The sequence below is a fragment of the Pieris brassicae genome, chromosome 11 (genome assembly GCF_905147105.1).
Source record: "Pieris brassicae chromosome 11, ilPieBrab1.1, whole genome shotgun sequence".
Lineage (NCBI taxonomy): Eukaryota > Metazoa > Arthropoda > Insecta > Lepidoptera > Pieridae > Pieris > Pieris brassicae.
The window spans coordinates 8,809,687-9,098,044 of NC_059675.1; the positions used below are offsets into that span (position 1 = coordinate 8,809,687).

At 33.1% G+C, this 288,358-nt stretch overlaps 11 protein-coding genes and 3 long non-coding RNA genes across 22 annotated transcripts; 6 read left to right on the top strand and 8 right to left on the bottom strand.

Annotated features, from left to right (window-relative positions):
- Nucleotides 1-256: 256 nt before the first annotated feature.
- On the top strand, nt 257-16,851 carry LOC123716218 (leucine-rich PPR motif-containing protein, mitochondrial-like). 2 transcript variants are annotated; one of them, XM_045671849.1, is made up of 17 exons: nt 257-441; nt 542-892; nt 1,945-2,101; nt 2,221-2,330; nt 2,537-2,768; nt 3,009-3,215; nt 4,088-4,301; nt 4,790-5,002; nt 7,062-7,282; nt 7,540-7,710; nt 8,306-8,464; nt 9,046-9,260; nt 10,054-10,227; nt 11,366-11,588; nt 12,351-12,573; nt 13,350-13,535; nt 16,765-16,851. In XM_045671849.1, the coding sequence occupies exons 1-16, from the start codon at nt 341-343 to the stop codon at nt 13,523-13,525; spliced, it is 3,147 nt and encodes a 1,048-aa protein (XP_045527805.1). In that variant the 5' UTR covers nt 257-340; the 3' UTR covers nt 13,526-13,535; nt 16,765-16,851. The 2 variants fall into 2 exon arrangements, with proteins under 2 accessions (XP_045527805.1, XP_045527804.1); XM_045671848.1 differs by lacking the exon at nt 16,765-16,851 and having other exon boundaries at nt 13,350-13,592.
- LOC123716219 (intraflagellar transport protein 74 homolog) lies at nt 14,231-19,512 on the bottom strand. Its single transcript, XM_045671850.1, has 11 exons — nt 19,348-19,512; nt 16,771-16,894; nt 16,415-16,652; nt 16,148-16,344; nt 15,899-16,075; nt 15,708-15,833; nt 15,529-15,630; nt 15,162-15,464; nt 14,972-15,086; nt 14,774-14,883; nt 14,231-14,479 (listed from the first exon to the last, which is right to left on the bottom strand). The coding sequence occupies exons 1-11, from the start codon at nt 19,458-19,460 to the stop codon at nt 14,270-14,272; spliced, it is 1,815 nt and encodes a 604-aa protein (XP_045527806.1). The 5' UTR covers nt 19,461-19,512; the 3' UTR covers nt 14,231-14,269.
- Nucleotides 19,513-20,513: 1,001 nt separating this feature from the next.
- On the top strand, nt 20,514-22,049 carry LOC123716483 (putative serine protease K12H4.7). The gene has a single exon (XM_045672247.1). The coding sequence runs from the start codon at nt 20,514-20,516 to the stop codon at nt 22,008-22,010; it is 1,497 nt and encodes a 498-aa protein (XP_045528203.1). The 3' UTR covers nt 22,011-22,049.
- Nucleotides 22,050-22,496: 447 nt separating this feature from the next.
- LOC123716440 lies at nt 22,497-135,165 on the bottom strand. Of its 2 annotated transcripts, XM_045672201.1 has the most exons (11): nt 135,107-135,165; nt 123,189-123,332; nt 75,141-75,282; nt 59,330-59,487; nt 44,584-44,656; nt 41,556-41,723; nt 37,712-37,910; nt 29,542-29,825; nt 26,502-26,586; nt 24,971-25,201; nt 22,497-23,770 (listed from the first exon to the last, which is right to left on the bottom strand). In XM_045672201.1, the coding sequence occupies exons 2-11, from the start codon at nt 123,251-123,253 to the stop codon at nt 23,655-23,657; spliced, it is 1,521 nt and encodes a 506-aa protein (XP_045528157.1). In that variant the 5' UTR covers nt 123,254-123,332; nt 135,107-135,165; the 3' UTR covers nt 22,497-23,654. The 2 variants fall into 2 exon arrangements, with proteins under 2 accessions (XP_045528157.1, XP_045528158.1); XM_045672202.1 differs by lacking the exons at nt 123,189-123,332; nt 135,107-135,165 and adding an exon at nt 97,593-97,789.
- Nucleotides 135,166-139,415: 4,250 nt separating this feature from the next.
- Nucleotides 139,416-141,533, bottom strand: LOC123716585 (mitochondrial intermembrane space import and assembly protein 40-B). Its single transcript, XM_045672400.1, has 3 exons — nt 141,398-141,533; nt 141,086-141,206; nt 139,416-140,731 (listed from the first exon to the last, which is right to left on the bottom strand). Exons 1-3 carry the CDS (start codon nt 141,408-141,410, stop codon nt 140,278-140,280), a joined length of 588 nt encoding a protein of 195 aa, XP_045528356.1. The 5' UTR covers nt 141,411-141,533; the 3' UTR covers nt 139,416-140,277.
- Nucleotides 139,797-141,274, top strand: LOC123716586. The gene is made up of 2 exons (XR_006754578.1): nt 139,797-139,841; nt 140,791-141,274. It is a non-coding gene; the product is annotated as an uncharacterized LOC123716586 (long non-coding RNA).
- A 39,216-nt stretch (nt 141,534-180,749) lies between the features above and the next one.
- Nucleotides 180,750-184,316, top strand: LOC123716574. The gene is made up of 3 exons (XR_006754576.1): nt 180,750-180,805; nt 183,987-184,060; nt 184,130-184,316. It is a non-coding gene; the product is annotated as an uncharacterized LOC123716574 (long non-coding RNA).
- On the bottom strand, nt 181,114-182,507 carry LOC123716573 (centrosomal and chromosomal factor). Its single transcript, XM_045672379.1, has one exon. It carries the CDS (start codon nt 182,346-182,348, stop codon nt 181,746-181,748), a length of 603 nt encoding a protein of 200 aa, XP_045528335.1. The 5' UTR covers nt 182,349-182,507; the 3' UTR covers nt 181,114-181,745.
- Nucleotides 184,317-211,788: 27,472 nt separating the features above from the next.
- Nucleotides 211,789-214,906, bottom strand: LOC123716683 (lipase member H-B-like). 2 transcript variants are annotated; one of them, XM_045672531.1, is made up of 2 exons: nt 214,758-214,906; nt 211,789-213,616 (listed from the first exon to the last, which is right to left on the bottom strand). In XM_045672531.1, exons 1-2 carry the CDS (start codon nt 214,867-214,869, stop codon nt 212,721-212,723), a joined length of 1,008 nt encoding a protein of 335 aa, XP_045528487.1. In that variant the 5' UTR covers nt 214,870-214,906; the 3' UTR covers nt 211,789-212,720. The 2 variants fall into 2 exon arrangements, 1 of the variants encoding a protein (XP_045528487.1); XR_006754596.1 differs by having other exon boundaries at nt 213,535-213,616; nt 214,682-214,855.
- Nucleotides 214,907-220,045: 5,139 nt separating this feature from the next.
- Nucleotides 220,046-221,062, bottom strand: LOC123716406. Of its 2 annotated transcripts, XR_006754565.1 has the most exons (4): nt 220,909-221,062; nt 220,691-220,800; nt 220,465-220,600; nt 220,046-220,248 (listed from the first exon to the last, which is right to left on the bottom strand). It is a non-coding gene; the product is annotated as an uncharacterized LOC123716406 (long non-coding RNA). The 2 variants fall into 2 exon arrangements; XR_006754564.1 differs by having other exon boundaries at nt 220,465-220,800.
- Nucleotides 221,063-223,414: 2,352 nt separating this feature from the next.
- Nucleotides 223,415-237,632, bottom strand: LOC123716682. Its single transcript, XM_045672530.1, has 4 exons — nt 237,483-237,632; nt 230,068-230,196; nt 229,600-229,780; nt 223,415-224,701 (listed from the first exon to the last, which is right to left on the bottom strand). Exons 2-4 carry the CDS (start codon nt 230,161-230,163, stop codon nt 224,376-224,378), a joined length of 603 nt encoding a protein of 200 aa, XP_045528486.1. The 5' UTR covers nt 230,164-230,196; nt 237,483-237,632; the 3' UTR covers nt 223,415-224,375.
- A 301-nt stretch (nt 237,633-237,933) lies between these two features.
- On the bottom strand, nt 237,934-252,928 carry LOC123716202 (nuclear pore complex protein Nup133-like). Its single transcript, XM_045671824.1, has 22 exons — nt 252,735-252,928; nt 252,500-252,618; nt 252,123-252,316; nt 251,600-251,813; nt 251,323-251,438; nt 250,980-251,166; nt 250,633-250,758; nt 249,379-249,534; nt 248,836-248,995; nt 246,664-246,751; nt 246,235-246,440; nt 245,543-245,700; nt 245,165-245,292; nt 244,408-244,608; nt 243,685-243,806; nt 243,251-243,399; nt 242,486-242,619; nt 241,985-242,221; nt 240,966-241,160; nt 240,569-240,679; nt 240,222-240,336; nt 237,934-239,747 (listed from the first exon to the last, which is right to left on the bottom strand). Exons 1-22 carry the CDS (start codon nt 252,842-252,844, stop codon nt 239,593-239,595), a joined length of 3,381 nt encoding a protein of 1,126 aa, XP_045527780.1. The 5' UTR covers nt 252,845-252,928; the 3' UTR covers nt 237,934-239,592.
- Nucleotides 252,929-254,423: 1,495 nt separating this feature from the next.
- LOC123716103 (structural maintenance of chromosomes protein 2) lies at nt 254,424-271,938 on the top strand. Of its 5 annotated transcripts, none has more exons than XM_045671659.1 (22): nt 254,424-254,665; nt 254,829-254,978; nt 255,094-255,255; nt 255,953-256,063; nt 256,471-256,592; nt 256,923-257,079; nt 258,381-258,572; nt 259,667-259,802; nt 260,787-260,962; nt 261,940-262,123; nt 262,398-262,471; nt 264,647-264,793; nt 265,192-265,413; nt 265,928-266,070; nt 266,559-266,658; nt 267,108-267,220; nt 268,121-268,349; nt 268,859-269,053; nt 269,531-269,731; nt 270,160-270,375; nt 270,718-270,927; nt 271,777-271,938. In XM_045671659.1, exons 1-22 carry the CDS (start codon nt 254,498-254,500, stop codon nt 271,888-271,890), a joined length of 3,522 nt encoding a protein of 1,173 aa, XP_045527615.1. In that variant the 5' UTR covers nt 254,424-254,497; the 3' UTR covers nt 271,891-271,938. The 5 variants fall into 5 exon arrangements, with proteins under 5 accessions (XP_045527615.1, XP_045527617.1, XP_045527616.1 ...); XM_045671661.1 differs by lacking the exon at nt 271,777-271,938 and adding an exon at nt 271,393-271,436; XM_045671660.1 differs by lacking the exon at nt 271,777-271,938 and adding an exon at nt 271,297-271,385.
- Nucleotides 271,939-275,668: 3,730 nt separating this feature from the next.
- Nucleotides 275,669-281,392, top strand: LOC123716104. The gene is made up of 7 exons (XM_045671664.1): nt 275,669-275,723; nt 275,939-276,077; nt 276,352-276,501; nt 279,152-279,197; nt 279,456-279,641; nt 280,523-280,692; nt 281,015-281,392. Exons 3-7 carry the CDS (start codon nt 276,399-276,401, stop codon nt 281,374-281,376), a joined length of 867 nt encoding a protein of 288 aa, XP_045527620.1. The 5' UTR covers nt 275,669-275,723; nt 275,939-276,077; nt 276,352-276,398; the 3' UTR covers nt 281,377-281,392.
- The last annotated feature ends 6,966 nt before the right edge of the window (nt 281,393-288,358 follow it).

Here is a 288,358-nt window from a genome sequence, read left to right on the forward strand (position 1 = left end):
CTAACAATTTAATACACAATAATTGATTTAAGAAAACTAGTGGAACGTTAGAATATTATATTATATAATATGAACATGCAAATAAAAAAAATAACTGAAAATTTGTGTTTTTTGAAAATAAGACTTTAAGTAAAAGGCTTGTTACCAGCCCATAAAATTATAAAAAAAACAAAGTTGACAGCCGATAACTAATAATAAAAATTTCGAAAAATAAAAATTGTGGTAGATGTCAAAATTATATTGTTATTGGATTGGATAATAAATTCAAATTCATTTATGTAAATAATAATAAATTAAAGTTTATTTATAACATTTTTAAGTTTGTAACAATAAATTTAATATGTTAACGAGACAAATGTTTACAACATTAATAAAGAGGAAATTGTTTTTAAATAGAAAATTTCCACCTCTCTGTTGTAAATGTGAAATTCTACAATATAGGTTAGGAAATCAATGTCTATCAATCAAACTTCTATATATCTTCTATATATAAGTGTAAACCTAGATCTTCAGTTCATCTTGAACCGTTTATTTATTACAGACAAATTCGTAAAGTCACTGGTTGTGAGAGTGAACACAGTTCTGAAAAGATTTCAAGTAAAAACAGAATATTACTTTCTGGAGCCTTACAGAAGGATTTTACAAGATTAACAAAAAAACTATCGCCCGAGGACTTATTAGAAAAATTGATTGCTAACCTCTCTTCAGACATCTATCAAAGGCATAGAGTATACAAAAATGATTTAATAAGAGTGATAAACAAAATTAAGGAGGTTAAATTCTCTACTAAAAAACAAGAGCTGCTCCTCATAAGTTGCTGTTCAGAACTGTTACCTGATGAGACCCCAGCCGCAAGAATGATATTGGTTGAGGAAATATGGAATACTATTAAGTAAGATATTGTATAACTGTCAAATAGTATCTTTGAATTATAGCCTGAAAAATAGTAACAGTATGGTTTATAGACCGTCGGTTTCCGCACATAGACTCTAAAAGGTTTTTGTTCATTCAACTTAGTGTGCCCAAATTAATCTAATTGATGTGTTACCTGCTGGCTTAAAATGCATCAATGGTTCAGACACCTAAACATATTTGCTTATTTGCACTCTTACTGATGGTATGTAATCACACTTGACTCAAAGAGTTATCTATGTATTGTGATTATAGGTATCACTTAAACCTCTATTTATGTACAACCTAGTTACTAAATTGACAAATTGTTTCCCCTATATGCATATTTTGTAATATGTTTATGCAGGAAAATGCTATAAAGGTCTCTACCCATTACACCGTATTATACCATGACCATCCTATGAACGTGTCAGGCACGGAAAATAATACGACACGGTCTACCTTGCCCACTGAACGGACCGACGGCGTTTTGTACCCGTATGTAACGCGTACGATGACCGCACACAACCCGTATGATGTCCTTATATTATTATAACGTAGTTGATCGGAATCCGTCATTCTCATGTGCATATCAGACTCTAGCGGACGTGTGCTTTCATGTCACTATGGCTATTAGAAGAACCACTAGACAATTGGCAATGATTGCCATAATATTGGATGAAGAAGAACAAGAACGTGCAACAAAAACTCGACGCTACTGGATTCACGATTCCATAAAAGAACGAAAAACCAAAGGGGAATACCGCCTTCGCACAGTGGTTTGGCAACGTCGCATGTCATGCATGGAGCGTACCAGGACCGGCAAAATATTCTTATTGAGAATAGTTGCCGCTCCGAGCATGACACGCGACGGTGTTGGTTGGTGATGGAACGGTCTAGTGAGCATAGTCCCATACTTTTCATACAAAGAATATTTTTTTGTCTGACACATTCATAGCATGGTCATGGTATAATACGGTGTAATGGGTAGAGACCTTAAAGATGTAAAAATGGGTGTGAAAATATTACAAATAAATATTATATAAATTTCAGATGCCATACAAAATTTGATATAGACCATTATAATGAGCTGCTGAGAGTATATGTTGCAAACATGAGGACAGTGATACCTAATAACTTCATAGACCAGATGTTACCTGTTAAACCAAATAACACTACTTATGAGTTGATGTTAAAGGCTTTAAGTGAGGTTAGTTTATAATTCTTATTTTAATTCTGGACTAAGAATTAGGCCCATACATAGTATGCTTATAATATGGACCTATTTTTTTTGTAAGTAACCAATTTTGTATGACCTTTACATGACAGGCAGGTGATATCAATAGAGCTACAGAAGTGATTTCAAACATGAAAGCTTTAGAAATACCAGCCAGTGAGAATGTTTTCAACTCACTTATTGTTTGCCATGGTAAAGCTGGGTAAGTTATTTTTATAAGTTTTTAATGTAATAATATAGGCTAATATAGGTATATATATGCTGAATTTAACTGCCTAAGTGGTAAGCATTATGAACTCCATATCATGGGCTTGAATTTTAGGTGGGACTGAAAATAAACTAATTAAAAAAATTATATTTATATGTAGTAATTTTCTATTTTAATTAAAGATATGATCCTTGTTATAGAAAATTAAGTGGCATCCAAGAAGTAACAACTATGATGAGCTCTTTAAAAATAAATAAATCTGTTGACACTTACACCGCGATAGCAAGAGCTTATGCTTGGAATAAAAAGCACAATATGCTTCTTGATGAGATGAAGAAAGCTGAAAATAATGAAATACAGTTTGACGAAATCCACATTATGGAAATAGTCAAAAGTTTAGCTGATGTTGTAAATTATGAGCCAGTGCCAAAGGTTAGTATAAAAATGAGTGTATTGTATGACTAACTGTCACACTGTCTTTAGATAAATGCACTATAACATATAATTATATGGCATTATAACTTGGTTATGCCTGGTGTATTACCAGCCATAACTAGTTATTGAAAGTGCAATTAACAGATTAAAAAAAATCTATAATTTCATAATTTTGCGTATTTTTTTTATTATTTGTGGTAAACATTTGTTTATGTGGTGTTGTTTACATTGTTTTAGGTATTACAGTATTTGCCAGAAGCTATACTCAAATCACCATCAATTTCACCATATATGCAAAGTGTAGCAACTTTACTTGTTTTTCAAAACCATCCATTGGTTGCTCTTGAGATCTACAAATGTTTGCCATTGCCATCTTTTGGGCCTAAAGACGACCAAGGACTACATGGAAGAAGTTTGGTCAGGGATTGTGTGAAGGCGTCATTGGTAAGATACTAACAATTATAATAAAATGCTAGGTTTTGTATTAAGGTCCTCTTCATCCTTTACCAACGTTCAAAGTACAGTTATTCTTACAAATCACTTGCATGTAGTATTTTAGAGTATGCTACTGTAATCTGGTCACCACATAACAAAAATACATAAATACTATTGAAATGGTTCAAAAACGTTTCCTTAGAATTAATATTCACACTTATCTTCTTAGAAAAAATTCCATTCTTAGTAATCCTAGAGTTACTCGAACTAAAAGTTTTGTGTACATACCTACGGCTCGCCTATCTGCTACTTTGAATAGTCCAGTGAATAGGCTATCTCGCTCTTACGACTTGATTACTAACATCGATGAAATTATTGATGTGTTTAAAACTGTCTGCCAAGTTACCGTAACCTTGTTTATCATACACTTAATGAGGTTTAAGTTTTCATTTAGGTTTTAGCAATTTAATAATTATTACTTATTATTAATTTTAGATTTTTTTATTGTCTTATTTGTTTTAATTTTTCTCCTTTCAAAGATTACTTATGTTCTAATACAATTGATATGTATGTGTGTGTTAAATTTGTGATATCATATTTTCTTGTATTTTTAGACATACACATTGTTTTAGAACATATAAATAAATAAATATTTAACCAGATAACTTTATGAAACATACTTTTGCAAATTCCATCAATAACCAGCTGGTCATTGAAGTATTTTCAAAACAATTAATGAAATTCATCTTACAAGAAAACAATGTATCAATTCTGTAAAGGCTGTCAATGCCCTTGTCCTCAGTGTCTGACAGACATGTCAATTTGAGACTATTAAGACTAGTTTCTTTGAAATACTGATTAGAGTACTTATTAATTTACAGCCCTCAAGTGTAATAGCCCTTGTAACGCAAGAGCTGATGTCGTCTGGGAGAAACCCTATAGCACTGCAAAATGCATCTGAATGTGCTTTACAATTAGGAAAAGTTCCCTTGGCCTTGGAAATGTTCACTAGAATGAAGCTTCTCGGAATGCCACTAAGACCACATTACTTCTGGCCTATATTGTTGCATAGTTCTAAAACATATGGAGAAAAGGGTGAGAATATTTTTTTAATGGCACAATTATCTCATAAATTAATTTAGTGATATACTATAAAAATCATTGCAATGTAATCAGTACTCAAACTAAATAACATACAATTATGATTTAATATTTAAGATAGTTAATATAAACCATTCTATTTTAATGAATACCTATACAAACACAGTGCCTCATTTAGCTTTTCTTGGTCTTCAAAGCATCTTGTCAAAATTATTTTTTTATTAGTATATACCCAGAATTGTGTTAGGTGATATCAATCGTCCCATTTTATATGTATTCAATGAAAGTTATAGATGATTCTTATTATATATATATTATTTTTTCTAATCTAAACTGATATATTTTTTAAATTTATAAGCTAAAGATCCTTTCTTCTTGTCTTAGCATTGTTATCGATTTATATAATGCTGCATTAGTCGCTATTTACATTTTGCAATAGTCGTATTTCTATTGTCTAACATTAGTGATCTTTTAAAATTTAGGTATCATGAACACACTATCAACAATGGTGACTATGGATGTAAAACCAGATTATGACACAATCTTCCTCTACGTACTTCCTTTCGTCAGCTTCACGTCTCCTCAGAATCTGATGAAGAAATTCCTAGAAACGGGTCTCAATGTAAGTTTGGTATTGACTCCAATGATGGAGACTTTGCTGAATACGGGTCAAGTACGAGCTGCAAGCGAAATATGTAAGTATAGTATAATAAAATAAAATAAAGTTTGACCTCTGAAGAAGAACTCTTTTCCAACCACTACATATTTTGTCGAGTTAGGAATAAATATCGCAATAGTGGGGTCTCTGTTAGGTACTGTTTATCGCTGACGGGTTTTCATATGTTGACTTTTTAGTAAAACTTATTTTATATTTAGAAAATGGAATAACAATCGTTATCTTTCGGTGCCTACAACTAGTTACTGTGATAAACTCGCAGTTTGTAAAAAAAAAATGGAAATGTGTCAAAAATCATTTATTCATATAGGTAACACAATGTACACGTATGAACGTTAAAAAATATACATTAAATGCTTCTAATTTTACATTTACTACCACTTATCAAATCAAGGGCGTAGAACTGAAGAGAGTTTGTAGGGGGCAACCATTACACCATGTTCTACATGACCCAAGTAATAAATAATAAATTAAAAATAAAGATTCGTCTCAGTTTGTCAAAGATCCTATATCAGCAGGAGGCATGGTGAAATAGGAGCACGCACTTACATAGTCGAATTTGGAGATAGCCCTACAAGTTTTGCCTCTGGACCTACACATACAGCAGAAGGCGGCACTGGCTGCCATTAGGCTGAAGGTGCTGGATCTATGGGGCAAAAATCACTACAGCACACACACAGCGATTCTTAACAGGGTGATAGAGTACCAACCTCTATTAGCCGCTCCATGTGATAGGATCACAAATCAGAACATACTTAACAGAAGATACCATGTGCAAATGAGAGAAGAGGAATGTGATAGATCACCCCTGAATGAGCTGTGCATATACACCGATGGCTCAAAAACAGGCTGTGGCTCTGGAGCTGGCATATTCTCTCTTGATCTCAATATCAACATACACCTACCCTTGGGCACATACAGCTCGATCTTTCAGTGCGAATGTGTCGCTATAACTGAAGCAGCCAGAGCCGTGCAGCGGTTAGGAATTAATAACTTTTGTATTAAGTTCGTATCCGCCAGTGCGTCTGTGCTGATGGCGTTGGTAAGCAAAAAGACCAACAGTAGACTGATACTGGATTGTCACGAGGCAATAACCCTGACAAACAGAGTTACCCTGCAGTGGATCAAGGGACATAGTGGATCACTTGGCAACGATGCTGCCGATGAGCTTGCGAGAAGAGGTTCGGAGATGAGGCCTGCAGGTCCGTATCCGCTCCTTCCCTTATCCTTCTCGCAGGTGCGAGCCTGGGTATGCCAGAGATCCACAGAGCTCCAACATCAACGTTGGTCACAAGGTGCGGGCTGCAGACAGTCCAAAATGGCTCTGCCAGCAGTCAACCGACAGCTTACCAAACAACTTCTAAACTTGAATAGAATAAATCTGAAAACAATGATAGGGACAATTACGGGCCATTGTCTCCTTAATAAACATCTTTATGTCCTAGGCGCGACAGACAGCCCCCTGTGCAGAGGCTGTTTCAGCGCAGAGGAATCAGTCACCCACGTAGTCCTGGAATGCGAGGCTGTGACTAAGCAACGTGTAGAAATCCTCGGAACAGTGAGGTCGCTCCGTGAAGCCTGCGAGGTGCCCAGGAGACTTCTGTGCTTCTGGAAGGAGTTAGGCTGGCTTAGTTAGCCAGGACTTTACGCACAATGGACCTATTGAGCGTCTAAGTGCGGAAACAGAGTCCACACATACATACATACATAGTCGAAATAACTAAAATCACCGCATACACGAATTCAAGTACGACCAGTCATCATAAGTAGCACCCGTTCACGAATATCACGCATGGCCAGCCATCGGCCCCCTCGCTATATTTTAGGGAAAGAGACAACCCGATGCATGCACGCCGCCCCTAGCTAGTGTACTCGCGTAAACCAAGACCAAGCTTTTACCGTCACAGATTTTAGGGCCAAACAAATAGATTTTGCCACAGGCGTGACATGCACATTTGTATGGAATATGTCATGTTTTGACAATTTTTTGATGTTTGATCGGTAGGTATAGAATACCGGATGTTTGTAAACATAAACAACATATTTTAGTATATCAATATTAAGAATGTACTTTTCAGGTGAACTATTCCAAGGCAAAGTGGATTGTGAGCGTCTAATAAAAGCATTATATAAAGGATATCTAATGAGTGGAGATTTGAAATCTACCATACACATACTAGAGGATATGACGACGAAGGCTGTAGATACGAGTAAGGATTGGATTGGAAGGTGTCTTTGTCAGTTTATGAAAGGCAAACATGTCAAGGACAATGTTAATGATGTTTTGAATATCGCTAAGGTAAGCTGATAATAAATTTAGGTTAAAAAGCATATCTACATGAAGTTTAACTTGCTCATGGCTAGACTTGAGAGACTGATTTGAATACAATAGATGTTAAATTAAAATTAATTTCATTGGTTCCCGTTTTTTACAACTATTATTTGAACAATCAGATTCTAATTAATACCAAGGCTTTTTTTTACATTTTCTATCAGCGGATTTAATTACAAGAAAACAGAAATTTTGAAATTATTTAGAAATTACTTATCTTACAGGCTTTAAGTTCCACTTCCAAGAGGATTTCTACGGCAGCGTGCGATATCTGCTTATCTAATATACCAGAAGACCATAAAAACAAAGATAATCTAAAAGAGGCTTTATTCAATATTATGGACGAGCGATTAAAAGACGAAGGAGAGTTCTTTGTGCAAAATATGCCTCATCCAGTAAGTATTGTGAATCTTATATATATAGGTAAAAATTCTAAATAATGTAAATTGAGACTAGTTCCACTTGTAACCTGTACTAATATTATAAGGAGGTAAAGTTTGCGAGATTGTAGCCCTCTAATCTCTGGATCGACTGATTCGATTTTCAAAAGTCCTTTACTAATACTTTAAAAATAAATAAAAGAAAGCCACGTCATTTGTGAGTTTCATCGTTGACGTGTCGGAGATAAACGGTCGATCGAAAACGTTTCTTAACGATCGAACACGCCCTTAACGATGTATACGATTGAGTTCTAGAGAAAAATTGTTCAAACAAACATGTCAAATCAGCTCATTCATGAAACCTAAATCAATATAATTGCAACCTTAAGTAATTCATTTGTCTCTTCGTGTTAAATCGTGTTTTCGCTAATATAGAAAGAGACGTAAAGTTTTGTAAATGAATTTAACTATTTCAAGAGTTCTTTCACATATGGTGATCATTATTAACGATATAGTTCACCCGCTATTAGGAAAGATGGTAGTATTTCATAGTAATTTAACTTTGAGGGTGGGTAGTCATACATTTTGAGAACTCATTATATATCTACAGAAACATATGAACGAAGGTTCTCTTCGCGCTCATTTAAGCGAGCTAGAGGCGAAGGGTATGAACACACGCGGCGTTCTCCGTAAGCTGTTGCAACAATATTGCAGGGAAGGAAATCTTCCAGCTGCCAGGGAGATCGCAGACAGGTGTCAGAAAGAAGGGGTTCGTGATTTAAACATATTTGAATGTGAGAACGTATATTAAATGGCTTAAAGTTTATAGAGTGCAGTAAGAGAACCGATGTGGCATTTGGTGTATCTGCAATGCTATATTACGTGTAGTCTTCATAATATGAAAAAAATAAAAGTTTGATTTTTGTGAATGAATGATCCAACGACAAAGTAATAATTAAATTAGGTTTGCATAACCGCCATGTCAGTTATCATTCCGCACAGCCTACTTAATCACTTTAATACCTGAGTTGTCCTTCAGTGCTTATCTTTTAAAGAGGTTCTGGTTTTTAATAATTGGCTGGAGTTGAACAAAAAACTACCTTACAAGTTTGCACCTACTATGACGTTATCTAACGACGTAACCTATTAAAATATTATAGTTCAATGAAGTAGCGCATAATTTTATTGCACTATGATAATATTTTTTTTGATGACAAAAATAACAGATAAGATACCTTCTATTGCAAAGGACATGGAAAAATTTCTTAGTACTGGAAGCATCGTTACACCTGAGGACAACTCTGTGACTATTAAAAAGACAACCAAAACATTTCTTGAATACGATTCCAGGTATTTCTATCAGCTGGTATGAAAGCTGCAATGTTTGACCTTCACGTGAAGTTAGGTGAGCTTGACTTAGCTGAACTGACGTTAGCTGATCTTAGCCGGTCTGCCCCTAACTTCATGTTAGACGAATTCAAAGTTATCGACTTCGCAACTTTGATGGTGTATAGAAAGAAGATCAGCCAGGCCTTTGTGTTAATACAAGAGCAGTCTAAGAGACGGTAAGATCACTACCTTCTCATATTCCTTCGTAGTCTTTCGGTGACGGTAATAATGAAGTTTTTAACATTTTCATTTTTCTATCGAGCAGAGTAATGGCCTAGCGGCTTTAGCGTGCGACACTCATCTCTGAGTTTGTAGTTTCTCTGATTTAGGATTTCTGTATATGTGCGTAAAATAAATTATCGTGAGGAAATCAGCATGCCTTAGACCCAAAAATTTGACAACGTGTATCAGTTACAGAAGGTTAGTCACCATTTTTTTCTCTCAGTTTTGGTAAACTTCAAAATCATTTATTTTAGGGAACACAATGTACACTTATGAACGGCAATAAAGAAATACATATTTAATGTTTCTAATTTTACATTTACTGCCAGTTCTCAAGGGCTAAAACGGACGAGAAGAACTTCGCTCACTCTAGTGAGCTTCCGTCCTGCCCTTCAAGCGATTGACCACCCCGCGACGGCCCAAGCCGAGGTTCGAGTCTCACAGGAGACGCCCTTGCGCTAGCCGCGGGATAAAACGCTATTCTGGCCGAGCTACGCTCGCCAAAACAGCCCGAGCTGAGCTGTAAAGGCCCTTAAGGCCAACATCGAGATTCCATTCTTTAAAAAAAAAATATCCGCACGTATTTGGTGCACGGACCGCAGTCTTAACCGACTGTCACCTCTCTCCCTCACTGCTATTATTTTTATTGATTAAATTATGAATTAAATTGTATTACTGATGTCTGAGCCAATTCCGACATATTTAATAAATATTTTTTATATTGTGCACTATTTTGTGTTATTTCAGGAGAGTATCAGGCGGTCAGAGTATATCAAAGAATTGCTGGCGGCTTTTGGATGCGATATCAGCTCAGGGCTCACACGTTGATACGAGGAAAATGTTTGAGCTTCTCAGTTCTTTGAACTATTGCAAGCCGACTAACACACTACTAGGACCATTAGTTAGAGCGCATTTGAAGACGTAAGTCTATTTTATGAATTGCAAAGGTTATATGTTATTTTCTATAGATGAAAATGCATCATAGACTGTCGTTTCTCGTAAAAAGCGTGTTCACTTCTCTGCTGTTTTAAATCTTTCCCAAACAGTATAACATGGCTTCAAGTTCATTCAAGCGACAGCTAAATAGACATCTCTTTTATAGGCGTGTCCTCCAATATCTCGCGGCGGCATCTCACTTAACATAAGGCCAAACGTCTGTCCAGTTCCGTGAATAAAAAATAGACAGTGTTAAAAGTATTTTAGTAGTCCTTGCAATAACGATTGATATTTTGAATTTTCCAGTTTTTTTTTTTAATTTAATTTATGTGACAATAATAGAATAAAATCATAATATGTTATATTAGAAAATGTGTGTGTGTGCTGTGAGACGCGACAAATGAATATAAAAGTAGTTTTTCAACTTACTTTTGTATGTTGGTTAAGGTTCGGTTATCTAATATCTGACTGGGAGTTCATTAATTAACCGCGGTTGCAAATATCTCAACGTTCTCGTTCTTTGCTCTCTCGATGTACGGAGCCGAACTTACGGTCCGCTCGGGTCTGTACGTCATGCTCAACTCGTTTTTTTATGTTATCGCGTAAAAAGTGCTTGACTAAAAGACACTTAAGAAAAACACTTTTTGAACGGATTAAAGCTATGTATTATTATTAAAACTGGATTGTATGATAAACAGTTTTCAATACCAAGTACCAAGGTTTAGCATCGTGTCACCAACAACATAATAAGTGTATTATGTTGTTAAAATCGATTTCTCCGTTCAATAGCTTTACGAGAGTCCCTTTTCCAATTTCGAACTAGCAAACACGTATCATCTGCGAACTGGTAACAAGTGCAGTATTCTACTTGGTTAATTAAACAAGTGTATTAATTATCTAGTGCCAATTTTTGAAAAGGTCTAGAATCTTTACAGACGTCTTGGCTTCTGTCTACGACTTCGTGCGACTCTACTTTAATACATTCTGATTTTGTCACCTTCACCGGACATGCAAATATAATAACCCACTTGAAAAGAAAAATTGGAGTTACAAAATGCACGAACTGTTACTAAACAATTGCCGATCTTTAATGGTTGTTTGAGTTTCGCTATTTAATTTTCAGTGAGAACTTCCAAGAAGCGGTCTATGAATTCGTTCGACTTGCAAAGAAGTATAAGAAGACGCCCCTAAAACACGAGCTGCTATGCAGCATACTGAGGATGATGGGCGAGGGGAAGTCTGAGGATTTCTTCCTGGTCACCGAGAAGGTCAATGGCAGATATAATAAAATGGTGAATACCATACTTAATGTTTGCAAGACTGTTCATGGAACGAGTGATGTCCGGGTAAGAATTGAGGATTTGAAAATATTTTTTGTTATTTTTTTTATCAACATTGCATAGTTATTCATTGATGTTATCTGTGTATAAAGCAATAATATGATTTATGTAAATATGTTAGAGATAAAACCAATAATAATTGGCAAAACTCAAGTCTTGTCTTGGGTTTTTACAATAAGTAGAAATAGATGCCAGTGATATGTATCATCTTAAGAAACTCAAACTAACGATAAGGATTTTTTAAAAGTTGTACGTGAGAGATTGAAAAATGCTGTTACTTTGACATGAAATTGTTAATCAGAAATTGCGCCATCTATGTTTAGCAATAGCAAATATCTAAATCCAAAGTGATATTGAATTCTGACAATTATTGTTATCGTAGTTGGAATCTCTATTGTGTTACCGACTATGGGCACTCTCCATTACCACTATTAGCTAAATTATTGAATTATTACTTTTGACTCTCGCGAAGTGTTTGCCATATTCCATAATAATTAGTTTATAATTTATATATTGATCATATTCAGGATTAAATATATTGTTGCTTAGTGACAGTTGAGAGAGTGCCGATAATGACAGTTGTTAGTAATAATTCAAATTTTATGTAAGCCGTTGACTAATGCATATACATATGTATAATGGAATTATGCATTCAATGGCCTTATCGAAAAACCTAACTTGAACATTTATTTCTACTTAAAAAATTAAATATAATGTAAAAAAAATCACCAATAAGCTCACTAAATCGCATTTTTATATAAATTCCAGCTATCCCTAATAGCTGCTTTAGCCGACGTCGGATACAAGAAAACCTTGAGACAGCTTTTCTTAGACCCCAAATTCACTTTTCACCCCGAGGCCTTGTTAAGATACTGTGAACGATTCGCCGACGAGAAACGATTGGACGCGCTTGAAGCGATCGCAGAATGTACGAAAGATTTGAGGCACTTGGATGTTATGGAGATATACAATTTGATGCTGGATGTTTATCGTAAGTGCTTTACAGTTATCTCGCCCTAACTATATAAAAGGATTTTTAATACTGGAGGCCTTCTTTAAATCATGGCAGGTAGAGCATCAGTGGTTATGAATTATAGGCCAACTCTTCTTCCACATATATATACATATTGTATAAGGTACATATGAGGTCTTGGCGCTGTATAAGAGCATTTGTCTAGGAAATCGTTAACAGAAATTAAAAAAAACTTCTTTATTTAATTTTTAAATGATTGGATTTTATCTTAAACTAGCTGTCCCCGCGGACTTCGCATCGTCTTCATATGTTTTTTTTTACCTAGTCTTAGCTACATACCTACATATTTTGCTATGCTATCCCATAGAAACTGTTTAGTTTCCCGGAATAAAAACCTAAGTATTTTTTTTTTATATTTTTAAAATTTTGCTCTCCATCAAAACCTTTCTAGCCGTGTTAGATTTTTAGCTAAGCAACATATTTTGCTATAATTTTTATTTATATAGATAACATTATTTTATACAGAAATTAATCATTGACGTCGTTCTATTATATTTCCGTACCTTTATTAGCTTTTTTAGAAAAAAAAATAGTCCATATGTTAGTTGATCACTCTTTGTGGACAAGTAGGTGATGAGCCTCACGTACCTGACACATGAAGAGATTTAGGTTCATATTAAATACGCACATCGAAATATTAATTGGTTGGCAAAACTCACGTTGACCAACACAGGCCACTAGGCCAACACTGCACTGACTAGCTCTTTTAGTATTAACTCAAATGTTTTTTTTAGAACGCGAGGATGACTACAAAAATGCTCTTGCTCTATGGTCCCGAATGCAGGACGCTGAGATTACTCCCTCCCAGAGATTTGTACGCAACTTATGTTCCATATGCAAAGCGAATAATAAGCCAATTCCCTCCGAAGTATCGGTTCTCTTGGAAAAAGTGAAAAGTGCAAATATTTAAGTAGATGTTCGTAAGTGAAAATTGTTTGTATCTGTGATATTATTTAATAAATATGCAGTGTAATTAAAAAAAATCGATATTTTAACTAACTTTTGCTACGGCTCATAATTTGATTATTGGTTTGTTAAATAGGCAGATGGTTCCTCATAGTCCAGGCAAAGTAACTGAAAATAACTCAATAGCAGTTATACAAACATTTGAATTTCGGCTAACAAATGTTTTTAATGTTACTACTACGGAGAATCATGTACAAAGTTTCGCTATTGTGTAACACAGACTATATTTTATTTTAGGAGTCGGAGGATCCCTAAAATAATTGAAATATTAAATATTTTAGAAAATAAGCTTTCTAAAGGCTTTTATAGAAAACCCTTCGTCATATAACCAATTTATTCTTAAGAATTAAACAAAATCTTCCAAAGTCACTTCGACTTCACTTACAACCTCTTAGAACTGGGTCTCAGGTTTCTGTATTTGTTTCGTGATCATTTGTTTTTTCGAACCTTCTGTTCTTGACATGTGTCGTCAACTTTTTGAGTCTAAGGCATGCCGGTTTCCTCTCGATGTTTTCCTTCACCACATGGATTAAATAAGCACATAGTCAGAAAGTCCATTGCTACTAAGTCGGGGATCTAACCTACGACCTCAGACATTGTTCTGTTAATAAAAGTCAACATATTTTATTATATATATATTTGTGTCGAGTCTGATAAACTAATTACAGAAACAATAAATTCATATGAGTCAATAAGCCTTAGTATTTAAATCTTCAATAATTTTCTTATTAAGGGATAATAAATCTCTGAATGCTTCCTTCTTTATAGGTTCATAATCGGCCCTTAGGTTAATAGAAGTTATGTCTTCCTCCAAAATTGTTTTTCTGTTTTCTAGTTGACCCAGTTGCTCTTCAAGGCTGTTTAACTTTACATACATTTCGTTTCCGTCAAGACTTGCCTACGAAATATAATAATATTTAATTAATTAAAAGTCAGGCTATTCGAATAATAGCTTATTTTTCATGCGATTGCAATAATACATCTTAATACGTTTTGTTTTATTTTTGAACCCATCACGGTTCCTAAAATACTCATGAACCATAATAATACTACTATGTTTCTTGTCATATATAATCCCAATAACATAAATTGACCCCCGATGCCAATTTTTCTAGTCATGGTATAGTATTATAATTTATTTTTATATTTATAATATAAATATAGAAATTTAGATATATAGGAGCATCTTTACTTGCAACTTCCTTAATTTGTTGGACGCTTCTATAACTGCACTCTCAGTTGGGGATAATTTTTCTTTTATTTGCCTCAATTCGCTTTCTAAATCTTTCTTTTTTTCTTCACCTAGAAGATGCAAAATATTTTTTATATAGTTTAAAACGCGAAACATCACTAAGAGCTAGTATCTCAAAACTATTCAAATACTACTAACCATCGTCTCTTAATCGTTCTAAATCTGATATTAAAAGCAACTCTTCCTTCATGACCTGGGTCTTTTCTGGCAAAGTTTGTAATTCATTGGCGAGACGATCACGCGTCGCTTCTACCTAAAATGTATGCTTTTAAAAAGTTAAGTTCATTATTAAGACATATACTCGATAATACTTATCGTCTTATCTTACTTTCTTTAAATTAGCCTGAAACCTCTCGTAATCTTTTGTTAGCATTTCAACAGTTTTCTTACTATCGTCGTAATATGTGTAACCATCCTTCTGCTTCAAATTATCAATTTCACTGAGATCTAAGTCAATATTAGAGCTGCTATGTTCTAATCCGAAAACAATATCCTTTTCCAGTTGCTCAATTCGTTCTTTCTCTTTCTTCAAGTCGTCTTCATAAGTCGAAAGAAAAGCGTCCATAGTCTCTTCTCTTTTTTTAAGCTCTCGATATTTTTTATGCCTGTCAGAATTTCCTTCTTCCAGATCCTAATAAAAAATCACTCATTAGGCTCGCCAAATTTTTATTTTTTGTACAACTTCCTAACTTTACCTGTTCAGCTTGTTCGATTAACTCCTGTACATTTTTAATTTGTTGCTTTAGATTTGCCGCATTGCTATCTAAAGCAGCGATAGCCGCGTTGTCTTCACGAACCTTAAAATGTATTAAAGATTACCAATTATGAATTAAATAACATATTATTTGTTACAAAATCACAGTAAGTAAATTACTTGAAGCAGTAACTTTTCTCTTTCCTCTTGTGGATCTAAACGATTATTAATTTCGTGTTTTAAGTTGTCACGCTTTTCTTTCGCAGCCGCTAGTCGCTTATGAAGCTCTAAAAGATGCATCTTCATCTATAACCAAAAGTGAATTGATTAAAACGAACAGGTAGTCAATGTATTTAAGAAACTACGATTACCTGTGTTGAAGAAATCTCTCTAAAGAATTCATCTTTTTCTTTATTTAAATGTTCAATTTGAGTTCTTGCTTGTTCAACTTCACCCCTTAGAGTAGCAGCCGTAGCTTCTAAATCACTGTACTGGAATTTTTGATCTTGCGTCATTTCCGTCAAAATTCTCGTCAGAGTTATTTGCTCCTGTAAAATTAATGAATAATATTATTTTTGCTTAATTAATCTTATTGCACATTTGTACTGACATCTTGTTACCTTATCCATTTGCTCTTTTAACTGCCTTAATTGATTTTCCTTCCTCTGTTTTTCCAAAAAAAATAATTCAACCTCTTCTTGTAATTGTTTGTTACTTTTCTCCAGCTCTTTCTGTTGCTCTTCAACCGCTTGTTTTGAAAGTTCCCCAGTTGATATCCTAATTGCAGTATTGTAATCAGATAGTCTTCCTTGTAGACCTGAAACAATATATTTAAAGGCCGATATCTGATGTGCTGCTTTAAATAATATATGCCAAATAGTAGTTACCAGTTAATTCCTGCGCCAGTTCACGTACTCTCTTCTCATAGTGCTTCTTAGCTGACTTCTCTCTCTCGCCAGCCTCAGCTTGTTCAGAGAGTCTGGCTATTTCAGATTTCATCTCTCGCACTTTGACTTGCATGAGTTCTTCCCAGTACCGTTTGTCCTGTAACTGTCGGGTGCGGAAACCTCTGCCTGTACCTGTGCGTAAACCTGATAATCCTTGTTGGGTTATGGGTCTGTCGATCTGAAAGTAAAGGCCAAGTTTTATAATAACTTTTACAGGTTTTTTTCTCTTTTAACCAATAAATTTCCGTAGTAGATAAATAATAATAATAAAACCTCTAAATGTCCATTAGACTCACCATTGAAAAACCGGACATCGCTGTTTGTTGTCGACCAGCTGTAGGTGGTGCCGGTCCAAAACTCGCGGTGGACAAACGGGCTGTACTGCCTCTGTAGGCAGATGTTGGCCGCATTGTGCTACTTCTAAAAAAAATAATGAATAATTGTAACTGGACGAGATTTGCTTTATTCATAAAAATTGTGCTTGTATGCAATAATGTTAATGCTTGTGCTCTTGCTTATGCCTCTGCTTATGTTCCCACTTGTGCTTTTTGCTTTGCGATTTGCATTTTTCATAGTATCTTTGTACATTTATTATTGTTATGAAGATGCTTATTTGTTTTTTTTGGTATTATTCATAATTGCGGAGTGTAGACATGGATAAATTGACCTGTGACCTATGTAAATAATAAAATTAAAATAAACAAAACACAGAGTCACTTAAAAAAATTCACAAGTTTCGTTTAATAACAACACAGATATATTCATCACAGTGTATATATCACAGAAAACAGAACAGGCTCATGGAAAAAAAAAATTGACTTTTATACATTGTTTCTTGTATACTGTAGGTGCATAATGGTAACATATCGCTAACTCTAAAACTCAAAAATAATTCTAATGATCCCACGAGTCTTAATCCATTTTTAATTAACGGCCGCCTTCAAATTCGAGTCTACGGAAGAAATTCTAAACGCTATAAATTCATTTAAACCAGGTTCAGCTGCGGGCCTGGATGGGCTGTCACCCCTACATCTAAAAAAATTGACATTATACGGTGTTGGCTAAACAGGTCAGACTCGTCTTTTAGATGCTCTAAAAAATCTTGTAAATAAAATGCTTTGCCGGGAGATAAACCAAGCTATTGCCCCGATTTGACATGGTGCAAACTTTGTGGCTCTTACCGGACAAAATGCTGGATTGGGGCCAATTGCTGTGGAAAGCACTTTTCATACATTAACCTCGAAAATTGCGGTAATACATGTTATTAATAAATTGAAAAAAAAAATTGAACCAACACAACTTGGCTTTGGCACTAAAGGCGACTGTGACATGCTTTGCGCACTCTTTTTAATAACGTTTACGTCTTTGAAAATGAATTTAATTCAATAGGCACCTTGTTGACAAAGGCTTCTGAAAACATTCATTATTATAGCGTCAGCTTTCAAAGGAGCTGGGATAATCATGTTTGTAAATCTGAATTCCAAAAATTATTAGGTCAAACTTCAATTACAGATCGCGTAAGGTTGTGGGGTCTAGGGAAGCCGGTAATGACCGGCTGGCTTAATGCTTATCCTTCGCCAAACACTGGCACCCTGATTCAATGCGAAGTTCGCATTGACATCAGCCTCTACTTGAATGGGAATTGGGAATACCCTGTATGTACTTCCCATAAGTTTCTCAATGGCTTTGAAGTAAGTAGGCTTGGACACCATGGTTCTTTTCCTCGGCTTGCCACGCTTTACATCATACGCCACAGGGTTTAAAATGTTTTAATGTTCTGTTTATTCATTTTTAATTATAGTTATTATTACTGAATAATACTGAAAACTTAAGAAAATAGTAAATACTGTATATTTGTGTTAGGATTTAAGATTTTAATTTAATAATAATAATAGCAAAGTGCTGTGTCCTGTATGCGATTTTAACATGTTTTTATGGGTTTTTTGATCTGAACACTTTGGATTTTTTTATTTCATTATCTTTTTTATAACTATTGCTATAATTTATTCGCAGTAATACAATCTCCAGACAGATTTTATTAAATCGGGACGTGACACATTAATTATAAAATATATTTGTAAAAAAAAAAACAGAACAAAATCAAAATCATTGCGTAAATTAAAAATACAGTCGAAAGACTGACACTAGCCTAGTAGTCAACTCTCAACAAATCTCAACTCAGGTCTCAATAGAGGAGTTTGAATCTTGTTTAATTACTAATAGAATTTCTCTCTACGTGCCTAAGTGTAATCATGGACATATATTTATTCTGTTGTTCATTTATCTAACTTGAAACATAATTGAGAAGATAGAAGATAACCATGTAAAAGCAAGAATTTTTGGGAACAGATGCAATATAGGTTAGTTGAAATATCTTATTAGATAAAGTTCGTTCCTGACATAGCAATTCAATAAAACAAAGACTCAACGAACAACTCAGAGCGAGTTAATATTAAACTTGCTAACTTTTTTACCTGAAATCGATAATCATTCAATTTACGTTATTCCGAACTAAGTTTTATCTATTGGTGAAATTTCGAATAGGAGCAGAGTGGCTTCAGCGTGCGACTCTCATCCCTGAGGTCGTAGGTTCGATCCCCGGCTGAGCACCAATGGATTTTATTTCTATGTGGGCATTTAACATTACCTCGAACGGTGAAGGAAAACATCGTGAGGAAACCGGCTTACCTTAGACCCAAAAAGTCGACGGCGTGCGTCAGTCACAGAAGGCTGATCACCTACTTGCCTATTAGTTTAACAAATTATCATGAAACAGATACAGAAATCTTAGGCCAAGACCTAAAAAAAAATTCGATAAGATGCACTGAAAGTACCGAAAAATCTTCAAAATCACTTAACAAAATCTAAATTACCTTGACAAGACAGACCCACTATTTGTGTATTCTCGAAAACCTCGCCGGGACACTGGTCGCGAAGCGTCTGGTCGATCAACACTAGCATGTTCACTGCTTTCAGAAAAATCCATATTTTAATCCTCGCTACCTAATTGGCATTTGAATATAATTAAATCAAGCGTTCACTCGTGCTCGTTGTTGTTTAGTAGTTGCCATGGTAACCATCACAGAGAACATTAAAGGTTATATTCGTGACAATTAACCAATAATGACTACAAATAACTTCATTGCTCAGTTTTGAGGTAAATGGAAAATTTATTAGTAATCGTGAATTTCTATCTACAAAAATAAAATAAAAGAAATTAAACTATATCCTTACATAACCAGTACACAGGCAACTAAGTTTAAGCGATAAATGGATTGAAACAATTAATGCACCGTTATAATTATTAAGTTAAAAAGATGAACGGTTGGTTGAGTCCTTGTTGAACCGCTCTTTGTTGATTAAATTTTTACAAAATTTTAAATTATTTAAAAGCAATAAATTTTGTAGATAAATACTGGCATTCATTATGTTTTAATGGGTATTGCTGAACTAAATTCTTCAAATAAGGATGTGTTTTATGATATCTTTTTAATACTAAACATTGACATATCAAGGATATTGGTATATATATTTATGGTGGTATTTTTGTACGTTTTTTTACTCTATTACTTCAGGAATATCTACAGTTGAATAGATAGACGTCGTCGTCAAGGTTACTTTATAGATTCGAAACTACACATAAGGATGAAACACTTTTAGTTTTCCTAAGTTCCTAAGGTCCAATCAAGAAGTACTCTGCTATTGATGGGTGTCATGTAGAGTTTAAAAATGATTACAAATACATTTTCCTACTTAATATATCATATTGAATTGTCTGTATCAATCAAAATCTCATTGGAAAAATGTCTCCAGACTACATACACTTATTTTGCATCTAAGAAGATGCATACTTTACACACCTAGGTTTAGTTATAAATATTATTTTTTGTTAGTTTTTCTTTTAATCAGGTATTTAAAATTAATGTTAACTTAATAATGTAAAACATTCAGCGTCACAATTTTAGTCACTATGTGGGCAACGGTGATAACGAATCCTAAACGGCATATTTGCTAGGTAAAATGACTATATAATAAATAAATGCTACGAATTTTCAATGTAAGCATTTGCCTACATATTTCCCAAAGATACAGTCGCATAATGACTGTTTTCAAAGCTGTAATAATATTTCAATACCTCCAGTTTGTATACACTTCCAGTGTATTTTATAACAGTGGTTTTAAATATTTAACTGAAAATGTCCTTCACCAAATTGCTAGCAGTGCAGACATAAGCACAACAAATACAAGATGGATCTTGCAGAAAGTAGATCATTTTGATGATAAATCTGAAACATGGAAAATGAGGTATTTTGAGAATCTCCAATTTTTCAAAGACAAAGGACCCGTTTACATTTACATAGGTGGAGAGAGTGAGGCATCTCCTCGTTATTTATCAGCTGGAATTATAAAAGCCCTCGCGCAGGAGACTAATGGTGCTATGTTCATGACTGAACATCGGTACTATGGGAAAAGTTTACCATTTGATGATATTTTAGGAGATGTTAAACACATGAAATGGTTATCATCACGACAAGCATTGGCTGATATTGCACATTTAATAAAAAGTATAAAAACAAATCCCACCTTTAAATTATCAAAAGTAGTAGTTATTGGAGGGTCCTACGCGGGAAGCTTAGCGGCTTGGATGCGGCTTATGTATTCTGATTTAGTAGATGCTGCGATTTCAAGTAGTGGGCCAGTATTAGCGAAAAAAGATTTCTTTGAGTACATAGAAAAAGTTAATGAGGATTATGAATTGTATGGTACTGAAGAGTGTTTGGACAAAATTAAAAAGGATTTTGTAACATATGAAAAAATGCTCCAGAGCCCCAAAGGTATTGAAGAGCTAAAAAATAAATTTAATATTTGTCCTGAATGCGATATGAATGTCGTAGAAAATCAGTGGGTGTTTTTTTCGAGTATTACGGCAGAATTTATGTTTAATTCTCAATATGGAAATCCACAGCGTATTAAAGAACATTGCTCAACGATAGACAACTCTATGAGATATAACACTTCTAATACAATGTTATGGAATTCGAAAAGCAATTGTATCAGCTTTTCATTTGATTATATGATAAAGGGAATACAGAAAACCCTGTGGGCATACTCATGGTTTTATCAGACTTGTACAGAATTTGGATATTTCCAAACAACGACGTCTGATTTACAACCATTTGGCAAAGTTCTTCCCCTGGATTTCTATGTAAAAACATGTCGAAATGTGTATGGGTCTGACTTCAACGAAGCCAGGGTTGACAAAGGCGTAGATACAACTAACAAAATTTACGGTGGGTTAAGTCCAAATGTAACTCGTGTAGTTTTCGTCAACGGTGACATGGATCCATGGAGTAAGTTGGGTATTGTTGAAGATCTTTCGTCTGAAGCGCCAGCTACTGTGATTCATCGAGCTTCACATTGTGCCGACTTATTTCCAGAAGTGCCTAGTGCTACAGAAGAAATTAAAGAAGCTGCCAAACATGTTAAGTACCTTATTAAGCGTTGGATTGGTGTAGATGATAATTCTATGTTCTAAAATATAACAAATGCGAATATTAAAAGGCATCTAAAACTTTCCCGTTTTATTACAATTAGTTTTAATTAGGTGCGACTAGTCTCTAAAAATATATTTTCATTATCTTTGTAAACAAGGAATCAAACTTATTACTATTATAACTATATATTAATGGTTTTGAAGAAAACTCTACCTGAGTTCTAATCAGAAGGTCACACAGAGTCTAAGTAGAGTAAATAGCTGATTTTTGTTGTTTTTAAATATAATATGGACGGACTATTAAAATTATTTGTGTAACAGAGTTAAACATTTCTCATACAACAAGACCCAGTACATCCTTTTCAGAACGTTGCTCGACTATAATTGCTATTATATTATATCGCCCCTGGAGCCGCCCATGCCGGCTGGTCACACATTTGCCTTAAATACTGTGAATGAAACAGGGAGATATATGGGATTTTGAACTAATTGTGGGGTATGGTACAATAAAGAATAACACACTTAAAAAATATAATTGTATATTTAAATCATACAAATTTTACTTAAATATGTTATTCAATTAACACCCAAGATACAAAAGGGGTTTTATTGAAACTCTCCAGCACGCTTATTACTTAACTAATTAAATAGTCATGCCTACAGCGATGGCGATAGTATATAATAAATATAAAAATTTCCATTCTAACAGAATTTGCGATTCAGATAAATAAATAATCCAGTCAAAATAGGTTTATATTTATAAATTATATTCGTAAAATGGTAACCTGTCTAGCACCGGCAAAGCAGAATTTTGATGATAAATTTAAGTCTAAATTGTCAATAATATATTCTACCGATATAACACTAATATACAGCTAAAAGTAAGATAATATTAAAATAATTGAGTATTTATACCTACTTACATACATTACTTGATAATGAAAGGGTAAAAGTAGATCGCCTTATAAGGAACAAATAGAACTACATAGATTAAAGTTAAAAATTATTTACAGAATTAAGAAATTTGAAGACGAAAATAAATTTAAAAATTAATATAATAATTTTAAATGTCAACTTCATCCCAACCTTGTACTGACTAGGATTGACACAATTCGAATTATAATAGTTAGTCCGCAGGCCTACTCCATAATGTCGTTAGATGACGTCATAAGTATTGGAATTGACACTTCATAAAATGATAATTCCAATTACTGTGTGAATGATTGAAAATGGTTTTTACAGAGTAGCACTACCGATTATCTGTCCAACTGCTATCGATACTTTACAATGAACACGAATACGTTAAATAAGTGGCAGTGATTTAAAATTCGAGTTTATATTTATTAAGTACAAATGTTAATAAAATAACACTAAACCAAACTAATTTTAGGATAATTATAATTTACAAATATCAAATATTTACAATGCTACTTTTGTAACACTTAGGGAGCCTATATGAAAAATTTCATTGATATCAAGAAAATATCAAACATTTTTAGTCCAGTATGGGTAAAATTGCTAATCTGGCAACATTGTTGAGTGTTAACTCCCTTATAGATTCCATTTTCAAATTACTGTAGACTTTGAGACATGTTTTTATTTTTAGCTCTTCAATTTTTATTAATATAAAAATTTAAGGACTTCTCAGTGTGGCCCGGTGTGGGCCAATTCCCCACTGTGGTTGTTTTAGTCCCACTCTTCTATGAACATGTGGCGAGCGTTGGGCGCCGGTGGCGGTGGAAATCCCCGCCCTGGCATTGGAAGGCGGCCGTACAACGCATATGGGTCGTAGTGATCACCGTCTGTAATAAATAGCATATTATTATGAAAAATTATCTAATCTCGTTTTTTTAATGCGCTATAAGCAAATCTCATGAAACCTTGGTGATACGGATTATGTAGGATTGGGAGAAGACTGCCGCCGGTTCTACCAGCTAATAAATCGTTTCCGATTTTTATATCCAATTTCTATCAGTATTTTTAAATGTCATCTTTTTGACGTAATTTTACTACGAAACGTGATTGGAGGTAATTACAGTATATTAAATATTCTTAATATAATTAACTTTAATGTATTAGTCAAACCAGGATATAAAATGTTTTTGATTGATTAGTAAAATCAATTTGCATACAAACTACCCATTTTTAAAAGTTTTGATGAATATTAAACTTTGTGCTTTATTCTTAGTTTTGTGAAAATTGTGTTCGCCCCTGTAGGTCTAGCACATTATTAGGAAAACACGATCTGTTCGATTTAATTTCGAAGCGATGGAGAAGGAATAAACGTAGGAAAAAGCAAAATCGAGTTGTGTAAAGTTGACGCTACATTTTACAAGTACATGGTCATGTTACTGCCAATATCGAACAAGCTTTATTTGAACATAGAATTACTATATTTATCTTTTTGTCATGACTTTAAATTGTTTTGTGTGCTTTTGGTATAAATCCCTACAATAAACATGCAACAAAAATCATCCCCAAAGGATCTTTCTATGAAGTAATTCAACCGAAATATTGATCAAAAGAGTGACGAATATTAAACTTAAATTAACATTCTGACGCATGCAAAGCGATCCTACTAGCAGCTAATGGTTGGCACTTCACTGCATTCGGCTGAAATAAACTGAAAAAGAAAGAGAGAAGACGAAACATACGCTTTTAAATTAACGAGAAAGTTTTTAGAATAATCGATGTCATGAAAGTAACGATACGTGACCAATGTCTGAATAACTTTACTCACGTCTGAAGAAGACCCAAATGGCTGAAGTGATGAACGAAACAGCGTAGAAGTATACTACTGATAGTATGGTACTGTAAGTAAGCGGAGGCGTGCTACCAAGCGAAGCGAATAACAGAAAAGAATAAATACCAAGATTGTAGCGGAGATCCCTAAAAGTGAGTTAGTTAGCGGGGCTGCTGAATCACCAAAGGGCGGAGCCTCCGTTCCCTGTCAGGATAGAATTGATACATGAGCTTCTCCTTTTTGGGACGTTCGTACGCACCGATTCCGTTGTCGTAGGAACGTGCGTGCCAAAGGGCAGCTTGTGGCATTGGGGCGAACGGTAAGTGAGCCGGGAACGGGCCCGGGTGCGCGTGGGCCACGCTGTAGCGCTTGCTCGGCACGGGTGTCTCCTTCAGGGTGAGCCGCTCAGTCATCGCTGGCAGGACGTGCTTGCCGTTCGTCTTCACAAAGTTTGGAACACGAGCGCGGAGACCACAGTAGTAGGGGTCATCTGCAATAAAGGCAACTTTTGTAAAATAATACAATTTGCATATTTTGTATCTCACATTCTAACAATTTTATTACGCCGAGTGATGTCATGCTGATATAATGGGTATTTAAACGAACATTCCCTACACATTGGCATCCTACGCCCCGCACGATAACTCAAATATCAAGGATTTGCCGAAATGTCAGCCGCGTTGTGAAACCGTATTGTCTACTCACCTCTGCTCTAAGTAATTTGAAAGGGTGAGAGCGATCTTAATTCCACAATTATCATGTGAATGATGGCTTATTCATTTAGCTTTTATTATTCACAAGTAAGGAACCGATTTAGTATCATTAGGTTATTCCACGATGAGATCACAAGGACCAAATCACCCATAAACTGATAAATTTACATGAACTATAATGGTTGGTAAGAGACATTTTACGTGAGAAGAATGGTAATATCAAAAAATTTAGTACGGGTCGACAAGGTCGATCAAAATGTTTACAAAATGGCTTAATACAGCAAATAAAACCACAATAGAAATTAGGAGCTTTAACAACATGCTATATGAAATGATAAAAATTCAAAATAAATGTATTTTATTATTTTTATCGCTATATTTGAGCACATTATAAGATCGCATAAAAATTACGCCTTATAGAAAACGCTATATGCTAAAGAACTGCTTTGCTGTTTAAATTTTGTGAGATTGGTTCAAGGCGTCAACAATGGGACAGGCTTATGTCTGTATTTGTTTTATTGATAAAAATATTTGCTGTTTAAGGGGGTACCGGACATAGGTCCTTAGGCTTTCTGTGGGTCTGGCTAAAATAAATATTCAACTTCTTTTAGTAATGTATAATTTTTTTTAAATTATTTTATGTTAATTAACTATTTGAATCCGTAACAAAAGTCTTTTAAAACCAGAGTAATTTGCCTTTGTAAATGCCATCTCGGCTTTCAAGCCGCTAAAGGAGTTGGGAAAAAATCTATTACCTTTTTTAACAATTTATCACTATGGAATAATTAATGCGACAATTGTTTTAAACATTTAGATCTACATTTCTGTTAATTAAGGTTAAGTACTGGCGCTTTTCTAAATGAATAAAGGGTATTTTAATTACCTGAGACCTAAGCTACGAAGATACACGCTCAATTAATTAGCATTAATCCTCGTCGAAGTGATAAAAAATGTGGATAGTTTGAGAATTTTTAGTTTTTTTATCAAAAGCGTAATATATGTATGTGGACAACATCTACTGTGCTTTATAGCACTCTGAAAGTCTGAAATATTTGTAGTAAAGAATTTTTGTTTTACCATATTTTTTGTTATCCTTTCCTTTATCAGACTTGCCCCTTGGGAACTGCGTAGGTACACGATCATCGATGTCATCGTAATCCGGCTGTGAAACAGAAATTACTTTTAATATAAAATTATATAACACAAATTTATTTAAAACAATATAAGTTATATGTGTACAAAACATTCATAGTTTAAAAATAAACATAAATCACTACATAATGTAAATATGCATTAACAATAAGATACCATTGTTATTCTTTTATTTACATTCAGCGTTTTTGCCATTCTCCGTTCTTTTATTGACCCAACACATCGTATCGCTCCAGGCATTAAATTCATACAATAATACACCACTAAATAAGTTCTCGGTCTCAATGTAAACACGTCAACACGATTATTTTATCGGGGTATAGAATTAAAAACTAGTCGTGGACAAAAAACACAAAGAGCGTGGGTATTTGACTAGTCTTATCTTGTTACACGACGAGTTAAGATATACACCAAACAACGATACTGGCTCATAATGTACAGCCAAGGTATCCCTTGCCTCATCACTTTTCAAACAAATATTGCTTGCAGAGAATCGTATGCACTAGGACGGATTTTATAAGTTAAAGGTTTTATTTGCTAAAGGAAAATCGCTCTTGATGGAGTCAGGCGTACAAGACCGTAAGTTTACGTGTGGCTTTATCAAGCAAAAGAAATTATGCATACCACCCTGCCCCAGAATCATGTTACCATAACTCACGAATGCTCTATTTTATTTTTGTTCTTGAGAAAAAACACTTCAGGAAAATACTTATCGCCTTGAGGGCGAACATTAAATGTTATCTACAATTTCATCTGGGTAAACATTACTTTGTTATCGTGAAAAATGTGTGTGCCGCTGAGTTGACAAGGTCACAGGATATCTAGATTCGTACGAACGCTGAGATAAAGTGCGAAGCTTTAAATCAAGTTAAAATGTGAATATAAGGGACAAAGGACATTTTTCATCTTTGTAATGTCATAGCAAAAGCTTTTGGTTAAACCAATAAAAGAAGATCGAAGTTTCGTCCGACGCTGACTGTCATTTATCTTACGCCGCGGTCATATCTGAGATATGTCGGTGATATCTGCTCTACCATTGTTCACTGGTGTAACTATGGACTGTAAATTCGAGTACACACTGTTTCATATTCAGCGCTCTGCGTGACTTGCAGACAAGAAAGGTTCTTATTGGACACTCAATAATGATCAATTTTCTTTAAATACCAGGAATCTGTTCTTAGTTATCATAGATACGATTGAATGGAGCAACTCTACTTACAAATGTGACGTGTTATCGGAATCGACAGACGTGAAACTTTCACTTCTGTATTAAAATAAGTTATAAGATTAGTGTTATTATTAAAATTATAAATATTTATGACAGATGAGAGAAAAAATATAGTTAAGGCATGATTGTACCTTCACTATGACAATAAAAAAGTAATTTAACGCAATCAAGATAAAATCAACGGTTTCTTATCTAATGTTGAAGTTAATTTATGAACAGAAAATGTAATTAATATGTATATTAGATAGTGTTTCACAAGGAAGTTCTTACACAAGGATGTAAGATATAGTTGCTTAAGAAGCGATTAGGTACCGTATTGTTTTGTGGAAATCTCTACAAATTGTAGACATTTTTAAGATAACGTAACAAAACACTATAACACGTTTTTAAATAAGTATTAACCTGAATAGCTAAGCGGACTGCCAATCTTAATTTTAATTGAAAACAAATCATATAATTTATATTAGATATTGAGGCCATTTTAAAATAATTATTCAGCTCATCAAAGATTTAAGAGTAACAAATATGGAAACATTAAACATATAAAAATAATGTTTGTTAAAATTCCAAAACGCTTTATAAGTTTTTAAAATAGAATATCTTTAGAAAATATGGATATTCATGCAACACAACAATATATTGTCTTATCAGGAATCGAACCTAGGTAAGTCCAACCGGTTAAACGTAATAAGATGGGCAGAAACATAAAATGAAATAGTTCAGGTAAAGGTGACCTAAAATATAAATCTAGTCATAATTATCATTATATGATAAAATTGCATTAGACGCCAAAGCATGCTGCAAGCAGATTGAATTGTATCATTATTCATGTCGGCCATTTAGAAATCACTTTGCGTAAATCTGCATTTATCGCAGTATATGGATATTTTTTGTACCGGTGAGATTATGAATTTGGTTCCATTAAGGGGTCCTTTGATTTAAAATTTTCGACTAATGATTCCGAGCTTAGAGGTCTCTGAATGACGGGAACGATAAGGAGCCAGAAAATTTAATAATACATTTCTTATCAATTTAATAAGGCTATATTTGTGACAGCAGCGCGTGGATGGAATATTAATCACAGTTTTCGACATGTTTTGATAGCTTTATTGAGTAGTAATTTTAATGTTTGTTACAGCGTAGCAACAGATTTTTCTTAAGACTTTGTGGAAGATAAAAAATAAGTCGTCTTTAATACTATGCTTTTATCAACCTTTATTTTCAAAGAAAATTAAGAATAAGATTATATCCAAATACTTATTGATTTATAGTCTTAAATACTTTGGTCGATTAAACTAACCCAACTAGACGTAAGATAAAGGAAAATTGTTCACGTACGCACAACGTAGGTGTAAAAATTGCAGTAAATAAAACTTGCGTAAAATGAGAATTACTTATTTGAAATAAGTAAAAGAACTTAATGTAATTTTCAATTGCGAAATTCTTCGGCTGGTTTAAGCCACATTCAATCTATTACGTCAGACCTCACATATTAAATTAACAAATCATAATTTAGATAATAGCTTTTGTAAATCAAATTATATAAACTGCTTATTGCTCAATTCCCATTGAAAATTATGGCGTGTTAATTCTGATTTCAATATTTCACAATTAATAATAATCATGTGATATACTTTCAACAATTTCTAACGACTGACATGTTATATATCCCGTCATAATCATTCATAATCATTATCACATGTAAAAAATATTAATGCTTAAATAGATACTACTCACTTTAGGAATATCAGCTGGACCATATCCATTTTCCCTCGGCGGCAACTTCGGTGGCTTCTCTCTCCTCTGCCCCATTTGCATCATGAGCTGCTCCCGGGTGGCGGCTACAACACCATGGCCGTTGTGCCCGTTTGTGGTTAGATGACCATTATGCCCGTTGTGTCCATAGCCACCGGAACTACCACTCGATCCAGATCCGTTAGCATTGGAACTGGCGATACTGTAGGGATCCTCATCAGGAATCGGGATACGCGGCCGGTTCTTAATGTCCAATGGTCTTTGAACTGTGGATAAAAAGAAATAAGAATAAGAAAATAAATTACAGTATTAACTAAGGGAAGTGTGGTTAAAATTTACAAAACATGGCATTTATTTTAAGATAATTGATATGAATAATATGCTAAAAACATTATATTAAAAAAAATATAAAGGGGTTTTTGATCTCTCTTAAGATAATTGAGTCAGTGAAGCAGAAGAAACGCGACCACCTGGCTTGTGGGACTTAACAGACAACGAAATCAGTACAGACAAGTTTTACGAATTAAATGAGTATTATAGGTAAAGTAAGCTTTGCATAATTTAAAATAAATGGGTGAATCAAAGAATGAATTTCAACAAAAAAACTTAAGGAAGCCACATCGAATTACGCGGTTTTATTAGTTTATGGAGCTTAGATACGTTATAATTGGTAAGTTATTAATACCTGTTGTTGATTCATTTGGAATGTGGTTGTTATTTAGTAATAAAAACAATATTTAACTACAATAGCATGTCGCGTAGAGATAGAGACATGTCAATTATTTCATTCGACGATAATACAACTATGCTTATAAAGTGGAGATTATCTTAGATTATTATATTGCAGGTATATTTTTAGTTACAGTAGAATATATTAATGCATATTACGTAATACGGTCTATATAGTACATAATTGTAAGAAAACGCATTTATTATTACGCAATAAATTATTTCATTTATATACCGAAGACCAGTGTTAGTTAGGCTTGCGTGCGACCCTCATCCCTGAAGTCGTGCGTTCGAATCACGGTTGCGCTCCAATAAATTTTATTTCCATGATCAACTAGCACTTGCTCCTACGATGAAGGAGGAAACCTCTTAAAAACAACATGTGTCAGACACAGAAGACTGATCACCTTCAAGTCTATGAAACAATGATTATAGAAACAGATGATGCACAAGACCCATTTAGGGTTGTTGAGCAACTGGATTAATAATATTTATATACTCAATTTCGATAGTAATTACCCGTCGTTATTGTAATATTGGAATTCATCTAAGTTGTAACCAAATTATGAAGGAAATATTATTTGCGCATAATATTAATAAAAATAATTAAAAATTAACAAAAATAAAATTAAAACAAATTTAAAAAGTTTGGTCCCTGTGGCAGTGCCTTTAATGCTGGGAGCATTTCATCGCTGTATTGCGATACTTACTTCTTATGTAGGTTAAGAAAATTGTAAATACTGTATAGTTGATTGTTATGATTACTAATAAACGTATTTTCGCATTAAGTAACATTGCAATTGGCAACATTTAAATTTGCGCAATGTATGAGCATAATGTCGTGATGCCGGGATCGAATGGCAATCACTCGCCACGACTAGATCAGTTAAAGGTTGAAGGTTTTTGCATTAGAATATATAATGTCTTTAAGCGTCCTTCATGATTCAACTTATATATAAGTAACTTATTAAATGTACTTTTAAACCTAGTTTAGTCATTAACACAATTGACATTAACTTAATAAAATTGCAAAAGAAGAATTGGGAATTGCCAAAAGCAATTTCGATCTAATATCTTAGATCGCGGTATTTAAAACTGCACCGAATTGATGTCATAGAAAATTATTATAACATAATTTATATTAAATAGTCATGCGAGTAATCTCAGATTTCATATAACATAACATGCAGTAATGCAAAGTTCATTCTAATTCAGAAGTAATCCTAGTTATCTTTTAGACTGCACTTTATATAACGGTATCAATTTAAACGTACATATGTATCTGTATTTAATACATATATGTATGTAAAAGGTATAAACGTGTTTTTGGTAACAATCTTAGACACAAGTCGAAAATCAAAGAAATACATCAGTGTATCATTAAATAGCCTTTTTAAGGAGCTGAAATGCAAATTGTTGCAATGTATGTTATTACTTGTTTAATGCATTTTTTTAACTAAACTTCTAGTAAATTATAAAGGAGTTTAATACTTTTTATACATATGGTTACATTTAAAACGAAATTAAATCTAAATTCTTGTAAAGAGTTCCATATCGAAGATTTCTTATACGCTGTTTCATTTCAAAATAATAGGCTTTATCTAACAACATGTAATTTATAATATATAGATAAACAATTTCTAAGGAGGAAATCGAAAAATTCACACATTAACACCATCGATAAAGGTAAATACAGTGTAAACGAAGACAAAACAACAAAGGTGTTTAAAGGCATTATTCTTCTGATGCTAGATAGTGATTGTAACAACAAGATAGCGCTCAACAAATCTTGACTACAAAACTCACAGGGCTATTCAGACACTAAAGGTAAGCCAGGACAAATACAAACTAACGCTGATGTCTATTAAAATTCTATTTTTTTATTATCATCCGTAGTCTAAGTAATCTTCTGTTTTATACAGTATTCTTTAAAAACTTCAGAGTAAAAAGTTCAAAGTAAGCTCGCACTCCAACGTTTTTGAATTTTAACTTTTATGAGAGCAAGAAGTAGTCTACTCTATCAAATACGAAGTAAGTCTTTTGTAAGATATGCAAATATTATGAAATTTATATTATTTTTTATTACAAGATTTATTTAGTTACTATTCCTTACGTTTAGCGCTTTATTCGTTTTAAAATATTTAAGATATATTTTATTAGAATAACCCGGTGTACTACATATAAATTCTACAGACAACGAGCGCCACGGCCTTAGAATTCATATTAGACTTGCTGATCTGAATGCTAAGCTTAAGAACCATTTTTCAAAGTGGAACCACTTTAGCATCGGAGACGAGATATAAAAAGTTCCGACAAACGCTTGAAAGTTAATAACCACTATATTTCAAAATCTAGGCTTAAAAATATTTTGAATAAAACTGGACTGGGATCTTCACTTCATCTTAGGATAATTTTTTTCTCTAATATGTCGCAAAAACCGTCTGATGTCGTGGATGCCTATTGTATCTAGACACTCTCTACGTATTCAGTACACATCATTTGAAACAAACGGTAATTGAAACATTAGCGGTCAGTCCAGACAAATCGTGACGGAATTATGCAAAACAATCCATGAGTGAACTATCGAAAGTGTGATGTAAATCAATTTTGTAACAGTAGTAAACAGATGTTATTAGCTACTTTCTGATCAAGTTTTACGCAATAGTTTATGTTTTAATGGAACTACACATGCAGTGATATCGTGATACCAACGTGTTTTTTTCAGTAACACTGAGATATTTGTAGGTTTGTAATACAGAGAAACCGGACCGAGGGCACAATGACTACGAAAATCAATATTTCAAAAATGGTTACTCGTATTAAATTTTGATTATATTAATTAACATTTTGCGAATGTACACATTTAAATAGCGAAGAAGAAATTCATTAGCTAAATAGGTTTTTGCTATTAACTTTTAAAAAATTACAATAACGCTAAAACCGTTAAGTCTTGGCCTTAGATTTCTAAGTCTGTTTCGTCAATTTTTTTTTCTTAATATACAACTAGGTGATCTGCCTGATACACGCCGTCGATTAAACGGTTCAACGGGGTGTTAAAATATAGTTTTATATGAAATATTTTAAATTTACAATATATCTACGTATTAAAATCCAATTCAAAGATGCACGTTCCACTTATTACGGTATTGTATAATGTGGGTAAATGTGCGATTCCACGATCTAGTTATGTTTTGAGTCACGAATTCGACGACCTTCATGATGAAATCGAAATTTGTCTGCAAAACATTGGTAAATTATTTCATGATTGAACTTCGTTTAATATATATGTAAACCAAGACCAAATTAATTTTTAAATTGAGTACAACTAAATACCACATTAGTTCAAAAGTGGGATCTACATCGAGACAAATGAAGACGAAGTAAGCACAATGTACTCAAACTTTGGACCACTAACTAAATTTGATTTTCAGGTCACGATCTCCTTGCATTGCATAATATTTCGGAACGGAATTATTGATAGGTACTTATTTCAATTATAATGCAAGCCTAGCCATGACATTAAAGAGTGATTTCAATATGATATACGGAAACGGAAAACTATTGGATTAAAGGTTCGGACAGAAAAAAAGGCGTAAACCATAACATTATGTAAAGACTTTCATACGCGGAACAAGAAATTTTATTTGCTTCATAACCGATAATGGTTAAACCGCAACGGAAATCAAAGAATCTTATCAGGAACCACGGGAACTAAGTACACTATACCGCATCGCGCACCTAGTTCTTTCCCATAGTTATTATGGTATAACAATGTATGGTGTGCGTAAAATATACGTTCAACAAGAAACATTTTAGTGTAAAGATAACTAGTATGGAATTTGTAATTTTTGTATGGTTAGTGAATAGGTGTAATTTACTAGAAAGACAAACGTATTCGACAACCTCCGAATCGAATCCACAGCCTCCAGGCTGTAGATAAGTAGAAAAACATTTATTTGATTAAAGTATCAAACCAACCAAAAAAAAAGGCGCAAATCTGCTTTACCAGTTGCAGTCACCAGCATCACAGATTTTCTGTGGGCCTGTGGGCATACTATCTTGCAGCTTATATATTAAGCCATACATCTGGTTCCAGAGATTTAAATCAACTAGGTCCCATTAAATATTGTTCTACCATGTAGTCTATGTTATTTGCACATACGCAATATTAAGATCTAATGTTGGTTTGGCGTTCGCGATATGGTTACAGACTACTTGAGTGAAATGATGTGCAATATTATTATATTAGATTTGATTTCACAATACTCCCGAGATGCGATTGAGGGCAATTTATAAAATTAACTTAAATGGTACGTATTATTGGTAGATATTCATTATTTTATAAAAGCATATATTATATTACTGTCATTTATTTCAAATTTGTAAAAATCCATGATATATTTCTCTAATTTACTTGCGTAGATAAGAAAGAAATAAATCTTTTCATATAATTGTAATATATAATAATTTTTGCCCCTTTCTTGATTCTTTCAAAATATATACTTTGGACCTAGTTTACGCTTAATACATATGCCGTATTTACATCCATTTATGAACTTCTTATACATTGCAATAACAATTACAGATTCCGGAAGTCTTTGCCAATCATCAGCAGATCACCTTGCCGTGCGAAAAAACCAGTCCAGAGCAGCCCTATAACTTCGAACATATTATTGAAAGGTCAGCTCGAAAAGTATAAGCGTATTTTTTATTGTTACTACATAAAAGCAAATTAATTAATTAATTCACCTCTACCAGAAAAAAATTATATTACATTGTTGCCTTCGACTTTCTTTATTAATAGCATATAACATATTTTTTAAACAATAAGTAAGTTCTCTGGTTACGAAAACTGTTCAAGGTCGTGGTAGTTATTCGTGAGAAGGATTTAAAACATTAAATTTTGTTCGTTAGTATTTTAATGATAAGATAGAGGTCGTCTCATTGTTCACTTGCATAATCTTGAGGTCTGAGACAAGGTAAAGCGTTTTGACTGCACTTTGTGACCATGGGGAGGTTATATACGGCAATTTAGCAGTTCGCATAAGAACTGGTAAAAAGTAAGTTTACGTATCACAAAAAAACCTGGTTAGAATATTAATTAATTATTGCCATTTTTCAGATATTATTTTATTTCAACTTTATTGATCTGACAGATCTTTTCGAATAAACGAACATCAGTTTCCGTTCATTCGGTCTGCATTGTCATTTGTATATATGTAGTAAATTCACGTTTCAAATACGATATGCCTGTTACAAATAGTGTTTGCGTCAGTTTGGTACTAAATAATGGCTCTAATGTAAATGGCCGATCCGATTTATTTCTATAGACAGTTTGTCTTTCTATTCAGCTGTGGGATCTTTGAGTGCGAGATTGCGTTGTGGTTGGAGTAAGAAACATTGCAAAAACGATACTAACACTTTCAAACAAATAGTAGCTTTGATTGAAATATTGCATAGAAAATTACGGAGTATAACCAATGTTATTTGAACTTGATAAATTCATTTTATGACAAATGCTTTTTGATATGTTCATGTAATCAGTGAAGCCAGGAAATACAATAAGTTTTTAGTTAAATATCATTGCTGTGTAGATGTAAGATTTTATTTGAGAAACAGGTGTGAATTAAGTTTAAAAGTAAAAAAAAGAAGAAAGATAAAGAATTTTAGGAAACCTTTCCTATTGTACCTAGGAAATATTTGCGAAAACTTGAAGTTCATAACTAATTAAAGAATAGAAACAAACAGCTCTGCTAATCTGGAATTTATTACTGATACTTCCATAACAGATAATTAAAATAAAATATAATCTTCATTTTTATAACATTTTAGATCAGACTTATGAAAATGGCGAATATATGTTTTAGATAAATCACCGATAACAATTTCCTATTTAAATTAGTTGATTAAAACATGAGGAGATTGCTAAATATTTTAAGCAACAACCTATTGAACATAGTTTTAGTATTGATCACTTAATATGTAATAATAATATTTTTTTCTTAGTACGTAAAATAATATTTTCCACAAAGTAATTAATTTGTGTAATAAACCTATTGATTAAGATTCCACGCGTGAGTTAGTTTTTCGAATTGAAGCTGCAAGGCTCAACAAATGGATTTAATAAAGTTACTTCCCGGTGCCGGGTTTTTGCTGAATCAGTGCCGTGACAAATTTGTGGTTAGAAGGGTTCTCTTTATTGAGACAATCAATTTTGAAATGGCCTTTTTGTTATACAAGGAACTTTATCTTATAACTCTGCTCGTCATTAAATATAAAGCTTTTAGACCAGACGATACTTTTGAGAAAGTATCTTTGTTGTAAAGCTAAATAAAAGTAATAATTTTGTTTTAACTTAAGCTCTGTAAGGTTCAGAGAGGCTTTGTGTCAAGCGCCAGACTTGTTATTCTCTCCTCTTATTCGCATTCTGTAATATTTTAATATAACTTAAAATATTGCAGGCGCTATAATAAGCGAAGGAATAAGCGCTTAAACTTAACCTTCATCGCGTCACTGAAACTCTATAGGTTTATCATTAAAGTAAGCGTCATACCCTACAAATAGTAAGTATTACTGGGACGCAGTGAATTAATAAATCAACTACTTATAAAGACATCCCCCTCTATAAGTGAGAAATACTTTCCATAGATATCTAAATGTCTTGAATTGATCACACGGTGTCGAAAACGCCAATGAATACAGAAACAAATATAGATCAATGCACCAGTGAAAGGCGTCTGTGGGAATATAATAATTTTTATAAGTTTGATATTTTACACGATCTGTTTCATAATTGACCATTTTAATGACATATAACATTCTCGTGTCAAGTAAGCTGTAGGTAATATGTGCGCACAGTTGTGTAATACGTACTAACAAGTGAGGAGGTACTAAATTTTTCGCTTTTTATGAATGTACTTGTTAACCAAAGGATCATATTAATCTAGATTAAAAATTAACCTTTAATTCGTATGGAACTAGGATTGCATAAATATTTTAGGGATATTAGTTTTCATTGGAATAAAGTTAATTTAAATAAACATAATAACAGTATAGAAAGCGAACGGTTCGTCAAGGTCAATTAGCTTGTCAACCGGATACAAGACTTAATTGCGGAACACGTGTTGTTCAGTAAAGTGCATAACTTCTGGTCTCTTTGTGCAGTGTGATAGTTTTTGCTGTTTAATCTAGATTCACGTTAACCATATATAGGATATCATAGTCTTTTCATAAAGCAACTCCGCTCCTTATTGAATCGTATAAAAGTACTCTAGTATTCTTTGAGACTTACTTAGTTTAATGCAACAATGTTTTTTTCCTGTATTACAACAATATCATAGTTACATTATAAGCATTTGTGAAAAAATACTTAACACATAAAAGATTTTATACAAACTATATTATAGGATAATGTTTGACTTACCTGGGGGTAACTTAGACTTGAGCATGTCCATAGCAACAACATTGATGACCAGGGCCCAGATGGGACATTCTAGAAGGTCGTTGTCTGACTTCACAAAAGCCACTGCGCTGAGGCATTGTGTCTCCAGACGCCGTCTGTCTGGATACGAGCGGCGCAGCTCCCGATTCACGTTTGATTGAAATTTTTTCATGTCGAATAGCTAAAAAGAAAAGGAAACTTTTAATATTTTTTTTATGAAGACTAATATAAACATAGGTACATTTATGAATGATCGTCAAATTTAAATGTGATTTAAGCATGATAAAAACTTACTAAATAGCTAATTGAGGGTAGACAGTAGTTTCTAAATTAGATTAATTGTAAAAAAAAAAACGTTTAGATAATTTATTTTCAATTAAATATAAATGACGAATTTGCTTTTTTCAATTTCAATCTAAAAATATATATAACTTTATTTCAGCCTATTCAAATTTCTTTGTATTTGCGCCTAATTTGAAACACTACTCTTAATTTAGACATGAATCGTCAAATCAATAAAATCATTATTTCCGGCTTGTAGCGAGAGTTCATGATGTGTTCATCAACAAACGAAAGTCTAATTAAACCTACCTACTTACAATGATATTACATAATAATCATCCTATGCAATTGGTCTGTGATGTTATCGATGAATTACAAAACTCCCGATACATGAAAAATCTCAATCTAACAACTTGATGTCTTTTTAAAATCTCAATTGTCGATGAAAATATCATAGGTCCATTTCACGCCTATTATTTTATATGTAAAAGTATTCCTACTAGTAACATTTCTTAATTTTATTATATATTAGACAGTATTTACATCATAAGAGGAATGTAACATAAAAATGTAAGAAAATGTTTTATAATAAAGTTTGTAATAACAATTTGGCATGTATTGAATAAACATGAGCGCGGCATTTTATTTTAAGTAGCTTGATGTAATTACTACAAAATCACTTGAATTGTATTATTATGGTTAACCATAATGGGCCTAAACCAGCTTTTATATCTATAATTACAAATAGGCATTTAGCATTAATCCGGTTATAAACTGGGTCAACTAGATCAGTACTCTTGTCTGACATAAGACTACGTAAGTAGAAATGATTACTCAAAACTCGCTAGATTCCTGACTCGCGAAATGATATATAACTTGATCAAAATTTTCTAAAACGTTTTTCTTAAAATTTTAACTATATATTACACGTTTCTTATTGTTTAAACATTCCCTGTACTTCCACAAATATTTAAATATCAAAATTAGCCACATTTGTCCAGCCATTCTTAATTAAACGAGACGATCGAGCAGCGATTAATTGTTATAAATATAAAGATGGACTTAAAAAATATATCTCATAAATACCGCGCTTGCTAAACTTGGCTAGAAACCAGCGCCATCACAATTATCTTATGAATTGGATCAACTTGTACAACTTAATAGCACTACCTGTCGAAACCATATTTCAAACCTGCTCGTTAATTAATCATATAAGGAGGTCCTATATAAAAAGTTTAGAAGGTTTAACAAGTTTTGACGATTGACATCCAGCAAAGTTGATGATGTTATATCATCATACCGCCCATTGGTCAACCGTCATTATTTTTCTGATTTGATTCTTAAAACTTCATTGAATCTTTATTTAGTTATTTTCTGGTTGTTTTGTAACTTTTTTCTATTAAAAAATGTATTCATATTATAAAAGTTAAAATATCCATAGCACTATATTTAAATTAGGTACTAAGGAATTAATAACAATTAATGTTTATGTGAGGCATAAAATCATAGAATTCATAGCATTAAATTTGACTGATTCTTAACGGATAACAAAATATTTTTTAATTACATCTAGAGATTAAAGCTACCAAAATACGTTTCAAAGCCTACATATTTATGATGTAGCGGAAGTGAATAATTATTTTAACTAAATCAAATTAATACCACTAATTGCTGTTGGGCTGTTTCTAGTTAAATAATAATAGGCGCTATCTCTTGCATTGTTCGTACTTACGAAAACAAAGTTAATGGTGTATAAATTACTAACAGACATCGCTTAGAACTAGGAAGTACTATTGTTTGAAATGACCTAATTACTAATACAGATAGAAGATAGATATAGTCAAAATATTGCGTCAATACAGATGTTACAAGGTATTGTTAATTAATGGCTAAATAATATGCCATTATTGTATAACTGCGCTAAAATATCCACGTTTTTAAGACTTTGTATGTATGTTATTCTATAAAACGGAATCATAATTGGTAATTAATGCAGTCTATAAAAATATTGCATATTTATATAGCCTCATAGTATTAACATCCCTAGTCCTAGTTTCCAGACTATTCTCGAGCTTGCTTTGGTCTGAAAATTTCGTAACAGCTATAGAAAATTCTTGAAATATTAATACGACTTTTGTCATAGTGGTTCACAAATGGATAAATGACTCGTAAATTCTTACGTAAGGGAAATTCCAAATATATAAAGGTTATGTTACAATAAAAAAATATAAAGCAATGTCATGGCCGAAACGTGAGCGTGCGCAGACGCACAATCGTGACATCTCAAATATGTTTGAAATGTGTACAATGCATTATTACTCTAGAAATTAGAAGCATTATCTTTTATATTTTTAATACAGAGAATGTGACTTTTCCTATAAAACGGACAGAACAATAATTTTCTCTCATTTTTTACTGTTTTGCCACTAATGTACGAGCCCTTTAGTATTGATTAAGAAAAATGTTAAGACTCCGAAACATATATAATCAAGACAAGGCGTAAAGAATATTTTACGAAATGAGAAACGCCCTCAAAACAACTGCACTTGCGTAAGTAATTTAGAAGGTTCCGTATAAAAAAAGAAGTCGATTAAAGACCCTGCTTATAACGTTTATGCACCAAGAAAGTGACAAAACAAACCCGTTTTATCGTATCTAAATAATAATATTATTATTAAATATTAATTAGATAAAGGTTACCTTCGTTCCTATATTATTACTGTTTAATTACTGTTGGTGACACAAAGTATTTCCTGATGTATTAAACCTACCTTAATAATATCGTTCTAAATTTTTGTCTATTATAACTTTCGTTCGATGGATGTAGCTTTGTAACTATTCTTCTCAGTGGACCCTAATTACCTCCACTGAGCATAGGCAATTATATGGGTAGCCGTGAAATTAATAGAGCGGGTTACGAAATTTCACTGGGTTAAGGAGTTTTGACGGAAATGATTACGGATAAACATTACTTTCATATCAAAGCATGAATTTTATGGACGTTTAAGTTGTAACTATGTAGATACATAAATGTATAGTATAAGTCTGTTTTGAATTAATTATTTAGTACAACGTATATGATCAATCCATGAATGTTACCATGTTTATGTAGGAGACATTTCTGTGTCTGTCAGTTTTGTTCAGTAGTATGCTGTACTATGCCTTCCAGGGCTAAACAATCATCTAAACTATAATTCTAATATCTAGTTTCATATATACTGAGTTTACTTTTGAAGTCCGGTTCACGATTAATTTATTAAGATACAATTTATTAATTAAAGTAAGATTTTACGAGTTACCGATTTCTATTATCCGGCTCAAAGGACCAAAATGTACGTTTTCTTGGGTGTACGGCTAATTAATTACATGTAAATTGCTATGAATTCAGTGCTTAATAAAATAATATGTAACGTAATGCTGACGAGAGTGCCTGCGTCTGGATATACGCTCGAGACGTAACTCTGACGACTTTGGTATTAGGAACGCTCATAAAAGTAAGAAAGCCTGAGTGAACAAAATGTACAGGCTTGGCTCGTAGACTTACCTTAAAGATTTTCTCTTGTTCTAGCCCATAGCCAGGTAATTTCAATACATCCTGGCCTATTGCAGTTTCCTCGTTGCTTGTGGCGGCTGTACTCTTCACAAACACGCTACTTTTCGAATAGCGCCTGATGAGTATATTACCCGCGTCGTCCATTTTTATTTTAACACCCTGAAACAAGTAATAATTATATTCACAAACGCAAATCAATGTTATCATTTTTAAGTGAGTGTAAAATAAGTCTATTAAAATCCTTACAATTTCATAAAAGATTGGTACAAAAAATGTAATAATGGCGCCAAAACCAAATAATTGATGCTACAGATAAAGATAACCACAGAGTAAACATGATTAAAATTATTGCAAAAATTGGAGCAATAGCGTACTGTCAAGTGTCAGCTAATGACTATGGAATAACTATCGACCATTGAATAGTCGTTAATTTATAAATAGGGCAATATTGGTATTGGTTTGGAACTGATTTTAACGTTGTTCACTTTTAAGACCTGCGACATATAACGACAACGACAACTGACAGCCATTGCTTCAAATATGATGAGACGATAGTTTTGTTACTGTAGTTTATATTATTTATGTGTGCATGTAACAAAGTTTTGTAATTTATATTTTGTGAAACTATTTTCATGCATATCATGATATAATAGTTAACGTATTTATGTATGTATGTAATTTAAAAAATATTTTTATTCATTAAAGTCACATTAAAATATTATTAGAACTTTCCTTAGCCATTAACTCTTACAAAAGTTAATTGTTAGTAATTAGTCAATAATGTTTTATAAATGGTATGTTTCAAAAGTTACTTATAATTTTCATGTATATTTAAATACTAATAACAAAGTCATATTAATACATTTATAAGATCTCAGCCAGTTTGTGATGCGATGTTTTTTTTATTATTTCGTTGTTCGTATATGATTTAGTGATGATATTGATGATCTCAGTTACATGATAAACCTAATCATCAAAAACCCATAAAAACTTTTAGTAATTTAACATTAGAATGACCTCACTTGAGGTCCTAATAGGTTAAAGTCCTTTATCTTTAATCTTACATGTTACACATTCACAGTCATGACTGAAAACAGTATTTTATTAAGTAAGTAGTAAGTAAGTTACAGCTTATAATTTTTATAGTGAAATAGTAATTATCTAATAATCAAAACGAGTAACCACACGATACGCGTAGTAATAGAAATTTAATGGCAAATATAACCTTTCAAAGCAATAAGATTCAATAAAACTTATATTAAATTCTCGTGTCTTTCATTTGTTCCACCTCATCAAAGGTGGAATAAGGCCATACTGAGTAACCTTTTCAAATGATTATATGACTAGCGGTATGCCCGAGAGCAAATATTAGCCACGGGTCATAAAATGTTTATTAAGTTAACGATTGTTATGAAATTGCCGAATTACATCTTACCTTCTGTTTCGCAGTACCTTTTGAATACAGTATTAATAATTAAATTAAATTGAATGCCGATTTATTAAGAATTTACTAAAGTTTTGTTGCCCTAGAATAGGTGATCTTATAGATTTAATCTATAACGTATTTTTTGCCTTATGTGTAGACAATGTATTTCCAATTAGGAACAAAAAGTTTCGTTACATTTAACCTTTTGCTAGACTGCTTGTTAATATTGTAAGCACTGTTTTTATGGACCCGTAATAGTCTACTGGTATATCATATACCAAAAATTACACGCCATAATTTATAAATATTAACCTTAGTACTATATTGTCCAACTGTATAATTTGTCGTTTTATTTGATATTTATCGATTGAAATAATTTACTAGAAATAATCGGAAGGTAAAAAAGATCTTTCTCTGCCTTTCCTTTCAATCTGTGGTTAAAAAATCGGTCCTTTCCTCTCCTATGCGAGTTGCACTGTTATTTAGATTCAATAAGTGTTCTGCCATAAGGCTCTGAGTAACACTGTAAGAAATGCGTCATTGTTAAAATAATAAACGGCATTTAATTATATTCGCCCTTTTCGAAATATACGATATAAAACAATGTTTGCTTAATTTAAGCAATACAAACAAAACATTTTGTAGATATCTTATTATTTACCTATATAATTATAATGATTGTATGTTCAAATGAATAGGATTGTGTTTTGTTTAACTAACTAAATGGTTATATAATTTGGTGCTTATGTTTTTATTAAATTGTCGTTAGTAATGATGGTAAAAACTTTAATAACATTAATTAAGTAAACAGTTTGTGTTTTGAATTAGGGTCAGTTTGTTCAGTGACAGGATATAAATTTATAGCAATTTATATTTCATGTTAGTTCTTTATTAGTATATTGCTTTGATTTAAATAAAATATATAATTTTTAAATGTACTTAAACACTTTAAAAAATCTAAGATTTACTGAATGCTGATATCCCTTTTTAATGTTGTTTTTTTTATATATTTTAAACTTAGTTTAGGCGGAACTCCCAAGTCCGCTTCATAATTTATAGTTATTTTTATGAGTGGGCGTTGACTGACTCGTTAATTTAGCTCAAACATCGATCAGGTCTTCTTCATTATTTGATTACGTCATCTCAAGACCTTCAAAGGCTTTCGTCATATATTTGACTATTCTAAATTCTCGAGTTTCGAAATCATTCACTTGTATTAGGCATTGCGTTTTAAATTTGAATAGTCATATGCAGATAGTTTACCTTTAATAGTGTTACCACTAATAAACATTCACTAGTAAACATGTATGGACAGTTAGGTCATCTACATTAGAGAAATTCTTGGTCATCGCATACTTTGCATACAACAGATAGATTCTCACACAAGATGTATTTTGGTTGTTGTTAATATTTGTAATTTCAATAAACTTATAACACTTACAAATCATGTTTGTGATTACATACGTTTATAAGCGGCAAACAAATTATTATAAATAAAAGCCGTTTTTGTTTAAAAAGTTTTCTTATTAAAAACCACTTAGGAGCTGAGCTTATTAGCAAAATATAATCGGTAATTTATATTGCAATAATTACCTGGCCTATGTGTTTTTTCAGTTCATCCGTTTTCTGATCTCTGTGTGGGTTGTCGAATCCGCAAAGACCAATTCTGTAACCAAGGAAAAGTAATATTTTAATATACATATTTCAAGTATTCTATGCACGAAGGACATAACTTTATGTGATGATTTTCGCATTGCCTGGAGTTTTGCCAACGATATTAGAATAAGTTGATGTGGAAAAACCTCGAATTAAAATGAGAAATCCATAGATGTAAGAATTATTATTTACTTTGCAGATTTACATTTAGATGTTTTGGTAAACCTACTGATATTTTTTTAAATTTTTAATCCTAGAATAGAGATATTTATTGACTGATGAATTATATATGTTGATGCGATATTTTGTCTGTAAAGTGGTTTCTATCCGTATTGAAGCATCTTTCGTGCAATATTCATCGACAAATATAAAATTACCCTGCAGAAACATTTTCACTTTAATGTATTATCTATTTCATTGATGTCAATGACGTATAACCAGGAAGACATGATCATGTATACGCACAAAATCGCATTATGTAAATAGAAAATGTTAGGTTCTCAGGTAACAAATTGAAGAATGACGCCAAAGGAATTTGTCAGGTATTAAAATTTCCATCACGTATTGTATCGGAATATTGTTTTCTCAAAACTGTTTCTTGTTCACTCTGAGAATCAACATTTGTTTCTCATTGATATTCTATAAGTGATCGTACTCCGGCCGGCGCTTACTGATAGCTAATTTCTATTTGCTATACATTATATAGTACAAATACAATGTGTATGCAGTAAGCATTATGTTGACTACGGTAGAAGCGATTAGTTTCTATTGAAAGTCCATTATCTTGTGGTTACTTATTAAGGTCAAAACGGTTCCAAACTTAAACGATTATTCGTGAGAAAATTTCTTGTGGTCTCTTCAATCAATTTGAGTATTCTACTTCATTGAACATAGAACTGAAGTTTGTGCTGTACACCCTGAACCGATCGTGTTTAAATAATAAATAATTTTTAAATATTAATATTAAATTTAATCTAAAGATTATTGTCACGGTGTTTCATAGATCGAAGCATTGTTATGGGTGATATTTTCTTATGATAATAATTCATATTTTTGATATGGTATCACCAATATTCAGTGTGGAATAATCCGTGAAATTTAAATATGAAGTTTGATAAAAACTAAATAATATTTAACGTTGGTTTAAAAACAATGCTGTTACTTGGATACAGATTCAATTTATAATGTTGGTGACAAAGTAAACGTTTCAGTAGTTGCCAAACACGTAAATTATTCTTGACTTACAATTTCTCACAAAGTAAGCCAGATAACTGTATTGTAACAAGATATGAATCGTATTTAACATCTGTGATCATAAAGAAGCATAACATTAAGGTTATATTTTATACAATAAAATATCTTTTGAACAATACCTGGCCTTTGGAATGTCTGCTATTTACAAAGGCAATGTAGGTCAATGATTAGTCACATTGATTTAGAAAATAATTTACAGTATAATTTGTAGTATATTATTATGATAGATAGTAATAAAACGGATATGAAAGGAACATGTAGTTGTTGGTCGCCTCAAGTTTACTCAAGTGATTTTCATTTAGTTTGCAGCCTAAATTAAGTTATATATTATATTGTTGTAAATGTCCAAAAATATAAACTTATAGTTGTAACGAAGAAATGAAAAGCGATGTATCTTCCATAAATTATCAAGCAGAGAAAATACCGACTTTGTGACAACGTCTTGTTCTTATAGATTATTCAAAAATAATTACAGTGAATACAATTATAGGAGACAGTATCCATTGAAGTATACATGCATAGGTCGTCGAACCAGTCTTTGGAGGCGGTGAACGGTGGCCTTGGCGCGTGACGCGGCGACGGGCGGCTTCTGTCGCGTGGCGAATGGCGCCCAAACATTTATTTGCTAGTCGATTAAAAATTATTGAGTTTTCATATAGTCTCTGTCTACAGGTTTACCTATGGGCGGTTATCTCAGTGTCCATGGATTCAGCCAACAGGTTAAAGTAAATTTACCCAGTTTACTTATCATATAAGTAGTTAATATATAAATCCACTGTCATTGGATCAAGTACACCGCTTAAGAATTATTTCTCTTTTTTTAATAATTAAAAAAAATAACTAAAATAATGTTAATTTAATAATTCTGTTTAAATATATAACAAAATAGTACCAAATTAAATTCAAACAATGCATCTAAATTACTAAATTATACCCTAATTAGCGCTTTGTTCTAACACTCAAAACATAATAACAAGCTCAAATCTCAACAACAAATCTTGCAACGTCCATTAAAATTATTGCACAAATACCTAGATAAGGGCATGGTTTTCCGACATATAATCTAATATAGTATCGCAATTAATTCATAATTATACTAATATATTATTATGAAATAACTTTACGGATCTATTAATTCGAACTCGAATTCAAGGGTACTTAATTGGACCATTATTATACATGATTTAGACTGAAGTAGGCTAAAACTTGCCCGGCCCTAATAATAGAGTAAAAATCATTACAAATATTTGGTAATATACAAGAAAACTTTATTGATTTATAGATTTAAAACCTCCAGTAGTGGAAAAGCACAGCTATTCGAAAATGTCAGACTTATTTTTTTATATTAAAGAAAAATAAATTGACTGCATTTTTTTTTGTTTGTGAGTCATTATTGTTAGGTGTAAACGCAAGGTTGTTGTCATAATCCTCCCACAATACTGAATAGTTATTGTTTATTTGATTGGCTAATTATTTTTCATTGCTAATTACTGCTGATGTATCAAAATACAGAAATGATTAACGATTCACATAAATACATAAAAATATAAACCAATAATTGGAATTCCTCTAAACGTGTTTAGAGATGTTTAAAACATGGACCTGTATGTATTTTCGTGTGAAACTTACAAATTGTTTATTTAAAAAATCTACACTTGGGGAAAATACAAAAAATTAATCAAGCCTGACCATGAGCACGCGTGACTTGAGTCAAGGCTGTGTCATGTAATGAAATGTTTGTAACTAGCACTAATAAAATATTCTGTTATCTAACACAATTACATATCATTTCGTTATTAAATCTTTCAGTCACGAAGCGATGAAATTATTTGCAGTTGGTATGCCAATTATATACACACGATCCTAGTTCTTATTCTCTTTAATGAGGAACATTTAACGGGTCAAAGTTTGAAAATGGAATTGCTTTGTGTTACCTTGATTATGAATGCAGTCACAGTTTTTATTTTTGAAAATTGACGTTCTTATCTTAAGTGATGCTTCCGGTCCACAAAGATTTGGACAACAAAAAATATTCGCCTTGTATTAAAATTTCCTATATGTTTACCAAAATAATATTTAATTGATCGAAAATTAGGCCAAACTCGGTAATAAATTACTTTGAAAGAATACTTGAATATGTACATAATGAAAAGTAATATTCTCGTAGACAAATGTTTTATATTTGTTACGAAAACTTTCTGTTAGGAAACAATATTCAATTGGTTATGACGGAACTTCGCACGACTGATTCACGAAGAAAACTAATTGTCCATTGTATTTCCCTCATTAGCTGCTACTTCCTGATAAAATATAATTCTGATTTAATATTGTTGTGCTTGGAGCAGTCCATTTTCAGTGTCTGTTAAGAAAAGAAGGATAATTGTACCTTCTAACTTGAAACGTTTTTGTTCTACCGAAAAATTAAGTATATAATTCTACGTTACTTCTATACCTCTTATCTTCCTCTTTGTCACTTACAAATATGTTCAACATTTATTTCTTATATTGTGTTGGCTAATATTTTTTGTTCTCACACATCTTAGTATTATACATAAACTTAGTATTATAAACAATACACGATGATCTATTGAAACATGTAAACCTAAACTTACTTTTTTATTTAGTATTGAATTCGACAGCGATATTAAATAATATAAATGAACGGGAAGACTCAGAACACTAAATTATGTATTTCAATAAAACTTCTTTAATGACTATAAATACACCTTTGTTAGAGACATTTTTTTTATAATATTGTAACCGTTTCGTATATATATCTATATAAACATTATATATATGCGTTTATATGAGTACTTAGTCGTAGAAAAAAACACAATATAATCGAACATTCAGGAATTTAACCATTATATAAATGAAAATTAAGATCCTCATACTTTCGTTTACGGAAGGCGCGGCGAAGAAAGTAAAAGCGGTTCAGACGCGTCACTTCGGTACCGGCTCTATCATTCACATGTGAGGAAACAAGACTTCCTATAGCAAAAAGTGAGCCTTGAACGCTATCGTTACTTTTTACACTGGATTTATCCATCTAAGAGAGTCGGAAGTGGTTTTTATAGAGTTTATCGTGGTCAAGCAGCCATTTCCTCTTCTATGTTGCTGCATTATCTATGTATAAGACCCACTTTAATGCGCATAAAGGTAAATCACGACTCTCAAAATTTATATTTAAATACACAATGATGAGTCCTCAAAGATAAAGAACATTAGGTAGGTTATTATTAATTTAATGTATACTCTTAATTTTGAGAATGATAGTGTTTAAAATTGTTATAACGGCAAGGACGCCTCACAATCGCTGGGATCCTTGGCACAAAACGTCTTCACGGATCACATCACCTGCCCATTGTTCCGAGATCGACCTACGTTCTTCTGTGTGAAGTCTCCTTTATTGGATTGACACATCAATGCCGGATTTTAGGTTAAAACAATGTCGTGTTAGTTTGTATATCTTAAGAAATCAATGTTATGATTTGCAAAAATTGTATGCGTTTGTATGTTTTAATACTGACAGTGTAAAAGGGCCAGCGATCAATTACTACAGATATATAATGTGAAAAAAGACTACGCATTAATTTATTAGTATAAATTATTTAAACGCTTTTGATAGAATATTTTCTTTATCCCTCTACTTCCCATAAGTAGCCTTTTGTGATTGGTTTTTGGTTGGATGCATCATCATTTTTCGGTTCAATAAAAGGCTGGATTTTCTTACAACCTTTTTTATTCTTAGTAAAAGCAAGTGTCAAGTTCTCACACAACAACAATCTATAACCGCGTGGCCCAACTTTAGATGGATTGAGCTCTTAAATTACAGTAATACTTAAATTTGGCAGTATTTTTATGAGCACTTTAAACCTTTCGATACTTCCTGATAGAGAACCTTATTACGCGGTAACCTCGGTAATCCATTACATCACTTACAACGGGTGACCCAAGCTGAACTTTACAAACTTACACAAAGCAATGTATACATTGTAAGCCGCTAATTAGTAACTCAAGTCAAAATATGTTATAAAGTGTTGCGTATTCTTTGCGAACACAATTGCTTGCATGTCTTTTAAAAAATTTGGACTTTCAGTTGGAATTTTTTTTCTATCAAAGGCTGGAAATTAATTAATTTATCAGATTGGAATAATTGAATACTCTGAATACATTTTATAATCTAAATACTTTCATAAACTTTTTAGTGATGTAGATGACTTTACTTTGTCTAAAGACAAGCTTCTATCAAAAGAAAATAATTCTTGTGTAAATAATCATAATTTATAAAAGATATTCTCTCTTTACTTCACGTAAATTTATTTCCAGTATTCATTATATGTATATACGGCAAGAACGTAAAAAGCGAGGTTTAAGACTTTAATAGGTTTAACTTTCAATATATTACCCATGATAAAGTGATTATGCAAATAACTGATGAATAAAATGGCAACTTAATACAAAAATGTAAAGATTGTAGCCATCATTTATCACACTGTATTATTTGTCAACCGATCCAAACAATAGAGTTCACGCGGCGAGAATCGATCCTGCTGACCTTGGCCACTCCCACTGAACCATTGATATGTGAAACAGGATGCAGACGTCACGACATTTTTGCCATGCATTAATGTAATGTCAAAGTGTGATATGAAGGTTTTAATTATAAACATTTTTTGTTGATACTGTAGCGCTCATTTTGTGCTTAGTTAAAAATGTTTTGTTAGTTAACTACTGTTCACCTTAATGTATTCAGTGACTAGTAGTATTCACTTGAATTTTTGTTCTATAGTTAGCAACACCTTACGCTGCTACTCTGATAGAGCTCTAAATAAAACATACGCTTAAATTATAAAATTATGCCAATTAAATTAAGATAATAATTAAAATTACGTGATTATGAAGTTTATTTATTATAAGTTAGATATGACCTTTTAGCAGAATATCTTTGCTGTGAAATCATATAATTGACCTAAAAATTTGCCAATGTCTAAAGGTTACTTGCCAATTTAAACGCTGAGAACTTATTATTAATACTTATCAACTTGCTCTTGTAACGAGGCATATAAGACGTGATTACGTTTTCTTAGATTTGTGTTATTAGTTATACAAATGTAAATTTAAATTAGTTTTTTTTATTTTACAAACTTAACTCGAGTACTCTTATTTAAAGTATACGTACGACTTTATTACTACCTTAATGAAGTTTAAAATAATAATAATAATTAAGCCTCATTTTATTCATCTTATAGAATAGGCCTCCGCCAACTGGCTCCATCTCCCTCTCTCAAACTCCGTTAATAAAATAACGTATAAAGTACTGCTACATGAACAGAACGCCTACGTTTGACAAATTTACTATATATAGAACATTTTTTGTCATAAATGGTGTGATGTACAACTATAAAAAATTATAAAAAACAACATACATTCAGCGGTAGTAAACTCCACAGATTTTTACGCAATCGCTAACCATAGCCAGTTAAAGATTCACTATTACGACATCAGTCATATTTCGTCAATTAGAGACTTAACAGCACTTAAAGTTCACGCAAAATCACCTGTAGGCGTTATTTATAGCTGTAATATTATTCATGTCTGATTTATTTAATAACGGTTTTTAAAATTGGTATTACAAAATAATATATATATATATATATATATATATATATATATATATATATATATATATATATATATATTGTTTATTAAAATTCCTTAAAGAGATCGTTAGAGAAGTTTTATAATGGTCTTATAAATAAGTATATTCATTGCCATTATCGTTGTATTTTATGATAAAAAAGTTTGGTGAACTTTGATGCTTCAGAATCATAATAGATAAACATTAGTTAATATAGATTTCTATTGTTTTGTGGTAGATTGAGTGATTCAGACATAATTAGACTTAAAAATTATATAGACTTAAAAATAATCAGTGGTTATACAGCCCCTTGTGGGCCTTAGCCTTCTCAAGTACACTTCACCATTGCAATCTATCCAGTGCTTCACGCGTCCAATGCAACCCCCTATTGTTTCAAGGTCCTTGATAACCCCACCAATGCAGCCTTGGTCTACCGGGTTTTCTATTGCCACCGTGTTGTGTTTAGTAAGGATTGGGATTCTGTCGTTCACCATTCGGTACACATGTCCTAGCCACTTGAGCCCATTATGAATTGGACGATAATGGCGTCGTCTAGGATGTTATAAAGTTTTTAATTTTAGCGAATGCACCAAACACCGTCGCGGAGAGGGCCAAAGATTCTTCGAAGAATCTTCAGCGCGAAAATAAGGAGAGATCTCGTCTTTCTTGCTAAGGGGCCAGGACTATAAAATGTCATGTCCAAAAGGCAGGAAATAAAAGTAAGCATAATAACTATTGATTACTTCAACATGAATAGTATTCATTTATGAAAGTATCCTTTTGTTAGTTAAACTAATGAGTGTATTTTATAAACAGATAAAATCTCTTTTGCTGCAGCTAAATCAGTATAATTTAGTCTACTTTAGAGATTTCTATACAACATTTAGAAGGTTGGAATTTTTGAGAAAATATCTCAAAAATTTTATGTAATAGACAGCAAATATCGTATGACATTTTGTTAATCAAACAAACTTTACAAACAATGAAGCCAATTAAGGCAATATTGGATTTATGATTATGATAAATAAATAACAATGGTCGCACTGATTTATCTAAATCAATCAGGGTCTTACTAATATGGTACGGGTCAATATATAGTTACGTCATCATTTACTAGTCACACTATCAGATTGTGAATTTGTGTGATGTTGTTTCTTCATCCACAATTTTATAATTTGTATAGAAGACTTTGTAAAGTGTAGTTATATGAAAGCTCGATATTTATTAGTAAAGGTTTCGTTTTTGTTTTTAAAAAAGTTCTAAACAAACGTAGTAAGCAGTAGTTCTTCAGTGAAAGCAAAATTAAAAATAATATATATTAATGGATAATAATAATTGTGTACCAAAAATGGTAACCATGATAACTGCTGAGAATCAGTGTTTGTACTAGCAGAGATTACATTGTCATCTTTACTTTCTCTGCTGTTCACATGTGATACTCAACACTGGTGCGAATAAACTCTGCATCTCAAATGTCGTGTTTGGCGTAATATATACGTAATACTGTTACGGTAATTACAGGTGCAAAATTATTCAATCAAACGACTTCTACTACGACGTAGCGCGTAGCATGATAAATCGTAGCAATTGAAAATAACTGGGAAAATTGTTTGGTATAACACGGAAAAAAAGATTAGATTACCCCTTTACAATACGAGTAAAGTAGTTCAAGAATATTTTGTCATGTTGGACTTAAGATTTTACTCTTTAGGTGATGATGATAATGATAGATGATAAGGTAAAAAAGCTATATCAAAAACTAAACCAAACACTTGTTTTTTTTAGGTTCAATATATTCCCATTTTTAAACAATATCGCAAAAATATTGAAACACCTTTCTCTAAATAGTTTGTACTTAGAAATGTCAAAGTATATTTATAAAATGAATTTAACATTCCGTATCGTAGCTCATATTAAATTCATGAACTTCCTGCTTGCAGCGTGAAATTCTATATGCATCTTAAAAGATTATAACGTATTGTTCTCATACTTTAACTGTTTTCTACATTGTGTGTATATGCTACAGCCTTGTACTAATAGGAATAAGTAAATAAAAGGAAAATATGAAAACCTATTACACTAGAGCTTAAAATATAGTAGACAAAATATTGCATTAATGTAGTTATGATTATCGTAAGTTTAAAAACTTACAACATTTGGCTCTAAATAGACCTTATACAAAACCAGGTTTTTATAAATTTATGGTAACATAACAGCAAAATGTTTTAGTATGAATGAACGTCGATGAGTTTGTTATATTGAATTTAAAATATAGTTATTTAGTATATACAAAAATCTCATAGCGTGCACAATTAGAAACGTGTGACAACCCTCTAATGCAGGAACAATCGCAAACACGGAACGCGGCTGTGGGCCGAATCGGTCCAAGTAATCTGTAATAAAACACGGGAGCAACTTAAACTAACCCACGTGCCAGCTCATCAGATAAATATATATTTGCATATATTGACAGTCTCAATCTTATAAGAATAACTGCTTCACAACGTTCTATTCAAAATTGATCACTAAACGGAAGCACTAAGGTGTTTGAACTAAACTAGTTGAATAATTAAAGCGACTAGTGTTTGTGTCACGAAAGCGTCGCATGCGCAAATTGCGTTAGATCTTAATTGAATTCTTACGAGTTGTTAGAATTTTTTTGCAAAATTAGATCGAGCACGCAAGTATTAAGTAATGCATTTAAATTAGAAAAGGGACTGTGAAAGTGGCTTTTCGCATTGCGTGGTAACAAAGTATAATAAACGATGGTCTTACGCGGTAAATTTATGCTAGGATCTTTTGGAAATATTACATTATTTATGGAGTAGACATAATATTCCCTGACAAAAAAACTATTCCATATTTATGGCATTTGAATATGTCATTATCTGGTGAATATGTTATGTTATAAATATAATAAATAAATAAAATCTATCAAGTTAAATATCTTTGCAACATAGCATAATTATTATTCAAAAAACATTCTGTATTACAATCATTTCATAACATCTGAGACAAATTCGTTGGCACTGACCGGTGCCCAATAGGATCGCTTGCAAAAGCCTACCTCAATGTCGCCCTACTTTCCTTACTGTAACCAAAGATAAGTGGACAATAACAAATAATTATGTCATACACATTCAATGAAAATTAGTTCTTAATGCCAGATTTTAAAGCGCAAAGTTGACTTGAAATGAAATTATGATATTAAGTATTTTGTAATCGATCCTTTTCATGCAACTTGATTTACTTGAAACGCTAAAATTAATGGCACAACATGATATTTTGATTAAGACACGATTACGGTATGTTTTAAAACGGTATGAGAATATAATTACAGAGCAATGAAGCTTATTTGGTTTTCTATTATTCAGACTTGATGTGCGAATGAAAACTTTATAATTACGGCAATGCATTTAACATATTTAATATAACAAAAAAAATTACGTTTCTTACAAAAGATATAACTAACAGTTTCTATACGTATAGTTAAGAGGCCGGTTATTACATAATTTTGTTGTTATGTACCTATATATGTGTATATTAAAACCATATAGAGCAAAACTGAGTAGAGTAATTGTTGAAGTAAGTAAATATCAGAGCACGTTTATGATACCCTTGAAAAGAGTACATTCATTTAACAATCGAGCAATCACATACAAATTGCTAGCTACTGTGCTACGTTTAACAAAAACCAAGGTTGCTTCAGCTATTGTACGACATACTGGCACACTATGTTTCCTACAAACCAACAAAGCTCTGAGATATCGATAAGAAGACAATAAACAATAACATACAGATATTGCTGTTGCAAAATCTAGCGGCCATGGATGAGGTCTACACGATTTCGTAGCAATGTAAGAGAAGATTATTGATGATAATTATTTAATTTGTTAAATCATGTGTGATCATCTTATATTCACAAAAAAATTAATTTAAAATATCCTCTTTTTTGGGTTCACAGAATTATATGACTGTGTGCATAAAATACATTTTTTCCGATGTAACTGTATTCTCTTATTAAGTATTATTTATCTTTCTTGCAAAATATTTTATTGAACTAAAATTTTAGGAAATTAAAAACTGAATAAAAGATTTCTTCAACGGCATAACTATTTGGTAGTAGAACTGGAGATGCTTATAATATGCCATAATACTTATTCCAAAACACAAATATTAACTGTTGAATTGCCAAAGTGCAATAGTATACTATTTTGACGCGTGCCAATTTGAGATCACGCGTGGGTTGTTTAAGTCTTTATTTGTGAGGCTGGTCTACGAATTGGATCAACTGTCAGGTGGGCAAGGCAATTCATATTGTTTCGCAATGACACTAAGCTAACATTGTATTTAGATTAATACGATGACGCCTTTGCCGAGTCGTTTTACCCTTTATGTAACTTGGAGTCGAAATATGTACAAGTTTTGGGTTGAGTCGATGACTTAAGAACATTGATATTATTAACGTGTAAAACATGGTTCTAAAATAAGTTATTTTGTATTATCCATAGTAAATAGAAATGTAAATGTATGTTATGGTTGTATAAATATATATTAAGTAAAATAAAATTAATAAGTAATTAATCATTGTACACCCAGAAGAATTAATAGTCAAACCCGTATATTCTAACGAGCAAGTATTTAAAGTATATATAATTTCTAAGAAATTATTATCGAATATCATAAAAATTAAAATCATTCAAATAATCACAATTAACTAATAGTTAATATAGGAAAATAATTTAAAATGGAATATGAACAATCCTTATTAGAAATTTATCACACGAAACAGTGGGCAAATCGACTTCCTATAAAACAATGTTGAGAGTTAGTCGTTTTCCTATCAGCACTGGACTAGCCCTTTTAATTCCAATTATTAGAGGGAATGTTCGATCTTTATTGTGCAGCGGTACATAGATCGAGACTAATTAGCGAGAGTAAGGCGGTATCATTAAAATGGTGAAATTCGTGTGTGCATCTGATAGTGGGGACATTTCCGTGTTACTTTTGAATTGTGGGTTTAATGCAAATTTTATACTGAAATATCTAAGGAAAATAAACAAATTATAATTGAATCTAACTATTATGAAATAGAATATTGCAATTTCGTTTTATATATTAGTTGTTTTTCTTTAAAATAATTTAAGTATTTTAAAGTAGTTTTTGTGTATACGCGTAATTTGTTTATTGCTATGGAATCTTTACAAGATATTGAAGCAAATGCTAAGAATATGTTACATTATTAGTTGCAATTATGTATAATAAGCCTCTGCCTAATTTGTAAGGATATAATGCATAATGTACGCCAAATAGTCATTGGATTTTGACATGCGAGTTAAGTCTCGGCTCTGAATTTAACTTTTAGGTCTTAAGAATAACCAAGCCCGTCAAAATGGCATAGTGTTGCTAGCAAGCAATAAATCTAACGTGGAATCTCTTTCGCTTCCGTGTCATTACTGGCTACACCAGGTGTCGCGATCACATCGACGTGCGCCCGAGTTGAGCTCTATGGAAAATGAAAATAAAAGTTTTGTTTGTGGATAAGGAGGTGCTAATCCAACAGTTTTTATACTTATGTAAAATGCTTTCTCGAAAATATTATTATCTTAATACAATTGAATTATTTTTCGTATTTTCATTTATCTTTAATAGACTTAGACGTTCTAGATCTTATGGCAAAAATGTATACCAAGAATATGCCTACTTCAAGTCTGTTTTCATTAAAAGTGATTTCATCAAACATAACAGAATATGATATAACAATTAACTTGAAATCGATTAATAGCCGTTATTTTTAAATGTTCACATGCAAATTTTTACGCAAGCTCTCGTTAAGCAAGCGGTCATAATCAAATCAGTTACGGGGGCATTTGCACGCATTGTTGCTACATATGACATTACGTTTTCACTTACATCTGATAAGACTGCCCTACACCAATCTGACCTTCTACATATTTAGGGCAAGTTCTAATCAAGACACGAGTTTTATATGCCATATTAAAATAATACAAACTAGAATATTTTCTCAGCTCTTAATAGAATCAAAAACCAAAAGTAAAAACGTTAACGTGAAAAGGACAATATTACTTACGTCTTAATTTAAACAGTAATGACTGCTTTTTATCCAAAACTTTCCATAAATAGAAGATACTAGTGTTGTTTTTAATAGGAAAAAAAGGCGAAAGATTATTTTGGTTACACTTTTTTTATATTCTGTCGTAATTTGGAGTCTACCGAAGGTTATGAAGGCGACGCCACTTTTCATAACTAGTACCATCGTAGTAAATCTCTAATTGTGCTACGTGCTCCTGAGTTGGCTCCGGTCCTGACGCACCTTTTCCAGTATCTGTACTCACTCGGCACTATCCCGAAGTGCTGGAAGACCGCTTCAATACATCCGATCCCTAATTAAGGCGATCGCTCTGATCTGTCCAACTATTGCCCAATAGCTGTAACCTATTTGTTCTCCAAAATAATGGAATCCATTATAAATGGCCAGCTCTTGAGGTATCTAGAGGGCCATCAGCTGATTAGCGATTATCAGTACGGATTTCGTCGTGGTCTTTCGGCTGGTGACCTTTTTGTATACCTTACACATAGATGGGTAATGTAAGGTAAGGTAATTAAGAAAACGCGTCCAACACAATTCGAGTAAAACAAAGCACGTTAGTCAATCACGCAATGTGGCGATCAGCCGAGTTAAAATATTTGAGAAATATTTCGAAGATAGAAGAAGAGATATAACTAGGCAATTTCACTCTTTCTTGATTTATGCTATACAACCGAAACTAAAAAAGATAATGAACAAACGTTATCAGTTCAGATTTTTTTTTAATAATTGCATTTTGGAATATATATATAATAGGCTTTTTAAATGTTTCGTGACTAACGGTCAGAAATTAATAAGATTTCATAAATGTAAATAACTTTAATAAAGGTATTACGAGCCCGTTTGTTTCATTAGTAAAATCTTCTTTCGTTTCTTTTTATATCATCAGGGCCGAGAGTAATACACCTCTCATATTGACAGAACGCCTGCGAGTGAGATGGCGCCAGATTAGAATTTGACTGGTCCTTTCTTGAAGTTGTAATGATCTCATTTACACCTGGTTACTCATACGAAACGATGGACTGGATAAACGAAATTTTAATTTCACATATGAAAGCAGACATTTGATATCTCTAAAATTACATTTATTGCTTTCCTAATTTGAATATATAATCCAGAAGATCTGAAGAAGTTAGAGAATATGAAGAAATAGTTAAAATATACTCACACTATTTGTGTAATAATATGATGAAAAATGTGTTATATCGTGTTTAATACAATGCAATTTAACGGCACTTAATACGAATATTACAAGAGATTGCCATAAACATAATAATTTAGAATGTCAGAAGGGAATCTAGGGCAGCCACGTGCCTATCTTGATCCAGCCAAGCCTAGACAAACTTGTCGAGGCATTTTGCAATGCGTATTAATCATTGCGTAGGTCGAAATATGTTTGATACCGTTTTCATACCTTTAATGCGCTAAAGTATTTGTATAATTTTTTGGTACAACTTTAATTAAAAATATTTTTCTGATAATCAATACTTTACATTTTTAAATTTTGTTAATTTCTCGAATTTTTCAGAGAACTCTAAAAGGATTATGATAATTTTAGTAGGCAATATAATTTTGGCATTGCCAAGCTTTCAAAGTTCAACAATGCAAAACGTCAATCAGTTTAATCAGCTCCAAAGTTTTCCATTCCATTAGTTAGTCACACTTTTAAATTCACTTACCTCATTCCATCAAATCCATCATCAGATCCGTTGATAGTGAGGACTGGCGCACGCGCGTAGGCTTTCGCAACACGACGATTCTTTTCGAAAACTATCACTTTAGCCCAAATTTCGTCGTCTATTTGTGTCCATTTGTCTAAAACTTCCTGTATGTGTTCCTGTAAAGAAAATTATATTCATATAAGTCATGAAAAAACTGGGGCATCAATTGAATTTACAGTGTTGTAAAATTACTTTTTAAAAGATATGTTTAGTAATACGTTATAGTTTCTTGTTATCTGTGATCTCTTTTTTACTTTTTATCTATTCAAATTATACACAAATCATGATTTTTTTTGAATTGTAGAAGTGAATATGTTTAAACAAAAAGTTTCATTTTGGTATACTATAAAATTAACTAGGCGTGAACTAAGCATTTATGATTACAGAAATATAACCTTGCATTACGCCTAACTGTTTTTAACAGATATTAATCCCGGTGAGGAAACTTTGTCGTAATCGGATGACATCGCCCCTGTTTGCGCGCGCAACTTTATGCTCTAGTAAACTGTTAGACCAAAACCATACATTCAATGCCTTTGCTACTTAATATTTGCTTAAGCAATGGTCGAATGAATTACAGCAAGATACTAAAGAATATAACTTTTTGTTTAACTAAAAAATAAAACCGCATATACTTGTCTCGCAAATGTAATCTATATATCTTTGTAAACCTCATTACTTCATAGTATTGCCAGATCGTAGCTTTTAAGAATAGATATATACTAATGAACTATTAGCAAATAGGATATGTCTTGTCTATATATGGAATGTTTATTTTAGGATTATCATAAAATAATATGTATAATATTAGTGATAGCCTGACACGGTTCATCTATTTGCTGCGCTCGACGCAAAGTTCAGCTTTATAGTATGTAATAGTTTAATACATCGAATATCTCACTTAATTACTTGGAAAACAAAAAAATATTTACATAAAAATTAATCTATGATATGTTGCTTAGCGGAAAACTCGTTCAGAAAACAAAGTTCGAGTGATTCTTTTTACTCAATTATTATAATGGAGAGAAGAACTGTAAATAATGCATGGAAAACTAAAGTCTACAGTCTCTATAGGGTAGCATAGCAAAATGTTCTATATGTTCGTATGTAGGTATTAAAAAGGTACTTAGCCCAAGTATAAAAATAATTCACATTTGAATGATTTTTAAACGATACAATAAATTCACAATTTAATACATCGTATATCGTTTGACTACTGCAACTCGTCACATATATAGGCCCTTTGGGCAGTTCATTTTTAAATACTATAGATACATATATGTAAAACCTCTCAAGAAATTAGTATGCTAAATAAAAAAATGTTGAAAGAAAGTCACCCTTAAAGATGTCAGATACGCAGAGCCTTATGTGTTGATAGTACCCAGCGTAACAAATCATCAAACGCTTTCGCCGTATGAATCGACCTCATTACTACATTCTGATAAATATTTTTGCTAATATCCAATTCATACAAACCTAGTACATTGATATACTGAATATGGCTCGTTAGTGTCAAATGTTTTGTCCTTTTGGACAGTCAGTCATGCTTGATCATTGCCCTGATTTATGCGAAGATATTGTTGCTCTATAAGGTAATGATGCCCACTGTATTGCTATGTCAGGAGTCTGCATCAAGTAATCAATGTGCATGTCTCTATTCTATATGAAGTATTGCTTGGTCATCAATAATATTGCAATTTTTAAGCTCATAAAGAGATCAATGGAAATAAAGTATGTGTATTGAGCTATTTGAGTCACGACCTCCTACGAATGATGGCTATTCTTTCATTCATTGTTCATGGAGTAACAAAAGATTGAGTATGTATGATATTGTAATTTTATTTGTAGCTTAGGGCTATGTAAAATACATTAAGAAAGGTCAGGTTTAAAGTTGTAAATACATATTTTTCACACATTGATTCTTGAATTTTTTGAAATTCATGAAATTGGTATCAGGCTGTTTATGTCTGCCTTATTTTTCACAGAAAATTGTTAGACATAGTGTCGCTGACTGTTTTTGTAAATATTGATGTCTTAAATAAAATTCTATTACAAATAATGGCCGCAGTGTACATGATATTGATTATTATTTGGTTTTGTTTTCAGGTTACGTTATTAAAGTTTTCATACGGATTCCTAATTATTATGTAGTCTGTGTTTATCAGATGAGAATGTAGAATATTAACGGTGAAATATTTTTTTCCAATCAGTCTTTTCAACTACAAGGAAACATTTCAATTTTCTATAGTATTACCTTTATATTAATCTGTAGTGGTTTCTCATTGGACACTTTCACTGTTATATAAAATATGCTCAATTATCGATGAAAGCCTACAATTTATACGATTTCTATAGTGTTCCGGAAAATGTAATTTTATTCAAGTCTCCTCAGTCGGCTTTCTACTTTTAAAATTAGTTTTTCTTATGTAACATTTTATTTATTAGATGTAAAGGAGGTATTTCTTTTTCTATTTTCTATTTCTTAAGGTCAACATAAAAGTCGATAGTATGGAAACATTGTAAAATGAGTAGTAAAATTATTTATAACACTTTCAATTGCCTTCAGGCAAACAACACTATAAAATCGGTAGGGACAGATCAAGGCTGTCTACTTTGATAAGCCTACATCATTTATACTTACCGATATTTACATAAATAATGCTCTATTTATTCCTAGTTATACATTTTGCAACGAGGAAAACTCCTGACAAAAAATGTAATTTTTTATGCACTTTTACAAGCACTGGACAGTGAGATAATTTAAAGTGATTGAGGGGATGTTAAAAATCTAAAAGTGCTAGTTTTAGTATTTAGATTATTTAAAAAACAGGGCTTTATAAGATGAGTAAATAAGTGTTACCCATTAATTATAGACATCTTCATCCAATCCTGAAAATCCTGAGATAAACCATTAATTTACGTACATATTATATGCATTTTACATAATATATAAATTAATCGATTTTTTCAAACAAAGCATTTTTATTTTTGGTTGTGAGAATGTTAAAGTAAAATTCTAAATATAATAAAATCAAATAACACCATAGAAAATGCAAGATCAGTATTTTGAACCAATTAATGAATTCCTAAAATTCTTAAGGCCAATAACCGTATAATAAATATTAATTCCAATTTAAAGATAAAATGGAACTAAAACCTTATTTAGGAGCTTTAGTTAGTCGATTTTGAGACAGTTATCGCTTGTCTTTATTGCAAAATGTCACATTTAAACGTCATTAAAAATTTATTAAGGGTACAAGTAACCGCAATTTTTTACACGAATTAGCGAGATATTTTTGGCGATTCTTAATACTGAAATAAATATAAAATACGAAAATCTTTTAATTTAATTAGAATAAGTTTAAAGGGATATTTTTTTTAAAATTAAATAACCTACTTAATAATATGTATATTTTTAGATCTTCGCTTATTAAATAAATTGAAATGATTGCGATGGCAACAAACATTATTTTTTAAATTTAAGCCGGATGTACCCATGTCATGTGCCAATCAAAGATGTATACATTTTATACCTTATAAGGCAAGGACGTTAGAGGTAATACAAGTAATTATATAAAGTAAATGTTGCCTTAGTCACATTGATTGCGTAAAAACGCATTACTTTCAAGTCTGTCGAAGTAAGGTTATATATAGAATTCAATATATCTATTTTAAGATAATTCTTGTTATTAAGTATGTATAGTGCCTAACTGGAAGTAATAATTAAGTAGTCCTGGGTCGTTTCCCGATTAATAATTTTATCGAGTTGATAATCTTGCCTTTAAAATTATCAATCGCCATATACAAATTTATAAATAAAAAGTGTACCTAGTGTGTGTATGAGGGTGTGTAGTGTAAAAACAAATAATCTTGTCCCTGACATATTAAATTATATTTTTAAAGACAAATGAATAGCATATTTCATATATAGTTAAGCTTTCACTTTCCCCGTTTCACTTTGTTTCGGGGCATAAGTTTATTATCATTTTCAATTATTAATCCCAACTTCAGAATATGACCAATATGTTCGATTCATAAAAGCTGAAAAGTGAAGATTTAAAAATGGAAAATGGATATCTGGAAAGGCATTGAAGGTAAAAAACTATATTTCATTCTATATAAGAAAGCCGAAGAACACTTAAATATTCATGCGCAGGTGTATACAATTCCGCATTCTTTTTAACACTATAATATTTTTGATGAATTGTGATATCTATGTCTATACAAATAGAGTCGATTATTAATTCAATGTGCAATTGAATGTTGCTCTACTTATACAAGCAGTTGGTTGTGTCCTTGTAGCCAAGTTTCCGTCTTCTTCAGATGATAGAGTGGGCTATATTAAACAACATTTATGAATAAATATTTTTATAATTTAACACTATCAATATAGTTAGAGCAAGCTTTAAGCAAACTAAATATAGTCAATGTTCCTTATAATATTTCATTATACCTCCATAATGTATTATAAGTTTATTAAAAACTCTATATTATTTTGTAATCACAACGGAAATTTTAAAAGAATTTGCAATAAAATATTGCAGGTAACTTATACTTGTGTATATTTCATGCATTATTTGTGTCCTACGTACGTAACTATCGAATGCTTAGCCTGAGTAATAGTATGATTAAAAATAATGAACCATATCAAGAACCTTAAAGAGACTCGCCAAAATCAAAGAAGTCATCGGTATTACATTCTTTGCGAGAAATAGTAGAAAAATGCATTGTTATGTATGGGATTTACAAAAAATTCTTTTTATAATTATAAAAAAGAATTTAAAAAATAAATCAGTGGTGCTACAACCGTTTTAGGTCTAGGCCTCAGATTTCTGTATCTATTTAATGAGCATTTGTTTATCCAATAGGCAAGTAGGTGATCAGCCTCCTGTGAATTGACGCACGCCATCGGTTTAAAAAAATATTACGGAATTACTAGGATACCTTTTGTTCTACATTTATCTTCTCTAAGTACCTTTTTAATCATAAGAGAAAAAATTTAAGCAGCGAGACATAGAATGGAGCTTTGAGCATGGAAGTTTATTGACGCTGGGCCGTACGAGTAGAATACATGGCAAAAAAATTATATTTCCGTACAGCCTCATAATCTTTCCTGGCAAATATGCGCTTTAAGGTAGTCATTACCAAGATCATCAAAGCCAAATTATAGGAGAGAAGTTCATAAACGAACGAAAGGAAAAGAAGAAGGACGTTAGCATTATCAAAGCTTAATGTAGTTTAATATAGTATTATTAGCTTGTGGTAAGTATCATTCTGTCAAAAAGTATTAGAGCTATGATTTAATTAACTAAATTGATTTTGGTGAAGGTCATTGGGTCAGTACCTGAAGTAAGAACTTGTTTCTAATTTATTTATTTAAGACTTTAAAGGGTCGGGCTTACAAGGTCATAGAGTATCTTTTTCGCACATCCTTAATTTTTGTGTGTCTATCTATCTATTTTGTGATATAATTAATACAGTATATAACCAATACAGTGGATACTGTAGTACAAGTATGTACCATCATCACAAATATAATAGCAAGTACCTATATATTTTTCTACTAAAAACAACTACTTACTGTAGTATTTTAATAAGCAATATGTGCAAGATACAAGACCTGTAAACGCTATTAGATTCTAAAACATTGTTTTAAATACGAAATACAAAAAGAGGATCAATATACGTTATCAATTCACTTATTTAATTTTAAAAATACCATGTAATGCTTTTTGTACTATGATCTTGAATAACTAAATATATACTTTGTAATATGTAAGATGAGATACAATGCAATCCGTTCACTTCGTTAGCATGTCTTAGAAAGGTCAGCCTGATGACCAAGGTCGCTCTACTTCTGATTGCCATGTTATATCATGTAGCGTGTATTGTTTATTGTAATTAATTTACATAAACCTTGGTTTTAATATCTATGTTAAATCAAAATAAAGAATTATAGATTGATCCCTCAAGAGTATGAGTTACAATGATTTAAAAGTATTTGTACATATGTAAAAATTTAATTTGTAGACCCCATGGTTATCAAAAGCTACGGCGTAGCATTGTAGCCTTGCAATGTTATAGAAAACTTATTACTGTAAATTTAGAGTATAAGCTGATGCATAGTTTAATTACACAGTAAATTTGAAAATGTACCTTTTTCACAAGTTCCTAGGTAAACAATAAGAATGGTCAGCGTAACATATGTATATGAAAATTATTGCGAGGAATTATTTTATATAAACATTAATTTTTAGTACGGTTACATACTTTGCTATTCTGAAGTTTGTATCAATAAATTCCCTAAATAGGTTAAAGAGAAATAATAGTGACAATGTAAGCGTGACATAGATGTGGTTAATATAGGATATAGATCTTTTGCTTCAGTTTAGTGTGATTATCGTCACGCATGCGTGGGCAGCGAAAGTTAGGTTATATAATTTGTCATACGACTATGTACAGCAAATTTATTTTCTGGTTTTAGTAGTATTGTATTTGAATTGTATTTCTTTAATATACGATCAACGTCAAAGTACAAGTTCATAATACAATATAACTTTTAAATTCAATGTTTTAACTGCACTTAACACAAAAACTTGCTAAGTTAATTGGAGCCTTGATAAATTGTAGAAAGGTTTGTTTTTGTTTGGCAAAAGATATAATAAGCGCAAAACAGGTGTGCGAAATAGAAAGTTGTTCTCTTCCTGCTCACTAGTTTACCTCGAATCATGCAAAACCGTAACAAAACTCAGTTTAAATATCTTGGTAAGAAAATAATTTAAAAATTGAAATGAATATTGAGTGATTAATGTTAAAGATTATAATTAATTATATTTAATTAAATACAACAATAGTAAACCCATGCAATAATTACAAAGCTTTAATAGTTTAGCTGAAATACCTGCGAAATTATTATCATTAATTACAAAAGTACGAACGAATTTAAAGAATATGGTAAATAATTAAAACTTAGTATGAAATAACGTCTATTAAAATATATTGTAACACAAAAGCTAACTGCAATTTTGTGTGCAATATACGATGCTATCGCAGTGCAACTTCATTGTTCAAGAGACGGGAATATATTGGCTTCTGTAAACATGATGAATGATTGATGGTCTTTATTTATACTCAGAATAATAAATCAAAGGTTTTATACTGTATGTTTGTGTGTTTTTGAAGTTGTACTTAAAAGTGGTGGACTATCTATATTTCATTAATCAAAGCCAAGAAAAATAAGTAACGCCGATAAATTCTTCTTCCCTTAAATTTCTGATTTACGACGATACGATTCACAGGTATGGTGTGTTACATAAGCTATATTTTATGGCATTAGGTAAAATTGTACGACATTATTGTAAAAAGTATAATTAGATACATTATTATTAGGATAATGATATCCAAATATTTTGCAGTGTGTGCTTTTTGTGTTCATAAGACTTCTCATGCTTGGTAAAAGTAAGTCTTCCTTTAAAATAACAACTTGACCAAGATATCGGTCGAACATATATAGTTACAAAGTATCTCATCACCTTACCTTACTAAACGTCTTGAAATGATTCAAGCCGAAGTAGGTAAATTAAATCAGATATGATAGTTGTCGTTGTGACCTTTATGATTAACGTAAACAAGATAATGCCAGATTTATGATTTTACGGAACTACGGTCTTATGAATTGATTATACAAAACGAGGAGTTCGAGCTTCAGACAAACGACTTTCACTTATAACACGCTAAAAAGTGAAACTGGTATTTCGATGTACCAAATTGCGACTAAATGGAGAAATGTTGTTTTTTCGTGAAACTGCCATTTCTGTATGATTATTACCACTGACCCTTTTATTAGTAATGTTTAAATTAAATTTTTGGAGGCCGTATTGTATTTTGCTATTCATAAAACAAATACTTTAAGATAAAATAGTAATAGTAAAATAGTAATTAGTTCAAGAGATGATGGACAGAGGCGAAAAGATTTAAGTTAATAAAGCTAATTTAGCTTTAATGAATTAAATGTACTAAACATAAATATTATTATTTCTAAAGTTATAAGTAATGTACACAGGACATAAAATGTCTGATGAATGGTTTAGTAAAATGTTAATACAGAAATAAAACTTAAATAGAGCATAACAAAAACTGAGAGGTGAAGCTGTCGCATTTTGCGAGCAGGTAATTTACCCAAGGTCACTTTAGTAATATAACAGGGATAAAGATAGCCATTCATTTCGGCCAGAATTAAAATATAGATCCTTTAAACATAAAAGAAAAATAAAAAGTCAGTGGTGCTTTAACCTCTTTTAGGTCTGCGCCTCAGTTTTCTGAATCGGTTTCAAGATTATTTTTCAATCTACGAGTAATAGGTAAGTAGCCTGTGCTCACACTATCGACGTTATGAGTCTAAAACGTCGGTTTCCTTCACCGTTCCACCCAATGTTAAATGGGCACATAGAAACCTATGATCTCAGAGATGACAGTCACACGCTGAAGCCACTAGGCCAACACTATTTCTTTAAACATAACTGATTTTAATGTTTTATTCTTTAAAATCCAACCAGTTTTTTATTTAAACGCTATTTTCATTTAATAGAATATCTGCCAAAAGACTTTGAAGTCGTTTGTTCTTAACTTTATGTCAATACATTCATAGTGGGTATAATTTGTATCATATTGAACCTGATCGAAAAATAATAGTATATAGGATATCAATTTTCTTAAATTATTTCAACGAACGTTCAACAAATATTAATTTACCATAATCTTGAAAATTATGCCTTTAAAATACATTAAGTGTAAACGTTATATGCTCATAACAGGTTTAGGTAACACATATAAAACCCTGATGCCTTTACCTAAAGTTTAATTTTTACCCAAAAAATAACAAAAGATATGGAAAATAACAAAAACAGTATAATTTAAAATTACGCACGCATATAAATATTAGCAAAATAATCCATGAAAGGGTTTGATTTGTTGATTGCAAAGAATTCTTAGTCATGCTGCATCGAAATCGCGTTTAATTTCTTTATGATGAGTCTCTGATAGTTTTTATTTTTGATTATTATCGTATCATGAAGTTTATATTCGAATAAACTTGAGCGTTGCGAATCATCCCTGATATTATAAAAGACAGGCATTTAAGATCATTACAATTCAAGAACAAAATGTTGGTATGATTTGCAATTATTTATCTGATTGTACAAAACAACTCGCGAGACCTTTAGGCATAAATCATAATAACAAATAATTGCAAATGGAGGGGGTATTTTTATATATTAGACATTACTTATATATCAAAAAAGGTTGTAGAGTAGGGATTATAAGAAAGAAGTTAGTAACGTAGGATTTTACAAAATATGTAAAATGACAACTACCAAAAAATCAACTATATAAAACACACAAGTTACAAGGCATTTTTTATTTATTGTAACTCTCAGCCTTATTAATGTTTCACGGATGTGGGAACATGGAGCCTGTTCGTGCAAGGACCCATAATTAAGGTCATCACAAGAATTGGGGAATTTTTTAAGATGAGCATACCTCAAGGCTCTATAATAATAAACTCATTATAACGTATTAAGCTATTTAGCAGAACCTTAATAAGAGAAAGAATGAAGCATGGCAAATTGAGCCATAATTATATTTTTAGTTTTTTATTAATATACAAATGCATTTTAGCGTAGAAATAAAAGAATCTTATTGAAGAAAGACCCTTTTTGTATTTCACTTTTATTTTTATAAGAGTTTTGTGTAATATAATATATTTATTTCCTTATTAATAAAAAATAAATCGCATTATCACTGAGTCACTGAATGGTATACGTCAAATGTAAGTAATAATTTAAGTTTCTAAATATATACTTGATAAACCCTTTCTATAAACCCAAAGTTACGTATAAGCGTTTCATTACGAAACCAAATCGATTTAGGTAACGACTGGGCATTCATTAATTCGCTAAACTTGGGTCTTAGACCTATCTAGGTTACAGCCTTAATGGATGGTTCGCATACATCATTAATCTTGAACGACCTTTCCTAACGTGCCATTACTTGCACGCATCTAAATATCAAAAGTGCAGTGTTGGAGTGACAAGCGACTTTCGACATAGTTATTTGTGAGTTGGTCATAGCTGAACCAATTATCAAATGATTTCAAGATACAATAGGATCTCGAATGAAGTTTGAATAAACAAATAGTTTCTCGGCAGTGTTTTAAATAGATTCCACTTTCTTAAACATTTTCTATTATGTGTATGTCACGGGCTGGTATTGGTATCGTCCCAAGTCCCACTAAGAAGTTATTTCACACTAATAACGGTGTTTTATAGATAAGTTGTTTAAACCTTTATTATTATTCATTTATATTGTTAAATGCTCAGTAAATATTGTTTATTATAAACCTCTATGAACTTTAAGTCTTTTTCAATAATATTAAATATGCATTGCGATATAGCTAAATATCAACAAGAGCCCTATACTTAACATTCATTGACCAATACAGTGATTATTTTGATAGCCAAAGTAACTGAGAAGTATATTGACGTACAATGGTGTAATAATTTATGTATTCCTTAGGTATATATTACCCAAACTTAACATAGTGTCTAATCTATAATAAATGGAGGCTGGCTATGACGGATTATCTTCGGACTATATTCTTGTGTGACTAGTATGACTCTCTTTCACGTAGCTCGATATAACTCAATACTTGTGGACAAATTTACTAATCACAAATCAATACACTTATTAATTTAAAATTTGCATTATATAACACAGACAAATAAAAGAGGAATGTGTGTCAATACCATCTATTACTTTACAATAGTCAATACTTTACATTACGTCACTGGCAAATGTCAAAAAGTGACCCGTGACAAAAAGCACCTGAACGCTCATTAAATTCATCAATACAAAATTGGGGTCAGCTGTCATTGGAAAGTATTCAACTATGTCATACATAATTTAAAACTATTGTTATTAAGTTATTAACATCTATTCGCTTTGCTGATTCTTGCTTTAAAAATTATCTATGAATCGTTTCATATCCCAATAGAGCATTAGGAAAAGCAAGCGGCTTTATCTTCATAATATTGCTATGGAATTACTAGAATTAGAAGTCACTGGTAATTTCATCAACATCATAACATGATATTTTATCATTTACCCTTTAGCCTAACCTAACCTTTTGTGTATTTTAACTTCCTATTTTTGTGCATATATTGTTACTTTTTATTTACACTAACATGAGGTAATATTTGTTTATTTATTTATATTTATGTTCTGATGTATCTGTGTTGATATTAATCATGTGTTCCTTAAGATCTTTGGATCCTTTTCCTCCATCGTAATCTAACCTTAATTAGCCTTTCAAATTCGGCGTTAAGAATTAACCTGTATGTATATGAATTAAACTGGTTTTATTAAGTACTTCGAAATAATGAAATTTGGCTTAATGTGTCAACTTCAGAACTTGTTGCGGACGAAACAATAGTTTTTTTTAACATATGAGTTCAAAGTCTAGTTATTTCCAACCTATTCGGTTCTCTCCATATGCCAAATCCAATTCATTTTAAACATGCTGTGATGAAGCTTACTGAAACGAATTTACTATAGCTGTCTCTTTCATGCAATGTAAAAATCGCAACTTATTAGCGTTGTTGCGCAATTCGCCCTCAAAATAACAACGAAAGTGCAATATTATCTCAACAATTTAGCGAACCGTCGGTTTCACTTTCGTCTCGCGTGCGGAGGTCGTTGGTTGTTTACCACAGAGTATAGAATCAATAGTTACTTTTATAAAAATAGACAGTTTCTGTTTGGTTTTAATTAAATTTGTATATTAGACATATTTTTAACATTTCGTTTGCCAGACGTTTCGTTTGATGTTAATATTGTTTCCATAATCATTTTCACAGTTACTGTTTTATTTATTATTTAAAAAATCTGATAGAGCAAAATTTTGTAATGTAAACGGCCTTAATAGGAGAAAACAAAAATAATATTTTACAACTGTTATTAAGTAAGCTATGGGCACTGTCGTGATTACAGCGCAATTAACTGTCTAACAGCTGTTAGGAACACGAATATGTGAAGCGGAACTCGTAGATCTTTGTTTCACAAAACACAAATAATTACCTTCAATGCTAGTTCACTGTTTGATACATTGAAGTAAGTTTAATTCAACCAAATTACAACACGAAAGTATGCGTGGACACTAAGCTATTTTAGTTGTGACATAACTCGTCATTAAGCTTGGAACAATAGCCTTGATATTCACAATGCTCCCCTAACCCCAAATTTAAATATTATTTCTTTAATTTGCAATGATTATACTCAATTTAGGTTCTATGGATAAAAATATTTTGACTAGTATTAGGAAAAATAGCGGCTTTACAATCCTCGTTCCTAACAGTATATAATATACTCTGTAATATATTTTTTGTATTAATACTTATACCTAATTTTTATATTACAAATTTTATTAAAGTAATATTTTTTCATTGTTACTTGTAATTTTGTTTTTTATTAATTTACGCACTCTGCACGCTCTAGTGTTTCTGTTTTTTTTCTTACTAGGGTTGCCGATAGCGATAAGGTCGCCAATTGCATTACTAATAGTTTACGTGACCTGTAATTGTTGCTCATTTTTGCGTAATTTTTTAGGATATATGTGAAAATGTGTAGTTCGGCGAAACCCTTGTAAATAAACAAATATAAGATCATAGTAAATGAGAAGTAGTGTAGTCATACAACACCATTGCCTAACACTTGTCGGAGAACTATCAAAATGTTTTTTTTTATAGTTCCCTATTGATTGCTATCAAATGCTAAAATTGCTGGAAATTTAAAGGTAAATTCCTAACTCCCATTTCCGTATGTTTGAAGATATAGGGCAACGGATACTAAATAGGATATTTACTTGTTATATTTTTAGTAAGTATATAAATGAAAACTATTTATCAACACGAAACATAGGCTGTTATGCAATTATATAATATTGTAATAAGAAATAATGTAACCTCGTCCTAAATTTTGTTGTTTCTCCACATTTGCTTTTGTTTTAATCGTTCTAGATCTAAGTTCAAAGCTAAATCGTGACTTGTTTCAACAGTTCATTTTAATGATTAATCAACTTTTCGATGGACATACATCAATAATCATTCGACTAGTGTGCCAGTGATTGTGTACGTGAAAAGATGATAATACAACACGTAGTCATTTTGACCTTTACATAAAAAGTTTACGAATACTCTTTAATCAATAACTTCACTGATTATTTATCTAAATAACAATTATACTCAAAAATTATATAAAACCATAGGAGATATATATATAATTTAAACATTAAAAGAGAACTGAGCTTTTAATTTTTAATTCTAAAAAAAGATCTTCTAAAGATTTAATTAATGTGAATAAATTGAAAAGGGTTCGACAAATGATGAAGTATTTTATGAAATGCATTTCATCATGTCAGTTTGAGTGAAAGCAATGCGTGAAATTTTGAAAGAGATTCAATCAAAAATATAAATCGCAATAATATTGCTGGGTCATTGAATGTATCGATTAAGGTTATCAATACTGTTAAGTTAACTGAAAAAATATTAAATAATGCAATCAAAAACATATTAAATATGTCTATGCGTCTGTTTAAAGTCATATTATAGATTAAAAAGGTTCTATACTAAGTTCTCACAATCAAAAATTCAAGTATTTTTTATAATATTGTTGCCACTATAGAGACAAAAGTAAAAATAACAGAAATATTAATCATTAACAAAAAAACATAATATTCATACATAGAATATTAAGATGACATATTTCAGTGCCTATTTTTCTCATAGAGATACATTTGTAATAATTTCGAAAAAATTGTCTCACCATATTGATTACGTTTTTATACACGGAAATGCCCAGTGACACCACAGACAAGAGGTCACGGATCAAGCGATTGGTTTTGTGATAACTTACAACAATTGTTTGTTGTAGCACGATTTATTCATTCAACCAAAGTTGACCTAAACATTTGTGCAACTTTGACATCTCTCACGAATTTTGTGAACTTTCATCAAGACATCGCTCTCGTATCAAATTGTGATTTTACGCCATTTTGTGCGCAAAAAGAAAGTAGTTTGTATGTCGCAGTAAAGAAGTTAAATCAGAGAGTTTATTGAATCTCTAGACAGTTAATTAAATGTCGATATTGAAGTCACTAGCATTATGATTTGAATAAAGCAGCGTCGAAAACGTTTAACTATCTGTCTGACCGAAAGCAAGCGTGTTGATTAACAATGTTGAACAACATGGTAAAACAAGACTCCGCCATGATTATTCCATTTGTTTTTGTGATTTCGGTGTGATCGTGAAGAACTGAGAGCTTGGATGTTCCGTGTTTTCTTTATTGTAAATGGTTAGGTTAGGTTAGTCTTGTTGCCTAGGAACGTTTAGGAAACTCGTTAAACGTTTCGTTCACTCACTTGCCTGACGGAAGTTTAGCGACTTGATTGAATATCGATTTCTAATTAACTGTCTGATTTAACTACTTTAGTGCGATATGTATATTTCGTTATTTTTCACCGAATTCATATCTCATTCGAAGAGGTTTTCGCGTATGTATATTGTGCTTCTCCATCCTTGGTCCAATCCTACTGGTGGACGAAGAAATTAAAAAAATCATTTTATTAATATAAATTTGTATTGAAATTAATATTTAGTTTTATCAAGTTATGATATGAAATAAAACATCTGTGTCAAAAATAATCAATTAAATAGTTGAATCAAAACGAAACGTATAGAAAGAATGGCAATGTTGCATGTTCTCACGTTCCTAATAAGTGTGTAGTCGGAAACACTCACAAAAACGCAATACTAGACAAAGGAAGCGAAAACGTAACACGGTGCTATGCGACATTCGTGTTTATTACATTAATTTGGCAATAGGCGTCTATTGAGATTATATAACTGACAAACAACGAATTTCGTTTTAGCACCTACTTACATAGTTTTCTCACTCTCTCTGTAAGTGCGAACAAAAATAATGTAAATAACTTTTTTCATTCCTACTAAGAACAATGATTTTATTAGTATTAATGAAATGTCATAATTGTGAATTCACTGCTGATATGAGAACTGGCCGTAAAATTAGAAGCATTTAATATGTATTTATTTATTGACGTTCGTGAGTATATAGTGTTATCTAAATAAAAAAAAATATTTTGAATTTGAGTATGAAACAACTCTAGTTAAAGTAAAATCTTATGCTTTCACTCGACCGAAATTCCGAAAACCATAATAGATACGTAATGATATTTTGTCTTTGGTAATATTAGAAACTGCTCCACTTATCGTAACTAACACAATCGTTTTTAACTATTATAATGGCCACCGATTGTCATTGAGTATAGTATTTGTCATGTGAACTAAACCGTAAAGCCTTCATTGATGTTTAGAAAGCTTTACTTACGGTATGTCTCTAATGATATAAAAGTAATTAGTAGTATTCTCTTGCTGTAAAATATTTTATAACAGGAATGAAGTATGTATACACTATCTACAGTTATGAAACTTGATTATAGTTGTTAAAAAAACCTTTGTAAATAATATAAATATATATCACAGTGCCTACTGCAAAATTACATTATTTAAAATGATCCATGAAAAATATTCAACAGATAAAGTAAGGGTTATGCTTTCATTATTTTTGATGCTTTTGAAAGTTGTAACGACATTCCCAAAGACAATGGTATCATATTTGTAATATTTACACTTAAATTACCTTATAAAGTTTATCCTTTTGATACCACACATCTTCCTCTTCCTCTTGCGCAAGCGCCTGTGAGAGGTCGTCACGTGAACGTGACAATATCCGCCGTCTAGACACCATCTCGCCACCCGTCGCCAACTCAAATGGTCCTAGGCTGTAACAATAAAAAAAAATTGATGATTAAAATGTTGTGAAATTTCATTTAATTCAAATTAATGAAATCTCAATATAACTAATAATAATTTAATATTAAATGTTATTTTTATAGAAAATATTCAATATGGTTATTGTATTAAGTTTTATAAATTAACCGTTATTATGGAGCTGAAATTATATTATCTATACCTTAACTGCAAGTACAATCTACTTCAACCAAAATCACAAATTAAGTGAAGAAAATGTATAGTTAAAATGTTCATTAGGTCTAATACACGTTCAATAAACTGCCTTATTCATAAACGTTAATTAATGTGCTTGTTATGGTCATAAAAGGTCTTCATTAACTTATGCGTATGCTATTAGATGAAGTTAACGCTAAATATCCATTATGATTCTATTTCGGGCCAATCGTCCTATTCCTATGTAAAGGGTAAAAATAGTTTTAAAAAATATTTATGAAATTAAAATAGCTATTTTACTTGTACTATAGAACCTTATCGTAATCTCAGCAATTTAATGACAAAACATCTCCCATCCAGAACTAACAAAGCATAATTTAGCCACGCTTCCTTCCGACTGCTAACAATGTATGGCATTGAGCCCGGCATTGGCTCGTATCTAAGATCGTACAGTTCCTTCCATTCATGTTGCGTATAGGCCTGTCGGAGAAAGCGTAGATAACTTTGTTCAGCTGCTACAGTTACAGGTGTTGATCGACGATTTATTGAACTAGGAAACTGTAGGATGTGTCTTTTTACACGATATATAGAGGATCTGTATTAGACGTAAATGGATGCCTTAAGAATCCGACTTGGTTTTATTTGTATTAAAGGTATTAAGTTTATTGTAAGCAGATTAGAACAAAACCCATTTATTCGTTATTATTTAAAAGTAGTTCATATATTTAAAAAAACATTTGTTATTTGATTTATAGCGAAAGCTTATTAGGGTTTAACATGATACTCTGTGAAAGAAGAATAAAAACAGGAATGCCGCATTAGAAGAGAAGATGAAATTCGCAGCACGCTCATGCGTAACGCGTTCATATGGAACTAGGTCGCTTCTGATGAGAAACAGTGGCATCAGTAGGTGGAGGCCGATGCCAAAAAGCATATATTAATATTTCATATGCGACATAATTGAACTACTAACATATCCATTTATATTAAGTGATTTTGTAATGAAACTTTATTTATGATCAGCTATGTATTGTTTTCTATAGCAATTTATATATTACTCGAGAATGGCTGGACCGATTTGGCTAATTATAATCTTGATATATTTGTAAAAAGTGGGAAAAAGATAATAAGTAAAGTAAAATACTAAAAATGACAATTGAATTTACCAATAAAAACTGTTCCGAGCTAAGAATAGTTTTCTTTTTTTAAATAAAAATATGACAGTTGGTTTTCAGATATTTATAGATGCCTTCAGTTCGATCTTTTTGTTAAGTTTTAAAAATGTTGTATTCAGTTTTGACACAAATATATGCGGATGATACGAAATTCCTCGGGTCATCCAGTTTCTAATAAAGGCTATTATTCTTATTGATCTTAAAATGGGTTATACCACAAGCAATGTTAATTCTAGCATAGATATCTTATATTTCTAGTTAGATATCTGAATATATCGTATTCATCAATCCAAACACCCAATTGATCACCATAAAAATATTTTAATCGAACACGCTGATGTCATCAATCATTTTAAATGGCTATAAGATGTATTACGTAATAGGATCGTAATAGGTGTACACCGTAACTCAGTCCCGTTTGCTGTATACTGACCTATATTCAAGAGCTAGGGATGTGCCATTGGTATCGACCTATATAATTATATCTTTAACTTTTTATTTTAAAAGCTAATCTACTAACAATGTTAAGTTATTCATAGTTAAATATAACCGTGAGAGTTTAGAAGTAACAATTATAAAACTGTCGCAACGATATTATAAAACTTTATTTTCAAATTAAAAAATATTTTGTAATTATCGTTCGTTTAAACTTCGTTTTAATCCAGGGAAGTATTTTTTTTTTAAGTGTCATAATTATAATAAGCTGTAATAAGTAAATAAATATTAAATCTCACTTTTAGGTATAACTACATACATATAATTACATAATTAAATGTATACTCGTACATCTAGTACCTTTATGAAATTTAGATCACGCCAAAAGTTAATCCATAGAACCCGAAACTGTAATCACAAATAAAATTCTACTGAAACTGTAAAAATCAAGCAAAAATTTAGCATATAAAAAGTTATAAAATCAATAAAAAATCAACTCAAAACAGTCTAAGACTGTCTGAACAAAAATAGCGAACCTTCGATAACCGTAGCACAACCCCGTTATGTCTAGAGTCACCTAGCGGGCTTGGTCAGCTTTTATACGTCTTTTTATAACAGCCATCTGCAATTACAGTAAAGAGAACACGTGGAGTGATGTAATCGCCTTTTCTACGAGAAAATTACTCTTGCATGACATTTCAAAGTAATTTTTCTATCAGTGATCTCGACTTAGTAGTTTCTATAGATTTTATACAAGTTTCGTAATGTCTAATAAATGAATAGAGTAATTTTAATTTATATTATATAAGTTTTTATAAATTTGTTATCATAGCGTATATAGCTTTATAGTATTGGGAAATATAATATTATGTACAAATAAAAAGATGTGCGTCATGATACTAGTTGCATTTAATATATATTTCATTTAGGTAATTGGCAAAATACAATTATAATAAAAATTATTACTAATTTGCATATGCTATTACTATTTTGAAGATCATTTGAATTATGGAAATTATGGAGATCATAACAGACGATTTTACAACTGTTTCTTCTGGTTTATTCTATGTTTTTTAATTCTGGCGATAAAAATTTAGAAACCAGAGATAATAAAAAGGTGTACGTATAATTACCGTTAAATATTGTTAAGAGTTGATTACAACATTTTTAAATTCCTTTAAAATAACAAAGACATACATATTCTTTTAACTGTTTTCCAAGTCAAATAGCAACGTGCTTGAGATCCTAATTACACGGGTCCATTATATGTCTAACAAAAATCAGGTTTTAAGTTTTCAAAGCAATTTCATTCTTATATCTATGGAACAAAGTTTTAAGTTGTTTAAAAGTTTTGACCACTATGTGTTACGACATGGCTTACAGAAAAGCCGTTTAAAAATTGGACATGTTCCATTTTTAAGATGACACTTGTTGTAATTTGCAAGGGAAAATCTTCAACGTAGATTACGAAATTTTAAAGAGTTCAATGCCGATTTATATTGACATTTTCTATTTATTAGTGATATTCATATGACATACGAAATTTACATATGAGGTCACCGATTTCATTAATGTATTTCTATGTCATAAATCAATGATGATGTTATTAATAGGTTTTTTAAACCGGATCAAAAATACATGAATACGGAATTATTAAGTCATACATAGAAAACATTTATAAATTCTGCAAAAAAATATGTGAAACTTCTTTATCGCAATTGGAAAAAATTTACCGTCACATTTTCCTCTTTCTCGTCATTCTTTATCTTTTTCTTGTCCCTACCGCGGTTGATTTGAAGAGATTCAAAGCCATTAATAACAAAATATATAATAACGATAATAATGATAGTAATAAATCTATTTCAATTAATGAAATTCTGTAATAATCGTAGTAGTAATAAGGTATAATGAAATAATTGTATTATTTGTATTCATATTTATAACAGCCTTATCTAATGTAAATTTATTGAAGCAATTTCTGTAAAGTTGCATATAGTAGATCATGTTTAGAAAAATAAGGTCATAAAGAATTTTCACTTCTTACGTGTGTAGTACCCGCACACATTTTTTTACTGTTGTTGTATAGCTTGTTCTTCAGTAAAAATGTCAAGAAGGTTTAAATCTATTCGTACCAGTTCTAAGTTATTTTGATATGAATCAATTGCCTTTAGAGCAAATATAACAATGAGATTTCACTTTCGCTTTGCATAATGTGTGTATGAAAAGAATGAGCTGATTTAAATAAATCAACAGAATCAATACACTTGTAATAATTTGAATATTATTACAATACCTGTTGCTAACGGCAGCAGGTCTGTCTTCGAATACAAAGGACGCACCCATAGACAACTTACTGCATAAGTATATATGTCAAACAATGTCTAAATTTCAACATAGATATAACAATGATTTAATAATCTTTTATTTTATTTTGTTTTGCAATGTATTTGCAATCCTGTATATTACGGTGAAATAATATTTCAAATTGTATAGACGTTTTAAAAATTTAACTGTACTATATATGTATATTTAGTCGCCATTAACTGCTTAGTATGCAATCATACTCCAAATAGAATATATTTCCTTGAACTCTATACCTAATTATTAAATACATTCGTATTTGCAAAATTGCACCGTGACATTTTAATTTAATGATGTACTAAAATTAATTATTCAGATCTCTATTTAAATAAAGCTAATAATGTAAAAAACAGGAATTATTAACATTTATGTCACAAAACGATTTTATGCTTAAATAATTGGATATCGTTTCAGAGTTAATGAAACTTATCAAAAAATAATTATTAAAAAAATTATTGCCTTAATACATGACCGAGTAGAATATTCCATTTATTTTTAATTTAGAAATTATTAGCAAAAAAATGCGTAACGAAATCCATGTTTTCAAAAATTTACACGTAGGATGGTATATGAGTACGAACACTATTAATGTTGTATTGTTATAAAACGATTGTCTATTAGGGCAAAACAAAATCTATAAGTATGTAATGTAAGTGGTGGAAATGGCATTTTTTTAAATTGCTTAGATTACACAGACATTACTTAGATTAACAGGTCTGGCACTTTCGAAGAAAAGAAGATAGCAGTTAGACGACTATTGATAACCGTCGAGATGGTATCAACTTAGACCCTGGTCAGTTGTGCGAGATGAAATGACGGCACGTCCCAATGTCAAAAGCAACATGCAAGATTGCACCTACATATTAGAAACTTGTTTAGAAATACCATTGATTACAATCAAAACTCCTTTCTTTTACTTAAAACCGTTCTGCAGTTATACATAATGAATATAATGCAATTAATTAGTGTATATAAGGTTAAGGCATATTTTAAAATGGTATTGCCTTTTTTATAATTTACCTTAAATTTAAAACATCGTTACTTTGTTAATACAACAGATATCATCGCGAATATAAATTGCGGCAAAATTAAACTATAGAATTTCTTATTCGAGTAAATATTTTAAATGTTTAAAGCTAAGAATGCCAATGAAATAATAAAAATAAACTAACAATTTTGTCTTTAAAAATACTTTTTCTTATTTTCAAACCGGTATAGTAATAAAAGCTTTCAGTATGACCAAACTCATTATTATTTATTATTTTATTTTTCTAGTATAGTTCTCACATAAGTACACATTACGCTGTCTTGAATAATAATAATGTGATGTCAAGCTAATCCGCTACGTGGCACACATGTCCCATTAATCTGCCGTTAACATCTTTGCAAATAACTAATTTGAAATTCTTAACACATTCGGGGTTAAATTACTTAAAGCTACTGAAACTGTAAACGATAATAAACATTTTATTCTAAAATTATCTAAGCTTGCCAATGTAAAGCTGAGAATTCATTGACGCATATAAGAAATGTTAATATCAGTAGACCAAAGATAATATTAAAAAAATTATGTCATCATCATTAATATCTGCACGGCCCCTTATGGGCCTTAGCCTTCGCAAGTCTCCATAATCTTTTCCATACCAAGCCATCTCAATGTATCTTGTGATTCAAGCGTCCAATTTGCAAAACCTATTGTATCGCATATGGCTTAATATTTACAAAAAAATGTATGTTCAAAATATTTTTTTTTTCAATACATTTAAAACCTGAATGACAGATTTAAAGCTATCTAATGTAAATACATTATTTCTTGAGAGTTCAATCATTATAATGACATTTTTGTTTAACTAAATCATGACCTATGCGGTCATCATAGCCATTATTTTTAACAAGATTTTTACGGTAAATACTTTTTGCAATACGGTCTCTTTGACAACAACCGGTTTGTAAATCTTCCTGTCTGTAATGTTAGACAAAAACAGTCACTTGTAATCAAGATTTTATATTTTTACTTGGTAAAACCGTATAAATGATGCATATTTTTAAAGATTTAGTTATTTATTTACGCTGTAACGTAACTGAAGTACCTACTCTTATTTATTAAGGGATGAAAGAAACCCAAGTTTATCATCATCATTTTATCATTATCATTTTATTTCTTCTTAAATCCTATTCAATGGTCGAAATTGGGCATGGATTTTGTATTAATATTCAAAAATCGCACGTAGTGCAAAAGTGGTAGTATAAATAATTTAAAAATAAATCGTTAAAAATACAATTTAATGTCTTGAATGATTTTAGACTTCATACTTAATCTTAAAAAGGTATTAGACAAAAATGGTTAGTACCGTGTATGAGAATTTTTTACGAAGTCGTGAGAAAATTATAATTGTTTTTCCAAGGCTAGATAAAAATATCTTTGTTTATAGTTTAAGTTTAATTTTCATAATTAGAACACATTTAAGCGTGTATAAATCTACTAATAATTATAAAAAATGGTATTGTCTTTAGAAAGAATGTCAGAAATTTCACTATTAAAAATACACTGGTTTAATTTATTTTTTATATTTAAAACAGACGCATCACTTGAGTTAGTTATCACTATTTTAATCAAATATGTAAACATCGTTTAGATATATTAAATATAAATAGATAGATTTTATATACAAATAAAAACTGCGGCAGTGAGTTGTTTTAATCAAATTTTTTGTTTTACAAAATTGTTTAAAAAAACTGTGTACAGGATACAAAATTTTACAAATTATTGTTGTATTTCTACTATACTATATATTATACTATCTAATAATTGGCATAGAATAGGGTCTATAGTTTTTCAACAATAGAATAGCACTTATATTTGTTTAAAGCTTCGCCACCCAGAGGTTTAATTTAATGATAAGTAATTATTACGTAAGAGCTATTGAAAGAAGTAAGCCATTTTTACATAACCCGCAGCACAATGGGCGCTTTCACGAATTAAACACCCAAATTCGGTGTACATTAATTCTTAGTCTAATCCGATTACGCAATATAACAAAAATGTATCTTTATAAACGAGTATTACATAATATACTAACATCTTTTTAACTAGCTTAAAGCAGCAACTTTTTCTACGTAGGAAAAAATTGCTATTTTATATGTTTAATGGCATTGATTAAAGAGTATAAATAAATTTCATAATCTCTAATATCTAACATATAAATATCGTTCATATTAACATTAACCAAATTTTATAACTTTCATAAATTAATTAAATTAATATGAAATCATATATTTATTATTTAATTACGAAGGTCAATCATTAATTTCACATCGATAGCGGATGATTTGAAATATCTACAATGCGTTCATACAATTAATATAATTATATAATTAACCGCATAAGTATGGAAATTACCTAGATACTCGATAATACACTTAATTAGGGGTCGGAGCATTATAATTAACATTATAAAAACATCATAAAGTTTTCCTTCTTCGCCCTATATTTATGTACTATGTTTGAAATGATTTTTTCCACATTTAATATCTATACATCATTAACTCTTTAACTTCATAATAAAAAGGGTGTACCTAATATGTCATGATTATTATACAAAATTTAGTCGAAGAGAAAGTAATACATTATATGATTATCTAATTTTTATTTTAAAGCTTTCTCAACTCACCTTGGCGTAGATATTGACATCGCCCTTGATAGATTGGTTTTCCTCAACCTAAACAGCTTGTGGTTACGCAAATCCATTTTCACAAGTTATTAAGTGGAAAAGTACAAACTGTAAAATTCGATACAAATGTTCGTTATTTGAAATTCGTCAAGATGGCTTCACGAGAAATGCCCTCTCATTATCACTTAATGTTAATTAATAAACCTTAATGCAAATACGAAATATATATTATTAAATATATATATTAAACACTAACACAACCACCCACAAAACGTATACACTTTTAACTAACGAAGTAATTGGAGCAACGTCGCAATCTTATTAACATAAAAATTTCAATTTAGCCTTACACTCAGTCATTAGACGTAAAACATTGTTAAATTATTTGGTAATCTCGTTCCTGCAAATTACTTTTATCGCGTGAGGGAAAGAGAAATATATATTCAAGTTTGTATTGCCGAAATTTGTCTAGTAAAAGTGAATGGTGTAAAATGGTGGCGTTCACGTCAGCTTATTATCATTATTTATTCACTATGATATAATAATGTTTATATACTTTTTTATTATTTCTTGTTATCTAATATAAGTATCTATAGTATAGTATAAGTATAGTAATCTTTTTTTAAGTAAGTAATTTCCATTTTATAAAAATCCGTCTATACTTTACCAACCCCATATATTCATGTCTTCTAATAATAATTCAAACTATAGTAACCTAATGTTAGAATTAACAGAGTGTTGACCGTTAACATCATATGAGGTGTACATATCAATACATAATTCACACTTTCCGGAACTAACTGTTCAACAGTGTACACGTCGAATCTTAATTTATTTTGTCTTCATTATACACTTATGAGAATGCAAAATACCTGATACAAAAATTAATTAACTACTAGTATAAGTACAAGACAGCGTAATTTCGTCTCTTAACGATTAACATAAATGTTAGACTAATAAATTTGGATCATGACTAGCACGGATGAAGAAAAATTGCACTTAAGATTTAGACAAAGGATTTACCTAAATTGATTATATAGCCATCAATAATAATTACCATTTTAGACAATACAAAAACTAGACCTTCGCCGAATTCGTAATATCTGATTTTTGATTAGGTTTAATTATATTATTGGTTATCGATTTACAATAAATAACTCAAATATTTTTCATACAAATATAAGATAACGCGTGTAGTGTAAATTTTTAACTCCATACAGCTCTCCATAAACTATAAGAACAAAGAGTAATCTATGAACAAAATAAATATGCTTGCCATATCAGTCATATATTTTGGTTTCAATTTAAACAAGTAATTACTTTCTTAATCACCTATAAGATAACAATGTATGAAAGAGGCCTAAAAATGTGGTATATCTGGATTAAATACTACGATTATGGGATTAAAAAGAAACCTATCGTATTAAATCCCGATTCTTAAAATTCTCAATAAGAATTTTAACTCTAACTTTGATTTTCATTAGTAAGTGGGTGTAGTGTTTATTAAGTAAACAAACCCGATAGAGCCGTTAAATTTAATCGAGAGTGACAAGGGTCCATCGGCCCACTCGGTGGCATATTTAATTATTTGTAATCAGACAAAAGTAGGTGGATTGATCGTATCTTGCGCACGCGAGATTTTTTATCTTTCCAGAATCTTCGACCTACTTTTTATTTGGGCCTTTGATGGTGAGAAAAATATGTCCGAATTCGTGACTTAGAAGGTTTTTTGCGTCCTCAATGGCGAGAAATGATAAAAACTATAAATTTTCTCTGCTTTCAGTGCCAATTAGTGAAACTCATTTACGGACTCACTGTTTAAATTCAATAGTTTTTATCGTATTTATTAAAAATGTTACGAACACTGCTAGTTTTCATAATTTTAGTATCACTTTAAGGCTTATATATATTAATAATTATAGCTAACGTGTAAAGTAGCTATTAACTTTCAATTAACGTGTCTGTGTACATTACCACACAAATTTAAATACACAAAATTACAACGGGCATTTATCGTGATACAACTAGTACGTAAGGTAATCAAGGCACATGCAGTTTAAACACTTGCATAAGCACAAAGACAATCCATCCAATGCACTTGTCAGTAAGTAACTAAACTATTTCCAACATTATATCCCCAAGTGACCTATATTGCACAATTTTCTCAGGCACACATTAGCTCATCTATTGTAGTCACATTGTCATAGCGCGCATATTATGTTCCCGCAATAAATAGCTCAGCAACAACTCATAGGTGACACGACACTCATAATTTTCCTATTACTCAACGTGATATATTTTTATATGAATTGTTCATTTAAGGAGTTTATTGCCGCTTTTGGGTTTGGATTAAGTTCCATCACGAGTAATATATTTTCCTCAATAAAAATAATTCGTGAAATGTTATACATTCATACAGACAATTAACTAAAATGGATGATTGGCGGAGGACTAAATTTACTATCGAATTAATTCGCTTAAATTTTCTTATATTCTGATAATACTTTAAAATCAATATTTTTAAGGCTCTTAATATAAAATGCAAGTTAATCTAACAATGACTATCACTACTGAGCATTCAGATCCAATCACTCAAATCACTTTATGTAACGTCCATTCTGAAATAAAAAAAACGACAACATTCGCTGCCATTATCATGTCGTCTATTCAAAAGAACCCTTTTAAATCTCAGCTTCACGTGGGCAGATAAAGGTACTAAGTACTTGACGCGTGCTGGACACACGCTACTCAAGATCAAGATCTCCGCTCGCAATAATGTCATTACGCTTGCAAATAATGTATGGAAGCTATCGTGTTTAAGCTTTTAATCAGTGATCCTGCCCCACGCATATTTCGTGGGCTGAATAAAATTGTATATACATTTAAAGGCGATGGACTGGCGCTTGTTTTATGATTTTGACAATATGTTTGAGTGTTAAATCTAACAAAATACGTAAGCTATTTAGGAAGAGCTTAAGCTGTTGTATCATTTGGAAGTCTATCGTTTCATAAATGAGCGCTTTTAAGGCAGTTTTTGCCGCGCACCACCTCTATATGGATCCTGCTGCCCACTGAAGTATTTCCGAAAGAATTCGACTTACGGTCCTTCAAGAAAAGAGCGTACCAATTCAAGTCCTCTATCACGGGTCGGTATCACTTAACATCATATGAGCCTCCTGCGCGTTTGCGATTCAAAACCCTGAACCCTGAAGCAGAATGCCAAAGACATGTGTAAGGCACGGAGGGCCAAGCTCTTACTTTAATATAGAAACATGATTAAGGAAATAGATATAAGAATGTATCAGCCCCATTCTAAGTGAATGTACAATCTTGAAAACAGTGAAAACGTAAGTAGTCATATGAAATTTTTTTTAAACTTACAAAATAGTACAGTATTATTTTTATTACCTATATAACTCCTTAAGTCTTATCAATTTCATTAATATTAGTAAATCACTTCCTTGCCTGACCTATGAACTTATTTAAAATTATAATAAATTAATAACAGGTATTTTAAAAAAAATGTCAACTGACATAATGCAACATAAACACACATATAAAGCTATTAATTAGTTACACAATGACGCTATACCAAAGAGAATATTCTAGAATATCCTGTTCTTAGTTATTAGAACAAAATGTCAATTTCACTTGATTAGTATGCGATGAAGAATGTATGTGTTTATGCTGTTCACGTCACGCGATGAGGCTACGTCATATTTTGCACGTAACTATGTAGTTTTTTACTAGTAACTAATTCAAAAAAATTATACGGCCAAGAAATGTTTTCGGTATACATATTATAAATTAAATTCGTTTCGTGTGTGTATATAGAAGCGACACACATAAAACCTACCGAGTTTTTTAACCATTCTTCTCCACACGAAACTACTTTTTGGAATGGGCAATGAGAATCATCTTTATATTTTTTTTAACGTTCAAAAGTGCCGTTTTAGGTCTAATTGGAATAAATGATTTGACTTTGAACGAATGGATTTTTGTATGCTTTACATACGAGTACACGCGATAAATACGTTTCAATTTAATGTAGTACTCAAATATCTAAAACAATAATAAATATCAACAGTATTGAGCTTCTAATAAAACGAAAGTTTTTTCTCATAATATTTGTCTTGTAAGCCTATGCATTCAATTTGATTTCCCGTCTATACACATAATATTGACCGTTCGAGGAACTTACACTTTACCGATACCGACAGTTGAAATTCAATATGCATAGATTGCATTCGGTTAGGCAGGAAACCGGCTACAGGTTATTCAACTAACTTGTGTATTCTATGACAGAGTCATAACAAAGATTTCAAACGTTCAGGAGCCTTAGTACATAATTTAATTTCATAATGTAAATTGTGTCAATTGACGTACAATATTACGTTCGCGTGGTGGATTTCGAGCGCAATTTAAAATTAAATTTGTCCTCCCTCCTCCGGTGGGTTTTGAAGACCGACGGACCTCCATTACATGGCTATATTTATATTTGGGACAGTTAGCTTTGTAAGCGTCCAAAATTTATTATTGCGCTACAGTAATTCATCTTTCGGTTAAAAGCTTGCACTGGAGCGACCCTTGAGGCCCTAAAGATACAAGAAGTAATTTTTTACTTTTGTCATGTCACATTTGAAGTAATAGAGAACCAAACCTCGTTTGCTCGCAGAAAACACGACCATTGGCTATTTTTCTTTACGTACCTGTAATAAATAAAGACATTTTATAAATGACAAAAAAACCCTTAAACTAAATAATTCAAAGTTAATATTTCTTTTCGCTTTATAATATGTATATATTAAAGTAATTACAAATAGCAGGCATTTATGATATTATCCACTCATTACGATTTCTTAAACGATTGAATATTTATCAATGACACTGTCAATCATTGTCAAGCGAGTCTGTTGTACAAACTATTTAAAAGAACATTCATAATGACTTTTGAAATTTGTATGGGTCAATTTTGTGGTTACAAGATAAGAAGCGCGTATATTTAATTTGTTAACAACGAAACATTAATTTGATCTTGTGAAATCTAAGTTGCATTTAAACAAAATAAAGTGTGTATAAGCATTCTGCTTAACCTTTGACATGGTACTTAAAGCTGTGTGTGGAGTCAAGCATAAATTTTCCATCTAGAATAGCTGAACTTGTACATTTGGAAAATATTATATCGTTTTATTAAATATAACTATATCCTGTACACATGTATCAGAAATGAGTTTGAAAAACTTAACACTTAAGTTTTTGTATCAGCAGATAGCATTTATTATGACAGTTAATAAGTGAAGCATTTATTATCTTTGTGATTTTGGCTTTATGACATTAAAAAATGGATCATAGTAATTTTAAGCTATATTTTGAAACTATTTATAAACACATACAATAATATATAAAAATAGAATTGTCTATTCTTATTTCAAATGGACACATTGTTCAACTTGAGTTCCGGCCCAATGATTTCCGCAGTCCAAGCTATTCATTCCTTTTAAATCGAAACACAGTTAATAATTACAATTTCTCGACTGTCACTTGTCACGCACTAGAAATGGCATGAAAGTCTTTTAACAACTACCTTTTCTTGACAACAATAAAATATTGATATACACGAGCTCTAAATATTAACAGCAAAACTTATCATCGGGAAATGGATTTTATATGTCTATCCAACAATTATTAAAATTACTAACTTTTATACTGCATAAATAATAGTTAAATACAAACGCGAACACTCGGTCTAGTAACTGCTATATCTTAAGATAAAGTAATTCCTCATAGGTCACAATAGTGTCAAATTTGACGTTGACAGTTTGTAAATTCCTTTCAACGTTTTCCAGTTACTGATCCGTAGCCCGTTGATCTACCATTTATTAATCGGCTTTACCATCGACAAAGACGGAGATCAACCGTAGTACCGTAGTCACTTGTCTTCGTTGCATCACCGCGTTGAGTAATGATGTTATAACAGGATTGATATTATGTATTTATAATGTATTTCATGTTTCGTCTGCGGCTGTTACGTTTGGATAGATTTATTTATCCATCATAAGTAATTTGTTACACTGCATGCATTGAAAAATGCATTTAATTTATCACTATTATTATTCATTTTGTTGTATTTAATTGAACTAGTGGTACATTGAAAATGGCGCAGAATATTTGTTTTAATTGTACTTAAGATATGTATAAAATAATCATCATAGACAACACGGTAACTATTAAAGTTGTGTTTAAAATGTTAAAAACCAATAACCAGTATTCACTTTTTAATCATTAAAAAGTTGATTTCCTAACTAAAACTTTCTTTAACGCAAAAAATTTCGTCACCAAGACCACAGTGAGAATGTTCCAAAAAGATGGAGAAACTAAGTGTTGTCGTGACATTTCGTGATACTTTTGTAACTTGTCGGATTATGGTTCGCTGTTTTGAAATCTTGCGCACTTTGACGTTTGATATTGAATTTAACACGTCCTACATGTAAACGTATCAAATTTGGTTCCATGCAAGTCTCATAACGTACATTGTAACTTTTGCTTAGAACATTATTTGCCTTGCTGTCAGCCTAGTGGTGCGACCATACCGCCTTGCTTTCCATATTTGTTTTTGTATTGGTAAATACCATAATCCCGTTAACACTTAGATATATTTGTTTGGACTGGTACTAAAATCATTTTCATGGCTCGCTTAATCGCCAAAATTCTGCACAGATTTTTTGAACTTTGTGCGCATATTAAACGTCTTACGATACATTGTATGGATACAGCCTAAAATTTGATAACATTCTTTCATATCATTTGCTGTAATTATAGTCCTAGTACTCATTATAGTTCTAGTCTTGACAATGGTTTTCAATATAATCACGTGTACCAAGTGAGTCCTCGGTACCGTGATCACAATAACGAACGCGAATCCAACATTTCTCTTGACTTTCCAAGTTGAATAACCGCATTCATTCTATGACAGCGTGAAGTATGTAGAAACAGATATTTTGTAATTTCAGTAAATAATTCCAAGATATTAACTCATTTTTTCAAAAGCCCTATCTATTCTGGTAAGCAGATTGAGTGGTTTTAATCCATTTTTTTATAATATGCAATTTATTTTAACGTCAAATAGACGTTAAAATAAATTGCACATTTAATTCCATATTTCCACACAAGAAATATCATAGATTATGAATCTAATTACCAATATATTCCGAAATATATACAGAATGATCAACTATCAATCTTGACAAAGTAGGCTAAACAAGGAAACTATTGATGAAACGAGAAAATTCTTTACGTTCACATGCGATTTGCTTTATCTCTTTAAATCAAGTTACTATAATGTTGTTGAAAATTACTGTACATTCTTAGATTTTGACTTTGTATAAAATTTTAGCCATATTAATAACAACAATTGAAATAAATTTAAACGATATATAACTTTAAATTAATAATTTCAATATATAATAAAAATAATAATAAGCTTTATTCATAACAAACTCTAAATGAAATAATATAATTTTCACAATTTAAATACACAAATTATAAATTACTAACTTGTCTATTGCCACAAAGCGACCCTGTGGTCTAGAATCTAGACGGGAGAAAGTCTAGCTTTTATCTAATTGCCCTGCAATTTATGGCTTTTCACCCATTACTTGACTCGTTTGTAAAATTTTAAATGTCTATGTGATGAAAGTTTCTTTAAGTAGATAACTCTTCTTGTAAAATTTAAATGACATTAGTAAATATTTTAAGACAATCGATAAACATGCACATTTTACACTAATATAAGGAATTTCTGCTCTCAATTTTTTCATAGATAAACGTCGAAAAATATACACATATATAAATGTTGGTTACTTATGGTTTATTTGTGAACGATAGTGATTGAAGATTGAGATGGAAAGTGCTCCTAAGTTTCACACACACAGCGATGGATAACCTACTTTCCGTACGCAATCCCTTGGCTATGCAAGAATGCAAACGCTGTGTCTGCAAATGTATGATCGGATTTAACCCCTACATTTTTCAAAAATAAATAAATCTAGATAATCTAATCTACTCACTTTTAATCGTATTATATCTTTAGAAAAAAAGAATATTTTGAATGTTGCTTTAATTTGATTATTTACAAGGTTAAGTGAGAATTCTAACGCTAGGATAAGCAAATCCAAATCCAATGAATTTAAATTTATAATTCGCATCTCAAACAGCTTGTGGGTTGTTAAGGTCGACTGGTTTTACCCAAAGAGACAAGTTTCCGAAATGTCATTCGATAGTAAACATATGTGCCTTGTCGTACCACTTGGCAACATATACTTTTAATTAATACAAAATATTGTATATATTTCTATTAATAAAACAAAGCTTTTTGATAAGTAATGGGTTTTTTTTTATTTCGACATAATGGAAATTGTACTAATTAAAATAAAATGTAACTATCGGTTATATTGTTGACTTATAAATATGATACTTATCTATATATATATAAAATTCTCGTGTCACAGTTTTCGTTGCCATACTCCTCCGAAACGGCTTGACCGATTTTGATGAAATTTTTTGTGCTTATCCGGTATCTATGAGAATCGGCCAACATCTATTTTTCATCCCCCTAAATGTTAGGGGTAGTCCACCCCTAAATTTATTATTTTATTTTTTAGAAAAAAATTTTAATATCTATTTTTTTATGATACAACATATAAAAATACATACAACCCCTCTACGATCAACCCCTATTTTTAATTATAGTAGAAATTTTTATTGAACTTTAAAAATGTTTCCTATATAAATAATATATATGGCAAGACGACGTTTGCCGGGTCAGCTAGTAATATATAATTAATATTATAAAAGTTATTGTTTATAATAATATTGGTCCGATTAGTATGACCTGTCTAATTTTTTGATATCTAATTTTTAGTAAGACATATATGTGTATGCATATTTGCTTTATTAGTAAACTTCAAAACTAATCCATTAAAGTACTCATAAATAGACTAAACACACAAGTTAGTGTCACGGGAATTTAACGTAATTAAATATTTTACAACCAGACCTTACCTTATGTGGCATTGAATTGTGACAATTAATAAAGTGTGATTTCGCGAAGTCTTGTATTTGATTTATGGAGAAACAATACTGCAAGTTTAAACTTTCTTTTAGAGGCAAGTGAGCGTAATGCGTTCGGTCGCCTTTTGTGTCTTAAACATGGGGTTATTACAAAGCTGCACCGTATGGTTAGTATTAATTGCGCTCCAAAGATAACCAATCTGGGCACAGCCTATGACCCAAAGCTAACTAACCGCTAAGCTAACGCTGATACGTAAAAATACTAAGTGATTTGTCTGTTCCCTCACCCATTTCGGGAGTAAAATATGTATGAGTCTCGACAGCTTAATTAACAGAAAAGTAATCCTCTTATATGACATACTTATCTGCATATTTATTTAGAAATTACGCCTGAGGCGAAGAAAGAATATCCAATTTAGTTCACATATACTTTCTAACTAATATTGCGATGACTAACCATACCTTTTTGTCTAACTTATTAATTAATACAGAACCCTATTCAAAAGCAGCAACGTGCTGTTTTGAATGACAACTTCTCTGATCAGTATCTAATTATAAATGTTATTGCTGTTCAATTGCTTCACACGGGTTTTATTGCATTCAATATAAGTGTAACTTTTTGAAAAGACATAGCAATTTGAAAATAAAAATAAGGTATAAATAAAAAATACAATTGTCTCTAAACAATTTTTGTTTTATTGCTTACCCTAGCCATTTATTAATTTAAAAGAAGATGAATTGAAGATGTGTCTATTTTAAAGTAGCGCTATGTGCCTGACACACGTTCATTGAGGTCTAAGATAGTATTTAAAGCGTATGTAGATAAATAAATACAATTGGAAGGGATTTCAATACCCGATGTCAGTGTTGAGGCTAATAATTGTTTTATATTAATATTAGGTAAATACAGTCACAGTCTAATAAAACGTTAATTCAAGGTAAAGGTAATCTCTTTTATTACTACATTACTTCTTAATGTTTCTAATTTTCTACTAATGTATTAAAAATAAATTGATTTCCTGTATTTCGATACCAAGGCTATTGGTATTATTTTAATTAAAAATAAATATGCCCTCCGGCACGATATTATTGAGAAGTTAAAATAGATCAACATTTGTGTTCAGATAATATTCAATTGTGGAAGAAATATTTTTTGAAATAAATATATGGCAATGATGTATATACTTAGTCACTTGTCTATGTAGAGAAAGCAAAGGTATTAAATCGTTGTTCAAATATTATCATTTCTACGCAAGAAGGCTAAATTTAATCTTTATTATTATTATATATTATATATGAGCAGTGTTGGCTTCAATTTGCGACTCTCATTCCTGAGGTCCTAATTATTTCAAATTCCCACACATATTTTACATACTTCAATTAAAATTTGATTTAGTTAGAGACAAAAACAAACTAAAAACAGTTTTTTATTATCTTTTTTAGAGATATTTATACAAGTAAACGACCTTTCAATGTAAACCAGATTAAACGATCTATTGCAGGATGTCGTGATTACTTCACAGCGATATAATTTTTTTATTTATAATTACCTGAAATCATGTATTGAGTAGTAGTGAAACAAAAATGCGGACAGCTTGTGGTAATTACCAAGTAAATACCTTTTTATCTAATATATTTATTTTCGTAAAAGATTTTGTAATTTAAAAAAATAATAATGAAGCATGATAGATCCGGTTCAGTGTCAGATTTGAAGATTCCACGACTAAAATTAATATACATCACCGAAGTCATTATGTTTTCAAAGTTGATTATTAGCATATATCACCTTTATATCTTGAATCATATTAAAAATTGTGAATTTAATTAAAAAGGTCAAACTATCTTATTATTCTTAGCATGAGCAAATCTTAAATTTTATTTTTAATAATAATAGTAATAGTCAAATTATATTTGAGACTTCCGCTTCCACGCAGAAAGAGTCCTAATGAGTTTATTATATTAGTGTTTATTATGATAATATTAAGTGATATACCGTGGAATTAGAACAGGAATTTTTCGATAGTTTCTTCAAGAATATATTGCAATAGATTACTCGAATTCCTCCTCCTGTGTGGCGCTCATTTATTTAATTTTAATTATTCTTAAATATTGTTATTATCATAAACATTAGGACATACGTAGCGCTATCAATGTTGTCAAAAATGGCATATGATTATTATTTCCGAGATAAATCTTTATACCAAAACATACAAATAATTTAAATACTTAGTTATACTAACTCTAGCTGAGTTAGAGAAACAATATAACGTAAAATAATCTGTGGTGTTGATTTTCCTCAGTGTCGTAACAGACGTGTTGTAACTTTAGCAACTGGTCCCACACCCAGCGAATGCTTTATCTCAACTGTATACATTAATATAGATTTATAAATTTATAAAAATATAAACTGTACGTGTAGTAAGCACATACATTACTAAATCTAAAGATAATAATTTTTTCCTTGTGAAAATATATCTTTGTATTACAAATGTTAACTGTAATGCTCTATGCGTGTACTTCATGATATAAAATTGAAAGTACCGGATACGTATATGTACACGGTAATCAATCTTATTTATGCAGGCATAATGCATGTTTTTGCATATAACAGACACAAACGCTTCTCAAATCCTTTATTAGATAATAGTTAAAGTACTGAAATGATTCTCTTCCGACGACCTTAATACTTACTCGGAAACGTATAAATGAGAATGTATCAATTATTTAGTGTATTTGATGATTCGTTTATCTTTTAATATATTTTAGCCAAGTTTCATATATGGAAAAGTTTATTCATACAAATTGAGAAATATAAAAATCCCGCCGTGCAAAGCAGGTATTTACATTTTGTTTATAATTAAATAATCAGACTGAAAGTAAATACATAGATTAATGATCTTTAAATGATTGTATAGATGACTTATAAAGAATGGGAAGGAAAACAATAAAAATCGGAAACTACCGCTTTAATCAAGAAAAAACTTGCCGATAAAAGTTTTGTGTAAGGGCTAATGGCAATTCGCATCTCATACATCAGAGGAGCGTAAATCATCAAATCTTGTATTTGTAAGATTGTTTTAAATCGTAATACCTACGCACCTAAAATAAATAGTGTCTATAGAGGTACGATTACCGGGACTATTAGCTTTCTTTTGTTAAACTTTTATATGCGATTTAAAACCTAAATACATTGATATAAAGACATTTGATCCATGTTTTAAATGTGTTGAAATTTTATTGATGGATACTTATCGTGGGACTTTCGTTTCGCTAACTGAATCATTATGGCTTTTGTTGAATTTAAATAGCGTTGTCGTGAGACTATTTATATTCAATACATTGTACAACGTACAATAAGCACACCCAAATTATAATATTTAGTTGGATATGTTTTATTTTTTTACTATTTGGCATTGCAAAATAACTATTAATAATAGAAACAATTTAAATTGCAAAACAACGTTTGATAGTTCATCTTATTGCAATATTCTAGGATTATTAAATATTTTTATTGAACAATACTTTTCGATAAATTAATTAAGTAAAATTATATTAAGCCAAATGCCAAATGTAAGCCAAGTTCAAGTGCACAGGCGCTGATTAATAATTTAAGTTGGCGCCTGGTAGACAGTACCAGGGACCCCATGGACCCCGAGGAAAGAGCTGCTGCTTTCCTCGGTCAACGAACAAGTATCGCAATACAGCCAGGAAAAAACAAACTTTTAAAATTTGATTAACATTCTATTTATCAATTTTTATTATTATTATTACTATGTAGGTTAAAAATATTGTAAATAATTTATTCATATTTGTGTATGAATAAATTATATTTATATATATATATATATATATATATATAATAAGTGATAATGTAAATAGAGTGTTGGTCTAATTCAGCGTGCGACTCTCATCCCTCAGGTCGTAAGTTCGATCCCCGGCTATATACCAATGGACTTTCTTTCTATGTGCTCTAACGGTGAAGGAAAACATCGCAAGGAAACCAGCTTGCCTTAGACCCAAAAAGTCGACGGCGTGCGTTAGGCACCTACTTGTCTTATCACCTACTTGCGCAATAGATTAACAAATGATCATGAAACAGATACAGAAATCTGAGGCCCAAACCTAAAAAGGTTGTAGCGCCATTGATTTATTTTATTTTTTATGAATTCAATTATATTTTAACATACAACATTTAAACCTTCACTTGTTCCTTCAACTTTAAGATAAAATCTTGCTTGAAAAGTTGTTTGACCTACATAAAGGTGTCCAATTGAGTTAAAATATTGTATATAAAGTGTAAGTAATTTTGATGACAGAGCATTATCAGCTACCATTATTTAATGCGGGCTAAGGTTAACTGTAACGCAATTCTAAGAAAAGGTACAAAGAATCATTAATATCCTTTGAAATATCAACGTCATTTAAGATATTATTTATATATATATAAAGAAGTTACATTACGCGCGCATTTATGCAGCCTATACTAAGCATCTGAAGTAGTTTTAGTTTACATTTGTATCGTATATCTTCTATAATAAGCGAATATTTGAGGCCTTTGAGGTTGTATATGTATAGCAATAACTTAACGCTTTTATGACTCTAATATAATTTATTCAAATTATACAAAGATTATATTAACATATCACCAATAAATATGCGCGTCGGTCACAAGGCAATATTACGAAACCTAATGGGCATATATTACAAAAATGCGAATTTTTCTGATTATATCATAGTAGATGGTAAAATTGTTGTTTGTGGCGTCAATTTTAAAATTATACACAAAAATATAAATTTATGTTTTAAATTAATTACTCTACAATTAATATATAACAAAATATTATCAAAAAATAACGAGAAAACGAAGTAATTAATATATTTTACTAAATAACCATAATAAATAGAATAGAGAAGAAATAACATAAATAATTTATATGTATTAGAATTTACGAAAACGATTCAAAAAATTATTGCATAACAAAATTGTATGTGGTTTTGTCCTAATATTGTAAATGGGATTTTTATTTTAACGAATCATTATATCATCTGAAAAAAAAAAGAAGTTAAAAAATTATTATACGTAACTGCAAATCCACAGAACAATAAAAAAATGTTCGGAAATGAGTGAAGTAACTACATTGAAAAGACTTCAACGCGTTCGCGCGTTGATGTCTTATTAATGCGCGAATGACAATGGTTTCCGCCATTACCACAAAACGTAATAATTAAACTCATAATTAAACCAAAAACCATTAGTAACATTCCTCACATCTGTTAATTAACATGCAATTTGTTTGTTTTAAACTTTTTCAAATTCAGTTCCTTGCTTTATACGTAACGAATTTTCAATTCCTTATTTTTTATAACAAGACTTCCGCATCGGGACGCAAATTGTATAATCATTAAAACACTCACCGTTTGCAAAAACTCTTTGGAAGGTGAAAGTGATGGGTGAAGCTATTTGCAAACGTCACTGGCACATAACACAATCACAGATTTGAAAAATAAAAACTCACAGAGGTGTTCTATTTTTAAATATTAAGGGTTGTTCGGGGTGTACGCGGCAGTACAGTGCGCGATACAGCGGCGGGCGGGCGCACGGAACGACTGGCGGCAAGAGACTGCGCACTCCCACCATTCACGACCGAATTCGAAATACTAATCACCTTGCTATCGACGGTGATTGAATCACAAGAGATGAGATGTAGCGAAATCAAACCTGAATTGACTAAAAAAGCTTTTTATTTCTTCTTCTCTGATCTTTTTTCTTTTAATTCTTAAACCTAAACTTTATAGCCTTCTAAAAAATTTAATTAAGTTAAGTGATTTTAGACAAATATACAACAATTTAAAATAAGAGAATTACGGTATTTGTATATAAACATACATCAATCTAAAGTAATTTCCATTTTAAAATGCTTTATAAATAAGTTCACGTACTGTGTAATTGTAAATAGATTTTGTCACTCAATTCAAGCGCTTATTGTTTAGACCACAAGAAAATTGGGTATGTCACGGATCTTAATGACGTCTGTCATTTCTCCCACACCTTAAGGTCACAAAAACGACCCAACTATTTAGTAGTGACTCCGATGCCTCATACCTTATTTCGGAGTTGTTCCGGAATGAGATCCTTGGAACAAAAGGTCATTACTATCATGATTTTATTGGAATTCAAAATCAAGAACTGCTTTTTTTAGATCTCTTTGTATAGAGCTGAAATGAGTGGTAAAAAATGTTTACCTTACGTTTAAATAGTCATTTACTTTTTATGATGAATTCGTGCAACACGTTCTGAAGGAAAATATAATTATGTACTTCCCTTATATTCTTGAAACAGAATATTTTTATGTAGTATTGTGCTATTTATAGGAACGGGAAAAACGGGCAGTGGTTAACGTCAGATTTCGCTGTCCATAGGCACTCACGCTGTCTTGCCGGTCTTTATTTGTATGTTAATTTATGATTATATGTTTACAAAAATGTGTGGGAGAAAATTATATTGATATTAGTTCTACCACCCACCAGGTTGCGGTAATACAAAATAATTACCTTTAATATCTGGACTGAAAATATATTTTGTTTTAAAAAAAAATTGCTATAAATTTCTAAGAATTCAACTTGAATCGTATATGAAATTAATGTTTAACTTGTATACACCATAAAAAAATTACAAAGATATTCTATTAAGAACGGTATTAGAACTAAATTATAAATAAGGCATTAATCATAGCATCGTGTGTTTCTTAGCAGACATCGAAACCGCGACCCTGGACGTCCCACGTCTCCAATAGCAATTAGAGACAAGACAATATACTGGATATTTGCACCAGCGTCGTGTCAAACTACAGCAAGAATTATTATAGGATAGCTATACACGTTGCAACATCACCATACTGAGAAACTTTAGAGATTTTCAATTAGTCAATATAACTTCTAAAATAAAAAAATATTTAGGAAAAAAATTAAATTATTATAAAAGATACACTTCTATACAGTTTGGTAATAAATACAATTTTAAGGTTTGTTAACACTTACACAGCTAGGCGTCATTTTACATTAACGCACCTAATGATAGGTGTCATTAGATGCCCAAGTCTTTGAATGTGTTTAAAGATGAAACGGCGAAAATTAAAAAAAAAACATTAATGCTTAGTAGATACCAGTTCTAACTGGTAAGAAGGGTAACTGCTACTAATTTTTTTGTATCCTTTTAGCTCAAAAAAGCAGCAAAACATCTGTTACTTTAATATCTCAAAAGTAGTAAATACTGGGACACATAGAACACACTTCTTTGAGCTGTATAATAAGGACTTCAACTTTTACGTAATTTTAGGAAAGAAAATCTTATAAAGACTCAAAATTTCTTAAAACCAAATTGTCCTTACCTTGAGTAGACTTCCAATTGAATCATAGTTTCGTATATCAGCAGCCTTTTGCCATATGATCGTGTCAACATTTGGCATTGGCCTACATGTAACCAATTCAATATTCGATTACAACAGAGGTGACGAATATCACTTGAGTGTAATTAACGTGTCTAAATAACGCCCCTAAACATAAAAGTTCATGTTTAATCACGACGTAAAATACGAGACAACACGTCCATCATTTCTAATTTTATAAGTCATGTATACGTGTTAAACGTCAAACGAGTGGAGTTACAGCCTAGGTCTTGGCCTCAGATATTTATATCTTTTTTCATCATTTATTTTTCTTAAAAACCAAGTAGGTGATGAGGCTTCTGTGCTTGACGGTCGTCAACGGCTCTTAGATATAAAGCATACTGGTTTCTTCACGATGTTGGCCATCCAAAATTCATTTGTATGATGTAGAAAGATCTCAGAAAGACGCACTTTCGCGTTATATACAGAGCGTCCCAAGACTATGGGACATCAAGGGAAAGTACCTTTAATATCGCAGTTAGGATATTTTGCTGAAATAAGATTTTATTTTATTTTGAAAAGTAAGTATGACTGCATTTAAAGAATATCTAAAAATTTGTTGTCTCGTCGGATATCTACAATATTTAAGGTTCTTTCCCTTGATGTCCCATAGTTGAGGAACACCCTGTATGGTATATTTGGCGTAAAATACAATTTACAAAACTAGACATAACATAATGGAATATATTCCATAATCCAAATTCCCTTTAAATTGTAATATTTATAAATTAAAAATATATTCTTATTTATAATTTTTACTATATTTTTTGTTAATATAAAAAATTGTAACGAGTCTTGGTGGTTTATGTTTTATTTAACATTAGACTACATTTATATAAATATGAGTTACTGATTATGTCACGTCATGTATCCTTGTACTTTGGGCAATACCAGAAAACACGAGATACCGCGATGTGTCATCATAAAGAATGTATCAAAATAGGTAACAGTTCATATTTTCAATAACTTAATTGACCTTGGTGTGGTGTGGTTAGGGGAATGTCTTAATTATCACTAGTGACTAATTCATTTATAAAATATTCATGAAATAAGAATTTTGTGTATTCCACACATCTAAACTAAAAATCTAACAAATTTTGACAATTTTGCATACTATATACTTGATTCTGTTTGCTGTTTTATACGAACTACATATTAAAACTAGGTGGAGTTTACAGTAAAAAGAAAAGCAAAAAACTGTCACAACACTGTCATTGAGTTGATGTTGTTCACTAATTACAACCAAGCGAAACGTTTCGAATTAAATCATTTCATTTCTGTTTTCCATCCTCTCATGATATTGTGTATTCAAGCATCACGTGTTTTTTTTTTTTTTTTATAAAATAGGGGGCAAACGGGCAGGAGGCTCACCTGATGTTAAGTGATACCGCCGCCCATGGACACTCTCAATGCCAGAGGGCTCGCGAGTGCGTTGCCGGCCTTTTAAGAATTTGTACGCTCTTTTATTGAAGGACCCTAAGTCGAATTGGTTCGGAAATACTTCAGTGGGCAGCTGGTTCCACATAGCGGTGGTGCGCGGCAAAAATTGCCTTGAGAAAGTCGTGAGAGAGAGAGAAGAGAGCTCAGTCGTGGAACGTCGGACGTCGAGGTGATACGGGTGGAATTTTGTATTTTGCCTCGACGTCCGATGCTGAAACTCAGCTGCAGGTATTAATCCGAACAACTCCTCTGAACACTCTCCATGGTAAATGCGGTAGAAGATGCAGAGTGACCCCACATCTCTACGCAACGCCAAAGGATCGAGCCGCTCGGAGAGGGATTGGTCATCGACGATTCGAACCGCTCTTCGTTGGATACGGTCAAGTGGAAGGACTGGGGAGCCCCCGCCCAGAGGTGAGAACAGTATTCCATGTGGGGCCGTATTTGCGCTTTATAGAGTTGCAAGCGGTGGCCCGGAGTGAAGTACCGTCTCGCCTTGCTGAGCACACCAAGCTTTTTGGAGGCTAATTTAGCCTTTCCCTCCAAATGACCGCGAAACTGAACGTCGTTCGATATGTCAACGCCAAGTATTCCGATGCTGGCTGTGGCTTCAAGAAGAGTGTTTTCGAAAAGAGGAGTAGCGACAAAGGGTATTTTTTTCGCGGAAAACGCGCAAACTTGTGTCTTCTTGGGGTTAAATTGGACTAGGTTTAGTCTACCCCAGTCCGAGACTCCACGTAAAAGAGTTTCGACTTAAGACACAAGTTTGTTCCGGTACTCATCGACAACTGCCCGAGAAATACCTGCCCGGCCAGTGTAAAGAGTATCCCCAGTGCTGTCGTCCGCATAGCAATGAATGTTGCTAAGTTGCAACATGTCATTGATATGCAGAAGAAACAGGGTCGGGGACAGAACACAGCCTTGTGGGACCTCAGCATTCACGGGTTTAAGGTCGGAACATGCTCCGTCGACGACGACCTTGATGCTCCGATCGGCTAGAAAGCTGGAGATCCAGTCGCATAATTTCTCAGGAAGCCCGTAGGCTGGTAGCTTCGAGAGCAGTGCTTTGTGCCACACCCGATCGAAGGCTTTCGCTATGTCCAAACTAACCGCTAGTGCCTCCCCCTTGGACTCAATTGCCTCTGCCCATCTATGAGTAAGGTATACTAGAAGGTCACCAGCTGAACGACCACGACGAAAGCCGTACTGATAATCGCTAATCAGCTGGTGGCCCTCTAGATAACTCAAGAGCTGGCCATTAATAATGGATTCCATTATTTTGGAGAACAAGGAGGTTATTGCGATTGGGCGATAGTTGGATGGATCAGTGCGATCGCCTTTTTTAGGGATCGGATGTATCGAAGCGGTCTTCCAGCACTTCGGGACAGTGCCGAGCGAGTACAGGTACCGGAAAAGGCGCGTCAGGACCGGAGCCAACTCAGGAGCACATGTACGCAGCACAATTGGAGGGATACCATCCGGCCCGCTCGACTTATGAATGTCCAAGGAAGATAGTGCTCTGCGAACAGCACGTTGCTGGAATGTGATTTCCGGCATTGAGTTATCACACCGCGAAATCGCCGGTGGTGATCTCCCCCGGTCATCCAAAGTCGAGTTGGACGCAAAGAGACAGCCCAAGAGGTCGGCCTTCTCCTTCGCAGTGTGGGCCAGCGAGTCATCCTCTCTGTGCAGCGGTGGTATCGATGGCTGACAAAAATTCCCTTGTACAGCTTTAGCGAGAGACCAGAAGGCTCGGGTCCCAGAAGGGAGTTGGGCCAATCTCTCGCCAAATCTGGCGATGTGCTCTGACTTTGCCTTAGCGATTTCCCGTTTGAAGGACCTGGAGGCTGAGTTATATGCTTTTTTATGTTCGCTGGTATTGGCATCACGAGATATCGCCGCCTCCGCCCATGCATTAAAGCATTCTCGTTTTCGACGCGATGCCGCCTTGCAAGAACGCTTAAACCAGGGCTGTGACCTGCCACCGATCGGCACCGCAGAGAATGGAATAAAAAGTTCCATGCCCTGCAGAACCACTTCGGCGACAGAGGCAGCGACGGAATCTGGAGCTTCCGACGAAAAGCACATAGGCCCCCAAGGGTAGGACGCAAAGAAAGACCGCATCCCATCCCAATCTGCTGACCGATAGTGCCAAATACGACGACAACCCGAAAAACGGGGCCGAGGAGGGCGCGTAGTAGGCACAGTACTCCGGACCACACAATGATCCGATGAACCCAATGGCGGGTCAACAGAGACTTGATAGGTCTCCGGATGTGAGGTCAGCAGAAGGTCCAACAAAGAGGGTTTATGACCATCCACATCTGGTATTCGCGTAATCGCAGGGACTATTTGTGACAGGTCGTAAGCTAAAGCAAAGTCGTGAAAGGATCTTCCCGCGTGATCGGTGGTTTCCGAACCGAGCCAATCGGCATGGTGAGCGTTAAAATCGCCAAGTATCACGATTTCAGCGGTAGGAACCCCTTCGAGCAGGGAATCTGTAGCCATTTGGATGTGCTCAATGAGTCGCTCAGTTTCGGTATTTCCGCTATGGGACCTATACAGGCATGCGTAGAATCGCGGATGGTCATCGCAGTCTACGCGCAGCCAGAGGCTAGATAGGTCCCTTCCTTCAAGCGACCCGAGGCGACGAGAACAGATATCCTCTCTGACGTACACGCAAACTCCCGCCCGCGGCACAAATGAATGTTCCAATTTGTACCCTGGGTAGGAGAGGTAGGAAGTATCAGCCGGGAAGGATATCTGAGTCTCAGTAAGGAAGAATAAGGCCGGCTTCGCAGTTTCGAGGTGAAAGTGAACCGCGTTAAGATTAGAGTTGAGCCCCCTAACATTGGTAAAGTCCACTGAGAGCGTGGAAGGGGATGCCTTCGGTAAATTCTTCCGTTTGCCCCGAGATCGAAACTTATAGTTTTTTGAGCAGTTTTTGCCCACCCCAGAATACGAAGGGCAGCCTGTGCATCCACCACCGAATACTGATTGTTCCGATGATGGACGCTCAGAGGGGGATTCTCCACAGCGGAAACGTGTGGTACCCCCCTGGGGTAATCTCTGTTTAAACTGCATCTTCATATTCTGGGGGAGGGGGGAATTGATGGGCTTTCATCATTGGTTTTTTTATGTAGTAGGAGGTAAACGGGCAGGAGGCTCACCTTATGTTAAATGATACCGCCAACCCTTGCACACTTACCTTGCCGGAAGGCTCGCAAGTGTGTTGCTCTTTTCTTGTAGGACCCTAAGCCGAATAGGTTCGGAAGGAAGCTGGTTCCACATGGGCTTAAGGTTTTGTCATGATGAATCGAATATGAATATACACCAAGAATTAATATTGTTTCTGTGTCTTAATAATAAATATAAGTCAGCCATCTAAGGATTCAAATCTAGGGCATCGAGGTTTACAGTATATAAGTGTTGTGAACACAGATTACAAACAATTATTATATTTTATTCTTAAAATAATATTAGCTTTTGAATTTTCGAAGAAATAGAATAAAAGAAAAAAACTGTTTAAGCGTTATATAGGTTACATATAAAAGTTGGTTAAGCCAGCACCGACGCGAATTCTTCGAAAATTTTCCTGTCCTCAAACATTTTATGACAGCTGGACAAACATAACATTATTTTGCACATTTTTAGCGCATGTTTAATTTCCGCTAAGATCTGTATAAGAATGAGTTGTTCCTTTTAAGGCAGTAAGGTCATTGACCCTACGCTTAGATATCATTTTCCTTTTATGAGAACGTGACATCATGCTCCCTACGCGGTGTTATCTTAATTTATAACCTGTGGACACGTATCTGTGGGTTTGTAATTAGCAAAATGCGTTACATGAAATAATTAAATTCTTAAGGCGCTTTTATGTTTTCTTTCGATACAAAGAAAATACAATGGTTTAATTTAAAATTGTGTGTCGGATAATTACATTATTATTATTAATTACAGCCATTTTATTTAGTACCTTATAATTTAACGTTAGTAACATCATCTTTTTGTACACTTATAATCTGTGGCAAGCCCATCTAACTATGAGCAAAGTATTCGACAGTGTCACTATTAAATCACAATTTTCTGGACCATATATGTACGAGTCGGTCGTTTAGATTAATCTGATGCTTGAACAGTATATTGTGAGCAATTTCTTTTTGTAAAATAAACTTTAAACCAAAACAAAACCAACAACTTTTCAACATTCTTCCATTATACTACATATATTATATGTATAGAAATCTTTACAAAACTTAATTAATATAACGTTCAAAGAACAAAGTCGAATCAAAAATCAAATTGAAATCATCTGTTATGCAAACAATTTAATCAGCAATAAATTTGCACACGCACAATAACGATTAAAATTCAAATTGGATATTTATTATACTTCCCTAAATCCACGATATATCACCGCGGAAGAACATTAAAAACCTATTCCTCACAACATGCTAACAACTTTTCAATTTGCTTTTACGATATCGCATTTATCGGAATATTTAAACCAAGTTTTTTGTTGACACATGGGTTGTAGCCATTTCAAATGTTTTTATATCCTTGGATGAGCACCTGATGTGACTAGACAAATGTAAGTTGAATGTATGATATTTCGTATATCGATATAGTTCTTTAAATTTAGTTACAAGTTCTAATAAGCCAAGATTGTCTAGTGGTGAGCAACCATTTCTGTTTTTACGACCATGTGTTCCTAAATATCCCTCAAAAAAGATCGTACCAATTCAGTAAAGGCCGTTCAATAGCTTCTTGAGACTGCGTTGCCTTCTGATAATTAGAGTGTCCACGGGCTACCATCAGACAAAACAAGGTAACACTTAACATTTGTGTCCTATATTCCAGTTCCTATATTTAAAAAAACCTGAAAGTTATAAAGTTTCATTTCCATAAGACGTTCAATCATTTGTGAACACAGATTATATAAAAAAATATAGAAATACATATTATCATTCTTAATAAAGTTTTACAACCCGGAAATAAGTAAAATGTACTCAGTATATTTTAAAATAAATCGCTTGAGGCGCCGATATCGTGGCAATTGATGATACATCATATATAAATCATTACTGGAGCAAACATAACTGACCGAACACGTCTTCTGGAAACTATTTTCTTACTCAAGTCAGGGTTGGTTAAAAGTTACGATTACTTCCTATATTAATAATGCACATTGTATTCGGTAAACTCTTGTGTAATTTAAGTATTCCTATTAAATATTGAATTGATTTTTATCTACTAAAAAAACTCCATAGTAATTAATTTATTTGTGTATTGCTATAAGAGAAAACAAATGATACCTTCTGAAATCAATCCTTTTTTATAATTTTCTTTTGAGTGACATTCCTGTTCTATGCAAGTTTTGGTTATGTTCATGACGGAGTTTATGAAACTTGACATAACAATTGGAAGGACAAGTGACCAATTTCCATATACTGTCATGACTTATGTTTTGTAAATGTAGTCATACCGTAGTATGAGTAAAAGGCGTTATGTAATAAGTACTGACAATAAATATTTATTCAAAATATAACTTACATCAATACTACTGCTTTATCTTGAACTTAATGCGGACAATTGACGGAAGGAAATTCTTCGGCAACCTCGCATATTTGCGCGTTTGCTTATCAAAAAGCAGTTTCACAGCCATATATTTTGCTCGCACATGAGTTGCGTAAAAAGGGGCCATCATTGTATACTTAACGGTTCATTGTTCAATGTTTAATCGACGGGACAAATATGTTTTTGGACGGTGTAACGTAGGTGGCGCATTTTGCAGACCTTGAAATTTGTAGCACACGATAAAGCCTTTATTGTAAAGACGAAAGGGTCGAAGTTGATTGTAACAATGAAAATTTATGTTTGTAATTGTTGTTTTTCTTATGGAAACCTGGTATTCTGATACACGTAAGTTCTGCTATGTTATGTACGGTAACCGTTAAAGATTTGCACTAACTAACTGCACCGTCAGAAGCCTTTTATGTGTTAACTATGACATTAATACAGGATGAGGTTTGCAATACTAACCAAATTTAAATTAAAACTCTAATAGGTCACATTAGAATACTAATTTAGAATACTAAATATGACGTTTTCAATTTAGATAGATTTTAAGGCGAAAATAAAAACAATTTTTTTTTATCATAAATCTTTTGTGTCTGTTAAAAGTCGCATAGGACACATAGCCTTCTGCGTCGGTTCATTGATTATTGTAAAGGTTAGTATGTGTGCAATCATTTTGATCTCTTCTAACCAATCAGTATCGTATCAATAATCAATAACCACGTAGCCACATAACTCTATAAGCAACGATTTCTGCCCTTATTTTAAAACATTCGTTGACTACAAAATATGTATATATTCTAAAAAAAAATGTTAAAGAAGTTAACATTTTAACGAGATCCAAAAAAGCATAATTTCTCTACACACTTTTGGCTTTCGCTTATCACTGTGCGTCCTCGACATTGAATTACAGTTACGTTCAAGGAAACAGTATGTCTGGATCATATATCGAGCCGCGGGGGGGATGACACACTTGTTTGACCGAAATATCCGCTATCGGTACTCTGTGATGTAATTGTGCTTGTGACTCAAATGGGTAATTAAAACTCGATAATACTGTGTAAGCCAATGTTTGTTGGACGATCGTGCGTTTAAGGTGTAAATAAAATTCGTGTTTAATTTTATTAACAGGTTCTTGTTAAAATTATTAAAATAGCATCCGTAGTACAGAAACAACTATGCCTTACATCCCAAAAATAAGGCGTATGTCTGGACTATGAATGACCATGAAACTGATACAGAAATCTGACTCCTAGAAGTAAATTATCGTACACTGTTTTGTAAGGATTGCAAAAGTCTATACTTATTATGAATCTTCATAGACTATTTTAATATAACATGATGATTTTAGAATGTTAAATAATTCCATTTTTATACGTTACATTAAAGAAACCACGTTTGTAAAACAGCTTATTAAAAATAAGAAATAAAATATGTTCCAGATAATTAATTTAGGTCAATCTTAAATCACATATTTTCTTTAACCAGAAATATTCGAGACGTCATATTTTTGCTCGTTGTATCACGAACCGTACGGTGCTTAATGTGAAATTAATTTAATTATTCTGCAATCAAAATTATTTATCCATATTTAACTTATCGGTAATTACATTTACATTTTTGAATATTATAAAGCAGTTATACATTAAAGATTAAAGGATTAAGTACTATTTTTGACACCTTAACCTACCGTTCAGATATAGATCTTTAAAAGTTTTGTGCTTTAGGTTATAAAATGGAAACTCGGAATAAAGCCTTAGTAACCAAGCCAAGAATGTCTAACCTCTAATATTAACACTCGTGCTAAACAATTCTTGCAATATATCTAAATTCTAATTGTTACTAAATTATTTCATCATACTTTTGGATGTTAGTTAGTTGATAAAGGTTTATCCTTACATATTAGAAAATTCCCAATAGTAGCTAAGAAAAAGGTGTTCTACTTGTGTATCTTATTACGTGTCTATTAGATTAAGTTAGGTTGTCTAACTGTAAAGAAATTTTTATTTATACATAGTCTAGCCATAAATACTGAAACACAGTAAAAAAAATCTATTGCAAATAACATTTATTACTTTTACAGCTTAGTTTATTACATAAATATAATTCAAATTAAAATATAAAAAGTTTGTTCGAAGTGGTCTCCATTGGCTGCAATATAATCCTTTAAACGTTGAGGCCAGATATCAATAGAAGCACGCACTCCTTCCATGGGAAATTCTTCGCTACCAATCGTATGGATTGTGTTAGGAACTCCAAATTATCATGGCATAAGCGTTCTTTCTAAAACTGACCATAGATCGTAATCCGGCGTATTAAGATCGGGACTAGACGACGGACAGTCTTCAGCTCTGATGAAGTCTGAAACGTTCGTTTCCAACCGACACTGCGTAGACCGAGCTTTATGACCGGGCGTTGGTCCTTCGTCTTGCTGGAAGGACTTAGTTATTCAACATGGTGTTGTTAAGGGGCTTCACTAGCTTGGCTCAAGAATGTTATCTTGATAAACATGTGCCGATGTTTTGATACCTTTTTTCATAAAAGTATGGCTTAGTCAGTCCTTCATAGCTAATACCAAACCATGTGTCGACTAATTGGAAAGCTTTCTTAGAGCTTTGAGCATAAATATTGTTTGTTAAAATGTGGCTCAATTATAAAAAAAATCCCATCCGTAAACAATTTTTTTCTGTGGCCTTCCTTTGCATACCGCTTCAGTAGTTGTTTCGGCTTTACCACCCTATTAAAAAATGACTCGTACGTCCCTTATAGCCTACAAACCTAAGACAACTTTTAAAATACGCGACATGGTTCTAGGTGTTATCTTCATCTCCCGAGATAATATCTTTTGCTTTCGGACAGGATTTCTTCGAATTCTTTCCCTTACTGCTTTGATCACCTTTTTCATACGAACACTACGTGGACGGCCAAATCTTTTCTGTCACAAACAGAGGAGGTCTCGTTGTAGCTATATAATAGCCCGGTACACAAACATACCAAGCGTATGGAGAGTTTTAAAAATTGCATTTGGCTCCAAACCTACTTTGCGTAATGCAATCACAGCAATTCGGATCTTTTCATAACCAAACTCCATTTTAATATCGCCCAATATCGCGTAATATTGTACAATGTATTGGCGCTAAAATGAAAAACCCAATGAACAATGATATAAAAATGACAGATTCTAAATTCAAATGTAATATTTTGTTAATTTTCAATTGTAACAGTATTTATGGCCAGACTAACTGGGTGTCAGCAAAAAAAGCTTAGTAATAATAATAATTATTATTATGAAATAAAGGCTCCGATAGCTCTTTGTATGAACGCAATGAACTTAAAAACTACTGAATGAATTTTGGCAGATCATTGTGTAAATGGTCTAAAATCTAATATTATTTTTGAAAAGTTCATACCGAAACATTTTCCGCTGTGGACGGATGATATGTATAATTATTATTTTTTTAAAGGCTGGCAACGCACGCGGGCCTTCTGGCATTGAGAGTGTCCATGGGTGGCGGGTATCAGTTAAAATTAGGTGAGCCTCCTGTCAGTTTTATATATTTATTTATTTTCTATATAAACTAAACTATTATTAGCAGTCCTATTAAGTCTATTAATTAAAATAGGTATAATGGCTCGCACATCTTTTAAAGAGCCATCTTTTTATTAATTTATGCTAAGCAGCGCCATAATATATGTTATTTAACACCGTATAAGATACAAGTGTAAAAGAAACGACCAACTCGTACACTGGCCCAATTACTCCTATTTTAGTCACTCTAGTATAGTTCACTCTTAGAAGACAAAAACTAGACCGACGAAGGTTGAAATTCTAAATATGTGAAAACGAACGTAGACCGTCATACTTGACCAAATTATTACATAATTTACAAACATCAATTTTAACCACAAAAAACGTACTACATTATTCTCATTACAAATGTTTTATTTTATAAATTCCTTTTTTCCGACTCCGTCGGTAAAGCTGACACCGTAACCCAATGACGCAATGAGAACGGTACTGTTATTTAAGTATCGCCCTTACGTGCATTTCTCATTTAAGATCTCTCAGATTCAATGTCAAGGGATCGATTTATTTGGCAAGTGGATGTGTATACGATTGCCAAATACATAATTCAATGGGGGAAAGGTTTACGAGAAATTCTGCGGATTACTTGTGAGGAAAGATACCTTTTCTGACATATCTTCGAAATATTTGACGAATATGGACAAGTTCACCAGTGTGGTAAAGAGAATCTGAAGCTGCCGATCATATTTTTTAGGAAAGGCGGAAATTGGACATCCGCCTCTGCGCAGCAAATAGTTGATACAGTGAAAACTATTTGACAGTTATATTGCAACAGAGAGGAAAATAATAGGTTAAACAAGTATTACAAATACCAAAAAAGTAGCTGTACTCTTGCTGACTGTGTTCCGTCGGTTGTGTGCTACTTAGGAAGTATACCTTAAGAAAAAAATTAACGTTAAGTATACAAAGCTAAAAACCAGAAGCTCGAACAGTTGCATTTCTTTTACTACATATATTTTAATTCCAGAAACTAGATAACACTTAATAAAATTGTAATAAAATGCTGCCACGAATTATACGTGGGAATACTTGTGTAAATGACATAACATCTTAAGTAAGTTTAACCTTAAGCTATATTCAGAAGAGCAGTAGCGAGGAATAAAGGCCATACGTTAAAACAGTGTAACTTTTATGGCTCCAGTTTTACAAACGGGCTCACATTAAATGCATTTCAACACTGCTTATAAGTAGGTGTCATATTTGAGTATTATGTCCATGGTTACGGGTTTGACAGTTTCATTATTTTACCGGGTCAAATAAATTATATAAAGGAATATATGGAGGAATATTTTGTATAGAGGCAGTTTAGTGATTAACAATTGAAACTAAAAATCTAATCTTTGTGGACTCTGATTTTTTAAAATATTTATTTAACAATTTCTCGTACTGTGATAAAATACAAATACATATCAGGCACGAAAAGGTCACCCACTACCTATATTTTTTATCTTCTATCAAGGCTTGTACTGCCACTGCAATATTACTGTAGACAGGTTTCACTATAGAATTCATATGAATTTAGTTTAAATGATTGTTATAACACATATGTAGGTTATCACGCCACCCTTGACATTTGCAATGCCGGATGACTTGAATTTATATTTCCGGTACTATCAAATATTTACTAAAACATAAATTAAATAAAAATGATGGCCAGCCTATTGCCTTTTAAACATGGCGTCGGATATCAAAGATCACGGTCAGGCGCCGGTCAGCATATGCGATGACATATCATATTTATTGCATATGCCCTGCCAATGTAGGTAGTGATGCATGATCCACTTCTGGACATATGTTACGAAATATGCTATCTGATATGTCATCTCTACTTTAGAATGTGAATTATGACTCAAAAGAACATCTAGAATCTAGGCGAATACGAGAAGGTGTAGAAAAATATTTAAACATGCACATCATTTATTTTGAACTACAATTTATCATTTCTATTTCCTATGGGAGTTGTAGTCGATGTATGAAAACAGTAAAATTAACCCCATAGTTAAGGCAGCGACCCCAGATGAGGACTAAATTTTTTTTTAACGTATTAAGACTTGTTCGTATGGTGACGGAAAACATCGCGAGGAAACAGCATTACTTAGAGCCAAATATCGATAATGTGTCAGCTATCACCTGAGATATAAATAAAAATGTTCTATGAAATACAGAAATCTCATGCTAAGACCGATGGTAATAAAACTACTTAAAAATTTCTACCAATAATATCAATACAACCGTCAACCGGTCGCGTCGTTAACAATGAATTGGGCAAATTTAAAAAGGTTTTTTTATTTAAATATTTATACATATTAACGATTTCGTAATGTATTTACATTAAGGATTAGGTTTAGAAACAAGTCTGACTTCCGTATGTTAAAAACGTATGGGATTTTGATGTACAAGAGTCATAGTTACCACTGTCTCGTTTCTGAATATCACCTTAAAATCTCACTATTATATTAAAGCCTTTTGAACTAGAATGTATTGCTCTGAAACCGCTTAACAATGGTGATTGTAAGTCAAACTTCCTTTAGCAATGACAAAATGTTAGGGCTTTCCTTAACGACATGGGACCCTATGTCCCGTCGGCAGTTATAAGGCAATGTTCTAACAGTAGTACACTTGAACATTAGACGGTTACAAGAGCTATATTGTCTGTGAACATTCTTTGAGAACATTTCACCGTCATGGTCAATTCTATATCACTACCTTTCTTCTTTAGGCCAACAGTTTATACAATTACATGTATAATTCTTCTTCCAGTACCTCTTCAATCCGTAAAATTCGACAGTCAATGATATCGTACTAATTCTTGAAAGGCCGGTAGGGCACTTGCGAGCCTTCTGGCAATGTGAGTGTCCATGGGCGGCGGTATCACTTAACATCAGATGAGCCTCCGGCCCGTTTGCCTCCAATTATATTTAAAAAAAATAGCTCTTATCCAAGTCCAGTCCAGTCCAAACATCCTCTGACTGGACCCCAATCCACCATCGAATGTTTCGTTGCGAAGACATTAGATTTAATTTTAAATCTATTACGTAGATATCAACGTCTGTATTATAGTATAATAACACTAACGGCCGGTCCCCACTTTGCACAGTTTGACATTTGCTTTTAGATATTTTAATATAGTTTGCGTTTGTCTGTTAGAGATGCACAATAATATTAAGTATCTCCTCTTCATAATATTTATTTATTTATTAACACTTCGTTGCAGAAACATAATACAATTGACATAATTAAATGAAAAGGAGAACTGGCGGCCTTATCACTTTCGAGTGATTTCTTCCAGGCAACCACTGTTAAAAAAAATAGATAAGGCAAGCAAGAAGTGCAAAAATACATATTACATAAAGCTATGTAGACAAAACTAAAATATGTACAAAAAAACTAAACTAAAATATGTACAAAAAAACTAACTAGTACTCAATATGAAAAAGTGCACATAAATCACGATAATTTTACAGTTCATGCATATCAATTAAAAAATTAAATACAATGATTATTTTTGATACAACAAAAGATTTACAACTAGGCTGAAATAAATGAAGTCGAATACATATTAGACCATTGGAAACACACTGTCCGTACATCCGTATGGCGGCAGTTCAATACTAGCTGAATACAATGCGCGTGCGTCGCATTGCGTTGTCACCAGTCTGTACCATTCATACTGATCGACAATGAAATATTTTTAAACCAGTAAATGACCCGTACATCATCTTGCCTTTGAAAACTTAACGCGCGTGACGTAAATACCTAATCAGTTATAACGGTTATTCTACTCATTAAAGCTAATAATAAGAACAATGTCTACTTTACTCATAGAATTCAGAGAAATTTAGTGAACTGAAAGAAAAGTCACACAATCAATCTGTAGTACAAGTTTTTTTATAATCGCCATTTGAATTTACGTAACATAGATAAACCATTCATTTATTAAGATAAAAAAATAGTATGTAAATATGCACGTTTTCGTTAAAATATATATTTAATATCACAGAAGAAAATAAGGTAATAACAATTAGGTTGCATTATTTGTTACAGGATCACGTGATAGAAAATAAAAATATAAATTATCCACAGTGAGTCACATATTAAAATATCATAAAAAAGCAAAGGCAATAATAACATCCATCAATATTATCGATTCACTTTAAAGAATGTATTAACCTCACAATTTAGACATCACTGTCAATCACTAAGCATTCAAATGATAATAAATTCCAAGCACCCGTGTCCAACCTTCCTTTCAACCTTCGAATACATCAAAATAAAATTATCGGGAAATGAAGAGCAGTTGGCATCTCTATTATCTTGTCAATTGAAGCCACTTTACTATGAGATGTGTTCACCACAATCTGTTCGTTCGTCTATAAATAAAATGGATTCGCATACAATCCACTTAATTTATAGCTATTTTGGACACAATGTTCGCAAGTGTTTTGTAACCTACCGCCTGCAGGCTCCTTATTCGGTAAATTTAAATCGAATTGCAGTTCGTTTATTTGGAAGTAAATACCGGCGGCTGTTAAATTGCATAGTTTGAATGAATGGGCTATGTTGATGTTTTAAAATATCAAAAAGAACTCTATCTTTGTGCTTTTACACAAAAAAGAAACTTAGTTGTCGTGCTTGTTTGATTTAATTTCCAAGAGACTTTTAAAGAATTATTACATATACATAAATATCCCAGTACTATATATCATATAGACTTCGGTATACATATAATAACTGTATATGGTATATACATAAATATACTACGTAAACTAACACCTCTGACCATGGCTTTATCATAAATATCAGGTGATTTTCACCTATTATAAAGGAACGTTAATATTTTCTACTGAGTTTTGTCATAAAGTGTAGAGTGAGTAAGCGGCGCTGCTTGTCGGCTAACAATACGACCTCTCATATTACAATAATTACTTACAGAATAAGCTTTATAACTATTTTTAACAGTTTCCGATCCGATCGGAAAGAATAAATAATCAATAGTTAAAATAATACTTCTTCATTGAATTAGAGGTATTTAGGGCATTATGCTGACTATTATTAAGTAACGCACTAATCCCGTAGCCTTTTAATAGGGAACGGGAATGACTAAGGTGGGTGTTAAATTTTCTTTACAGCAGTGATCAAGCTTCCAAAACATAATTGTTCAGCCGGAGATTAAACCCGTGATTTCCTTAAATCATTGTTGATATCAGAGATGAAGCGGATTATGATTGTGTGTATTTCAAATCTAAATCTCCGGGTTATATGTCATAAGCGTTACTAAGTCATGAAGGTGGTATGTATTAAATCACCGGACGGTATCTTAGCAATTTGTAACAATTGCTTTACCTAATTCACATTTACTGACATATTTCATTACAGGGTGTTTCTATGTCGCAACACGGGCGCCGCACGAGCCGCTGTAATGAAATTAGTCACGTTTTAGACCTTACCAGATAATTTATATTTCATAAAATGAGCTCTATGTCTTCGAGATACAAGCAAACAATGTTAGTTGTTTAAAGAATGCGCGTTTCATAATGTAAGTTTTGTTAGTGTTTTGATGAAATATTCTAGTTACAGCAGACTTTTTAAGCAATCGCAAACATTCCATACACTAATATTTGCATTCCCAACTGATGTCTTGTATGTAAAATACAGTATGCCTTGACTTTAGAACTTAAAGAATATGAATGTACTATAGGAATATCATCAATACACACATTTATCAATTAAATGATTTTATCGGTTTCTTAAATAATGCCGTTGAATATTTCATAACTTCCTTATAATCGTTCAAGATTACCATTTCAATTAATACATTTATGTTATGACCTTTTATCAATCCTTCAAATGACAGGTCAAGTATGACCAGTGTCATTAATTATTTTATTGACATAATTCTATCAAATAAAGCGATTTATAAGACTGTCACGTTTTTGATTTGAAAAAAGCAACTTCATTAATTTATTTGGGATTCTAAATAAAAACGACAAACAAATGACCATCACGTATATGGAAATATTAATTGATTGCTCTGATGTTTGATCTGTAGTAGCCGTGGATGTAATAAATTGTTTTTTATCGAATTTTGATTTTTAAAACATATATATTCCCCTCTCTTTTTAATACTTTAAGAACTACGAATTATATCTTAATTTAGTATCAGAATAAAGGCACTAATTATATTGAAAGTTGTATAAGAAATTACATGTATATAGATATTCAAAGATTAACTTTATAACCAGGAACATAATATATTGTTCTACTACATACTTTATCCTCAACTGGCCCTTCAAGTGGTCATTTGTAAGGCATCAAAATTCAGGCAATCGCGCGCATTATGTTGTTTTATGGGCCATAAAAGCAGTTAAATTCGAAAGCAAAGCTCAAATAAACATTGTAAAAACACAATTGCACTTTATATATATGACAATATATGTTGTTATAAAATCAGTCTAATTTCCTTTAGCACAAAGATGAAAATTGTGGAAATATCACAGAAATACATCACAATGCACACTGTTACGTTTTGTGTTCCGAGAAGAATTCACTAATCTAAATATTAAGTGCACCAATAAGGGATTCACAGTAAATTAACACCTTTGCATGAATTATGTAATTTATTACTTTGACAAGGAGTTGATTTGAGATTTAAAATATTTTTCTTAATCGGTGCGAACTCAATTGCGCCGAAGTAAAATATTATGCCCATCTTGCAAATAATATTGTCCAGACAGTAATAATAAAGAACTTCAATTAGTTGAAAGAGCGATGTAGGTGTTATCCTGCATTAATAACGGTACTTTCGTAAATGAACCGACCTGTATGTATCAAATCAACGGGATCTCGGAGATGGCGATAATTTGGCTATACGATATAACGAATTACAAGGTTATGTAACTGTAACGAGCGAATTTTATTTTTAGTTTGGCATGTAGCAGTAATGTTAATTTATGTATCTTTAAAAGATTGCTGAAGTTAAATCATTAAGAATCAGCGTCGTAGAACCTAGACGCGTTTGGTTATAGTGAATATAAATAATAAATATGTATTGTGTGTACCTAACTCAATAACAGAATCTCTAAAATGTCCCTGTTAGATCAAGAAAGAAAGGTTATTGGGCTATCAATTCTCTTGTTGATAAAATGTTCGTCCAGTTTAAGCAGGCTTACAAGATACAAATTAATATCAAAGTTTTTTTAAATACTAATAAAATTCATTATTTAACAAAATAATAAAATGCCAATGTAAAATATAACTACATATTACTTGTATCCTACAAATCTCATACTATATTATAAGAGCGTTCGCTGTATGAGTTTTCCACAAAACTTTTTTGAGTGACCTCAATTTGCTGGATATAAATCTAGTATAATTAAACATCATTACCTCAATTACATGCCATGTACAAAACGCTGAAATGACCAAAGATTTTTTCCACAAATCGACTTACATTAATTTTGCAAACACAAGTACAACGTCATTCTCTACATTTTCAGATCGAGCTTGTTATTATATTTTTCCTTGCTTCTTAAACTTTAGTTAGTATCAAAAAATATAATTAATTTCATATATTCCTTCATAAAATATATCATTACTCTAATATCCAAAATTGTAATAAACAATTTGATTATTTTGACTACTATACATAAATTATTGAGTGCTGTAAGTTATGCGAGTAATTATGTACTGAATTATTATTATAAAATTGTTGTATTTGAATGTAAAACGTAATTAACATCCCTTACCTGCCTACCTTATAATAGTAGCCCTAACACATTTTTAGTCAATTTATAAATACATACAATAATTATGTTGTGAAACAAATAAAGAGACCGTATGTCTAATCGAATACGTTTCACGTACGAGTATAGATCATACTTATTTCTCAACCCTGAATCTTATCCCTCAAGCAATAGACAACAACAAAGGTGTAGTATAGTATAGTATTAGTAGTACGTTTCAAGTATTAACGTCAATGTATGGTATTTCCAAAAACTAATTACGTTGAATTCAAATTTCGCTTGATTGAAGAATATACAGTTTGCGTAACTTAAGAAATCACCAAGTAGGGTAACGAGACCTCAAAGGTATTAGACAAACCCAGTTTAGAGCATGCAAGAATAGAAAACATTCTACGTGTAATTTTATAATTACAAGTTTGATATTCCCATGTCATATGCAAACAGTGAAACAGTTATAAAGCAATAAAAGTTGTAGGTCGCAATATCGTAGTCAAAATCAGTACTTAACTGGAATTATAACTATCACGGAAAATTATGTGGAAAAATACGTGAATTATTTACATTTGGAGCCTACATGTGTTCTAAAAGATAAATTATAGCAACTGGACATATATGTAAAGTAAATTATCAACGGTTTTTTAATTATACTATTTGTCTTAACTTCTACACCAATTTTTTTCCAACACATAGTAACTTGATAAAGTTTACTATCAAGCAGTAATAAAGTGAAAGGAATCGAATTATTTACACTCAATTTACAACGTCATAGAAAATGTACGATGACGAATCAGAGCACAACGTTTTACTTTTGTTTGTAGTCATCTAAAAGCATCATTGATGCTTACAAGAACTGATTTTATTGATAGTTTTTTTATCTAAAAACCATTCAGTAGCAGATTTTAATATGTTATACCTACATGTTGTGACAATAACTATAGCTTGTAGACATATTATGTCACACTGTCAATGGATAACGGGAAATAGGATCTTATAAAGAAAATATGTTTATCTTTTGATTACACTCGAGGCGGTATGGTGTTATATGCAACTTAAAACTAATAAAGAAGGCAGTACCTTCCACGTGTCTCAACTCTTCCAGTTGCGAAGTCGTATTCCCCTCTTTTACGGAAAACATAATCTGACACTACGATGATAGTTGACAGTGACAATTAGCTTAAACTGCGGCTTGTGCATGTGGTTCTTTGACCCCTCAGCTACGGCTATTACCTTTAATATTTAGTGAATAATATAATAATATTCCTGACTCATTCATATACAAGTGACAAAGATCGGAAGTGTATGTAACAAAAGTTATGTCAAAATTATATGATATATTGTATTATTAAGCACTTTTGGATAACTATATTGTCAACTGCTTTATTAGGCTAACACAGATCAGTTGATACGTTACATCATACATACAAAGTGTTCACAAGCCACCTGTTTAACACGTATTGTATAATGATTGACGAGCGAATTTCTATGTACATACTCTCACGAAACAATCAATGTGTCTATCAAGGACATTATTTACGAGACATTTCTTTTTAATTCAAGCGTATCTGAATAGCATGCAAAGTTTTCAATTGGTATAAAATATTGCATATACTAAATTAAAACTATGTGGTTAATTAAGAGCCAATGAGTAAATTAAAAATGGGTGATTTATATATTTTTTTGGAGTATATTATGTCAACCATATGTAGCTTAGAAAGTAAGTAGATAATATGTTTAATATATATTTTACATAAAATTCAGGCTTAATTTTGTTGGAACCAAATACCTGATAACCTAAAAGTAGATTTTTAATGAACAGTAAGTAGCGTTTTTTGTATATTAATATTTATAAAAATTCAAAATAAAATAAATATTTCAATAACGAAAATCATTTAACTTGTACTCTGATTTCGACACCACTATTTCATTTCATATTGCAGTTGTAATCTGCAATGTCAGCATTCAAAATGATGTAAAAAAAATCTGAAAGCATAGAACATTTAAATGCGTTATCAATAAATGAATGCGCTGAATTCAAAGGCGTCATTTAAAAAAGTTAATCAAACATAAATTCTCACTTAACTTACTTATCTTGGCTGTATTGTTAGCTTATCTCGAAGATAAAACGCAATTAAAAATTTGTTCTAGCAATGAATACACAACGATGGTGTGATCAACTAAAAGGCTAGCAATGTTAATTTGATTTCACTTTCGTTTTGTGCGAAGGTTGCATTTTAAATTAATCTAAAATATTCGTATGCTCTTTCGCTTGGACTAGAATAAGGTTCGATAGTGTTAGATAGTGTTGGAAAGTTTTACAATGGGACCAATTTTAACCTTCAGGATAATGTTTATGTTCTCAATTATGTTTATTATGACACTATTCCATTGACTTTTCGCCGGTTAGCGCCTTATATGATGCGTAACTTACTGTTAATGTTATGTTATGATTATTGAACAGGAATTTATTTGGATTTTCATAATTGAATTCCCATCGCAAAATGCTATCAATTAACTCAAATGTTATCAGCAAAAAAAAACACTTTGGGTGTCAGTTATTAAAGGTAGTGTACCCAAACGAATACGATATACGATAATAGATAATGTATAGGTAGTCTAAAGTGCTAAATTAGTTTATTTTTACACTGATTTTTGGAAGATCTTTACTACTAATAATTCATAGATAATTCTCACTTTACAATTCTCAGCATAGACAATGACGTAATTAAATCTATTTATAGTCTTCGATATAGACAATAGTAATGTAAAATAGATCACTCAATTATCAATACATTAAAGCGTTAGCAATTAGCGTTTCTATTTTTTACTATCCGATACAAAAACACGTAACACAAAACAAAATCATATTTCTAAGAGAACAGATGTCTGTAGTCATCATCTTAATTAGAAAATACACAGATTTAATAACTTTATTATGTTTTTTGCGATATCCCATTAGTTTTGTCTGTCAGATCGATAATGTTAGCAAGATGTCAATGATAATAAAAGACTACACTTCGACAAAAAAGTTTACCTTTTTACCAAAATTCGTAATTAATGGCGCCTAAACAGGGTGTCCCAAAACTATGGGACATCAAGTGAAAGTGTCTTAAATATAGGATATGTATTGTCTTTTGTTAAAATAGCTTTTACACATTAAGAAAAACACTTTTTGAACGGATTAAATTAATTAATTAATTTAGAATTATGTAAATAATTATAAGTTTTAATAATATATATAGCATTAATCCATTCAAAAAGTGTTTTTCTTAGATAGGATATTATCAAAATCATCGAAATAATGTCATCTTTCAGCAAAATAGCCTATCTACGCATTTAAGATACTTTCCCTTGATGTTCCATAGTCTTGGGATGACGCTAAATTATTATAATATAGCCTAATAATTATATTACTGGTAACTGTAAAAAATATTATTTATACTTGAAGCAATATTGCTATTGCTAGCGCCACCTTATGTATAAGTAAAGAACTACGTTGCTTCGTTGCGTCAACGTGAACGTATGCGCATATAAAGTTACAATGCTATTTACGATCTTAAATGATTGCACTCCATCGCCGTAATATAGTCGCGGCGCCACTGATAACAACAATTGTATCGTGGTTGTTGCCTAGAACTCCATTCAATTAAAGATTGTTCTCAATAGAAAAATAAATGACTGTTTTGAAGAATACTAAGGTTTTAAATAAATCGGAAGAAACCACCACTATGTGGAACCAGCAGCCCAGTGAAGTATTTCCGAATCAATTCGACTTCCTTCAAGAAGAGCGTACCAATTGTTAAAAGGCCGGCAACGCACTCGTGAGCTCTCTGGCATTGAGAGTGTCTATGGGCAGTGATATTACTTATCATCAGGTGAGCCTCCTGCCCATTTGAACCCTGTTCTATAAAGAAAATAAAGACTTTCAAAGAATTCAAAACTTTTATTGACTTGTTCAAATTTCTACCATTCGAACTTTATTATTCACAGTATAAAGAGAGAACATTTTATGAATATTATAAATATTTATAATTAAGTTAAAAGGTTATAATGTGAATCAACTTATTATACATTTACATTTTATCATACATCTATAAAATACGTTACATTATTATAATTAATCTAATGTTTTTATAGTGAAACCATTTGCAACCACTGAAACGTCGCCGAACCGAAAGACAATCTTTTTGTTATTCCATTGTGTTTAAACCAAATACTGTATTCACGAGATATACTATGTATGTTATGACGACTATTACGAATCAACAATATACTTCCAAGAACCCAGTTCTAGTTTACCGACAATTAGACCAACCAGTTATGAAAGTGATCTTAACTAACTGAAACATGAATTTTCATTTGAATCAAACATTTACGAAATGTCGAGTAATTGAAAATGTATAAATACAATTTTATAAAGATGCAAAATCAATAGTATTTTATATATTATATGGGATTATCAAATATTCAATTACATTTGAAAAAAGTTTCGAAACACTCAGTCATTCCATTCGATTTAAAACACTAATATAGGCTTTTAATAGGGTTCTAGACTAAATGAATCGATAGGACTTGCTTAAATACATTTGTATCAAAACTAAACAGTAGATTGGTCCATATTACGATAATTAAACGAAGTGTTAATTTAATTCCTGGTGAAGCGTCAACGGTACACAAATATGATTTATGCACAACGTTTAACGCTTTATGTACTTTACATAATCTAATGAGTTATTAATGAATGATAATTTGACTTTAAACGAAGAAATATAATATTTTCTGTTAGGTTTATACTACACGATATATTATGGATAATCAATCTTTCGTAAAACTTATTTTAGTAATTTTTAAAGTAGGTCCTTTGTGCTTTCACGCCATATTTGTTTTGTTGTTACGCAAATTGATGGGCCTTTTTAGCTTATCACATAATATATTTAAGAGCTTCTTAACAGCGATGGAGGAATGTATGGAGTAACATCAACGGTTTTGGCATTAAAATTTCGAAGGACGACTTTATATATTTTTCTCTTTTGCTTACGTATAACTCTTTATAACTCAATATACGACCAACGCAAATAAAAACATTATTATTAAACTTTTCGATGCATTTTAAAGTCGGTTATATTTTATAACTTTCAATTGTAATATAGAGGTTGATGAGTTATGGAATTCGATGAAAAGCTATCAAAATCTCGTTTGTACATTATATTAGAAAAATACTCACCTCCTTTCGCGCCTTTTTCGTTTCGATGTGCTTGTACCTTTAATGGTCCTATATAAGGTCATCATCTTGAATACACAGTTAGAACACTACACAGACACGACTTTACACTTCCACTTGCACTTTTTCAAACTCTCGCTTAACAATCTGAAATAGAGAGATGCAAATTAATATTTATTTACACAAATACAAATTAAGGAATATTCGTTGTTAGAAATTGTCGTAGCGTAGTCGTTGTTAGTGGTCAAATGAAACTTGTGATATTGGTGCAACCGAACCGGTAGTTTAGTTTAGGTAATAAATTGTAGGATTAGTCATATAATAAACAAGCAGTAATAATATATATAGTTTAACACTAAAGAAACTATAAGAAATATAGAATAAATGTAACACATTAGGAGATCTTTCATCTCTCTGCTAATCAATTGATTAAATGTTTGCATATTTTTGTACCTCTCAGGTTGTAAATATGTGCTATGAGTAATGTATAACAATTGCATGTGTATGAATCTTTCTTAAATCTAGGTTAGAAGGAAAAAATGAACATACACCAATACAAAACGCTCATAATAAATGAAACGATATCTCTTAATTACTAATATAAATTATAAACCCTTATAATATAGTAAAAATCATAAGGTACAGTTCGGTACTTTACTTAGTTTTATTTTCTACATTACAAAATAACTTTTAATTTGTAAAAAAATGGCCCAGCTTGTCGTATTAGGCCACTTTCACATTTTGACAGAAATACTATTGTATTACATCATCTACTCAACCTGTATCTTGTATCCATTTTCTACACAACCACCTCCATGGCTTAGTGTTTAAGATACATGCTTCGATGCCCAAACAATATCTTGCTTTGAAGGCAAAAAATCATCTAATGACTTAAAAAAATTCCCATAAAGTAGTCACGGAAATGGCCCCATGAACTACTAAATGACTTTAAAACTTTGAACTGGACACAATTCTATTGTCGTTAACAATAATCTAGGACAAAAATGTCTGATACTGTCAAACCTCATTAACTCTTTATAGCAATTGGAATTCGTAAAACCTATCCATCAATTATTTTGAGTGTCAACACGTTAGTAGGGCAACGATAGTAAACGAACCGGTTCATTGACCTACTAACCGCATATTATTTTTATATCGAATAGTTAAGCTATTTATAATTCATTTTTTACATACAAAAAAGTATATTTCTGATGCTTTCAGTTCATTTCGAAAATTGAATGAAATGTGTTTAAAAACCTGTCCCAATTAAAACATTCACCTTTAGGTTATAAAGAGCATATTGTATTTTTGTAATGAATAAACTCTAAATAAGCAATTAAAAATGTGCAATAAAAATACATATAAAGCGTTATTCCAGATTATTTTTTAATAAATGTTATATAATAATAAGAATTTCATTCATAAATTCAAGATTACATAAAGACTTAGTAGAACTGGAGAATCACACCACAGCATAAAAATACTTAAACCTGAGTACTTAAATATAAAACACAGACTAAAAGTAACTAACAAACTAACTATATAATTGCTATTTATGGATTGATTAAACATTTACAAAAGTATGCCGCAAACAATGCAGCTAGAGGTCGGCCACCTATTGTGGATGTAGCGAAGTGAAAATTGATTGATCTTCCGACTTTCATTGGCACATATACATTCTTAAGATAATCTTCCTATAAAAATCTTCGGTCTCTTGCAAAAATATTAAGGAATCTTATGGATATATATTGTTATATCCTCGTATAATGAGAAATCTGCAGGCCTTAGACCCAAAAAGGCAGATCACCTACTTTCATATTAGAATAAACAAACGATCACGTAACAGTAAACATCTGAGGCCCAGACTTAAAAAAAGGCTTTAGTGTGACTGGTAGGTAAGTGGGATTAAAAAAAGAATTCATCCAGGATATTATATTTTATTGTAATGCACATCAAAATACGTGTACAATACATAATGTTAATTCTATCCCAGCTAGCTCCCGCTATTCGACTACACCAGAGAATTTAATACGCCTTGTATTTATTAAGAGAAATAAATGAATTAAGGTATGTGATGAGGAGGCTATTTTTGAATATTAAAACAGTTGAAACGTGAAAAACGATAACTCCCCTTTCAGAGCTGTATGCTCTTAATGCTCTGCTTATTCAGCACTGATGATCATGATATAAGAAGAACCTTGGACTGAGAGCTAAAAAACGTTTTTACCGTTTCATTGTGCGATATTAAACTGGAAAATGCAACACGCTTTTCACGCATTAGTATATTTGTATTTCTTTAACACGAGATATTTTAGTTCTTGAATGGATAACAATAGAAAATTAGTTAGCCAGAAATTCAATTTGTTATATATACTAGCCGTTGAACCAGGTACAACTCTTAAAATCATGTAACACTTTCACACAATATGAATATTTACTAATATTTTACATCTTAGAAAGTACAAAAGCCTTGTTTATTTTTTAATTATTTAAATATTTTATAACCGCCACCAGTTAACTATTGAATTTAAATTCTTGTGGCGCCAAGTTTACTGTTCCCTGGGGAAATTATGTCATAATAGAATAGCTCTTTCAACTTATACCTTAGGGTTTAAGGTATTTATTGTATGCAACTTATATGCGAAAGTAAGTGTTATAAAACTTAAATAAACATACATCTTATTAACAATAACAGAACAAAGGTAAATTAAAATCCAATTTATCCAATTTCAGTATTTTCAATGAAAACTAACCAAATGGCCTGTCTATTGAGAATTGCATACTCTCGATATTCAATAACTCGGCTATAACTTCGTTAAAATATTATGTTGAAAGTAGTATTACCAAGTGTATCAAATCCTTGGATTCTGAGCAAAAAATCTCACCAAACTGGTATTAACTTATTGCACTGACCGATTGACCTCGGTAAGTTTGATCAACACATATGTTAATTGTTAAAATATTAAGCCATTAATATTAGAGAACGGCATATAAATGAAGTTATATGTGAAATCGATTGAATGAAAGTCGATTTCAGGAAAGCCTACAAATTTCTTAGTAATTTTAGTAAGTTCAAAGGCGCTTTGACGTTTTCGTGGGTCTTCTTGCATCTGTTTAATTGAGAATTGTTTTTATAGCTAAATGATAACACAAGGGTAAGATCCTTATTAAAAATGAGGACCACATTCTAATTTGTATCTCAAGACAGTCTAGTGATGTTGATGTTAATATAAATGCTGTGTAATGTCTTAATTTTCTGGTTTTGACAGCTCTTGAAATTAGTTTTAAGTTTGATTGACTTTTTATGCAGGCCTCAGTAGGACTTCTGTATGTCAAAATTCAACATCTTTGTGACACACGGGAGCCACACTTAGCGCAAAATCTCGTTTCTGAATATCACTCTGACTTTATCCCGTAAAACGACGATGTTTCATACTTACAATAGCATGAAAATTTATAACTGAATTAAAGTAAAACTTCAACACCTAAATTAATTCGACCATGTCAAATACTTATTATAACGTTGGTAATCAAAAATTCTATGCAATTATGTGCATTGTTGTATAGAAACCTGTTAATAATCTTATTATTAGGTAGTGACCTGATGATATAAACTCGTTTTAACATATTGAAAATGTATACAAAATTTAAAAAAGTGGTTATATAAATAAGTGATAAAATATAAATTTTAGACCTACTCAGTTAAAATTATTTTCATAACATTTAATTGATCTTGTGAAAGAATCGATTAATACATGAGTAAGAATATTTTGCAACTGGAAGTTGTAAGAGCATTCTTGAGTCAATGATGATTCAAACAAGGTCGCAAAGTAAGGAAAAATAATTTTTTTTCAAAGCGACAAAACGAAGCTACCGAATTAAAGTCCAGAATTAAACCATTATCTAATACATGTGTTTATAGTTATAATAGTAGGTATTCTTATTTAAATTATTATAATTAGTGTAGAGCAATTTAATACGTTTTTGTTCGTAATAAATACTCTCTTTCATAAATAATCAATAGATAGCCACATAATAGTATAAATGTGTGTATATTATCAACTTTGATCATCAACTAAAATATGTACAAAAGGGAGTACTTCTACGTATTAACACATACTGGTTAAGGACATTTTTGTATGTCACAATTACCATGCAGAGGGCATCACTATACATCCCAATAGAATACAATCTGCTTGCCAACGAGACTTGACCTTCCAATCAATACTCATTCGTCTTAAAATAGCTCATGTTAGATTGGTTGGTTATTTCATCAGAAAAATTAAAGGATATTACGTTTTAATATTACACAACATATCCTAGAGCTAGTTAAGTTAACGTCCGAAAGGAAATTCGTTGCTGGTTTAATGATTATATTTAATAATTTTGTAGTAAGTAGGTCACGTGCTCATTAGTGTATTAGGATTAAACTATTATCAACTTATCATGAACAGTATCATATCTAGTTCTGTGTTTTATATTTGCATTACGTTTTGTATATTACACGATTATCTTCTACACTCCTTTTTTAAAAGGAAAATTTGAATACAGCAAATGTCATTTCGATTTTGAACTTTGTCCACTATAAAATTGAAATAAATCAATATTGTATGCAAATCCACTAACTAGCCTTGGTTGAAGCAACGATCATGGTCAAGTGTTAGACATCACTATTTTTGACAGTCATAAAATATATCGTAAAATATACAAATAAGACAAAGAAGATATTTCCTTAACATTGATAATGAAGTTAACAGGTGTCAACTGACTTAACTGCATTATAAAGACTAAAAGCACCTTAAAGCTCATTACTAAAATACATATTTGTAAAGAAATGACATAAAATTGGTATAAAACAAATGTTATGTGAATTTTCCTGATTATATTCAGTTGATGTTAATATAATATGAGACTTTCGTAATAAAGGGAATGTCACCAATGGTATATGAAGAATAAATCGTTACAAATGCGCCAATGATTTGGCTAGGGCTGTTATGTACTGATAGCAAATAAGACGTTGAAATGAGATTTATGTATATTTAAAACAAAATATTCCTTCGGGGTGTAGTTAGGATACAAACAAATATACTTCTATAAAAATAGTGATTATATTTATAAGTGTTTTCAAGGGGGAAAAATACTGAATGCTAAATTTAACTACAATAATACTAGACCAAATTTTTCGTACAAAACTAAACAATAAGTATCGACTATTTCTTATTTCCTTTTGACGTTTTTTTTGGCGGGGTAATAGTGCAATTCCTTATACATACTATAAATTTTTTCACTATTTTATAAGCTGTAAAACACTATTATATTCGATATTTTTGTATTAAAAACACATTAAATACCTTGTACAAATTTTGTAACTTTAAAACTACGTCATTAATTATTTTTATACAGTGATGACTTTACGAATAAACTCATAACTTTGTGAATTCCAATATAGTGTACACAACAAAAACAAAACAATAAAAAACAATTGACATTGTATTTATCATAAATCGCTTTTATTTCTGATTCCCTTTTTATTTAAAAAAATCAATATAGTCAATATATTTACCAAAATATTATATAATAAAACTTTTTCTTTCTTTTGGTAGTGTTGTAGTGGCTTCAGCGTGCGACCAGAGGTCGTAGGTTCAATCCCCGACTGTGCACCAATGGACTTTCATCCAATGTGGGCATTTAGCATTCGCTCGAATGATGAAGGAAAACATCATGAGGAAACCGGCTTTCCTTAGACCCAAAAAGTCGACAGCGTGCGTCAGGCACAGAAGGCTGATCACTTACTTGCCTATTAGATTAACAAATGATCATGAAACAGATACAAAAATCTGAGGTACAAACCCAAAAAGGTTGTTTATTTATTTATATTAATTTTATTTTATTTTTAAAGACGTTTTCTTAGAACAAAATGTGGCTCAATATTATTAGCTCAAGCACACTATTTTAACCTAATTTTTGTATTTGTCATTAAAACAAAGAGTGAACTATGATTTCTATTTCGCTGATAGTTTTTATTCACACTAAGCAATGACTTTTTGCGTTAACGTTATCAGCCGAACCAAGGACAGTCTATAAAATAAAACATTTTAACAAGAGTTCCCAGATTCAGTATACAACACACACTAACTTATATATCTAACATGAACTGTTACTAAAACCGCTATTTAATGGTTGCATGTAAAAACAGCGTGTAACCGCTCGTGTCGGAATTGATTTCACATTAATTTGCTGACCGTGCCATCTCCCGTTGGTCACTTTCGTTCATATTACGTAAAGCTCCGCTCGTCTGACGGGATTCCGAACGGTTGTGAAAATTATCCTTGGCAAATATAGGTGAAGTGATAGCGAAAACATCGATAAAAATTCTAAATTACGCTGGCGAATTTTATGTTGTGATTCGACATTTAGTTTTATAAATAAAAGATAACCTTGTTCATTTTATTAAGTTTGTTGTATTTTGGTCGCCGTACAACAAAAGGAACAATTTTAGAATGTTGACTGTAAACTAAATGTTAAAAAAATCTATGAAAAAGATAATAGATAAAAATAGATTCTATATTTTGAATGGTTATCTACGTTCGCCCATCATTTTACTATTTGCAAACGTCTCGTCTGAGTTGTCAAAGATTTGTTTAACCTTGATTTCTAAATATCACTATGTCCTACTGTTTACTGAGGTGTGCCCATCTTGTAGATTTCACCAATAAATAATAATTTGTTTAAAGGATATTAAATCAAGGATACGTAAAATACATATATTTTGATATGATATCAATTGGCTTCATGACTTAGTATTAATAACAATTTATTCTGAAGACCTGGGTTCCATTTCTGGTAAATAATTAATACCACTTACCTTTAAAAAAATTACAATCAAATGCGGTGCCCATATACATGCACGTTATTTGTATTGTTTTAGAGTAACTTTGGACCGTCTTATTTTAGGATGAAACGAAATTAAACAATTATAAATTTTCGTATGTTTTAGTTGAAAGTGGTACATTTTCGTAATTTATTAGTTTACAAACGCGTTCATAAATACGTGATAAGCATCGCGTGCACCGGACCGTGGCCATCTCGCTATTAGACCAGGTACACACAGCTTAATAATTTCAGAATATTCACTTTTTCTAAACATTGAAATATAATGCGTTGTATAAATAAAAACATACTAAGTCTATTGGCCAAGATAAGTCTAGGGATTTAATGGACAGGGCACCCCATAATAAAACCGTAGACAAATTTGGCACGCGTAATAAGCATTTTCCAAAGTTATATATGATTTAAAAATATTTAGTTTATTTGCCATCATTGCCAATTGGTATTAACATTCCATAACAATAATTGTCAATAACTCACACATGCATTTATTAAATGAAAGTTTCTCTAAATCGCTCTAAATATAAAAAAAGATATAATTTATATTCCGTTACCTAAGAGATATGAATTAGATTAACTCAAAAATATTATTTAGTTCTTTAATTATCATTGTGCAATACGTTACGTAAATTATTTTTTAATTTTAGTTATTATAGTTTAAATTAAACCGTTCAAGCCTTTCTCTTAATTTACCTCAGTGTAATTAAATCGACTAATCAGTTTTCTTCTATAAAATCGATTATTTAACCTTTCTTCTTACTGTAATAATTGTATACAGTTATTTAACTACTTAGTAAAAATTTCAATAAGTTCAAATCTCAGTCGAAAGTTCTGAAACTGCCCTTCAAAACCTTTGATCAGTAGCGAACTAATCGATATAATTATTTGCTTACACACAAGCCAAAAACGGGATACACATTCAAACATAAACATAAAACACAGTAAACAAGCATCATCTATGCTTAATATATATATATATGTATATATATTATACATATATATGTATAATAAATTTCTAACTAACATCAAATTTATTTTATTTTATTATTTAATATATTGTTTACCTGGAAGAGATCGCTCGAAAGCGATAAGGCTGCCAGTTGCCCTCGTTTTTATTTAATTAGTCAATTGTATAATGTTTCTGTAACGAAGTGTTTATATATAAATAAATTGTAAGATGCCTTGATCATTATAATATATTCAATACAAAAGAGCAATACCAAATGCATGATATCTAATAAAGGATACTAGAGATTTTTTATATTAGTTTTAAAGATTTAAATCTAAAATAGCAATTAAAGTTGCAATTTAAAAACCCCTCCGAGATTTCACTCAAGTAGTAATATAATAATTATCTTCCTAGACAACATGGTCATTAAACGAAATGACAGTAGAAAGTGTTAAAGACTTAATCGTTGAGATATGTTACGTGTAAGTGGATATATGGTTACTGAAAGCTACATTTATCAAACTATAAGGAGGGTAAACTATCATAATAACTAATAAAATTCAAACTTCAGCCGCTAACCTGTAAATAAATTATCATTTATTTATTTGTGTGGTACATTCAGATTGACTATATAAAATACCGCACATTTTAATATTAATAAAATAAGCATGCAAATATCATATTAATAATCATCGTGTCATAATATTAAGAACAGTTAAGATATTTATAATTGTTGTCAAAACTCATTATCTAAAAACTTTCCCTATAAAACTATAAAGGCCCTTCAAAATCTAATCTCTTTCCCCTTGAAAGCATTACACGGCAGTGATCTGTAACTTCTGCTTCAACTAACTTTTTTAAATACTTTTTGGTGCTCCATGCTCCCACTCCCACATCCGTGTTGGTAACCTCGGTAGATACAGGCAATATTGTATGAAGCAATCGATATTTTTTGCTTATACACATATACAAAAGTTCAACCATTTAAAAAATCAAGTAATACATCGGGTATTATACTAAGGTAAATCCAGTTTATCTATTCCATTACGCTATCTCAAATTTCTTGTTTTATTTCGGTTAAACTAAAATAACCACCTTACCTAAGTTTATGTGTTCGATAACTTTAATGAATCAATAAGTTAAAGAGTAATAACCGTTAAGCTCAAAAACCAAAAAAGTCATTTCGAAATATTACTTATTAGTATATTAATATGTATATATTATTATAAATATATGTAACGCCAACGTCGTTTCTTTTACGATTAAATACATATCTACTACTAAATATTATTGCTAAATTGACACCACATAACTTAAAGTCACACATTTTTATGTTACTGGACAAGTTATCACATTAGGTTTAAAATTCTAAATTCAATTGGTCGTGAATCATCAATCTTAGAGCATCAATAAATAATATAATATAATATTTATAGGAAATGTTTTTGTTAACATTTACATAATTCACCGTGACATCAGGCGGATTTTGCTTGAGGTCAAGTTTCTTTAGGTTTAAGTTAAATTTTAAGCAGTCTTCTTATTGAGATAATTATTTGATTACAGGTAAATGTATAGTGCACCTTTGCATATTTTCTAGCCAAAGATTAGGCCAATCGATAGTGGTAACGGGGCTGCTTCTCGGAATATAGTTTTTTTTTAAATAGGAATATCTTTAAAAAAATCAATAAAAATCAATCAATCTGGCATATTGGCTACGAGACAAATAAAACGTTTAATTGAACAGATTATATAATTATATATTTTTAAGAATTACATAAAATCTTACGTTACGTTATCTCTTTACCTAGTTTTTTGTCATTAATTATGGCTATTAAAAAGGTCAGTTTGTTTTAATATTCGCGATGACTCTGTTTATCTCTATACTAGAAGGTTTTTGTATTTTAGTACTTGTAGCACAATCATAAATAATATATGTATATATTAATTAAATAACTAAAACTAATGTACGTTTATATAAAATTGATCAAAAGTCTAATTAGATCGATTCGGTAGCATCAAACTGTGTTCGTGAGTATTGAAATAAAAGAGGTCGATAACTCAGAGATACTACCGTTTTAGAATATTAATAAGCATATATACATACTTTCCATACTAATATTGTTACGACAGCCACGCTTGGTTTTATGTAAAGTCTAATTTAATGAAAATATTATTTGTAATTTCAAAGTTACGATTTTTGTTATAGATTAATACTGGAACACAGTATGCACAATGGGCCTATTGAGCGTCTAAGTGCGGAAACAGAGTCCACACATACATACTGGAACCCAGCTTTTGTAACTTGTTAGTCAAACATATTTTTTATTTGAAATATTTTAATTTATTAATAAGTATCAATTAGGGTATGGTATGATATGAATTACTTTATATAATATATCGTTTATAATTCATGAAACTAAGAAATTATTAAACACTTTTATTAGTTAAGGAGCCAAGTTTATTTAACAAAAACTAGAAAATGTGTCGTTAGAGAATCCTAAGAATTTATCTAATATATAATTGATGTTCTGTATATGTCCATCTTCATGTTTGTATGTTAATTATAAGATACTCGAATATATTTACATACTTTTACATTTTTCACAAGAGATGTGCTTATAATGAGAAGTGCAGATTTCCGCGTCTACCTATTTCTTCCTAGTTTGTATGATTTTCTATTTGCATTGCAAAATTACTCGTTCATACAAAGAAAGAAAATAGATTTAGGTAGAGTTGATTTGACTATTTTCTCATTAAAAAAATACATTGAAATAATTTGTCATGTGAACAACAAATTAAAAATAATTTTCTAACAAGATAATCTTACCATAAAATTTCACAAAACAATATCACCAAAATGAAAATCACTCAAAAATAAAATCACAGGTTTTAAACATTCGAAAAAGCGGATAGATTCGGATACACAATTATAAAGTATACGTTTGTCGTAATAAGGTCGTTTTTCTCTTAGAAACTAAAGATGTGCCGCGTACGCGTGTTCGCGGCTTCGTGTGCGCGCTAACTTTGCGCGTACGCACCTGTTCTACCCACTATGGTTTAAGTGGGTGACATAGAATTCAGTATGTGGTACCATAAAAATGTAACCACAAATTCTTAATACCATTTCAAGTTTTGAATTTATAAGAAAATAAAATAAAAATTGTCTTATTGGAGTATTTTTCTAGCCTTCAGTAAATTATTATCTTAAACATAGAACGAAGCTTGAACATACAAGTTACCTATATTAAAACGCTATTCAGTATCCTTGTCACTGACAAGAGATTAGAGATTAACAATAGAATCAGCGAAAAGTCTTTTCATTTTCTCTATACGTTTAAATAATAATTTTCACTAAACTTTCACTATCTTAAATGGCATTAAATCGTGACTCAGAGATGAGCGTTGAAACGTCACGCTATGCTTGTAGATATAAGAATTAAAACTGACCCAGAAATATTATACATAAAATACGGAAACCGCAAAATCGGAAAACGCCCATAGTAATAATACGCACAAATAATAGGGATTGGAAGGGGATTGAACGTACCGGACTGGGTGGTTAATCAATGGTAACGCAACTATTTTGAGTGAAATAGTGAGAAATGAGAGGCCACTCGGTTACATCGGTTGGAGTACAGTACCAACGACTCTCTTTAATAATTATTCTAGCTATGTTATGGTAGTTGGAAACACATTTCGTAAGCTTTACGTCTCTCAGTTATCAAATGAGCCGTCAGCCCGTTTGCTTCTGTTTATAAAAATAAATATTTCTTTTAACTAAAATAATAGCAAGTGATCCGTGATCTGATTGCGGAGTTGAAGTTACGACGAAGTAACGGCACGTGCCATAATAGGTGCCTGACCACTGGCCAGGTATATTGCGCTGTCAATTATTATAGTATGAATTCATTGAATAATAAAGTGTGTGTAAAATACATTTCACCGGACTTAAACGCATTCTTACAAGCATGATCACGTCGACTCTTGATCTATATGTTGATTTTTATCATTTATAAGAAATCAGAAAAAGTTGATCGATCTTCAGTATTTAACAAGGCTTAATATGTATTACAGTAAGTATTACTTGGAAAGGAAACGCCTGCAAGCCGATAGTCATCACTTAGCTTCTTGCACGTCATGTCCTCCTGACGTTCTCTTCCTACCTGGAAGTAATAAAAATAATAAGAATGAAAGCCTATATTCGGTATAGTTGGGCTTTTGATTTAAAGTTTTTGAATATTTATTTTCTACTCCCTGTTTATATAGCGTTTTCTAAATATAGTGATGATGCAAAGAAATGTCACATTTTAAATACATAAACAAAATAATTTTTCTTTTCTAATAATATATTTATTTTCTCGCAGCTTATTTTTTCTAGCATATTTCAAGTAAAATATATGAGCGATTGCTACATGTCGATTTTGTTACGACTTAGAATATTTCCGAAAGGTAATTCTCACATATAATATGACAAAATAATGATATAAGTAGAACAAATCACATCGTTACGTATAAACAAGTGAATGTTAAGTCAAATATAACAGATTTCATTTGGCACCTACATAGTACCTTCGCATTTGTAAATTTACAAACTTTTCATCTCTTGATGATGAAGTGGTTTTTTCCTTTTTATAAAATTAAAATATCACATGACTGATAAATAATAGTTTAGTCTCTACAGAATCATACACCATATCAAAACTAACAAAAGTTGATTGTGACAAACGCCCAAATTTACAGCTTAGAACGCGCATTGCGCCATGTTCCGTCTTCTCTGTGCTGCTCTACGGCGTAGAATCTTGGACGCTGGTATGGGTTTATCGACATATGCTTAAAATATCCTGGACAGACCGCATACGAAATACAACTGTGCTGGACAGAATGCAGAAGAACAATGAAGTGATTATGACGGTTAAGAAACAAGCAAGGATCGCAAGGAGGTGGCACTATAAGCAGAAGAATCACTGAAAGCATATCACTTACAAAGTTATAAATTTAAGTTTTTGCATTTATTTTAAGGTTAATTCAGTGTGGCCGTAGCTATGGACCCTCCTACGTAGTGCAAAGGGAGATTCAGAGTCGAGACTTGACTTTCGGTACCCTTGTCAAAAACGTATTTCCCGTCCTGTTCCCGTCTTGAACATAATATTCTTTATTGTATTTGGAAAATCATAATGTTATTTTTATCGCTATTTTTAAGTTAATAGTCAAATTGAAGTAATAAACTTTACCATATAAACATTGCGACTATAACTTCAGACAAACAAAAAACCAGGAAATAAATATTATATTTTCTTTTTTGGCCTTCGTATTGGCACGAATATTATAAGCAAAATTATTGATCAATCCATTTGAAGAATACAATTTTAACAAATATAGGCTATAGATAATCTTAGTGGTTTGTTGACTTTGTGCATCACGTGATGTTGGTAATGAATCGCGAATGAAGCCAGAAGCCTACACATTAACATTGGGTCAAGGTTTAAAGCTTTCCTCTAAACACTTATGTAGGCGACACAAAGAGAACAATATTTTGACGTGTTCATACATACATGTATTTCACTTTAGAGTGGTGTACTGTTCCGTATATAATAAGATCATATAAATACGTATTAAGGAATAACCACGCTCTATGTCAAAGATATTCGCTAACTTCGAGTTAATAAAACAATCAGAATATATAAATAATAAACAAAATTTAATGTATATAAATATAACAATTCGAATACCGACTTAGTCCAAAACTTTTCACACTAGAATCTCATTAGCGTAAATCGTGGTGATTTTACTGTCGAGCAATGTAAGCACCTCCTACGACCTTCTAACAAGCTCTAACAATTAACAGATACGAGTAACGCCCACAGAAAGTAAGATGGGAATAAAATTAATTGCACTTACAAGGACATTGTCACCTAGTCTTTTTAGAATACAAATAATAGAACAGCTACACTATGTAACACTAATATCGTCTAATGAATCCCAGATTTTAATAAAAATGAATTTATTAAAAAAACTAGGATATCGTTATTATGCTTCGTGTCCATGCATGGTAAAGGGTAGATTTTATTAATTTAAATTCAAAATAAGTCTAATAATTTGTAAAAAAAAAATAGTTCTGATAAGAATATATTTAGCGCATTACGCGTTAATAGTAACGATATCTTAATATTTATAACTGGAGAACGGCTGGACCGCTTTTTGTTAGTTTGATTCGTCTTCGCTCTTAATAGCAGAATAACTCATACAAATAGCTATTTAAAAATATTGAAATCATCCAAGATCAATTAAAAATACTCTAATTGAAATGTATATACAAAATGTTTATAACAATATAAAAACAAAAGACAACAACTTGATGTTTGATTCAAGATTTTCCAACATCATAGACAAGAATAACTCGGTTCATATAAAGTTAAATTTTGCTTAAAATGGATTCATTGTTAGACGTTACTTGGACAGGTCTGCTAGTAATACATATTTTATGTACCTTAGTCATCTAACAGTCGTTTTTTAATACAATGTATTGACTTGTTTTTCTTTAAGTTAAACTCGCAAGATAACGTTCGAGTAAAAATGTTACGTACTCCTTCTTTCAGAATCATAATAATCAAGATGAAACTTGTTCTGGGAACCAAAGTTTCCCCCTTTTTTCAATATTAAATCGCTAGTCGTGAGGTAATGTTCTACCACACTCGCAACCTACCGAACATGGCGGCGACCACTATTGCTATATTAAAGTAAGCTTATAATTTACAGTAACTTCCTACAAATCAATATTTATAAATGAACCTAAGTTTCTATTTCCCTATCAAAATGGGTTTAGTATATGTTAATTAAGTAGGTAGATAAATAATGTTGACAGGTATTTGCAGTAGAGCCATTTCTAAATAATAACATATATCATAACCTGAAACTTATATGTATTAAGGAATTTCAGAAAGTAGCAGAATAATAAGTCTTTTCGTGATATTTTTAACGACGACTAACACTTTACTTATATAAACCCATGATGATGATATGAATTCGATGACTCATTTTACAGATCATAAACATTGATTATGACATGATTGATCAATTTTGACCTTTTTAATGATTACATCGGTATCGAAATACGAAATTCCATAAAAATGCTTACTAGGCCAAAATTATCCTTGATTTATTAATCACAAGGTCAAAGTCTAACCTTTACCAATAAATACATATTTATTAGTCACAAGACATGTTTTTGGTTATGATAGTTATATTGTCGATGATCATAATATAGTAGGTATGGTTTAAACTTTTGAAGTTTTATATTGTAAAACAGGTTATATCCTCTTTATAAAATTGTAATCTTAAAAACATTTATTGTTGTACCACAAAGAACGGTTCGGGTTCGGTGGCCGTCGATACACAATCTTATACTAGAATAATAAGTCCTGAGTACATACCTCGTTACAATATCTTCTTACCAGGAAGAAAGGCACACAATATTATCAGCCGCAAGGATTTGGAGAAATTCTATTAGTTTGGGAACAAAGAGAGGTTAGACTGATGCTAATACCTTGCCTCACGATAGTTCTCAAAACCGCACTAAACACTCACTATAAAATTCTAAATAGTGGACGTAACTATTATCAATTATAATAAACAAAAAGTATATATCGAATATAAATGTAACGTAACCCGAGTAAATCTCAACAATGACTCAACTAATAAATGTGACGATCGGCCGAGAAAAAATATTTTGGATCACCCTCATCAGAAAATTATTAAATTGAAATTATGGATTTCGAAGAATTGTCACCATTTGTATTTACGATTTAATGCTGAAATTATACAATCTAGAACGCCTTTTCTCATGAAATAATATTATAAATGAATAAATAACATATTCGTAATATCCGTACAGATAAGGCAGGCATGTACTATCGTGGCATTATTACAAATAATGTGACTTTCCTAATTTAAATCCAAGATTTACTCGCCTATGCCCTAGGTAAACTGAGCGGCCCTAGGGCATGCACGGTGAAAGAATAAAAAAGCGAGATGTGTAGCTTGAACATTGCGTTTTGATATTTATTGAACACATAATTAATTAATTATTAAACGATTAAATGATTTTTATAGTGGACGCTAAGCGAATACTAAAATAGGCGAATATAAAATTGGTTTTACACTTTTATGGCCATTCTTTAATTTTCTTGAACTGAATTTCGTCAAACAATTTTTATTCTTACTTTTCAAGTATACACTTTTAAAGCGAAAATACGAAAAACGTTATTTAAGCTTCTTATTGAATCAAGGCCTAAATTACTAAGGTAAAACTAACAAACGCGAATCTGCCTATCAACAGGCACAACCATTTTATTGCATTATCTATAATTGCATTATATATAATTAATAACCTTATAAACCGCAAAATTATTTATTTTGTAAATATATTCTTGTGAAGAGTGCAGTTCCAAGGGACAAGGGACAGGACACGCATTTCTCGATAAATCATTGATAATCTTTTCTTATAGGCAAGTATGTCATTAAGACCGCTTCCGAAACTCACTGGGTGCCACAGTTGTTGCATAGCCTTTTCCCCATGCTCTCCTGCGATGGTGCTTTTAGACTCCTCAACTCTTAAGAAATATTAGTGCAAAATAAATGGCTAAGGTGATGGACTCCCCATGAATGATTCATGTCGACAACATCAATATCTAGATCATTCCTTTTTGGTTAAGGGTGGGAAGTTAGGGATGGTGGCAATCACTGATGGAGTCAATCAGTGTTGTGGTCAGCATTGCCTAGAAACCAACAACCATGGGTTAAAGGATATTAGGTCAAGTCAAGTAAGTCCTCTTTAATGCAAGTTTGTATCTCATCTATCAATACTTAAAGTTAGATATTAAAGTAATGTGCAAATTACAATTGGAGTTGATAATAATAAAAATAGTTGTAAGGATATTTTTTATAATTAACAAATATCAATATTGACTATAGGACATAATATTTCCATATCCACTTATTTTATTAACTATTCTAAGTTTAATACATAGTATCATAAGATATAACACTATCATTAACTACTGCAAAATCTATTTGATTCATCTTGCCATGGCAACTAAATACTTTAAATATGGATTTATACTTGGTTTTGCCCAGTATAAATTGATGTATGTGACTTGGCAATTAACATAACTAAATCTTTTAAGTATCTTCTCAATGCTGGCAGTTTCATGTTGATTTTGAGTCTACTAAGGTTTGTTTTTATAAGTTTGACTAATGTTACAATTTCTTTTGTGCTTCATCTTTGTTGGTAGAATCTTCACTGGTAGCTGCAGACTCCTCCATAGCAGCAGCAAGTTCATCATCATCATCGTCATCCTTGCCATACAACTCAGGAAACTGTGCCATGCACTCTTGCATTACACTGAACTTTTCATAACAATCACTCCCTTTTGGTTCAGCTTCACTGTAATGGAAGCACGAAAATGCGTCACGGAATTGAGTTCCGCAGGGCCCTGTGGCCATGCCACCAAGACAAGGACAGCCCCAATTGATAGACCCATCAGGTAAAATAAGGCCCGGAGCAGGCTCTGGGGGAGGTAGGGATACAGTACTAGGTGTACTCAACTCACTGCGGCTTGCCACAATGACTGTGTGCTTGCCATCCTCACTAACACTCCATGTTCTTCTACTTGTAGTATTTGGTTCACCCAATCCACCAGACATTATCACTCTGTAATTTAGATATAGAAAAAACTTAATTGAATATATATTATTATTTTTTATTTAAAGGGGATCATATTAAATAATCTAATATGAATTCAGACAGATCTCTGTCTACAGGAGGCAAAGTTAATCATATTCTAAACACCAATACATAGTAAACACAATGGACTAAATGTAAGTGCCGAAACTTCCACACTAATACTAATACATAAAAATTGGAACATACTGCTTACTTTAGATCAAAATGTTAAAGCAAAGCCTGTAGTGAAGGTGCTTCTCGGCAAACGTGAATCCTCCTGGTAGAAAGAGCTATTGCTGCTCTGAAGGAACGTAGAAAGTCAGGCCTTAGCCGCACAACTACCTGTGAGCCACGAACACTAAGTACATCCACGTGACCTGCACCAGCTTCTCCAAATAATTCAGTACACACCTTCCGAAATAGACTTTGAGCGTACACTGCCGACTTCTGATCCCCTCCGTCGCTGAAATCAATTATGTATAATTGTATCTTTGATTTAGCTGTTAGATTAAATAACAGAAACAAGTAAAAGTATAGTAATTATTTTACTCAAATTGAATAGATAAACTATGGCTCCAAGAATAAGATATTATGTTATAACCTCAAAACAAGAATGGAATATCTATAAAAATAACACTAAAAGTTACGACTTACAGCTGTTCAACATCCAACAGCAAATAGAAATACCTGCAATTCATACGTACAAAGTTCAGATACTTAATAATTATATTAATTCGATATTTTAAAAATACTGACAATATTTTTAAGCATAATTTGAAGGATTTCACAAATTAGAGCAATGATTTTATAATGGCAATTAACATTTTTAGCACAGGTTAAAAAATATCTTATGCAAATTACATTAGCACACCGTTTTAAATATAAAAAAAATAACATTTAGCTATTTTGTTCCAGCAAATTTCTAAATAAGTAATTAAAAACATTATATTTAAGACTTATTAGTTCATTAATAAATACAATATTATGCAAAACATAATTCAGCGCCATCTGCTAGCCTCGCCTGCATCGCCAAACTATCGAACCCAGGTAAGTTTTCAAAGTACGCATGTAAACATGTTGTAGTGTTTAAGAAATAGATAGAGCTACGTGAACCTAAAATTTACTTTATATAATTAATTATTACAGCAATACGGTAGACATCTAGTAAAAAAATGAAAACCGTAAACAGTAACGGGTACCTTTTATCATAAATGTTTGCAATATTGTGTAAACAAACAAGTAGTCTAGTTCTTTTTTGTTAATCGGTTAGGTTTTTGAATCATACTGATTAGACATCGGTATCGGGTATATACTCTATATTAGATAGATAATACCTATGTATACAACGCATTAGCTTCACAAAATAAAATGACCCCATTCACCCTTGATCAATAATGCAATAGTATGTACCTATGGATGGATGGCGTGTCAATTATGTACATATTTAGAGATGAGTTAAATTCAACTCTTAACTCGTTCTGCTTCTCATAAATAGAAATTCATTTTGGTGTGATTTAAATACAAAACATTTAAAACAACTCTCTACATAAGATTAACTAAAGGAAAGGCAAAAAACCCACAATAAGTTTTTTTTTCTAAACTCATTATACTAAATAGATCGTTTTGCTCTTACTACAATCTCTCAAAAATTCAATAGCTGAAATATTAATGATACTCATGGTTTTTAGAAGATATGTAGGAATTTACTAAATAAATGGACTATAACGCTTTGGATATCGCTTGCTCTCAAGACCACGCTGTGAGCTAAATGCAGTACCTAAGACTCATAAGCTCTGGGCTGATGTAATTGCTCGCGGTTACATTCAGCTTCGTGCGTCGTCTGCAGCCAAATTGCTTCACTGGCTCGCCGCCCGGTATCCGCAATCCGCATACTGCAAAGGACTTATATGGAAGGTCATTTTCAATTAAAAAATCGCTTCCGAGATTCCAGGACACATTCATGGAAAAAAAAGTTAATCATTGGAAACGTTTTAATTAACTATTAAATTTTACTAGCTAGTTATGAATTCACATTTCATAATAATGTGATTATTTATTAATAAATTCATTTATTAAAGTATTCATTTCTCCCCTCGTTACGTTAGGGTTTGATGCTTTAAAGACTAATGTGAAAGGTATTCATGGATTATAGTAAATAATAACAGAACTGAACCATAGTAATTTGAATCACTACATAACATTTCTTGTATGCGCTACTCTTCAAATCTACGTGACAGATGTAATTACATGATCGGCTGCAATATAAAATATTATAAGCGTAAGTAATCCTATATCATGTGAAAGTATAAAGGAAGTACCAACATAGATTGTAAACTAAGACGTCTTTGTAGAAGATACATAGTATTATATATAATATTATCTATCTATCTACCTATCTACTACGTGACACAGAACCGTACAGTTTCGGTAGACCTTAAATTTTTAAAGTAGTCCTAGAAGCTGTTAAGTACTTTATCAATTAGTGTTTATACAGCATCTGAATATCACGCAATAACTTGTTTGCAATAGCAAATACTGCAGTAGTCCATGACTTATGATAATGCATGCTATTGACAAGAAGCAGGGTGATAAAAATGCCCAGAAATATCGATTGGAACCTCGATAGGCAAACCCACGCGGCAATGAAAAGCTCAGTACGTGGGTGTAGAGCCCTGGCGGGAGAACATTGTAAAGCTTCGTGCTTCGGAATAAGTTATGTCGAGCAGATAGTGCACGACACAGCGGAGGGGGCATAAGAACGAATAAACTACATTGTCCATATATTTACCACGTGTATGCTTATAAAATATTAACTTTGTTATTGTTATACAAAGAAAAAATCTTGCAATCTCTAATGACCTCATTTCGTACGGGAAAATTGTGTCATTTATCCTTCAGACAGTTTGTCACACTTTAAGGCCAAATCTACTTACATTTACCATGGTTTTTCTATAAGTACGGAAAACCGACAAAAAGAGGTGTCTCAATGGCCTCCGACGGACAAACTAGACCATTCAGAGTAAATTGATCAGATAAAAAGCACGGAAGCGTAGCTTTGCTCTTGCGTGACGACTAAATACCGGCAGTCGGCATCTCAGTCATTGATTATTTAAATTTTATTTTAAACATTTCTTTCCTGCTTCGTGTGACGCCGAAACCTGTGGGACTTACAAAGAAACACATATGCACTTACAGTAAACCCCCTTATGACATGTTAGATTAATTCCGCTTTATACGAGTCATTAAAGGGGATTTTAATCGAATATTAAGAAAAAACTCTGTTATAAACTTAATATGTACGTACAAATCATTCCCTTATCATTAAATGTCACAGTAGTACAGAAATATAACGTGTGCAATTCCCACCTATGTGGGGGTACACCCGTAACTGAAATCGCGTAATATGAAAATGCGTTTTAAGGTGGTTTACTGTATATGAATCTCGTCCGTTTTAATTTTGATTAAATTTTCCTTACAAAGAATAAATAAGCAAAAAAGTATTAACATAATTATATAAATTCTGTTTTTTTCTGATTCAGACTGTTTTATTATGGTTAAGTTAATTGTCTATTTGATTTCTTTCATAACCACTAGAGCCTCTGTAAGATTATTTACACGCATATTTTCGTTTAGATGAGCATTTAATTATTTGTAATAAATAATTGTTTTCATAATAATAACGTGAAGATAATAACTGCATGTTAATAATAGCGATATCGTGATGTATATTCGTGTCTGCTGTTTATTGTCCCCTACACACGACTGACTGAGCCATTGTAATACATACTATGTATCTATAAAGTATGCATTGAGAGTATCGATAGCTTATCGCATTAATTAATGAGAGCTTGGCATTGTTAGTATCCAGTGGATATCTTAAAACAGAAGATTGCTAACTGGGCGACCAAGACTAATATTCTAAACCATATCTTCTTCTTATCCGGTACACTCTTGACAGAGCGGTCGTGATCGCTATTTAGTAGTGGTAATCGAAGGAGCAGATGTGATGCGCTTCACGACGTTTCGCCATCGTTGCCTATTAGTGGTCATCCTGCTACACTCATTGAGTGTACCTCCTACGGCAGACTTGATCTGGTCAGTCCAACGCGTAGGTGACCTGCCGCACGGTCTAGTGCCTTCTATCTTCCCCTGGACGACAAGGCGTTCTATGGACTGAATACCACGCCGAGATACGTGTCCGAAGAAAGTAAGGATGCGAGATTGTACTATTGAAAATAAACGCTGCTTAATACCGAGTTCTTGAAGTATCGAGACATTTGTACGAAACTCGGTCCACGAAACCCCAAGCATTCTCCTCCAGCACCACATTTCTAGAGCGTCTATTTTCTGTCTTTCCACATCTCGCAAGGTCCACGTTTCGGCCGCGTACAGAATATATGGGGAATATAAGAGTCTTCACGAGCCTGATCTTCGTGGCTTTTGTTATGGTCCTGTTTCTCCATATCTTTTGCATCTTGTCCATAGCCGTTCTTGTGATGCCCATACGTCGTTTGACCTCATCGATGCATCCGCCATTGTTTGAAATCTGAGCCCCAAGATAAATATAAGATTGGACTACGTTGCATTTTGCGATTTGAGTCACTTGAGGCGAATTATTTCTGGCACGGTCAACAATCATTACCTTGGTTTTGCTGCGATTTATCTTAAGTCCAAACTCATGGCTCACTCGTTCCATCCTTGACAGAACACAAGCTCTTCCAAACCATATCTACCACCCCACTTATGCGGTAATTATATCTGAAAAGCCAATTATAAATTTAATTCATTAGTTGCGATGTTTACTCAAGTACGCTGAACTTTTTAATTCTCTAAATAATGTCAATGTGTTTACATTGTGACTTAACTAAAATATACTTTACTTTATCTGCAAGAGGGTCGATATTCGAACGTAAGGCTTAGTTCATCAGGGAGGTATTGTGAAGCTATTCTATGGACGCTCAGTGCATATTGAATCAAATGTCTGGTCACGGATTGGGGACTTTAACAAGACACAAACAAGGTGAACTTCTGCGTAGAGCGTAATCTCTTTAATGTCACTATAGACCGAAAGATACAATTTACAGCGATACTCAGAGTCGTACATTAATGGCTTACTCATAATGAATATGAATTCATACTTGATTGATACTTAGAACTAAGTTTAGAAATGACATACAATTTTACCTTAAATATTTATATCTAAACACATACGCACTTAAATATCCGGCTATTTAAAGACTGATTTAAGGAAGTGGTGAGACCTGTTTCTGAGCGATTTAGATCTTTGATAAACTAATTTTAATCGGTTTATTCATCAATTAAGTGGTCGTTAACACTTAATCCATATGAAAATAGGAGAAAAAAAATTGTGTAATTTTTTTAAATATATGTGTAATAGGATTAAGTTTTCTATGCTCTCTGGCAAGAAATAAAAAGGCTTTTTTATTTTTACTATTTATTTATTAACACTTAATATGTTTTAAATTCCCTGGACAGCTAAGAAAAGAAACTTATCCATACTAAGACGATTACAGGTAAAAGATCGTCTATCGACACTTTGTTACCAACGAATCCTTAATTGTTTTTGGTCATGTAAGACGCATGTACTCGCTAAACCGATCAAAGTAAAGGCTCTTACAGATCTTATTATCACCCAGGCGCAGAGGCTTGCTAGACAGGGAAGAGAGAAACACTTAAAAATCTGTTATACATAAAATATTAAGAAGGAATAATAGAATAGGCTATTATTTATCAACTTGTGTATTTATACAGCTGAGGTGAATTTCTTTACATTTCGACACTGGCAATTACTAAATAGTAACGCAATGAGTAAAATACTCATTTGGGCTCCAGGGGAACAATCTAACTTGTACGCCCTCCCGCCTCGGCCGCACGCCAAGACCACCTACTACGCTTTACCATATTACCATGGTTCCTTAGCCCAGTATAATTTACAAACCAAAACTCAATAACAATCTGCACCACAAGAGTTTATGAAATCATTACATTTTTACACCGTAAGGGCTTATAACGAGGTATGGATTTGAGAAAAAAATATTTACACGTTGAATATGTAATCTCATCCTTTCTAAATTTCGATTCAAACTGAAGCGTATTCAAAACTGTAATCAAATATTTTACCTAGTACGTTCTATCAAAACGAATAGAATTTCAACAATAGTGAGGGACGTTGTAGGGCGGGCGGGACAATACAACTGTAATCACCTGCAGAATTGTATTAGCGAGAAATAATTCGCCTTATTTAAGAACGTGTTTTGTAAGGTTTTTAAATTATCTTTTAGTTGTCCTCGTTTATAAATTGCAATGTACAGGTATTAAATGATTAATGTAATTAGTAACAGAAGCTTTATCTTTCAAAGCTATGGGAGATCATCTGGCTTTCTCCTCTGAACTCTCGACCTCTCCCATGCTGAGTGATTCGTGTATCTTGTATAGTATTCTGCATAAGCATTATACACACTATAAAACTTTTGATTCACATCGAAGAAACTACTCTTGTACGTTATCTTGGTCACAATCTTGGTATTTATATGTAGTCACGTCTATTTAAAACTCAAAGACTTCTTTATTCTATTGACATTGCTTGTTGCAAACTATGTTCTCTCGTATGTATGTTAATGGCATGATGGTCGTGTTGTGCCAGTTCGGCCCACAAACAGCTCTAACCAAACTGTTTATCGATCTGCTAAAATTTCATATTCATGGCTACCTCGCTACATCCTTCTCAAAATATTATTAATACATTTTACCGAGGGATACGATTTAGCGTCTATCTGTCAATTTTGTAGCGACATCGTTGGGGCATACTTCATACATAATGACGTTAAGCAAGGCAAGGAATAGCGCTCCGTACGCCTACGTGATAGAGGCTAATATCGCTTAACAGCTACTAAAACTAACAAATATTAGGCATGTTATACCCGTTATTTCAAATATAGCATAATGTCTACGCTTAGTTAGCACCTCTAATTTTATTTTTCCATTAGTTCTCCCTCCACAGACATATATGATATATATGTACGTAAATATGTTATTTGATCGTCACAGGCTAAAACGAAGCACAGGTGCGGCCTAGTCCTGGTCCTGGATTCATATATATTTGAATCTAGAAAATACTTTTTCAAATATTATTACTAAAACGGCGATTTACAATCAGTCAAAAGTACATCGGCTTCGGTAAATTTTAAATTTCAACGAATCAAAAACGCTTGATTCTGCTACACACGCGTTTCTTCCGCTCAGGTATAGAACGTATAATGCAAGAAGGGCAACATCACTTGTCACTCGTCAGAACATTCGTGTCGAGCAAACATTGTTGAGCGGGTGAGAGCCATTACTGGCGCGCCTATAGGTATAAGCTCGTATGACATGATGCTATTTATCTAAAAACTTTACAAGTTCCATTTTTATCTTAATGAACTAGTTCCATATCATGCCCTAACAGGGAACGCTTTGATTCATTTTATTTACAGATTTTAAACACAGAGCTTTGCCTTTTAAACTATGTCTGTAAACAAAAGTTATCGGAATCGTACCCGGAAACGGCTTAGTGTCGTTACTTATGTCCAATTTAATATTGACTTGTTTATGTGATACACGGGATGTATATATGAACATCTACCCGCTAAAATGCACAAACCAACTACTCAAACATTTTTGTATCTGTTTTATTGAAATTATTTGTGTCAACATGGCGATTATCTCCCGACGCTTTCTTTCACAGTAGGAGCAAGTATTCATTACGCGAACCATCCTAAGAGGTAAAAATCGCTATTAAGTACATACCTACTAGCATGATACTAGCTGGTATAAACGTAAAGGGCATATTTCCTTAATCCTACCTATCTTTTAACAATAATTATATGTTATATATATAAAAATACAGATTTTCAGTCCGGTGGGTAGATACCTTCGAAGTCTAATTGGTTTTTGTAGTCTCGAAGTAGGTTTGTACCCAGCTTTTCCCAGTGAATAAATCTATAGAAATCTATATTATTTTATTTCATAAGATTGGTAGTTATATTCGTGTTGCACACAGACGAATGTTCACACGCTATTGGATATATCGTTTCACGTTAAAACGAGTCGATAATTTGATAATTGTAAATCGAATTGATGTAACAAATTGAAGAAACAAAATGTCGTGAGACGGCTATAATGAATTTTATTTTAATTGCTGTAATACGCTATAATTTATCGCGTTGCTTAACATGGAAGTATTTTAGTGGTTTATATTTTGTGTAGATGTTTCTTATCTCGCTTCAAAAGGTATTTTTTTATTCTTTAGATAATGTGTAATATTTATATAGTACAGATTTTTTACTTAAATTTCTCTATATAAACGCTTAGATCTCATACATTTTATAACTATACACAATAGTAGGATGTATAACAACATATTCAGGTTTCTATGAGGCTTGCCGAGGTACGACAATACGTCAGATATTTTTGCGGAGATTGTTTTTTTAGATCGGCATCTTTGATGCTTTGTGTTTTAAATAACTCTTATCAATATAAGTAACTCTTAAACCCAATTTACACTACAGGACAATTCCTGAATGTGTTGAATACTAAAATAGCAATACTAATACTATACTAATAATAAGGCCACTATGACGTTACAAATATTGGATCTGTGGCCTAAAAATAAAGTATAAGTATTATTTTATGGTATTCTTCAATTATAAATATCCATGAGTATTGTGAACTCCTTAAATATATTTTGATACTAAACTAAACAATTTTAACCGATTTAATTAAATCTGCGGGCATACAATGAACTGTTTGTATATGTTATTTTAATATGTAGGTATTATATTTATATGGAATTAAAGAAAAATGTTGTAAAAAAACCTGTCTAGGGCAGTTTTTAGGTATGTCAACACATATTTAAATATGGAAGTTATTGAAAGCTGCCCCAGGGTTACCTTATTCAATAGGATTCCATAGAAAATCTCTTTAGCAGCTCTTCTGTATTAGCCTCACTCTATTTTGCTGAACCTAACAGTTTACTTTAATAACAATAAAAGCTTAAATTCTCACTAACGTATTATTTTATCAAACTACGCCCGGGAAACAGATCAATCCAGACCAGCTATTTGTAATTGATCTTAATTGGGTTAAATAGGCCATTCTTTAAAAATCAATAAACAGAGCTATATTAAGCTGATATATTCACGGAGTATCGCGCACCTCATCCCTCCCGCAATACCGAAAGAGATTATCATAATCCTGGCAAAGGATTTGCTTTGTCCAACTGTGTGTTACTAATTGTGTCTACATAATTACTTTTATAACTTTATATGGTTATGCGTATTAATAACGATTTCCCAGAGACGGTTTTTGTAATCTTACAGTATGAGATACAAAAATGAAAATGAGATGGAAATAAATTTACCAAAATTATATCAAAAAATAAACCTCTTTACCATGTCTAGAATATAATAGTATCATAAATGAATAATTTATTAATATATAATGTATAGTATTTAGATATACAACACCAAAGAGATTGCTTTACGGGGAATTAAATTCGTAAACGACGTAATGCGGCTCCTTCGGGAAAAGCAGCAGCTACGTATGTATATCTGTCTCTATTTACAACAGCTTCGTACAACCTGGAATAATAGCTGATGCACGTCGTTAAAATGTGTATCTGAATTCGATCTTTTATCGTAATCGATTCATGGCTATCGACTATCGATCACTCGCCCGCGCTAGGTAGATAGCATCGCTCGCCCCGAGCTATGGCCCGCTCGGCGCGTCGTGCTTCGTAGGCGGCCTCCTACCTGAATCGTTTTTGCAGATTTACTGAAACTAGCCGATGTTATTGCATAAGGACAGAATGTACAATAACAATGAGGTAATTCGTCTACAGTAATTGTAGCAGAATGTCTCGTCGAAGATCGTTCATTAAGGGACAAAAAGGCAGGAAACTTAGGCACTGTTGAATATTGACATGTATGACGCCCAGAGCTCACACAATACATCTAATATCGTGTTTCCGCTCGACCTAAATAGGACCTACACATGTTCTATCCTCGTCACGATCACCTTGAGACTTTGTTGGAAATGAATAGCCCGTAATAACTCAATAATTAACTTAAAATTAATCAGTTCTCGGCTACCGAATTTGTAATAATAGCCAAGTGCATCGATAAATTTAATACCCGCAACCACCAGCTCCCAGCTATATCATCCTTCTACGCATTTGCCCCGTTTATTTAAAAAAAAAATGTTTGATTTTTGATTTTATTGGGTAATGCACAGTATAAAATATTTTGCGTTTTCCTACTCATGACTGCTGTAAAGCACTCGAAACGACGAGTAGTAATTAATAATATAGTAATTAACAAAATTTGTACTAGTGTGATTATATTATCGTGACTTAGAAAAAAGTACTTAGACTTGATAGGCCATGTTAGTTTAAAAGTGTCGATGTTGGCGGTGAAGTGGGTCGTTAATTAATTCTGCGATAAAAACAGCCGGCTGCCTCCCGCCGACCCCGACCGGTAGAGCTATGTGACGCCCACATACTCCCAAATCCCAATCAGTACGTATTTAATTATAATGTTTTACAATTTTAGAAAGGTAAACATATGCTAGATACATTGACGACCAAAGATAAAAAAATGTGTTAACTGAAAAAGCACTTATGCCTTCGGTTCTCTATTATAATTTCTCTTATTTGGTACATACGAGGGACTTATGTTCGATCAAAGAAAGAAAAGTGTCTCTCTCTTGTCCTCGGAGTTACAGCATTTCCATCTCCCTGTTAACCACGCGACCTCCGAGCTAGTCTTAAAGTCTTTATCAGTGGTCTTAAAATATTTTTGTGTAGTTAAAAATATTGTTTCACTGTCTACTATTTCAGACGTAGCTTCTTGCACCGCACATGGTGTATATCTAGACATAAATGTAAAAATAATATCTTTAGGAATGAGAAGAACCTCAGTGATATGATGATGAATGATTTGTGCCACTGTATAATAACTGTTTTTTTTTAAATAGTACAGAGGGCAAATGTGCAGGAGTCTCACCTGATGTTAAGTGATACTGCCGCCCATAGACACTTAATACCAGAGGGTTCGCGAGTGCACTGCCGGCCTTTTAAGAATTGGTACGCTCTTTTCTTGAAGGACCCTAAGTGGAATTGGTTCTGAAATACTTCTGTAGGCAGCTGGTTCCACATAGTGGTGGTGCGCGGCAAAAACTGCCTTAAAAAACGCTAATGACGGACGTCGAGGTGATAGGGGTGGAATTTCGTATTCTGCCTCTAAGTCCGATGATGAAACTAAAACATGTTGAACTGACCAGCGTAGTGAAATTGCAATTACCCCACGCAGCACAGAGTTACCAATATATAGGTAAGGCGGTACCATGAGGTAATAATTGTTAGTTTTTTTTATCTCACGAGACTCATACAATGCTTGAGGCATGTCAATTATCTCCGACACATCTAACGTATATGAAGCGAGTCGCTGAGATGTGGGGGACACGTAAAGTAGTTCTTCGAAACGAAAAGCGGGCTCATCTGTCTCTTGACGCCTCGCCAGTCCGTCACACCAGTCTAAAAGTTAAAGTGTTATTTTTTGTTGCGAGAAATGTAGTCGTTAATGTTATTTAATTGGCAATTCCCGGGGTCGGTCACGCGGACGTATTTGCTTTCCGAAAGTCAACCTTGTACAGTGGAAACAAGGTGTATTATTGTCTTTCTATTGAAGGGGTTTCTGTCTAGCCGGTATCTGATAACGTGACTCGGTTGCCTTTGGAGACTTTTAACACTTCTCGTGAATACATTTCAAAAGTTTTTTAACTGAATTTGTATTTTAAATATAATACATTCTTCTTCTTTTATACTGTAGTACAAACTTCTTTAAACACGTAATAACCTTGTCAAGGATATCTGAAAGTAAAAAACAATAGATTTAGTTAAATTAGGCAGGTTTATGTAGCTCTAAAAAAACAATATCTCATTATAGTATAGGTATATAATATTATAATCCCAACATAACGATAATAATACTAATTAAGAACGCACACGGTATAATAGTACCAAAAATTATGCGAAGCAAACCAGTATGAATAAATATGGTGAATATTTATGTTGTGACTGATTTGAGGTTGCGTTTAAACTTTAAACAATAATTGAACTTCTAAAGTATTCTAAGTTTGCTTTGTAGTCAAACTTATGTTTAAGTTATCAAACTCCGACAGGGGAAGTTCCATTTGAAACTTGAAACTTTATCGCGGAAAAAACTTTATGAAGGCTTTTAACTGGGGTATCCGCTTTCGGGTTGTCAAGTCTCAACTCCACGGTTGCGGTAAACGAACATAGAAACAATAGAATTTCTGCGGCTTAACGAAATAAAATTATAATTATAAAGATTCTCAGGGAGCTTAGATGAAACAAAGTGTGTCAGGCCATTAGCAAGTGAACGTTGGCAATTTGGTACAAACGCCCGCCCGCACCGCTCCTACACTCATATTTCCCAGTGCTCGTTAATTTACCATATTTATTCAATATATTACATTTAATCCGTCCATTGTATCTAATCTCCACGCCCACTCACTGGGCCCCTCAAAACAGACGGGGATAATCGTAAAAACGTGCATTTCATGTTACCTAGGAACCTACGTGGTGATAGCACATTGCCATGTTATCTGCGGCCTTTCATATCATATTGTGAAACATCTCATGTCCGACGCAGTATAATGCTCAAACGTGATTGTTAGGAGTTATTAATTGGCGATAGTCACGTCGTTTTTCAGCGGACAGGTTACATATAAATAAGTGAATTCGATGAAATAAAAGACTATATGTACCGAAACCAACAACTTAGATTAATATGAGAATAATTTTTGGAATTCAAAGAATGTTACCGTATTGTTGCTCGTGACTAGCGAACTACATTTCAGTGTTTCTCTTTTGTACCGACGATATTATCTTAGTTGAGATAGTCGACTTTACACAGACGACATTGCACCGCACGTCGCAAAGCCATGTACAATGAAACACGAAATGAAAAGTGACATAAAAATATTGTGATATAAATCCGCTCTCGACCAATATAAAAATCTCAAGCCCTTAATATAAAAGTGTGATTTTAAATAATCTATCTTTATTGTCATGTAACAACGGTACTTCTTGTATAGTATGAATCCTGTATTTTCTTACATTAAATACTGCTTATTTATAGTCAAGAACGACAATTCAAATTATAGGGCTGCCTTTCTATATTAAAGAAACCTCACGACCATAAAATCTTAATAACAAATCAGATTTCTATGCTCACGATGTAATTTAACGCGTATTTTATTCGAACTAATTTTTCGGTGTTTAAATTATACTGTGAAAATGTCATAAAACGGTTACGTCACACATATCATGCATACTGAGGCCATTAACACGAGATCGAACTAATGACATATAGCACGAGGACATGGAGGGCGGGTGATACTCTGATAGCTCATCTATGGCCTCTAATACTATCAGCAGAATTTTACATCAGATTTGCAGTATTAAGAATCTCTAAGGCTTCCTCGATTAATTCGATAAAAGGTACCGCCATCATTACATTTTTGCCTTGTGTGGCCTTACGTGGCCTACATACTGGAAATAGCTTACTTTATTTATGATACTGAATACTGGACAATGTCAGTAAATAATTAAAGTTGCATAAGTATATTGCTAACTTAACGAGGCTTAGATTGCAAAGGATTTGCGTTATCTACTATCGTATTAAAGCGGACTGCTCAGTCTTATGCAGATGCAGCTATTATTCGAAACAACATTGAGACTCGGGGCCACGTCAACTCCCATCGGAGCAGTGATGTTTGAATGCGCGGAACATCTGTGCCTGTGGAGAGTGGAAACAGGCTGCTCGTGGTTTTGTGCAAGAGATTGTATAACTGAATCCTTCAGAATAAAGTCGAATTTCGCCTGAAGTAAAAAGGGCTGATACGACTGTTAAATGTGTGGGATCTGATACACTGAACGTAATACGAGATGAGAGGATTACTTTACTTGTTACGATATTATAAAATATCAGTGTCTACGCGCACTGGGGTACAATATCTCAATATTCATTCTCACGACACGACTTACCATTCGTATATCAAATATGTATTCCTATCAACAAATATACTTATTCATTACGTATTTTAAAATACATATGTAACAAAATAAGTAATAGTCTTTATTAATTATTAGTAGTATTTTTACTCTCAACAGCGCAGCTTTGAGTTTTATATGTATCCAACAAAATGCTTTCTACTATAAATTGGCTGCCCGTTCAGCTTCGCATGCATTTATATAAATACATTCTACTCTAGAATAATGTTGAATTAATAATATTTAAATGCAGTGCGCCTTTGTCTTCGTTCCAAGTTCTTAGCTAGAGTTCGCAAACAGTGCGCCGGACATGAGATACACATATATGTACAAATAAAACATAGCTCTTATTGCTCGCTCTCTTCAGGCTTTAAGGGGTGTGTCGTATGGGAGGAAAAGGGAACAGGGGCAGAGATATGAAAGTTAGGTAGGAAGTTTATATTATAAAACTGTACTCTTAGCACAAACAACGCGATGTTCTATATATTCGCTTTTCAATATTATCAGTTGAATATCAAAATTCCCTATATAATAATATAGGGATTCATTTCTTATTTTTATGTGATAGTTTTCCGTAACGGTAATTTTTATCGCAACTTCACTATCATTTTATTCCTTTCTAATTTATGTCACACAGCACATACTATCATCATACTAATGCAAATATATAAACTAGGTGAGCTTCGTGTATGTGGAAAAAATGTATTTCTATACCACTTGGCAGGTCATTTGAATCGCAGAGGGGTGAGTAGGTAAGCGAGAAAGTATATCAATTAGATACACCCGTAACTTAGATCCATGGTTAGATCCATGGATAGTTCTAGAATCGAATTCATTGCAGCTATTTAAGTGAAACAAAATGGACTACTGGAGAGAGATGTATAGGAAGCCAAAAGAAAAGATGGACAAATTTCGTAATAGAACTAGCGGGAAGAAACTGGATCAATGTTGCACAAGACAAAGAGAAATTGACAAATATGGAGGATCTTTTTAACCTAAAAGGGGATTATTGTATGGATTAATTAATATAGATTTAATAATAATAATATAAGTGCAACTAAAGTGGTTCTTATATACACTTATAAAGGTAATACAAGGTTAAATTGTAAGTTTTGTATCATCTAACTCAAGAGACACAATTACAAAGTTTAAGCAAGGACCTTTTTATCACTAGGGGCTTGTCCCGGCCTGAATATCTGTTCAAAATAATTTGAAAATAAATATAATGTGTGTTACTCAAAGATATTGGTACAATCTAATTGTGAAATAATTATTTAAATCGTTCCAGTAGTGATTTTTTTATTCTTTACAAAGTTACAAAAATACGGGTACACGTATACTTCAACGGCATAACCACTAGACAAACAAAATGTATAATTAAACATAACTAGTACCTATTAACAATTAACCTTTCAGTAATAACGGAGATGTGAAACGCAAAACAGTCGGTTCTCATAAAATTTACCCAAATTAAGCAAAAAATAAGCGAACAATAAAGAAAGTAATTAAAACACAGTTACGTTGCGTTTCTAAGCTATATCATATCGTCTAGGGCTGTCACTTTAACACTATTTTTTAATTAAAAAAATTAAGCTTATCTATGCTGCTTTTTCATATGTTGAAATAATTTTAGCTATTAAAAAATTACACATTAATAATTCATATTGCAATTTACTTCTAAAAGAAGTTATCGGGTCATTAAGATATACGAAAATAATTAGCTTTGTAGTAGTATTTAAAAATAAATCTAGTATCTTCTACAAACCAGCTAATATCATTTCTATGACTGTCTGCGACCATCAATTGTTAGCCTATAAATAAAACACTTTAAGTACGCCGTTCTAGAATAGCAGCCAAAAAAACAATGGGATAAAAGTTTAAGACTTTTTAAGACCGTATTTCATATATTTCTGAACATATGTCTAGCTGATATAATTTTACTGTTACACCTATATCGTATTATACATAGTTTTCCGGGATTTAGATACAATGGAAACGTGATACTTGATTCACGATTTAATAATATTCCAGTTCGATAGTTCGATATCGCGTCAAATGATTATTGATTTATCGTCCCTCCTCACCTTCGCTCCCCCCCCCCCCCTCGTGAACCCGATGTGTTGTTGTTTGTGAAAACTGTCGGCTCCCATCAATCACAGCTGGCTAACTTTTTTATAAAAACCAACTAGGGTTTTAACACGAGAAATACTGTATACGTATAAAAATAAATAAATCATACACTACAACCTTTTTGGGCTGGGTCTCAGAATTTCTATATCTATTTTGGCATTAGGCAAGTAGGTGATCAGCCTCCTGTGCCTGACTGACGCCGTCGAATTTTTGGGTCTTAAGCAAGCCGGTTTCCTCACGATGTTTTCCATCACCGTTAGAGCGAATGTTAAATGCGCACATAGACAGAAAGTCCATTGGTGCACAGCCGGGGATCGAACCTACGACCTCAAGGATGAGTGTCGCACGCTGAAGTCACTTGGCCAACAGTAAATTAACTCAACATAATATTACTTATTAGCCATAATTATTATATAGGCAAGATTGTAATTTATGAAAAGTCGCACTCATTTTTGTGAACTGCACTTAATACGTATACTTTCAAGTATTTTTCGTAAACTCGGATTGCTTGCCTAAATATCCCAAGAGACAGCGTGTCAGATAAGTACGTGATAGCCGCGTCGTGTGTCGGCTCTTGAAATAGTGATAGATGACACACAAACATACAGATCAATTATCTTGACAATATCAGACAGTACTCTGAAGAATCACATACAAAAAACATGATATACAAATGTAAAAATAGCGAGTGAACGATGGGTTCGGTACGCTCAAGGATATAGCAACCATTGCTGTATACTACGGGGAGTAAAAGTCCATAATTAAGATAAGTACATTGTAAAGTCCTTTGGAGACCGACTCTTGCTTTGATCTGTTATTCTGAAAGCCGTCGCCATTCGAGACCGCCCGGGGTCAACTTTCGTTTGCATTAAGTTTCTTTGAATATTTCACACGGAATATAAACTAGTTTCTTTGCCTTACTCAAAATCTGTAGATTTGTATTAAAGTGATAATTTATCACTGCCAGTGTAAAACCTCAACTTAGATATGTGTAATGCTGTGCCTGGGACCTATGTCTGGTCAAACAATCAAGCAAAAACGTAAGCTACTTTTTAACCAGCTCAATCGAAGGAGGCTGTTAACTCCTAGGTGTTTCTTTTGTTGTATAATAAATATTATAAAACGTTACTCGAATCTCGTAATTATTATCTGTGTTTATTTAATCCCAAAATAAACCAAATGTTCTTAGAAAAATTACTGATTCGTAAACATAAGTAATAGCATTTTTTCCACGATCCTAAGCTAACAGGACCGCAATTTCCAAGCCACTGGTAGTTGAGGCATAATTTCACACAGAAATTTGGCTTTTATCTAGTGGTAATAAGAGCTGTATTGGCGCAGCGTTTAATCCGTAGTGGGTGGCCGCTCGGTGTGGTGTCAGTCAGTGTGAAGGAGTGGGATCAAGTTACGTGGTCGTTAGCGGCAGTTCCGAAGCAATCGTCACTGCGGCACCCTTAACAACCAGCACAACGTGAAATATGGTGCGCGTAGTTACTACATTAAACTTGCAGACTTTCAGATGTCACGTTTGATGTACAGAAATTGGCAGTCAATGGAGTGCCAGACAGAATGTGCGCTATAGGTAGGGGTCGACTAACATGAACTCCCAATTTCCAGTGATGTCCTCGTACCTGAGAAATAAAACAAAAAACTGGTAACTCACAAATTAGGAGGTTATTTCGGCACTTATATTCTACATAATAAGTATTTTATTATAAATGACTGGACTTATAGGTCATTAATGTAATATGCTAGTCTAGAATTATTTTCAGCTTCACACTAGTATATTTAAAACTTTGAAAATGCTAACACCATACAATTTGAGTTTTAAACAAAATCCTCTATCGCCTGGTTGCCAACAGAAGCATACAGTAACTTAACGACTGAGGGTTAACAAGCTACAGGGCGCGCGGACGGACATCAATTAGTGCATTTATTTGCTAACGGTCTCTTTATTCATCACATATAAACATAGTTACCTAATACTTAATGCGGATGTATATAGATAGATACTAAAGCTCGTCGGTGATTACCGGAATTCAAACATCTACTAGGATTTTTTCTACTACTTTTAAGCTTGCGAGTATATAATAATTATCCATTAGCGCTACAGCTTATTGAGTTTGCCCAGGTTTCTGAATATTTTCTGAGTTTCACTCATAATATGTAGGTAAGCAGTAGGCCTTCTGTAGCAGACCAATATCGTAAAAGCAACATAAACTTTTTTGTACGCAGAACAAAAAAAAATACAGCTAGTGTTCGGTTCCACGAATACTTGTTAAAATTTTAGGTGATTTATACGACATATAAAAATAACATAGGTTACTCTTTTTTCTCATTCCTATATACCTATTAAATTACATCAAAAAGGGTTTGTTTATATGAGCGACAATATATCTATACAAACGCAAAGAATGATGACAGATACAAAATAAAATTCTTGTTATACAGACTGTTAATAATTAAATTGACGTTCGGCTTTAAGAAATAACCAGAGCATTGTTCGCTATAAAGTGGATATTTCTAAAATGTGTTGAATTTGTGAAATTCCCAACCAGTGCATATAGATCGAAGAGATTCAGACAGCTTTTCTGTTATGTGTTTAATCTGTACATATACTTCGTCATAATCTCTTTTGACTAAGGTTGGGCGGGGCTTCATATTAAAGGCTGTGTGTGAAAGATATTATTCATGTTTAATATCTTGAATAACTAACATATTAATTAGTGAGTTTCAACTATTTTCATTACCTAATAGAAATCTTAAAATAATAATAATATAACTATTTTTCACATTTATAAGTGGTATTACAGAAATTCATCACTCACTCATCATTATGTATATAAAATATAGTAGCGTAAACGGTTAAATGACGTCATTAATGAGAACTTGCGAAAAACAAGAGCGATAAATGGGAGGCCATTAACTTATATGAAAGCATTACAATTGTATTGCTCTCATAATGCCAAACTGTTTTATGGCCCCTATGTTTCTGCAAATATTAAGCATTACATTTTTATAGTTTGTACTTTGTTAGTTCGTTTATGTATCTTTGAATCATTTGCTAATGTTTCTAAGAGTTATGTGATAAGATTGTATTAAGCTATTCTAATATATAATATAATTGACAGGCTTGTCATAATAACACCGTAGCAACAAATGGATTTTTTTAAACATTTCAGTATCACTTCAGGTATTGTGTCGCGTTAAAAAAAGACAATATTTTAGTATAATTTTTTGCATTACATTTGTAAGTCTTGGTTATCAAAATTTCTAATTCGTACTCCGAAGAAAATACAATACGTGATAATATGCTATAAATATTGCTGTGTCCCAGTGTACGAGCAATCTTATGGTTAAATCGTCTAAGTAGAAGTGCTTTGTGACTCGAAGCGCGGTCTAAATCGCTTCACAACTTCACATCGAACTTCCATTAGTCCATATGAAGCTCTCCGTGGGGGGCGACGTTGACAACACAAGAACATATTGCTTTGTACAGAGTACATTGCTGTTCCATTACTATTCGCAGCTATACACCCAGCAAGCGATGTATGCTGGCATCGCTCAGGTTACTGACCTGCTACAGATATGTAGTTAGTGAAAGAGTTTTTAATGAATGTACCGTGTTCATCGCTGTGTGAGCGGGCCCCTGGAAAGATTTAGTAGGATAAAAAGAAATGGAGGCAGTGTAGGCTGAAATTGTCAGTACGGGGCAGCATCCGGCGGGAGGCAGGAAGCAAGCTCGCCGTAATCGATAGTTCTATGCACACAGGGTACAGTGCACACAGTGGAAGGAGAGTGCATGGACAACAGCTGTTTCACGTTTTACACATTACTTCAAACCAAGCGCATCGCTCAGGGATTACGGACATCAATTCACGCTGGAACGAATCAGCCTCTATGCATGAGATCAGAAATTCGATACGTTTTAAAGATGCATCTATTATGCTGTAAAGCGGTCAAGAGAATTTAATACGAGACATTTAATTATCACGCAAATGTATCTAACTAGTTTTAACAGTATTCTTGTAAATTTAAACGTTTAGTAGGTACGTGTCGTGTATTTTATCTTACCTATATTGTGTAAAAAAATGAACGAAATCACGAAGTGGATTAGAGGAACATAAACACGAAGTGTCTACGTGAGAGGACTAATCCAAGGTTGAAAGTAAAGTAAAATTTATATTTTTGTGGATTTGGTTACTATTTTCCTTACTAGGTCTGCCTGGAAGAGATTGCTTGTTAGCGAAAAAGCCGCCCGTTACATCCCTAATAATTTGTTATTTTAATGTAACGAAGATCCAATAAATAAAATAAAAAATTCAATTCAATTAATGTCGATGGTCGATCTTCCGGTACAGAAGTCACTAGGAGAATTAAAACCGTTGAACCTACACACACACATCACACAGAACGAAGCTTAACCAACGCGTATTGATCCCAAGTCCCAGCAGTATTGTGTACAATACTCTATTGTTCCTGGCACGCTATTCATTATTACCACAATAAATTCAAATCACTTTGTTTCACCTCGTATGTTGATAAAGCATTGTTACCACAAGGTTAAGTATTCTAACATTTGTGTCTGCAAATACTTTGATTTGAATATAAAACAAACTAAAGTCACCGCAATTATTTTTTGATTGAATTGAACGGTATCATTGTCGTCAAAAAAATAAATCTTTAGAGCTTCACATAAGTCAGAATCTTTTAGATTCTTTACAGTAAAACTAAAAATATATTCAAATTTTATACATAATGGTATAAATTAGAAACTTATTTCCTTATGTTTGCACATGCGCGAAACATGTACAATATTATAAGTTATTACATACAGCTGCTGTAAAAATATGAGACCATAATATCTATCGAGCATGTTATCAATATCCCGTCGAATAAACACAAGGTGTGAAGTGAAGTTGTCAAGCGCGCGGATTTGCGCAAAACGCTCACATCCGTGTGTACTGAGTACTGCATCGTACTCCACAGTACTGGCACCGACTGTTCTCACGAAATCACTCTGCACGCTTCCTGTTGACACAACTGTGTGCCCAATGTGTATGTGTGTGTATAAGCCAGCCGGCGCGCCAGCCGTGCGCTACGAGTGCCCTGCGGATACGATTCAAAGAAAAATGCCTGCCACAAACCTGACAGATACGAAAATTAATTCGTACCGCATCGTTTACGATGAATTCCGTTTCTCTGGAACGTTTACAAAAATAGTATGGCAGTTTGTGATAGCGATGGGGTATTGTGGATATGGTTGTGTGAAAGATAAGGGCCGTAATGTTCAATAGAAAGTTACTGGGGACCCTCGTTTGCCGACGTGAAATATAATCCCCATTTTACTGTATTTTTTATCAAAATGTCGCGTGAAATTTTATTTGTTGAGATATTAATGTTATGAGCTTAATATTACTTCTAAGGTTCAGTATCCCATGGTATAAACACGACCGTAGATATTATTTTTGAGGCTTACTGGTTGACGAACATGGAGAAGTTAAAAACCCGAGGGGTAAAAAAATGTTTAAGTTCGTTAGAAATGTGTCTAGCCCATACAACTTTAATATTCTATTTTATTGCAATGACAATTTATAATAAAATAATTCTGGAACTTTCGTCAGCTCATTAGGTAAACGTTTATAGTTTTCTTTCCGAAACGTAATGGCTAAGTAAACATAATTATTCTGTAAGAAAGTTTATCATTTATATTCCATACGATGTTAGGCAAGTATCGAAATGTATTGAAGCGCTTCATCAATCAGAGTGTCCTACACAGGCCCGCATACGATACAACCGATGAATTATGCAAATTCTCCGAGATAATAAAACACAACGACTGCGCCGCGCCGGCTCACTGGCATCTTAATCAGATCCGACAATTTTATGTGGACAATGAGTTGACACAATCGAAAGTGACTATTATAAGTAACACGTAAAATTCATAGATATACAAAATTACTCTTAAAAATTTGTCAATGATTGAAATAACACTGAATAGGATGGTTTTCAAGATTTATATAGAGATCTGCAATATGTCAGCTTCATTTGACACATGTTATGATTCCCAAGAGGATTCTGCTGAGTAGCTGTAGATGATACAACACAGATGTATCCTATTCATATAGGTTTATTACTTCGAAGCAAAAATCGAACGTGTTGTTACACTTTACGTTTTAACTTTATTTTATCATGCAGTAAATTTCACGCAAAGGAAATGAATATACAGCAACGATGTTGTTATGTCATGTGGCGCAAATAGTGGTCATTATCTGATCAGTCTCGCCTTGATGACGTTCACTGGCGGCGGTAATTTGCTCCATTTTCATATTTTCTCTGGTTTCCCGTCAGCTGCAGTACGTTAAAACGCCATCAGACCGTTTCGAGCTCATTACGTCTCACTTATCGTCGCTAACGTTGTTTTTGTCGAAAAGTTTTTGTGTTGCATCGCAATGAGTCACAATGGTAGGAAAACAAGGCCTGCATCCTAAGTCCGAGCCTAACGTGAAACGCTTTCATTTATTTGGTTTAGTGATAGATTTACTTCGCTTAACTTTAAATATGAATTTGAGCAGCAAGAAATGTAAAATTTAAACATTGTAGAAATGATGTTCTGAATGAATAAATTAGAACTAATGTTCTAATTTATTTCGATGTTGTGTTTGCAAAATGTAAAATAACTAACTAATAGTATATGTTCTGGTCAGTATGTCTCAGTAAAATGTACTTTTTTATTGAGTCCAAAACTCTATATTTGAACACACCAGTGTATGTGAGTTGCGAGTTGCGAGCGAGATAAGGCGTTATCGTGCGGGAATGTGGTCGGATCTCGCCTCCAAATAAAGAAAGATAGCTCTACAAAGTACAAACTCTCCCTAAGGAAAAACACCGGCACCCGATACCCGGTCGTCGTAGAAAGTATTTTAAGTATTACTCGCAAACCCGCAACTGTCGACCGCTAATAGTCGTACCTAAATTATGGTAAAGAGAATATTGCTTTTTGTAAGTGCTTCAGACCACAGCCTGTGGAGACAACAAGTCACGACCCAAATTGTTGTGCCTTCACAATTACACAATGCGCTGTGCCCAATAAAAATGCAAAGTCTGTTTCTAGAGGGTTTTTTCAATAACCATTTTTCTCTGAAAACGTGTCTCGGTCTAACATGTCTCATATGCATTGCTGAATAAACATAAAAGCAAATAAAATTAATTTCAGTTTTGTATTAAATAAATCAGTCTGAACCTGGTAATATTGTTCGGTTTTATTTTTATTTTATACCAAATAAAATATATTAACATGACGTGCTTATTGCTTCATGTAATTTTATGTATTTTATTCCAATTTTCAAAAATAATGTTTAAATATGTAACGTGTCTGACCAACACCTATTTAGTCTACCATACCTTATTATTGCTATTTTACTAAACTGAACCACTCGTTTAATATTTCATAAGGTATATTCTATGGTATCGGCAAGAGCAAATACCTATAATCATGAGCGTTCACTCGGGACGGGAGCGATTTTTTCCATTTTAAAGAGAAAGTTAATTATCTTTCCTTTTACACTCGAAGCCCGTGGAGACGATCGAGCCTCAAAGCAATTTCAACTTACATACACACCGCTGCCAATATGAAATAGACATCAAGTCACTAGTTCGAGGAATCACTACGCACCGATACAGGAAAATATCGTCTCTACGCGAATATACTTACAGGGCAATATTGGATACATCGCTTCAAGAGCTGACGGCCATGGAATACCCATAAGTGGACGTAGGGTTGCCAACTTTTTAGTCCAATTATCGGTAGAATTTTTGTGCCCCGCTCGTCAGAGCCATAAACATAGTAACCAATTGGATTACTGATACTCGGAGCCATGGAATTTGTTCTGTTTGCTTTACAGGTTCATTCCACGGAGTGAACACTTTCAATAGCGGGTAATACAAAATAAATACAAACTAAATATTTACAGTAACGTTGCCTCAATATTTTTTTCAACTTTCACAAAAAATTAGCGGACCATTGACGCCTACTTATAATTATTTATTGGTCAACTGTTATATCGAGATGGCGGGGGCCCTGCAAGGTGGTGATAAGAATAATTTGTCCAGTTCCATAAGGGACATCGAAGCCCGGATATAAAAGGGGAAAATCTTTTCAATTTCAGTTTTCAATTAACTACTTTGTTTTATATATATGTCTGTACATAGTACATAGTATGTATATACATAGTTGGCTTATGTTATGATTAAGTCATTCGACCGTTGATAATTAATGTTGCTTTGGTTAATCATTGAGATTTCTGCTATTACTTCTATGAGTCATAATTTATTTTTATTTGATAAATTTTGTTATTATTTAATTGTCAATCTTAACTCACGAATAAAAGTACGAATGTTGTTACGACCAATCAGAGCAGAGCAAATGCCTCGAGTGGAATCGAGGCGCCATCTTGAATTTGACAGTGCGTTCAGGGAACGCGGGACAGTACTGAGTATTCAGTGGAGCATTGTGGTCTTCAGAGGTTTGACCGAGTAGGGTATAGTAGATTGTGATTAAAAGTGAGATCGGTGCCCTGAACCTTATGCTCGTTATAATTTAAGCTAAAATGTCATTTGTAACGTTAGAAGGAATCATTCTAAATTAAGTACCTACTGTATCCGTATCTTTTGTGCTCACACGTTTTCGACATAACGCCCACTAAACGATGAAGTGAAAATGTTTCACCGACATATATATGAAACATGTGATTCCTATCATATCATAAGACTATAGGTATAATTGGTCATATGCCTCACTGATCATTGGTGATAACGCGATCACAATATGTGCACACTAAGAAATGTATAATTCCATAAAATAAATTTAAAGAATTAAACACAATAATCTCCACTTATCTATAATTATCCTATTAGATAGCCAAAAGAGGGATTTAGCGGGGGCGCATAAGTAGTCGCTGAGACCACGCTTGCGCCACATTAGGTAGCCCCCGTGTTGGGATGATATACTCTGTAGTTCACTAATTACTCATTCTACGCACGCTACTTAGACCTTCGTTTGTCGCCCTCCCAATGCCGAAAACACACGGTCTTTTTCTAGAAGAAAGTCACTTTAGAAATACGAAATACTAAATTAAATAAATCAGATAACAAAAACATATCATATCTTAAATTGGAATTACAAATATTATTTACGTAATTTAGATATTTTGGTGACGTATAACTTTTTGTGTATACAAACGACCTTTTATCTATTGAAGCAAAAAATATTTACCATTAACAGCTACCAATTTAAACATGACAAAAATTGTCGAAGGTTGATAAATATCCTTAACACGTATTATTCAAACTTTAACATCCTTGATATTGTGACTTCCTCCTACTATATCTCTAACATCGTTTATTACGTTAATTTCATGTAAAGTAAATAGGTCTAGAATTAACATAGATAGTATAGTGTGTGGATATGGACAGGCAAGGCTTCCGCTAGCGGAGTAACGACTGAACAAAAAGCTGGCTTCCTGCACGCGCCCTGCCCTGCCCTTGTTCGAGCCCACATCCTTTTTATAGCGCTCCGTACAGACCCAAGTACAACATACGGTACATATAAAAGCTTTAAATTGCGACAATAATACAGCTTAAGGAGCGATTGAGCATATAGAAACTTGGTAACTTATGGTGGCCCCCCTGTGGGAAGGCCTGGGATGTGACTTTGTCCGGATCAGCTTTTTTAAAAACCACTCTACAACCTCTTATTTGGATTGGCATTATAATGTTGCATGTTTTTCGTGATTGGATGACCTAAGTAACATGAATGTAAATCACCAATGACATAAGAAGTCGTGTTTGACGTACTCTTTAAGAGATTAGTCTAAGATACCACACGATTCTAGTTCATCTAAAACGTGTACATAAATTCCGATTGCATCGTCATCGTTATAGATGAAATTTTATAATAGTAAAGGAAATAAATCACTGTTTTAACAGGAAACCGTATAATTGCTTTTGAGACTAGTACATTATTTATATTGTATGTATAGTTTTGGCCAAACCTTAACTTTTTATTTAACCTATAAATAAATATTTTTATCTTATACGTACTCATACGTAACTCTTATATCTAATATCTACTTAAATATAAGATATACAAATTTGTAAATATATTGCGTGAAAGTACCTACAGGGTTATTTCACGGTAACTATTTAATATTAAATTATATATTAGGTCCTTACATATGAAATTGGCGTTTTGTATGGGAGGAACAAAACGTCGAATATATTTAAATATAATATATTTAATTAGTCAAAGTATGAACCACTGTTTTCTATGCACTTTTGCCATCTCATAGGTAGTTCATTGATCCCTTTACTAAAAAAACCAGTCGGACGGGAATCAATAAAATCTGTGAAGGCGATTTGGACTGCCCCATCAGAGTTAAATTTTTTCCGTTGCAAGAAGTTGTCTAAATTTCGAAAAAAATGGTAATCTGTTGGAGCAAGGTCCGGAGAGTACGGAGGATGTCTTAGATATTCCAATTGAAGTTCTTCTACTTTGGTAGCCGTCTGTTCTGCAGTGTGTGATCTAGCGTTGTCGTGAAGTAGCAGTGGCGTGGAGCGATTGACCAGCCTAAGTTGTTTAGCCGCTAGCTTTTCCATCATGGTTTGCAATTGCTGACAATAGACATCAGCCGTAATATTCTGGCCAGATTTGAGAAAACTGCAATGAACAATACCGGCATTAGTCCACCAAACGCTTACAAGTAACTTTTTTGGGGTTAATTTTCGCTTGGGGCCGGATTTGACTGGCTGGCCAGTATTCAACCATTGCGCTGAGCGCTTCCGATTATCGTAAAGAATCCATTTTTCATCACAGGTAATGATTTGGTTAAAAATACCTTCATTATTGTGTCGGTTCAGTAATGTAACGCACGTTGTCGAAGCGCGTTTGCCGGTTTGCTTCAGTCAATTCGTGAGGTACCCTCAAGCTTTTTAATCTTCCCAATTTACTTCAAGTGAATTAAAACAGTTTTATCATTAACACCGCAGCCTGCAGCTAACTCGGACGTGGTTTGCGATGGATCCGCTTCTACAATAGCCTTCAATACTTCATTATCAACTTGGGTCTCAGGCCGTCCACGAGGCTTGTTCTGCAGGTCGAAATTTCCAGAACGAAAACGTTGGAACCAAAACCGAACTGTGTTTTCTTTTGCAACATGACCGCCATACACATCATTCACCCTTCGAGTCGTTTCCGCAGCACTAGTGCCACGGCGGAACTCGTACTCGTAAATAATGCGATACTTTAAGTTTTCCATTTGGTAAAATGAGTGACGCAAACAGAAAAAACAGAAGAAAAAAACAAATGAATGACGGTCATCCAAGCACAAATACATGAGTAAATAGCTGTACAAATTTGCATTTGGAATTCCTTACCGAAGAGGAGTACATTGTGATTAAAGTGGCCAGTACGAAATACCCCTATTTCATATGTAAGGACCTAATATATGCATATATAAGTAATTTTAAAATGTTTGCATGGTTATTAAGGCTATCAACAAAGGAATTACTTCAAATAAATACTTGTATAGCAGTATATACAGGTATTATAATATTCATTTTCATAGACTACATGAAAAAATTACATATCGTTGGCGCCGCTGATTGCTTATCACAAATTGACCATTGTCTAATGTTAAAGACAATTTTACTCCGTCGTTCCTTAATACTTATACGTAGTCCAAGCAATCTCACACCATAATGCAGAAGTTCCGTCCATCAGTCATTCGCCTTCCGGGCGCAATAAAAACAACTTTCATTATATCATCTATTACCTATTTATGTGATATTTCCTGCGGCGAATTGGAAAAGGGCGTTACCCACGTCTACATAAGTACATAAGAGCCTTCAATAAATAAATGTACCGCCAAGTACATTTCGTCACCCGCAGCTCATAAATGACTTACATTAGTGATGAAAGCTAAACTGCGAAAAAATCTGGGTCGGTAAACAATAACACATCAGCGTTATTAAATTAGCATAAAAATTTCCATTATTAACATCGTGGAAATTTTTATGATCATCATATATGTAGTTGTGTGGTAAGAGTATTTTCTTTCATATTATATTGACTGTACATATTGTATTGATTCATATTATATTGAGAGTTCCAAACTCCTTTGAATGAAGAAAACATTTTGTGAAAATCGGTATGATTACTACCAAAAATATAGAACGCCTGTATGTACAGATGACTAAATAGATAACTAGAAAAGAGTTATTATTACATTAGTTTTACAGATGCAGCTCCCCACACTAATTACTGTGTTGTGGGTGACCAAAACCCAAATACTCAACGAATAGAAAATTTACAGAAATTAGTCATGTGTGCACGTGTGTACTATTTGTTGCTACCAAGAATAACAAATACAATTACCACGTATATAGGTATGATATAGCTACTGAATCTGCGGACAGTATTTGCCAGTTCTGTGTTCTGTCGCCACAAGCGGTAATGACTCCAAAACAGAGACAACTTATTACTTCGTACTCAGAAATAAACGACACAACTGATAAATTACACGGTTTCGTGAGATTTCTTGTTATTTCTCGCTTCTCGGTAGCTCGCTGGGATATTTATACTGCTACATAGTTCTCGAAAGACACGTAATGCTACATCAATATGCAGTGACTTAATAGTTTGTTATTTTTGCCTTGCATTCATTAATATCATATACGGGTTTCAAATATCAAGCACGTTATTTAAATTATGAAATTCCACTCTCGAAATGAATGTGTGTCACAACACAATTTACCAGACACACAATTTAACAAATCGTTAGAAGAAAGTAATGTAAGCTTCGTGAGTGTAAATATTGCATATGTCAACAACTCAGCACTTCAATATTTAGCAATAGCTTACGTTAATGTTGACATTGGAAAAATATTTCGCTGTTCAGAAATCATAATAATTACAACAGATGTTATTAAATTTTAATATTTCTATACGTTACTGACGCTTCTATAATGAAACTTTTTTGTAATTATATTTACTATATGTCAACATAATAATTGTCGACTTGACTGTTTATTATAAATAAAGGCTGCGTTAATGCGGTAATAAATGTTAATTTAACGAAATCATTATATTTATGTTCTTATTTAGTCATACTGTGTAATTAAGAACTTCATGTACTTTGTGTGGTAAACTGCGCAAGTTTTTAAAAATAATGATCGATATAAATTTGAAGTCAACATAATCTTAATTTAAGGTTAAACACTCCGCTGAATGTTATGTAAAGTGTTATAAACATCCTTTAATTTCCGTCAGCATTTACCTGTTTCCTTAAAGCAATCCTGCCTGCGTAGCCTAGGGTACCGTGACAACATGAAGCTCGTTGGAACGACTTTTTTCTCGAATCTTCATTCTAAAGGTTATCACGAAATACATATTAACTTATGCACCACTTACGTCAATATAGTTATGTATGGTCTGTTATTTGTCTCCGTGTTGTGATTGTGGAAAATTTTTCTCAATTCCACAGACGTAATTAACAGATATTGCAAAAAGTACTTAAAAATTATGATTTGATATGAATAATCAATATACGTCCATTGGTGTTTTTGAAAAGGCAGTTAAAAAGGCACACTATTACAGTTGTAAACGCACAAAAGTGGATAATTAGCGGCCGCCATCAGCTTTTATGCGGCAAAAACTTGTAGCCATATCAGATAAGTGTTTTTGTAATAACTGAGTGTTGCCGGTTATTTAGTTGGGAAGTGAAGTGGCCCACATATCCCTGATAACAATACATCACTCAGATATGATCGATGAAGACGTTCCGTACGAGCAAACACACTCTCCTTACTTCCTTTACATATTTTACAATTATATATACTTAGGTGAGGTTCAAGAAAATAAGTCGTTCTTAATTCATTAAATATTAAACATTAATTTATTTTACTTATTATTATTAAAATAAATCAATGGCGCTACAAACTTTTTAGGTCTGGGCCTCAGATTTCTGTATCCGTTTCATGATCATTTGTTATTGTAAAAGGCAAGCAGGTGATCAGCCTTCTGTGCCTGACGCACACCGTCGACTTTTGGGGTCTTTTTGAGCGAATGTTAAATGCGCACATACAAAGGAAGTCCACTGGTGCACAGCCGGGGCTCGAACCTACAATCTCAGGGATGAGAGTCGCATGCTAAAGCCACTACCGCACAGCGCTCGCTAGCTTAGTATAGATTGAATCGCTCAGAAAACACTTACTGCCCAATGCTCAACACTGAATTTAACCTCAGTACTATTCCAAGCGTAACTGGAAAAAATCTTTTTAAATAGATACTAATTCAAACACTAAAATTTTCCTTATTATATTTCTCACACTTTCAAAAAAAAAATTTATTTGCAACGTAATAAAACTCCGACAAATCACGTAATAAAAAAGTATGTCATAAGTCATTTATATTTAATTATACAGTTTAGAAATCTAGTTAATGACTATTAGGGTCGATCGCTCTATAAATAATCATTTATACATTTTGTAGTTTTTATCTCACTGTACTTCTGTCAATTTCTTCTGATTTCAATTGTTATAAAAATGTAAAGTATCAGTAAGCTATTATTTATTATCAATTCATGAGAAAACATTCCACCCACGAGGTTCGGAAGCAATCAGTCTAAATAAAATATATTTTTGTCAAATATAAGATACACTTTTCTAAATTACAGTGCGTTTTAATTTCATGAAATTGAGTAATATTCCGTCTGTTTATCCAGATAGCAAATATAATTAACTTAACTTAATGGTCACATTTAATTATAATAAAATGATTAAGCGTGTTTACGGCGCCGAAGTCAATAATAATTGGTTTTGAGGAAGGAAGTACCTATTTCGTATATAGAACATGAGTTTCAATCCGAGTGTACACTCATTGTCTATTGTACTCCAATAATGTTCTCAACAATTATTCTTAAAAATAGTTTTTCAAATTTTAAAAGCGGCTCTCGAAATTTAACTTTAACCGGAAACTATTCAATGGCTTACTTATAATACATACATATTCTTATTTAATTTATGTAATGAACGTTTTTTATAGCATGGAAGATAATTTTGCTAGAATCTCGTATTTACAGATCACCCCCTCCCTCTTTTCAGCAAAAGTAAGCAAAGCTCTCAAAGATAATAGTGCTTAAACGTTATATTTTTTTGTAGGAATCCTCCAAAATGCATTTCGTTTTCAAGCATAGACAATATGTGGATAATATTTGTAAAAAAGTAAATAATTACTGTTGATGTAATCACTAAATAAGAAAATAAATACACTATGGTGCTTACGTAACACTTGAACGGCGCCTTAAACCAAAGTCGCCCATCTTTTAGCACGATCTACATAAATCCAACATGTATTCGATATACGGGGTTCATACTTTGCGCGGACGCTTCTGAACTCCGCCGTATTGTACTTTAGTAGTACTATAGATTAGTTACAATGAATATCTTTATTGACTACAGAGTTTTCTTATTCTGCTATACTTATAGTACAAGTAAGTAGATTCTCCATTTTTAGGTAATACAACATATAGCATGCTCTACGTTCAGTCAGTCTGTAATTGATTCAAGAGAAACCTTTTATGGAAACATACCATGTTTTATTTCTGATCACGGGAAACAATTTCTGCAATGTATAAATGATATATTGTTATCAAAATAACATAATTAGAAAAAAAAGATATTTAGATATTGGTTCATTGTATACCTTCTATTCCATGAATTTAAAATGATTGACATGCTAATGAGCATCCAAATTATATAATTACGTGCATTATATCGAAGAGTTGATTTAGAAAGGTGTTATTAAAAGATTTTATTATATCAATTTACATTGTGTAAAATTCAACACATAACTGTTCCGTAAAGATTATAATCAATTAGTAGGTATTTCTGTCTCTTTTAAATACAGCAAAAACGTTACCCAGAACTGAAGTTAAAGTGAAATAAAGCACTTCAACTGATTGAGTTCTGATAAATAAATGGGTTAAATATTCTACAGTCATATTCTCCAAACTAAAAAACCACCATTGATTATAGTTTCATGGGGAAATAAATCGAGAGCAAGTTCTGTGTGAATTATCGCGATTTTTTTATATATTTTTTTTAATGTTACAGGAGTCAAACGGGTAGGATGTTAAGTAATACCGCCCATGGACACTCACACTGCCAGAAGGCTTGCAAGCGCGCTGACGGTCTGTTAAGAACTGGTACGTTTTTTATGAAGGACTTTTCAAATTGGTTCTGAAATACTACAGTGGGCAGCTGCTCCCACATAGTGGTGAAATTTAATACAGATTAGGTATAGTCTGCAACGTACAACATACATTGTTGTGTCATTCTTTAATTCATTAAATTTGGTATGGTAAACCGGAACTGAACTGATATAGAATTTTTGACTTGTTATTAAATTTATATTTGCTAATAAATTGTACTTACCTATGTCTGGTAAAGGCGACTCATAGACAGTACTGTTGGACCTTGAGCTCTCCCTCTTAGCGTTTCAGCATCACAACACGGCGAGGTCATGACGTATTAATGATATGTACAGCCCAAGGGACCACTTTTTTTCCTGTATTTGAATTATGCTTATATTGTGTACCACTTATTGTCATTATAAAGAAAATATCAATTTGATGTAATTATTTTCCTGAAATAGCGATAACATGTTCTACATACAGATTCCAACATACATACAAGTATAACACTTCTCGTTATTCTTAGATATTAGATATAGATAATTATATATATATATAGATCTATATAGATAGATTATTCGCATTTACTTTAGAATTTAAAGTTATTTATCTTCGTTTATAACCCAGTACACGTTGATAACGTTAAACGGAAAAACATTACAATCTCTGTCTATTATTCTCTTATAAGAAAACTTTGGATGCATGTAAGCAATTGAATCATGACATACCGAACCTTATTGTAGTACTTATTGGCGACCTGATTACTAACATAGGGCTAATACAAGAAAGGTGCTGAACATATATGATTTTAGCACACAGTTTGGAATAAATATAATATGTATCCCAAGGTAAGGTTCATTTAACTACGTTACTGTTGCGCTGAAGGTTGAATTTCAAATTAAATTCATGAATAAGTATTTTGTCAAACAGTATTAAATTTAAATATTGCTTTTCTATGTGCTTTACTGCTTGCATAATATGTACATATTTGCTTGATGGTATGATGATATTTGAAATTAATACTACGTTCTAAGTGGAACACTGTGTAATAGTTGCAGCTCCTTACAAACATTTTGTAAATATAAAACAAAATACTTGGCGATTAAAAAGAGTGTCGGAGAGTTTATTGAAAGTTCTTCTCGTCCGTTCTGATTTGATCATTCCGATCCGCCCTTGATTTGAGAACTGGCTGTAAATGTAAAATTAGAAGCATTCAATATGTAGTTAGTACGTTGATAAGGGTACATTGTGTTACCTAAATAAATAAATGATTTTGACTTTGATGATGATTATGATGATACATAACCAGTAGATGGTTACTTGATAAAAAAAGCTGTTTATTATACCTATATAACCATTATCCGTGTGTATAATTTTAACAATAATTACGATATTTTAGTAATAAATTTGTGATTAATTTTACCTACTTGAACTTTATTTAATCAGAAAATCGTTTTCCGTGATTTTCATAGTAATCGCGATAATCATGTAGTCGTTAAATCGATTAAAAAAATATATACATATACATATATTTAGAAATACATACATATGTATTTACAAAATAATAAAGTAAAAGGAGCAATTTCATTACCCGTCTTATGTATAGTTATTGTATTTAATTTTAAATAAAAGGGAAAAATGGAATATATTTTCATATTTCTCGATCGTTCGTGATAATAATAATAAGGTATAGCATATAAATATTTTTTTTTATCATGATACTCGACATCAAAAGTCTGCGAATCGAGCAGTCCGAACGAAGGATTTGTTTGTTATTATTTTAAGTTTGAAATATGTTATTTACTAAACGTATATGTACAAAACCTAGGTACTAAAGTCTCTAACTCCATTTATCAAGCTGAAGATTAAAAATGAAAGCAGAATTCAGTGAGCCAGTGATCGCATACATTCATATAATTAATCACGATCCATTAGCTTCAAACAAATTAGTCTGAGCTGTATAAAATAAAAATAAAATACACTATTATTGTAGTATGATCCCATTTCAGTATATTTAGAAAACGTACTTGTATTAGAGGACAACGTGCGCGTGACATTACAATTTAAAACTTCTACTTATAGATACAGGGCTATCAATGACCGACTCCTTCGCTCATAGTACACTGGGAAGTTAGACTCAAAACTTAACAATACTGATGCACAAAGGCACCTTGCTTTTAATTAAGACGCAGTAATGTTCCGTTTACGGGTAAACATTGTCATAGATTCTTTCAAGAACCATGAAGAGAGCCTTTTACGGTGTAGAACTATTTCAAAGCATGCGCCTCACATCCGGCTCCAATGTGTGTCAGTCTAACCGTATCGGCAGCATGTCAAACGTCAACGTTATCAAATTAGGCGCGACACATCACATTATATTCCTTATAGATATATAAGATCACCAAAAATTTGAATCAGCATCATTAATACTACGAGTATTCAAATATACTTCTGTCAAGTGTCAAATGGTTTCTGAAGTACATCTGTATACAATTAGGTTCAATTCATGGAGTATGGTCAAATGAGTAAGCGTTTTTATGTTTAAGCTGTTTATTCGCTTTTTTAGTCTTCAAAGAACCTACTCTTTAGAAATGTACTTAAAAATAAATTCAACAAATATTTAATAGCTATTGTACTAAAGTGGTGAGCTATAAATTGAGGTTTTAATCAGGATTTGAATATAGTTATTTGTTTAGACAAATCGTTTTCTAAAGAGCCGTGGATTAATGGGTTTAGCGTACGACTCTGTAAGGTCGTGAGTTCGGATCATGGCTGACTAATTGAATTTAAGAAAATTGTCGGATTTCCTAGTTCTAAAAATAACCACTTTAAAAAAAAAACACACCAATCTAAGATAGCGCCTCTGATTTCTTTATTCTATATATCGCTTCGCAAGGTAATAACTCAAACATATCCCCATATTATGCGATAGATTAAACTATGACATAAACAAAAATGTGTTTCCTTATAAATAAAATAATATGCCACGATTAAAAAGGATTTATTTGTCAAATGGGAAAGAGGTTTTCTTTTCGTTTCGTTATAAATAATTATTTCCAGTCGATTAACAACCAACACCAATCAACGGAGCAATGAAATTAAATATATTGCCATTTGTGACTATTTCAATTAGAATTATTGTTAATTAAAATATGTTACCTCACCATATCATAATTTTAGGTATAAGTAGTTGTATATTAACACTAAGTAGTAATAATTCATGCTCTATATTTCATATAATTTTAAAATCTTATAATTTTAGTTGAAGCCGGATTACAGTCGACTCAAGTCGACGTGTCACAGATTAAATAAAATTCTCATACGCTGCATGTCAGTTTCGATGGTAAATATACAATATAATATAATTGTATTAACCGGCACATCGCAAGACATGGTTCGTGTTCGTGTGCCTTAAGACAAAAATTATCTTAAATCTACATCTATTCATACATTTTTATATATTAATAGCAATATATACGCTTAATTCGTTGAAAAATTTATGGGCATGTCTAACAAACAATCTCACATTTACAATATATAGATTAACTGATACACACAACGATCACATTGTAATCGCAAAACATCTGAATAAAGAAATTTTCCATAGATGGTTAGACTTAGAATAAGATTTTTGTAGATACACCACTAAACCACGAGTTGCACAGAGCATGCCACAGAAGCGAAATTAAAACTTTGGCATCCAAAAGTTCCGGTCAGTTTTGAAAGTATTTATATTTACGGTAGGTACGTACGTAGGCTAATTGTAGCGAGTCACGTTGTTAGAAAAACGTGTTCCACCGTTTTATAAACAGTTTTCCCAACCACTACACATTTTGTTATATCGCAATGTTTTAATCAACGTTTCCTATTCAGATGAACAGCTAGAACTAAACAAGAACGTGACAACATTGTGAATTTCACGCACTATTTACTGTGTACCGGTATCTCCTAATTAACTGTAGTATTTGCTGTTATATTTTAGCTTAATTTAATACTTCTTATTTCTATTCCATACCAGATTAAAGGTATATAAATGTAAATAAAATTAGTCTGTAAATCCCCAATGAGGCACGCTGTTAGTTTATGTATTTGTTTAGATTTATTTATTGTATAAGTGTTCTTAATATAAAGGAAGTTGATGTGGTGTAAACACAAACTGTGGACAGTTTTTCTATCCACCAGGACGTCTAACATAATTAAACCATTAACACACACATATATATACTAAGGCCAGATAGCCTCTGTAGAAACTAAACAAATATTATTTACCAGGAATTCCACAAACACGGGCGTTAATAACTAAGGCATAAATCACTCATTGATGAATAAAAATAATATCAGCATCAGGTTCGTTGTAAAAGGCAGAAATTATATTTTTAGATTTCTACTGGATATAAAACACTGTGAGAACCACATGACAATTCGTCATTATATTTATATTTACTTCTTCCTTACAACTATGCCAAACAGTAAGTAACGACGAATGTTTTTATAGGAAAAATCATTCTTTGCCGCATTTTAGGTCTTTTTGTCCATGCTTAAAAAATAAGTAAATTTAAGTTATTATAACATTATTAGCTGTTTTTTTGTCCGTTGGAAATTATCATATTGCACGTGTTCACTCATGACAGATTTGACAGAGATGGATGACTAGCTGCCATTTACTGTGTATAAGAAATAAATTCAATTTTAATAATAGCTGTAATGTGTGCTTGTAATCTATGCAATGATTGATTTACAAAGCATAGTACTGAGCGAGAGAATCTTTACCTCGATCAAGCTCATCAGCTATTCTCATTCATTATTAGTAGCGAGAAGCAACTATGTAGCAAATTGGCTTAGGATTACCTAAAATAGATAGACCTAGTAACTAGAAATAATAATTATATATACCTAAATACAGCGAATTAATATAATATGTGAGTATTTGTCTTGACTTAGCCTTCTTATATTCATTTAAAATAAAAAGTTTCTAATGATTTGAAGTTAAAACGATAAACAGCTGAAGCGACTAAATTACAATTGCTGTGCTTGTGTGCCATGTCCGTGTAGTCAGCTGAGCGCTCGTGTGTGCGTGCGTCGCGACAAGGCGCGCCCCCCCTCGCACACTAGCATTCGCCAATCAGCTGATCGCTCGAGGTCGCGCTAAAACGCTTTCATTTCGCGCACTGCCAAACTAAGTGCTACTTTAGCACATGCCTTCATAGTATATGCACCAAATTGTTATCTTCTCATATAAAATAAAATTAATAATTTTTAACATCACTTTTCGGTACATATGCAAATTACGAACGAACTTATTACTATAGGTACCAAAGAGTAATTTAAAAACACCACTAAATGATACGTTTAAAGAATCAACTACTTGTTAAAGTAATAACGTAGCAAAGAAGATATAGTACGTACGTGTCTTTTCAAAATAAAAAAACAACATTGCAGCCTTAGTTGTTGCGTTCCTCGTCGTTATTATAAATTCAAATGTAATTATAACTTGTCTAACAAAACGAGTAGGTAGATGTTTAAAATATGCGTTCAAAACATCAAGATTTAAACCGAGACGCCGATCCATAATCTAAATAATAAAGCACATGCTCGAGTGTAATTTATTCCCGACAACCCGCTGTTTAAACCATCAGTGGAGCCGTTCATGCGTTTCAGATAAGAGAAGAGGATTCCGGCAAGTCAAGCTGGCAGCTAGCGGCTGTACGTGCACGCCACGGCTCGGCACGCCCGGTTATTTCAACGTATTTATTTACAAGGTAGGTACCTGAAATCAAGCAGAACGCTCCACGAATGGAACATGAAAGATACCGCTCCCTATTTACATCCCTTTCGCTCTCGAGCGTGAGCAAAGGATAGAGAAGGACGACAGGATTTGGGATGCCGGGCACGCCTGTCAATTTCGGCACTTAAAATGGACGATGCTTAGTTCGTGATCGCCTAGGGATAGGGAGGGGGCGATGTCGATAATATTATGTTTTATGGCGGACTCGAGCGTACATAAATTGGATATCCGTTTTATGCGATATCGATGATAAAAATAATCACATTTTGGTGTCAGCCATATTGGAATTAGTAATTAACCTAAGCTGAGTGAAGTAGATATTATGTTCTTAGTAGCGGTTTTATTGTTGCAATTGTCTTATTACAAAATAAAAGATGTTATTAGACCATGAAAAGAGATATTAATATACTTTATCAACCATTTCAAGCTTCTGTTTCCTAGTTACCCACGGTTAAGTTATTTTGTTTTACTTAGTTGCCTAACGTCTTAAGGTCGATCATTATACTCACTGAGGTTATACATCATTTATCATTACAATAACCGTTAAAGTAAAGAAACGCGGTCATTAATTTATATTTTAATAGTGTAGTAATGAGTCGAGTACCAAGAATTCCGTTTCGATCGTGCAGTATTGGAACATTTCCTTTTAATAACTCGTTCATGATTGGCGTGACAAGGTTTAATTAGCATTATATTGAGAAACACAAACACGATATGGAAATAAGAATTGAAAACGACAATTTTACTGCCAGATTCGGATAAAACAGCGATTTTCACGCGAGATGACCACATCGCACGAATCTGGGTAATCGCAATATCACGGCCATAAAAAGTAACGATAAACTTTTTACGATAGCGAGAGGATAAAATAAATACAGCTATAATTCGCCCCCTCGCAGACAGGATTTTTTTTCTTTCTCTAATAATGGATATAAACTCTACAAGAATATAATGGCAGTAAAAGCAAGAAGGGAGGCGAGCGACGCCGGTTTCCTACAATCATCCATTCGTCTCGATGTTATTTCGTGTTTATTATACGGTCGCTAATTTAACGGCTCTGACGGCTAATGTGTGAGAAGGTCTTATGTACTCCTCTAAGTAATGCCCTTTTCTGAGATTACGTACATTAAATACTTGGATTTTTGTCCTTTAAACTTAGTTAAAGTTTAAACTTAGTTTTAAAGTCAGAAATAAATAATTGTCTCGTCAATTTCGTCGCCGTGAACCTCATTTCCTTGAAAGCCGATTCAGCATACACCCTCTTTCCTAAAGTCATTGTTGTTAATTCATGACGCGTTGTGTAAAAGAGCCTTTCATATAGAAAATGAAATGAATGAATCTTTAGTCTTTTGTTCGGTAAATGTTTTTCAGACTTAAACAATAGACGCAAACTCTGTCGGATCAACTGTTCAAATTCATATTTCTCTTATGAAACACAAATCTTAATAATTTTCTATTGTATACAATTATTCTAGTTTTTATCATTATTAAAACACACACGATACCAAGTTTTAAAATAATGAATGTCATTTTGGACAATAATTACGTATACGCAGTGGTTTTTTACTACTTTTGTTTTTAATGACTTTTTACGTTTCATCAATTTTATGGGCATATAAATTCATTTTATTATTTTAATTAACATGCGATATCTACACGTGACTGCAAAATGTTGTTTTTGCTTACAAGATTTTCATTCAGCCATTAAGATCAGTCTCAAACACTTAACTTGCCAATTTTAATCTGTGAAAATGTAATAAAAGGTAAAGTTTAAAGTTATTTTAAACTAATATAAAAACGTCAAACCTGGTACAGAGAGCACTCAACTACTATCTAAGTATCATTTACATTTCACGGAAGGTGGTAGAGCATGCTCCTCTTATTACTCAAAGGAGAATTGTTTTAAAATGTAAAATCAAAGTCTCTTTAGTCCATACTTACAGTACCTTTGCTAAATGCAATCCAGGTTCGTCAACATCCATCTGACGACACAGCACTTGTAATTTTCAATACTAACAACACTACACAAGGACACTATGGACACAAACGGCAAACGAAATAAAACGATGCATTAGGGATTTTTGTAAAAAGATAGTTATATTTTTGGCATTGGACTATGACACAATATAATACTATGATATGCTAAGTAAGCGCATTATAAAGACTTTTACATGCCGAATATTTGTTAATCAGACTATTCATCAGAGGACTCTTTATATTATATAATTTTAACAAACATAACTGCTTACAAAATGAGAATAGAGTACGAATCTAGTTCACTCGGGACTGTCCTATATCATCACCTATCGAAAACATAACTATAACTAGTTTTATTCGTAATATTTTTTTCTCACTTTCATGTTTTTACTCTATAGGTACATATTATTTTTATATAATACAATTTTTGAACATATATTTATCGATATGATATCTTATACAGAAATACGCAACGAATCAGCGACCGTACAATAATTTATGAAGCGTCGGTTACTGCGAATAAATAGGTTCGAGTCGGTGGGCAACCTGCCGTCCGCCGGCGGGTCCGACTGACGTCAGCCGTCGCGCGTCCACAACACATAACTCCACGTTCAGACAATATATCAACGCACATAGGTACTATTTGGTATGGGGTCCATCCGCGAGTCGCGGGGCACTTAACACTAGCTAATTACAACGAAACATCACAGAATGCGGCCCGAGCGGCTACATGTAGATCGGCAGCTGCTGCAGCGCTCGCTTGTCGAAGCGCTCGTAGTGCGCTGGGGGCGGCAGAGCACGGATATCACAGTCCAGCGCCTCGGGCGGCAGGTATGGGTGCGCCTTGAGCCGTCCACGGGAAAGTTTGCTCCCTTCCGTTAGATACTCAAGCCTGTAGCGCCGCGCATCTTCGGGTAAGCGTGCCCTCTGTGCTGCAGCTGGTTGGGGCGGCGGTACTGGTGGGGCAGGTGCAGCGCGGCAACAGCGTCTAGCCTGGCGGCCACGGCTTCGGGCGTCCGGTGCGGCTGCCGCTGGCGTGGGACCCAGCCCGCCGCCCGCCGGCACCGCGCCCTCCGTCCGTGGCAGATTATTCACGAACGGCACACGCCTAAGGCTTTCGAGCCTCCGGAAATGCGAGGGGTGGATCATGAGCAATGGCTCGATCTTGACGCCCTGCGGCGGCTTGGCACAATCGGGAAGCTCGTATTCGATACTGCAGTCTACGTGTAAAGGCACCGAGTAATCCTTTGGAGCGAGCGAGGCGGGCCGGGTATCCCGCCGGAAGCGGTCAGCGGCAAAGTCGGCCTCGCCGCGGGCGTAGCCCGTCATTGTGCGGGCGCGGCCTCACGGCATGTGCGCCGCGGGGCGCGCGCCGATCAGCTGATCTTGTTAGGGAAAGCGCGCAAAACGTGCGCGCAATTCGGCGACGATCGCTAGACTGAGCGAGCGGGCGGCACGCGTGCGCGGTGTGATCCCTTCCCCCTGTACTCCCTCCGCGGAGTCCCAGCGCCGAGTCGCGGGGCGGCCCGGCGGCCGCGCTCCGCTCGATAAAGATGGCGACGCTTGCGCTGTCCGCTAGGCCACGGGGTGCTTGCAGGGCGCAGTCGTGAAGGCTCAGCGAATGTCACACAGCTGATCGGGCCACGTATTAGGCGCCGCGAGACAAAGAAACTTGAAATTCATATTTCTCATTGACGCGACTGTCGCTGTTATCGCTAAAATAAACTACCAAATTCTACGTGATTATATATAAATTATATAAATTTGAACACAATTTTTGTGTTTTTCACAGTAGTTATAATGGCAAGGTACCTAGGTAGAAAAGGTACTTTTTATGCACTGTACATATTAGCTAATACAAAACAAATATTTACAAAAATCCGATGAAATACAGATTAAAATAATCAGCAAGGCTCGGTTACGTCTACAGGTTACTTTTATGGTTAGTACTGAATAAAATTTCAAGAAACATAACATAAGCTATCACTGATATTCAATAAAACATTCTTTATATCATCTGTAGAAGCAAATTACGACTGAAAGGTCTTCGGTAACGTAGCTGTATCCGCAAACCACGAAACCTGAGCGGCTGGGAGAAGACTTGATGCGGGCTGCAGGCTAGTAAGATATGCGGTTTGATCGTCCCACAGGTCATTCTAGCGTACATTCAATGAAGCGGTGGAATCATCAGCGTTGAATAATAAAAAAAGATTTGATTTCTTTTCTATTATCCATGCAGTGAAGGAGAAAATTACGAGAAAACCAGGGACTGGGATTTATAAATTTAAAAAGATTTAAAAAAAAGGGAAAGACGGTTGATCTCTCTCATGTAAAAAGAACATATTCTATAACAATAATCACGTATCAGGGATATTACCATATTGATATTTATTTAATTATATTTATCTTGACTCTCTATTTTATTACATGTAATAACTCCGAAGTAATTGTTATGCATGTATAAAGATTTTCATATGTATTTTTTATTATTAATTTATTAATTAAATAGATACATAAATCAAGACCACCAAGACTGCCAGGAATCACTTTTGAATTACGTGTTTGTTAATTATATTTTATGCTTATTTACTGTTTGAGACATATATGTATATGTACTAAGAAAAATTTTGTAAACACAACATTATTTGCACTCAGTCGTAAACATATTATGGAAAACAATGAATACATTAGAGTAAAGGTCTTATTCAGGCATCGACCGCGACACGAGAGCCTCGAGCCTTGTATTTATACACAAGAGATATGGAATATGTATGAATTGCATATTAACAAACACTTCAACTAGCTGGTAAACGCGGCTTCGCTCATGCGTAGGTAAAACAAATTATTTTCAACATTCTTTAAATACTTTACTTAAAGCTTTAAAAACCCCAAAGAGTTTATTCTCTTAGTTTCGAACGGAGTTGTCTTGCAAAACTCTGTACATTCGTTATGAATCCCCTTTTGCAGGCCTTCCTCGAATGTGATAATTGATCCAAAATCTTCATTTGCGCCGGATATGCTTCTTTCATAGTGATACAGTGGTAAGATTTTATTTACCATATTCATATAATCATATTTACTAGAAGTATCTGACCTAGTGAAATTCACAGAAACGTCTTGATGCTACGAAGAGCTGACCAATACTGGTGCTCAGCTCCTCGCTCGCAAAAGGACGCAAGGACCTCGCTTAATACAGAGAGAACTTGGCAGAAAATGAACAAAGTAGTCGTTCATTCCCGCTCTCCGCTCCGTCTAGTTGACCTCGTTGTCAGTGGAAGGCGAAATAAATTATTTTAAAAACTCTTTCTTAGTGGAAGGCAAAAACCATTATCATTTCAAACTCCGTTCCGCCAGTCCACTATATCTCGCTCAACACTTACGCAGTGGAAGGCGGATATTAGTGGTATATATGACTCCTGTATGCAAAAAAATCGTGTTGTATTCTTGAAACTCTGGGAGTCTCTTCGCGCATAGTATCGACTCGCTATAAGACCTACAACTGCAGGACTTCAGAGCAGGCTATAAAGAAAATCAGTCATTGTAGATTTGATATGATCTAAGATTACTCTTACAAACACACTAAAAAACAATATTAGTTTCATTAAATTTATATTTAAACTACGCACCGTCAACCGTCAAATTGCCCTCGAGTTTGCACTATAGATGCGCCACGATGATTGCGTTTGTCACTTAAGCGATCATCTGTCTCATTCCATCACAACGTCACCGCAATTTCATAGAAAGAGACGAAAGAGCTAATTTACGTCGTCTCTTTCTGTAAAACTAAAATCAACAACTTCTCTTAAAAAGTGGTAATTTCTAAGTACGAATTATACGTTTAATTTACTTCGGTTATCCCAATGTATAAATAGTAAATACTATGTAAAAGTATATACTTTCAACGGAGGCTGGGTGGTTCCTTTATCTGTTGAGATGAATAGAGAGATTGTCTCCCCTTCCGAGACCACATCTCGGAGCGGTCTAGCGTTAACAATTACAAGCGACAATGTCGTTTGAGCTTTAACAGGCATCCTTTGTACATTATTTTTCAATTCCCGTCTTGCTCACATTTTATACATTTTGACAGGTGATTCATTTCTGAAATCTACTCTGACACACTAACAAGAGCATATTACACAGAAAATGGTATAATAAAAATTGTTTAAAATTCAATACATAACGTGAGACGAGGTACCGACTATTTGACACTTGCTGAATTACCATTCAAAACTGTTCGTTTCAGTATAATAATTGTGATTTAAATTCTTAATTGATGAAACCCTTTTATGTTAGGTAATTATAAACATAAATATACTTAGACGGCTAGACTATGCAATACTCTTCAATATTTTTAGTATGGCCGGATATTGCCAAATATTTTTTGTATATCCGATAAATGTTTAGTGTCCCATCCGTATGTCAGGACCGATCGCATTAATAATCGAAATCAAAAATACTGCAATATTTCTCAGCCATATAATTGCTGTCTTGCTATAAGGCCTAAGTGCTTCCCTATTTCATGCTACGTGAAATTTGCCACCAATTCGTTCGAATAGCGTTATGTTCGTTTGTGTTATTTTGGTTATAATTACTTGGTACTTGGTCCAGCCATGTATGTGGTTCGTGTAAACACAAAATAGTTAGCCATATACTGTTGCAGAAATAATTCCGAGATATAAATTTTTGAGCTCTGCATCAAAAGTTTGTTTATATTTTCGAGATATAGGCGGCAATGATGTAGCCACATATTTCATTGAAAGTGCAGCCCTTCTAGAGGCTCCTTTCCAAAACTGTCCATTGCCCCATGTCTCCAACATGGGATTACGGGACTTGTATTTAACTGGTTAATTTCTATACATTCTTATTTACTTGATAAAACTGACCACACTGGCATCAATGTTCAAAATATCTACCTATTATCACATAAGATTGAATAAACGCAGTACACAATAGGTATAAAGTTGATACGACGGTGTATTTAAGCAATAGGAGGGTTATGTCGTGCAGGGAGGAGGTTGGAGCGATATTGCGCGACACTAAGTCGCCTTTTGTTATTTTCCCGAACAAAAGAGGAATATTTTTAAAGAACTCTTCAAATAAATGGCTTTTGTTCAGATATCGTTTGATAAATATAGCGAAAGTTTCGGCGCTCACAAATACAATGACAACTACGGTCGGTCGGTCTTCGGGTTTTTATTGCCCAAACAAATCAATTCTATAGAATAATATTTCTTGTTATTGATAAACTTATGCGTTTATCAGGTATATATTTTATATATAGACTGTGTTATGCTGATAAAGCGGATATACTATAGTTTTAAAACATATAGTTAAAGATATTTATAACAGCTTTAAAATACGTCATACACTATTGTAACTAATTGACTGTCTCTTTCCATCACAGTGTAATTATGATTTGATAGACAGGGGCCAATGATGGTAAACGGCTTTAGTTTTTATGAATAAATTGGGGAGTCTTTAATTTATGTATCATTTTTTTTTGCTGCAGTCTACTTACTAACTTAACTTTGAATGAGAAATTAAAGAGCCACATTCTGTCTTTCCAAGATCGATATATATTTGTTCCAATAATGTTATTTTTAATTAGGTTGATCGAATCGAAAACTATTTATTACCAAGGCATAATTCCTCAACTGTTATAGTATTTCCTATAGAACTTTTGTTTCTATTTAAAATAACGCTTGAAAGCCTGGATATAAATTATATTTAAGAATTTTTTTTAGCTTGAAACGGATTTGCGCGGCTGGGCACATTTCTCACTTATTATTTACGTATTGTGCCATTCAGTATTGAGTAGATCGCACACCCGCTGTGTGTGTACAGAGTGAGTCCGTCACACACGATTTGTTCGCTAACTAATGTACATTACCTTTTCAAGCATCATAAACTATGCACACCCAATTTTAACAGTGGTATATATAATAAAACTAGGGCTTATCGAGAGGAATCCTGCAAAGAAGACCTTGCCCGTAGAAAATTCCTTTAAAGATCTGTGGTGACAACAATTTGAAATATGCTAGAATATCAAGACTTTGGCGTCCGGCAAAATTCTCAAGTCGAGACAAAATGCGATCCACTCCTATGCAGCTCAGCGCTGCGAGCAGAACTCCACCTCGGACGATTTGAAAATTCTGCAATAAATATAATTGCTGTTCATTACCGTTAAAAACTCGTTTCGCGCTTGGAAAAATCCTTATGTGGAGCCAAAAGTTTGTAAAATTAAACTTTGACGGCTTCATCTCTGAACATTTGAAAATCCTTCATAAAAATACCAGACCAAGTAAAATTGAATTAAGGTACCAAAAAGTTTTCCGCGACTTCGAAACGATATGCCTTCACAGCTCGCGTGGAAACGCTGTTAGCCAATACTCAACAATTTTAAAAATACGTGCTCTGTCATTCCGAAGAATGTATATTTTGCAATCGATAATGTCTTAAAGTCGGGATAATAGGTTACATAATAGTATAAGAAACGTTATTTGGTATCAGGAATAATAAAACAGGCTTCAAAAAGGCGCTAGAAGGAATCTCTACCGACGCGAGTACTGTATAAAATAAGAATAAAAAGGTCTGTCAGATATTTTTATCTTTGTTTTATATAAATTTAATATTACGATCGCATTCAATGCTGGTTTTAAATGGAGGACGGTCTGAAGCTTAGAATTAGCGGGCAAAAGGAAGAATAATTGTGGGTGTGAGTATGAATAAGATTAATATATATATTATTGTATAAATAGGTGCAGTATAAAAAGACAACATTATCTTCTTTTTTCAATACTTATACCTTTTTAATATTTAAATATAAGTACCACATGTTGTAATTAGTAAGTCGTTATTTCAAAATTTGTAGTTGGTTTCCATAATTTTGTAACGAAATTTTTGTGCATTAACATTATTGAATGAGTAATAACATCAAACAGCAACGTTGCATGTAGGATGTCTAACCTATGATTGTTCAATGGCCATTTTGTTTGTGATATTTTAGATGTAAAGAGAATTGACGACTGTTTTGTTCATGACGTTGATACGGCCATGGACAGGACATGAAGGACGGCAAATAATTGTAAATTTAAATTCATTTAGATTTTCTATTGAAGTTCATGAGAGTTATTAGTTTTAGGATTAGGAATAAATATTTCATTAATATATTTACAATTTTATAAAATAATAAAGTATTTAATATAAACATAAGCCTATGAATACTAACTTTGACACTTAATAATTATTATTTAAAAAACAAAAGTCATTATATAATATACATGGTCTAGAGAATTCTATACATAATACATATATTATGTATTCATCTCTCATTACGTATTAGTAATATATGCATATGTTGTGCTGTAGCTTTCAATAAATCAAACTAGCATTAAATGCATACATCCCAGGCTGTGATCTAGATAATATATAGGTCTACAGAGTTACTAAGGAATCAATGTTTTATATAAAAGAAAAATAAGATTGTAAAACCTTTCCTTCTGTGCGTTGGTTCAAATAGGTAACTAGTTTCAAAGTAGGACTATGGAACTTATTTCCTGTCTCCCAGCTCAAACTCGAACTCTATATTTCCATTAAATATTCTTTCTACAAACATTATAGTTGCCAAATGTATTTCTAACAGAACATTAACATTCTGACGGTTTTAAATGTTATATGCGCCCGAAGCTTTTATATATTTTTTAATATTTTTGTCTTAGGAGGCTTTTCAAATTATCTATAGCTCAATTTAGTCGTTCACACGTTTTGTTCAAAATCGAACACAAAGAGTTCACCTGGGACCAGCGGCTCGGGTCATGTGCAAATCGACTACTATTGTGTCCGTGATGATGTATTCATCCGCCAAATTCCATTGTAGGTATAGGTATAGCTTTCACTTCAGCGTAAAATTAAAGATTAAAAATTACTTTTCATAGCACTAAAAGGTTCAAAGTTCTGTTTTTTTTTTACTTAATTCATTTTATAGTACATAAAAGGTACATCGGTGTAGAAGGGTTTTGTGAAATACCGTGCGCATTGTGTGATTGTTATCCAATATCACATATCAGTTCAAATACTGACTGCACGACAACTACTTATTATTGACTGTCGCAGCGGAAATCGAATTCCGAGCCGTCACTTAAAAAATAATGAAAGGAAAGTAGCGGTGTATGAACGGAAAGTATGGGTCGTTAGCATTTGGACTGTTACAACAGGAGGCCGAACACGATCAATTTAAATACTATTAAAGTACATTTATATACACATTTACATATATAAACTAAAACTTGAATTATTTTGAGTGAGTTTGTCTCTAATTTAAAGTTACGATTACGAAAAAGAAATTCGCCAAATATGTTATTCTTATTATTTTATATCCTTCTACGGGGAATTAAGATACTGATAGGTTGAGTCATAACTACTTCTTGTTATTAGTTAGTAATAAGAATGCATTGACATTTCCTTAGGTCGGAAACATAATACGTAATTTTTGCAATGGGGAAAATTTTATTAAATTTGCCAGACAATACACGTCAACGATCTGATACTATTACTGTTTTATTCAACAATACATAATAGATATTACACGGTAATATACCATATCCCTCGCATATTTGACATTCAAATTAAGTATGATTTCGTGAATACGTAGAACGGAAACTATAATAAAAACCCCCACGTCTCGATTCTAACATTGTATGTTAATATTGCGGCAACCCTAGCATGTACCAGCTCTACCTTTAGAATAACTTTGAGCTCGCAAAGAAATTGATGAATAAAAATCACTCGGTTATTCCCTTAGTGACACTTGTATAGAAAATACGTCATTAGTGACATTACGAAACGTCACGTGAACATAACTAGATTCGGAGTTGGGTTCCATGCGAGGGGAGTTTTGAACAGCTTCAAGTGTTTCACTGTCGCCACAACTAGTAAATTAATGGTCCAATTTTGTAGTGTTGGCTGAACTTGAAGGCCTTTAATTTTACTGCCGTCTACCAAAAGTACATACGTTATTATAGAAAATATATTCCAGTATTGTACAACTGTCGAGTACAGTATTGAAATGCCGTTAATGAAAAATACAGAAGCAAATCTAAATAGTATGCATGAGAAAAAAGAGGAAATCTTTGCGTGTCTTAGATATATATATTTTTTTGTATAAATGGTTTTCATCCTACACAGAACTTTATACAAGTTCAACTTTACACCTTTTGCGTTTGAACTATCCAAGTATCATACATCAACGTTTTAGTATTCCACGGGAAATGCATTGCAGAAAGAAAGCTGAAACGAGCTTTCAGAAACTAGAAGAGCGCTGCTTTATAGTTATAGCAAAGATTTTATAGTTGGAGTTATTTGCGCTCCGCAGCTGCAACGCTTTCATGGGCTTACAGAATACAAAGTCGCAGAATACGCGTTTTCTGTATACTGTATAATATACTATGAAGACTTTAGAAGTATGTTATGGCATGACCACAAGGCGGCGGCGGTGAATGAGTTTTACAATATGCATTGTATGCCCGACCGCATAATGCCTAAGTTTTTGTGCCTGCATACAATTTTGCTTGAACTTAAGTGAAATGGGTCGAAAACAACAAAGAAATCTGAGAATTAGGGTGGAATATAACCCTTTTCAATGAGAATAATTACGGAGACATCGCGACTGGGATGCCGGGCGGCCGGCCCTGAATTCAAATTGTAATCATGTCCCGGATTATCATTTGTATGAGTTGGCATTTTATACTCATATACTATACAATATAATATATTCTGTATCAAGTATAAAGGGTTCGGATAACATTTTGCCTTGTCCTTTATCTACATCAAAGTCACTGGGAATTTAAGTTATTCGAATTAACAACTGACAAAGACTCGTTTTAACCGAATTTAAACCCTAAGGAGAAAGTATGCAGTTCGATATATTTTTTGTTACTTGTAGAAGTTGGCTTTAACCAACGTTTATTCCAGCGAATATAACTATATACCGTGACATATTCTGTTAACGCAATTAAACATTGATGTTTGGGAATCGAAGACTTACAAGTTTAGAATTAATATTATGAAATTTACGCGTCAATAACATAATATACTTTATTGTGTGATTGTTGGTACTAATTCAGTACAGTCGGAGCGAAATACTGCATAAAACATGTTTTGTCACCCGACACTGCCCGGTCGACACAATAACAGGATAAGGTCTTGCACACGATGTACAATGAAATATTGTCGGGAAAATTGCAGGAGTTTTGAAACAACAATGTTTACAATTTTCATTTGAATGGTTTGGTTTTATTTTATTGTTCCGACGAACACAATCTATCAGATAATTTCGATTAATTACTTTACTGCATACAAGTGCAAGAGAGCTGATTGCCTACTTGTTTATAAAGAACAATTGGGGTCTATAGGATTGATGTATACAAGTTTTATACATATTACTTATCATTTGGCAAATTACTTTTCCATTTTTCTGCTGTTGGCTATATCATCTTTACTAAACTATAATTCATCAGCTAACAATAGTTCACCAACCACTAAGCACACTAAACATTACATTGTAAGAAAAGAAAATTACGGTCATTTGCTTTGTACTTCCGACGGACGAAAAATAATGTTTTATTTTATAGGTTTGTGTATCAAACAGGTCTATGTAAAACTTGATGCAATTTGAGAGTCAGTTTTTAATTGTTTCTCGTAAAACTGGTCGTAAAGCGAGTAGGTTCGAGTCCGCGCTGAGCCAACCTTTCATTGTTTTACGATTACTGCTCAATTCACGGTATTGTTATTCAGCCAGTCGTGTTGCGCACACAAAGCCCTTACGCGTGGATTTAATTTTGTATCAGTAATGTTTTTATTATTATTTATCAGTATTAAATATTATGCAATTGATTACAAATAACTGTCAAAGCGAATTCCATCTTTGGGTTTCTGTCGACTTATGTAATGTATTCGATCTTTTTAATTATGTTTCATTACAGTATCTACCTGTATATGTTTATACCGCGTACATAAAATATATTTGGATAGTGTATATATACTGATAAGATCTTCTTTTTTATTAGCCTAAAAATAGCCTTGAAATAGATTAAAGAGGACATTTAGGACTTTCCTTTATACTATGTTGAAAGGACCTTTGAATAAGTGTAAGGAGTATTAGGTACGTACGTATAAACGTTTGTTCACAATAGCTCCACATTCACGATTCCACGTGATTATGCACTTAGCGTCAAGGCTCAGGCAGTGGCCGGGAGCCGGGAGACTAATGACCTATTGTGGCGCGAACCGATCGCAAAAAATAAGCAATTTGCTCCGAGAAGCCGCTTTGTCCCGCTCCACCTCGCTTCGGGGTGCCATTAAACTATATTTTTTTGTTCAAATAACAGGAAGAGTATGTGATCGAGGGCGATTGTCGTTTTTTTAGTGAAAATAATAAGACAATAAATAACTTTAGCTAAGCTGATATTTCATGGGAATTTGAAAAGGAAATTGTGCAGCTGTTTGTATGTCTAGGTGGAAATGGGTCGGCTCCGAGATTTATGCTTTACTTCGACGGTGCACGATACACCTTAGCAAAATCAATACGGCTTGTTTGCGTTCGCTATTTTCTACTTTGTAACAGTTCAGTGAGGCTTCATTTGATCAGATCAAATACATTATGATTGAATAAAGTATTTAAGCCTTTGCATGACATTACGTGATAGGTACATTATCGTAATACAAATGTAATTAATCTAGCTATCCCTCGGAGTTACAAGAAATTAGTGTGTGTGATTTATCAGTCTCTAACTCCAACAATATTGCGTTCTTATTAGAGTGAGTTACATAGAACCCACTTCAGTCTGTTCGTTAAAAGGGAACAAAGAAAATATACTTCAACTTCTTATGTTTATCTTAAGTAAGGACAAACAGAGCTGTATGATTACAAAGAGCTCTAACAAAACAAACAAATCCAATTACGGCATATTCCAGTAAATTCAAGTTAAACAACGTTTCTGTGGCGACTCCCGCGTCTGTGCGGGTAACATGTGCTCTTTTAAAAATATTTTAATATGTTTTGTAAGTTGCGTGGTGTGAGCCGAGCGTTAAGGCTGCACATGTTGTAAATCACGCGATTTTCATGTTTAAACTTAGTCCTAGAGCTTCGGAATAATCTCACAACGTTGCATTACCTTAAAATCTTACCTTCTATGAAGACAACAAACAGATAGGTTTAACGAGGTTAGGTTTGTTATTGTGTACATGCAATGCAATACTTTTGGTTTAATAGAGAGGTTTTTTGATGGTAATACTACCGCCTTTGATGCTAAGCTTATAAAACTCATGTATTTTGTTTATTTTTATCAGCAACTCTTTGTTTGACGTTGAATATTAAAGCTGGCGACAGACGCGTATATATACTATATGAATAGGGATTAATTTGAATGTTCATACCCAGCCTAATACCACACGCCGCCTTGCGGGTCGGTTTTGAATAGATATTACAACAATACAGATTCGCGTAAACTGCACCACCTATTTTTGTTAGCATTAAAGTTAGTTTATTGTTTACCTGGCATGGCATAGAATGTATACAACAGTCGGCCATATTTGTAAATGTGGAAACTGAAGAGTGATAACTGAATTCACACGTGAACGTTAGACAATGTTGAGACTGTGACGCGCACAGAATACATGATTGTCACACATGATACGGCAAACTGGAACATCTCTATTACCTCGAGAACGAAGCAATGTGCCATTAATATATCGCTTTGTATGAGTCTCTAGTCGCTATGTCTAGTGGTTCCGGTTGTTAAAAATGGCTTGTGTTTTCCCTCACGGATTTGGTTACGTTTATATTTTTACAGTTTCGAATGCACAAGTAGCTATTAATTTCATTAAAATTGCTGGCTAAAGTGGACAAAAACACAAGGCTTTGCAATTTCGAATAATACTGCACCCTCGACACAACATATGTTTTTTACTCTAACGGAAAAGATGATGAAAAACTGTAATGTATATGATGACGTCATATTTTCGTCTTAGTAAATTTTTCTTTTCTTTCATTCTTTGTAGCATGCATATATAGGAAGCGCCATCAAAATGCTAAATTATGAATTAAAAAATACCCGTTTCTTTATTTACTTGATAAAAATGGTATGCATTTGAAGTTTTATGTATAGACATATTTCAACACTATGGTCATTTACACAAAACTTTGATAAACTGACATGAATTTGACATGTCTTAAGTTCCTTTGTACTATGAAACATGCGACATAAATGCGCGCCGAAAAGTATAATTTTTTTATAAATTAAATCAGAAATTTATTATAAAATCTTTCTACAAATCTCTCCGCCGCGTGGCATACCCCACACATCAATAATGAAAGATTGTGTGAAACAACTACGATTGTTTATTACATACGGATGTATGTGTGATTTTTATTCAAATGATATCCTTATTCAAAATATTTAACAATTGGTCATAAGTACCTTGCTCTCGTTTCTTACTAATAAGTTCCTCCTTCGTCAAATACAGTTTTTCATTATCAAGACGGTATTTTTTGGCTTAAAATATTGTTGACGTCATATCTGCAAAGTACCAGGCGTGGCTGTCCCACGATAATTCAGTTCCAAATCTAGAATGACGACGTGTTACGCCCAAGGGACCACGTCCGGTCACATTCACGCTATTACTTCGTAAGTGCGCATAGTTTCTCGTGATTGAAAGTGTAATAAAACATGCGATCGGCTCCGTCCCCAATACTCATTGTTATCGGAATGAAATCACGTAAGCTAAAGTTATTTCTCAAAATCGTATTACGTTCGCCTTTGTCGCAGAACTGGCATTAAGAAAGTTGTGTCCATAAAAACCAGCCAGAATTGTATGGCTACTGGGAATTTTGATATATCACGTCTGCATGTTGAATTGCATGAAAAGAGTCTAACAAAACTAGTTGCGGTTTATTATTTAAATTTCCAGCATGAATCTCGAATAAAGATTTTTATGAAAGGTCTCTCTTATCTAATCTACATTTTATAACTTTCGTACGAGCCACGTTTTGACTATTTTTATTATACTTTTAGGTCGCCGTTTCATATAATACCATGATACCTTATCTTACTCAAGTTATTGACATTCAAGTGAAATTAGAACATACATTATCTTTCATAAATATTTAAGTTTATTTGTTACATTTTCTCGCTTGAACATATAAAATCGATATATAATTTTAGTTAACCTGTTACTTTACAGGTCCTAACAATTCATAATAGGTACCGCTCATGCATATATACAAATGAATCATTCTACCAAAGTCCTTATCTATATTATCATCATTATGTTTCCCAGTCGGTAATATTCTTTTACATTCAATATTCATCTAAGATTTATAAGCGCCTCTGCTAGACAGGTAAGGAATAATAACAGAGGCAATAAAAGTACGTCAATCTCAGATGAAAGAGTGTTTTTTACTCTTTGTGCGCGGCTCCCAACTGGGAGTTGCGCGCAGTTGCTCCATACAATTGAAACTTCAATATACTTGTGAGAAACTGTAAAGAATTTCAATTTTAATTTGAGTAATTATTCATGTGTACGAAACAGAGAATCTCACTCCTCACCCCTCACACCTCTCCGGGGCATTCAAATATGTCACGAATACTAGCTGGGAAGATAATTAAATGACTTGCGAGGGGCCTTACTAAAGCAATATTAATATCCGGTATTACACAGCGCAGTGCGATTGTAATGTGTGCTTTACCTTTAGGCTATACTAGCCATACGGTCTGTAACAAATTAAATACATCTTTTTAAAATGAAGTAATGTAAAATTTATACATACAGCTTTATTCAAGTCTCGAAATAAAAAAATTTATTCGACTTTGGCTTTTATACAGACCTTTAATCTGTTCGAATCTATGGATGTACGCACTGTATCTAAGGCAAAATCGCCACTGCTTGCTCTAATGATTTTAAAGAGGCTCAATGTCGCCGTGTCGTCTAGAAAAGGCCGTGTCCTCTAAAACTGCCCATAATTTATAGCCTAAAGGCTTGAGGTCAGGGCTAGATGAGGGCCAGTCTTCAGCTCTTGAAATTCTGGAACGTTGGTTTCAAGCCAGGCTTGGGTAGTTCGTGCCTTGTGACCAGGTGCAAAAACCTGCTGGACAGTCCACGGTATAATTTTTAAAAGTTTATTGCTGATATTGTTCACATCATGATCCAAGACTTCACTCCTTTTTCACAAAAATGCAGTTTTGTGACTCCTTGATAAGACACGCCGTACCAAACCTTCACTGACGCAGGATGATGACGCCGTTGCACCTTGTGCAGCTTCTTTAGAACTGTGAGCGTATATTATTATTTTTCCTATTTTAGTTTTCTTCAATCGTGAAAATTTGTTCATCAGGAAAGAGGATAATGCTGTGCATTTTCGCAGGTGGGGCGCAAAAGGTGTGCGCAGGTGGCATATCGGGACAGAAGGCGTTTTGATCGATCCACTCTCTTTAATTGTAAAGATTGATTAAGGGCATGTCCTGTATATCAACTTTAGCCACCGAGCTTCAGATCTTGTTTTATAATACGCGACAGAGTCCTAGCGGGAATCTTCATTTCTCGCGATAAGATTCTTTGCTTCCTTCTTCTCTTCTTTCGACGAATTCTTGCTTTAACAGCATTAACAGCCTTTGTAGTTTTAGCAGCACGCTGCCGCCGATCTTTTCTGTTGATAGTACGATATAAGTAGGTACATACGGCTACAGATGCCAAGCTTTTGAAGTGTCTGAAATATGATCGATGGCTCCATACCCACTTTGTGCAAGGCGATTACTGCAATCCTATTTTCTTTAACACTCCATATTGTAATTTGATTATGAACATGAAAAAATATCTAAAATGGCGCAAAATCTAAAGAAATTTTAAAAATATTATACACGTTCCAGATTCAAAATAATTAATAAGTTAAAAATAGAAAAGTTTTCATGTAACAGCGTTTATGGCCAGACTAGTTATATCTGCGTTTGGATAAAGTCAAATTTACAACTTGCCATGGATTTATTTTTATAAAAAAGGTTTGTCAATAAAAGCTTACATCTAGAAACTAACAATAAAACACTTTAACATAGACAGCATGCTTTATACTTAACTATTACCAACATAATTCAAACTGTAAATATATGATTTATAAGAATAACATTAACAAAAGCATTAGCATTTCTAACATATAACCTTTTTCTTTTATTTACAAGTGTGATGAACGTTGGAGTCTATACATGTATTGTAAACGTTATGAACAAATATGACGCGCCCAGTGACGTAGGTTGCATGCATGTAATTAGACATTTGCGCAGATGGTAGCGTATTCACATGTTCGTAAATAATATATTTTCATATCGCAATATAAACTTAACATGTGTGTAGAGGAAATAGCATAGGGGTAAACGGTTTTAAATTATTATTAATACTGTTGTAATTAATTTTTTTAACCAAAAATTTAATTCTTCAGTATTCTATATTTTATAGACAACTAAAAAATCTGTGGCGCTAGAATCTTTTTAGCTCTGGGCCTGATTTCTATATCTATTCAGATTTTCCCGAATACTTATGTGCTTATGGGTCTAGGACATGTCGGTATTCTCACTACGTTTTCCTCTCCGACAGAAAGTATATTGGCACAGCCGGGGTTCGAACCAACGAACGCGGTACAACCATCTAAATTAAAGTTTTCGCGGTTTAAATTCATCTGCAATGTGATTGCACAAAGCAATTCACTATTCAATTCACGTCGAGACTACTCTCAGTTTGTAATAAATAAAAAATGTATTTTTATTATTTTCCCATGCGCTAATAAAAATAAAGGGCGCTCGAAACCAACTGGCACTGTGAAATAACAGTAAAAGGGAATGTGTAATATGTATGGAGAGTGGTCGATTCGCCACAGAGCCGAAGCCCGAACACATACAGACTGCCGCACGTCAGCTGCATATGACGGCTCTTAATAGAAAAACCGACAATACATAGATTAATATTTGCCGCTTCATTATAGACGCACATTGCCCTCACATCCTTCATACACGAACACTACGGACTTTGTATATCAGCTATTTGTTAGCATAACATAGCTTAATATAATAAATTCATTCAGCTTAAGTATTTTTGGTGTTTCTTTGGGCTTATACAGGTGTGTAGGAGTGATAGTTTAGATGATGACGAACATTTATAAAGGACTCGCTAGTGTGTGGACCAGCTATAGATGAATTTTGTCACAACCCATTTCTGTCATAAATATTTTTTTTATTATTAATTTATTTCTTACCACCACATATTTTTTCCACAATCTCATTACACAGTGTTCCTTTACAGCCTTTAACGTAAATATATAGTATCCGACCAGTACCTAGTTCAACCAGACAAGGGCAATAATGGCATATATACAGCTTATAGATACGTGACTGTAGTTCAAAGCTTTCCCCAAACCTAATAGATGAAACAGTAATCCCCAACAGAGCTTATGCCTGGCAGCTATTTACCTTAGTACCGCAATAGACTGCACCCTATCGCTGCCAAATTTAATATTGAATAGGTTTAAAATAATTGTCGCTTACGTGATATAGTCAGATATACAGCATAATCAGGTATTATTAAAATTACAAAATATATAGTGAAACGTTTTATATTAATTTTAAAAAATCCCAAATAACTTTCCAGGTACATTTTAATACCTAATTCATTATGTCTATAATAAGTTGTTAAATGAAAAATTAAGTTATATTTGGATTCGGATCGGATTGCCAAGTAAAAACGAAAGATTTGTAATATTGATTAGGCAGTAGGTATAGGCTGTTGTTAAGTAAACTAATTACGTAATAACTTAAGACAGAAGGACTGAATAAATTAACCGACTTGGAATAACATGGATCTTACAACTTTTTGCAGTAGAAAAACTGAGTTGCGATACTTGCTTTTTTACAAGTTATGTTTTTCATGTTTGTTTTTCAAATACTTTATGTTTGTTTTCGATAAATTATTTTCTTTGTGCTATATCTATTTCTAAGGAACGATACGGTAATTTTGTACTGTGTATGTTTGTGTATAATAATTAACAAACAACATAGCGAAACAATTATTTTTTTAATAAAGAAAGTTGTGGAGCCGATGCTAATACTCAATTTATACGTTAATTATGTTGACTAATGTCGAGAAATCCGCAGAAGTTGATTTTAGTTTAAATACCCACAACTCAATATCTGACCAGGTCACGTGCCGTGACTAATACAATTCAAATCCGTGAATATATCACGAACTACATGGAAATTGGGTTTCGACGGTAGATGATTTCATTAGGATGCTTGTTAGGACACGTTCAATGCATATTGTTAAGTAATTTAAATCAGTAAATTTTACAGGGATAAATTACAAATACAGTGGTAGTGCAATAGTGTAATAGTGTTTCCACAAATTTGATAGGTTGTCAAATTGGTCGTAAATACGAGCAATAATGGGCAACGACATCTAACCATTGAATGCCATTTACAACCTCAGTTGTTTTTGTTGTAGATAAGAAAATAATTTTAACCTTTAATTCAATAGATATCTTCTTCGTAACCATGGTTATAAAGTGTAATATTGTTCTTTAAATGCACAAACGCGAAACCAACTTCTAAAAAATGCTTCGAAAAGGAGAGAAGCAAATAGACTGAGGTGTTAGGGCAGTGTCGGCTAGTGTTTGATTCCTCGTATCTGAAATCTTGCTCTCAAAAAAAAAACTACTATACTCAAATGAAGTAGCCGTATGGTGTTATAAAAAAACAATGCAGCAGATAACTAAATTATTATACAGATAAATTGTGCTGACATATTCACAAATATTGCATCTATACATTTTAGATTATCTATCTACATATATATTTAAAAATGAATCCCTATTTGCCTTGGTAACGGCATCACGCGTGAACGGCTGGACCAATTTTGAGAATTATTTTTTTGTTGTGTTTGTAATTGTCGGGAGAAGGTTCTTATAAAAGAAATAATTAACAAAATTGCGTGGAAAATTATAAAATTAAAGAATACTTTTGTTACGAGAGCAAATTTCTTTTTCAGTGCATAGCGTCTTTCCAATACAAACTTTTTTCATGTAACCTTATGGCGTTTGCGTGCTGCAAATATCGTCATAGTGGATGTAAGAAAAATGAATATCGTTTAAACAAAAGCCTTCGTTCGGAGTTATTATATTGAAAAAATACATATAAAATAATTACAGTCGCTAATTGTTTGTTAGCATTAATCTTGAAAATCCATGTATTTCACATGGGCAGTTCTTTGTCGTCTGTTCCCATATCTGAATACCAACAAAACTATTTATAAACGCCAGAAACACAAACAAAGAATATCATAAAGCATATTTAGTTAATTATACCAATTCGAAATCAATATTAATAGTTAAGACAGGACGTCTGTTGGGTCCGCTACATCTTTATAAATAAGAAGTAAATAACATACAGTCAAACAGTGTGTGAGCTAAATCCAAGTTAATTCTTCAAAAAATAATAATAAAAGCAAATATAAAATACTAGATTAGCAATCAGTTGACTTTGTCGAGATGACTGCCCTATGGAGCAGGACCACAATGTTTCCAAGCATTTTTATCTTGAATATAATCCTCTTATTTGTAATATGCTGGTCTACAGAGTGTATTTTTAATAATAATATTATAAAACCTCATTTCACGCAGGTGAAATCACGAAGGAACTACTATTTATTTTAAAAACACAAAAGGTGTGTTTCAGTAAAGAGCTCTTTGAATTCATAATAATACCTACCTTTTATTTCAAGCCGGACACAGCGTGAACTGAACTTTGATGGGGGTTATTGTTCCAGTCTCAAGAACTACTAACAGCGGAGAATTTATAATTCATGCGATATTCGATGAGTAAAATTATCGTTCGGTATTGAAAAAATATAATCCTAAATTCTCTGCCATCATTTATGGAACTTCTATGCAAATTATTTATTGAGCGCTTGTTTTTTTAAAATTAATCAGTGCGTGTGTGGGCTGTCAGTATTATTTATTATGGGTATATTATTAATTGTATGAAAATACAATGACGAGAATATTGTAAGCTGATATAATAAGTTATTGTCTTGGCATGTCGATAGAGTAATTGTTTCTTTCTAATTGTTTTCAAGAGATTGGTCAGCAGTGTATCGTATTGTTTCTTTCGAAACTATTTATTATCATTACGTGATGTATAGACCTAGTGGCTTTGTGCGTTTGAATCGCGTTGCATTGAATTTTCTTACTGCATACGAAAAGAACACTTGCTCCTACGGTAAAGGCAAACTTTGTAAGGAAACCGGCAAGTCTGAAACTCGAACGACGAAATATGTCGCACACAGAAGACTGATGAAATACAGAAACCGAAGATCTGCAGATCGGATGTAATGTAAGACTAGGGTTCCATATAGGGTTGTTTAGCAACTGAATGAATATAATTATTATTACCAAGAATGATACACTTCTTCACATTAACACACTACTGTATTCCCGTTTCTAAGACCATTTCACACCGGTGTAAATATAATCTGAATTGGATCCCGGCTGTGATGGAAGTATACGAATATATTGGTTCTGTTCTGTAGCTCTGACCAACACCGCATATATAAGTAACAATACAAATGATATTAAAGAGAAACTCTTATGTCTGGTATCGTTCATGGTTATATTATATACCATTATGAAGTACTCATAACACTTATAATTTTCCATTGGACGCGCTCGCTATGTTGCCTTCGTTACCAACGTTCGTTTCGCCCGGAGCTATTATAATTACTTTCATGATCAATTTTCACATAAAAAGATTACGTGGCGCTGAATAAATGGGAAATTGGGAAATTGACTTGCATTGATGTCAGCGACGCGTCTTGAAAAGTTTTTTAATTCAATTACGCCGTGATAAGAAATAGATTTTAAATACATGGTCAAGTATTTGGGTTAACGATTGTTGAAGTATTTAAGTTTTATCTTCGGAAATACCACCCGTATCATGTTCCACATTCTATTTTTCATTTCTAATCACACTAAACAGCTTTTACCAAAAGTATATAACTACAACATTTACCACCTTATATCCTTGTGTAATATAATAAGGCCAGAGACCGTGTATACATTTTGGATATGGACTTTAGAGCGTTCTATTACATACATATTTTTGCCTAAAGTTTACAAAATAGAAAAACTTATTGTATAAGAAAACACTTTTTAAACGGATTGAAGCTATGTATTATCATTATAAACCTATAATTATTTACATAAATTTAATTTTTTTTTGAAATTTCGCGTGCTTTACAGCGTGCGGGGTCACGGTGACTATAATAATAAATAGCTTCAATCCGTTTAAAAAGTGTTTTCTTAATGTGTAAAAGCCATGTTAACAAAAGACAATACTTATTGTATAATTCAAATAGATATAATGTTGAAAATGTAATCTATATATATATCGATGTAATTATCGTGAGCAAAGTAGACCCCTGTCAGCGTTAATGGCTTTGGAAGAGTCGGAACAATAGCGTCTACAATGTCGTTCTATCAACGGAGTGGATCTGTTCACCCACCCCAGGCTATACACACGAACTAAATCAAGATCTCTTTTGATGCTAAGAAATTGCAGATGCGTGCGACTTATCATAAATCTTTTTCGTATCAAGGTGTGCGTTTAATCGCGATCTTACAGTTACTTTCGTTAAATATAAAATAACCTCTCAAATTATTTTGATCATAAAAAGTAATGGTAAAATGTAAAAAAACGGCACGCATTTATTTATGTATTAATTTAATTAATTGTTGTGATTTGTATGGTTAATGTAATAAAGTATAACATAAAGAACACAGTTCTTTTTCAATTACACAATTACATCGTAATTATCAGTAAGTTATGTTTTATATAAATTGAGTTACCTAATGAATTAAAAAAAGCTAATATTAATTAAATTTATTTAATTATATATAATATATTATTTTTTTACTAGAATTTAATCCATAATTATTATTATTAAAGTAGAATACAAATTTACTAAGCATACAAAATGATACTTATCTTCAAAATTAAAATTATAAACAAAAACTACGAAGACCCTAGCATGATATCTCCCTGGCTGTGCCTGGAGCAATATCGCCATACAAAAGCTTCCCTTTCATAACGTATCTACCGAGAAAGGACCTGTACTTTTGATAACAAAAGATAAATTATTACATTGAATGTATAATGTGTTCAGAGGGTTTTATAAAAATACCCTAACACTAAAGCGTATAAGTGCGGGAAAACTAATTATAATATGAAAATATAACAGACCATATTGCATACCAAGCGAAAATTACTCAATGGCTTGATGATGTCATGGAAATGGCTCTGAAATGGTAGAAAATAGTGCATAGAAAATTAAGCATCGGAGAACGTCCTAAAACTGAATTACCAAGCTACATGTACCTTAGCTTTTACTTATACGATTGAGCTTGAATATATATATATATATATATATATATATATATAGTATTCATATGCACCATAATTTATCTTTCACTTTTGACTACTCTTTGTACTGGTACTTTATTTAAATTCCTAACTACATAATAAAAGTTACAAATTCAAACGAAGCAGACAGTCGAATAGCAAAAATGTTTACGAGTCAAAGATTTTTCCTAAAATTATATGATTTTATTATACTGTAAAAAATAATCCTCGAATCCCAGACTGACAGTCGTCCTTATTAATCCAAGCTTTAACATTTAATTTAAAATCATCGTAATTTCAAGAACTCATTTAAAAAACTAGACATTAAATCGAAAGATAATATCTTGAAACGTGAAAGATTAAGAATAATACCTTTTTAATAACACGTTTAGGCGCAGTGGGTCCGGGGATTTGCCGGGCGCCTTTCATTTCTATAAATTATAAACTGATGCAGAAAAAACTTTAATCTTCTTTAGTTAGGTAACTTATTACGTATAAAATGTGTGGGAATTAGAATTTATATACTACCTTTAAATGCCTCGTGGTAATGTTCAATGTAAATTACGATTATAATCTCGTATTCAGATATAGATTCAAACCTTCCGAAGGCCATGAACTTCTTTGTTGCATGTTTTTATTCCATGGACAAGAAAAGATATTTATTTACATTCAATAGATACGAGAACAACATGAATGATTAAACACATTTCTTTGATACTTTATGCAGACGCTATAGAAAAATAAATTTCTTTATTTCTTTATTCAGGCGGCGCTTTCATATCTCAAGAAGTATAATCTGCTTACTAACTGCTAACTCAGACTACTATGACATAGACCAATTCAATTACTAATTAAAGTGTATATATGTCCATAATATATGTATATATATTATGGACAACGGTGCAAACGGACAGGAGGCTCACCTGATGTTAAGTGATACAGCCGCCAATGGACACTCTCAATGCCAGAGGGCTCGCGAGTGCGTTGCCAGTCTTTTAAGAATTGGTACGCTCTTTTCTGGAAGGCCCCTTAGTCGAATTGGTCCGGATATACTTCAGTGGGTAGCTGGTTCCACATAGTGGTGGTGCGCGGGAAAAACTGCCTTATAAATCGCTCAAATGTGGAGCCGACGTCGAGGTGATACGGGTGGAATTTCGTATATTCTGCCTCGACGTCCGATGATGGAACTCAGGTGCAGGAATTAATGCTATAGATTTCTCTGAATACTCTCCATGGTAAAAAGAAATATTTCCTTTGATTCCTTTTAAACATTTCTTAAGAACTAGTCTACATAGATCATTGTATTTCGAAATGTTTTAATTTAAGTTTATAAAAGTCGCATTCAAACTAAACCTCTACTGTCCCATTTATATCAAATGGAATAAAATGTTTAATATAAAAACATTGATAGCTCCAGTCTTTATTAGATTGTAAAAGTTTCTCTGTAAAATTAAAGTAGATGGAGTTGTTAATAAAGGAATAGTAAAAGTACCATAACTCGGGTTGTAAAGGTTGTATAGAGTGAGATGGAACTCGAGGCTAAATAACTTTATTGCTGGCAATTCCGAGCGGCTCGGTCTATTCCATGCGGACGTTATTACTCATTCAAGTGCTCTTAAGACTTCTTTCATAATGGCTATTGACAAGTAAACGCGTTTTATACGAAGATAATACAAGTCCCTGGAACTAATGTTATTACTCAGAGATAACACGATCTATGTATGCTTATGCGAATATATGACAAGTCGTAAATCTACCCGATTTCTTTATACAGAAGGCAATCAGATCTGTTCGATATAAAGAAATAAATTACAGTTGTTAATATTTACCGTTCGTACAAACCTCGTGCCAAACATGTCGAAGAATACCGTCAAAACTAGTTACAACACAAAAGCTAGTATTGGGTTAATAAAACAAGATCCGAATAAATAGAGATATAGCGAAATCAAATCGATAATTCGTTTAGTAATGAAGTAGCTATAATAAAAAATTCGAAGTTAATATATTATATAGGTCATTAAAATGCATAATATCCTCGAAAACCCATTAAATTGTCAAATTGCGCCGCGCTGCGTGTGGCCAACTGGAAAATTAACTGAATTTCGTGTAAAAATTGTTACGGTCTCGGTAATTTGTTTGTGGCTAACGACTGCACACAGCTACAATGATATATCGAATCCAATTACTGATTGGTACTTTGTTTTATTGAGGATATATGTAATGGGGCCAGCCGCCAGTAAATAGGTATCTCTATGTATAAATTGTGTCTTCCATTTAGTATATCCATGAATTTGTTAATTAACTTTCAAAAATGAAAAAAACTTATAAAGGCTTGTAGGCAAATAATAATTTACTTTAATTAAATGTAAGTAATTAATTTATACGAGATCTAGTATGTATCCGTTTCATAATTTAGATAGGTACTACGGTACAATTAGTTGGCGGTAGTAACACTTAATTACAAAGAATATGTAATTTTAAATTTTATTTGCTGTTTTTTAATAAATTTCCATTTTTGTTGTTGTTTTTTAATAATTTTCCCATTACAATAAGGAATACAAGTTTAATTACTTTAAATTAATGATATGTGTGATAATAAAAAAAAACATATTTCTAGAACAGTTAAGTTTAATATTTGTATAAATGTTAGCCCCAATCCCTTGACAAGTGTTCAGAAATGTTTTATGTTAATTGTAGGTGTTCAAATAAAGTGCCGCCTCTTATGTTAAGCTTGAATAATGACATTGTAAATCAAACTCTCTCTTCTTACAATAAGGTAGATTATCATGTAATATTAAGAAAGAGTTTGTACCTCTTAAATTGGAATCGTTATAGATTGGGTTACATTGTTAGAGGACAAGTAGTTGCAAAATTGTGTACTTCACTTCAATTTTGAGGAAACGCGAAGTCGTTCATTCGAGTTCATTAACAGTTTCCGCGGATTGAAAAATAATAAAGGAAATTGTAACATCAAACTAAATGGAGATAAGTATTGATAGAAATTTAGCAATTTTTAGTAAATATTGCATTAAACACTCACACACTCAAACACAGAAACAGATCATAAAACAAAAAGAAAACTTTTTTTTTTTCAATTATACCTTATATGATACAATCTTGAACATTACTACTTTACTTATTATGTTGACAAAGATTATATACAATTTAAGTAACCTATGCTTCGGATTGAGACATTCCAACTACAAAATATTTAAAAAATCATGTCTCTTTCTCAAGGCATCTCTATCGGGGTAAGAATTTAGATTTAGTCCTATTATATTCTACGATTTTCATAGTAAGACGATATGGCGTAATTCTTTAAATATCTCGAACCAGCAAACAGGCAACATGCATTTTTTCACATTTTTATTGTTGTCAGTTTGCAATTCTCATTTTTTATGCAACCCGTGATTGTGTTGGAATTTGTGCCTAAAATCACAGAAATTTAAACGTAAGAAGTGAAGTGAGAAACGGAATATGTTAAGTACACCGAGGCAACTAAAAATAAATAACAGTATTCCGAGAAAGAATGTTAAAAGCCTTCAAACATGTCGAGGGTAGAAAAAGCTCTATTTGTTGTGTTCTGTGACGAAACGTGATATTGAAGATCGATGTGCATCGTCATCAACCACTCTACAGACCTTGATCTTAGCTATGGGAACCGATTTTGTTGCTAACTCCAGGCTGCGAAAGCCATGACGCATTTTGTGGACCAATCGAGTAGATTGGAATGTTGTATTGCCTTATCTGATATAAAGCAAAACTTTCTAACATTTTTAAAATTTTAGTTTTTTGTGTGTCCTAAAAAGTTTCTACATATTTTCTATTAGCGGTCACATTCATATAATTTATTAAGTGGGTAGGCTATTTAAATAAAACACTATAATAACTATTTGATACACGATTGCCGATTCAGAAGCCGGCGGAAACCTTTGGGCTTAACAATACAAATGAATTAAATATATACCATATTAAATAAACTTATTCTTAATTTGGAAATAGTATATAAATGTTATCTTAATTTTTTTATGAACCTATATTCATTTTAATATATAAGTAATGTATACAGACAATAAGATTTTGTGTTAATATCAAAACGACTTTAAGACATCGGTATTCAGTAAATATAAAACTTTTTTTTCTGTTGTGTACACATTTGTTAAGTATTTTAGTGTACCAGGAGAATACCAATAAATAGGACATGTTATAAATTCTTTACATAGCCACAAGACTAGAGACCACAACGGGTATGTACTTTTAGGTACAATGACACAGCCGCGGGCTGTCATATCACGTATAATTACACAGTCATTACAGTAACCGCACGCTTATCTGTATAATTAGTTACATTCACCAGCTCTTTCACTAATAACAGTATTGCTGCTCTAACAATATCATACAACTTACGCTCATTATTTGAAGACAAGCAACTTGTAATTATATTTTACCCTACATTTGTAGTTTGAACCATGTTCGGTCTTTAATGATGTCTGTCTTGTCTATCTATCTGTAGTGTTCATATAATTATAGTAATTCCAAGATAATATTAAATAAATTAAGTGTAATTTTAATTTTATATTTAAATATTTCTATTAGTTAGACAGCATGTTTTTAAAGAGAAATATAATTTCATTATTATTTAACTTTTATAACTAAATTACTAATTAAACAAACTAAAGGCTTGCTAGAGGGCGCAAAGAGCCGGTTGAAGGGTGCTTAGTAAGAACAGAACAAACAGGCAAATGCGACAGTTATCTTTTATTATTGTTGGCTGAAAGGGTCGCGTCGTTGCGACAGGATAATTTTATTCCCTTTTGCTGTGGAATAAGATGGAGCTTAGATAATGGAACTAAGTATTATTTTTTAATTAAATTTAGGCTAATTAACCTTTGGTAGGTTTAATATTCATTACAAAATCGATTTATGTATTACCTTAGTCTATCCGGAGGGTGAAACTTTAAGCTCCTTCCCAAAATCAAAATCAAAAATCATTTATGCACAATGTACACTTATGAATGTCAAAAAATAAATATATTTCAAATGCTTCTGATTTTACATTGACTGCCAGTTTTCAAATCAAGGGCGGAGAATTAAAGAGAAGACCTGGCAATAAACTCTCCGCCACTCGTTTTAATCGCCAAGCTTTTTGTTTTACAAAATGTTTGTAAGGAGCGGCAACCATTACATCATGCTCCAAACGTAGGTAATCCAATTAAAAATCGATTTTACGAAACATCTCGTGTCTCTTGTACATTTCCAATTTATAGACACTACAGCTACTTCAAAGTACGGTACGCCCTAAAAAAATAAAAGAATCCCTCGAATGGAGCCGTAAAAGTCGTTTAATATAATTTGAAGAGATCTCTAGTGAATGCCCCTTTCCCTCGTCCCCCCCACCTCAGCCTCCCGGACACAATACAGCGACTGTGATATAAAATTTGAAATGCTGAAACGTGCTTCAAAATATAATTGAGTCAGTGCCATGCCCGTGGATAAAGTGGAGTTCACATTACGTGGCCTCACATTTTAAATTTATTTATATCCATTAACGGATTCGTGCGATTAAAATGTTATAATGACGTGATAAAGCTAATTTCTACTCGTAAAACAAGACTAACTTTAGTATATATAATCATTAATATTTAAAAATAAATTAGTTTATACACAAAACCTTCCTTTGTTAACAGTTTTAATTTATTTTAATACCCAGTTTACCGTCGGCTGAAATTGGATATTTATTAGGCCCTCCAAACCCTTCTCAGATGTTAGAAAAGGGCTTATCAAATCTAAGCCATGTGCTCTCGGCCTTATCTCAGTTACCTACCCCATGCGATGTTCGGTCTCAAAGGGCCCGGCAATTACCAACCAGCCGCGTCCGAATGTCACAATTGTTATATTAAAAAAATATAAACAAGGGTTATTATTAAAGCGAATTATGGACTTACTAGATTTAACGAGCCGTTAATTTTACAATCAATAATTACTTCAGTCCGTGCGGCAGCTTTGATGATTCAACTAAAATACTGCCGGCCCGTTTGAAGATTTCGTACTCAATATAGCAGTATGTACCTAGAAACAAAAGATGTTTTGCTTTTGGTATTTCCGAGGTTTTTTGTCTTATATTAGCAAAGTCAGGTTCAGTAACGGTGATCAATAACGGTAGATCTGTTTCCGACAGAGCAGTCGGTTGACAAAGTGTAGAGATGGTGATAAGGTGCTCGTTTATCATCGTCAACATGCATTATGTAGAGCGCCTTCCGCTTCGAGTTGCCTCCCTTATCCTTTCAATACAAATCGGTCACTAAAGATAATATATCATTATATACACGTTTTCAGGAACGTATTAGGCTTGATCTACATAAACTTCTAATATCTTTAATACATTTCAATCGAGGTTTTTGAGAAATGTAACTATGTAAATAATTATAAGTTTATAATAATAATACATAGCTTCAATCCGTTTAAAAAGTGTTTTCTTAATGTGGAAAAGATATGTTAACATAAGACAATACTATGATTTTATATAACCAACAACTGACAATTCGCTTTAGTATAACGTGCATTTACAATAATTATTAAATCAATTTCTGTAAATAAGTAGAGGGTGAATGTTACCCGCTTATATTAATTGGTAGGGGTTTCTACTCATGAATAGATATATGTGCATATTTTGTGACATAATTGCAGGTGCGCAGAGCTTTAAGCTGAGTTGAATAGTGCAATTAAAAAAAGCTATTTTAAACAAGGAATTAGTTACCTTTGTGTCCGTTATTATTCATGTTTAATATGCCAGTAATACATAATTTTAGGTTTCTTTATTTCAGTATATATGTGAATACAATGGTTTGTTAGCGTAATTTTTGCATGATATTCAAATTTTAATGAAAAGTTAATATCTAAAGATACAATATGCAATGTTTGTTCCTAATAGTTGTTCCTAATAGTTGTTCCTTTATACTTATTAAGTAAAGTATAAGGGCGAAAATTTAGTATTCAGTTTATATAGAAATTTTTAATTATAATAGTAAATAAATAAACCTTTTGGCTATTATTTCCTTAGACTTTTCCCAATATATTTTGATTTGAAATTTCTGCAAGAAGCAGCGCTGGCACGCCCCGAGCCGCATCATTAATCTGCTGTCGTGCGCACACCAACTCTGAACATTATCCATCGGCGTACAATGACGTCGACGTAAGCTTCCATACACTTGCGACTGTATTGTAATTGCTTCACTAATTGTCTTTATAAATAATATAAGCTTTTATATAATGTATAATTTATCAATATATTCAAAATAATGAAATTGGAAAACTCCGATTCAATGGAATAAAATCAGTCAATGAATGAACAAATTCGTAAGTCGCTGGCTGTATAAAAAATAACTTTAAAGGAATAATGCGTTAATGTAGGCTGTAAGTGTATGTTTCACACAGTAATGATTGGTCTAACTTGATTAAATAATCATTTAATAGATTTTGAATGCGTGTGAAACGATATTGATTTGATATTCAACCATAACTCTAATACTAGATCGATCAAAGGCCCAATCCTAATTTGTATAAAATCGATGGGTTTTGCTCAGCATTCACAATTTGGGGCATGGCGTTTAATCGGGCAGTGCCCAAGTGCCTACTCACTACTGAACTGCGTTCGGCTCTATTCAGACAGGCCGCAGCCCACAGCCCGCTCATCATTAAAAACCTTCCCCACAACCCACAGCCAATATCCTTTGTGCTCACTTTACACCGGTATCAAATTCTACGCAGCTATTAATTATAATGGTGCTGTGAAAAAAACTTCTGTTAAAATATGAACCGGTGTGAAAACTACGGTATAATTACCATTCAGATTTTTATACAAATAATTTTTCGTCGGCAAAATGTTCTCTTTCATATGTTTTTAATTTAGATTATTTTTACGACACGTTATAAGACTATACGTTAAACAGAACACAGTGTGTCTTGTTATAAAGAATCAAAACAGGACTTATCGCGTCATTGCCACAAACAATTCTATGATAAAATCTACGTGCCGTGAGGAAAACAGTCACTTAATCCCACATATTTTATGAGTACATATTTTGTTTATCTGCCTTCTAGCTGCTTGATTGGTGTATTGCCACATGAATACTTTAGAGTTGGCAGGTGTTATCAATGCGCCCAGTCGACATTTGCAATGATTTCAATATGACTTGGACTTCAAATTTATCTAAAACAAACTACCTAAAGGTTGCTATATAAATAAATATATATTTATATAGATAGATTACAGGTGCCAAATAATATTAAAATAAAAATAATTATCTAAATTGGCAGTGTCTTTTTTAGATTACTACCGACATCTGTGTTTAATATATGAACACGCTAGTAAATTGTAGGAATGTATTGTGTACAACGTATTACTTACAGCGGTCGTTTCGCTTGTATTGCATAGATGGCGTTGTAAATAATAAATAAACGGATGTTTTTAAGTATCTAGTATAGAAATTGAACTTCACCATTGTGCACAATACACGTGAGACAGAGAAATACTTAATTGTTACATAGACAACTTTGATATCTATTGGTAAAAACTTGTAAATCACCAAAATATATTAGATCGCCAAATATATTTTGGTAATCGTGGTGACCTTTCTTTAAATAGATGGCGCTTTACTCAGTAACATTATGGGATTTCATAAACAATAAATTTACACAAGATAATGTTTTAATAACAGAATGTTATAGATTAAAAAACTATTATTTGTTGGTGATGAAATTTTAAATCGAATCGAATGTGGCTATCACAGCCACAACTTTTCAAAATGTATTCTAATAGATTTATACAGTATCATATGACCAACAGGTGTTATTGAATATAAATATTTAGAATTCATAAAAAAAACTATCCATATAAATATAATACGGCCAAAATTAATTGAACAATCATATTAATATAATAATACCGTTTGCTGTCGTACGTGTTTGGAAGCGATAGTGGTAAATTATTTGTAAAAGTAAGAACTCATTACTGTTATTGCTTATTAGAAATGGCGAGAGGCACGTTTGTTTTATTCATATAAACTAGAAACTTATAAAAAATCAGGCTATGAAACCTAATGGGCATGTAGGTGCGTCTCTTGGAATCAAGATCTTAAAGCCGTTATGAGTGCCACTTTTCATACCTACATACATTCATTTAAAATTAACGATCACTTACACCTATAGCAAAGTTATGTTATCTATTAAACCAAGTTTTGATGTCAAAAGGATTAAAGACGTTCAGTCTCCTGTTTTCCTCCTGAGTTGTATAAAGATAAAGGCCTCTTGCTTGTGAAGAGCAACCATAGCCTACATTAGTTCTGTCCCCTCTACATTTCCTATTTTTGAGCTCGTTCCATGTTACACATTGACTTCCTACGAGTAAGCTATCGTTCTTGACAGACAGGGCATAAAGTTTCCACGACAGCGCATGATCGCATTCTAGCGTAATTGCACGTTCCTTGCACTCGGGTTGGTTTGAGGTTATGCCGTTAACATAGACATCCACATGACCAATTGGTTCCTCTAGACCAACGACGCCAGAGCTTGTGTGCAGAACGTAGACGAAACTCGCGTCTTCTTTCTTTAGTCTGTACTTGGAAGGCTTCATGAAACACGGTCTTGCCGGATCTAATGCAGTAATCCTCTCCAGACTTTTATGTAATTTTAGTTGAACTAGTCTCCCTGTTATGCCAGCTACATGCGCACCTAAACTAAATCCTACTAAATGTATTTTTGATATCGGGTAGCCTTGAAAATGAAGGTTTTCAAGGAATATGAACAATCGACTAGCTATCCCATCGACTTGGAGAGCGGAGGACACGTATCCTCTTCGGAAGGATGATCTTGTGTCGATTATGAGAACTGTTGGGTTCTTGGTCAGTAAAGCTTTGACGAGTGCGTCGGAGGATTCATCAGTAGGGGTGTTCCACCAGCCCGGGATGTATATGATGAGCTGCGAAGTAGGTCTAAAGCCCTTGGTGTGTGCTTTGGACACTAAATATTTTCTCTTCCCTGTTTGCGTAAATTCGTAGAACTTTAGTTCAGGAATAATCTGTCCAGATGCTAGCGCGTCCAGCGGGAGCGACTCACCTGCAAGTATATTGTATAAACTTAATATTGACCAAAGCGTTGAAAAAAAATCTATGTCGTATAATAATTTATTTGGGAGGTGTCCCACGTTCAACCTAAATGTGTTTTTTATTGAGATTTTATTTATTTTATAATGCGGAATAAGCCTATTTGGACGTGAGTTTGAACACAAATCACAAGTAATGCCGTGTTGTTTGGGTTTTAATGAAGATGTAGAAGGAGGATAATATAATGTTTCCCATTAGTAATTGCTGATTCGCTGCTGTTGTTTCTTTAATTATTATGTATGTCGTAAGTAGTTGTAGTTAATTCCCATTGCAAATGCAAGACTAATTTTAAAATATTACGTATAAACAACAATCACAAGGATATATATATATATATATATAGGCATAAGTGAATTGTATTTTGATAGGAGATTAAACTATTGCGAAGTTTAACGCGATTTTTTGTAAATCCCGTGTTTAAAAAAATATTTGTTAGTTTTAGGCACATATACGAGTACACTGCAATTGTTAGATTTAGACATTATTTAAAGTCAAAATATTTATAAGTAAGCGAAACGTGTTTAATTTCAGTATTTAAAAAAATATTATAAAGTAATATTGTCTGTTCTTGTTTCTGATGTGTTTTACACGCCATCTTGTCATAATGTGAACATCAAATTAATATGTAATTTAAATGAACTTGTAATAGTGTAATATAACATAAATTTAGCACTAATTGTTTACATAAATTGCAATAAAACCTACACATGAGTACATTTGTTTCAACCTACCTACATTGGTAAAATGTAAAACATTCTTTGGATTTTCGTATTATATTTTATATGTTACGTTACGTTATCTACGTTTGAATAGTAGCAATACGATTGAATTGTTTTAATGAAATGGTATTTAAATTCTCATTAGTTTGTAATAATTTTGTTATTTTCATGTTTTTAGTATCTGGGCAAAACCCTCAAATTACAGGTGTCCTTTAGGTACGACCTTTGTTTTGCAACTTACAATATTTTAAACATCGAATTATCTACTGCGATTCATATATTAAATACAGCGGTCTTACCCGCTGATGAAAATATTCGTGTTTCTCTGATAACACTTCACTAATTATTGCACTAGCCAAGAAACAAAGAACGCACAGGTATTAGATGCTGCCTTAACGAGTTCGTCGACTGTGGTGGACAGCAGACGGGGTGGCAGCAAAGCCACGGCTGGCACCACCAGCGTCACTGCTGCAACAAGCACGAACATGGTTACCAACGCTTGCGCATCCGTGCGCCTCGCGCGCCGCGTTCTCTGACATTGGCTCGCCAGCAGCCGCCCTTGATCTTCACATACGATGGCGTATGACGTGACTTATCTGAATAGAAGGGGTTTGACGTTATCGCATCACAAATCATCACATTAGTCCATTGTGAGAGATTAATAAATTTATTTGTTTATTTCAAATAAACTCAAAAAATACTAAACCAATTTTGAAAATGTTTACACCTTTACATAGCTACGTTATTCCGATATAACATAAGTAGTATATTTATATGAAAATATAAAAAAAAATCAAGCTGTGCGACGCAGGAACTAGACGCTAGTTAAAAAGTTACCGTTTCTACCACAGCTCATAATTTAAACAGAATATTTAATATATAGTACACAAGTCAATACACCCAGTGTTATTATAATACTAATAGTCTGAACCAACCAATGCCCACGACTACAATATCCCAGGATCAGCAGGGCAGATTCTATCGCCACCTACTTAAGTCGCACTTTTTGAAAAAATAATTAGAAAGAAAATTAATACTGATTTTATTTATGTAACTTATTCATATTAAACTTTTTTGCAAACTTTCATTATTGTAAAGAATAATTGAAACCATTCATTAAACTGAGATTAAAATGTTCACTTGTATGAGAATATAGTAAGTAACAGTTCAAAACCGAAATCTCGCATTGTTAAGTTAGCCTCGTTCCTATCTTGATAAACTTACAAAGTCTTTACGTTTAATTAAAAATCTAAAAACTTTGTCCGCTACGGAACTTCGTTGTTATGTGAGTTTAATTATAATAAAGGCGATAGGCTCATCTTTTATTCAGATAAGACTATTTAAATAAGTGGAATAATAATACACAGATATGGTCAACATATAAATGCTATTTTTATTAATGTTACAAGATATCCCTGCATTTAATGGAACATATACTATACATAATTTGAAGGCCACAAGTATAAAAAGAAAAATTAAAAAAAAATATTTTTTTTTAATTTAACTTTTTAACGTAATTGACGTGATGCGAAGCAAATAATTTGAGAAATATATTTCCGCTAATATGTAGGCAATTAATTGCTATAAATCCCAACACTTCCTTAGCTTCAAACATGTTTTGTAGCTAAACATGTAAACTATAAGGTTAACAGTTACATAAATTAACTCTTCCTATTGAACTACCAACATAGATGCAAAAGCCTTGATAGCGTCTCATATCCTTTTGAATGACTCATAATATGATAATAAAATCCCAATACCTATAACGTTGTTATGTATGAGGTACCAAAATGTAGTCTTAAAATTGGAATTGGCTAATTAGGCACTTTTTTGTTAAAAATACCAATTTTTTTTAGGTCGGTTAATTTCTATTGTATCTGTTATTGGCCTCAATAGATAAATTATATTGCTCCACGAGAGCCGGAGGGCCTTTTGCTGCATCTCGTAATTTATCAAGAATCCAGTTAATCGGCGAAAAAACTGACAGAACGCGCCCACAAAATTGAGAGACATTTTCGGATAACCATTCAACGTTCTTTGAATTCCCATAACGGCGCATCGCGCAGGAACATTTTTAAAAATGTTACATTGATATTTTTGTTTAGTAGTGTGAATGGGAATCCATTCCACGATTTCGAGGTTATATGCCATATTGGCAAACCCTCCACGGGCGATACTTAAATTAATTTTACATGAAATTATATAACAGAACCGGAACCGGAAGATGAAGTACTAGATTCCACATAAGCCAGCATTAATGTCAATTCAATAGTCCTTTCATTATACATTAGAATTTAGTTTCGAGTTTAAGACAATTTGTTGTGAAATCACACATCCTAAATAAATTATTGTCTCTCTTCAGTCTTGGAGTGTGCGTGAGGACAATGAGGTAACGATATTGTTAACTTTCTCGTTAAGGTTCAATGTCGATTTAAATTTTATTATTTTATTACCATATCGTGCATCTTACTATCGGTTTTTGGCGAGATTTGAGGGTCAAATCGGTTAGATGAGTCAAGTGCCTTATGTGATTTATACCTTCGGGAAGATTCCAAAGCATTAAAATATGAAGAAAGAAATTGAAATTTTCCTTTGCTTGTCTCCGTCGAAATACGCTTAATTTTAAACAGTAATCGCAAAGATTAGTTATAAGATAGATATCTCATTAGCTGTATAAGATTATGAAAGCTTAAAGTAGCCAACGATAACAGTAGCTCGCAAATGCACGTACAAATGCATGTACGAGTAATCTCTAAGTTACGTCCAGCTTCAAATCACTAAACGTGTTAAACAATGAGATTCAAATACAGAAACCTGACATTGAAGTAAATAATTCGAGAAGAATGTAAAGTAATGTATGCATTGTTTGATGTACTTCATCACGAGGCCAATGTCGGTAAGCTGATTTTGCCATTTAGGAGATTGTCGATGTAATTTTTTCCATATAAAATTTTAATTATAATATAATAAGGAATAAGCCTATAACAACTTTTACGTATTTTTCACTGATCGTATCTCTATCAATCTGTCTTATTTTCCGGGAAACATACCCTTCTCAGGTATCGTATAAAAATAGAATTGTATCAAGAAAATAAATCTTATTGAGTATTGCGTGTTACAAAAAATTATTGATAGAAGTAACTTAGTCTACGTGCGTGGTAATTAAAACAGACAAAAGAAACGGAAATTATTGTACCAACTCAGGTCTTGGGTGTACTTGTAAATTATGATAATAATTGAACTTGAATGAACAATTGAACATATCAATTAGAACAACAATAGATATATGTACTACTACGTAACTAGTATAAAACCTCGTCTTGGGTACTGCTATTTTTTTAAATATGTTATTATAATATATAAAAAGTTATACAGTCTCAGTAAATTACACTATTTTAACCAATATTTTCTCTGTATCTATCAAATTATGTAAAGGCTATATGGAAGAGGGAAATAGTGTTGGCCTTGTGACATTAACGTGCGACTCTCATCATTGTTGGTTCAATCTGCCTGATCAGCAATGGATTTTGTATCTATGTGCGCATTTACCACTCGTTACTACGGTGAAGATAGGAAACCAGCATGTCCTAGACTGAAAAAGTCGACGACGCGTGTCAGGCACAGAAGGCCTCTGGTTGTTTTTATGTTTTTTTTAGTTATTTATTTAATTATTAGTAATCTTACAGCTAACATGTATATTATAAAACAAAACACTTAGACAGTACAGAAAGCGAAAACAGATTACATAGATTAGAAATATATATGTAACAAGTAATTACATTAATGAAAACATTAATGAAACAAAGAAAACTGAAATTTAACATTTGAAAAAATAAATAATACTTAATATTTCAAATTACTGCTTAAACAAAATCAAAGTCTTCCAGCCTCTTCAAAAACTTCCTCACATTTTCTATGGCGAGGTGGAACAATTGGAACAAATTTCTGTATCTTATCGCATGTTGAAAAGTAACAGATGAGTACTGAAGTTAAAACGATGCAACAGGCCTGTTTCCTTTTTTTTGAATTAGTTTGTAACCCTATTTGACCCAGACTACACATAAAAATCCGCATGCAAACCGCCGAACAAGCTATACCCCAATCTATGGAGTCATATATACAGATATAGATATAAAATATCAACTGCTGAGTTTTACTGGGCACCGCATCATCCCCAAACAGTGTCGGCTCAACTGTATCGGTAAGATGTTTTACTACTTTAAATCAATCATGAGAGAAATAAAATAGAATTAAAATAAAAGTCGTGGTTACTATAACATTTATAACAACTATCATTTAGCGTAAGTGCTTTTGTCATGTGAGTTGCAGACGAAGTACTTATGAAAATTTGTTCCTTTAATCATTTTTATTTTAATAAATAATCCTAATTATTTAAGGGTCTAAAGACATGCCGGTTACCTCATAATGTTTACCACCATCGTAAAGGAAAGTATAAAATGCAAAGAAAATCCATTGGTGCACAAATGTGATTTAAACGCACGACCTTTGAGAGTCAACGTGAAATTCAATTCTAACATATAATATATATGTTTAGCATAAATGAAGCAATTTTCTGTTGATGTGTGTTCTACAATTACTATTGTTCTACAATTGTTTAATATTTATAGATACTAACCACAAAATTGTCTGAAAAGTGCACATGAATGCAAACTTGATGACGGCCGCTTTTCAAATTGATTGACGACACGATATATAAAGACTTAAGGGAAACCTGGGTCCGTTTGGAATAAAATAAAAAATTTAGATGTTCCCATTTGAAACTAGATTATACTTCAGACAAAGATTGCTAATTATATACCTTGAATTTCCGTATTTGTAAGATGTTAATATTGACAGAAATATTTTGTTTTATCATAGATGTATGGTATTGTAATTTAATAATAAATTACAAATATTGAACGATATTTTTAATTTATTTTTACCATTTTTGTAGAGACTGAAGCCTATTCAACAAACAAGTTTCATCCATCCATTATGCTGTTATATTGAATTAATACGCGATACTTATAAAACAAGTAGCAAAGTAAATAATCTGATTTTTTCACAACAATGTTTGAGAAGTTATATTATTGCTTATTTTTCTTCAATCTCATCAGTCAGGCACGCAATTTTCCAGTACGAAGATTCTTTTATTTATTTTAAATATAGTTAATTAATTTAAGCACAAGTTAATTTAAGTGGCGAAAATATTTTGGTACAACTTCCCTTTCTCTTGTTTTAGCTACACGAAGGTGAGAAATTTGGATCGGGATTTGGACAAGGACTTGTGCCTCGTCTGGAGGCTTTCGAGGCAAGACAAATGGAAGCCACGAGGCACTTGGAAGCACGGCAATTGGAGCCGCGACTACCGTTACCCGGTCCTCAAGAACTAGAGGCTATCAAAAGAGTCGCCCAACTCCTTGTCACGATCGGAGAACAGGTACCGGAGTAGAGGACACGAATTTTGTAGAGTTAATAAGTTTATTATATGTATGCAATGTTTATACTACATTATATCTAACAGATAGATGATGTCTTTACGGTAATTAATCCTGTACGACTTTTGAACACAAATACATACGAAAAGAGATTTCGCAATAAAGTGTTGGCATGTTCGCTGTTGGTTCTAGTTTTACATTCATGCCACATAAATAAGTCATACATAAAATACAACTTGCTTTTTATTGGACCAAGAAGGAATTTGACTAAAACGTCAAAAAGTTTAAAACAAAATTCAAATAGAAAAGAATATATAAATTTTCATTTTCTTTTTAGGTGATTCCGGCAATCATCGGTGACAATCCAGCACACAGGCCCACGTCTGCGCCAGCTCCACCACACGTAGTCACTGATGTGCCAAGTGATCCTGTTCAATTCAATTAAGGATATCAGATAACTATAGAAAAGTATTACTATATATAGTTTATTATAGTAAGAACAACATATATAGCTTTATAAAGCGCACAATTATGTGAGCGCAATCAATAAAATGATCTTGAATGATTGCCATAGCACTTAGAAAATATTAAAGCACATCATTGACCTAAGCATTCAATGGTATTTGAACATAATTTGTTTTTACCTTGACCTGTGCTGTGTTTTAAATAGTTATGACCGTCTGTGGTGGTGGCGCCATCTGATGGTGCAGTGGTAGATAACTTGAAATATAACAAATATACTTCCGCCGCTTAGCAGAATCCAGTGGCTGCCCATCAGTGCTGGCAAATTTTCATTAAATATCGTAAGATTATGGTAATTACTTTGTGAATTCTTATATATTGTATAGATATGATAAATATTTTTCAAACCAATATCTTCGAAGAATCGCAGATTGGTTTCTAGCAGGTAAACGATCTGATTTGCCTCCGATGCATAGAAAATTCGAATAACTGTTGAGTTCATCAGGTTTATGCCATTGCTGTAAATAAATTCCTTAATAATTTAACTTATTAAAGTAATAATTATAGCCAAGCAACCATTTTTTTAATCATTTAAGAGATGAACTACCATTGACCATACAACTTACAGTAGTTTGTTTATGAAAAGTTTCTGCAAGGGGACTACATTATAATGGACATGCGATGATTCAGTGAAGTATTCTCGCCGCATACAGTCGGGCTGGCATTGCGCACATAGTACACCATTCGACCGCTCTCTATCCAGGCTCACGTGATTTGCACTATGACCAGTCGGTTTAAAGTATGTTAACTTATCTGTAAGCAAACGAGAAATGTGCTGACGTCGTATCGCAAGTCAAGAGAATGGAAAATAAAATATTTAAAAAGTGCTTTCAGTGCATTTACCCTTATGTTTATTAAGGCAACGAAGATGCACTGGTGAACAAACTATGTGATGAGGTTCTGGTTGAAGAGTATAGGGCACACACGAGCAGAGCGCCAGTGTAGCATTACGTCGGCACTGCAAAATGCATGCAGCTTCATTGCGAGTCCAGCCATCCTTTGAAACACGGCATCCGCGCTATAATATCGACGTGAAAACAAATTGTTATTTGTATTATAACAACGAAATAGAACAAATCATTCGGAAGGTGATAGTAAAATTACGTACCCACGCTTCACTGTGATACATTAATTGGTGGCTGATATGCTGTGCCTCAAAATGTAATTTCATGTATACTGAAGAGTTGTAGTGAGCCGGATACGAGTGAACTCCGCTAACTTCTGTTAGAGGATATTGAATGCCGTCAAACAGTGTAACCTACGTAAAAATGATGAATTTTTTAAGAACCTTTCACGAACTATTTGATCAACTTAGTATTGTTGGTAATGCTCAGTCTAAACCTCAACATCATGGCAAGGTCTCCGAACAAAAGCAACGTCTTTAATATCTTCTTTCACGACAACAAGAAGACTCTGATCTTGTCCCACAAAGTTCACTTTCTTCGCCTTTCGCTTTTTGTCTTCTGGGCTAAATAAAAAAAAATGAAACAATAATATCTAAATTCTCTGAATTAGCATGTAAAGTGTAAACCAACCTGTATCTGGCATTCATGACGCAACAAATGCCGCTGCCAGTGATACGGGTTGCAAACAGTAAGCGGCATGGTATAGGTTTAGCTTTCCAAGAGCACCTCTTGAGTCTTGATTCACATGTTGGCGAAAGCTGGACACAATTAGTATTACATCGACTTTGTTACCTCATAATTAGTAATAAGCTGACGGTTTTTATCATTATTTCCGAATAACAAAGACAGCGCTTGTCAATACTTTTTTACTAATACACTACAATGCATTATTAATGAGGCCAAGAGACCCTTAAATGCACGCATTTATTTCAGATAAGATTTCCATGTAATAAATAATTAAAAATAATAAAATGTACCTTCAGCATAATATTAGTGACGTTAGTCTCCTGATCCACATCGGACAAAAATTTCATAAAGGGAAGATCGAACGGCTCCAGTGTCTTAGTTAGAAGGCCACCAAACGCCAATAAGTTCGCTTCTATTTGAGAAAGCGTAAACGTCCCATTATTATCTAGCGATGCCCTTAAATATTGTTAACAATTATTTTAGAGGTTCGTAAAAATGCATAAACTTAGATTTCATCAAACTTAGAATATATTCATCGATTTAAGTTCCAAAAACATTAACTAGATTACCATGTTATTTAATAGTGATAAGGATACCGGTCCTTACAATCGTCTCGCGTAGTTGTGTAGCGCGCGTTTGCTTATAATATTGTAGCTACAAAGAGCCACGGCTGGGAACTCAACATGCTGTAGTGGATGCTGCACCAACTGCTGGTTCACCAATAATGGAGGCTCATGCCGGAACTTATAGATATTTACTAACGTTATTAGCACTCCACTAAAAAATCCTAACATTAACAGACTCACAAAAATGGACCTGGAAGTCGTTTATATTATAGTTAATTATTTAAATAAAGCAACAACCTACGTAAGTAACAAGCAGCACCTATTACAATTAATTAAATATACATACCTCATAGGTTTTTTAGTATGCATTGCGGGTCGAACTCCTGAGAGTGATAGGTTGCTTGCTAACTCCTTCATTGCCTTTGAGAAACTTTTTCGAAGTCGTATCTCAAAATTTGACGCCTGATAAGAATTGATTTGCAATCTCTCTTTCATGCGTGATGGCTTCGTAAGTCTCTTGAACCAAAGTTCAGGGTCTACAGTTCTCATTTTTTATAACTATATCTTCTCAACGCAAAATATACTTCAAATAAAATTATTTTATTGTTTTATCGACATAGAAGTACTCATAACTCGACGGTTTGTGTATTAATGTGAATAATCCCATAACAATTAAATACTGACAATGGTTTCAAACAATTAGTATAGTGCATGACGAAAAACAATTTACTGTAGTTTAAATGAACACAAATTACTTTTATATTATGTTCCATTTTAAATCGTCGGCAATTTCAAATTAATAATACTTATAGTTGAAATTTCTGTCAAGAAAAAAATATTTTGCTAACAAAATAAATGGTGAAAATCTAATCAATGTATTTGGGAACACAATAAGATACACAGTATTGGTAACTTTTTTATGTCATATTATAGTTCTTTCAAATTTATTACAATAATAATGACGTGTTTTATGTATTTTTTATTTTCCTTTGATTGGGATAAAACAAATTGTGCATTTAAGAAGATTGCAATTTCTCTAACAATATTCTCTAATCGATAATACACATGTATTAAAATTCGAAAAATCATTTAAATTTAATTTGCTGATAGATGATCTATGAATTGTGCAAGCTTCACTACATCATACAATACTGATTTGGTATCAGAAGACTTAAATCACTTAAAACTACGCACCTTTGGGTTTCGTAACAATACAAAATTTAAACTTAAAATTAAAGTATCAATCGTCAAGTAAAGAATTAAGCAGCCCTCTTAATTTAGTGGAAAAATAAACTAACCAATATTTAATTAACGTATCGCTATTTGATAGCATTACAAAAATATAATGTGTTTGTACGTCTGACACAAAGCAGAATCACAATCGTTCTATATGTACTAAATAAGGTAAGTAAAAAAAAATCTTTATCTTATAAATTCTTAATGTATAGCTCCGACGAGTATGTTGTTTTTAGACCTTTTTCTGATGTTTCGTGAGCGCCGATAACACCTACTTATATTTTGGATCGGGTTAAGGCCTACTTTTTAAAAGGGTGCACAAGTAACCATTAAGATGTGCTTATATTAAACATTCACGTGCAAATATTTCAAATAATGTTTATATAATATTTGTACATTAAAATGCGCGATCAATATAATTCAATATGCAATAATCAATAACGTTGACAAATTCTCATGATAGGTATATACCTATCATTGCCGATATATATCGGCAACAACTGTTTGAGAGAAATGCGTTAAATCCTGGGTCGTGAATGGGATTTCACTAGAATCCCTTCTTATGTTAACCTAAGGGCATAAAATTGGAGCTGATCAGACATGCGCGGGCGGCAGCGGCGGCGGGTGCGTGGGCGCGGGTCACAAGTACGCCACAAATAATAACATGGAGAGCAATAAGAGCGATACACCTCCCACTGCCACCCGGCTGGAACGTGATAAGATAGCCTTCCATCGCTGGGCCAAATGACGGTAACAGCAGCAGTCCCGCAATCGTACGTAACGAACACAATCGTGCGCCAGAGGGCGACAGCGGTGTGGACCCATATAGCATGTGTGTGGCAGCCAAGGAAAGGGTTCAGGCAGGTAACGTCTCTCGCAGCAGCAATGGTCCGCTACAACTCGCGTCTCGCAATACTCCACCTCACGCCGACTACACGGTCCGCAGCCTTCTAGACTATCAGGGACTGTAAAGACAAACAATTATATTTATTGTGTTTTCGCATCCTTGAATTTAGTAAAAAGCTTTGTTTTAAATCGCGTACTTCATAAAAATGGGATCAATTTCACAACTTTTTCTTTAATACCTAGACAGGCAGATATCGACATCATCCGGCAGTGCATTCTATTGCTCCACTTCCGTTATCCAAAAGGACTCGCGGAGAATAAAAATGTGATTTTATTTAGAATTCACATCACTTGAAACGTTGCAAAGTTTTCATTGTCTATTCAGTTCTTGTAGGCACTAATTTTGTAAAATTCGTTACCTGCACGATGTTTGTATTGATTACTACTTAGCTTTATATAATTTTAAATACAATTTGTAATAAAATGAATATAACATTTTTAATTTTGAAAATCGATAAAAAAGGGAATTACCAATTTCGCAGTATAAGCTACTTGTACACTTCTTAAATTTGAGTGTGTGCCAACCTAAAAATGTAATAAGATTGTGACCATCAACACCTTTTGGTAAATATTCATTTGATCTTGAACTACGACAATAAGGTCTCAGTGAGGCGTGACAGTATCACGCTGTTCTATTTTTTTTAATTCTTAGAATTGGCGAGACGAACAATGCAAATACAAATTTCAAAACACGAACAAAGATGAAACGTATTTCTGACAGATTTTTATTCTAAAACGTGAAGATGTGAAGAACACTTTAACTAGTTGCGGTTTAAAAGAAGGGGTACAAAAATAGTGCAATTACTGGGAGAACTCGCGAGTGGCCGAGCTCGCCAAGGTCTCTACGGGAAAGCTGGCAACACTAACAAGAGTCGACGTTTAGCGCAACAACTCTACAAACTTGGCACATTTACTGAACGCTTTAATTTAATTTGTTCATGGAAAAGGTAAAACGGAATAACTTAATGATTATTAAAGAAAAATTAATAAGCTTTTTAAACTAAATTAAGATAACTTCAACTGGAATGTGCCTCATCGAATATCGACAATAACAGATACTGGTATCGAAACAAAACAATTTATAATAATGCAAAAGAACAATTATAATTTCATCTTGATAATGTTATTTAAAAGATAATAAAATGAGAAGTCATATAATACTCTGTGATTAGATATGATGCATCACGCGTGCCTTCACCACTGTAATTCAGGCTTAGGACAAGGTCGTGTCACAATACGTGAACAGTCAATGCAATTGTTGGAACTACTATCAACTTCAACTATGATTACATACCATAAACCATTTTCATTCTTTTTAATGATATTAGTGGGAAAATTTACGATAAAAAGCTAAAAAATGAATTTCCTAATTTATTTCAAAAGAAGAGGATTTACTAGAAAAATGAGAATAAGAAACACTTCATAAAACTCATATTCGGTTTTCGCTAGTCCTACGCGTTTAAATAATATTTATTTTACAGATGCAATCTTGAATTCAACATTTTTTAATCATAAACGAGGACAGCGCAGTCTGTAAAGCAAATTTAAAACTTTTAGTAAGTTTGACATTGAAATCATTTTCAATATTAATTAAGAAGTTTCCAACCTCAACTTGAAATGACAGGATAATTTCTTATCTATTAATCAATATAGGAGACCGTTACTAAATATGTATATTTTTAATATCGAGCTTCCCGATCATGTAGGTGTCTGAAGTCGAGAACCGAGGGGTTGAAATGGTTGAGGGTGTCGTCATACACTTAAAGCACAGTTATACATACATAAACCATAAAAAGTTTTTACTGTGATGTGAATATATGAGGATAAAAAAATAAAATTATATTATACATATAAAAAAAGTGGTGTAACATCGAAATTTAAAATTAAATTTGGTTTTCTTTGTAATATGCCTGAAGCTTTATTATTAATAATATTTATTAATGATTATTATTAGGGTACTTAGTTTTACAGACAAGTTACTAGATATCATGTTCAGCGGAGTAGCGTGCAAGCCACAAGTGAATTTTATACATAAGCGTAACGAACATGAATAAAATATATAATGTATTCCAGATTTATGTAAAAAATTACCGCGAATAAAAAAGAAAGTTCCATTGTAAAAGAGTAATTTAAAATAATTATAATTCCTTCCCTTGTATTTAATTATAAATTTAAAAACAGTAATTAAATTGTAACGGTCATGGCCGAGATATAATGAAGGTCTTTTATAAAAAGAATATTTTTTACTGGCAATTAATGCCACTGAAGGCGTATTTAGACAATTTGTGTAATAATTTGTACGTAGATGAATATGAATAATTTTTCTCTTACATCCTGCTATACTTTATAGCTATTTTACTATATTTAGTAATTATTATATTTAGTCATTCGTATTATTTATTATGTCTTGATATCTGATCTCTAAGAGCCGTGTTGGCCTAGTGTCTTCAGCGTGGGACTCTCATTCCTGAGGTCGTAGGTTCGAACCCACAAGACATAATAAATAATACGAATGACTAAATATAGTAAAATAGCTATAAAGTATAGCACGATATGCAGCCACTAGGCCAACTCTGCTCTTTTGATTTTAGGACTGGTTATTATATTTCGTTGCATTTGAAACGCTCGAAACATGATTACATATGTCATTGTATACTCTCTACAATAAAACAGATACAGTCCATAATTTGTATGGAAATACAGTTTAAAAAAATTAAAGTACTACATTAGAATCGACACACACCATTGTCAAGTGCTAGTGACGGATGCAAGACACGCCCTTAGCGACCTTGCTGGCCATAATTGGAAGTGAAACCATATGATTTTCGATACAACCGTATAACAGTTTTGCGGCCAGTTTCCTCTGCAATATCATGTAGATGAAGACTATAAAGAACCTCTAAATCATTACATAAAATTCAAGGCTTAGTGGTTAAAGCGAGCCCTGAGGTTCTCAACTTCATGCAAGAATTATTTCGGGTACAGAATTACGTCAATGAAACAGTTTTCAAAAACAAAACGAAATAATGACGATTTTTTTTCTTTATTCAAAGAAGTGACTGTGAAGTGTATTTCGCGTAAAGGCTTCTTAAAGAATAAAATATAAAATTAAGTAACATAAACTGAAAAAAATATCTACTTGAATGCACAAAATTAAATTATTTTCTTTTATAAGAATTTTTATTTTGATTATTTTTTATCTAGGGGGCGTCAAATATATTCGACGGTCTGACCAAAACGGAGAAGGCTAGAAAATAATGGACACCTGAACGAGAGGACATGTCAGAAGGCAACCTGACCATAAAGTGGTAGCTAAAGAAACTTACATTAAAAATATATTTTATTGTTCTAAAATCGAAAAAAGGTTTTATTGATTTATATTCACGTGGTGATGATAACTGAAATTCAGTGCACTAACGTCATCAAACAGCTGCAATTGACTCCATACACATACTCCATTGTTTTATAATAATGAAATTATTTACGCGATACACAATGAAATAAAACTTAATTAATTATTAAAAAACTCGACGTTTCGAGTGCTATTCAGCAGTTGTGATCAACGACAGACTGTTATATAACTAATAAATTGATTTCTGTTATCAGATTTCTATATTAATTAATATTTTAAACTTTTTGTGTAATAAAAGTTTTTTCATTTACTTATTTTAATGCCAATATTGTAGCCAACTCTAGAATTTAACAGCAAAAACATATTTTTAGATTTTAAAATTGTCAATTGCAACCAAATGTGTTGAATAGTTTACTTAATAATATAGATTAAGACGGCGTTACTGTAATCTAATAAATTTCAATTACACCTTCATTAACTTTATTGGTTTGACCTAGGACACAGGGTTGTGTTCGGATACAAAGGTGTCACGCTACATAAGAACACGGTATTAATTTTCCAAATAAGAATATAACATTTGAAGTAACTTATACATATTTATATTTCATAAATACATGTGTATGTACGCGTCTTATGTCGAGTACTCTAGAAATGTCTGACTGACTGAAGACTGACTATTTCACCTAACAAACAAAGATACTATGATAAATACATTGAAAATATTATTGTAATCGAAATGGAACAACATTCTCCCCAGATTTTAAACTAATGTAAATTATTAGTTTTAATGTATAATAATCACAACTAATATGCCGGCAGTAATAATAGTGCATTGGCACTTGCCTGCCTTCTGGCAGTGTCCATGGGCGGTGGTATCGTTTAATATTAGGTGAACATCCTGACCTCACAAGTCCATATAAAAAATCTTTTATTTTCTGTTAAATAAATGTACAGACGAGCGGTTAGTACGCATTTTATACATAGATGACACATAATTGTTGTTGACGTGCGCATTGTCACCACGAATTAAGACAATTAAGCAGCTCGCTATTGCACATACCTTATACAGCTAATTGTGATACTACACAATCTCTACTCATCTATTCAGTAGATGCATGCCTGTACATAACAATGTTTTTAACTCATTGTTGTTCGAATAGAAAATATGTAGTTATTTTTTGTAAGAATTTTGAAACCATTATCGCTTTAAAATTCGATAAAGTTGACGAACATTTGATAGTATTTATACTAAGAGAGGCACTGGCGAATGAGTGATACCAAGCTTTAATTAAAATTCGCTTTTAACGCCAATTAAAAACGCTCAATTTATCCACTGAGTCATCACTGCGTGTAGTTATAAATTATTTTCAACATTTTAAATATATGAATTGAAAAACCGAAACCTAATGTCAAAATATTTATGCTATACATTTGTTATTATCAATTACATAAGTAGTACAAAATAATTATAAGTCGTTAAGTCGTTTTATTTGTGTTGAACTATATCTGAAAATACGTTTGTCAGTAGTGGAGGTCCCAAATTCAATATTATCAATCATATTTTAATTCCTTATAAACGTATCATATTACTTGGGTTATACATACTATCTTCCAGCCGTAGGGCGATGGCAGCGGCGCGTGCGTCAGCTGCAGAGACGTCATGTTCTACGAAGTACTCCTCGTAAGTCACTTCTACTTCGCTTTCCGCCCACGCTTCGGTGTCGTTTGCCTTACTGTCATTGCCGGACTCTATACCCACACGCTTCTGCACTGATATTGGGTGTACCTAGCGTAATAAAATATTTCACCAATAAAACTAACTTAGTGAGAAGCTGAAGGGCACAAAAATATAATTTTAATACTGTATAAAAACACTTATTCTTTACTCGTACCTTTACGAAGAAAGTATCTTTCGAAACAGTAAGGTGTTTTCCATAAGTTTAATATAAAATAATTATGAATTAATTTCTTATTTGTCCCTATTCCCTTTTTTATGCTCGTTGACGTTTATAAATACATCGTTAGAATACTGTGTTAGTTTCAAAGATGTTCACAATGTTCCTGCATACTTACCATGACAGTTGGAACTCGGAAGATGACGTCAGCGCCCCCCACCGCCAACGCAGCGAGTAGGAGGGCGCGCAGAAGCCACGCTCTAGATCCTTGCATCCCATCGCACTCCACTATTGATTCTTAGCGACACTGAAATAGCATACACGATTGAAGGACGGAGCTACAAGTATGACTCATAAAAATGTTACATGCAAACTATACTATCGATTTCGGTTTTGCGGATTCTGAAATATTTTATTCGATCATAAACACAAAATATATTACGTAATAGTCTTTCTGCCGTTAGCAGTTCCAGACAATCTCCTATCAAGATTATCGGTAATAGGTTAGCTAACCAAACCTAAGCAGGAATTAGCTTCAATGAGACACAACAAGGTACCGAAGAAACGCTTACCGAAAATTGCAATAATACGTTTTACAATTTGTTACCGACGTAATGAGTAATCTTTGTAAGTAGACTGAAGAACTGGAATAATTTTAAGTGTGTACGTCGCTAAGAAGCTTTCGAAATCCCACATTATTAAAAATTTCGGTACCATTAAAAACACTTAAAGCTGATCCGGTTAACTCCACAGTTTAGTGATTCATCGAAATAACGAAGGTTGTTTTCCGTTATTAATCTTTCATAGATGGTGTTAAATTTCTTTTGACCTCGATAAGGCGATCAGGTGTGTTCAGGTAACACAAGACTAAACAATGCTATACAATACATAACTGGAAGTCGATAATTATTTATGATAAATGTATATTAAGGGTTAAAGCACGGTCTTATTTGTTGATTTAACATTTTTCATATGTTATAAATTATAAAAGTTAAGTTTCGTCCGATCTTTGGCTATTTTAAACTTTTTTTAATTCTAATGTTGACTAACTTGAGGCAAATGCTATTTAATGTTTCAGTTGGTGAATTTAATGGTAGATTAGCTAAGGTATATATAAAGACTAGAGCAATGTGGAAACGAAATTAAATGTCTAAGTCAATAGGACTAATTTAATGAAGAATAGACAAGTGAAAACATTGACATAACTTTTACAGCGTCTAAATTAATGACAAACTTTATTGTGATTTTAAATTATTTAACGGTTAAGTAACTGCAAACTCTTAATTAGCCCAATCCTACCAAAGCGGTAGAAAATATTTAAATATAGATTAATCTAATCATACAATGGTAAAAATATTGATTATAATCATAGATGTTAAAAGGCGGTCTTACTTTTAAGTGAAGGTTCTTTCAGACATTACCCACACATAAATTGTTTTGACACACGACTAATTAACAAATGATTTAAATTTTTTGCCGCGACAATAATCATTGCTAGCCTTATATTAGAATTAGCACAATTGGCAAATCATGACCTAAAATAATCTAAACGCAGTATTGTAGCAATTGTGTAGCGTCCAATAATTCAGTTAACTCATTGAATGCTATTAAGTTAAATCATCCATGAATGGTTGTCTGCACTATATACCGCACCTGTTACGACATTGCAGTGCAGTATCTTAGTGATTTTTCTTTAAGGGTTTTTAAACTTAATTTAGAACTTGTAAGTGTATTTCTTAAAATAGTTAGTAATACTATATATTCTGCGATAACAATTTGAGGAACATTAGGGCAGTTAATTTTGCGCATCTGTTTACCACCTTATTCATAAAATATCACTGAAAAAAAAAACGAAATCCAATACACATAACAGTAGAGCGCCTCTAGCTATATGTATTAATATAAATATAAAGATTAATAAAGCTGATTAATAATAATAATAGTGCCTAGCAGTTTGTTCGTGATGATGTTATTACCTAAACATACATTTTATTGGCAGGTATCCAATTACTCTCTTACAAGATCTTGGAAATATTATGTTTGAAATTATTTAATATTGGTTCTTTGAACGACTCGTCGACTCTTTGAACTATACAGTCCAAGTACAGACAAAGAGGATTGCATTGGTGCGTCGAATGACATACGATTCAAGGATAATGAGCGTTTAGTAGTCCGCTCACGAATTTTTTGTCGCGAGAGGGTTTCACGTATTGCACCTCCAACGGTTACTGTTATAGAAAAAGCTATAAAAGATTTTTAAAAACTGTTGAACGAAGTCATGCCATATTTCTAAGCTAAAATGTAAGTCTGTTTATGAAGCCATTTTTTTTTTCAATTACATAATCGCGAGAGTATACGCATGATAGGGAACGTAATATGAGAAAAATCTGTCAAGAAACTTACCCATATACCATAACCCTGATTAAAGATTTTGTGATTATGACTAAATATAAAAATGTCTAAATAATAGTTTAACTCATCTACGATACAAACGAATCAGTGCAATATCTGTCTTCTTCCGACTGGAAATGGTGAAGTTATTCTGTAACTGTTAACTCCTAAAAAGGCAGTCGTATTAACCATACGCAGTCTTTAGTGTCTGAACCACAATGGAATTTAAATTTAACTGCGTCTGACGATTTGGGATGAAACTCTGACCTTTATTGCGAGAATAGAAAATCCATAGAATATTTATAATTTTATTTATGCATTCAAACGATAACTGTGCTTCTGATACGTGTTTATGTTTAGGATCTGACGGCTGCGGCATTGAATTTAATCCGACCAGCCTCAAAGGAAATAAATAGTTCACTGTTATTTTTATTTGAAGCTCAACTATTTGATATAGAATTAAATTTACGAGGCGACGATATTAGATTTACGATATGTTAACGACTAGAGAAGTGTTTCTGGCACTTATCTTTCGGCCAAGGTCCCACAAAAATATTACAATCGAATATTGACGTATTTATCGATGATTCATTAAACACAATCCTATCATAAACTTTATGAACTTGTTATTTTAAGCTTTGTTTAAAAGTGATGTGAAGATCTTCTTCAACTCTTTTATTAAATTCTCAAATATATTCCTTCATTTTTAGTACAAAGCAGCAAAATCTATGTTATTATGAGATTTAAAGTTCTTATTTTCTCGTGTTCTACATTAGCAATAAGCATATATTTTCTAACTTCATTCACAAGCACATATTTTGACTGACTGGAGAAATAGGACAGCTTAGATGTTTGTGAATTACGAAAAGCTTTCAACTTAGTAAAGCTCCACATTTGAGCCAAATGTCCACAGTGCATGATGTATAAAGTCAAACGGCTAAAAGAATATTAAAATAGCCCAATTGACTTAATATAAATCCAGACTATAGTGTTCAATATATTATTTTTTACTATATTAACTTTTAAATATGCAGAGTACGCTCTAAAGTACTGAAAGACGCGGTTTCGAAACGTTTAGTTTAATTTTTAACCTCATAATATATGAAAAAGAAAATGGTAACAAATGCATTAAATTCTATTTTTTTTAATATAATAGTTAAGCTTAAATAAAATAGTATAAACTATTTTATCGCCCTTATACAAATACACCCAAGTATGACAAGAACTTCGTAAGTAAAATAAAATTCTTGTCTTTATAAGCTTAATAATAACCTACCATATAGTAACGAAATAAGTTCAATACAGATATCGAAGCTAAAAATTATAGACACGGACCACTATGATATAAAAAAAAATTAAACAATTTGCCAATGCTAAAAAATTGATGATGTTAATCAGTTTACGCACTGTATAAGTAATACACTCCTTCTACATATTTTACATATCGCACGTTAAACTTTAGATAGATAACGTTTGCTGGTTAAGTTACGACACTTTAGATAAGATGTAAGACTGCTACGGAAACGTTTTTTGCTTGACCTAACACTAGTCATAAACGGTAAGTATTTACCTACATAATACATATAATTACTATGGTATTTGCCTATCTATTCTATGCAAGCTTACACTTAATAAACTAAACTCTTGGTTTTTCGAGAAACATATAGGTTTCGGCAAGATCGTGAAATTTGTCGAAGCATTAAATTGATTGTTGATTAAATCATTAGTAGATACTATTTTTTATAGAAATTTCCAGTACAATTTGCCCTTGTTATGTGTGTTGATGGTATCAATATTAAGTTCATCAACCCCGAGCACCCCAAGTAAGTTGAACGTGGGGGCAGGTGGGACCCCGTACGTTGCGAAATGAGGTCAGCACTATACACTCAAAATGTACAAATACTTTATTGACTACGTTAAAGCTTATTCCCAAGTAAAAATATAAATTATATTTATCATAATACCAATAGACCGACTAACACGCATTTTACTTAGAATAAATTCACTATCATGTGTACTTATATTATACAGTACTCTTTGTCATGTAATGTACACGAAAAATTAAAACAAATACAATTCTTCGAATAAAACAACTTATTTGTGTAACTATAGAATTCACAAGTAAAACCAAAATAGATAAAAAGAAAATAATAATAATAATACCGAATTCTTACGAGTTCAAATGTCGATCATCATAAATCAATGTCTAAAACTCTGTGTTCAAGATATATAAAATTTTAACATAACGACATACCTAATGATTGAAATACCGTAGTATTGAGTGCATCAGTAATACGAATACGCATCCGTATCGCTAAATCGATGCCGGAAGTGGTTCCATACAAAGTGTTGGATTATGCAGACGGGTGCGCCTCGCCGCCCGCGCAACATGCATCATCTATTTAAAAGCATGCTAATTATTGAAGACTTAGGAGTGGCTAATAGATATAGTACTATGACGTTCAAAACCATAGTATATTGCGTGCTAACTAATGCATTGAAGCACGTGTTTTTATGTAACTTATTTATTTATCGTGTTAGATAAATAATCTCTATTTTGGAGTTTCTACTCGTCGTCGACACGTAACATTACTTAGCCTAGGTTTCAAGTCATAATCGTAATTTGATGCAGTTCAATATCAAATACCTAAAAATCGTTTGTCCCCACAATTTAAGTGGTAATGAAGTAATAAGACACTTGCGAAAACCTGCAATCTTCATGGAAACGAGGATATCCTTATTAGAAGAATCACGAGGCGTAAATTTAAGTTGTTAATAGCATATACCTACAAAGATTTTACATACTAAGATTTATAAATCCATTGTATTTTAAATAGTTAACTTATCAAACAAAGATGTGCTTCTTTAATTTCACAACTACGGCTTAGTTATGAAACCCTAATTTTTAAAAGGAGCATAATTTTTTTTAAAGTATATTGTTACTTTGTCGCAATTCAAATTACTTATAAATATTAAACAATCATGAAATTTAAGTCACGAAAATCGAGTGACTACCGAATTAATATTCATAAGTATATGGACTTCTCAAATACAGTAACAATCCCATTGTTGATTACAGACGCAATGTCACGCTTTATTTCCTCCACGCATATATTGTAACTTATACATATAATACTTAAGGCAATTTACGTACAACAGACGAAATGTACGTCTAAGTGCGGTAGCTAAGTCAACCATACATAGTAAAGGTAAATTTTCGGGCTGTGTAATGTTTAACTTAGGCTTTAGAATTTGTGGAGTCTTAGGTACAAATTTTATGGTTAGATAAATTTATTTTCTTTAATGAATAGTCGTGACCTCTTTTACTAATCCTGCAAAAACCTTACAACTTGACAGCCGTGAGAAAGCGTATCCTAACATTTACCACCAGGTTCTCAGCGGTTTTCATCTATTGTGTGCTAATGAGCATCATTGCATACATGCCTTGTTCAAACAGCCACATTCATATAACATACGTCATCAAAAGAACAGACCTGTGCAATACACGTACAAGGCGTAGAAAGCAATGAGTTTATATAGAATATAGCACCAAAGATTGAGTCGTCAGTTTCTTATTATTTACCTTAACGTAGTGTTTTGCCAAATTCGTATGAATTTGTTACTTAGCGACTAAAGTCATAAATTTCCTACATCTGTGCAAACCTATATAGCGTTAATTGATGACAAAAGGTGAATGCAGTGTTTTGTTTTCAAAAAACTCCTTTTACGATTAGCGTAGCGATATCACAAAAACCTTTTAGAAAATAGTAAAACTTATACAGCGGTTTTTTTTACAAATATATTAAATTAAATCATTTTATTGAGAGTAGATTAGATAATCAACCTCAATAGGATATAAGCTTAGCGATTTAAAAAACCCGAGCAATTAAATAATTAAGCGTATATCGTGAAACACGACGCAGCAATGTAGAGCGACGCGTACAGATGAAAGTCTAATTAATTGCCTAAATTCCATATATAGTATATGTAAACATCTATTCTGAATGGGATAACGGGCTGTAAACTTGTAAGAACAGTTAAAAATATATACATTTAAGTGAAAAATTAAATAGCTACATTGCAAGTCAAGTAAAAAATTAGCTATTAAGTTTTTGTCAAGTTCTATCTGTCCTCAAGAATTACTGAAGCGTAGCGCGCTAATCTGAAGCACAGTTACCACAAACATAAATAATAATAATAAGTGGTCTACTACAAAAATATATTAAACTCGTTTAAAAACTAGTGAGGATCTCCTTTGAAAATAATAATAGGACACGCAATACAATATTGATCGCGATGTCGAGATTCCGCTTTAAAGTTTACGTACTGAGTATAAGTCGGTCATTCGTGCCAAATAGCCTTTATTATAATCGAATAACAGTCCTGTATGAAGATACGAAATCAAATTAAACAGCTAACAGAAAACATTTCGAAAGAAGGGCAACTAGATATGCTTGTTCAGCAAATCTGTCCGATATTAATAACTAGTTAAGTATTAGTACAAGGCTAAATGCAGCCCTTGAGTGTTCTAGTGACTCGCCTTCATCACTCCACGAGAGCTTCAAGGGCCCTTCATCATCGTAAACGTTTATTTCTGAAGTCGTTGTTCAATATAGGAATATTGAGCCTGTTAATATTTCTCCTTAGAATCAATATTATACTAAAAATATGTCAGAGATACTATATTATAGCATGATGTGTTTTGTATTTTATTTTACGAAAAACTAAAAGTTTCAACCATTCAATTCATTGATTGCTAAATTATCCCTTAGTAACATATATATTTATTTCACAAATATACAAAAAAAACAATTTCACAGCAAATTCGAATTGAAATTCATAAACGATAATAAATCTAATTTTATATTACGACTTATTTAAAATTGTGATATTTTTATTATAAATAGTATATATAATAGAAGATAATTAATTCATGGCGCTACGGTATAACGAGGCAGTGATTGTGCTCTAATTGTATATTTGTTGTATTGGTTCGCAGGTTAATTAATCTTCAATTGTTTTTTAAACGACATAATAATTTTATTATTGTTTCGCGCACAAAGAATCAGCATCTTTCCCATGGTTTAATTTCGAAATTATTCAAGCTGTTTACTTAATTTTCATATCATAATACTCGGTTACCAAAAACGTAAGCACTTTTTTTAAATAATAAAGTTATTTCCACAAAAAAAAAGAACTTACAATGAATATTCGCAATCCAAGCCGGCTCGTTTGAAGCCGACGTATACTGTATATCACAAACAGTAGTTACACCCTCAAGAACAAATTGTCAAATGCTGGGAACGCGGAATAAACAAACTACGCGCCACACGCGTGCGCAACGCGGGCCTGTCAGACCCACACTTAACGTTTTGCTTTGACTTTACATTCTGCCAGGCGCCAACTGTTGCCCCGAATGAGGGGTTAAAGAGAAAGATTGTAAGAAGATTACTTTCTTTTTGATAAGGTACTTTCAATGTTTCATACAAAGTAAAAAATATATTTTTTTTCTTTTTGCATTAAACACTATTAAATTACTAATTTAGGAAATGAGTGATTTTAGTAAGTAGAAAACCTCGTGTAAAAATTGAGCGAAGTTTAAATTAAAAGTGTACTAAAATTTAATTAGGTTACCTGAGAAAAAAAACTGAAATTCAAAATCAAACATTTATTCTATAACTATTCTTACGTACATATTTACATTTCATATTATTTTACATCTAAATCAGTCTGACTGAACATCATCGAATGGTGAGTTGAATATTTTTATTGCGTCACAAGATACCTTTTATGGACTAAAACATTAAAAACTCCCAGGTCGATCTTTGATAAATATGTATGACTGATTAGACTGCGTTCTATAATTAATCAAATTTGTCTCATCGAGATATTTAATAGGCTTTAACCAAACCCAAACCATTGATAATTTAACATTAATTAATAGAAATGTCTGACTTAATACCTTAAAGAATATTTAACCGGTACATATACAGTTGAGATTAATTTTCATGTAAAAAATATGATATTAAGTTATTTAAATCAGAGACAGAAATTGCAAATGTGTGCGCTTAATCTGTGACGCTCCTATATCTAGATTATTTATCAATTATTATCGTGATTTTTATTTGTAAAATGACAAATCTTACTTGCCAGCAATAAGATTCACATAAAACATTGATTATCTCCTACTTAAGCAATCGCATCTGGCGATCCTTATTTATATAAAATCGTAGGGCTTATTATGATCACACACGTTTCTAAGAATAGGAATGTCAATATTTGACAACTGTCATTTAAAATTACTTATTTACGCCGTGTGGCTGAAATATGGAAAAAAATATTCAATCACATTTATTACTCAAACAGATTAAAGATTGTTACTAAACTTTTATTTTGTTTTTTATTTAAATAACTGCATGCAGTTAGCATTGCTTGTTTTGAATCTCGAATGCCATACAGATACAGTCCTGTGACCATTGAAAGAAAAGTGTCGAGGCTTCCAACACGAAACAATATTTTTAATTTGGATTTACGCGTTACAATATGTCCTGCGGTCAAAACTCTTAACTTCTATAAATTATATAAAACATCGAGTCATTTTTAATACAATTCTTAATAAGCAATATATTTAGGTCCTAGAATAGTTACCAATACAAGCAGATCAGTCATTCGTTTTTCGCTTTCATTTCATTACAGACCACCACGAGACCTGTCTGTTGACCAATCACACACAGGAACAACATGAACAGTAATGATTTAGTAAACATTTTGACGTGACTACGTCAAATAAATCTATGAACGCCTCTGCACGCATGAAAAGCATCGCTAATTGTCCCGTTCTCACTTCCACTCCATTGTCCTTCGTTCGAAGATTGACACCTTTGTTGTATTAATTTTATTCATAAAAGTATGCAATCATTTCATGAATGTTTCGTTATGACGTTGTCACGTTAAGCTATACTACCGACTCTACAGATGACCATTATTTTGTATGGGAAACGTGAACAGTGAACGTCGGCCTACGTTCACGTACATGAACGAATACGTTGATAAAGTGCGTGTATCTATAGTTTTCATGTTGTTCATGTGTTGCGTCATTATAGTTCGAGAGTAATCACGTTGATACTTATTATTCAAATGAAAACAGTATTAGTTTTGTCAATAAATGAAATGAGCCGTACCCAGAATGATATTAGTACGCCAAATCGCCATGCCAGTTTTCCGCACAGTGAATATCGTATTGACGTAGGCGAATTGAGGAAGATATCGTATGTGGTAAGTCTTTTAATCAAGGACCTCTTCCTTCCTAAAGCTACTGGTCCATACTTTGGTCGTTATCGTGATGAGTGAGACAGGCGTACGTATACTTTAAGAGATAGTGTAGACGCGAGTCTTGAGCCAATCGACAGACTTCTTTCTGCTCCAATATCAGCTCCAATGGGGGAAGTAAACTCTCGACGTCGGCGCCTAAAATTGTATTGGAATTAAAAGTTATACAAAAATAATAGTGAAATATGACTTGAAGGTAAACTGAATATCTTTTAAGACGGTTCTAACGTATTTCAGTCCTGAATATAAAGTGTATTGAAACCAAACCTTAAAAAGTTTCTCCTGTGAATGCTCGCTAACATCTAAAAGTTTTACACTAAAATACTTTCGTTCGTTTTCGTTTAATGTACTGTACTGTCTGGAAATCCCTTATTTGTTCAGACCAGTTAGAGAGAGTCGAGTATTACGCCACGAATTTTTTGGGGGTTTACTATTGTAAAAAGTTACGATGCGGGGCGGGAATTGAAATACGCGTTATTGATAATATTATTTTAGACTTTCCAGTACTTTACACCACATACTGGTAATTGGATACAGAAAACATTACGGTGCGTTTCATGGGGGGGGGGGGGGGATCAAGAATCTAATCTTTAACAAAGTGATGCATCATACCCATTATATTAAGAAGGTCTATGAGTCGATAGAAAAGAGTCCCTTGTACGGCCTGTTGCGGGTCCTCTACGCTGACGTGCGACCAGTCCTCGCGCATGATGGACGCACACCATATCTGTGAACACATTTTACTTAACACATGGCTAAACTAACACATTAATAATATTTAATTTAAAAATCGTACAATGTGGTTAAACTATTATATTTTGGAGATGTAACTTATTTCTTTAAATGTGCCAAAGCGCAAAGATTTTCTTAAAAATCCAAACTTCCCAACTCTTCTTAGAATCAAACATTTTTATTAGAAAATTAAACTGTGAATATTTATTTTACTTATTAGTTATTACCTTTATTTTAAGCTCTTCACGTAGTTCTGGGTCTTCTACAAAATCTGTGAGATCGAGGGCCTTTTTGTAGTCGTACTCTGTTAGCGACGTGCTCTCCGCATCAACATACATCTGTTAAGTAAAAAAAATTTTTTTATATAATTATAGTTAGTTAAAAGCATTGGCCTTATGGCTTCAGCGAGCATGTCTCATATAAGCTCGTAACGATCGTAAAACACAACATGAGGAAACCGGCATGCCTTAAACCTAGAGTCGATGGCCGGTGTACTTGACAAAAAAAACAAATGAACACGAAATAGGCAAATACAGGAATCTGGGGCCTATACCCAAATCGATGTAGCGACAATATGAAGGCAAAAATTTGCAAGACATGGATTACAAACCAATGATCACATACCTGTACCAACTCTTCCGGATCGGATATCTTCATATCGTGTTCTCCTAAGCCATAGTGGAGTCTTATATCTCTGGGCAAGGCGCGATGTTGGGCTCCCAAACTTAATATCGTATCTGACTGCTGCAATTTGTCACGCAATTGGACCTTGCTTTCGTCACTGGCTACTAGACACAGCTTTGCAAGAGATGCCATTGTCTGTAAAGTAAATTTATATGATAAGAATGCATTTTGGATATTCCATCCCATTTATGTAAGTCATTAAGAATCTCCGCCATGTCATGGAGTACAGCTCTCGCACTGATTAGTTCTAATGTCTTTTCTCTCTAACTAACTCGTAACTCTTAACCATGTCCTACACTTCTGTTTAAATGTGATTTATTAATTTAATAATGAACGTATTTTACATTCTTTCTATTTTGTTTATTATTTATGAAACCTAGTATTCATTGTAATTCACGCAATATAAGACAAGCTTTAAGTTATCTAAATTACTTTAAATATTTAAGCTTCATTATCGAAGTCTAATAGTAAAGTTCTATTCTTCAATTAAAACATTAACTTCACTTTCATCCAAGTATATGATTTTATAGCATTTTAAGTTTGCCTGGAAGAAATCGTTCGAAAAAGTCTTCTTAAAGCAATGAGATATTAAAAAATAACTCAACGGAAACTGCGCCAGGGGTCAACTTTTAACCGGGATGAGTGGAGAAAAAAAATACACTTTTTGCTACAAAAATCTTTTATGTATGTAAGCAACGGGTGTTAGATTTTATTCAACGCTTAAAATTAGTCGCTGAACTAATAATTTTTAACGTATTCGTGTTTGAAGACCATACAATAAAAATAAGCATAAAAAATATTGTCTATTTAAACTATGAGGCTTAGATCAATTTTAACATGTACGAAAAAATAATCTGCCACCTAGACGGTCTTAAAATTATTGTAATATTATATATGTATAAATATTATTATTAATATTGAAATTACGTTTATATTCAAAGAGTTATACGCAGACATACCGCCATCCTATCAACCGAGTCCCGTTCATCCTTAGCCATCTGCAGTAGTGTGATCGCAGCATCACTTAACGGGGCTCGAGCTAATTGGTGAACGGCAAGCAGTTCCCGTCTTTGGGGCGCTGCGGCCAACCATCGGGCAAGACGACCTGGACGACGCTCGCCCAAGCCTCGAAGCAATTGAGCCCTATCAGCCCCACATCCTGATGCTAGATAGGCAAATGCTGTCTCTGCTATACCCTTTATGATAAGAATGTTAGTCAAAAAATGAACAATAAAAATATTGATATTTTATTTTATTTAAACATTAATAATATTAATTTATAAGAATCGTATCAATGAATTAAAAGTGAATAAGAAAAGAACCATTGTCTATACACACATAGAAATTATGCCGTAAATACACATCTACACATATTCCGAGTCTCACGCAATTGAAAATATTTATGAAAACAAATTTAAATTTGAAGAAAGTTCAAGATGTAAAAAATGTTTTAAACATACCTCGTGTTCATACTTGTCGACGTAGTTGTACAATCTTTCAGAGTCAGGTTTGCGAATACACATTTCCACCAATAACTCCCAAGCTTTGAACTTTTCGGCCAAGGCCGCAGCGCGATCCACTTCGCCTTCAGCAACTATTAGTGTAAATTGAATTTAAATATAGTTACAATCGATATCAATTTAAAACTAGTATGTCTGCGATTCTCGAGACCTGCCGCTAGTGTCAATCATATACAAAAAAAACGTATTGGATTTGGACTTACGGGAGTCAATCCACACTTTAACTGGACTTAGAATCTTTAGGATGGGTCAGAGTCGAGTCACAATAAAAACTTAAAATACTACAAAAATCTTAGCATCGACAGAAAATATTTTTGAAATAAAACTTCTGTATCGGCGTTGTAAAAAAATTACCGTCACATTTTTCGGTTACGCGTTACATTTTTCTGTTACGCGCCTTCTTTAGCTAGTCCCTACCACGGTTGATTCGAAGAGTTTCGAAGCCATTAATAACAAAAATATATAATAATGATAACAATGATAGTTATAATTCTATTACATTTACTGAAATTCTGTAATCTTAGTAGTAATAAGGTAAAATGAAATAATTGTATTATTTGTTTTCATGTCTATGATAATAAACGCCTTTTGTTAAACTTTATCTTATTTAACCATTATCTGTAAAATTACATTAAGTAGATCATTTTTCGAAAAATAAGGTCATAAAAAGTTTTTCTTACGTGTGTAAAAAAATTGATAACTTACTGTATGGGCGAATAAGGTCATTTCGCAACCGGTGATAGGTGTGTTCAGGCAGCGTCTGCGCATCCATTAGTAATAAGTCGGCTAGTACGGCCGATGCCTCCAGAACCTGCGCGCGCGAACTGCCGTCTTGGCAATTGTGTGCAGATTCGCTGATGATTCCAAATTTAAAAAAAAGAACGTACCGGATATACGTCTAATAAGCAAGTAGGGCATAGTTATGCCTTGTATAAATTTATTTCTAAGAAATTGCTTGTATGTTCAGCCTATAACTGTCATACATACAAATTGCAATGATTAAACTACTTAATTTTCTTTCTGATGTCAAGTGATACACTCAAGACCCTCTGGTGCGTTGTCGGACTTTAAATAATAATAAATATGATTAAAAAGTGGATGCTTATCCACTAAAATAATTATGTAAGTTATTAACTTACGTGACAGCTGTAGTATGGTATCGCACCAGAACAGGCAGATCAGCGCAAGGCTCGCAATCTGTATCTCCCTCGCACCAGCTCGTCCATTGGCTCCGGACTTTATGCATTTCGTTAAGTATTGTCTAGAAATTTAACAATATTTTGTTACCCATAATTTCATGTTGAAAAATTAGTGTACGCTGTACCTTGGTATTATTGAATTGAATTAGTATTTGAGCCGAACAAAAGAATGCATACATTCTATTGTTCGACTGTTATCTGTAACTCACGACTGCTAAATAAAAAAATGTTCTTTTGTTTTTGTTCGGTAGCATGTTCGAATGCATTTTGTTAAAATAATTGTTTTAACAAAATATAAAAAAACCTTTGTTTCTTGAGCTTGGATGTGTCCATGTTGTGATACCTATTTCAACTTCCAAGCAAAGGATTTTTTAAACAATTTTTTCAAGAACTAAATCATATTATCGAGATTATATTTTTTTTAATCAGATCACTTTGAATAGATTCTTAGAATAGTTTTATCAAAATGTTTGTAGTGTTTGAGATATCTACGCTTTTTTCTAGGATATAATATAGAAGCTACTCGTCTGGGTAAAAAATTCAATATTTAGGTATTTGAAGCCGTTTGTTGTTAATTGTTCTATACTTTCGTTTCTAAAACCTAATAAATGTGCGTCTATTGGAAGTTTTAAAACGAATATTGGAAATATAAATTAAACTTACCGTTATAGCACGCAATGCGTGATGCGCATGCGCTGCGGCCGCATTCGCGTCGACCGCGGGCGCTGGCAAACGGGCCAATACGTTCACCGCACGCATCACACGCGTCACGCGGCGCAGAACTACATCAGCGGCCGTGAGTGCGCCTGCACTTAGCGCCGCACACACTTCCGGCTCTTCTTCTGCGTCGCAGTTTGATGAAACCTGCATGTAAGACTTTTTTATTAAATACTCTAAACGCAACAGAAGAACAAATGTTCATGAATACGGAAAAATTATGCCCAGACCTTAAAATATTGTAGCGGCACTGATTTTTTAAATATTTAAAACGCACCAGAAATAACCCCATATAGAGCCTACCAACATTTTTATTAACCTGTTTCATACTTTTAATTATAAAATAAAAGTTACATGATTGTCAGGATAAGTTTTAACACCTTGTACAGCCAACCTGCTTGCCCATTGCTTGTAAAGTGTGTACAAAAGTATATATATTTGAGGAGTCATGAGGGTATGTATAGACAATATAGAGTTATGTTATTGCCAAACTGCACTAAATTACTGAATATATGTGATTGTGAAATGTGAACCGCACCAAATTACTAAGAACCTAATCCGTACGGATAAATATTAGTTACGAGATGTCTATACCAAGCGGCCTAAGATGACAGACAGAGCCCGACAAGTTGAAGGTTGAAGGCGACTTCGCCATTTTGAAAGGATATAAGAGTTGAACCCACGATATAAGTAAAAATATCACCTGCTGCATCGCGGCATCGACGAGCGTGGCTCCGGCACTGTGAAGCCTTTGCAAGGCACGCGCGGCCGCGAGACGTTCCGCCAACGTACATAACACGCGTACGCTACGCACACATCCGCATCCACTCTCTAAAATATGTGTTTATTAAACCGGATTACAATTATTAAATAAAATGAAGATCGGATTCACAAATAAATTATTGTCTAAAATAAATTCCGTAGACCTATGACAGCAAACTTCTAACATATCATACATATTTATTTATATATTATTTATAAAAATATGCCTAAAATAATTAATTTAATAAATGAATTAAAAACAATTTCTGTTTTATACTATACCGAAATTATTTGTATTAAATTAAAAGTATTATCCTACCTTTGCTGACGTATCCAAGACGGCGCCAAAGGCCGGCGGCGTGCAAGAAATCTATATAAAGTGTAAGAGCACGGTGCTTATCTCGTAGCTGACCGGACGCTTGTAGCGCGCCCGATGAACCCAGGGACACACGGCTGCTCCCCGTGAGGATGCGCCACCTATAATTACATAATGTGGTTTTGATGCCCAGTTTTTATTTATTGTATAAATGATCTTAATATAAAAGTTGGTGTGGTGGAAACACAAACTGTACACAGTTTTCCTGTCCACCAGGACGTCGAACATATTATAAATATGTTCTATTTGTATATATATATTAATGATTTAACTATGTTCTGTTATGTATACTAAGGCCAGTGACATATAAACTATAACATTATAACAATCACGCCATTCAAACGATTAATATTGCACGTTACAAAATAACATAATTTTTTGGATTGACTAACTGAAAATTAATTATGTTTAGAATCTAAAAACGTATATACCAATATCCCAGGCAATTATTTTTAAATTCCGCATATTTATTAAACGCTTTATGTTAACAGAAAGGCGTGCCATCAAACATATAATGGTAACCTAAGGTAGTTGAGAAGATAAAATTAAAAAATGATAATGTCAAAAATGTATTGCTTACAAATAAAACAAATACATGGCAGAAAAAACTCGTTTGATAGTTATAAGAAATATACCTAGGATCTCCAGCAGGGACATCATCCAGCATTTCTGAAGCGACCGCGATGACAGTTCTATCAAGAGGAGCGTCTACGTCATTAGGAGTGGCCCCACGCGGAGGGAATAGTTCAGCCAGAATTTTGCCTGCGTTTGCATCGCGTCGTATATGGAATAAGAAGGCGGCTTTGAGCTTGCCACATGCATCTGACGTTGTTATACCTATCTGAAAATAATTATACTGTAATTAATAAAAAAAATGCTATGTTATTCTATATGTTTAAACAGTTTATACCTGTTCCGAGTATTTTGTATTGTTTGAAATTATTAAACTGTTATTAAATAAAGGATGACCAAGAAATATATAAATAAAAAAAGCTGAAGGCGAAGGTTTTATAACAAATGCTACTCTTTATGTAGAAGTTATGAATTTTAATTTTTGAAACTACCTCATGTGGATCAATCTCATAAAGCGTAAGGTTTCCCTCGAACATGTCAGATGGAGTGGGGGAACCCATTGGGCTGCTAGTAAAAGCTCTGAAAATTTATTAATCAATTATTATTAGTCAGTATTTAAGTTATTGTGTCTTAAGAAAAACACTTTTTGAACGGATTAAAGCTATGTAGTATTATTAAAAACTTATAAACGCTGAAAAGCACGCGAAACGTCGGAAATAATTCGGACATAATTCAAATTTAGAATTATGTAATTATAAGTTTTTTATCCGTTAATCCGTTCAAAAAGTGTTGTTCTTAATGTGTAAAAGCTATTTTAACATAAGACAATACTTATTGTGTCTTGTAATTGGTATTAGTGCAGTAGTTAACAATTAATATTAGATCCTTAGATATGAAATTGACGTTTTGGCGTACATTGAGCAAATATTTTCTTTTTGGTTAGGTCAGGTTATTCCGAATTCAATTATTATACCGTTTTTTTTTCGTAAATTTATTTTTCGAAAACCATGATTCATTACATTCCCCCGTTTTAATTGTTTTTGCGTCCCTCTATTTATAAATTGGATAACATGAAATATCGCGTTATGTACGAGTACGAGTTCCACCGTGGCACCAGTGCTGTAGAAACGGCTCGAAGATTTAATGATGTTAATGGCGGCGGTGTCGCAAAAGAAAACACAGTGCGTTTTTGGTTCCAACGTTTTTGTTCTGAAAAGTTCGACCTGCAGAACACGCCTCGTGGACGGCCGGAGACTAAAGTTGATAGCGAAGAATTGAAGGATATTGGGATAGTTATAAGCAAAGTGGGAAGGTAAAAAGTTTGTGATGAAAAGTTGAACATGTACAACAATCGGAAGCGCTCATCGCAATAGCTGATCCCATACGAACCACCCAAATCTTGCCCCAGCAAATTTTTTTTTAAATACATGTGTCTTTACTACGACATCATGGAACATTTCGATCTAGCCTAACTTAAGACTAATAAGTAATTTAAGTCTAACCTAATTTACTAAAAAGGATTGTTATCATAAGTAAGTGTCCAATATATATATAATCTCTATTAAAGGGCAGACACTCTGTTCTTGTGTTCAATTTTTTTTTCATTCACTGTTTAGCACTTAATATTAAAGCACACTAACACAAATTCAAATGTTCAATTCAATTCAATTCACACTAGTTCAAATGGTTTAGTCCTTTTCAATCTTTTCACTAGGCCAGTGGCCAGTGGCCTCGACATTCACGTGATGGTGGAGCGCCTATGTTCGTGTGCTCCAGCAGTCTTTTTTATTAATGTGGTGACGTCCTCTACATTAAGGTCCCGATGGAGGTCGTAATTGCGAATGTACCAAGCAAAAATTGACTCCGATACAGTTACTCGTTAACGTTTAGGGGACTAGTGCCGGGGCTGTTCACTATAACTTTCTTAAATCTGGCCAGACGATTACGCCAGATGTCTATTGTCAGCAACTATAAACCATGATGGAAAAGCTAAACAACCAATGCTGGTCAATCGCTTGAGGCCACTGTTGCTGCACGACAGCGCTAGACCACACACTGCACATCAGACTGCTAACAAATTAGAGCAGCTTCGATTGGAAAGTCTAAGACCTCCACCGTACTCCCCGGGCCTTGCTCCAACAGATCATTAGCATTTTGTTGATTATTAGCAATTCGAAATTTGGATCACTTCTTCCAAGGTAAAAACTTTTGATAGGGCAGTCGAAACCGCCCCCAAAGATACGAATGGTATTTTTAGTAAAGGTATCATCACTTTATAAAGGTATTATTACTTTTACTACCTATAAGATGGCAAAAGTGCATAGATAGCAATTTGTTATATACATACTTTGATTCTTTAAATATATTATTTTTCTGTACTTTTTGTTCCTCCCATACAAACGCCAGTTTCATATGTAAGGCCCTTATATTAGAAATTAAAGAAATTGTCGGTAATTCACAATGAAAATATTATTTTTTAAATTTATTTTAAGAAAATATGCTATAGTATACATAGCTAAACCTTTTATGTAATATTTACAATATTTTAACATTACTATTGTTCGACATCTTGATTCTTAATATAAAAAAATAAAAGTATATAATTAAATAAGAATTTGCACAACCGCCACGTTAGTCGCTTTCTACACAGACTCTGTACTTACTGATGCATCTCATGATGGGTTGAAAACGCGGTGGTGAGGCGTAGTAGTCCGTGCTTGCGAGTGACCAACAAAGCCCCGTTACCGCCCCTTCCCACACCCAACACTCGGTCGCCTTCTGCGGACACATCTACGTGTTCCGGCTTCTCGTTGCCCACTGACGCTATATCAATAACATTATTTTAAGTGTTTTTTATACTTTATCTTAAAAATAAGTTTAAGGAGTTTTGTTTTTTAAACGGTCTTTATTTGGTTTGTGTTCGATTCTTTGTTAAAACAACATTATACACATTTGTTGTGTATTGTCGTTTTCAATATAATCTCCTATTTATCTTCACATCCTCAGGTTAATCGACCATACCAACTCCTTACAAAAAAGATTCACGAACAAACTATGGAATGAAAAGGTTTTTAAGATATTATAAATCTAAATTCATCAAAACTGTTAGTAAATTAATCACATTCATTTCACTTTCAAGCATGGAAATCTGGCTCTTTATCTTGTTTAAGCTTAAAATAGCCTATACATATAATAATTGTACGTACTATCTGCGGGCACGATCGCAAGTGCGGTCGATGTATAGAGAAGCGCGCGTAGACCAAGTGGCAGACAACGCGGTGATCCTTCTTCCTGTCGTCCGGCTCCAACTGCGCATATACTCACCACTTGTGGTGAATCAGGATGTTCTACTCTTATTTGGGCTAGAAAAACATTAGACATTAATACATACAGTCAAACTTGTGAAAGTGAGAGCTCAAGGGACCGCGATCGCATTTTCTCTTATAGAGGTTTCTCACTAACCAGAGTTTCTAGCTTACAGATTTACAGAAGAGGTCTCACATATAGAGGTAAGAAACAAAGTATAGAAAACAATAACAGACGCACATTTGGTTTGAATTAAAGGGTCCCACGAAATTTATGAATGAGTCACAAATAGCAAAATTTAAATGCGTGTAACGATCGCTTATCGCTTAGAGGTATAGGCAAGTATCAATCTCACTTGTAGAGTTACAAACGTACGTGTACGCTTTAAAAATAACTGTCACTTATACAGGTTTCATGTTTTGTTTTTTATAGAACTGGGGGCAAACAGGCAGGAGGCTACCGGAGGATACCGCCCATGGACACTCTCAACAGAGGGCTCGCAAGTGCGTTGCCGGCCTTTTAAGAATTGATACGCTCTTTTCTTGAAGGACCTTAAGTCGAATTGGTTCGGAAATACTTTAGTGGGCAGCTGGTTTCACATAGCAGTGGTGCGCGGCAAAAATTGCCTTGAAAAACGCTCAGTCGTGGAACGTCGGACGTCGTGGTGATACGGGTGGAACTTTGTATTCTGCCTCGACGTCTGATGATGAAACTCAGCTGCAGGTATTAATCCGAACAACTCCTCTGAACACTCTCCATGGTCAATTTATGTTTCACACTTATAGGTGTTTTAGGAGGGCAAAATGACAGGTTCTGGTAAATACTCATTAATAGAGTTTTCTCGGTTACCCAGTTGTCACTAACTCAGGTTTGAATGCATTTCAATTATTCCGAAATAAAACTTATAATATTTATGTACTTTGAACATACAAAATTATTCTCTACCAAATTTTTAAATAAAATATAAGATTTATAGCTATAAATGATTTTAATTTATAAAACAAATAATTTAAAATTGTAATAATCTAATGCATTTAAGACCATAAAGAATAAATAAATTGAGACTTGTTATATTGCTGATTGTTTGCTTACAAACTTTTGTTAATAAGAATGAAAACCGACAAATTAAATTAAAAATACAATTCAAAACTTACCCAGAGCATATCTAGTATCTGCAGGTCGAGACGGTGTGACTGCAGATATGGTTGCCAAAAGTAGTAAAGTATGATCACCTGCCGCCTGCACATCCAATGCTGTTACCTCCATAGTACTTGGCTCGCCTATAAAATAAATACAACTTTGAAATATCGTTTTTTCTTGTAGGCATGAATGGAGAAACAACATATGGGGTCAATACCTAAACTTATCACATTGAACCTTATGTTGGAAATCTAAAAAGACACTTGCTTTTGATTGATCTTCATAAATGTTTCCTGTCCAGTAAATATCTAGGTTTCTCAGTTATGTTTAAACATAATTTATTTCACTGATGTAATTTTACCATGTGGAGCCAAATGGGCCCCAGCTGCTGCATCCAGTAATGGTCTACGTAAATGATGCTCATGCAACGCGGAACCACACCACATTTGAAGAAGTGGTCCACCTGCTACCATGCATATTAGTTCATCACTCTCTTCTTCATCAGTATTTGGTGGCAAGTTTGGAAGAATGACCACACCAACTAATTTCTGTAATAAAAGAAGTTTTATTAAACATGATTTTGCTGAAATTTAATGTTACCTTGTAATTAAAAAAAATCTAAAATTTAATATATTTTCTTTGCAAAGTAAATATAATTTATATGTGTTATTAATTTACAATTAATAGGAATAAAGTATATTTACTGTATCAGCATGAGCTGGCATTGAGCCAAAGAATAGTAGTGAGACACGTCGTCCAATACCACCAAGCCAGCCACTTGGGGGCCTAAGAGTGGTACAGCTCACTGTTGGTCTACCCTCTGAAAGGAAATCAAGTACAGCTGATTATATAATAAATAAATAAAAAGCCATTTGGCACTATATACAATGTATTTATAATCTAGTTATACAGTCCATTTAGTCTGAAATACATAATAAGATTTCTTTTTCTCACAGATTGATTTTTTTTAATGAAATTTACCTCTATTAGTAGATATCTTGACTAAAGTACAAGTTGTAGTTGCAAGAAGTAACGATCCCAAAGTGGTACCAGTGTCATCTACTCTTGATACTAATCGATCACATTCTTGCCCTGCCAGTTCACAGCTTACTTCACTGTATGCACCCTCTTGCCCTACTGATGACCAGTAACGAACAATTCCTTCAGGTGAAACCCCAACACAGGAAGGTACAGTCTGAGAACAGATAAAATAAGAACTTAGATGCTCATATGTATATTGTATAATTGTGATGTAACTTTTCACTAAAATTTTAATTTTATAAGAGATATACATTATTATTATTAAATACATACATATTATTATATAATAAACACTATACACTAAAAAATAAAAATTGGTATAGAGGTAAAGAGTACTATAAGTAAGAAGTGCCTGGCAGACGCAAAAACACTACAATGTGTCACCTTTTATAATAAAAAGCATTCCACATTAAATTACTATGTGCAAACTAGACACTAACTAGTGTTGACATTTTTTTCTTACCTGTTCATCATTTTCATAGAAGATAAAAACAAGGTCAGCTTTGTGTGCCAAGTCAGTTTGGGGTAAAGTGAGCTCACGAGCAGCTACTGGCCCTGATGAACCTGTCAGCTCCTGAGGCCAGGCCAGAACCCTACGCCCAGTTACAACCCAGCACCAACCAGATGGAGACATGCCTACACTAACATCACCACTGCCTAAAAAATTAAATAAAGTTTTATCTACTAACAAACTAATAAGCAAAATGTGAAAAGACATGAAAGTAGATATAATATAAAAATAAATTGTAAAGGTAGTTTCAAGGATTCTTAGGATGTATTCTAAGAATCCTTGAAAGATATCCTAGATAGATCTAGAAGATTGATATTTTCATTAATTACCAAATGTAAGAGCTTCAGTAACCATCACTGGGAGGGGCATTCCATAGGTCTCTACTGTGCTATGTGTTGTCTGATAAATCACGTCACCCATTTGCGGTTGCGATGTTCGGTCATATTTGCTAAAACAAAAGCAGTTTTCATAAGTAAAAAAAATGAAAAACCATATTCTGACCATTCATATACATAAAGCCGAACGAGTAATTCTTAACAATATACGAGAAGGTTATGCGTGTACCTCTGATTCTTTTTAACTGTTGATAATCCAAAGGCTCGTCTTCCAGATAACGATTGCCTCACCCTTGGAGAGAACGGACTCCTCATTCCACCAGTACTATTGTAATCCATTATAAAACGTTAGAGAATTTTATTCTTGAATAAATAATTTGTAAAATGAAAATTTAATTAACCGCCAGACGCTAATGTGGATTATCCAATACTGTCATAATAGACCATTGACAGCTGACACTAGATAGATAACAGTTATGCAGACAAAATTAGACGTGCAAAACAGGTAGACTTTATACAATCATTATGACTATAGTCGACGCATTTTAAACTGAGTCATTGGGCACTAGAATCATGTCCTGACAGTAGAAATGTGAACGCAATCCACCCGTTATCGATACTTAGCTACCTGAGCACGAGGGGTCGATGCGTCATCGTGACGAAGGTCACGATTATTAGCACTCTGATCCTTACAGGTAAGGGTTGTTGGTTTTCTATAAGTATAAGATTTTTGTTCTGACACTCATTACATTACTTACGCTTCGATACGCAAAACGCACAGCGGAGGATTTATTTTCTAACGTGGTGTTGATAAAAATTAATGGTGACATCAATGCTCAAGCTTCGTGTTAATGTTTTTAAAAGAATTGAAAACTGACTGGGAAAAAAAACTGGCCTCAATTTCAATAGTACACGAGAAAATTTGCGAGTTAGTGGAGCGACCTTTATCGATATGCACAGGTTTACAATGGTTACTTACATCACTTCCATAAGACCTATAAGTGCGAGAGAGACAGACAGATAAATATGATTTCTGATCCGAAGCCTCAGTTCATAATAGGTCGACTATAAATATTTAGTAATACAGGTACTTTATATTATTCCTTAACTCGACTATTACTACACAAATTAAAATAATAATTACAGCATAAAATCCGTCTAAAAAATATAGCAATCTTAATCAAATCTTAGGTGTCCTAAGAATTCGATTCGACATTACACGTCATGTGCATGGGCAATTGAGATACCCACATATCATGCATCATTGGTGGTCGTAAACTTATATAAACTCAGAAAAAAATCAGATGCTTGTTTAAACCTTTAGAATGCTAATAAATTCAATATTTCGTAAATATATATTTATGAAAGTCAATTAGAGAGACAATTTTATTTGTTCACATTACAATGACGAGATTTAAGTCTTAAAACTGTGGTATTGTTGACATAAAAAATATTTTATGAAATATTTGCCTTAACCTTAAAAGTATAATTAGATTGTCATTTTCATTCTCAGTTCGAAGCGAATTAATATTAAATACAATAATCTGCATTAAATAAATTATCTAAAATCGTTGTTTTTTTTGTTTGATGTAAATTTTGGTTAATAGTGATAAAAGTATACAGATTCTCCTAATTTATTTGTCTTATTTATCATCCATGTCAGTTAAATACCTACCCTTAAAATAATACCGTTTTTGATTTGAAAAAAAATAGTATATTACTAATTGGATAATTTATTTTTATTGATGAAAAAGTAAACATAAGGCTATACTATTCTGTTTCTATCAAAAGACGACTAACATATTTATATATCCTGATTTTAATTCATGGTTTCAGCTGTCATTTCATTATTTGATAATTTTAAACTGTAAGTTGTAACTGACAGTTGGATATTTATTTGGTTTAACGGCAGATACGCGCGAATGCCGATAATTATTTTATATTTATAATTATTTCAGAAAAAAATTAAGAGCGTTTGTTTCTAATAATAAAATGTATATTAAGTCTATTGTTCTTGACGGTTTTAAATCGTATGGCAATAGAGTTGAGGTCACCGGTTTCGACCCAGAATTCAATGCGATTACAGGCTTGAATGGCACTGGAAAATCCAATATCCTAGATTCAATATGTTTTGTGCTTGGTATTACCAACCTTTCAAATGTAAGTTTAAAAACTGTCCACTAATGTGGTTATACTATAACTAAAATATCCTATATATATCGAGTAGTCAACCGGTTGTTTTTAAATTATATATGCAAGCCTGAATGCATGCAATAGGATATAAAACATTAATGAAACTACAACTCTTAACTTGCTTTGGTAGGTGCGTGCGGGAAGTCTTCAAGAATTGATATACAAACATGGACAGGCTGGTATCACAAAGGCCACAGTGAGCATCACATTTGATAACAAAAATAAACAGCAAAGTCCAATTGGTTATGAGAATCATGATGAAATTACAGTTACCAGACAGGTTTGTTATAACCTCTCCATTACCAATAGAAACTATTCTACTCTTAGATCTGTGTAATTTTTAATCCCTGCCGGAGAGCTGTAATAATATCATCTTCTCAATTCATACTTTACAGGTTGTAATGGGTGGCAAAAACAAATATTTAATAAATGGGATTAATGTTCAGAACAAGAGGGTAACAGATCTCTTCTGCTCAGTACAGCTAAATGTCAACAATCCACACTTTCTCATAATGCAAGGAAGAATTACTAAAGTATTGAACATGAAACCACCTGAGGTATGTGTGAATAACCTGACCCATAATTATCATAAATAAACACACTGACAGAGGTAGCTCTTCTGCGTCGTGGCTGGTCATAACCCACCATGCCCCGAACAAACAGGGTACATTAGTGGATACAAGGTATTCACTCCTTACACTGACTTCTAATGAACATATTGTATAAAAATTTAATTGCACCAATATTTGTAAAGCCACAAGCTACTTGTAATATGAATCCCAGGTTTTTGAAAGCCTTTTTGCATGTCTTATCTGTGTGGTGCACAGATAAGAGACCTCTGATACTATAGCCAATGTTGGATCACTAATGGTATAATTAGTTATTATATAATAAGATATGACTTTGCATTTCGCCAAATTAACTTCTAATCTATTTCTCCTGCTATGATTAACCAACGCGATCAATGATTTCCTGCAGCCGTATACAGTCATCTGTACTCCCTATGAGCATGTACAGTTTAACATCATCAGCAAAGACCAAGCACTTTGCATTTTTGTTAACTTTTGATAGGTCATTCAGCATTATCAGACATTCCAACTGTCCCAAATTACTGGCTTGTGGTCACGCCTGATATTGTAAAGTAAGTCTTTGACCTACACCAATATAACTCTTGTTTAAGTGTTATTTTTAATGTTTAATAAAAGTTTAAATTAACAATTATGCATATATATTTAAACAATATAAAATTTAAAGATTTTATCAATGGTGGAAGAGGCAGCAGGAACAAGAATGTATGAGACTAAAAAACAAGGAGCTCAGAAAACTATTGAAAAGAAAGATGCGAAACTGAGAGAGTTAAATGATGTATGTATCTGTTTTTGTTTGGTACTATTAAAATATATATATATTCTTACAGTATTTTGCATTAAGATAAATACTTATTGAATAATCAGAATATATATATATATATATATATATATTCTTACAGTATTTTGCATTAAGATAAATACTTATTGAATAATCAAAGTAGGTAGTATTTTATTATTATCCAATTTTAAATAGTAAAATTTAGGGATTCTTTTTGTATATTAGTTTGTATGCAAACATTTTTCAAGCAAGCACAAAAGAATATTGCATTCCTAGTAGTTTTAACTATTAAAGAAGACATACTATATATATATATTATATTATTCTAAAGACCCTGATATTATTAAAGTATTATTTAAAAAATATTTGAATGTTTCTTACCTATTGAACACATTCTTTCACAGATAATTCGTGAGGATATAGCACCAAAGTTGCAAAAGCTACAAGATGAAAGATCCCAGTTTCAAGAGTATCAAAAGGTTGTGCGAGAACTCGAAAATTTAACACGTCTACATGTTGCCTGGCAGTTAGTCTCTTTTTTTTAATAGTATTTATTTAAGCAAAATAAAGTATTTTCAGACTAATAATCATATTATTAATATGAAATTATATAATTTTGTTGGTTTTACATTAGATTGAAGTGAAGTCAAATATCATATTTTAATAAAATAATTGCAGTCAGCTTTGCATGATATTATAAGAAATAATTTAATAGTATTACAGCATAATTGTAGGGAATGGAAATCACAAATGTAAAAACAATACATGAAACAGTTCAAGACCACAATATAAGAATATGTTCTGTTTTTTTCTTAGTATAGTTAGTTATCATTGATTATGAAATTTCAAATGCTAGGTATGTAACAGCTGAAGAGAATGTGGTGGAAGCCAACAATAAAGTAACTGAAGTAAAGAATGACATAAAGCAAAAGCAAGATAACATTGAGGGTAATATTGCACGAGCAACAGAGGTGGACCAAGAAGTGGCTAAGCTTAATCAGAAACTTGATGAGGTAGGAAAATTGTTTTTATTAATAAATAATGAATAGTAAATGTCGCCTTTTTTGGTACAAATTATAGATTTTTTATGAACTGAATGATCTTTTTAATACAGTTGCTCAAATAGTAGCGTATTGCAGGGACGTATAGCGTTTGGGATGTGTGCTATTACACACTCGTGCGTTCTCTTTCCTAACTGTCGAAACAATGTCTATTAAGAAAAAAACCAACCAAAAAGTTTTTACTAAAAAAAAAATCATAGAAGTTTTTATGATTCATGCAAATATTTTTATAAAGAAGCAACTAATTTGTTTCAATATCAGATTGAATGATTTGATTCAATGAGTTCGGTTAGGTTTCATTTCATTTCATCTCATTAAATTTCATTTTCATTTCATATTAATCAAAAAATTCTACTGAAGACTACTATTCTACGCCAGTATGGGCATAGTTCCCTTTGCCTACCCAGAAAAAGAAAACAAAAAAAATCTCTGCTTATATTCTTTTACGGTTGGCGCCATTTGCCAAAAATGTTCTTGCGAGTTTAATTGTTTGTTACGAAAAATGAGTAATTCCGACGATATTTTATTTGAATGTGGTGTGGTACCAACGGAACTTAGTATAATTGCACAAAATGCTTCGGAGAACATTTTACCGGAAAGGTACAAAAGTCGCTACATATACGACTCGATTGCGTGGAGAGAAGAGAAAAAGCAAATAGTTTAATTAAATTGTTTAATTTTTTCGGAACTGTATTAAATAGTTGTTCAGTACACGTGCGGAACTGTCATTGCAATTTGTTCCGACTGTGTCAACCCTCACCTTCGCTGCGCCTCGGCTCGGGTAGACAATTGTCGGAACTCTTTGCAATGACAAGCTTTCCGCACTCGTAATGAAATAGAACGGTGTAGAACCATTTAGCAACTGTTGTATATATTTAAAATATAATATATAAATATAAATAATATACTAATATAAAATATAACTCATTATTATCGGTTTCAATTTTCCCCCTTTGTGTATGTTTGTAGATTTTAATAATTATACGGGTTGAAAATGTTCTTTATACTAAACTAATATAAGGCATTACAAATTACATATAAACAGTATTTATTGTTTACTTTCATATAATAAGTATCAAAATGTGGTTTAGAAGTCGGTTTTCAGTTATCCAATCAAGCTTAGAATACTAATTAATCCGAAACAATTATTATTTCTATGAGAATCGAATTATCCAGGATTATCCGCCACATATGCTAACCCTGATCGTATGTTTTTTACACCTCAATTAGATTTTTTGACAAAATTTTTGTAGGAAAGTGGCAGTGTACTAAAAGACCTCGAGACTGAATTGCAAGCGGCAGAGAAGTCAGATGCAAGTATGGCGGCCGCGCACCGCGCTGCGAAGGAAGCTGTCACAGCCAGCGAAGCTAAGGCGAAGTTGTTGCGACGCGCATTAGCCGATGATAAAACTGCACTCGCTGATAAAAGGGCAGTCCTTACTCAGGTATAATGTTCTTTAAACTAGTGTTGTTATTAAAAACACTCATGTATTTGGTTTCGATAATATACCCTTAAACGGGTTCAAATTTGTTTGTCAAAATATTATTAGGATATTCAGGCTCTTATTCTAGAACACCAATCAATCACGAATCATATATGCCAGAGCTCAAAATGAGATTATAACTTAAGATACGATTCGAAATACGGACCCTAACATTCTAAATCCTAACCTAGAATAACTATTAAAAGAGCTCCTCCCTCGAATTTCGGCAACGCACCCATTAAAATGGGTGTCCATAGGCTGCGATCGCTGCCCATAGGACGCCCAAAAAGGGACAGGCAGGCTTATTTGCCCTATCCTAAAAATAAAAGTTGCCTTAGTATGTTAGAAGAGTGTATGAAACTGTTTTTAATTACAAAAAAAAAATCTTCAACCATAAATTCATGTCATTAAATGTAACCACTTTAAGCAAAAAGCTTGTATTATCAGATCCCACCTGGATTGGGTGACAGTAACACTCCTTATTAAAAACTCGCTTTTTTGTAACCCTTAGGCAACAGGTATTTAAACTACTACTTACATAAACCGAATATCCAAAATTTAAATGTGATTAGTCTTCCAAATGCTCGTAGCCGCTATTTGACGTGCTTGAATTCGAGTGTGTGTGAATATTATTAATAATTATTTATTTATTGCATAAATGATCTTAATATCCAGGAAGTTGGTGTGGTGGAAATACAAACTGTACCGTCCACCAGGACATTAAACATATTTAAATCATTAATATATATACTAAGGCCTGTGACATATAAAGTATCAAACCATTAAATTAATTTCAACCACTTTACACATTTTCACCTTGATCGACTTAGTTTCTATTTTGTAAACAGATGCTAAGAGTTTGTTAATTTATTTAGCATGTTGCTCAACGATAGACATGGTGGTACCTTACCATTTCCTTATAAATAAAAAACTACTTAAAAGAGTTGTTGAGGGCCCGCTTTATGCCCGCTCTACGCACTTGATTTGGGAACTGGCAGCTTATGTAAATTCAGACTAATATGAATAAATAAATTTTGATTGAAATGTAATTGTAGGCATCTTCGACGTTCGATAATCTCCGCAGTGCGAGCGAGGCTCAAACTCAGGCTCTGGCCGAAGCACAAGCTCAATTCCTGGCGGTCAGTACAGGACAGGAAGATGCGGGGGAATCTTTACAGAACCAGCTCATGGGTATATATTTAAACAAAATTACTTTCGCATTGTTTTGAAGCTCCTGTGTTCACATTTATTGCATACAAAACCAGGATTGATACGATTTCTGGAGATTTTTTTTTCTGGTTGGTAACATTACCTGTCTTATAAAAATCAATTATGTCGGCCCATTTAATATTGCTGTTCGGTTAAAATTTATGCTCTGATATGTTAATACAAAATTATATAAAACACACTGAAGGGATTGTGCATTTTATGGCGTAGAGAGTTGTCGTTAATTGAGAGAAGATAAACGTATAGATAAGCCATGTCTCCTACTTATAAGACATGTTCAACAACAGTCTACACGTGCGAACAATCGTAATTTGTAAACAAAAGAACGAATTTCTTTGAAAGTCCGTATGCATGATGCCGACAGTCGAGTTTATTGCGGGCTAGGATAATAAAGCGACAAATAAACGTACACAGCTGCGCAGTTTTTACTGATTTTAGCAATTTAAAAAGTATTTTCTCACTCAATTGTTGTCGTTATTGAGAGAGGGTGTAATGCTATGTAGAGTGTATTATTGTATGGAAGACAAGCTAAACTAACCAATGCCAATTGATTTTAACACTTTAGTGAGTTCATCGATAAATCGAGGCACGTTACATGGAGTTTACACTGTATATGATAAGTAAGCTTTAAAATAAAGAAGTATTGTATACAATTTTATTGTATTCTCTTGTCTTATATTCTCATATAAATCTTATCTTTTAAATCATTTGCAGTTACAATATAAACAGCAATTACAGAAGCTCCTGAATTAAAACATTTAAAAGTACATATTTACTAAGAGTTTAATCTAAAACAGTATTTACAAAGTACATAAGTTGTTAAAGTAGTTACTTATAATTAAATTCTAAGCCATTTCGCCATGGAATAACAGTTTTTTTTTGTAAATGTTGCTTGTATTGTTTGTAATTGGAATTCAGTGGTGGAATGTTCTATGTTTTTTTTCTCAGCCGCCAAACAGCAAGCATCTGAGGCGTCTACCAGAATCTCTCAGAGCATGATGGAGAAGAGTCATGCTGAAGAGCGGCTGACGGGTCTGGAACGTGAGTTCAGCTCAAGTAGCTCTCAACACCGACGGGACTTGGAAACTATTGCCGAACAACAAGCTGTTGTCGACCGGCTGCAGGTATATGCCATACAAAAACTTATAAATATTGATATTAATTATGAGCCGTTCTAGAACGATCCATAAAAAATATTTTAATAATTAATTAAAAAATACAGGGACTGAGAGTCTTCATATCGATGTGAAGATACACAAAGACCAAGGACAGTTTAATGAAAAGGTTCAATTACTAAAACTTATATAAAACTACAAAAATGTGTGCATAATGTAATAAAAAATAAATGTTTATTATATATGTCGGCGAGGTTGCGTTAAAGTGATCATAGGTGTCGTTATTAGTTGTTAAAAAAAGCGTCAAATGCTGTCTGTTTTAGAGATGGCTTTTGAATGAGGTCTGTGTACGATTCGAAAGTTGGGAAGGAACGGGTCGAGAGGTGGTCGCCGACCACCGGTCGGTCAGTTTGGTTTTCGACGGCATCCAGCAATGTCGTATGCAGAACTCACTGCGCTATAAATCTAAATTCGAAATATGCCACGTGGTGACGAAAGCGAAGGCGGTTGTTCTCACGAACTACTCGGGGACACTTGTACCGCGCCATATAAATTATAAATGAATATGCGTGAGCTATATAGTCTGTATATTTTCCGGTGGTACTTTTTTTATAAGGAAATTAGAGAGTCTAGAACAATATTATTTATTTACATTGCACATAAGAGTAACAATAAACATGTTCGGTAATATGTCAAAAGGCTGAGTGTAACAGAACGCTGATGAATGATTACAGGGGTTCCCTAGAGTGGGTGTTAATCTAAACAGTTTGTTGCAACTATTTTATTTAAAAATGTAGATTCTTAATTAATATTATTTTTGGATGACCTCAACGAGATAGAAGTGTCTTTAAGATAAAGATAATTGGGGCGACAGCTATGCGAACTAATTTACCTTTTTATTTTCTACGCGTCATTTCATTTATTTACAAAAATTCAATACTTTTTTCATATTAAATATCAACATTATTGCCTTTCTTCCTGTATAGAGTCAGCTATCTGAGATGAGTTTTAATGAGGCTCAATGCACCGAGACTAAGGAACGTCTACGCACTCTACAAAGGTCTACGCGTGGTGCACGCGATCGCGCCGATGACTTGGCCGCGAGGCTACAACGCTGTAACTTCCGCTATACACCGCCACAACCGAACTTCGACTCTAATAGAGTTGCTGGTATGTAATAATAATATTAAAATAGATTTAAATAAAAATCTAGTATCTGCTTCGTGATTATTTGTCTTTTCTTGTAGTTATTTTAATTGTAAGGTGTAAGTAGGTGATCAGTCTGTGCCAGATACAGGCCATCGACTTTTTCCTTATAATGTTTTCCCTCACCGTACGTCGAGTGTTAAATGGGCACATAGAATGTTTAGTAATTAGTACAGCATAATTATCATACGGATTCTTATTAACCTAAGTTACTAGTAGAACCTAAAATAAATTTCAGGCACGGTCTGCAGACTGATCGACGTCGTCCATGACAAATATTGTACTGCACTTGAGACTGCGGCTGGTGGAAGAGTGAGTTGTTCTTTATAATGTATTTTATTCAAACTATTAATTATTATTATTTTTTATATATAATGGGGGGCAAACGGGCAGGAGGCTCACCTGATGTTAAGTGATACCGCCGCCCATGGTCACTCTCAATGCCAGAGGGCTCGCCAGTGGGTGGCCGGCCTTTTAAGAATTTGTACGCTCTTGTTTTGAAGGACCCTAAGTCGAATTGGTTTGGAAATACTTCAGTGGACAGCTGGTTCCACATAGCGGTGGTGCGCGACAATTGCCTTGAATAACGCTCAGTCGTGTAACGGCGGACGTCAAGTTGATACGGGTGGAATTTTGAATTCTGCGTCGAGGTCCGATGATGAAACTCAGCTGCAGGTATTAATCCGAACAACTCCTCTGAACACTCTCCATGGTAAATGCGATATAAGATGCAGAGTGACCCCACATCTCTACGCAACGCCAAACGCCGTCATCGACGATTCGAACCGCTCTTCGTTGGATACGGTCAAGTGGAAGGAGCTGGTACTGGGGAGCCCCTGCCCAGAGGTGAGAACAGTATTCCATGTGGGGCCGTATTTGCGCTTTATAGAGTTGCAAGCGGTGGCCCGGAGTGAAGTACCGTCTCGCGTTGCTGAGCACACCAAGCTTTTTGGAGGCTAATTTAGGGACCCCAGCATTCACGGGTTTAAGGTCGGAACTTGCTCCGTTGACGACGACCTTGATGCTCCGATCGGCCAGAAAGCTGGAGATCCAGTGGCATAATTTTCTCGGGAAGCCCGTAGGCTGGAAGCTTCGAGAGCAGTGCTTTGTGCCACACCCGATCGAAGGCTTTCGCTATGTCCAAACTAACCACTAGCGCCTCCCCCTTGGACTCAATTGCCTCTGCCCATCTATGTGTAAGGTATACTAGAAGGTCAGCAGCCGAACGACCACCACGAAAGCCGTACTGATAATCGCTAATTAGCTGGTGGCCCTCTAGATACCTCAAGAGCTGGCCATTAATAATGGACTCCATTATTTTGGAGAACAAGGAGTTTATAGCTATTGGGTGATAGTTGGACGGATCAGAGCGATCGCCTTTTTTTGGGATCGGATGTATCGAAGCGGTCTTCCAGCACTTCGAGACAGTGCCGACCGAGTACAAGTACCGGAAAAGGCGCGTCAGGACCGGAGCCAACTCAGCATGCGTAGAATCGCGGATGGCCATCGCAGTCTACGCGCAGCCAGAGGCTAGATAGGTCCCTTCCCTCAAGCGTCCCGAGGCGACGAGGTGTCTCTGACGTACACGCAAACTCCCGCCCGTGGCACAAATGAATGTTCCAATTTGTACCCCGGGTAGAAGAGGTAGGAAGTATCAGCCGGGGAGGATATCTGAGTCTCAGTAAGGGAGAATAAGGCCGGCTTCGCAGTTTCGAGGTGAAAGTGAACCGCGTTAAGATTAGAATTGAGCCCCCTAACATTGGTAAAGTCCACAGAGCGTGGAAGGGGATGCCTTCGGTAAATTCTTCCGCTTGCCCGGAGATCGAAACCTAAAGTTAAAGTTTTTTGCGCAGTTTTTGCCCACCCCAGAATACGAAGGGCAGCCTGTGCATCCACCACCGAATACTGATTGTTCCGATGATGGACGCTCAGAGGGGATTCTCCACAGCGGAAACGTGTGGTACGCCCCTGGGGTAATCTCTGTTTAAACTGCATCTTCATATTTTGGGGGGGAGGGGAATTGATGGGCTCCGGGAGTCTCACTCACCGCACGAAACGCGAGTACAACAAGATGAACCTATTGTATCACTTCACGCCGGTTTTCTGTGAGACAGTGGTTCTACCCCGGTTGTGCCTGCCCGTTTGGCTGAAGCCCGAAAGCAACAGCATGGCATTCCCAATAGGAAGGGGGTTGACTGACTGCACTGGTGAAATAACCTCTGTCACAGGTTATTTCACCAGTAAATGACCGCAAAACTGAACGTCATTCGATATGTCAATGCCAAGTATTCCGATGCTGTCTGTGGCTTCAAGAAGAGTGTTTTCGAAAAGAGGAGTAGCGACAAAGGGTGTTTTTTCATGGAAAACGTGCAAACTTGTGTCTTCTTGGGATTAAATTGGACTAGACTAAAAATATTAGAAAAGTATGTGAAAAACTGTATGAATTAAACGGTTTTTGTTAATTACTAAAAAAGTGTTCTGTGACAGTTGTACAACGTAGTGGTAGACACGGAGGTGACAAGTAAGCTACTACTGCAACGTGGCCAACTACAAACGCGCACTACCATCATTCCTCTCAACAAGATCTCCTCTGCACGTCTCCCGGCTGAGACGGTGCGAATTGCTCAGGAAATAGTAAGTATTGTCTCTTACGGTTTATATATTTAAAAAAATGATTTTTTGAAATAAGCGTTAAAGATTTCGGGTTCAATACACATTAGTACACATAGTAGTTCATAAAAATAATGATAACTAGTGTCAACTTTTAAAATGTTGGCGCTGCTCTTCAAAGCTAAAAACTTTAATTTTTAAGAAAACAATTTATATAATATTTAACATGCGTTTTTTCCTAATTTTACAGTGATAACTGAAATAACATTGATGTACAAGTGTAATTTTAAGTTTCATCAAAATCGGTTTAGTAGTGTTTTAGATAATTACTTAGTTTGTAAGATTCACGCATTTCTGGGTTGTTGTTGTGAAATGCTGACTGAAGTGATCTTTTTTTAATTAATTTTATATTCATAATTCAGGGTGGGGGAGCAGACAAGGTCCAATTGGCCCTGGATCTTGTGAAGTTCCCTGAGCGAGTCCGAGCAGCTATGCAATGGGTGTTCGGTGGGACACTAGTATGCGCTGACCTTGAAACAGCCAAGCGCGTAACGTTCCACCCGCGAGTGCGTACGCGCTGTGTGACGCTTGACGGCGACGTGTTCGACCCGGCTGGTACACTTTCTGGTGGCGCGAGAGCTAAGGTACAATCTAAGTATTTTATTGTAAAGTTTATGTTAGTCTTATGTTGATAATTAAATCTATTGTTAACTGATATTAGAATCTCTATTATTCAAATTTAACTAACGTGTTTTTTATTATGATTAAAAATACAGCAATTAAAATAGGTAATATACATTACCCTCATATTTATATCAGAAAAACTCACACTGTGATGAAAGAGGAATGCGTTACTTACAATAAAGCGGCCTAATTACACTATTTTTGATTAATAAGTAGGATAATTATGTAGGATCAATGCCGAGATTACACTCTCTCTGTTTGAAAATATTTGCTCGTACCGTACGTAGGGACACGTATGAAAACCGGCATGTCTTACGTTAATTACGATTCTAAGAATAACGCTAAGTGTGACTCCCATATGTCTAAATATGTTTTGACATATTTAGTCGGGCCCAAATAACTGAAGGCCCAACTACCAGCTATTAAGTAATAGTGAAATCAAAGCAAGCGTTGTAGCACCACTTTTTGTTACAGGGTGGTTCGATTCTGGTGATGCTAAGCGAGTTAAAGCAACTGGAGCAGCAATTGCAGCATTTGGAATCTGAGCAGACGCAATGCAGCGACAACCTCGCTGGCATGCAGGCAGCGGCTGACAAATATGCGGCGCTACAGCAAAAGTGAGTTTAAATAGTCTATTGACAGATGTGCTTTTAAATTTAAAATTATTGTTATGTATGAACGGTGCCGGCGCTTTAGCTGCGCCGACGCCGCCCCCTAGTGCTTCTGTCGTGAGGTAAAGACAGTTGTTGCAAAGTAATATAATTTTATATAAGTCACATTTTGAACAGAACATCGGCATCGCATTTAAAATATAATGTGTATCTACAAAAGTTGGTTTTAACGAAGTTATATTTACAGATTCCTTATTTAAATTTAAAATAAATTAGTCTAAAATTAAATAACTTATACATTTAAACTTATATTATTACATTCGAAGGTGGTAACTTTGTAGGAAAATCTCTTTAACCTGTTATTTTAGTACAAGTATGTACTGAAATGTTTTCAGTATATGATATTTAACATTTATTTATTTCGCAATCCTACACTAACAAAAATTATATAAAACAAAAAAAATATTATAATATAATATATAAATTTTTTATAGGTTAGAGATGTCCCGACACTCGTTAGAAGTTGCAAAGTCTCGTGTAGCGGCCACTGCGCACGCGCAACTTCACGACGAGATCGAGTCTTTACGAGAACAGGTATATTAACATACTATATAAGAGCGTTGAGTTGCAGTGTTGAACGAGTGGCTTAAGCGATGAACTCACAATCCTAAGGTCGTATGTCCCATCCTCGTCTTTGCACCAATAGACTTTCTGTTCGCATCTAACACTGGAATCTGGCTTGTTCATTAAATCCAAAAATCGATGACAATTTTCGTTGCGTTTTTTATGAAATAAATATGATCAGAAATAGATGCAATCTAGGGCCCCCGACCCATCTATGGTTATAGCGGACCATAATTACTATTACTATATATTTATATTAAGCATTTCTATTTGCTGATATGATGAATTGCAAAGTTAGAAATTAAAAGTTAGAAAGAAAAGTTAAAAAAAGTAAAATGTTTATGCCTGTCTAATTTAAGGATTAGTAAATTTAGGATTAGTAGGGGTAGGTATATAATTTGTTAAATGTGTCTATAAAGGTGAAAGAGCTGAGTGCAGCGTTAGAGCGAGACAAGAAAGAACAGAATGAAGCCGCCGCCCAAGCAAAGGAGCTTGAGGCTAAAGTCAAAGACATTAAGGGCCATAGAGAAAGGTATACGAAAACCATATGAAGTCTACTTGAAGCTTTATATTTTAGTTCAGAAAACAATTATTCGTCTACTATATAAATTTACTTATATTATTTAAAGATCAAATAGCAATTCAGGTGATTTTTTTCTAACCTGTGCTTATTTTTTTTCTTATTTGTGTACAATTAATTTTGAACTGGGTTTATTAAAATATATTCTTAATTCATTCGGTTATGTATAAAGATTAGGAATTGATACGAAGTGATTTTTCCACTACTTAGAGAACTTTTCAGCAAGCTGAACTATGATTTCTGACCGTTACAGGAGAAGGTCAATCGCATATTAGAAAAATTAAATTTTCATAATGATACCCTAGTTTTCAGGAGGCTGAAACATTTCAGGCAGTTTCAGAACATGTGTAGTTGAGTGGTGCAGTTTTCAGGAGACCCGTTTTCAATTTTAGTTATACCCCTTTAATTAAGGAATATTCTACACTCTAGTACGACAATGACGGACCAATGTGCGAAAGAGACAAAGAATACGGACGTTCTAGAATTGTGCAATCGCTACTCAGTAGCAACCCTGCCTACAGAGTTCTCGAAAATCCATCAAGATTATTCGCAAGGATATATAAGCGAGCCGAAACGCGACCAGTAAATCAGTTGGGAATGAGATTTCAAGAGATAAAAACCGAAGAGATAAAGTGCGAATATAGTGAAGTCAAGCGATAAAGTACTGTGTGAAGTGTGCGTAATTAGTGCATTTCTGCGAGTAATTTGTGTTTATAAATTCCTCGCTGATTTATTGAAAAATAAACCCTTGAAGAGATCAGATCCCCCCTAGCTCGTAACAACTCGTAAACTTGCTCAAATGCCATTTGATATACTTATACAAGTTGCAAATAAGGATAACTAATTTTTCAGAGAGTATAAGAAAGCAGAACAGGCTTTGAAGAAGGCAAAACAGGAAGCAGAGCGTCACAATAGTTTATGGAAGCAGCGGGAACAGGAGTTTGAGACTTTGCGTCTAGAGATCCAAGAGTTGGAAAATGCCGTGAATACTGCTGAGGCGCAGCTGAAAGAAACCACAGACAATACTGCAGACCTGGCACAGGCATTGGAACAAGCCCAGAACGATCACACTGGGGCCTCTGTGAGTAACCAATATCGATGATTTTTATTTCAATGTATAATACTTGTCTTATTGCTAATATTACAACAAATACTCTGTCACAATGATTGAGTTTCAAAAATTGGTAAAAGTATTTTTAAAAGACATCAAGCTCCAAGTCGTAACAAACTTACAAACTTGTTTAACATAAATAAGTCGGCTATGGCCAGTTTCATTCCAATGTGGTGACACACGTCTAGTTTTAAAAGCTGTCAAACTCTTTTTTGTAAGAATTTGATATTGATGAGATTGTGACTTGCGATAGGTGTGAGATGGACCCAACTGACCGAGCTTACTGCAGCACGTATTGGGAAACAAATATTTAAAGCTGTTTTCTTAAAATGATTTATTAAGTCTGCTAATGAAATACCAGCGTTTCGTCACACGCAGCACAACTATTGCAATTGTTAACAATAATGGTTTGCTACCTAATTCATTTAGCAGTGTATGTATGTATCTATGACAAATATACTTAATAATTTGCTTTCCAGGAAACTGTTAAAGAACTTCAAGGGAGAATTAAGAAACAAAAAGGGGCGATCGCGAGCCGTAGCTCAGAAGTGGCAAAACTCGTACAGAAAAAGGAAAAAATTTTGAAGGGAAATAGTGAAATTGAGCTTAAGATTAAGGAGTTGGAATATAGTATTAAAGAGTTGGAAACGGAAGCTTCCAATTGTGAAAAAAGGGTAGGTCTTAACAGTAACCAAATTAACCACTGAATAAAAGATTACTTCACAGGCATTATAAGTTACAAATACTATACAGTAACCTTATCCTTTAGACTAAAATTATCAATGGGTCTTTTAAATCAGGTCATAATAACGCTATTATTGTGAAAAGTAACACTTTAAAATTTTAATCACATATTTAATAGAATTCTTATACAAAGAAACTAATTTACACAAATCCAGTGTTAATGTATTACCATTCGTTAATTATAATAAGAAATTATATATCGATAATGTCTAATAAGGAAGGGAACATATTTGCCTATATCATCGAATTAAAAATGAAATCTGAAGCCTTTAGAAGTCTATATGTTTCATGATCTTTTTTCTAATGAGCAAGTAAAAGAGCCTTCTGTGCTGACACACGCCGTCGAGTTTTCGAATCTAAGGCATGCCGGTCCCACTCCGAACCTGATCTTGTATTATACATTTCAGATAAAATCCTTAGAAAAGGAACACACATGGATCCCATCTGAGCGTCAGTACTTTGGCCTGGCGGGGGGCGTGTACGACTGGGGCGGACGGGCGCCTGCCGAAACGGCCGCGTGCCTTACGCAGCTACGAGAACGAAAGGACAGACTTGCACGAGGACTCAATACTCGGGCGCATACGTTGCTCGGATCTGAGGAACAACAGGTAATCATAAGGGCAGAAAAGTCCAAAAAGCAGAGTGTTTGAGTAGTAATCAGAGACGCAAGACGAAACGATGCGTTGTTTATGGTTAAACGTGATATAGAGATGATGTTGACCAATCAGAATCGAACGGAACATACAATGGTCCGTCTTTCGTTTTACCCCAATCTTTGTTTTTCTTCGGATCTCTAAAACTATGTAATATGTTCTTGTATCAAGTTTTTTAATGCAAAAGTTACCTACATAATTATTATTAATTGTGTAGAAAACTTATTCTTTTACTAAGTCCTGAAGTTGACTTCTGATAATAATAAATTGAGGCGATACAATAAATTCCTTTTTTTAACCCTTTCGTAAACAAGAGACTTTTGTATGTTAAATCTGTAAAAAAATAAATTTTAATATCAATGAAAGGACCGGCTTCTTTGCAGTATCAAGAAGTATTACGGAAAAAGCAAGTTGTAGAACAAGATCGGAAGAAGTTGGTGGAGGTTATGGGTGAGCTGGACGAGAAGAAGCGACGGACGCTAGTAGCGGCATGTGACCAGGTCAACCGTGATTTTGCGTCCATATTCAGCACCCTTTTGCCTGGAGCGCAGGCGCAGCTACGACCACCCCCGGGACAAGGTGTCCTAGATGGCTTGGAGGTAACGTTCTTTTAATACCAACTCCATGTAATATTACGATTCTCGGTCTTATTGATATGGCGACGACAAAACAAAACTGAAAAAAATCAGTTTAAAAAATAATAAGGTTTTTTTTTTGTTTTGTAGTGTATTTACCATTTAAGATCCATCACTACCAATAGGACCGAAGCATGAAGTATAATGTTGAAAGGAAAAAATAAATGTTTTAAAGCTACGTAAGCAAGGAAAGTTAGTCTAAAGTGACTACTAGTTAGTAAGACAGAACTGTTTCTGAAATATAAAAGAAAACTTAAGTTGTCAACTAATTTACTTTGTTTTGTGCTAACGTGAACCAATCGATAGGTACGCGTGGGCTTCAACGGCACTTGGAAGGAATCTCTAAGCGAGCTGAGTGGGGGGCAGCGGTCTCTCGTAGCCTTGTCCCTGGTTTTGGCCATGCTGCTATTCAAACCAGCGCCGCTGTATATTCTGGATGAGGTGGACGCAGCGCTTGATCTCTCTCACACGCAGAACATTGGCATTATGCTGAAGGAACACTTCCGACATTCGCAGGTATTGTAACTGTAATTAAAATACGAAACAATGATGTAGACTAAAATACGGTTACCATGGTTACCAATCTTTTGATATTAAAGTAACATTCGTCCACATTTGATAGTTAGGCCATTAAGGTGGTACATTGTAAACTCATTCAAGTCAGTCGACAAACCTAAAGTGTGAAATCACGCTGCTTTGGTTGGTTTAGCTTGTCCTCCATATGAGGATAATATATATATTTCACCCACTTTCAATACGTTAACAATTAAATAATAAACCTACTTTAAAAGTTTTGTCAAAAACTTTATACGCCGGCATTATACATAACTTTCTAAGGAATCCTTGTTTACAAATTGGCATGTACATGTAGATTGTTGTTAGTAGGAGACATTGAATATCTATCTCTCCAACTGTAAACATGTAAGAGAGAAAGGAAGTAAGAGAAACGACAACCACTGATGAAAAAGATTTACTCTTAAGGGCAATAGAGGCGGGAGAAAAGACAGGTGACGTTGGTGTACTTTAGTCGGACAATCGTGATTAGATTATGGAACAATTTACAAAGAGAATTGGTTTTTATGTAATTACTGTTTTCTTCGTAAGAATACACATTTTATGTCTACATTTAACGACAAATCTCGAAATACGATCGCCTAAGTTACTGGGACTTACGAAAGAATAACAAAATTCATTTGATTAAAGCAAACACCAACAAAAAATACAGAGACTATTTACTTTAATCAAAATTGGGCGTAACTCAACTTTAAGTTGCTGTCGCCAGCAACACTGAATTTCAGTCCGCCTGTACTATCTTGGAGTGACATACAAACCAATTAGTTTAATTAAACTCATGATTTTTTTTAGTTTGTTATAGTATCACTGAAAGATGGAATGTTTAACAACGCGAATGTTCTCTTCCGCACTCGGTTTGTGGATGGTATGTCAGCGGTACAACGCACGGTCAACCAAAGGCGGTGAGACTGGAATATGCATTTTGTATTTTAACTTGTAAATAATAAAAAATAGTTATTATAACCTTGTTTCTTGTTATTCCTTTTTATTAAAATTAAATATTAATTTCTGGGCAATTGACATGATGAAATGATAATTAGTTTTCAGCAACAAAACAAAGATCTATTGCTCTAGTGACGTCACTAATGTTTTGCCCTAGCTATGTTATGGTCGCTGGTTTTCATAGTCGCATAAAATATTACATTTTTTTATGTTAATTTTTGATTGTGAACTATGACAAAACCCTTCAACTGAGGTAGTCATAAAAATACCCCAAGGTTGCCAATTTATTATAAAATATTTTTAATTTGGACTAAGCCAAACACTTGAGAAATTAATTCTTACGTGAGATAACAATTGTTAATTGCTTTAAATAAAAGAGAAGAAATTACTAGACACTAACTGTTTGTGAATATTTGAATTTATTTATTGAAACAAGTACATTACCCTACCTTAGTACCCTTTCATTCTGTCCTCAAAAACTGCAGCTTAACAAAAAATAAGATTAATATTAATCCAGGGAGTGAGGTAACGAAATCGTTCCGTTTTAAGTTTTAATTTCAGTATGTTAAATATTGATACTGATATCATACCTATTAACGTTATGGTATTATGCTGCGACTTCGTCGGTAATGCGTTTGATCTAGAATTACGCGGTTAAACCACCAACTTGTTACAAAGGCTGATTCACTCCAATTCTCTGTTGATAAACATATTACGCACCTACACGTTTCCTTTTCAGTCAGGTAAACATAATTATTGAGGGTATTTTAAAAGTTTAAGAAGAACGTTTAAGCCGCTTAAAAGCGAAATTTAAAGGAGAGTTCGGACCATTGATGGACCGTTAAAGATTCTATTACTCAAGTCATAAACATTCCCCACTCACCTGACGCCCTGGAAATAAAACTTAACTGTTTAATATCAGACACTGAAACTAACACTTATTGTCGCTACTAAAACTACGATTTCATAACTAGCGAGTGCCAATCAAATTGCTGCAAGTACACTGGAGAGCCAAATTTTTAAATTTATAGAAATAACCATTCCTCGCTTCTCATCGTACGCCTTACAGAAATAAACAGAGAAACAAATTATAGATTTCTAAATTATTAATTTCTTTTGATTGCCATACATTTTCTTCCATTTTTGTTAAAATATTTATGAAAAAACTGTCCTACTCATTTCAATTTGGTGGATATCTGTCGTTAATCTTAGCTCTTCTGTGCAAGTTTAGATCCTCATAACTTAACATAAAATCTGTCCCCGTATAATTTCACCGCTTGAAGATATATTACGGGCCTTGGTCTAGCTGTTTATAAACATCTATTTTACGACATAATATAGAACATGTAAAAATACTTAATGAAAATAAAAAAAATTGTGCGTGTATTAGTGTAGACACGTAAGAAGTGAAACTTCTTTATGACCTTATTTTTTGAAAAATGATCTACTATATGCAACTTTACAGAAGTTGGTTAAGTAGAGTTAAATCAGATAAAGTTTAAATGGGTCATAAACAAATTCAGTATGAAAAAAGTTTTCTTTTTCCAAATCAGGATTTATTAAGAACAAAGATAAAATAATCATGGTAAAAATAGTATCAGAGATCAAAGCCTACAAAATCCACAGAAAAGATAAAATGTGTATTTTGGCTAAATAAAACTAAACTAAAAAACAATGTATTTCTTAGAACCAAACAATCTGGTTGCATTATAATACTTCATATCAAAAATTACATAAAGAAATAAACCCTCTTGTTTAAAATATTATTTTATGTCCACAGAAGAGATTTCTTTTCGGTCGACTCTTAATTAAATATTACTGTCAATCAAAGTGAGCTCAGCTCCTAATTAATTGATAGAAAATGAGATCATAAAAACAAAAGATGACGAAACTATACTCTAGCGCGTAACAAACGTCGTCGCCTATAGTAGGTATACTTGTTGTAAATACGCTAGAATATAGGTTCGTCATCTTCGCTGTCATAGAAGTGATTGAAAAATGTTATTTTAGGCTGCTAAGTTTGTATAATCAAGTCGTCTTCATCGCTGCCGTCTGTACGTAATGGATGAACATGTTGTGGAGGAAAAATTACATCAGAATCATCAGAGTCTGATAGGAACGTCGATCACTTATAGGGGAGTGAAGGAGGATCCTGAGAAACAATTTCTTCTTCAGGTGTACCAGATTTGACCTATAAGTAACTGTAGAAGCTTCGGCTATGTCTTCCCTTCTCGGAGATATATTTCTTGCGTCAGCTAAACTCACGTGACTCACATGTGATCGCGTATCATCTAATGGAACCTTTATCTGACCAATTTCAAAATGTGGACTGTCTGTGCTACAAATGCAAACTACAATTATTATTTCATTTTACCTTATTACTACTACTAAGATTATTCCAGAATTTCATCAGTTGTTTTGAATTATTACTATCATTGTTATAGTTATTATATATTTTTGTTATTTATGGCTTCGATTTTTTTCGAAACAACCGTGAAAGGGACCCGAAAAACATGGCGCGTAACCAAAAAATGTGACGGTAATTTTTTTTCCAACGCCGATAAAGAAGCTTCACTTCAAAAATCATGTGTTTGTACTTATGTACACGCGTTGGAAGTTATACGTCTTTGGCGTAACGAGATAAAAATATTTTTAATTTTTTCATCTTTCGCCTTATTCTACGTTTGTACAAAAAATTACACTAACAATAGAAAAAGAAAATACTACATTGAAAGTTTTATCATGACGCATTAACTAGTTAAATAAAGTTTATTTAAATATTACAAAAAAATATTTCTACATAACAAAAGTAATGGGATTTTTTTATTTTAAAATGTTGACTATGCTAAGTTTAGGGTATCGGTTTTTTGTGACGGTGTGCGTGCGCATCGTAAAAATTTAGTCTCACCATTTTTCCCTAACGGGTCAAAAGAAGTAGAACTTCAATTGACGCCTTGGCAAACGTAAGTTTTAAGAAAATATTACACCAAATCGTCAGCTCAGATCAACTGACCTTCCTTACAAGAACCTCTTTTGTTCATTCTCCATTGTGAATTTGCATCGATAGTGCACTTCGATTACAGATGATCGTAGTAGCAATATCCGTGTCAAAGCGGATTTAAATTAAAACTCTATAGACCTACACATTCCCATAAAATACTGGAGTATGGATTGGAAAATAAATGAGATCCAATTTTTATCGAATTCAATCCTAAAGTAAATAAGTGATGACAACGTTTGAAAGTAGAAAAACTCTAAAATAGTATTTATATTGAAATAGTGCCCTGCCGCTTTATAGGTATTTTTTATGAAATAAATTTAAAAAAATATATTTTATAGGTCGGAGTTGCCTTATTGCAAACCTGTGGTCGCATTATGAAACAGTAAGTACACCTTTGTATTTATGACCTAGAATTTTCTTAAACCTATTAAAGCGCTTTCTATTTGTAGCTTGCCACAAGGTGCCTCTAGCCACACAGTTATGCCTAGTCTAGATGGCTTCACTGTTACAGTTACATAGAACATTTATTGCAAACTATGTCGTACAAAAATAAATAAATGAATATATATATTTTTATTTATTTTTATATATATTCATTTATTTATTCATAAGAATTCATAAGAATGTCATCATGGTGCAAGAATAAAAAGTAAAAGTAGAATTTCTTTAATGAAAATATTACTGTAACTATTATTTTTATCGAATCCGCCGCTTTAATCATAATTAATATCGAGTTATTTATTGGAATTTGAATTTACAAAACAGGTTTAAAAAATGAATATCATTTTTATATGGCGTGAGTTTAATATATTTTTCTATAATACTTACGAATAAAGGAACTTTTAAGGAGATAAAATTTAATTCGCAAATATGAATAAGAAATTAAAAGCAAAATTCGTGCGATATATCGTTATGTGATAAACAATATTTTGAGGAAGTTTTAAAATACACCCTTAAGCTTGAATGATTGCAGCAATAATGTGAAAATTATAAATGCAAATTGTTCCGCAGTGCAGTGTTGGCTGGATTCGGGGATATATGCCGGACTCTCCCAGATTTTTGAACCTAAAATGTTCGGGTGGTACCCAATGGATTGGACCGCTCGCCGACAAGCATTGACCCATCCCTTGCATACGCAAAGTGTTACAACGTGAGAAGAACACTTATAATTAAAGTTTTTGTACTTAGTTCTTAAACATTGGCAGTCTAGCGATAGGATAGATAAGACATAGGATATATTCATTAGGATTTGGTAGGATTATATTATATTTATAATTTTTAGTAAGACGTGAAAAATAGAGTTCTTGTTCATCAAAATATAAAATGTAATTATAATTTTCTCTCTACACAACTGATACATTACTTTTAAGATCTCATAAAGGTAAACATAATAGTAAGAGTTTTACATATTTATTATGTTATAGACGAAAGAAAAAAAAGGTTAGACAGAAGTCCGACCCTCATTACGGTTATGAACCTTATTGGGAAGGGTATGGGAAGAAGTTGGAAGAGAAAAAAAAGGAAACGGGAGAAAATTTTGCTTGTGGAGAAGAGTGTCACCTTATGTTTGTTGAGTGAGTTACCTTCTATCATTCGTATTAGTAAGTAATGATTTAGTATTGTCTTTAGTTAACAAAGCTTTTACACATTAAGAAAATACTTTTTAAACGGATTGAAGCTATGTATTATTATTATAAACTTATAATTATTTACATAATTTTACATTTAATTTTTTTCCGACGTTTCGCGTGCTTTACAGCGTGCGTGGTAACGGTGAAAGTAATGATTTGTTAAAAAACATTTGGAAGTATTTGTGTAATATATTCAGATTTTGTGCAATTTCAGTGAATTATGGTTGAGCATGGCTCTACGAGTATGCGCCCCGCAGTACATTTCTGTTATTCCTTTGTATGAATCTGGACATGTTATTTATAAAAGGTTTTGTATTTTTAGATATGGAGAAGTCTGCGGTAGGGGAAAAAATTACACCCACAAAACGTTTGAGAACTACTGCCAGTTGTTGAACCATGACTGTAGCGGACGTGAAAGTACGTTTAGATTTACTTCAAGGTATTAAATGATTGCGTAATTAAAATAAATTGTTGGGTGCTTTAATCTGGTAGTCATTTATAATAATACATTTATAAAACTCTAACTTATATTATATTTATATTAGACTTTTTTTTACTTAAATTAAACGTGAGTTTAGTACATTATGTACATATGACGTTTTGAGTGCTCTTCAGCGATCGTGGTAAATGAGTTACAATCATTGAAAAACTAACGGTATTGTGTTAAAAATCCGTTAATTTTTTTAAATTTAATTTTCCACTTTTTCTATAACCAAAATAACAAACAGTATATCATAAATGTGTTGAAATCGATTGTCTTGTAGCGAGAGAATACAGTGCGAGTAATAACATACATATTTATTTTAGACACTTGCAATTTAACATGCATGCATTAAAGCACTATTTTCTATGTATTAGTATGAAACTCACGAAATTTTATCTAAAAAGTTATTTTTCTCTATTTAATTTAAAATTGCTGTCATAATTTTCTTTAACTTTCAATTGCGATACAATTATCTTTTTAAGCTTGTAATTGAAGTAAATTATATAACAAATGAGACGAAGGTCTCGATATTTATATTGCAATTCGGATTCGAATACATTTTAAATTTTCACTTTGTTACAGAGTGGATGATTGCATATCGCGGGCCGTGCCAGAATGACACTTTAAAAACATACCCAACGAAACGTGCAGACTTCATTGATAGAGCAAAGAAGTATCAATCCGAATTTTATAAGAAGAATCCCACTACGGTTAAATTTGCTCTAACCAAAACGTTACCTTATCGAACGTTTACAAAACGGTCATAGAATGAAATGCGTCCTGGACGATGTGGGGAGCCACAAATAAAGTTGTTTGTCTTAATAAAATGATCTATACGTTTTATAGTCGTATATACACTTTATCTTTTTTTAGTTTTTAAGAATTTTTGATATAAGAATATTACACTGATGCACACATACAAAAAATTTAATTGAACTCAGTTTTAGGGATAATAATAGTTACTATGGCCTGGGGCTTGGCGGCATTGGCGCTCAAGCGCCGCTGTGCCAGCCAAGCGGGAAGGGCGTCCAGCGACCTCTGCAGCTTGACAGCTGCGTGGCGCGCGTTGAGTGACGTTGCGATGTAGGCGGTGTCGTCCGCAAACAGTGACACCGCACACCCAGCTGCGTATAGATTGAGTACAGGCTCGGCGATAAGCAACTGCCCAGGCGGCGACCGGCCGACAGCTCGATTTCACCCCCTCAGCAGAGACGTGGAAACGCCAGTCGAGAAGGAAGAAGCGAATAATTGTCATCACACGCCGCGGTATGTCAGAGTCGAGGAGCCTGTACACTAGTCCCGCGTGCCACCCGGTCAAAAGCTTTCTCCATGTCGAGGAATACCGCAGCCGCCACCTCTTTCTTGTTAAGGACGGCGGTGATGTCGTACAGTACTCTCGATAGCTGGAGGGTGGTGGAGTGTTACGGAATCCCAACTGTTTGGGCCGGGGTGTAAAGTCCCGTCTGATTGTCGGCAGTAGCATGGCCTCAAACATCTTGGACTGCGTGGCGAGTAGAGAAATCGGGCGTGTAAGTTGTCAATGCGTTAAAGTCAATTTGTCAGTAGTGCGTAGAATCGATCGCTGAGTTGTGCGGACGTGTGGACTGACTGTGTTTAAATATTAAGTTATAATGTCGGACGACGGTAGTAACACCAATTTTGCAATTATTTATCGCGTTGAATCTGCGACATATATATTCATAAACTCTAACTGTAGACAGAAGCTATTAAATTAATCACATTTGTTTATTATCATAATTTAAAATGCATTGTTTTGCATGAAAATTCAATCTAAAAATAATTAAAAATTACTTAAAAAAGGAAAAACTGTATTTTTAGTGAGCAAAGTACTACGTCAGCTAGACGATAATTTCAATTAGTCGTCGCAGTTATGTTTAAGAAATTCGTGTTTTCAACGCACAGTTAGTATAATTATTTTAGAAAGCGATGTAGATATAAACGGACAATGTCTTGACATAATTTGTACTATAGGGGATTTTTCTTTGAGTATACTTATAAGACTAATTTTTTAATGAAATTTTTGTTTAATTGAACTCAGTTTTAGGGATAATAATAGTTAAGAAAAAGCGGTATTTTTTTTTGTTCTAGTCCTGTATTTATGTACACCAGTTGAACAAATGAAGGCATCAAAAGGGTAAATATGATAAAAGCATAATTATATAACTGTATCATATCCTTAAGACGTTGTTAATTAGTGTATTAATTTCATCATTACGTTGTAATGGAAAAAATATGTTCATACGTGATGATTTTACTTGGATGATACATTTTCTTAATTGATTTTGTTAGCTCTTTTGTGAATTACAAAATATATTCTTTTTATTTGTTTATTATGAGGCAACTATACTTTTCAATCTGCAACATGAGTCTACAATACATCATCTATTCGTAGGAGTTTCAAAGCATGGGTTGAGAAGAATGTCCCTAAGCTTCAACCAGACTACAACCCCAATCATGGCTATGAGCCGTATTGGCCTGGAGGTCACTGGCTTTATTTGGACAAAGAACTTGGCCCAAATGAGACCACAACCAAAACCCCCCTTGTTTGCGGAGAAGAATGTAATTATTTATATACACGGTATGGTCATTCATCAAAATACAATGTAAACTCTATATATGTCACCGTAAAATTGTAAATACCGTTAGTTTGTATACACTGAAGGGATTGTGAATTTTATGTCGTTTTAGAGAGAACAGAGAGATCAGAATTAGAACAAGAAAAAGTTTATTTCAGACTAGAATTAGTAGTTAGTGTGTTCATAAAAAATCTTATTTGAATGCTATTCGGTAGAGTGACTAAATCTAAATCATTTTCCAACGTCACTTATCTTCTCTCCCGTTTCAATACACAGTGATTTTCTACTACTAGACATGTTTATTGTTTGCAGTTTGAAAGTTGGTGAGCAACTAAGAATATGATACCATATAGAAAATCCATTACGCCTACTTATAAGTCCATGGTCAACAATAGTATACAGGTGCAGGCATTCCCAATTTGTAAACGAAATAACAAATTTTTTAGAAGGTTTTTATTCATGAAAGTACTTTACAATTGTTGTCGTTATTGTTAGTGGGTGTAATGCTATGTAGAGTGTATCATTGTATGGAAAACCAGCTAGATCAACCAAAGCCAATCGATTTCGATGCTTTAGGGAGTTCGTCGTTAAATCGAGGAATGTTACATGGGGTTTATACTGTGTTTTCAAATGTTATAGGAAGTTGATTGTTAATATCATCAGGTTCTTCCAAACATAAAACCAAACCCTGAACTTCGTCTTTCATGTGCCTGACGCCATCAGCCTTTTAGGTATAACTCATGATGTTCTTTACATCTGGAAATCAAACTGTTTAAACAATTAAGTTTTATATATTTCTTCTACAATATTAATGAAAAAAATAAAGTGTATTCTACAAAAGCCATCTAAATTATATAGGCTATTCTTTGTGTTTTGTTTATAGGGTTGGCAAGGTATGTGCTAGAACGGTGGATAACAAAGAGTACCAGCAATGTGTGTCGATATTCGGTCTTTGTCTTGGTTGGTGGAACGATCAATTCTATCGAGGATTCTATACCTTTGATACCTACTGCAATTTTTTAGATGCACAATGCAGGACTGAATACAGCAAACGTTCGTATTTCACTTAGATAACCTTTTGTTAATCTCTCTGATTTAGCAAATTGTAGCCTTTTCAACCAAACTAGTGGCGAGAAATCAATCAACAATCTTACTAATGGTAGTCATAGTATTATCTCAGATGATTTAACGAATGGCACTTTGTAAACATGACTAAATTAGAGTTTCCTGGCTTATTCAACAGTGAAAGTTCAGCTTTCAGTGAGATAATATAGAAACTTGCACATCGTATGTATATGTATTGTATAATATTATAATTTTAGTCAGTGGTTATTACATAAATGTTATATTTTGCTCGTATTTTTACAACTTTAAGGATGGATTTTAGTACATGAAGGGGAATGTTCTCACGACATCGATACCTACTTTAAGCCTCTACATACCTCACCAGGACCGCTGTATAGGTTGAGTTCGTATTTTACAAAATTAGTTAGCAACTATCGGAGTGCTGGCTTAGAGAATCCACTTCGACAGGGTGTATCTTTACCCAAGCAAACGATCTCCGGGGACGTGAATTTACCACTTACGCTGGATATTGGTATACAGCCGAATCCTGGAATTTTCCCATCTAACAATCGCGTTACTCTTAGGCCCCCCCTCCCTCATAAGGTCAAGCAATATATTCACAATTTTGTAAAAGATATGTTTTTAGGTAATAGCAGTGAAAGTATAAAATAAAAATTTGTTAATTGTGTATTATTTTTAATTTTAATATTATATTTTTTGATTAAATTTCCTGACAAAGTAAACCAGGAAAATAATCTATTAGCGACGTAAGAAAAAAGTGGGAAAATATTTTACACATAACTTAGAATTATGGATGTTATCTAGTATTCATAAGGGAACGTTTGCCCTTCGAATAGTTCTCATTATCTTTCGCATATATCGTCCAATGTTACTGAATGGTATAGTAATGTTCTCACTTAAAAATAATTTCTCTATCTTTGTGAAGGAGGGAACAGCACACGGTCGTTTGTTTTTCTTATCAACATAGAGGTCAATTTATTGCCTTTGTGAAACTTTCATCTAGCTTTGATTAATATTCTTAGACAATGTCGTTCAGAGAACTGTTTCGGATAGATATCAACGAAATAATTTATTTGCAACTAAAACTTTTACAATTCATGGCAATTGACATTATCTATTTCGCGGAAATTGCCATGGTTAATTTGATAAGAATAAAAAAGCTATTTAAAAAGATTTACTATATTTTGCACTCAGAGCAATTTATAATCTATAAAATTGTATAGCAGCCTCAGAGTGAATTAACGTAACCAAATTATCTTGCAATACTATATTTAACCTTCGTCTAATGCATTAGAATTTACATTCTGAATTCTAATTATAGTTTTAAGGCGTAGGATTAAAGATATACTCGTAATAGCCGTGAAAGACACAAAGATGACGAACATTCACATTACTGAGAATGACTGTTCCACTGTAGTTTAAAGCTGAAATAAGTTGCATGAATTTTCTATTTATAATAATTTTAATTCTTCCTTCTCAATTTAAACTAAAAGTTCAATAGGGTTGAACTTTTCCTATTGAACCTATTGAACTTTTAGTCTAAGTCACTTGGAAAATAATTTTTTCGATCGAATTGATTTCGATGAAATGAAATTTAATTGTCTGATGTAGTCTGTATTCTTATTATCGTGTAAATATATACCGTGAAGTCAATTCTGGAAAGTTTTTATAAATTTTTGATGAATCGTTTTAACCGATGTACACGACAAAATAATAAAAAGTCGGCAATAAAGACAAGAAGATTTTTATACATTGTTTAATTAAATAAAGTTTCAAATGTAAAAACCTGATAACAAGTATGACATGTTTTTAATAATATTTTGAACTATTTTCAGCTCCCTGATGTTTTGTGGAGCAAAACTGATCTTACTCCTCTTTTTACAACATCCCAGACATGCTCAATTCGATTGTGGTCAAGACTTCAAGCTGACCAATCTAAACCACGCATCCCAACTTCTTGCATGTACGCTTCCACGCCGCCAGAATGGTGCAGGCGAGCTTTGTCGCCCATAAAAATCTAATCTTACTTAAGAGGCGTTAATAATACTCATTGCAGAATAGTGGGATTGGTATTCCTCATTGACTACTTACTATGATTATTTAATTAAATATAAGATACTGCAATATATATTTTAGCTTTTCAGATAATGGACGTTACAATTATGAAATGTCAAAACATTAATAATTTGATAACATCAAACATTTTATTTTTGTGAATTAAGCAATATAAATTAATGAAATTTAATTTAATTAATAAAATTTCTTTACAATAAACAAAAATTTAAATAACGCGACGATGAGATGAGAAAAAAATTGAGTTGTGCAAAGTCTGAGAAATTGACAAATTAGTAGTGGTATATGGTGGATGGAAAATGTTCCAAACGCTTTCCAACACAATTAGTAGCAAAAACAATTAGTGGAAATTATGGTTATCCATTTTATCGCCGGCGATCCACTGATGATAACGGAAGGTCAACAACAATCAAAGTGAATCAGCAGGACATTGAAGTTGATAATGGTTGGGTTGTTCCGTTACTCTCCAAAACAAGCATACATATTCAACACATAAATGTTGAATATGTGTGCTTTAAATGTTTTGCCATTCCGTAAAATCAATAAAATATATCTGCAAGTACGTGAACAAAGGTTACGGAGAGACAAGGCTGCGGAGATTATAAAGATTCGGAGAGTACTAAGTCCACTAGCACGATTTTTTAAAATACATGTTTATTATTGACCTCCCACACCTCGTGACTGATAACCAATAGACTATGTATGTCTAAAAAGTCCCAAACACGTTTGTAAATAAAATTATTTCCATCGTCATTTTTTTATTTTTATGAAGGAGGTAAAAATGCACAACGGCAGGCCCGCGAGCGCATGCAGTCGCTATCGCGGGGACTGTGGGGATGGTTAACTCTTATCCCTCTGCTAATCAGAGGAGAGAAACCCGACACACTAAAATTTCCTCCTGAGCCCTCCATATCGCCTGCTATGCCGGACACATTCATTCTGAATGAATGACGTCTGGCACCGCATTGAGTCCCCCGGGGATCGCACTAGGCATTCAACCCAGGGAACTCAGGCGAATATGACTGCATACGGGCTCAGCGACGGCGCAGGGGGATGCTGTTGGGCAAACGCTCCTCGCGTCTTGCCCCCGCACCCCCACCTCGCCGCCGCCCAGAACAACCCCTCCGGCCATCGCCACGCACCTCCCGCTGACGCTCGGCAGCCTCCTTCTGCAGCAGGACATGCTCACAGAAGAAGGCCACCGCACGCCATGCCTCTTGGCCAAGCATTGCTGCAACAACGCTCGGTAGCGAGAGGTCCGTCCCGACGACCGACACTAGGTCATGGCGTTGCCTCGACCAAGTGGCACAATCGGCCAGGGTGTGCTCCGCCGTGTCCTCTGGGGCACCACAATGGTGGCAGATGGGAAGGGTTTCCCGCCTCGCCACCTTGTGCAGATACCGCTCAAAGCACCCATGCCCAATATCCATCGTAATAATGAAACCTGCATCAAACAAATCTAGCATACTCTAACTTAAGATTTAGGTGTATCTAACATTAACGATAATTATAATTCAGATTTATTTAAATGTAATACTTACTATATAAGGGCTGCCACTCGCTCTATGGTTCTTTTCACTGCCTACCCAGGAACTCTGCACCTCTGAATCATTTTTTCCTATGGAACAGATCATCATACTCTTAAGTTCTCTCCTCCTCCTCCTACTCCTCCGTAATTCTTGGCCTTGAACGAACTTTTTTAATATATATATTGTCCTTGAAAAATTGTATCTAATCCTGGCTGAGCCTGCCCATTCTGATGGTTTCTTAAGAACTGAAGTTCGTGACATTGTCTCATTGTTTATATGGATAAAAAAGGTCATGGCTCTAGATAATTAAGGTAAATAGAACCGAGGAAATATGTTTACAATTTATACGACGATGTAATTTTAGCGATATGCCCAGTTAGTCAGCACAAATTTTGCACATGCACATCCATTAGATAAGAACAAAAAAATTCTAAACTAGAAGCTAAAAAAACAAAAGCAAACTGTAAAAACTAATCCTTATCAAGAGCGTAATCTATATATATATATAAACTTTTAATTCTAGTAACCCTAGGATTATAAGAAAGGAAAATTTAGCAAGGTCACTCAGTATTAAAATCAAATATTTTATACAAACAGACAAGTCGTTTTAGTCACTTAACGAGTTTTAGGGTATCTAACTAAAAATAATCTAAACGAGAATTAAGTTCGGTGGCGGTTTTTAGGAGATATTTAATAAAACTCTTTGTTTGAAGCTGGGTAACAACTGACTTGAATGGTTTAAAATATCAGCTAACCCAAAATTAGGGGTTGCGATGCTAACAAAAACTAACTTGACTTATCTAAGGGGTCATAAATCTAAACGACACTTATAAGTCTGGTAAAAACTAAAGGGCTCATATTGCCTTCAAATGTGCGATGATTGTTTGCATTTGTATACGCTTCTAATTAATACCTAAAATATTTATATGGATTACATAACTCCTCCCTCCTTAAGAGAGAAGCATACTAAAGAAGTAGACTTAAACGCGCTCTGTCGTTGATACTGGAGTCTTCAATGTGTGACGTCGGACCGAAAGTCTTCTTCGCCATTATAAGATGGTAAAAGTATAAATATTGTAGCATAATCTGTGCCATAAGGTTTTACATAAGTTACGCGTTGATTTGACACAATACTTATAAGTTTCTTTATATAGTTGTACTTGTCTCGGTATGTCTGACAACAAATCCTTGCGATGCAAATCATTAAGATAGTTAGTGAATGTTACAATACTCTAAAAGTCACTGGCTGTTTCAATCGGCTAATGAACACAAAAATAACGAACTGGTTCCATTTTTCCTATACATCGAGACCAAAAATACAATTACCACTGAGATTTTATTTATAAAGATAATTAATATTATACTATTTTGCACACAAAAACGTAAATGCAAGTAGCATTTCATACGTACTTCATTTAGCGGGAGCGATATCTGCACAACCGACCGATAAAATGAACATATGAATGAGGAATACGACCGCACTCTTCTGCAATGAGTATAATTAACTCCTCTTAAGGAATATTAGATTTTTATGGGCGACAACGCTCGCCTGCACCATTCTGGCGGCGTGGAAGCGTACATGCAAGAAGTTGGGATGCGTGGTTTAGATTGGTAGCTTGAAATCTTGACCACAATCCAATTGAGCATGTCTGGGATGTTGTAAAAAGAGAAGTGAGATCAGTTCTCCAGATCCAGCCATAAGTTCTGTTACAAATGAAAAGGCATTTTTTTTAATGAAGTAATGTAATATTATTAAAATTTATACTTACATATTAATTCAAGTCAAGTCATCAACTCAGCAAAAAATAAAATAAATTATATTCGAAATTCTTAAGAAAACCTTACACCGTTAAAAGCAATTTGAAAACCTGTAGCAATAATGTTTGATATTGAATCTATGATATTTCCACATAATCGGTGTTTACTAATGTACTGTGGCAAGGGTACAGTCACTACAGATATTCATATAAAAATTAAAAATTCATATTAAAAATTGATTAATAGTATAATAGCGCCCGTCAACATCGTAGTTATCGGGTAGTTAAGTAAACCGTTAAGCTAAAACATTTTTATGAAGCTGTAATAAGGGATTTACTTAACTACGGATGTAACTCTTTTACAAAGGAAATATATTTTCATCCAAGAAATTAAGTAAAAACAACGAAATAAAAAAAATATGAATAGACAAAATTTTTGTAAAATATATTTTTATAACTTAGATAAACAATGGAGTTCGCGGAAACGCATAAGCCTATTTATCCAATTAAGATATTAATTGGTTCTTAATTGACGTGATTCAGTGAAGTTCATGTCAAAGGATTAATTAAGAATAACTCACCTTATTTTACTTATACATTAAAATATGATCTACCTTGGAAAAATTGGACTGTGAAACTGTTAGCTCATTTAGGTCTTCGCCAAATCTCTCAATGGCTTTTAGATAAACTCCTTTCTCTAAATACGTCTAAGACCAAATACATATGTTTTCACATATCAAAATCCTGGAACCCACTAAAACAACCAAATACCTAGAATTAATTATTGATTCAAGGCTTTGCCCTCTAATAAACTACCTATGTTCTCGAGTTCGTAAACTTATAAATGTTTTCAAACGCCTTAGAAAACCTTCTGATCCACATACAATCAAGACAGTGTATACTGCGTTATATAAGTCGATATTATCATACTGCATATCCGTATGGGGTGGAGCGGCTTCAATGCTGTAAACTGAGCGCACCCAACGTGCCATTCTTAAGATATCCTATAGGAATCCTGTCCGCTACTCAACTTAAAAATTGTTCAAGGAAACAAAGCTTTTAACTGTTAGACAATTATACTTGATAGCAATATGCGGACTTTTTTGGAAACAAACACCTGACATCAAGCACAACGCAATACCATTATAAGCAACTCGAAAAACGCACTTTCTTCGCCCATCTCCTTCCGAGACCCTTTCATCTCTAACTACTTCCTTAAAAACAAAATTATAACTAACATTTCATACACTTACTAAAATTCTCAAAGAATATCTTGTCAACCTGTCTTATGCTAATACAGACCTACCACTAGACCAATTTTCAATTGCAAAAATGCAATACAGATGCAAAATTATAGGGAACTATTTCATTTGTATGTGCCGTTTTGATATAAGAAATGCTCTGCTGTTATCAAGAAGTGGACTTAAATATCCAGAACTTAATTATTAATAAAAGGTCATAATCTCAAATAATAATATTATTTATTTTGTTGCAGTAACATTAGCATTGAAAATTATGTAAAATTCTATCTGAATAAAGATTCAGATAGAATTTTACATAATTTAAATCTTAAACTAGTGTCTCTAGTGATTTGGTGACACCGACAACCCATCTGTTTGCCCAACTTTGGCAAAGGCCACCTCCATTTTTTTCCACTCTTCTCTGTTATGAGCTTTACTTGTCCATATTTTCCCAGTTACGGTTTTTATTTCGTCTTCCCCCCTTCGAAACTGTCTACCTCGTTTTCTCTTATTTCTTGGGTAACAATATATGATCTTTTTGTTCCACTTTTCTGTACCTCATATTATATGACCAGGCCATTTTTATATCAATCTTCGTATTCTAGTTGTGTCGTCTTCAATTTTCGTGTGGTTTCTTATAATTTTATTATTGATTCTATCGGACTTCTTTCTTCTTTCCATCGCTTTCTGGCATATTTTCAGTTTTCTTGTTTACACTTTTGTGAGTGCCCAAGTTTGACAGCCGTATGTAAAGACTGGAAGCATGCAGGTGTTATATAGCTTTGTTTGACATTTATTTATATTTAGGTATTTTTCATTACTTCCTTCAGCCCTTAGTAACATTTCCATGCTTTCCCAATTCTTGTATCTAGATACAAGAAATAGTTTGTTTAAATCAATGCAAATTATAAAAAAAAAAAACAAAAATTACTAAACCCAGAAAAAGCTGGACCACTGCATCCTGCCATATCTGGTTACCTAAACCACCTCCCATAAGAGCAATGACTTTAAGGTCATCGTGAGTTACTATACC

Bases quoted from the DNA above. Each gene is read 5' to 3' on its own strand.
- LOC123716218 (XM_045671849.1), top strand. From the start codon at position 341: ATGTTAACGAGACAAATGTTTACAACATTAATAAAGAGGAAATTGTTT. The intron at 3,216-4,087 runs GTAAGATACTAA...ATTAATTTACAG, and splicing joins ATTGTGTGAAGGCGTCATTG to CCCTCAAGTGTAATAGCCCT. The intron at 4,302-4,789 runs GTGAGAATATTT...TTTAAAATTTAG, and splicing joins TAAAACATATGGAGAAAAGG to GTATCATGAACACACTATCA.
- LOC123716219 (XM_045671850.1), bottom strand. From the start codon at position 19,460: ATGGATTTTTCTGAAAGCAGTGAACATGCTAGTGTTGATCGACCAGAC. The intron at 16,345-16,414 runs GTAACTACTATT...ATATTGTTTCAG, and splicing joins ACTGGCGCAGGAATTAACTG to GTCTACAAGGAAGACTATCT. The intron at 14,884-14,971 runs GTTAGTAGTATT...TGCATCTTCTAG, and splicing joins AGAACGATTAAGAGACGATG to GTGAAGAAAAAAAGAAAGAT.
- LOC123716483 (XM_045672247.1), top strand. From the start codon at position 20,514: ATGCTACGAATTTTCAATGTAAGCATTTGCCTACATATTTCCCAAAGA.
- LOC123716440 (XM_045672201.1), bottom strand. From the start codon at position 123,253: ATGATGACCTTATATAGGACCATTAAAGGTACAAGCACATCGAAACGA. The intron at 41,724-44,583 runs GTAATTATTGCA...TACTTGTTTCAG, and splicing joins TGAAAAAACACATAGGCCAG to GGTGTTAAAATAAAAATGGA. The intron at 29,826-37,711 runs GTAAGTCAAACA...TTTTATCCACAG, and splicing joins CAAGTCTAAGTTACCCCCAG to TTCAAAGACCATTGGACATT.
- LOC123716585 (XM_045672400.1), bottom strand. The intron at 140,732-141,085 runs GTAGTTGTGCGG...TCTAAATTACAG, and splicing joins TTAGTGTTCGTGGCTCACAG to AGTGATAATGTCTGGTGGAT.
- LOC123716573 (XM_045672379.1), bottom strand. From the start codon at position 182,348: ATGACGGGCTACGCCCGCGGCGAGGCCGACTTTGCCGCTGACCGCTTC.
- LOC123716683 (XM_045672531.1), bottom strand. From the start codon at position 214,869: ATGTTCGTGCTTGTTGCAGCAGTGACGCTGGTGGTGCCAGCCGTGGCT. The intron at 213,617-214,757 runs GTGCGTTCTTTG...ATATACTTGCAG, and splicing joins TAAGGCAGCATCTAATACCT to GTGAGTCGCTCCCGCTGGAC.
- LOC123716682 (XM_045672530.1), bottom strand. From the start codon at position 230,163: ATGCAAGGATCTAGAGCGTGGCTTCTGCGCGCCCTCCTACTCGCTGCG. The intron at 229,781-230,067 runs GTAAGTATGCAG...TTATTACGCTAG, and splicing joins TCCGAGTTCCAACTGTCATG to GTACACCCAATATCAGTGCA. The intron at 224,702-229,599 runs GTATGTATAACC...TTGTCTTTACAG, and splicing joins CGCCCTACGGCTGGAAGATA to TCCCTGATAGTCTAGAAGGC.
- LOC123716202 (XM_045671824.1), bottom strand. From the start codon at position 252,844: ATGGATTACAATAGTACTGGTGGAATGAGGAGTCCGTTCTCTCCAAGG. The intron at 245,701-246,234 runs GTATATTTCTTA...ATGTAATTATAG, and splicing joins GTCCCTGCTGGAGATCCTAG to GTGGCGCATCCTCACGGGGA. The intron at 239,748-240,221 runs GTATGATGCATC...ATACAATTTTAG, and splicing joins AGACCTTCTTAATATAATGG to GCGCCGACGTCGAGAGTTTA.
- LOC123716103 (XM_045671659.1), top strand. From the start codon at position 254,498: ATGTATATTAAGTCTATTGTTCTTGACGGTTTTAAATCGTATGGCAAT. The intron at 262,124-262,397 runs GTATGTAATAAT...AATAAATTTCAG, and splicing joins CGACTCTAATAGAGTTGCTG to GCACGGTCTGCAGACTGATC. The intron at 268,350-268,858 runs GTGAGTAACCAA...TTTGCTTTCCAG, and splicing joins ACGATCACACTGGGGCCTCT to GAAACTGTTAAAGAACTTCA.
- LOC123716104 (XM_045671664.1), top strand. From the start codon at position 276,399: ATGAACCTTATTGGGAAGGGTATGGGAAGAAGTTGGAAGAGAAAAAAA. The intron at 279,198-279,455 runs GTAAATATGATA...ATCTATTCGTAG, and splicing joins CAAATGAAGGCATCAAAAGG to GAGTTTCAAAGCATGGGTTG. The intron at 279,642-280,522 runs GTATGGTCATTC...TTTTGTTTATAG, and splicing joins TGTAATTATTTATATACACG to GGTTGGCAAGGTATGTGCTA.